Source organism: Aphelocoma coerulescens, chromosome 17 (genome assembly GCF_041296385.1).
Source record: "Aphelocoma coerulescens isolate FSJ_1873_10779 chromosome 17, UR_Acoe_1.0, whole genome shotgun sequence".
NCBI classification, from domain to species: Eukaryota; Metazoa; Chordata; class Aves; order Passeriformes; family Corvidae; genus Aphelocoma; species Aphelocoma coerulescens.
The window spans coordinates 8,754,799-9,032,992 of record NC_091030.1 but is presented as its reverse complement, the minus strand read 5'-3'; the positions used below and the strand labels follow the sequence as shown (position 1 = coordinate 9,032,992).

At 48.5% G+C, this 278,194-nt stretch overlaps 11 protein-coding genes across 21 annotated transcripts; 6 read left to right on the top strand and 5 right to left on the bottom strand.

The window, feature by feature from the left end:
• Window positions 1–4,461: 4,461 nt before the first annotated feature.
• On the top strand, window positions 4,462–19,217 carry RAB14 (RAB14, member RAS oncogene family). 2 transcript variants are annotated; one of them, XM_069031473.1, is made up of 8 exons: window positions 4,503–4,671; window positions 11,637–11,695; window positions 12,591–12,644; window positions 14,090–14,267; window positions 15,319–15,385; window positions 16,217–16,304; window positions 16,626–16,656; window positions 17,292–19,217. In XM_069031473.1, the coding sequence occupies exons 2-8, from the start codon at window positions 11,644–11,646 to the stop codon at window positions 17,467–17,469; spliced, it is 648 nt and encodes a 215-aa protein (XP_068887574.1). In that variant the 5' UTR covers window positions 4,503–4,671; window positions 11,637–11,643; the 3' UTR covers window positions 17,470–19,217. The 2 variants fall into 2 exon arrangements, with proteins under 2 accessions (XP_068887575.1, XP_068887574.1); XM_069031474.1 differs by lacking the exon at window positions 11,637–11,695 and having other exon boundaries at window positions 4,462–4,671.
• Window positions 19,218–19,853: 636 nt separating this feature from the next.
• Window positions 19,854–47,484, bottom strand: CNTRL (centriolin). 5 transcript variants are annotated; one of them, XM_069031693.1, is made up of 44 exons: window positions 47,279–47,484; window positions 45,861–46,106; window positions 45,420–45,553; window positions 44,770–44,900; window positions 43,282–43,423; window positions 42,579–42,765; window positions 42,293–42,486; window positions 40,503–40,622; window positions 39,765–39,990; window positions 39,212–39,321; window positions 38,515–38,709; window positions 36,055–36,208; window positions 35,413–35,633; window positions 34,616–34,792; window positions 34,174–34,308; window positions 33,932–34,077; window positions 33,326–33,506; window positions 32,671–32,850; window positions 32,205–32,384; window positions 31,535–31,651; window positions 31,075–31,219; window positions 30,463–30,602; window positions 29,813–29,996; window positions 29,262–29,572; window positions 28,868–29,076; window positions 28,508–28,700; window positions 28,049–28,179; window positions 27,771–27,911; window positions 27,529–27,655; window positions 27,206–27,370; window positions 26,346–26,505; window positions 26,121–26,236; window positions 25,419–25,636; window positions 24,868–25,025; window positions 24,530–24,603; window positions 23,969–24,157; window positions 23,392–23,617; window positions 23,005–23,210; window positions 22,608–22,742; window positions 21,742–22,011; window positions 21,601–21,663; window positions 20,941–21,144; window positions 20,646–20,726; window positions 19,854–20,497 (listed from the first exon to the last, which is right to left on the bottom strand). In XM_069031693.1, exons 2-43 carry the CDS (start codon window positions 46,072–46,074, stop codon window positions 20,655–20,657), a joined length of 6,981 nt encoding a protein of 2,326 aa, XP_068887794.1. In that variant the 5' UTR covers window positions 46,075–46,106; window positions 47,279–47,484; the 3' UTR covers window positions 19,854–20,497; window positions 20,646–20,654. The 5 variants fall into 5 exon arrangements, 4 of the variants coding, with proteins under 4 accessions (XP_068887794.1, XP_068887795.1, XP_068887793.1 ...); XM_069031692.1 differs by having other exon boundaries at window positions 19,855–20,726; XM_069031694.1 differs by lacking the exon at window positions 21,742–22,011 and having other exon boundaries at window positions 19,854–20,726.
• A 2,302-nt stretch (window positions 47,485–49,786) lies between these two features.
• On the top strand, window positions 49,787–69,731 carry C5 (complement C5). Its single transcript, XM_069031648.1, has 41 exons — window positions 49,787–49,908; window positions 50,161–50,353; window positions 50,962–51,124; window positions 51,438–51,508; window positions 52,098–52,189; window positions 52,855–52,937; window positions 53,085–53,175; window positions 53,491–53,596; window positions 54,236–54,362; window positions 54,588–54,703; window positions 54,904–55,104; window positions 55,293–55,496; window positions 55,903–56,112; window positions 56,288–56,437; window positions 56,834–56,963; window positions 57,257–57,322; window positions 57,939–58,139; window positions 58,648–58,738; window positions 59,117–59,193; window positions 59,775–59,914; window positions 60,170–60,391; window positions 60,920–60,980; window positions 61,493–61,582; window positions 61,863–62,075; window positions 62,208–62,283; window positions 62,741–62,900; window positions 63,367–63,462; window positions 63,748–63,919; window positions 64,157–64,362; window positions 64,752–64,904; window positions 65,232–65,294; window positions 65,539–65,620; window positions 66,245–66,296; window positions 66,649–66,751; window positions 66,842–66,916; window positions 67,013–67,118; window positions 67,319–67,405; window positions 67,773–67,862; window positions 68,224–68,307; window positions 68,722–68,860; window positions 69,118–69,731. The coding sequence occupies exons 1-41, from the start codon at window positions 49,844–49,846 to the stop codon at window positions 69,245–69,247; spliced, it is 5,037 nt and encodes a 1,678-aa protein (XP_068887749.1). The 5' UTR covers window positions 49,787–49,843; the 3' UTR covers window positions 69,248–69,731.
• Window positions 69,732–78,601: 8,870 nt separating this feature from the next.
• TRAF1 (TNF receptor associated factor 1) lies at window positions 78,602–91,998 on the top strand. 2 transcript variants are annotated; one of them, XM_069031939.1, is made up of 11 exons: window positions 78,602–78,687; window positions 80,155–80,375; window positions 81,115–81,199; window positions 83,018–83,116; window positions 84,006–84,167; window positions 86,264–86,335; window positions 86,925–86,990; window positions 87,215–87,655; window positions 88,133–88,310; window positions 88,873–89,021; window positions 90,111–91,998. In XM_069031939.1, exons 2-11 carry the CDS (start codon window positions 80,167–80,169, stop codon window positions 90,324–90,326), a joined length of 1,677 nt encoding a protein of 558 aa, XP_068888040.1. In that variant the 5' UTR covers window positions 78,602–78,687; window positions 80,155–80,166; the 3' UTR covers window positions 90,327–91,998. The 2 variants fall into 2 exon arrangements, with proteins under 2 accessions (XP_068888040.1, XP_068888041.1); XM_069031940.1 differs by lacking the exon at window positions 78,602–78,687 and having other exon boundaries at window positions 80,105–80,375.
• A 3,750-nt stretch (window positions 91,999–95,748) lies between these two features.
• PHF19 (PHD finger protein 19) lies at window positions 95,749–103,346 on the top strand. Of its 2 annotated transcripts, none has more exons than XM_069031865.1 (15): window positions 95,749–95,806; window positions 96,969–97,169; window positions 97,454–97,535; window positions 97,637–97,732; window positions 97,827–97,927; window positions 98,041–98,189; window positions 98,479–98,574; window positions 98,825–98,893; window positions 99,339–99,459; window positions 99,858–99,925; window positions 100,019–100,189; window positions 100,267–100,351; window positions 100,628–100,713; window positions 100,822–100,917; window positions 101,190–103,346. In XM_069031865.1, exons 2-15 carry the CDS (start codon window positions 96,978–96,980, stop codon window positions 101,536–101,538), a joined length of 1,761 nt encoding a protein of 586 aa, XP_068887966.1. In that variant the 5' UTR covers window positions 95,749–95,806; window positions 96,969–96,977; the 3' UTR covers window positions 101,539–103,346. The 2 variants fall into 2 exon arrangements, with proteins under 2 accessions (XP_068887966.1, XP_068887967.1); XM_069031866.1 differs by lacking the exon at window positions 95,749–95,806 and adding an exon at window positions 96,215–96,267.
• Window positions 103,347–103,570: 224 nt separating this feature from the next.
• On the bottom strand, window positions 103,571–112,482 carry LOC138119728 (protein CutA homolog). The gene is made up of 6 exons (XM_069031867.1): window positions 112,366–112,482; window positions 109,306–109,454; window positions 106,408–106,467; window positions 105,209–105,254; window positions 104,905–104,954; window positions 103,571–104,433 (listed from the first exon to the last, which is right to left on the bottom strand). Exons 1-6 carry the CDS (start codon window positions 112,444–112,446, stop codon window positions 104,331–104,333), a joined length of 489 nt encoding a protein of 162 aa, XP_068887968.1. The 5' UTR covers window positions 112,447–112,482; the 3' UTR covers window positions 103,571–104,330.
• A 1,204-nt stretch (window positions 112,483–113,686) lies between these two features.
• On the top strand, window positions 113,687–120,657 carry PSMD5 (proteasome 26S subunit, non-ATPase 5). Its single transcript, XM_069031788.1, has 10 exons — window positions 113,687–114,007; window positions 114,186–114,330; window positions 114,890–115,003; window positions 115,229–115,357; window positions 116,002–116,111; window positions 116,514–116,656; window positions 117,119–117,310; window positions 117,497–117,606; window positions 118,059–118,199; window positions 118,695–120,657. The coding sequence occupies exons 1-10, from the start codon at window positions 113,811–113,813 to the stop codon at window positions 118,950–118,952; spliced, it is 1,539 nt and encodes a 512-aa protein (XP_068887889.1). The 5' UTR covers window positions 113,687–113,810; the 3' UTR covers window positions 118,953–120,657.
• Window positions 120,658–120,748: 91 nt separating this feature from the next.
• On the bottom strand, window positions 120,749–130,537 carry B3GALT9 (beta-1,3-galactosyltransferase 9). The gene is made up of 3 exons (XM_069032167.1): window positions 130,333–130,537; window positions 123,194–123,328; window positions 120,749–122,694 (listed from the first exon to the last, which is right to left on the bottom strand). Exons 1-3 carry the CDS (start codon window positions 130,535–130,537, stop codon window positions 121,556–121,558), a joined length of 1,479 nt encoding a protein of 492 aa, XP_068888268.1. The 3' UTR covers window positions 120,749–121,555.
• Window positions 130,538–130,582: 45 nt separating this feature from the next.
• KCNT1 (potassium sodium-activated channel subfamily T member 1) lies at window positions 130,583–207,918 on the top strand. Its single transcript, XM_069032166.1, has 32 exons — window positions 130,583–130,713; window positions 143,433–143,612; window positions 184,001–184,066; window positions 184,938–185,017; window positions 186,069–186,168; window positions 187,302–187,358; window positions 187,696–187,744; window positions 187,903–187,962; window positions 188,755–188,829; window positions 189,176–189,259; window positions 189,669–189,763; window positions 190,635–190,815; window positions 190,907–191,071; window positions 191,171–191,307; window positions 191,476–191,539; window positions 191,894–192,002; window positions 192,181–192,289; window positions 193,040–193,189; window positions 193,349–193,587; window positions 195,133–195,349; window positions 195,767–195,872; window positions 195,954–196,126; window positions 196,324–196,395; window positions 196,664–196,798; window positions 197,042–197,153; window positions 197,436–197,537; window positions 197,636–197,719; window positions 198,075–198,203; window positions 198,589–198,609; window positions 199,457–199,760; window positions 203,996–204,080; window positions 204,484–207,918. Exons 1-32 carry the CDS (start codon window positions 130,583–130,585, stop codon window positions 204,602–204,604), a joined length of 3,792 nt encoding a protein of 1,263 aa, XP_068888267.1. The 3' UTR covers window positions 204,605–207,918.
• A 3,587-nt stretch (window positions 207,919–211,505) lies between these two features.
• Window positions 211,506–237,479, bottom strand: CAMSAP1 (calmodulin regulated spectrin associated protein 1). Of its 3 annotated transcripts, none has more exons than XM_069031792.1 (19): window positions 237,338–237,479; window positions 236,544–236,706; window positions 227,360–227,622; window positions 227,014–227,175; window positions 226,312–226,392; window positions 225,342–225,374; window positions 221,966–222,107; window positions 220,861–221,000; window positions 220,664–220,760; window positions 220,067–220,244; window positions 219,377–219,471; window positions 218,933–219,017; window positions 216,130–218,566; window positions 215,304–215,440; window positions 215,006–215,214; window positions 214,819–214,921; window positions 214,365–214,480; window positions 213,988–214,106; window positions 211,506–213,697 (listed from the first exon to the last, which is right to left on the bottom strand). In XM_069031792.1, the coding sequence occupies exons 2-19, from the start codon at window positions 236,704–236,706 to the stop codon at window positions 213,395–213,397; spliced, it is 4,863 nt and encodes a 1,620-aa protein (XP_068887893.1). In that variant the 5' UTR covers window positions 237,338–237,479; the 3' UTR covers window positions 211,506–213,394. The 3 variants fall into 3 exon arrangements, with proteins under 3 accessions (XP_068887893.1, XP_068887894.1, XP_068887895.1); XM_069031793.1 differs by lacking the exon at window positions 237,338–237,479 and adding an exon at window positions 237,070–237,094; XM_069031794.1 differs by lacking the exon at window positions 225,342–225,374.
• Window positions 237,480–249,730: 12,251 nt separating this feature from the next.
• UBAC1 (UBA domain containing 1) lies at window positions 249,731–267,875 on the bottom strand. 2 transcript variants are annotated; one of them, XM_069031646.1, is made up of 10 exons: window positions 267,498–267,875; window positions 263,541–263,661; window positions 263,229–263,302; window positions 262,374–262,481; window positions 261,678–261,795; window positions 260,916–261,024; window positions 259,555–259,786; window positions 258,277–258,363; window positions 257,452–257,590; window positions 249,731–255,159 (listed from the first exon to the last, which is right to left on the bottom strand). In XM_069031646.1, the coding sequence occupies exons 1-10, from the start codon at window positions 267,633–267,635 to the stop codon at window positions 255,044–255,046; spliced, it is 1,242 nt and encodes a 413-aa protein (XP_068887747.1). In that variant the 5' UTR covers window positions 267,636–267,875; the 3' UTR covers window positions 249,731–255,043. The 2 variants fall into 2 exon arrangements, with proteins under 2 accessions (XP_068887747.1, XP_068887748.1); XM_069031647.1 differs by having other exon boundaries at window positions 261,678–261,780.
• Window positions 267,876–278,194: the final 10,319 nt, after the last annotated feature.

Below are 278,194 nucleotides of genomic sequence, written 5' to 3'. Positions count from 1 at the left end.
CCCTGGAATGGGTTCTTACAAAAACGGTTTCTATGCCACCAACAATGCCTCCAGTTGCTGCTGGAATTGTATGGAACAATGACATGGTTATTGATAAAGCCAGCGGTGGGTGTTTCTCCTCTGTCATGGCTGTAACTGAAGAAGTTTGTTGTTATGCTTTTGTGTATGAGAACATTATTAAACAGAATGTTTTAGGCGGGCTAAAAACCATCTGCCATTTTGATTCTGCAGTCTGGGAGAACTGCATAGCCAGGGCAGTAGCAAACCTTTCATTAAATCAGGAACATCCTTTACAAAGGGGTACACAGCTAACCAAAAATCCTTCACCTGTCCATCAAATATGATTAATGCAAAATTATTTAGCCTTTTAAAAACACTGTGTTCAATTGCTTTAAGTACTGTTAAATGGTAATGTTTCCATGGAAATTTTAGGTCCCTGTTTCCACTATTCAGCAGGAAACACAGCTCCAGTTGTGCTGTTGAGGGTAGAAAAGTGATCTTGGCATGCTGAACCAGCTGAGGGAGTTGCTTTTCAGGAAGCAACCTCTCCGTGCAGAGAGTAAGATGTGGAAGCACACACGTGTTTAGAGCAGAACCAAGAGAGTCTCTTGATGTCACGAAGAGCCTCAGAAACCGCTGTGATTGATGAGAAGGCCGGAAAGTTTTTCAGGGAGACTTGTGCTGTGGCAGTTTTATGCTCTGCATTTGCAAAGCCTTTCAGCAAGGAAACACCCTGAAGTGGGGCACAAAGTGAAGCTGCTGTCAGCTCCAGAGGTTGCTTTCTGTCCAGGAGCAGCTCTGTGTGCATTGAATCTTGCCTTGTGCAAGACGATTGACTCACAAAGCCTTTCACCACTGTCAGGATCTGGTCTCTGGGCATGTTGTCATGTCAGCCAGGAAAACCACAGTACCTGCATGTCTTTGAAAAGCAGATGCTGGTATTTTGCAGGCATTTCTATTGCTATGATTTGGTTTTGTGCTAAAATAGAAGCTACTTGCTAAGGACACGTAGAAGTTTGAATGCTTGAGGATTACGTTCAAGGAGAAGTGAACCAGGCATCAGAGCTGAAAGGTGATCTTCAAAATAAGTCAATTAAAGTCAGTAAAGCTCAGATTTATCTTTATCAGGACAAAAGGAGTCATGGTGAGCACTGACCCTGTCAAGTGGGCTCACTGCTGTTATGTATTTGGAAGTATTTCTCAATATTATTGCTGAAATCCATGTGGAAAGGGGCACACTTCCATTCCATAGTGCCATTCCCATGAAATACTGACAGAGACAATCCAGCTGAGCTGCATCTACTGGCACCAGAATTACCACTGGCCCAAATGTTTTTCTATCATTTATAAGTTTAATTTGAAGCTTTGAGACTGTAGACCAGTGGGCTTGGGCTGCCTATTTTACATGAGATGAAGGAACTAAAAAAGATAAAGAAGGAACTAAAAAAAAAATTGACCACAGGAACATTTCTACAGACACCACAAAACTGAAATGGTAAGAGATGAAAGGAGAACTGGGCAACTCAAAAATAAAATACAAGTAAAGACCAGTTAGTCATCTGTGACCAATCCAGTGTTACGTGATCAACTCCCACAGAAGTGTATTTCAAACTAGTTCCTGAAAAATCCCATGTTTCTCCCTTCTGTCTCTGTCTAGAGAAACTTGAGCAAAGCCAGAAGATGAAGCTGGGGTTCAGGGGAAGAAGACAGACAGACAAACCTGACTTTAGCTACCTTTTACTGACTGTTTGCAGCCTGACAGTTTAAATTCTGACAGTCTGGCCTCCTTACTGCTGTCCTCAGGGAAAACAGTGTTGCAGATAAAAAAATCCATTCAATCTCATGTTCTTCATGAATGCTGATGTGTAATTTAATCATATTTAGATTTTTTTCTTACAAGGATGCATTCTAAAGAAGGAAGCAGATACTATAGATCACCCTATGTAATTTATTTGAAAAGAGGAAAATCCTCAAACCTTCTATCAACTGCATCAACTCGGAGTCTTTACTTTTCCTGGGGTTTGTGGTACAAAAATAAACCCAAGAGCAAGGCTCACGTGACCAGAAAATTTGGATGCTGTTCTCTCTTGACAGAGACCTCAGAAAGAGACACATAGAAAAGGCTTTTCATGAGTGAACTGACCCAGCAGAAATCCACAGGGAAGGGTGGGACGATAGAGCAGGATTTCATCCCAGGCAATTTGGTATTGTTACCAATTTAGTGGGTTTTAATTACTGTTGTTAGGTTCTGTCCAGATGTTCACAATGAACAGGCTGAAGTCAGCCTTTTCTCAATAACTGTTGTTGAAAAACTGCTGCAGGCTTTCAAGCACTCACAAGAATAAAGAATCAAAGAAATGCAGATTTGGTTACTCGATCCTTCTCACTCATCTCTTTTGTGAACTTTAAACTTTATAGGAATATTTGAGCAGAGCATATAAAACTATTCAAAACCAGGAGTTTTGAAGCAACTGTATTGCCTTTTACATCATCTCAGAAAGGAAGGCAGTTTTACATAAAATATATTTGGGAATTTCAGTTTAAAAGCTGAATCTTACTCATATTTAGGTAGTGGCTTTTACTTTTGTTGCAGGTAAGAAACAAAAAGCAATTATATTCCAAAACTGCTTCTCGTTTCTGTTCACAATTAAAATTCCTTACAATCCAGACTCCAGATAAAAATGATTTTCAGAGCTGTTGAGTAATCCTGGAGATGTCTCCATGGCCACTGGAGGGGGAAGTGCCACCCTGTGAGTGTGACTGGAGAGGTGCAATGTTCTGCTTCTCTTTTATGGCAGCGGGGTGAGCAAACCCCACGGGGAGCTAGAGGAGCTTACCCGGGGGAAAGGGCCGCTTGGAATTTCCACTGGAAAAGAAGCTGCTGCTCCAATCAGCCGCTGCCACCCTTGGCAGGCTGTGCAGCCCGTTGCCCTTTCCATAGATAACAGCAATAATTACCTGCCATGAATTCCACCTTGAACAAACAGGGAAGCTCACCCCGCCTGCCTGGCTCTACCAACACTGGACCATAGATAGAGGAGTACTCAATGGATTTTTGTGTGTGATATTTGAGCAACTCTGCATTTTAAAACCTCTCATTACAGTGTCTGTGTTAGTATTAATATTTGGGGCAATACCAAGGAAGTGTATTTTTTTCAAGTCAGTAAACCAGACTGCAACTGTGTCACGACAGTCAGGTCATTTCCCGTGTAAAGACTCCCTCTCGTGGAAATCATTCTCACTGGCTTGTTTTGACCTATTTTTCTAGTAAAAGTCACTCCATATAAGGTCTTGCAAAACTTGAAAAGGATTCTGTTGCACAGTGTTACCTGTTTTGAAGTTAGAACCCTGACAATAACTGACAGGAGTTCTACACCTGTACTACATCACCAGCAGATTTTGTATTTTTCTATTAAATCTTACCTTTTTATTACTCAAGAGATTTCGTTATTTATTTATTTACTATGTAGATAAAGGGGAAAAAAATTCTAATTGTTTTTCATCAGTGCTTTTCACTCTGTGTGAGGCTTCTGCCCAGATAACGTGGAGTGTTATCTACCATGCAGTGTTCCCCTGGTAGAGGTTGAGCAATAATTAGGGGGTGGCTGATTCATGGAAAGCAAAGGATTCCCTGGATGTTGCTGTACTAAGAAAACTGAATTAGTAATGTCACAGTAATGGAGATGGAAAATGCCCATTCCGGAAAATACTGCCACAGAAACTGTTATAGCAGTGGGGAAGCTGCAATTTGAATCTTGGACACTGACACACAACAGAATTTGATGCTTTTCAAAATGTGTGGGACTGAAATAAAATCCTTATTGGGGAAATTTTTTTATACAGTTTTTCATCTCCTGAACCACCGATTTATATTTTGAATCCCCTGAGCTGCAAGATTTGGGCAGTATATGGTGGTCTTAGGTTTTTAGTATCGCCTGCCACAAGTGTTTAAAAAGCCTACTCAAAATAATCGAAGCCCAAATTAATAACTTAGAGAATTTCACAGGACAGGGCAAAGCACACGATGATGTTACTGGAGACAGACGCCGAGCTCTGCAGCCCCTCAGAGATGTCGGACACTGTGCTACAGCCCCGTACCTGCATCGTGCCGGGCTGTTCCCGTTCGCACCATTTCCGGGCGAGTTGGAGCTTCCGGGCGGGTCACTCCCACTTTTCCACGAGGAAAAGCGCGGAAATCCGGGATTTTCCGCGGTGCCCGAGGCCCCGCTCCGCCCTGAGGCGCCGCCGCGCCTCCTCCTCCGCCTGAGGGCGCGCGCGCTCCCGCCGCGCCCCGCCCCGCCCCTCGCGCCGCTCCCGCGCGGCCCCGCCCCCGGCCCCGCCCCGCCGCCCGCCGCGAGCGCGCGCTCCCGCCCGTCCCGGCCCCGCCCCTCGCGCCGGCGGGAGGGGCGGGGCCTCGCCGGGCAGCGGCCGCCGTGATTGGCTGCGCTGCGGCGCCCTCGCGCCCACTCTTTGTGCGGCCCCGGCGCCCGTCGAGAGTGGGAGGGGAAACCCCGTGCGAGGGGCGCCGCCATCTTGGCTGCGGGGGTGATGGGGGCGCAGCGGAGCCGCGTCTGAGGCAGCGGAGCGAGCCCGGACCGAGCCGAGCCACAGAGCCCGCGGGGCACCGCCCGCACAGCCGCGCTGCACAGCTCCCTGAGCCCCGAGCCACAGGTACGGGGGGCCGGAGGGGCGCCCGCCCGGCCGGGCCTGCCGCGCCAGGCCCCGCGCCGAGGCTGCACTGGGCCGGGCGGACCGGGGCGGGTCCCGGTCGGCGGAGCTTCGTCCCGGTGCTTCCCCGAGCCGCGGCGCGGCGGGCCCGCGGGGCGCCGTGCGGCCCCGAGGACGCTGCGGGCGGGCCCCGGGGCCGGCAGGGAGGGGAGGGGGCGGCCGGGCCGAGAGGGGTGAGGCTGCCGGGCAGGACTAGGCCGCTTTGCTCTGTGTCACCGCCGCCTCCCGCTGCTCCTCTGCACTGCACAGTCGGCAACGCCACCAGCAAACACAGGCGGTATTTATATATATATGTTTCTATATCTCCCCCTTACGAGCTGTTGCAGTTGCACGTAGGGTGTGTATGTGTATATTGTAGCGTATATGTGGCCGATGTGCAGCGTTATCTCTGCTTTTAGTTGTTATATTGACGTGTGCCGTCATGAACTTTGACAGAAAAATGTCTTTGAGGGTTGAAGGAAAAGCCACTTCCTATTTGAGAAAGCAGTGAAAGTATTCTCGGCTGTTTCTTTTGTCAAAGCTTACTTAGGCTAAACAGAGTGAAATTCTGTTCTTTCTCCTAATTGTTTATTGCCTGTTTGCAGCACACTTTAAGTATCTAGCACATCTGTTGGTAGCTTTGTCTTGAACTGGAGTTGTACTGAATTATCCTCGTACTAAAGCCAGGAAGAGCTGGGTGTCTGCACTGGGGTGTCTCTGGCAGTGGCTCTGGAGGTTACTTGGTGTAGCCTTTGCTTTGAAGCGGGGGTAGATCTGTGTTGTTGGGACGTTTTTCAGAGATAACAGAACCCCTTAGTGAACAAGATTTACTCAGGTTGACTGTATCCTAAATCATATCAAACCCCAAGTCACCACATCCTTTTCAGGAGCCAGATGTTATCCTATGGAAAGTATTGGCCGGGATTGATTCCGGTCATGGTTTGGACTGAGGGGCCCTTGTGCTTGGGCATTTCTCGGGAATGGGAAGAAAATACAAACCTTGGGGAATTTAATTACTAAATGTCACAATTTAATACGGTTTAGAAAGGAATTTGCTAGCTTCCTGTAAGGATTTGAAAATGTCATAAATCTGAGTGGAAGGAAGAAGTTCCTCTTTTCCTTTCCTATTTTATGAATAACAAAAAAAAAAAGTTCTTATGAAGGACAGTAGTTTGGAAACAAACCTGTTCTACTGGAGGTACTGGGATGTAAAATGTAAATAACATTTTAAAATTACCTGCTCACTCCTGGGCATCTAATGAAACCTGCTTGTGATTGGTTCTCATTTTGCTGTATCTTCCTGAAACAGGAGGTAGATCTTAGTTAATTTTTACCTAAAATGTCTGTGACTTTTGTTTTCCAAGGTGATGATGCAGAGTGTTGTTCTGATTTGTTGGAATGACAGAAAACTACTCTGGTTTTGTATATACTGTCCCAAATTTACCTGATATCTCTGGACCTCGGTTTTCCTGCTGTGAACAGACATGTGCTACAGTTTGGAGTGTTCTGTAGAAAGAGGAGAGTGGGATAAGTGAGAAAATACAAGAGGATGAAGGATGGCTGAGAGGAGGGACATGGCAGAAGGTGCTCGAGCTGAGGAGGACAGGTATGCAGTGATTAGGTCAGCCCTGCTGCTGGGGTGTGGTTAGGGAGAATTGAGGTGTGCACATTATAAATGCAGGAAGTTTAGGAAGCAAAATGGAGTAAGTTAATGAAGCAGTATGTGAAACCAGTAGAAGGATAACCAGCACAACATGGGTGTGACTGTAGAGCTGGTGAGGAAAGTCAGAAAGTGAAGGTAGTGTGATACGTAGCTTTGATTTAAAAATAAAGACGAAGTTCTCCTGTAGGAAGGAGAAGTGAAGGCCTGTGAAGCCTTTAGAAAAACCTTCTAGGCTTCAGGCTGGGTTAAGGTGTTTCATATGATTAAGGAGTGTATCAAATGCATTTCTTCAAGAACAGCCTGGAAAGGGCTCTGCAGGGCTGCAGCTGGTGGGTCTGAGCCCCAGAGCCTGCAGGCCTCATGTGCTGTCAGGGAGAGAGTACTGGGTGTGGGAATAATAAGGAAATGCAAAGTGATCCTGGACAGCAGCTCACAGAGGCTGCTGGGTGTCAGAGATCAGCTCAGCCAAATTTACTGTCTTGTGCTAATTGGATGCTTTGGTGAAATCCAAGTGGGGGAAGTCAGGGAGGATGACTCTGGAAGAGCTGAGGGATGAGTAGGGAACTGGCCAGCAACAAGTGATGTTGTCAGACAGATGTGAAGGCTGCAGCAGGCTCTGAAACTTCTCAGGGATCAGGCACAGCAGGGCTTTGTAAAGCCAAGCCTGCAAAAACGAATAAATAAGTAGAGCAGGGTGGCTGCAGAGCATCATCTTAAAGAAGGCCAAGATGTTGATGTGGTTTAGGAAGACGTGAATGTCTTTGGTGTGTGAAAGTCAGAGAACCACAGTGGAATTTAATTGTAGCAGACCTCATAGCTTGCTGTGGACTCAGACCTATGGGAATTCAGTGCTTGGGTGAATGAATTGATAACAGAACTGTTACTACCTCCCAGTGTGCTGTGATCTTACAGATGACCACAATTGAAGCACTCACAAACTGCTTCTGGTGGCCTGCTGAAGTAAGGTACAAGTTGAACCACATTGTTTTGTGTGCTTGACAAAAGTCTTTATCAGGGGAAAAGTGCAATTGTGAAATGAAACAATTCTGCCTCTCTCCAGCTCATCCCCCTTATCAATCTTAATGTTGTCTGTTAATTAATATCGAAATAAATCTGCAGCTTCAACTGTGAGAGCCTTTCCTGCTGTACACCCTTGAAGAATAGTGCACAGAGCACCTGGCTGGCCAGATGGAATACAAAATGCCTTTTGCTTCAGAGTAACTAACCGGTGGTTCCCTGGCTGCAGAGTGTTGTGCTTTGCAGGGAACCAGTAAAAACTGGGCAGTGCTGAGTTTAAAGGTTGTAGTTTTTTTTCCCCAGGTCTCATCCCTGCACATGGACCATCCATCAGCTGATGGTGTGAACCACAGCAGTGTCTAATAAACCCTCTGCATGCAGGTTCTGGTCTCATAACACATCTGCTTCTTGTTGAGCATACAGATATTACATTTCTCAATGCAAATGATATCCAGTGAAGAGTTAAAACTGTGTCCTTGAGCTGGAAGGAACTGCACAAGTCTCACAAAGGCTGGTATGAATCTGATATTTACAGTTATGTTATTGTGATAAAGAATGTTACAGCAGTGTGCCCAGAACAATCTTATCTCAGGGTGTACAGATGTAGCTGATACTTGAAATAAGGCTTCAGTGAGATTTCTAAATATCTGTGTAGTGCTTGTTGATTAGAGGAGGTAGATGTACTGGTATCTCATTAAGGTCATCTTCAACTTTTTATTTAAAAATAAAGGAGAAGTCAGTATGTGAAAAATGGATTTGGTGACACTGCTCACTGTAAAATTACCAGTCTTAATGTAATGCAGAAATGAATTGTACAGGCTTTGAAATGAGCATAAATCTGTGCATAGTGAGGCACGATCCTCTGGCCAGGGGCCATCCTGCAATAATGCTCTGGGCTCCAGGGCAGCCTTACCTGGGAGAAGGGAGCCAAAGCTTGCTCTGAGCTGGCAGGCTTTCCCGGAAGAAGGATGGCAGGTAGGCCAAGCTCCCAGACTAAACTTCTGCTTTCTTTTAACAGTAAATTCATGGCTGGTTAACTTTGATGTCATTGTGCACAATGCCAGCAGTGGCCGAGGCTGAGCTGTGGATATTTATGTGCAACTTCCTCAGCCCTGCAGTTCTTGCCCTCGCAGCTCTCCCAAGAGGAAAGCCCCATCCCCCTATATTGGAACTACTGAGATTCACATGTCTGGAACAGAGAGGGTGGAGGCAGAACTCGAGTTTCTGCAGATGGGTGATGGCTATCAACATATCAACGCCTTGCATTGACATGTAGCTGATAGTTTAGAATTTACTGACCCCTGTTGTGCCCTGTTCTTGTCTGGACTTCCTTCTTTCGTCTGCAGCAAATGCTGAGGTGGTCAGTTTTCCAAGGCTGAATTCTCAGCAGGGTTTCTGTGTTTAGTTTGTTGCATTTTTTTTTTCTCCTTCAGCACAGAGTCCTTGTGGAATATCACTTTTATTCCAAGATCTGAGTGCAGCTTGAATTCCTGCTAATCCTTAATGGAATTTGAGCATTTAAAAGTTTCTTATTTGGTTGTTTTAGTATTGCTTGGGTGTTTATTATATTTTTCATTTAAAGGAGTCATCTGTTCTCCAGAAAAAAATCCTGACCTTTACTAATGGTTTGGAGTATTTCAGAATCTTTTCTGTAATGTGACCCTTGGAATAAATGTAATATCAATGGTTTTTTGTATTGAAATAGCATAGTTAGACTTTTTTTACTTAAAGGGCATAATGAAAATAGACATATCTTAGCAAGCAGAAACAGTCTGACAAATAAACAGAGCTGTATATTTAGCAATGAAGGTCTAGTTGAGACTCCCTTCAAATTCAGTTTGTTATAGAGACTGCACTGAGTTTGCAGCTTCTCCGTGCTTTATTAAAGTCCTCCTCACTTTCCAGTGATGCCACTTACACACTTGGATAGCAGGATGCATTTCCCCCCTGGTTAGAGCAGCACAGCACCACAACGTTGTTTACCATACGGTGATATCCTAGAGTCATGTGCTCAGAAACATGAAACTTCCCTGTGTTTGTGAGTACTTGGCATTCCTTGGCCTCCCTGGTCTTGGGAAGAAGAGAGGGCACCCAGCCTTCAGCAGCTTGCATAGCCCCACGAGTGGTTGGTTCCCTGTCGTGGAGTTCATGATGCTGGTTGGTTTGTTTGGGGTTTTTAACAGCATAAGTTACTCGATATTTCCATCCTCAGAATGCACAGATCTTTGGTGCATACTGGTGCTCTTGGTGCCTTGTGGCTGTAACACCCAGCTGTTTTCTGTGGAACATGGTGCGGTTCCTGCTCTCCTCCTGAAGTACTTGCATGTATAAATCAGCTTTTTCAAGCTCTCTTTTATACTTCCAGTTACCTTGTAGACCCCCAGTTTAGCCCCGTGTGCCATCAAATGGAGCTGAGCTGTGAGCGTGCTGGTCCTGCCTCTGCTCAGAAGGCAAGTGGCAGGTGAAGTGCCCTGGAAGAACACATGCTTTGCATGCCCAGTTTACTGTGCTGGGGTGTGCTGGAGAAGAAGAAAAATATAATGTGTGAAGATGTTCAGGAAACTTGAAGGACTGGCTGTTTCCACAGTGACACATTCATTTAGAACTCAATATGGAGCAGTGACTTGTCTTTATTTACTGCTGTTGAAAATAACCAGTGCACGTGTTGAAGCTGGTACTGTAACTCTGGACTCTTCCAAGAAATAAGGCAGTAAAGCTGCTGCCTTGCTTGCTGAATTGCTGTCCAAAATTCCCACTTTATTTCCTATCTTGGAATAAGCTTGGTTTAGTAGAACAGCGTATGTCTATATAGGACTTAGCAGAGGTGCTTTACATACTGCTTGGGATAGAAGGACTGAGTGTTTCCATCTCCTAAGCCAGGCACGGAGGGAAGACAAGGTGCAGAGCAGCGCCTGGCACTCAGTAAACCCTTCTTAACTTCTCTGGGAGTTGTTCCCCCTCCGAGGTCTAGATAAGCATGTTTGCCTCAAATCTCTGCGCTGGGAAGCGGAGGCTGCTGGCTCTGTGCTGGGAATGAGATTTGTTCACCTTTCTTACGGCTGCAGTTCACTGAGAGGGATTAATTGTGGTTCAAGGAACAGTACTTTGCTTTTGAGAAAGTCCCAGGCCTGTAAGCTTTCCTCTGTATTTCTTTCCAGTACTGGTTTCATTCGTCATGTGAATGACACATGACCTAATGAAAATCTTTCTAGGCTCCAGCAATGTTCCTTGTAAGGAGTACCATGTGTTTGTAAGGGCTGGCTATCTGCCATGCAGGAGCAGGAAGGGAAGTGCTGAACTCCTGCTAGAAATTTTCCACTTGCTTAACTGATCACGGTGTATCCAGTTTAACTTAAACCCGGGGACAAAAGCAGGCATTTCCCATCTTTTATGTTAACTGGCAACATCTGGCCCTTACAGATGTGTAATCCTGGCTAACTGATGTGTTAGTTGGTAAGTCAGCTTTTACTCCTTGCGGATTTAAACAGCTGAAGCCAGTTCTAATTCCCTCAACGTTTAGGAAAGCACAGGAAAATTCTGGAATATTAGAGGTACTTTGGCTGCTTTTTAAAAAAGAGAAACTGCTCAGCAGCCTTGCTGTAACACTGCCATGCTGACAAAGCCACAGAGATGTTAACTAACTTCCTGAACATCTGATTTGTGGCTTGCACCGCTTTTCCAACATGGACAAGCATCGCCCCAGACCCCAGCCAAGGCTGGTACAGCATTCTTCTAAATCTTAGCTGTTTGCTGCAAGCTGCACTGTTTCCTTTTTTGCTGTTGCAAGTCTCAAAAGTGTGAGGTAATAGCTCCAACTTGCTGGTTTTGTTAAATCTCTTCAGATTTTGTGCTGGAGTCAGATTTTATTTTCGGTTCATACATCAGCTCTTTGGCGGGTGAGCGCTGGTCTGGCGGTGACTGTGCAGAGCAAGGAGGGACTGAGCTTTTCAACAGCTTTAAGTCCTTCTTATCTAATCAGTCTACTGATTGTCAGTACTACCTCAGAGCATGTTTCTGCTTGGAGGCTTTACTGACAGGGGCTCAGAGCAAACGGTGTGGGAACTTTGCTGGCTGTCTGTGCCACTAATTCAGTGACTGTGGGGAGCTACGCAAATCTGAACTGTGAATGAAAGGGTTGTTGTGGGGGGAGGAAGGGGGAATTTTTTTGCTTAGATGAACTAAACTGGATGAATTGGCTTGAGTTTGGTGAACAAGTATCAGTTCTGATGCGTTCTATTTTTTATTTTAGTGCCACAATGGCAACTGCACCTTACAACTATTCTTACATCTTTAAGTACATCATTATTGGTAAGTACCAGTGGGCACACACCTGTTCATGTTGCTGTGTGGATACCTGAGATGCCTGTGGCTGTGCCATGCTGCTTTCAGTAGGTGCTTGTCCCACCTCAGTCCTCACAGGTCACCACATTTCTCTACAGCTTTAGCATTTACTGGAGCATTTTGCATCATTAATCTCAAAGGTTTTAGAGTTTATGTTGAAGGCACAAGTGCTGATTGGAAACCGTTGCACGAGGCTTATAAATCTGTCAGGCTATATTTTTGTGTTTAAATGTTGCTTTTAGCTGCACCTTCCTTGGCTGCTTAGTCAGGGATTCTCAGGGATTGCATTTATTGCTATCCTGGAAAAACTGGTCTTGCTGTTAATTGTTAATGACCTTGTGTAGGTGTAAATGATCTGGAGTGTTATTGTACAGGTTTGTAAGTCAGGCTGCTGTGACAGGCTCAGCCTCTGGAAAAGTTGGTTCTTAAAAGATCTTGCTGTGTCTCACTCTTGGCATTGCGCAAGAGGATCAGTGGAAATGGAGCAGTTTCTTGGGGTGTTCTGGATGGTTGTCAGTATTTCTGATGTTCTTACTGGTAATTGCAAGTAAGGAAGGAGCAAGAACCAAGTGTATTTTACATTTTAGATTCTTCAGATGTCCTTTTTATAACCTTGTGAGATCCAGTTGTAAAATCAGTAATACAAATTAACTTATTTCTTGAGTGTTCTGCTCCACTCTCACTTGCAGGCCTGTTCCTGTAACCAGAGCTTTAGTGCCATAGTTGATAAATGTGAGGATGTAGCCAGGGATAGAACGCTGCCCATCTGACCTGAGAAATGAATGTCTCTGTACCATTTGTTGTGTGGGATGAAGAAAATGTGCTTGTTGTAACAATGATTTAACTATTCTTTCTGTAACAGGGGACATGGGTGTAGGAAAGTCCTGTTTGCTTCATCAATTCACAGAAAAGAAGTGTGAGTATTGCAGTTCATGATATTTATTCTACCTGGCATCTTCATCCCTTTTTCCTGCCTGTTTCCATCATGCATGAGCTCGATTTGGTGTCTGTCTTACTCTGTATGAGTTTGGATTGTACTGGGTCACAGTTTTGGTTTGACTTCAGCAGAAGCAGAAACAAATGTTGATGTAGTAATGGCAAAACCTGCTCCAGCCAGTCCTGCCTGTGAGGAGTGGGAGGACTGGATCTGATTTTACAGCTTTTCTGTGGATTTTGATATGAACAAAGAGAAATTTCTTGACTGAACTTCACATGTCTTCAGTATTGGTGTAGCTTCATCACAAGCAGTTGGAGTTTTTAGCGCTGTTAAGGAGTTCAAAAGGAGAACAATGATTTTTCTTGAGTCCTTATTTGCAGCCTTAAGCAGCCCTGCAGGACACTTGGCCTGCTCTGGCTGATGGTGTTTAGGGCTTACTGCAGTCTCTCCCTGCTGAAACATTTTCTCATGTATGGTATCATCACTAATTAAGAATTAGCTTCAGTTCTTCCTCGTGTGTGTTGCATTGGGGTTTGCAGCAGCTGTGACCTCACTCAGTGAGTAAGTCTGTAGGTATTTATCAGTACAGGCATCACCATGTGCTACTTGTGATGGGGTAACAAGTGGGTAGAAGCTGCAGTTAAAACACTTGTTTTCTAGTAGAAATATGAATTTCTGACTGTTGTTTTTAATGAAAATGCAGTATCAGCCAATTATTTAAATGCCATTTTGCACATGGTCAGTTTCTCCATGAGGAGAATGTTCTTCCTCCGTGAGCACCAAGCCAAAGCAGTACAACCAAACTAACGTGCCAAACACCTCTGCTGTGAGACTGCCACTAACTCTAGGTAGCCTGAGTAGATCCTCATCCTGTCTGTATTTTCTTGATCTTTCTCAAAGATGAGCTTATTAACATGAGTTTATCATAACTAGAAAGATGCCTTTTTGGACTTGATTTGGTGTGTTTGTAGCTACTTATGAAACTGGCGTTTTCCTGTGGACAGTCATGCTGTTGCCCTGTCTGAACCAACTTTGGCATTTGTTTTTGAAGATGTGACACTTTTTAACTGTATCTTTCTTGGTAATTCCCTAAAAATTATCTTTTCCTACTGCATTAAAATAGTTAACCGTTTCTGCAAGGATAGACTGGGAATCAGCTGACTTGGTGCCTTCTGATATGTATGGCCAAAGAGCAGCAGAGAAGGCAAGGAATTTTATAACTGTTTTAAACTAACAACAGCTCAGGAAATACAGCATTTTATTTCTGGTTAAGTTATGCAGTTTGGGAACTGTAGCTGTAAAAATGGTTTTTTAGGGACTGAAAATCTAGTAAAGATAACTGAAAACTGGTGGTAGTCATATCTTTGCAGCAAGGAAACCTTGTCCTAGGAAGATCTGATCTTTGCTCTTATTTTTCATGACAGTTATGGCAGACTGTCCCCACACAATTGGTGTTGAATTTGGCACGAGAATAATTGAAGTCAGTGGCCAAAAAATTAAACTACAGATTTGGGATACAGCAGGACAAGAGAGATTCAGGGCTGTCACACGAAGCTACTACAGAGGAGCAGCAGGAGCTCTCATGGTCTACGACATCACCAGGTAAGGGCAGCAGAGCTCTGGGTGTGCTTGGTAAGGTTGGGATGCACAGCCCTGTGAGTACTGTCTGTCTGTCCCCGTGGCTCAAAGGCTCTGTGTGTGCCTGGATGAGCAGCATCCTGGTGTGTGATGCCTGCTACACCTTATCTAAATACCCCACTACTTAAAGAGCTGCACGTGAGACACAGGGAATGATGTGAGCTGCTTTTCTTGGAAGATCTCGCTGCTGCTGAGCCCGAGGAGTTTGCCATTTTAAGCTGTGCCTGTGTTGAAGTTGTTTTAAAGAACTGGCTTTGTCCTTAGAATCTGCTCTTCAGCACATGGATTTTGCTGCTGTGGAGGCAGTGGCAGCGCTGCTCACCTGGCAGGGGTGTCCTCCGTGGGCCCAGCCCAGAGCACGGCTGTGCCGCAGTGAGCGTGCGGAACTGCCCGGGGTGTGGTGGGGAGAGAGCCTGGCCCCAGCCTGACCCTGGGCCTCTTCCCCAGCAGCCTGCTCCTGCACAGGAGCCATCCTGGCTTCCTCTAGAGGTGAAAACTAAAGATGCTGCTGAAACAATGATGCATCAGATGCATTGAGATACTTTTGCTTTCACACATCTCTCATCTTCCACTGGGGCTGTTCTTGATATTCTTCAGGCACTTCTTTGTTTTTCCTGCATATGTAGGTGTATTTCCTGTTTGTGCAAATCTTGAGTAAAACATGAGCTTCTGCAGTTTGTTACCGAAGTGCTGTTCTGCTGCACTGTGTTCTGTAAGAGTATTTGACAGGAAACCCTTTAATGTGTTCTGTACAGAACAGCATCAGCGTTGTCTGTGTGCAGAGCTGTGTGCTAGCAGTGGGAATTGGGCTGGCTTTCCACTGGTGGTGTAAGACCTGCTCCAGGGGTTTATACTTGACTTGAGTTTGTGAGTCCACACTGCTGCTTCTTTGTCTGTCTTCAGGTGGGGAGAAGAACAGGGATGATGGATGTTGCTGTGTTTGGATGCTGACTCTGCTGTTGGCACCTAAATATTTTATAAAAGGCTAAAACTGTCCTCTCTTGATTCTTTGCAGAAGAAGTACGTATAATCACTTAAGCAGCTGGCTGACAGATGCAAGGAACCTCACCAATCCAAATACTGTAAGTTGGACTTCATTTAGCTTAAAAGCAAGATTGCTTCTCCCTGAGCAAGAGGTGGGAGGCCCAGGCCAAAGCACTGCAGTGGTCTCTGCAAGAGCTGCCTGTGTTTTCTCTGCTGCTCCTGTTCCCACTTGCAGAGTGCAGTGATTCACTTCCCTTACTGCAGCTGAAGCAAAATGGCTTCTTCTAAAAGTCTTCTTGTGCCACTCACCTTTCAGGGTCTATTTGAAGCAGTTGGAGACAAAATTGGGATGAAATCTGGACCAACCTTGACTTGTGTTACTCCTTGCTTTGTCAGTAATGAGGTGAATGCTGTCCTTAGGTTGGAATGTAAATTGGATCTCCAGCTAAAGCTGACCAGGTTTTGTGGAGGAAGATTCTTCTGGATCTCTCTGCCCATATCACAGAGCTGTTGTTCTTCAGCCTGTTCCTGAATGGCTCTAAAATACCTTAGCACCAAACTGATGAGAAATCTGTACTGTGATGAGAGAAAACTTCAAAGATTATGTCTGGATTAGCAGCTGTTTAAACAAACACAAGAAGTGGCTCAGGGTATGGCTCTCATGAGTAAAGAGCAGCACCACTGCTTTTTAGGACCTCATCTCGTGAGAACATCCTAAAGCCTTGGAAAGTGACAGCTGGAGATGCTGCTCCTGCTTTCCCAGAGTGGGGAATGCTAGAGCAGAATTCTCCAGAAGGAGCATGGCTTCTGTAGATAATCTGCTCTGTGTATTTCCCTTTGGTTTTTTAAAAAGTCTCATTAATAATGAAGGTGGCAGTGAAAAGGCTCATAAGCTTTTTCCCAGACTAACTTTGTCTCTCCTGACCCAGGTGATAATCCTCATAGGAAACAAAGCAGACCTGGAAGCACAGAGGGATGTTACATATGAAGAAGCCAAACAATTTGCTGAAGAAAATGGTGTGTTTTTTTTCTCTTGAGCTGGTACATTTCCTACAAGATAGTGATGTTAAAGTGATTCCTCAGCATTGATAGCTGCAAGCTTACACTTCAGAGTCATGGAATTGTATGTACAAACTCCTGCTGTGCCTCAGGCACTCTGGTGTAGTGCTAATTGTGCTTAGTTCTAGAAATCAGCTGGTGTTGATGCCTTAACATAGTCACAAAACCTTGTTCAGTACTAAAATAGTGTCTTGCATGTAATAGGAAGGTCATGATGTGTCTGACTTTGGGTTGTTTGAGGTGTGTTGTGCACTGACTTAAACCTCTGTCTCTGAACAGGTTTATTGTTCCTTGAAGCAAGTGCAAAAACGTAAGTGACTTTTGGCTGCAGTAATGGCTCGCATTGGTCTGTTTGCTTTGACTTGAAAGTAACTTGGAACTGAGACCTCTGGCTGCATTTCAGGCAAAGACTGGTTGAATTCAAATGAACTGATTTGGATTTCAGGCCTTATTTGAGTGTGGAATGTGTTCATGTGGGTAAAGGGTTCCTTCCCCTGAGTGTTCAGAGCTGAAAGTTTGGTCTGAAGGCAACGACCAGTCCTTCCACTAAGTGAAGAATTGCTGTGCCATGCTTGGGGCTGGCTGTGTCACTGTGTTTCCAGGGCCACCAGGAAATGTGGCTCCCACTGCCACCTGTCAGAGCAGAACTTTGTAACAAAAAGAGATTTTGATCCATAGTGGCTCCCTTGTCTTTAAGCCTCTGTCAGAACTGCCCTGTGCACGTAGCTCGATGCCTTGGCTTATTTTTGCTCCTCAGTGCTTTGGCACATACTCCATATTCCAGGCTGGTGCTGATGGGTGTAGGGAGGGCACTGCCCTGTCCTGGGGCTGGGTTGTTGGGCTGGAAGAGGACGGGGCAGTGCCCGTCAGGTCCCAGGGCAGGGTTTGCCCAGCTCCCTCCACAAGCAGCACTCAGCCCCAGTAACTTGTGCTGCTCTCTTGCAGTGGAGAGAACGTGGAGGACGCGTTCCTGGAGGCTGCCAAGAAAATCTACCAGAACATCCAAGATGGAAGCCTGGACCTGAACGCGGCCGAGTCAGGCGTACAGCACAAACCGTCAGCCCCGCAGGGGGGGCGGCTAACGAGCGAACCCCAGCCCCAGAGAGAAGGCTGTGGCTGCTAGTGACCCCTCCGTGGCTCCTCCTGACCCCTCACCTCTGGCTCTAGGGAGTGGTGCTTTTGACCGCTTCCCCATCTTCTGTACATCTTACTGGGTTTAATTAAAACTCTGAGACAAGTTTAACACAGTACTAAACTGCTAAACAACTTTAGATGTAATCAGGTTATCAAAGGCAAGTAGAGTAATAAAACCTCTCCTGCATGGTAAATCTAGAAGTTTTTTTTTCCTTGATTGTCCTTGTGATAGTGTCACCGATACATAATTTAAACTGAGCACTGATGCCGGACTCCTGATTTTACACTTTCGCAGGGCTTTGTCTTGTATGGTTTATTTTATGGTTCTTTGGCCTTTCTTCCCCACCTCTAACTGTTCGAGCTGTCCGTAGTAAAGGATAAGTTTTTGCTGTGAAATGACTTCCGATGGTAGCGAGGGGCTCTGTAATGATGTGCTTTTGTTGGAAGAATTCCCTGTGGGATGTACTGGGGTCGGGGTGGCGCAGGGAAGTGATCTCTTCATTCTTGTGCTCAATAGCTTTACGTCATTTTTTTTGCCACTTTTATCCTTTACCTTTGTTAACAGAACGTAAATATGTATAAAATTTGAAGGAACTGAGCTAACAGTTAAATACATCCTGTGTATATGATTTTAATGAAGAAAATGATGCCTGGCATTAGAGCAGTGTGTAAGAACCCCCCGTTTTGTACAGTCTGAGCTCTCTGTGCCCCCCTGGCAGCACAGCCCAGCTGTGGCTGCAGCTGCCGGGCATCACTCACAGGGTCCCCACGGTGCTGGGGGACACAGACATTAACACTAGTGGGGCTCTCATCTCTGCACTGTGCAATCCTCCCCTCTGCACTCAGCAGTGCTCTACCTGCTTCTCTTTGGCATTCTCGGGCTTCAGCCGTGGCCGGGCTCTCGCACACCTCCTGCTTTTATACCTGTAACTTTGGGAATGGGCAGAGGCTGAACTGGACAGTTGGAACAACATGTGCTCTCTAGGGATTTTTAACTACTCTTGTATTTTTTAACAGTGCTGCGTGAGGGGTTTCTTTAAAGGGTTTTGCTTCAAGCCTTCAGGTACATCCTTCCTGGGGTGCCACAGCCTGGCTTGTGTGTGAGGGGGTGTCACATGGTTGCTGCACTAATGTGGGGTTTTACTGTGGCTCCTTGCGCAGCTTCACCTGGAAAACCTCACATGGTTTAAAAATGGAAGGGGGTAAGTGCTTAACCACGATCCAATGTCCCACATCAGGCTTATTGCAGCATTTCAAATACAAAGTAGTCTGAAAATCCCTCTCTAGACACTAAAACTGTACAATGTTCAGACTTGTAAGTAACCAGTGGTACCAGAGTATTGTACAGTCAATGTTAAATAAAAGCCAAAACTGGAATGTGCAGACAATAGGATTTGGGTAACTTGTGTGCTGTCCCTTTGTTTTGTCCGGTTAGTCCTTTTTTAACTCCTGTTCCTCAGTAGATGGGTATGTTCAAGATCTCCAGCTCCTGCATCCTGCTTAACCCAAGGCTGCACCAGGGTTTGCCCAGGGACCACGACCTGCTGCTGATGTGAAGTCAGTGTTGTAATGACTACAGCTTGTTGAGGTGCAATACCTGTACTCCCAGAGTAAGTTACAGTAGGTCTTATTGTTTCTGTCACAGAAAGGATCTGTTTGGACTGCTGTACTCCTCATTTGATGTAACAATGCTATTAATCTAAATATTTGTAAATAAAGTACCTGTATCTAGATAAACCTCCCTGCTCTGTGTTACTCTGTGCTGACAGTGGGACCTCCAAGGAGGGAGAGCTCCTTGGAGTGCTGGGATTTGTGCTCAACCTTTACCCTGGGCCTTACTTAGTACAAACTTCACAGGGTTTCCCAGAGCAATCTGCCAGTGTTTTCCAGAGCCCAGAGCTGTTCTCTTAAGGGAAGCAGGGCAGGGTGGTGTTTGTTCCCAGTGAACTCTGACAATGGCTTGGTGATGCTGCATAGAAAAATGTTATCTCTAATGAGGATGAGAAAGGGCAAGACTGAGAGTGATGCCAAAGCCTGTCCCCAGGAAAGGGTGGGGAGGGCTGGGACAGTGGCTGCACAGCCCCTGGCCTGTGTTGTCCTGCTGCCTGAAGGATTTACAAAGTGGCTTTTCCTCCACTAAGTAGGAGTAAGTTGATTGTAATTTTATTAAGCAGCCATTATCTGTATCCACCTGCTTCAGACAAGTGGTGCAGCCAAGCCTCGGGAGAGCAAGAGCTGCTCACCCAGCAGCCACGAAGAGCTACAAGGACAGAAATGCCAGTGTTGGTCCTGCAAGGAGGAGCCCCAGCACTCAGAGCATTGCCATTGTCCAGGGCTGCGCCAGGATCAGTGTCCTGGAGAAGAGCTTTAAGGAGAAGAATCCACAACCATCCCCAGATAAAAGCATCAGTCACCAAACTTTATTTTAAGGAAGTATCCAAAATAATTGTATGTTAAACCTCCGTGCATTTGGCAACAGATCAGCCTTGTAACAAGGTCTCTTTGAAGTGGAAACTCGCCACTAGCTGAACACTTAAATAGGAGGTTAGTTTGGACTTTCTTAAATACACTTTTAAAATAGCTTTTTTTTTAAAAACCAACATATATATAAACCTGTTCTCAGTTGTACAAAACCTTCACAGTACAGGCCCTGCAGCAGCTGTTTGTGAGTGGTGGCAAAGGCCTTTTCAAACAAGGCTCACCTAGTGAGGTAGGAGAACTCTGCAGCGGTGGCACCTGAGGGCCCCTGTCCAAGTTGTGGATGTGCTTTGGGCTTTTCTTTTGAAGTGAAGCCACTCTTCAAGTAACATTTTTACCTTAAACCATTACAAAAGAACACTTCTGTACCCTGCTGGTGTGGAACCAGCTGTACCAGAGGTTCAGCCATGCGGCTGAAGAGTTAAACCAGGAAAGTTCCTGGGAGACCAGGGATGGCAACAACTTATGCAGCAGTAACTCCATGTCCCAGGAGAGCTCCCAGCAGCTCTCACCCAGACTCTACTGCACAACACACAAACCTAAAGCAGAACAGACACCAGCCATGGGAATGCTGTCACTGGGAAGGGGACAGCACAGTCTGTGAAGCCACAGCTGCCCCATGGTCCCTCAGCCTTCCAGCCACTCGTGTCTCTGGGAGGTTGGAACTGGCCTGAAGCCACATCTCACCTCTGGCCTTCACCGGGAGATTCCTTGGGAGCTGGAATGCAGCATTGGTGATCCCAACACACTTCCCGGGCTGCTGGGGACCTGTAAAAAACCCCCAAACCACTGTGAGGAAAGCTCAGCGTTCCCAAAGACATCAGCAACTGCCAGACCAGGGGTAGGGTGTGATCACCACCTTCAGAAACCCCTGCCCAACCTCAGAGAGAGACAGCACATGGCTGTAACATTTCCCAGTGAGAGGAAAAAAAACCCCATTAAAACCCCCAAATCAGAATTCTGCTCTGCAGCAGAACATTACCTGAGCTTTTGTTACATTCAGAGCACTGTGAAGAGACGCCAGGCTGGAGCTGCTGGGCAGGAAGAGGGAATCTGAAGCAGTGCTGCTGACCAGGTCATCCAGCACCTGGAGCTGGCGCTGGAGGCTGTGCAGGCTCCCGGCCGTCTGGCGCTTCCCCCGGAGCAGCACCTCGGCCTGCTTGGCCAGGCAGCGCTGCAGCTGCGCCTGCAACACAGCGGGGCTGGTCACACCGGGCACGGGCACGGCAACGCTGGTAAACACCAGCCCTAAAGGCTGGAAGGCTGCATCTCACACCACAAGCAGGGCACGGTGGGTTTGGGAGTTATTTTTAAATAAGCTCCGTTTTGATGGCCATGTTCTAACTGAACCTGGACCCTAAAATGATTGTGGGTGGTGCTGAACTCCTCTGTCCTGGTGCTGATACAGCACAGGATGATATAAATGAGGGAAGCTTGTTGGAATACTCCAACATCCAATTGACTGCCAATTAAAATTACTCATCTTGCTACAGCCAGGCTTTTACTGTTCCCACCCAAAGCTCCTCTCTCTGGTCATTACACAGTGGATTTGCCTGAGCTGGAGGAGGATTCCCACTGCCCCAGGTTGTTTAGATCATGTTTTGAAGGGGCCCAAGAGATGTGAGTGGCACAGATGTGGCACCTTCAGCCGGTCCTCGTGCTGCTGCAGCTTCTCCCGGAGTGCCTCTCCCCGCCACTGCTCATCCTGTGGGAAAAGAAAAGCACATTCAGCCAGAGGGGCCAGCACAGCACCAGCAGCAGCTGCTTGTCCAAAGCATTTTACCATTAAGAAGAGTCTGGAAATATTGAACTTTTCTTCCAAGGAGAGCAGTTGTCTATCAGCAGCAGCAAAGGGAGCAGTCTCTGAGTTATCACACTCACACTGCAGACTTCCCCTTCCTTCAGGAAGAGCTTCCAAATCTTCCAGGGGGTCTGGAGAAGATGAGCTTGGAGATTTAAACCCTGTCCTTATCTCATTTTCAACCTCCAGGTTAAGCAAGGTTGCTGCACTCTCCATTTCCCTTTGTCTCTCCTCCAGGTCTTGGGTTTTAACCTGCAGCACAGAACACTTGGCTTACGAACATCAGTCCTGAGGGCTGTTCCTGCATAACTGAACAAGGCTGTTCTGGACATGGGAACAACTGGACCACTGCAGTCAGAAATCCCAAGACCTGCTGCAGCCCTGGTCCCAATGTTAACTCTGCCAGGGAAGCCCCTCAGATGGGAACAAGTAACTCCAGTTAACAGGACACCACTTGTTAACCTAAACCTGCCACACTCTGACCTTGCAGGGCCTTCCCAAATGCTTTCCAATTGCCAACAACATTCTTCTCTCTTTTTAAAGGGCTTCAAAACAATTTATAAAGAACTTACTGAAGGACTAGAAGGAGTCAAACAAGGTGAATCACTTTTTAATTTTAAGTGAGTATCTAAAGAAGAAAAAGCTGGCCCAGGCTGGTACTGGCAAGTTGTTAAATGCCTACTGAGTAGCTCTAAACATTGCTAACATTTAGTGATTTGCATAAATTACAACTCTGGGTGTATTTTCAGTTGTGAGACCACAGGAGGAAGAGACTCAAAACCAACACAAAATGAGCTTGTCTGAAGCCACGAACCCTCAGCCCCCCTGGATTTGGTACCCAGCTGTACCTGGCTCTGGGGGTCGCTGCATTCCCGCTGGCCCAGGTGCCCCACGCGGCGCTTGGCTCGCGGGCAGTTACTGTGGGTGCCGTGCTCAGCCACGGCTCTGGCACTCTGCAAGCTGCCACTTCCACACCTCTGTTCCTAGGAAAGTGCAGGAAGATGTCTTTTACTGGGAGCATCCACTACAGAACATGGACTAAGAGAAACCACAACTTCTTCAAGGCAGAAACAGGATCGACTTGAGTGTTGTGCAGCACCGAGAATTATACAGGTTGTTGCCTCAAGTCTGGTCAGGAAATTGATGCATTACTTTGTTCCTCCAATGACAAAAAGGGGTGTGCCATCATTTTGCTGTTTAAAATAACCCAAACCCCCAGACTTTCTGCCCTCAGCCAGGACTTACTTGCAGTTTGCTTTCAAGCTCCATCCTTTGCATTTTCTGTGTTTCTCTCAGACGCAAGATTTGTTTTTCTGCTTCTCTCCTCTCTGACACTATCTGACCTTGAAGTTGCTTTAGCTCAGACTTGGAGACTTCCAGTTCTTTCTGAAGACACTGTATTTCTCTGTCTTTTTGTTGCAACTGTAATTCTTTTTCTGAGAGCTGATGTTCTGTAATGAACATTTAAAAAAAAAATCCTGATTAGCAAAAACTTAACTATCTTGGCCCACTTCATACACAGCAGGTATTTTTCAAACCCAAGAACCCAAGCAAGATGAACAGAAATATTTGCTGTGCCATTAACCTCAGCCCCCAGAGATGGTGACAATTCATTTGTGCAATGCCTCTTACTGCTTTTTCTGATGGTTTCTTCAAGAGCTGCACACCGGGACTCCTCCTTTTCCAGCTTCCCAAGGTTTTCTTCTGCCAGCCTGACTTTAGCTATTGCCTGCTCCAGTTTCTTGTGTTGATCTGCTAGTTCCTTCTCCAATAGGATTTTCTGATCCTTCACTTTAGCTGTACATTCTTCCAGTTTGTTCCCTTCACGCTCTGAGTTTTGCTTGAGGCGATGAAGAACCTGCCAGAAACCCCCCCACTCTGAGCTTGAACCAGCACCAACTCAGGGACAACAAAAACCATCACTAAGAGACATTAGAGAAATAACAGCATAAATTGGAAAGAACTGCAGTCTAACAGTCCCTACTGACAAATAATGTTTGTCAATTTTTCTTGCCTCTCTCATTTTCAGAAGAGCTCCCTCAGTTTTTCTTTTGGGTAACACTTTGCTGAAACTCCTCACCCAACCCAAGCTGGTTTGGCCAAACCAGCCTGTGTCTCTGTGACTACTTGTAAATTCACACCCCAAACTTTTTGGCCTGAATTATTTTTAAAGTCAGGAGGAAGTGAGGCAAGTCAGGGGGCTCGTTACCACTTCCTGTTGGGTGAGTTCTGTTTCCTTCTCTTCAATCTTTTTCTGGAGCTGCTGAAGTTGGTTCTCCCTCTTCTTGTGCCTCTCCTGGCACTCCTTACGTTTCCTTAAATACCCTCGGATCTCTTCCTTCAGGGCTGCCTGCTCTCTGAGTAGCTCCTCCTGCTGCCTTGAGTTGTTCTCCAAATCCTGCAATGTAAAACAAAAGCACGTGGCAGGAGGAGCTGGGAAGAGGAACCGGCCCAAAAGGTTTGGGCTTGAGAGAACAGAACTGATCACTGTCCCACTCAGGCTTCCTTCCACTCAAACCAGCCACAGAGTGAATTAACACAGAAGGAGCCACCAGATAAAAAGCCAGAAGGTGCAGGTTGGTTGTTGCTTTTAAATTATTTTCTTCCTAAAAAACAATAAACCCACTCCACGCTCAGCAATAGAAGGCAATAAAGCAGTCCCTGTTCTCAGCTCTGCAGGGCTCTGATGTTGAGCTGTGCCCACATGAACAGGTCAGGAGCAACAACAGACTCCCAGAGTGACAATAAGGACGTGTCCACTAAAACCAACCTGTTCCACGAGGTGAAGCTGCTGCCTCGAGTCATTCAGTTCTCCTTTCAGTGTTTCCAGTTCTTCCTTTTTCCCTAGAAAAGTATTTGGTGACAAGAGATTTTCAATCTACATTTTGAAATACCAATACACAGAAATTCTCTCTTTTAATGAGCAAAGAGTGAGTAACACAAACAACAGTTTCTAAAATTTCCATCTTTTCAACATGTTAAATACTTTCTGCCTAGGGACATCTGAGCATGCTGAATATTAATATCACACAGTTCAGTTAAAGTGTGTCTTTTAACAGAATTTCTATTAAAATGTATCTCTGCTTAAACACAAAAGTTGATCTTTACCTTGAAGATCCTCCTGGACTGCAACAATCTCTGCATTCAGAGACTTCTTCTGCTTGTTCAGTAGCTCCACCTCCTGCTGCAGGTTCTTAACATTCAATTCCATTTTTTCCATGTTGGACAGTGCAGTTCTGCTGCTGTCTTCAGCAGCAGTTAAGTCTCTGTAAAATGTGAATCATGTTCTTGGTTAGTTGGAAATCCTTGGTGAGGACTTAAAAAATGTCAGCAAAGCTCTCTGAGCCCAAGGGGAGGGCACCAGCAGTCAGAGCAAGGCAAATGTCGTGTTCCAAGATGCAACACTTTATTTTTTGTAACATTTCTCACAGCATTGCCAGGATATAACAAATGCTGCTGATTTATCAGCTCCATTCCTGAATATTTTTTAAGTCTGCTATAGAGAGGCTTAGAGCAAAAACTCCACAGAACATAAAAACTGCCTATTCTGTATCAATGGGCACCTCCAAGTTAGAGCTGTACTTTTAATTACAACAAACAGGCATTCAAACACTTCCCCATCCCTCCTGATCTTTGCAAGGAAAAAGACATTCCCCCACCTTTTGGTTTGTGACAACTTCTTCTCCAAACTCCTGGAGTCTTCTTCCAGCTTCTCCTTCTCTTTGGTCAGAGCCTCGATGTTGTTTTGCAGAGCTCTCATTTGAGAGCCCAGCTGCTTGTTTTCCTCACGGTCCTTCCTGAGGAGCTGCTCCTGCCAATCCACTTCCCCTTGCTGACACTGAAATAACCTCTGAATATTCTCCAGTTTTAACTTCTCCTAGGAAAAACAGGCATGGTGAGCACCACATTTACATGGTCCAGAAGCAGAACAAGTGTCCTTAGCTGCAGCCAGAGTAATGTGAGTGCATTTAGTGGAGGAAGGTGACAATAGAAGGGTACCAAGTACCTTGGGGACCTTTTTAATGCTAGAGAAGATCATCCAGCTGACTTAAACTCTCTTCCAGACTCACTCTTTGCAAGTGAGGACACGGAATCCAGATAAAAAGACTCCGTAAGCTTCAAAAAAAACCCCAGCATCCATCACTCTACAGCCACAGAAGAGCTTCTGTGCTCCCTCTCTCTCACATGCACCAAAAAATCCCATTATTTTAAAGGGCCTAAGCAGACTTAAGACTTTTCTGTGATAAAATGAAATCAGATTAGAAACCAATTGATTTAAAAGCATCAGGACTCTGTTACCCAAAGCTTAAGAGAACCACAGTTCTCCCAGTTTCTGCATCAGCCACAGAAGCATTTCTTACCTCTAGAATGGCCGCCTGGGTCTTTTCCAGCTCATTGACCTTCTGGTCATGTTGTAGTTTCAAACCTTCAAGTTCATTCTTCTCAAGCTCCAGCATTTCCAGCACATGTTTCAGTTCTAGTGAGGTGAAATAAACAGCAGTTATTGGATTAGGATGAGGATGAACTAAAGAGCTCTATGTATTCCTGCCCAATCTGCACAAAACCCAGTACATCCCAGGACATACCCATCTTATGCTTGGTGATTTGCCCAAGTATTCCTTGAAGATTTTCCTCCTCCTTTCTAGTATCCTTCTTTAGGACCAAAAGCTGTGCTCTTTTCTCATTAATCTGGACATCCAGTTCTTTCCTCTCATCACTAAGCTCTCCCAGAAGTACTTTTATTTCCTGTGAGAGAATGTGTTATAAGGAATACCATTATTTGCAATTTTAAATGAAGTTCTCCTTTAAACTGAAGTTCCAAATATCTATAACATTATTTAACAGTCTATCATCCCTATTCTGGTTTAACAAACAAAAAATACAGAATATTTAGGTTAAAGTCTTGCTTGCTGATGATTTAGGGTAGTAATTCTGCAAAGATTTTGATCTCCAAGTCTTACCACAACACTGTCATTCAAGTGACTAATAGGCCTTAAAACAAAGTGAGACAAGAAGCCCTCACAAAAGAAAATAAACCACAAAGTATAATTAGACCTGATACTTTGTTTTGATTTCAGCAGGGAACTACAGAATCCTTTCTGTGCAAATGGCGATGGGGACAGACTGTGGCAGCTCTGTTGTGTTTTACACACACTGATCACACTGATTTCCTTCAGCAGCTGCTCCTCAGCAACAGGAAGTCATTCAGAGACTTATACTTAATGTAATTTAGCACTCAAGGGACCAATTCTGTAAGAAATTACTGGAACTGGGGAGTTTTTCTTTGTGCATCTGGACCAAGCTTTAGTCACACAGAACATAAACTTGCATGTTCTATTTCTCAGTGGGTTTGGGGAGGGTGCAAAAAAAAGCATTCCTCCTGGGATGTTTGTAGTACTTCAAGGCTTTTGCTATAATGAGTTGAAAACTCATTTGGGAAACTTACCCTTATTTGGCAAAGTTTTTCATGTGCCTCAGTCTCTCCGTCTCGAAGAGCTTCTTTGAGGTCACCTTTCCTCTGGGAAATGCAGTCCTGAAGGCCATGGAGCTCTTCTGTTCTTTGAGCCACCTGTTGCTCCAGGAACAAGAGCTCTTGCTGCTGAGCAGAAATCTGCAGTGGAGAAGTTTAACAGAAGACTCAGTGGAAGCTTTTGTTTTTGTAGCTAAACACACACATGAACTAGTGTGTCAGAGACTGGGATCATAATTATGAGATAAAGGTTAATTCCAACAAAATGGACAGCCCAAGGTTAGTAGGCCAAGCCCCACCTGATCTTTCAGTGTTTCCAGTTCAGTTTTCTTGCCCTGAACAAGGTTTTCTGCTTCTCTGATGATTTGGAGATGCTGGCCTTCATTACCTTCTGCAAGTCGAATATCTCCTTGGAGCTTCTGAAGACTGAGAGTGAAGTTGAAACCAGGAGTCAGAAGAAGTGAGAATATCCTAGGCAGTGACTTATTGGAGGAGGACATGTTTAATTTAATGCAGTTTATGATAACTGAAAAGTACTCACCTTTCAGTGAGCATTTCTATCTTCTGGTTTAATGCCTGGAACTCAGACTCTCTTGCAGCCACCATTTTGTTGATTTCCTTTAAAATACCTTCTTGTTCCCTCTTGTGCTGTTCCAAATCCCTTGTATCGCTCTGTAACAACCTAGAAGAGCATTTATATCTTTTCATATGAACATTTTAACAGCTCTCCCTCTCCAAAAGCAGTGTCTTGATACTGGAAAGAACCCAGTCCTTTTCCTCACCCCGTGTGACACAAACCCACGAGAGCACTCAGGGTACCTGAGCTGCTGAGCTGCTTTCACAAGTTTAGTGGCTGTTTCCTGAGCCCTCTGCTCCAGCACCTCTGCCTCCATTTCAGTGGAGGACAAATGGTGTTTGGCACGACTGTACTTCTGCAGAGTCTCTTTAGCCTAGAACAAAAATCGAAGATTGAGACAACACATTCCATCTTATGCTGCATTTGCTGTTTAAAGGTGAGCTCCTGGCTTGAACATTCCACCTGAGCCTTCTCCCTCTTTCTACCATGAACAACTCTTTCTCCTCTCTTGTCCAGAGCAGAAAACCTTCCTCCTCTTCAACAGGGACTAAACCAATTTCTTCTAGCACAGTTTATCTCACAACTTATTCTCATATAGAACCATTTAAAGAGGCTTCAGGCTACCCATGTGAAAATAAACTGCCTAGACAAACAAAACACCACTCAAATCCTTCTGCCCTCAGAGTTTTGCCTTTACTCACCTTGCCCCGGGTGCTCTCAAGTTCTACTTGAGCCTCTGTGAGGAGCCTGTCAGCCTCTCTGAGCTCGGCCCGGCGTTTCAGGAGAGTCTTCTCTGCACATTCAATCTCCTCTGCAACATCTTCCTGCTGCTGAAGGGACTTTTCCAGCTGCAGCTCTGCAGGGAGGCTGTCAGTGTAGCCATCAATAAAGTCCCTAAGAGGTCAGGATGAAAAATATGGAATTAAAATACAAAGATGCCGAAGACCCGGAGCCTCTTCAAGTTCTAGAATTGTAAGTGAGTCAAAAAGCTGACTTCTGCTGGGAAAAGTTTAGGTATTTCCACAGGCTTCCCTTCAGTGCATTCCATGCACTGTTCCCACCTGCGTGTGCTCCATGTCTGAGCTGCTCGGCGCAGCTCTGCCACTTCACATTCCAGCTCTTCTCTTTCGTGCTCAAGTTCTTCAACATTTCTATGCAATCTTTCCACCTCTTTTCTGTATTTATGCTCAGCTGCCTCTGAGCATTTCTCTTTGTATTTCTGAGACTTTAAATAGCACACAGTGTCTTCCAGCCTTGAGACTTCACTCTCCTGCATACAGGGAACAGAACAGAATCAGGATCTATTTTCCAACTGAGGCCTCCTGACACCCAGGAGCAGCTACAGATGGCAAAGACTGTAACAGATGCAGCCCCTTCCTAGCAGGGACCTTTTTCTAAGCCATTTGTCAGTCAGTTCCCAAAGGTTCCACCTGCAGTTGCAGCTCTGGTTCTTACCAGATGACGATGTTCAGGCACATTGCAGTGGAGCACTCCAAGGGGAATGAGTGGCACTGTGAAATTTGGAGGCAGAGGGCCATAAACCACCTGGGAGCCCACAGGAGGTGGGCCATGGATAATGGATCCAGGAGCAACTGGAGCTCCAGTGGCTGCTGCAGGAGGAGGGGCATAAACCCCCATGCCCTGAGGTGCAGGGGCCCCATCTGGAAGGACTGTGTAAATAACTGTGCCCGGGGGTGGGACAAAGGGAGAGCCTTCAGGGACAGGTGATCCTGCACTTCCTTCACCATCTTCTTTTTCTCTTCTCTCTTTAAAAAAACCAAAACCAAACATGTTATTTTTCATAATTTTTTCAGTAGAGATAGTCTTCAAATGCACATTTTAAATTCTGTGTAATCTACAAATATGTAACAAACATTGCTTAAACCAAGTTATTCAACAGTAATAAACATTTATATTCATTCATGCCGATCAAAAGAACTCTGGGAGCTCTAAGCAAGCCCATCTTTAGTCTGCTCCTGAACAGTCTGAGACTGACACTGACTTACCTTTGCCACAATTTGCTTTGTACAACCTATTTTTGACTGGTGAATAAACCCAACATCCTTGGCAGGGCAAGTCTTCCCTCCCACAGGGCCTGTCCTGAGCACCCCCTCTTCTGGCTGGGGATGTGCCACAGCACCCCAAACACACTCCAGAGTCTTTGGTGCTGTGGGAAGCAGGAGTTGAAGCCTAGAGAAAAAATACAGTATGTGTTAATCAAGAAATGACAAATCATGTCAAATAAAGGATTTGTTGTAGACATTCTAAGGATTTCTCAGAACAGGCTATAGATACTCTGCTGTCTCTCAGTTCTAAGCATGACGCTGCTTTAAAAGCACTAAATATATTTTAGCAATATTGGTTTTAAATTCAGACAAATGTTCTTTTGAAAGAAATGTTTGTCTGCAACTTCCCCTTTTAACCCTTACCTAAATGGATCTACAGTACTGCCCACTGAATAGTTGTCTCCAGTGTTATGTACCCTGGATCCCTACCAGCACAGCGAAGGGCTTTCCCAGGGAACATTTGTGTGTGCTTGTTTCAGTGTTTCTCCTACATGCCAGTCAATATTTGTTCTTCAGTTTCTCCCAAACCCACTAGATTTATAATGCACTTTCCCCCATCAACAAACCATAACAGGATTTTTATTCCTGACCTGTGATGATGGCATGTAGTACCAGTATCCCCTTCTTTTCACTGGCTCTGCTGTACTGGTGGTGTGACCATTCTGCTGTGAGAGCACGTTTCTGAGGGCTGCAATTTCATCTTGTAAGGTCTCAATTTCATCTTTGTTTCCTGGAAATTAATCACAGTTTTAGAGTCATCTAAGGCAAATAGCTAAATAAATACTGTATTCAACTTTTCCCTCAATGTTATCCAGTTAAACTGGAACTATAGTTAAAAAAATTAATTGCTGAGGGAAACAAACTAAATGTTATCTATAGTGACAGGCATACACTAGGAGTTTGGTGGTTTAAGATTGTGGAAATACAAGTTCACATCCAGGTAACTGCTGCTCCTTTTCCTTACCCAGACCTCTGATAGTGTCCTAGAGCAGTTTAAATGGGATGCTCAGCACAGTGTTTTCTAAACAGCTGTAAAAAGTGCAAACTGGTGAAAATTGCCACATATCCTGTACAAACCTGTACAGAAGGATATTCTCAACACTTTATTCTCCAGATTCTCAGGTCAAACAGTGAGAAATGGGCAATAACAATCTTCTGTATCCCTACCTATCTGTAAGAAGCAGAGAGCAAAGAGAAATTACCTGTCCCAAAATTATCCAACCACCATTTCAAACGGTCAATCTCTCCTTTTTGCTGTTCCACAGCTTCACTTAATTTATTAATTTCAAACTTCTGGGTGTTTGATGCAACAGCTTTCTCACCAGCTTTCTCCATTTCCTGCAGAACCTATTTGAAATAGAAGTTTAAAATCACAAAAAGCTCCCACTCAATGCCACAGAGCTGTTCTTCCCATCCCCTCATATCACTGAGGCTCAGCCATGGCCAGAGAGGTGTATAAGTGAACAGGTGACGATTTTCCTTAAAACTCAGCTGCTCCAGGCAGTGAGGTTTTCAGTTTGTTCTTGGGCAGGTGTCAGGGGAGGGAAGACCTTTGTGATTTGGGAAAACTTGAGCGGAAGAGGGCACAGCAAGAACCTCTGAACATGACATTTTCAGAAACTCACTGGTATTTTATCATATAACACAGAGCAAACAACCTACTTGCTCTTCCTTCTCCTTCAGGAGTTGTTGTAACAATTCTATTTCTGCTTCTGCTCTGGCAAGAGCCTGGGAAGCACGAGCTGCCTCAGCACAGGACCCTTGGGCTTCTTCAATCTCCTGAAATTGAGATTTTCATTTGAGCTGTAGTTTGCAGGAACATTTCTCAGGCTTGAGATGTGCCATTGTGAAAAGCTGACCATTGAGAAGCATCAGCACCTGACTGTTCTGGCACTCTAGATATATGTAAAATACAGTTTCTCCTGTAACTTTACAGTATTGGTGCAGAGGAGATGTTATTATGTAGCCAAATGTGCTTCCCAGTTTGAAAAAGTGTTTCCAGTTTGTGCAAGCACAAACTTCCAGTCCTTTCTTTTGTTCTTCTGTCTTACAGAACAATGTATTATCTATTGTTTGCCTCTCAGTCAATAAGAGATTAAAGTGCCTCTCCCTCCTCTTCCCTCCCACAGCGGGAACACCTGTCCATACCCCAATTTACTCACTTCCTGTGAGTGAAACTCACTTACTGCTTCTCAAACTCTGCCCAAAGCAAGAGCTCCTGTGCAGCAGCACAACTCAGAAGAAAACTCTGAAGCTCATTTAAAGGATACCAGGACTGCTCCCACTGCAATAGCATTAACAAGCAATTAATTAATTCTCCATGCTGCTTTACCTCAGCTCTCTCCTGGTTAATCCTGAGCACAGTCCCCCGCAGAGCCTTGAGCTGGTTTGCAGCGATGGAGAGCTCCGTGGCTGCCAGCTTGTCTGAGGTGACAACTGCTCTCTGCAGCTCCTTCAGCTCCTTATCCAGACTCAGAACCTGCATTTGTGCCCTGGCATCTTCTATTTTTTTCTGAAAGCAGAAGAACAGACTTTTACAATGTACTTTCTTCCACACTGCTTTTCTCTTGGTATGACATCCTCCATCCATCCCCACCCACCATACTAATTTTGTATTAGTTAGAAAAAAAATCTAAAGCAAGGAAGGCAGTAGAATTTAAGGAGAAGAAAGATGTTATATTTAACATTTGTGTTCCTACATGTGTTGTTTTACCTTAGAAAGCAAAAATTCACAAGTTTTTGTTTCTTCTTTCCTGAGCAATCAAACAGTGCACAGACCTGCCCTCACCCATTCTTACCCTTTTCTCTAAATCCTCCAGCTGAGCAAGAATAGCCTCTTTTTCTTCGTCTGCCTCCTGGAGCTGCTGATCAGCAAGGCCCTGAATCTCTTCCATGCTCTTTATTTTTTCATGTAAACATTGAATTTCATTCTCTAATTGATGGACCTTGTTCTTATTATGCCTGTTTTCAGCTTTAACCTGTAAGTAAAATATGTTAGAATAAGTAGCCAGAAATTTTTTTCCAAATAAAAGCCACCCTGTTTTAATTATTTAATTAAAGAAATTTCTGGCAAATGCAGGTACCAGCATACTTTGCATCAAAACAGAAAGGAAAGATAACTACCTATCCACTGTTACTCTAAGATTTTAAGAATGCCCCAGTTATTTTATTAGAGATATGTATAATGATCTTTCAAGAAGGTTCAGAGCTGTATTTTTCTAGTGGTCATTGAAGTCTTCGTTGCCTCTGAGACAGATCATTGACTAAATTCCAATTCACCCCATAACCAGGTAAAAATCAGAAAGACTATTAATAAAAAATCAAATCAGACTACACTGTTGCACAGAGTGTAGCAAAGCCTCATCAAGTGAAACTTGATCCTTCATCTGGAAGTGACATTTTTTAGACTAAACTGAAATTGTCTTACTCTTGCTTTAGCTGTTTGATACATACCTGTCTGTATTTCTCCTGTATTTCTTCCAGTTTTTCCTGCTGGGATATAATTTCTTCCTGCAACTGTCTCTGTCCAGCCCATGCTTTCTCTTTTTCCTTCTGAGCATCAGCAAGGATGTCACTGAATTCTTTCTGCAGGTTTGCAAGGCTTTTCCCTAGAACATCAGCTGAATTTGGACACCTGAAAGAGAAACGATGCAGGTTCCAAAACAGAAAATAGGGACTTAAAGTTGTGATACCAGATACTGAAATCATGAAGCCTAAGACAATAGTGCAAGTTTAAGACATGCTGTGTAAATTAATTCAGGTTATGTTGGAAAAACCCACTGAGTTCATCAAATCCAACCATTCCCCCAGGACTGCCAAGGCCACCACTAACCCATGTCCCCAAGTGCCACATCTAAATGTTTTTGAAATCCCTCCAGTGCTGATGATTCCACCACTGCCCTGGGCAGCCTGTTCCAATGCTTGGCAACACTTTCAGTGAGGAAAATTTCCCAGATATCCAACCTGAACCTCCCATGGCACAACTTGAGGCCATTTCCTCTTGTCCTGCCCCTTTCACATGCTCAAATCTCACACTGTTTGTACTTTTATTTTACTCACTTCATCTCTCCAGCTCCTGTCTGAAGGTTTTGCCTGAGTTCATTTATACAAGCTGTGACATGCTCAGGATGAATTAAGTTACCAACTGCGTGGTTTAGCTGATTCTGGAGATCTTTAAGCTGCTCTTTTAGGAAATTATTGTCTCCCTAAAGAAAGACAAAAAAGGAAAAATCCACACAAATGTAAGTAAACAAATCCATAAGTGATAAAAGCTAGAATTTTTAATACAACAAATACTTCACCTGCAATTGCTTGAACTGTAAAAGCAGCTTGTAATTTTGTTGTTCCTTCTCTTCTGCCAGTTGTGCTTTGGTCTGAGCATTCTCCAACAGTTGTCTTTCCTTTTCAAGTTCATCCTGCAGGGCTGACAGCTCCCTCTACAAAAACAGAAAACCTCCAGATTAATACCCCACTCCCAACCCCAACCTGTCACCCAAATACACAACAGATGTATTTCTTAAAACAGTAACATTATGATAGCACCTAAAAAAGATTCAACAAAACAACCCCAAGCAAACCATCTGGACTTTGCTTCAAAGCAAGGTTCTAAATCCCAGCAGACTGATCCTGCCTTCTGTGTGGGGGCACACCTAACCAGCAGTTGTTTGTGATGTGATATAATGCTGGAGATGAGGTGTCCTGGGGTAGGTAACACCTCTGGCAGTACTAAAGCTCTGGTCTTACCTGGCTAAGCTGTTTCAGTCTTTCAAGTTCTTCTTTTTGCTGCTTGGCTTCAGCATCCCTCTCTTTTAATTGGGCTTCCAGCTCAGCCTCATAGGCGCTGACCTTCCCCTGGGCATCTTGAAGGGACTCATTTATTTCTCTCTGCTCTTGGAGTGCACTCTCCAGCACTGCAATTTCCTGGAATTTCATATCCATTTTAGAAGGAGGTACATGGGAGAGCCAGAATTTAGGAGTACATTGCTTCCCTTCCCTTTAACTCAGGAACTCCATTAAAACTTGAAGGTGGGTGTCACTTCCACCTGCAGGTCAATGATTCCACTCTGACTGTCCAAAATCTACACTCAGGTCAGAAAGGTGGAGCTGGAAGCAATACACGATTGTCCCAGGAATTCAGGTTTACAAAACACTCACCAGGATGCCCAGACAGCTCCCTGTCACTGGCTGACAGGACAGATCCCAGCTGCTAACAAACACCCTTGGCCAATGTCAGAGGTGTCAGTGATGCCATTCCCCACGGTGTCACCTGCAAATCCATGGGCAGTGATGTCTGCAAGGTAAAACCTGCATTTCTGAGGCATCTCCCATACAGCACAGATTTACTGGATGTCTCTTGCAACTGGTTTTAAAGGCCAGATTCTATTCTTGAGGTGTGTGAGCACATCTAATCATGCTACCATATCAGAAATTATTTTGTCCAAGGAATTGTGCTTCCCTAGTCCCAATCTGATCACCAGCTTATTTTTTTTCAAGTTTATTCTTAGATACCTGAACTTGGGAAAAGAAGTATTAAGCCTTACTTTTCTCATATTTTCTGCATCCATGGCAACCACTTCCAGGTTGTTTTTTTCCTCCTCCAGATCTGCCAATCTTCCCAGCAAAGATTCTTTTTCCTTCTGCAACTTCTTACACTCCTCATTGGCCTGTTTTGCCTGATGCTTCACACTTTGCAGGTATTCCTGTAACCCAATGATAATACTTTCCAAATCCCTTTTCAGTGCTTCATTTGTTGCTATTTGTCCTGCAGAAATGCAAAGTGAATTTGAGGTAGTTAAGAAGCCACATTTATTTACCAAACAAACCAAACTGTTTTTCTTCATCAGTTAAAATGTTTGCCATTGGAGTAAGTAAAAACAAGTACCTAGAACTCAACCAGAAAATACATGTTTTTAAAGTTAGGATTCCCAATATTACTGTGTTAACCTGGCCACTGGAAGACTTAAAAAGAAACTGCAACTCTTTGTGTATTCCTGCCCCCCTTTCCCAACCAGGTACCAGTGAGGGGAACACACACAGTTTCCTTTTACATCAGTTAAGAACAGTTTTTAAACACCTTTGTACCTGTTCTGTATTTCATTTGAGCAAAGATAAAACAATCCTCAATTCAATTGTCACGTTGTCCTAAGTACAAGAAATACTTTAAGACAAAAATTAAAGTTTACCATCAGTGAGCTGCTGCTCCAAATCCTTGATTTCCTCAGTTTCCTTTGCAATCCTGGAGAGCATCTCATCCAGGCGAGTCTCCAGCTGCTGGCAATGTTTGTTCATTATATCAAGGTGCTGTTCTTTACTTGCTTTTTGAGCTTTCATGTGAGCCTGTCAAGTAACAGTTAAAAAGGCAAAGCAGGACATCAATACAGATTTTAAAAAATCAAATCAGGAGTTTGCCTCAGTTCTGCAGTGTCTCACTATCAGCAAGAAAAGCCACAAGCTCAGCACATATTGTGGTGCTTTGGGGTTTGTTACTTGTTGTTATTTTTCCTCACTCCTGCCCCACAGAGGACCCCAGATAAGCAGCAATCTGTGACTAACAGCATTGTTTGCAGGCTCCCCCCTGCCCAGGCTGAATAAAGCCTGCCTTTATAAATTATTACTCATGGCTACTATCTTTCTTCCTGCCTTTACATTTTGTTCTACCACTTCCTCTCTCAGTCAAGAACAAACATGATTTCTTCCAGAACCTTTAATCCTGTCATCCTGCATTGCCTTCACAGCAGATGATGCTTTAGAACATGTCAGGTCAGCACTTGAAGAAAAATACTCTGAACAAACAGCAAGCTGGACCAACTTTACAGTTACGAAGTAAATATTCTTAAATCTTATTTTATTAAAATATTTCTGGGAGATACACCACAAAGCTCTCATTTTGGCAAGGACTTAATGCATTTAGTATGAATTAGCTGATTGTTTCAGCTGTTTGCAAATCTTGATTATCAACAGAATAAAGTGTTGTTTCTCACTGGTATGAAATTTCTCAGAAACAACCCAAATGCCAGAAACTTGAATTATACTGCCATGATTAACTGCAAGTTTTTCTTACCACTCAAAAAAAATAAATCGAGCTAGCAGTAGAAAATTTAAACATGAGTTCTCAGAAAAAAGAACACTTCTAAAGTTGATTCTATAACAAGAGTAAATGGGTAAAACCAAAGCTTCTTGTATTTTTAATGGATTAAACCGGAAGTTAATTTAAACATCCATATCAGCACAGTTCAACTTGTCACCTTGCTAAACACAAACTGCCCTGCAGCTTTCAAAACCGAAATAACAACAAGCACAACCTGAGCCGCTCCCACTGAGCCATTTTGCTGCAGCTGCTGAATAGCACCAAAAATGCAGTTTTAAAAAGAAACAAAAAAGCTTCAAGTCCCCGACCACTTACGGCTTTGCCTTTGTCTTTTCTTCCTGAGACAGCACTTGCAGAACGCCCCACCCCTGAGCGCGAATTCATTTGAATAAAGCACCGGGAGCTTCAGCACGGGCAGGAATTGAGCGGAGTCTCCATGCGGTCCGGGGCGGGGGCCGGAGCTGGCGCCCTGGCTCCGCTGCCCGTTCCCACTGCCGGTCCCAGCTCGGCTCCCGGCCCCGTTCCCGTTCCCAGCTCGGCTCCCGGCCCCGTTCCCGGCCCCGTTCCCGTTCCCAGCCCCGTTCCCGGCCGTTGGCCGCACGGCGCTTCCTGTGTTGTGATTCGAAGCGAGGGGCGGCCGCGGGAAGGGCCGGGCTCGCTCCTGCCCCGGGCCCGGCCATTCCCCTGGGAGCCTTCCCGGAACGCGCCCGGCCATTCCCCTGGGAGCCTTCCCGGAACGCGCCCGGCGCTTCTGCCACCCAACAGCCGAGGAAATTAAGTTTAAAAACACAAAAGGAGTTTTTTAAAGAAGTGTTCGCACGCCTCTGCTGAAAACGGAGCCAAGCAGAAAAATTCTTTCATTGCTTACTTAAAAGCATCCAGCTGGCCTGAAAAACTTTCATCTAGAGATATGAGCTTTTAAAAACCACTATTAAAAATAATTCCGTTTCATTTTAGTTTAATTTCTATAAGCGTTTGCTGTACCTGAACACAGTTAAAAACGCAGAAAAAGTCCTGCATCCCTGGAGATCAACAAGTTAGGTGGAAGCTCGAGCTCTCCTTGGCACCCCAGCCCTGGGAGATGTGACCTCTGAGGCCTTGCTGATTCTCTCAGGACTGACAGGACTGCATGTGACAGCAGAGAAAGGCCATCAGTCCTCACCAAACAGGCTCTATAAGCACTGCCAGACACAGATCCTTAAAAACCTTTAAGGCCAGACTCCACAAAAAGCTGCATGAAGGATTTCTTGCACAGGAATTGTCTGCAAGGCTCTGCCCAGCATGTTTGTGCAAAGCATAAAGATTTAGTTCTTAACATGCTCTACAGCACCTGCTGGGAAAATGAATTGTTCAAATGTTTTACCAAAGCTGGTTGGTTTGGTGGGATGTTTAACGGTAAAGATTTTTTAACTTTCAAATTTTAAGTTAATGACTTTGATAAACAGCAAAAGAATATATAACTCATGAAACAAGCACAAGTGAATGGTCACCTGTTAAAGCTGCCTTTAGTCCATTGCACAGTACATAAAAAACTTAAGATTCTGGTTTTACTTACATGTCTTGGATCCTCAGGATTTACAGAACCAAGAGAACTCTGCAAATCTTCAAGCTCTTTCTGATTTTTCCCTATTTCTCTTTTCTGTTTCTCTATTTGTTTCTCCAGTTCTAGGGTTTCCTTACGTAGCTCCTGCAGGATTCGTAACTTTTCACTCAATTGCTGTTCAATTGCATCCTTGCTGGCCTGGGACATCTGGAGACAGCATTAGGAGGTTGAGTGAGTTGGAAAAACACAGCTGATCAAGAATATATTTAACATTTATATAAAGAAGATCCTGGTCACGGATTTTCAGGCAAGTTAAAAACTAAAAATAGCAATAATTGATGACAGTTAAAGAAGTGGAAGATGCTGTTTTAGTTTAATGCTGATAAATTAATTCTTGCTGCCAATTCTGTAGCCACATTGCTTATCAGCTGCACAACTAAACCTACACAGCAGATTCTTCCAAAGGGTTCTGGGGAAAGGCAGCAATAAATCAACACCAACACATGGAACAGATGCCATTAACTGCACTACAGGTCTAACAGCTGCTTTATGAACAAGCTATCTAAAACCTGTACAATTTTTCTGATGTTTGACAAATGGATTTATGCCTGTACAGCGGCTCCTTTATAAGAATGGGGAGAAGAAGTTGTATTTTCTTACATCAACACTGCTTCAAACACCTTCCCTTGCTATTCGTGGAACAACTTACTTTTTTCTGGGCCAGAGCATCCTCCAGTTGTTGCAGTTCCCCTGTTACTTTCAACACTTGTTGCTCTGCATCTCCAATTTCACTTTGCAGTTCTTCTAATCTTCTTTGTGCTGCAGACAAAAAAAGTCCAACACAAAACCCCCAATCCCACAGAATACATTATATTATTGTGTATAACACTGATACCCAGCTTCTGTGAACATATTAATCAGCATAGCATTAACACACTGATAATCACAGCTAATACATTCTGGTTACTTGAAAAGTATGTCCAAAGGTTTTTTAAGTATTACACAATTAAATTCATGCATCAAATATGAAACCTCCCTAGAGCTGTGTTTTCAATAACATGTAATGCTTTCATCCTGAGTGATCTTAAAGTAATAGCAGTAAGAAACTGTAGCAGTTTTGACACCAAAAAAGTGCCAGTGTTTAACAATCACAGCACTTCCAGCCTTTGAAACACTGTTTCTATTCTTAGGTCAAGCATGTAACCAGTGGAATAAACCACACCGACATACCTATTTTTATTTGATAAAAAATAGGGTTTCACCTGAATTAATCTTTTCTTCCTTATCTTCCAGTATTTTATCTAGACTTTGGAGATGCAATTCCAGCTGGGGTTTCCTACAGGACTCATCTTCCTCCCGTTGCATTTTCCCAACCTGCAGCTGCTGAGCTTTGTCAGGGATGTAGCCCTCCCTTATAAACATATTTCTTTTGTACCTGGCCTTACCAATGTAGGGACTTTCACCAGGTATGTTATCAAGTTCAACCTCCTGAAATGTAAGAAGCAGAGTATCTACCTCAGAACTATGGCTGCAGTCAACTCCTAACACACATTTAACTTTCCTATCAAGCATAAAAAGGAAAACCAATTTGAAATTAGAAGAATTAGAAGAAAATAGATAATGCTTGGCTATTTTGGCCTTAAAGATCATTGTTTTATAATGGAACTAAAACCAAACAAATCCAATTTGGGTGTGACCAGTTTGTTGCAAATATCTGGAGGAACTTTTTCTCAGTATATTGAACTTACTTAGATTATATTTAGTCCATTACATTGTTGCACTTAAGTTTTACTCAGACATAACTTAATTGTAGTTAATGTACTGATCTTTACTTTTCTCACGTATTTCATTCTGGCATCTCCACATTTTTGTTTGCAAGTATGACAGAGGTTGGGCTTTTAATAAAGCAGCATCATTAGTTCATAGAAAAACTATTACCTTCTAAGTTGAAAAATCAAGGGAAACAGCAATGGGAAGATCCATTATTTTAAAATTATTACCTCTGAGGGAAAATAATTTAAGGGCTCAAATTTGGCATCGATCTTGTAAAAGGCCAGCTCCTGCTCCAGCTCATACTGCTTCTGGCAAGCCCGGGTGAGCTCCACAGTCTTCTGCTTCAGCTAAGAAACCAAAAACCCAAGTGAGTCTCATTCACTGGAGTGTCAGCATTGTCACACACACTGCAGCTCTACAGAGAGCAGGGCACAGCCCTTAATGTGAGAACAAAGCTCACAGCACAATTTTGGATCAAGAATATCACAAAGTAATTGTGATATTCTTACAATTTTATTACAAGGTACAATGGTGACTAAAAGGAGACAAAAGCCCCAAAATTAATAGAATACAAATGATCACATGAAAGGCCTTTAAAGCTCAGGTACATCAAAGTGGCAAGTTTATTTTTAAACCTAATTTTGGATAAAACAATAATTTGGGTACAATCCTTTAGCAAAATCTAGGCCAAAATAACAAATATATTTGCTGCAACTAGTGAGCATGAGGACTATTGACCCTCTGTAAAAGAAACAAAATCTCTCCATTGTCAAGAGTACAAAGTCTATGTGTTTTATTTTAGCTTAAACATGTGCTAGATTGGTTTTGAGGTTATTTTTAAGTAAAGGTCCATCATGTGATTTCCTTTTAAATCAACTTTTCACACTGAATACCTGAAGGAGAACATGCAGCACAATTCCAAGAGAGAGTGGAAAGCAGGACTAATGGAGGAAAAGAAATAGAACAGGAAAGGCTTAAAGAAAAATTTAAAAACCTGATAAATGTCATGCAAAAACTAACTCTGTTTCAGAGAAAAGGGGAAAAAAATAACAAGAAAATTGCATCCCAAACTACTGTGAATATAAAGTCTCGCTGGGACACTTCATAATAATGTTGCTACTTCAGGGAACATGCAAATACATCCTAGAAATAAAACCAACCATGCAACCCAGGGGCACAGTGGGGCTACCTTGAGTGAGGAACAAAGGCTCTGCAGGAAGGGGACTGTGACAAACCCAGACACCAGCTAAAGGGAGACACAAGTGAGCCAAGTTTGTCATCCAAAGGAGAAGAGTGGGTTCAAGCTGCAAAGTATTTGCTGCTAAATCTCATTATACTGAAAATTTCATTTTAGAAGCAGATTGCTGGTTAGTGTGTCTGCATTCAGAGAAACAGCTATAGAAGTACCAGGTATAGAGAGTCTGAAGGCTAAAATTTTAGAGGACAAGTCTAACAAGAAAAAATCCAGATATTAAGCTCCCATCAGGTCATTCACAACCCAGCACTCTCAAGTCAATAGGACCTTCCTTGCATTTTATGGCTGCCAATGAAAGAGACTCAAACATAAGACTTTAGGATGATGTGAATAAAATACAATTAAACTGGTGTGCATTACCCAAAATAATAATCAAGGGCTATTACTGACATACAACTTGTGTGCACATCTTGTTTCTGTAAACGTAGCAATTTTCTCCCTTACTGCAGCACCACTTTAGAGTCTGACCAGTGCAGCATATTCAGTACATCAGCAATTTAGCATCTTAACCTTCCATCAATGGACAAAATTTTAAACATAATTTAATAAATAATTACTAGAAACAAAGAAGTTACTATAAATCATAAGAGTGATACTGAGTTCAATATACTTACTTTTTCCACAGAAAAAATACTGAAGGTCAATAATCACTCTATAAAGAGTTGGAAGTCTCTCAGGTTTAAAATTAAATCTTCAGTCATTTGAACTCTCACATTACAACTCTGTGTCCAAAGATTTCCTTAGTGCCAGGGATTATCTTACCAGTTCATTTTTGGTGCCCAGGTCCCTCTGCAGCTCTTCAAAGCTTTGTCTCTGTTGTGAAGCCTTTTCCTTTAGTGACTTGTTGAGCTCATCTTGATGGTGAAGTTGCTCAAGCACTTTGGACTGGTTAAGTTTCAGGTTCTCCATCTCCTTTGCTGTGTTTTCCAACTGTCTTTCTAATTTTTCTATCTCTTCTGAAAAAATCAGAGAAACATTCAAATAGAAAAATCTTTTCCTTCTAAACTTAAATTTTGCATCATTCACTTTAGATTTAACTTATTATTACCTAAATTAAACCTCTCCAGAGCTTCTTGCCTGTCATGATTTGTCACTGGCTGTCCATCCAAGTTTTCCAGTGCTCTCAGGTGGAATATGGTGTACAAGCAGTAGTGAGGCAGACTTGCAACTGGATTTTCAGCAAGGAACAGAGAGGTCAGATCTTGCAGAGGCTTTAGTTTAGCTATATCATGGAGCTAAGCCAAAGAGAAAGAAAACAATGATTAGACATCCTTCTGAGAAGAATCAAATCCCCAGGAGTGAACTTCTGATTATGTAGAATGTTCTATGTTAGGTCTGTACCAAAGGATTTATTTTAACCTTAATGCTAAAGAATAAGCTCTAAAAACCTACCAAAATACACAGTATTACAACTAAAGTCACTTCCTAAAAATCAAATTATTTCCTCTATTAAAAAATGCCACTGCAAAGGCGGTAAATGCAATCAAGCTTTATCTTGGAAATTCCAGGATACCAAGGCATGTTGATAGATATAACCTTCCAGAAACTAATGCTTTCCCAAACAACATAATATAGATTAATATCTTCAATACCTGCACAAAAGGAGTTTATCTGACCAACCACTGCGTTTCACAGCAAACTTTGTGGAAAGACACTCAGCAATTACTCAGAATAAGTCAATCAATGTAAATACACAGCTCACTTAATGAAAAGACTCTGAACAATTCCTGTTTCTAACTGTCATCACTTACTGAGGACACTTTATTCTGTTTCATGTTAAGGCTGCGCAGGGATTTCAGTTTCTTCCCTACCCACACAGGAATGTGCTCGATCTCATTCCCTGCCAGGTTCAGCTTCTGTAGGTTCTGCAAATGTTCTATGCCTTCAATTTTGCTGAAAATGAGAAGCAAAACATAATTTGTCATGAACCACAGCAAATTTAAAGTGAAACTGAGGCTTTACGGATAAGCTGCAACAAAATCTCTCACAATTAATTAACCGAGAGATCAGCAAAACCATTATCTACTGTCATGGACAATTCAAATGAAATCATACCAGTTTACTTATAAGTACTAAATTAAGACCAAGAATCACAGCATGATTTTCTCTCATTGTAGCAAAACCATTACTTTTGCATACCTTCATTTCAATATTAACATTATTTTAATGTATGGTAATTCCATTTTAATATGCAAAATCTGTTCTTTTTTTTTTCCTGAGAATGCAATGGGACAAAGATGAATCAAAATAAAGTTGTTTTGTGAGGGTTTTTTTCCCCCCCATAAAAAAGAAGGATTGACTGTAAACTGACACCATGAAGAGCTACATCTTCAGTGTTTTCATTAAAACTATCAAGGAAACCATGCTAGGTTTTAATTTACTTGGGCATTTTCTATGAGTAGAGGTGAGAATTAAGTATTAAGCAAACCATGAGTATTATAACTAAGTACAGCAGGATGTCCTCCTGTGACTGTACTATTTCTTGGGTATATATGAACTGCACATAACTAAAGTCTGAAAACAGAGCAGTAGCTAAAAGCTACTGTGCCCTTTTCAGTTTCTGCTGAGAGAGGAAGTTGTGTGAATGCAATGTGTAGAAACTCTGGGGTTTTACTCACTTCCCATTGTAAATGTCTCTACTGAAACGGCAGCTTCACTGCTGTAAAGGCAGTTTCATAATAGTAAAGATCATAATTCATTGACAGAAAAATTAAAAGGAATTAAGAGTTTTGCTACTGCATGAACCATTACCATTCAACACTTTTAAATCACTCAAACAAGACACCAGGCTCTCAAAAGTGCTCAAAAGCAATTTAGTGAGTTTATGGCCTGCTTGATCAAGCCCATTCAGCTTCCTCTCCAAAAAAAAAAACCAAACCCTTATTATATTACCTGCAATAATAAACTGTAAAAGTTTAATTAATTTTTTAATGAGTTTAATTGGGTTACTGCCCACTCTTCATTGTGGTATCTGGAAACTTGCACTGCTGGCTTGGTTTCCAAAGAAAACAAATTAAACCACAGCCATGGTACACTGACAGCACTTCCCAGAACTATTTATACTTCTAATACCTCAGAGCTTGTGCTTTTTAAAAAGACCTCAAAGCCTGCTAGTCTTGACATACAACTGGGAAATCCACATCAAGTGTTCACTCCTGTGAGAGAACTCACTTAAGCAGTAAAAGAAAATCAGCTTTATTGATCCCAGGCTGTCCAAACCCTTTGGTGTTTCCTCTTACCTGATTTTGTTGCCAGACAAGTTGAGTTCACGCAGCTTCAGCAGTTTATCCAACTTCTCAATCTTCTCTATTTGGTTGTTACTAAGGTTTAGTACCTCTAGCTTAGAGCACATTTCCAAATTTTCTATGTACTAAAGAACAGAAAATTAATCCCTTAGCATTGCAGGGTTTGGGTTTTTTTTAAGAGAAAGGCAGATTTCTATTAATTAGAAATGCCAAGCATTCAAACATTTTATTAATCACAGTTCCACTGTGGTATTCTAAAACCCCACTTTAGGTACAGTCTTCTACAGTGTTTGAAAGCTGGATTTTAAATTTACAGTGGGCCAGTCTTCATCTACATAAAAAGGAACATGTTATTAAAAAAAAAACTCCACCAAACCCCCACCTGAAACCAACCAAACCAGCACAATCCAAGACCTAAAAAATTACATTAATTAATCTCTTTTAAACATCACTCTAATGAATTTAATTTTTTTTTTTTGCTCAAGTCTCCACTGCCTTTTTTTTTTAGCAGAAGTTAGTTGCAGAACTAGGCTAACAGAATTAGACTATGCTGTTTACACTCACTTAAAAACAAGCCCACATTAAACAATAAATTGTAAGTATTTTAAACTTAGTTTAATTCCCAGCTATTTCCAATAACTTACCTTAAATTTCTTGTCCCCATCCTTTGGGGAAGAAAGATTCAGTGAGATTATATATGCCAAATTTTGCTGTTTTGACAGACGCTTTATAAGGGGTTCAGTTACGTACTTAACGCCTGGACTAAAACCATTTTCACCTGAAATTAAACAGAAAGGTTTGATGATTTTTATATTTGTCATTCTCTTCACACTGAACACTGGAAAAACATTGAAAATTATCCCACCAGAAGCATTTAGAGGAAGGAGTAAAAGTCTCATTATTCTCCCCAGCCCTCATTATTCCCATTTCCACATTTGTGTTCCAAAATAAAAAAAAAGATGAAAGCAATTTTTTCAGGCTTCTTTCCAACAGATCATACATCTTTAATCACACAACTCACAGAACACTGGCTTTTAATGCTTGTGGTATGCACTTTGATACCAGTATTATTTATTATACAATACCTTTCTGAAATTTAAAAGCAGGTCCAACATTTCCCGCTGGAATATCCAGCTGCTGGGGCCTCTGCTCCATGGTTTTGTGAGCAGCTGGAGATGTCTGCTGGCCAAGATGTGGAGATGTGGCACCTGAACTGACAGGTGACATTGGCTGAGGTATCTGGGACGCTGATGCCTGTGGTTTTCTACCTGAAGCTTTCCTTACAGAGCCTTTCTTCATTGCCAGAAATGCTGGGTATCACATGGCAGTATCTGGAAGAACAGAAACAAATATCAGTCAGTGTAAAAAGCTGAATCTTAAAGATTTGCACGACAACCAAGGTGCTACAGAAGCATGCTGTGCCAAAAACCACATCTCTGCCAAAAACCACATCTATGCCAAATCTCCAGCAGGTGCCAGCTTCCAGTTTTCCTGGCACTGGGAAGAAGGGTTACACCTTTGTACTCCCACCCTTCTACAGCAGGGCCCCAGGGACTGACTGAGCTGCTCTGTGTTTGCAGCTCATCTTCCTCCTGTCCTGCAGGCTGTCGTTTACACGCAGTCTGGCAGGTCTGGAGATACTCTCAGCTGAGACCAACAGAGCTGGCAGGGACACAAACAGAGGATGGGATCCCAGCTGTTTTTACCAAAGGTAGAAATCACCCGCTTTGCAGCTAGAAGAACAAATACAAGCCAAAAAAAAAAAAAAGGCAACTGAGAAAAAAAAAAAAAAAAAGATCAATCTAGCACTGGCATTAGTTCCCCGCTCTGCAAACAAATTATCCTGTGACTGCCTGGGAAATTCCAGAGAATGTTAACAGAAATTTCCCTCAGTGATGAACATATTTCCCCAGGGATAAGTGTAGGAAAAGTCATGTACTTTGTGCGACAAAGCCCTTGTAGCAACCATCTCCAAGAGACAGAGCTTTACTAACACCTCCACCCAGCGAACAAAGGGCACATTTTAAGACATTCCTTAAAATAGAAAAGTCTTCTGCTAGGGGAACTTGGAGCTTTGTGAGAGATTACATTGTGTCTTGAGAATACGTTCTTCATTGAGATGGTTTGTTTTATTTTTTCTCCGAAATTGGAAAGGAAATAAGGAAAAGGGAAGGGGAGCAAGAATAAAGGCCACTGTTTTCTATCCATTACTTGGAAACACAATTCATACAAAATCAGGAAAGAAAGAATGGAAGGGGCAGGAGAGGGAGAAGGATGCTGGCGCGCTAACGAAAAGCCACATTGGGGCGTTCCTTCACGTTTCAGGGAGCGCAGTTCGTGGTTTTAACGCCGCTTCCTGAGGACAGGCTGTGGTTTCGTAGCGACACCCACGGCAGAGCCGGCGGGGGGCTGACCGGGGATCGGGGCCCTGTGTGCTCCCAGTCCCCCATCGCCTCCCGGTTACCGCCGCAGGGCGATCCCCTCAGGCCTCCGCTTTGATTACCTGCGTTGACATGGTAACGCCGTCTCACCGCTCGCCGCCGCGGCGGCATGGGCGGGCAGCGCGGCCTCGGGGCGCTCCGGAAGGATGGCACTGGCTCCCAACGCGCTTCTCCGCCGCTTCTTCCCCGTCACCGAGCGATCGCCGCCCGCACCGCTGAGTCCCCGGAGCTGCGGCTCCTTTAAGGGCGCTCCCTGAGGGGCCGCCCCGCCGCCATTTTGTCCGGTCGGCGGCCGCGGCGGGTGTGGCGGAGGGGCGGGGCTCTGGCGAGACCACGCCCCCGGCTCATTTCCCGCCGCTGAGGCCCCGCCCCCGCCTCGCCATTTCCCGCCGCGTCCCCTCAGCGCCTCAGGGCGCCTCCTCAGGGGTTTGTGGTAACTACGGCCCAAATCTCTGTACAAACAATTAAACCTTGAGGGATTTTGGTCTATTTGAAGCCCGAGTCGTTGTATAAACAATAAAACCTGGTCTGCTGATAGATATTTTTTCCTTATCTGTACTCTGTGTATGTCACGTTAGCATGTCAATACAAAATTATGTACAAATGGGCTTTATTCTGTAATATTGGAAATACACCGTTCAATTACAATTATAAAGTCTGTGTGTCCGGTCTAAATCACAGTCATTTTCACAGGGGTGTGTAAATAAATTTCCTTTCAACACTTCCGACTGCGTTAGTTCAGCATCCGTATAACTCGGTATGAAATGCAGGTGATGCCCGAAAGATTGGCTGGAAATAAATCCCCATAGACCGATGTCTATAGAGCAGCTGTTTATTGCAGCACTGGGGGGATTTTTTCCTCCTAACTCGCCCGCCTTTGTCAAGTGCTGTGGTATATTTATACAGTAAATTTTGCGTAATGTTGCTCTGTCATTACAGCACCATCACATACGCACCGAAACTAATTTACATAGCGTGGTCTCATGGTTATTAGATAATTCTTTGCACTGCTCATGCCCTTCCCCAATTCGGGGGTCTTTCATGAAGGCTTCTAAAGTCTTCTTCACACTTGAGCTTTTCAACTTTTTCTTTGGGGCATGCGTAGTTATGGTGCTCCTTGGTCCATCTGGTTTTAACCGGCCTAAATTCTTTGTTTTGTGGCTAATTGGTTTTGGCTTGCCAATTTCTCATTAGTACTACACTTATCTATCTCTAAAACTATACACCTGGTAAGTTTTGGTTTTTTGTTTGGATTTTTTTCCATCTTTTTCTCTATTCTGCATATAAGCAACTAGTTAACTATATACTAGCCATTACAGTCATAAAAAAAGTAATTCATATCAGATTATATGGGTATAAAAAGTTATGATTCAGGTTATATAAGCATCAGGTTATAGGTATAGAAGTTATAATTCAGGCTACATTGATATTCTTCAGGTTATATTGATAAAAAGTCATGAATTAGGTTATATTGATATTAGGTTACATAGATATCTTATAACCCAAGCTATATAAGCCCTTTGTTACTTTGACCTAAGTTATACAGACATCACAGGGTTGAAAAACCAGTTGGCTGTGTCTGTGAAAAATGCAGGGAAGGAGCATAATTAGATTTAAAAAACTTTATTTCAGAGTACTGTTGGACCTTTTTAAACATTTCCTTGTGTTCTTCACTATTTGTGCCTTATCATTTATGTACCACCCCTATTACTATTTAATAATAGGTATTTTGGCCATTCATTTTAATAATATTAAGCATCTTACGTTTTCTAAGATTTTATTCTATTATTGCTTCCCTTCTAGTTCATTACATTTGGTGAGAAGCTGACCTTACTGTAATTTCATTTTATATTGATCAGAAACAGTTTTGTAAATGCTTTTCCCGTAAGGGTTGACACTGCTATTTGTTTAAACTTCAGCATTCTTGCACAACTTTATTTAACTTTACATAAACTTATTTGTTGAGGTGCTATCCTAGATATCAGGCCTGCAAAGGTTTTGTCACCCATGGCTGTAGGGGGGTTTTTTTGCAAATGTTTTCAATTTTTTTTTGCAAAATGCTGTTTAAAATAGTGCATGTTGACATAGTGTGCCCTAATATTTCCATATTGCAGTTCTATTTGTAATGGAAGTGCTCAGAAAGTTGGCATAATCTGAAATACAAACGGCTAAAAGAAATTTGTAAGGGAAATGTTATTTCAAAACAACAGAAGAATAACACTGGTCTAAACATATCCACACATTGTTTGATATAACTGAAATGCTTTTTCCTTCAGACACAAATTTAAAGTCACTTTGATATTAAAAAACTATTTTATTAAGGACAAACTGAATCTATTTTTTTTGTTGTTGTTGAGGTTTTTTCTACCTCTGAAAATAATTTTATTAATGCAGTTGTCAGAAGGAAAGTGAAGACTGACACAATGTTGAAATCCTATATGAAAAAATTCCTAAGTTGAGCAGTTCTGGCTTCCTCAGGAGGGGGCAATAACGTTTCAGTAAAGAATGACCTGCAATTAATTATTAACTGTGAGTGAAATGTGTTGGTGGCATTTCTGCTCACCCACAGCAGAGGCTGTTTAACCCACCCTCTTTAACATCTATGGTTTGCTGTTGTCCCAGACACAATGACTCTTTTAATATATTTTATTCTTTTGCTATTTTCTGGAACGACTTTTAGCCAAGAGAAAACGTAAGTAAAGCAAATAAGGAATTTACTGGAAATGTTGATTTTTGTCCTCTCTGTTGGGTAAATAAATCCAGAATTTAAGTAGAGCCAATACAAAGGGCACTTTCCAAATCGGATTTTAATTAGTGTCTTGCAATAACCTGATTATCCTGTTTGCTTTAACGCTGTGTGTGGAACTGAATTACAAAGGGAAGTAAGAAATCCGAAAGAAATACAGTTCTGTTACCCTGTTATTGTTTTATATTGCATGTACAGATATGTCCTTACAGCACCAAAGATCTTCCGAGCTGGGGCCTCTGAGAAAGTTGTAGTTCAAGCTTTTGGTTATGAGGAGGAATTTCCAGTCAATATTGCCCTAAAAAGCTTTCCAGATAAGCTCGCTGTGTATTCGTCTGCTCGGATTTCCTTAACTCCAGCCAACAAATTCCAAGATGCTGTAACTTTAACAGTAAGGAATTCAGACTTTTCTTACAGTCTTTTTATTATCACATTTAGTGATAAGTGTTAAAAACGATTATGGTAAGTTTTCAGTTGTTTAAACTGGGGAGGGAAACCTAATGCCCCAATTTTTGGTCTGAAATTAAAATTAGGCTGAATAAAATCAGTGTAAAGGAACGATGCTGAAGTTAAACATAGAATCAAACTATTTTAGAAACATTACCATACTTGCATAACTTTAAAAATAAAGAGAGAGAATCAACTCAAAGTACCAGCCACAGCAGCAGCTTTGTTGTGGCCAGGATTCATCATGTGCATAGATGGAAATCTGATAATTTGTACTGTTGTAACTCATAACTGGGCTTTGAACTTTACTGGTTAATTCTGGGCATAAATAAAATGCAATATTTCAGAATATCTGTAGCTTAATACTGCAGACTATCAGCTATCATGTAAGCAAGAATAAATCTTCTGAGTGTTGATATTTTTATTTAATGATACTCAACCACAGGACTGTAATTGCTTTTCAGTTCCTCTTTTCATCAAAAAATACTGTAGGAAAAAATACATTAAAACTATTTTAGTAATCTTCAAAAAGCTTTATTTCCTTTCCCCCAGGTTCAACCAACAGATTTACCAAGAACAGATAATTCAGACAAGTATTTGTATTTGGAAGCTGTTTCTCCACATTTCACAAGATTTAAAAAAATTCCTGTTTCCTATGAGAATGGGTTTCTTTTTATTCATACAGACAAACCAATTTATACTCCTGATCAGTCAGGTAAATAATGCTTATTTCTCTTGGCTGGTATTTAATTTTTAAAATCTGCTGACTCTGCCAAGGAATTAAGATTTAAATGTTCTTTAAGCTCTTGGTTGTGTTGCATTGCCATAGACTGATATTTAATTCTTTAATCAGCAGAATATTATTTTGAAGTATTTGATCATACTGAAAGCACTTCTCCCTGCCCTCCTCACCCTAAATGACTCATTTGTGGCACAAAGAGTGAAAGATTTTCCTGGGAATTTGTTTAAAATATTGGTGAATTTTTTGGTTGTTTTGATTTTGAGAGTTATTGCTATAATTCTTACAGTGAAAGTCCGAGTTTACTCTCTGAATGAAGAACTGCGGCCAGCTCAGAGAGAGACTGTCCTGACTTTTGTGGTGAGTTGTAATTGAATTTAATATTATTATTTTTTAGCTCTAATAACAAATAAAGGTAGGTGGGTAGGTAGATGGGAAATCAGTATTGCAATCAATGTTTAATAAAACTCTTGGATCCTTTTGCAGGTAGACAGAAATCTTTTAAAAGATTTAAAATTGACTTTGCAAAGTTGGATAGAGGTTTTCAAGCCCCAGGTCTGAAGTTGTTACAGAATACACAAAAAAAAAAAAAATCTTTAATGTCTGGGAAAAGGATTTTTGAGGGAATTTTAGTACTCTATAGGTTTTATTATATTTGTTTCATTTAATATATAAAAATAATCAGTATCTACTCTATTTTTAGCCTTTAACAATTGGCTGGTTATTGCAGTATTTTTTTAGCTGTTTTAAGTATAGCTTTTACTTGGTGGAACCAAGTTGTCAGAATTTTAGTCTGAGTTGTTTCTACAAATGTTTGTGTTTTTATGCTCTGAAACTCTTAAGAAAAATATGTTATGGCCAGCCTGCCTCTGAAAAATCACAGGAGGAAGATTCTCCTTTTGACAAGAACAATCTGTAACTGCTCATTCTTTCCTCTTATCATTTAAAGGATCCTGAAGGAGTAGAAGTGGATATTTTGGAAGAAAATGATTTTACTGGAATAGTTTCTTTTCCTGACTTCAAGATTCCTACTAATCCTAAGTAGATTTATTTAATGCTTATTTTTTTGTGAATTATTAACATAATAATGCCTTTTTATAGTGACTATCATAGAGTGGCTTTGCATAGTGGGCATGACTTGAAACTTGGAGGTTTCTAACATTTCACATAGGGTGGAATCCTGATATAAATCGGGACCTTATATTCACCTTAAAGAACTGTGAGTGGTAGGTTTTTCATGCTCAGTTAAAAAAGAATATTAATGACAATTAAAGCTTTCTACTGTAAAGATATAAATGGTGACAAAGACGTGGTGATTTCATATTTCATATGTATTTCATACAAATCACCACCATTTTTCCAGGAACAGCAGCATAAAAAAGAAATATCTCTTCAGTTCTCCTTTTAGTCTTGAGAGGGTGCTGAAGCATTGCTGAGATGGCAGAAGGATGCTAGCAGGGGCTTGAGAAACTGGTTTATAACTGATTTTATTTTCACTGATTTTAATTTAAAATAAGTGTCAAATAATTGGTGATGTATCAAAGAGAATCTGCTCAAAGTAGGCATTGAACATGTGCAAAGATTTGGTGCAGAATTTTCTTCTCTAAGAGATTATTACCCTGAAATATTACTAAGCAGTAATTATAATTTTTGCCTTCATCATTAATTTTCTTCTTTAAAACTGTTTGATTATTAACATTTCATAGGTATGGAATTTGGAAGATTAAAGCCAAGTACAAGAAGGATTTTGTGACCTCAGCTGTGGCAAAATTTGAAGTTAAGGAGTACGGTAAGATGTGGCCATACTGTGAACCTGCATTTTTAGTATTTTCAGTAACTCAGACCCCTTGAAATGCCAGGATTCTTCAGTGGCTGAGCACCTGTGGCTTCATGGATAAAACACACCCAAGTGCCCTTTTTTCTATTCCATTTGCAGCTATGCCAAGCTTTTCCATCGTCATCGAGCCAGAGAGTAACTTCATTAGTTCGGATAAATTTGAGAGCTTCAGGATTGTTGTGAAAGCTAGGTAAGGAAATTGGGCTTGGAATTCTGAATATTTTGTGTCTCTTCTTTTACTTGAGGAATGATTCTCATGAGTCCACAAGTTTCCTCTTTGCCTTCCTCAAGCAGCCCTTTCATCAAAATCCTTTCTGCTCTGTAAGAGATCTAAGTGACCCTTCTTAAAATTCTTCCAAAGTGATTATTTTTCAGCAGAAGTCTTCAAAATACACAGACATTTGTTTTCCATCTCTTGCCTAGGCAATTACTCTTCTTCAACAACAAATGCTTTATTGCAGCCATTAAAGTAATCTCAAAAGCATTTATATTGTTTTATTCTCAGCTATTTTTCCAACAAAAAGCTTCCAAGTGCTGATGTTTTTCTTCGTTTTGGAATAATTGAAGAAAGTGAGAAAAGAATGATGCCTCAGGCAATGCATGTAACGAGGGTAAGAAGCAGCAAGTCAAGTCTGTGTAGAATTCATGTGCATAATTCAGGATTGATCCAATTCCATTGAAGTTTGTCCATTAAATTTGGTGAGAATGGGCCTCAAGTTGTAGTTTGCATCCTCAGCTCCCCAATGTGGCCTTCTCCTGTACAATGCTGTCATCAGGGGCAGAGAAATGCACTTGGGAATGAAACTCAGAGGCAGCATCTGAGACAATGTCATTTCCATCTGGTGTAATTACTCTCTTGGCCTAACTGTGTGATTAAAATTTCTATGAAATAACTTTAATGCTATCTATTACAAAATAAATGAAATCAAATGGAGACAAGCAGATCAAAATGATAATAGTTTATTGTGGGGAGTCTGTTCTCCACTAATTATCCCCTTTCCTCATGTAGTGAAGATCTCTCTGTGTTATCCCTACCTCTTGCTGAGCCTGCACACAAACTTTGCTATATGTGCCATTGGTTGATTAATTTAAAATAAATTTAGGGAATAAATAATTCTTTTTAAAAACATTTCCATCTTTGCTTTCCTCTGAAAATAGACAATGAACAGAAACACATTGAATCTGCATGGAGCCTATGTATTATTTCTAAATTATCAACTATAAAGTGATGATCTCAATTTCATTTCCAGATTGAAAATGGAGTTGCTAGGATCAATTTTAACAGTAAGAGAGCAGCAAGTTCTATAGGGTTTGACAGTCTGGAAGCACTGGATGGGTCATATTTATATATTGTGGCATCAGTGTTGGAGTCTACAGGTAAGTTGCTTTTTCTTTGCAATTTTTCTTAACATTTCTGCAAATGTGAACAGAACTAGAAAAGAAAATTATTGGGATAACTTTCCTAACATCAGACTTTCTTTAGTATTCAGTTTCTTCTTCCAAAAACTTGTAAGGAAGAACAGCCAATTCTCACTGTAAAAAATGGTTAGGGATTAAACTTGCATTTGGCTATTTGTCACATGGGGTGCCATGTTTTGTTAGGTGGCCTCAGTGGAGAAGTAGAGTTTGCTGGAGTCAGGTTTGCTGTCTCTCCTTACAAGCTGAGTTTGATTGCTACTCCTCTCTTTGTGAAGCCTGGACTTCCCTTCTTCATTAAGGTCAGTTCCCAGGAGCAGGCTGGTTGCACATTGCAGTTTAAACCCCATAATGCATAAGCTTTGCCGTTTTCTCTCGGTATCACTCTATGTCTGAGCACTCTTTAATTTCCATTGCCTAGTACATTTTGACTCCCTGTTGTAGAAGCAGCTTGGAAGCTTCTTCCTGCAAAATGTCACCATTTCTTTGTCCTGATGAACAGGTGCAGGTGAAAGACACCATGGATGACTTTGTGGGAAACGTCCCTGTAACTGTCACTGCAAAATCACTTAGTGAGCAAATGGATGAGACTCAGTTGATATCAGAGGGTTCAGAATCTGGGAGAAGAAAAACAAGCATCAGTGATGGAACTGCTTTGTTTGTTGTTAATATCCCATCAAACAGCAAAATGTTGGAGTTTCAAGTGAGTTAAATTGTTCCATTAAATGATTTCTTTGAGGGTGTAATTATTTCTTTGAGGGTAAGGTCTTGATCTGGCTTTTATTAATCCCTCTGAACAACATATTGCAGAGTGATTTTAGTATTGTCTTTGCTTGTTTACTTAGGTGTAATTCTGTACTCAGACTATTCAGACATTTATTATCTTTCCAGGTAAAAACTGCAGATCCACATCTTTCAGATGAAAACCAAGCAAGTAAAACCTATGAAGCAAAAGCTTATTCATCCCCGAGTCAGAGTTATCTCTATATCAACTGGGCTTCAAACCACAAAACCCTGGAAGTGGGGGATGTAATAAATATTAATGTATATCCACGGAGTCACTACATTGATAAAATACATCACTACAGCTATTTGGTAAGTAACAGATGTTTCTGCATAAAATATTGAATTGCAATTTAATATATATGGTCATGGATGAAAAACCTCAACAATCAAGAACTATCCTCAGCCCAGAGTATGTGCAGCTCAGACAACTGCTTCCTTTCAGATACAATCTGTCAGCTTTTTAGGGAAAAAATAACAGTCTCATGTTTAAATTATTATTTTTAAATTCTCATCTGACATTGACTGCAATTCAGGACAAGTAGTGTTGGTCTCATGAGCTATTTCAGAAGGTGAAATGTAGATGAAGGAAAAGAAGTGCAGAGGCAGCATTTCTTTTTAGTGGAAGATATAAATTCAAATAATTATTACATGTGAGAAATAGACTGAATATAAAATTTGACTTTTTTATTCTCCATCATTTTTTTTTTAACCATAGATCACATCAAAAGGGAAGACAGTAAGCTTTGGAACTCAGGAGAGAATTAAGGATTTGGAATATGAGCATCTAACTTTTCAGATAACCCAAGAAATGGTTCCTTCAGCACGTCTTATTGTTTACTACATAGTCATGGGAGAAGAAGCTGCAGAGTTAGTGGCTGATTCAGTTTGGCTGAATGTGGAACAGAAATGTGGGAATAGCCTTGATGTGAGTAGCAAAATAGGCACTGATATTTGTGGGCTTGCATTCATTTTATGGTCAGATTTTATCTTGGATTTACACAAGCTCTTTCACACTTAACTTGTTGAAGTGTCTGCTTCAGCTGGATTAATTTTGGAACAATGTGCTTTCAAAATTACCAGTATTTGTTTTCAATTTATAGATTAAGCTGCAGTCAAGCAAAGAGACACTGAAGCCAGCAGAGGTTGTATCACTCACCATGAAAACCCAGTCCAGCTCCTTTGTTGCTTTGTCAGCTATGGACAAGGCAATATATGGAGTCACAGGAAGAAGGAGGAGAGCAATGGAAAAGGTGAGCTGGCAGCCAGAAAAGGAAATCAAGTTGCTCTTTGTTTCGTGTTCACATTCAGTAACTGATACGTGTCATGCACTCAGTCAGCCTGAAAATGGGCAGAAGAGAATTCAAGCCAGAATGAAAGCTGTTGGTTTAAATCTACAGTTCAAAATTATTAAAAGAAATCGCTTACAGTCTTTTGAATTCCAGTAGAAGTAAATTGTGGTTTTAAAGGCAGATCTGAACTCTTTCATTAGAACCCCACTGACTTGGCCAAAACCAGGTTGCAGTGTTGGAGAGCTCCTTGCTCAAGGAGCCATGGAGACCATGATCTCCTTTTTTGTTTTTGCCATAACCTTTCCAGGCTGTGTTCTGAAGGCATTCTGGTAGCATGGCATGTGTGTTTCTCCTCAGATAATGCTGCAGCTGGAGAAGAGTGACCTTGGCTGTGGGGCTGGGGGAGGACAGAACAACATCGCCGTGTTCCGAATGGCCGGGCTCACCTTTCTGACCAACGCAAACGCTGATGACTCAGAGGAAGCAGGTACATTCCTGTGGTCCAGGCATGGAATTGTGGGCTTCCTGAAATATTCTGTTGTCATTCTCAGCTATTATGTTGGAACTCAAGGGAATGCATATACTAATGATTTTTGAGGGAGGCAAACATCTTGTGAATCAGCTACTGTCATCGAAATGGAAATACTTATATGTAATTAAAACAGCAAACAGAAAAAGTTTCACACATTTGGAATGTGATTTTATGGAATTATTTTTAAGAAGGCTATGCTGTTACAAGAGAAGTTCACATTGTTTGTACTTATTTTTTTTTATGGACAGGTGAACCTTGCAATGAAGTGTTAAGAACCAAACGGTCTGACTTCAGGGAAAAGATACATGAAGAAGGTGTTAAAAATATTTTTAAGTATATCATTATGAAAAAAAATCACATCCATTAGAAATCAAGTATCTGAGTGTTTGCTTACTAATTTTAATGTATTTGAGAGAGAGAGACTGACAAATATGGACAATGACTTCAGAGAGGACCCCATTTATAAAGCCTTTCCGGATTTAAGTTCACGTTGAAAATACAATGCAAAGTTTAAGCAATGTTTAAGATTTGAGCAACCTGGGCTTGTGGAAGATGTCCTTGCCCATGATAGGGGGTGGAATGAGATGATCTTTAAACTCCCAACTCAAATCTGTGATTCTTTGGTGTTTTCTTTTTCTGAAGAGGCATAACTGAAAATTCACAGTACTATCCCATGACAATCTTTCCCAATCACCCCATGCCAGACCAAGCCTGTCAGAAAAGCCTTTGACTGATAAATTTTAAAATGTAATACAACTCATCTTACCTAATTTATATTTTAAATTCAGATTAGTAATTATTAAGCATGTGTCACTAACTTTTCAAAAATAACAACTTCATCCTCAAAACTGTGTCTTCACTGAAATCCTGCAAACAAGTCGTTTGGAAATAAAAGCTTCATCTCAAGGAAGTGAATTATTTTTATTTCAGTATCCAAATACCGGAATCCAGAAATCCGGCAGTGCTGCATGGCCGGAGTAAAGGCATATCCAGTCTCTGAGACCTGCAGGGACAGAGCTCAGAGAATTCGGAGAAACCAAAGATGCATTTCTGCATTCAAAAACTGCTGTGAATTTGCCAACAGGCTGCGGCTGGAAGAGCCAAATAAGCTCCTAATATTGGCCAGAATGCGTGAGTATGAGAGCTCTGGGTGTCCTGCTCCAGCAGAACAGGGGGAAAGAGGTGATGGAGTCTATTAACCCCTCCCTGGAACCTGTCGGGGTTAGTCCAGACAGAATTTTACCAGTCTCCCAAGACTTTGATTGCATATCCCTGAAGAGGGGTAGGAGAGCAGTTCTTTATTCTGTTCAGCTCTCTGTTCTGTTCACCCACATTTAGAACAATCAGAACAGCAATTAGAGAGTATTAGGAGTAAACTTGAGTGCTAAATTTGAATCCTTCGCCCAGGCCCAAGACAGCCAGTGGGTAACACCTCAGGAAAGATCAGTGGGAGTGTCAAATTCTTTCCATTGTCTCCCTATAATTGCTTGTTAACTAGGTGATCTGTCAGGATATTGGACAGGTATTCACATGTGTAAATGGATGAGGTGGAATTAACACAGATTTTTGGCTGAGGGAATTCAGATACCCTTTTTCTTGTATCAGAGGTTTTTTTACTTGCATTATTTATGTTCTTCAGATTTTGAGGCTCTCTTGGAACTGGATGAGGCACAAGTTCGTAGCTACTTCCCTGAAAGCTGGTTATGGGAAGTCCACCAAGTTTCTTCAAGGTACTGTCTTTCTCAAATCAGCTTTATAGAAAGGAAATGCTAAAACTGAGGTAAACTGGGTAACCTTAATTGAAATGTGAGCTGCAATGCAGTCTTATCCAAACAAACTATTCCTGCCACGTTCCCCTCCATGCTCCATATGTTGTGTGGTGCCCAGATTGTTGAGCCACTTTTCCTTTCACTTTGAACCTTATTAAATACCAGCTTCTGGGAAATCAGCTAAAACCAGGTTTATTCAAACGAAAATCCAGAATTCCTGTTTTCTGGCTATGGTCTCAGAGCTTCCCTGAGTCTCTCTTAGAATCTTGCTGGTGATGAGCTGTTCTTTTAACAGGTGATGATTGGTAATGGATAACTGCAACAACACTTTTAACACAGGTCCAAGACTCTGTCTGTCACCTTGCCTGACTCACTGACCACCTGGGAAGTACAAGGTGTTGGTATTTCAGATAGAGGTAGGTAGTGCAACCCTATTAGCTTGGAGCTAAAGAATCAGGAAGCTTTGTAGACCCTCTCATTCAGTTTGACATTCATGTTCTAAAATGTTCACTTTCTAGTTCATAGACAGGAAAAGAAAACAAGAATGTGTATTTTAGGGAAAATAAATTACTTCATGTCATGTTGTGAGTATCAGTGGCTGGGAAAACAAAACCTGTCTTGTGTGTGACAGTGGCTGATAGTAAATGAGTAAGAAGAAGAAAAAATGTTGAGTAACTCTTCCCTGGAAAACTTTACATTGTCCTGCTACCTGTAGCTCAGGGACTTGAGATTTTCCAACAGATTTGGTAAACCAAGAAGAGAACTTCTTTGGGAAGAAGAAACCCAAAGAACCTGATATGTCAGCAGGGGTGTGAGGAGTGGGAGAAAGCAGCTTGCATCAGGAAGCAAAAGCTGGGGCACTTTTAAAAAGCTTGGATTGTTCAAAGTGCACACTGAAAAATGATAAATCATCACTAAAGTATGTCAAGACCTTCTCAAACTTGTTTATCAGAAAGGTGGATAAGACACTCTGCTTTTATGTTTTTAATTCTCTTAGGTATTTGTGCTGCTGCACCTTTGGAAATCCAGGTTATGAAGGATATCTTCCTGAGCATTTATGTTCCTTATTCTGTGGTACGAGGGGAGCAAATTGAGTTAAAAGGATCCGTTTATAACCATAAAGCCTCTGCAATTAAGGTAATTTGTGTTAATGAGTTCTGTGAAAGGATTCTAATAATAATAAACCAAAAAAAGCATTTTTCCTGTGAATATCTAGTATAAACAGATCCTTGGATCAGATTTCTCCAGTCCTTAAGCCAGTGTTACGTATTGCAAACAGAGAAGTAGCATTACAGTAACAGAACGCTCATTACAGGATTTCAGTGGCTTTGATATTTCTCTGGTGTCATACCTGCCATGGAAATGAAACATTAAAAACTTTCCACGTTTCAGTTCTGTGTTAAAATAGCAGCTGGAAATGGAATCTGTACTTTTGGAGATTCTGCAAGTGCTGGATCGGGGATGCAGAGCTGTAAATTTAAGAATCTGGACGGTGGTTCTTCCTCAGCAATTACATTCCGGATACTCCCACTGGAATTGGGTCTTCACACTGTCAATTTTACATTGCTGAGCCCCAGGAACAGTGAAATTGTAGTTAAAACTTTACGTGTCATGGTAAGAACAAAAAAATCTGAATGTTTTTAGTTTTTTTTTAATTTTCAAATCGGGTTCAATTGAGTCAATATGGAAATTTTGCTCTGTTTTAATATCATCACACAATGTCCTTGAATTCATTGAGGTGTGTGCAGTGGAAAATGATTGAGCATTTGAGCACTCTCATTTTTAAACCTTGATTATAAGACCTATCAGAAAGATTACATGTATAAAAAGATAGATTAGAACTTTGTAAGCAAGGAGAATACTTTATTCTGAATTGATTGGTTTGGATTTTCACTGAAACACAATTTTTGGGAATTTTTTCCTTTCCTAAGGCTTTATTTAACTCTTTTGTTAAATTTTCTCAAGAACTGTATGAGCTAGAACACTAACTGAAATTCATGTGGGACAGCTGTACAACAGTTAAGTCAAACTCAACTACAGAAAAAGAAGGCCAAAATACTGGGGGTTTAACCTGTTGTTTCATCCTATTTGATTAAACAAAAATGTTTCCATTTTCTACCTCTTGCCTCATAATGATTCCAGCCAGAAGGCATTAAGAAAGAACTTCATGCAGGTTTCACTTTGGATCCACAGGGTGTTTATGGTAAGAGAACTGATGATGTGTCTTTGTGTTATTTTTTCATGTTCTTGATTCTGGATAATCAAGTTTTTCATAATATGAAAAAATTGGAATTTCTCCTTCCTGAGATATTGTAAATATATCATTTCCCAAGGATTTCCTGCCCTTGGCTTAAGGAAACTTGGATTAATTTCTTAAAGGAATCTTTATCTTTTAATGTGATATGATTGTAAGCTTTTCTCAGCAGGTGCTTTATTAATGGGAATAGAATATGTTGTCATTTAACCAAAGAAACCACAAAGTTCAGGTCTAGATCACATTTTTTTTGGTAACAAAAGAAAGATAAAGAGTTTGCACCTGTTCCTTTTCAAATATTGATATTGTTTGCATGTGCATTTGGGAATATTTCTAGTTTTCAAATTTTGGTTGCTGAATTCTCAGTTGTAACCTTCAATCTGGCAATTACAGCTGAATCATCTGTTGATTTAGACTGTGCAGTGTGATACATATACAAATATATACATCTTCAATTACAGGTTCAATCAAGAGACGACAAGAATTTCGATACAAAGTCCCACTAAATCTGGTCCCTAAAACACAAATTGACAGAAGTGTCAGTGTAAAAGGTAAATTGAAACTTTCAGTGCACTGCATATGTACTTTCTATATATATATATATGTGTGTGTGTGTGTGTGTGTCCTTTTCCTCTTATTTTGTATTAAATTAATCTAATTTCTTCCTAGGTTCTTTTTCTTTTGAGAGAAGGCTTTGCAGGTGCCCTTTTTGTGTAGAAATTTAAGCACTTCATAAAGAATGGCTGCTCCTAAGTGTCAGTCAGGTTCTGCCCTTGGATTTGCTTCCATGATCTGTTGTTTAAATCAATTTTGGGGTTTTTCCTTCCACAGGACATCTTATGGGTGAAGTGACTGCCACGATCCTGAGTCCCAGTGGCCTGCAGATGCTGACCAGCCTGCCCAAGGGCAGTGCAGAGGCTGAGCTCATGAGCATTGCCCCAGTATTTTATGTGTTCCGCTACCTGGAAGAGTCGGATAACTGGCATTTACTGGGCCCTGAGACCTTGAGGTCAAGAACTCAGATGAGGAGGAAGATGAAAGAAGGTAGAAAAATCTGCTGCTGCTCTTGCTTCAGGGTTGTAGAGGTCCATAACCTTTGCTGAGTGAGAGGGGTGATACATCTGAGGGAGCAAACATAATTCTCAGAACTTTCTTTGTGCCTGATGTATCCCTTAGGAATTGTGAGCATCTTGTCATTCAGGAATGCTGACTACTCCTACAGCATGTGGAAGAATGGGCAAGCTAGCACATGGTGAGTTTAAAGGGGTTTGGGGTTGGAGAAAGGCTTATCTCACTCCTTTGCTTTCATAATTTTAGTAACCACCAGACAAGAACATGAGGGTAGATTTAATCTCTGCTTGGTACTCTTAATATTATCTTTTGATTCCTTGCTTTCACTTGCCAAATCTTTTCTTAGTGTCCATAATTCATTCCATGACAACCAAGATGGGTTTGGGATGTAATGAGTTCATACCCTAAAACACGGGAATTGATCCTGGTTTAAAATGATTTCAGTAATTACTGCCTATTTGTTAAGCTGAATTTGAATTTGAATTTAAGCTAATTTGAAATTAGTCCTGTTTATTCCTTTGAACTGTGGGAGTGTGTAGGATACAGAATCCTAAACAGTGCAAATTTGTGTCTGCCCTCTGCAGTGTGGGAGTACCTGCCAATCTAAACAAACAGGATCTGTTTGCTTTCCTTGGCAGGTTGACAGCTTTTGCTTTAAGGGTTCTTGGACAAGTTAATCAATACATTGATCTCGATCAAAAGTCTATTTGTGATTCTCTTCTGTGGCTGATTGATAACTGTCAGATGCCAGATGGGTCATTCAATGAATTTTCAAACTACCAACCAGTGAAACTGCAGGTATGAAACCCAACCTTTTTCTGTGCTCAGACAGTAAAAGCTGAAGGCACCAGGAGATAAAGTGTTTTAGCAGTGCAAGATATTTTAGGCTGGATTTCATCAAAACACCCATTCAAGACAACTTTTCTCTTTAGTCTAAATTCATTTAAGGCACAGCACAATCTTGCAAACCTTTCTGGTTTCCCACATAAAGTAGCTGCTTGCCACTTCTTAATATTTAGAAAAAGAATATTTAGGTTCATTTTACAATCTAATAGTCCTGCCTTGTGAATAACTTCATATCTTTTGGTTTCTTTTTTACAAAGAAGCTGTTGTCTTCCAAAGAGTCAATGTATTTTCAGGTTTAATTAAACTGATTGTTTTTACAGGAATTTCTATTTGCTTCCACACCTAAACAGTGAAAATTCTATTTATTTAAATGAACTTTAATTTCTGTTTAATTATTTTTATTATTTGGTTTTTGTAGGGTACATTACCTCGACAAGCTAAAGAAAAATCTTTGTATCTCACAGCATTTTGTATTATTGGAATCGACAAGTCAATTAAAATATGTCCTACTCAGGTAAACATTATTTTTATTTCTGCCAGTGGACATGTTCTGGGCTTCTCATTTCTTCCCTTTTCTTTGACATTTGTTTAAATAAATCAAGAGGTTGTTTTCAGTTTCACAGTTTCATTTGCTTTGTTAGTCTTTGTCTTTCAGAGTTAGCAAAAGAACAAGGAACTTCTGGATTTATTATAAGATGTTGTGGAAGACATTATATATCCATATAGCCTTGAGAGAGAGGATGTGTTTCTCTAAGGGCCAGTCTGATGGGTGTAAGCTGTAACCTGCCCCTCTTTTCAGAAAATCCACGATGCCAAGAGCAGAGCAGGGGATTATTTGGTGCAGAATGTGCAGCTGGCCCAGAGCCCCTTCACCATGGCCATCACCTCGTACGCCCTGGCCCTGGTGGACCTCAACCACAACTCGGCACGGGCGGCCTTCTCTGCCCTGAAGAAGGAGGCTTTTGTCATAGGTACTGTTCAGTTCTCTCTCTTCCTGACCAGCACTGTCCCCATCAGCTGCTCTGCATCACATCTGTGCTCATCACTTTATAAACATCAGGTTTTTAGCATAGGAGAAGTTGATTTCTGTCCCCTGTTAGGTGCAGAGGGAATTCCTCCGCATCTCCTGGCCTTCAGTGGGCCGTACCTGACCTTGTGTAGCAGAGCTGCTGCTGTGCTTCCATCTGAACCCTTTTCTTCCCCTGCAGGTGACCCTCCCATCTATAGGTTTTGGAAAGATGCTTTCAAAACACAAGACCAGCCAGCCCCCAGCTCTGTCACTGCACAAATGGTTGAAACCACAGCCTATGCCTTGCTCACTACTTTGCTAAGAGGGGATGAAAACTATGCCAAGCCCATCATCAAATGGCTCTCTGAAGAACAGAGATATGGGGGAGGATTTTATTCCACACAGGTGGGCTCTTAGACATTCTGTCCTCATTCTGCAAGTACCAAAATCTGAAACATTTTTTCCCATCCCTGGAAATTCAAGGCCAGATAAGATGAAGCTGAGCAACCTGGTCTAGTGGAAGGTGTCCCTGCCCACAGCAGGGTTGGAATGAGAGGGGCTTTAAGGTCCCTTCCAACCCAAACCGTTCCATGGTTCTGTGAGATGAACATTTTATAAGGATAATATAATTAAATGACCACACTGCCAGCATCAGAGTGCTGTGTATGGGATTAGTATCAAGTGACTCCATTGCCATGATATTCTTGGTCTCTGGGAAATCTCTTCATTATCATAAACTGAAATTTTATAAATAGAATCTCTGAAGTTAATTCTTTATAATTGATTTCTGACAGGACACTATTAATGCCCTTGAGGCCTTGACTGAATATTCCCTTCTTGTCAAACGGCTGAATTTGGACATGGATGTTAAAGTATCCTACAAAAACGGAGGATCCCTAAACTTATTTAAACTGACAGAAAACAATTTTGTGGGAAGAACTGTGACAGTGAGTGAATAACATTGCTTCTAAAAAGGGAAACCAGAATCCTTAGCATCCTGGTAAATACTTACTTGAGCTTTGAAATAGCTACTAAAGTAGCTATTTTTTGTTATAACAAACTGGTAATAATTTGGTATGGAAAATGTTTAAGGTCTTTGTTTATCTGCTGTATTTAATATATTTGAATATTCACTTAAATTTAATAATTCTGCAGAATCTGTTATGTTTTTGAAATGTAAGCAAGACAAGCAGATCAGCTGACCTGAATTGTTGCTAATTGTTGCTAAGATTTATTATGAATGTGTAACTTCCTGTTTCTCCCCAATCCTTTAGGCACCTTTGCAAGATGACCTATATGTGAGCACTGGCAGCAGCACTGGCATAGCTACAGTAAATGTAAGTATGCAACCAGAGTTTTTTTAATAGAATTTCTCTTTTCTTAATATGGTGTGGTTTTGCTCAAGAACTCCCCATTTCTTTCTGTGCTGATAATTTATTTCCTCTGCTTTGCTGTTTTTTTTATATTACCAATAAACCAGACTTGTTTATGTTCTTCACAGTGTGAGTTTTTACAGTTTTATCCCAGTTTTGAGAATTGTTTGATGCTGCTGTTTTGTCTGATTTATTTGTACGTGTGCAGGTGAGGACAGTGTATAACATCCTTGGTACTTCTGAAGAGTCCTGTAACTTTGAACTGAAGATTGTTCCAAAGAGAGATGATGGTAAAGGGTTAATATATGTTTAAATGTTACTATTCAGGTCAGTGCAAGGGAAGGAGGGAAAAAAATCCCATTTTTTATGAGTGTTTTTTATTAAGAAAAAAAGAAATTCTGCCACTTTCTAAATGAAAAACTGGAAAAGAAATTGCTAAAAGCTTTTTTAGCCCTGTTTGAAACTATTGTCTTTTTGTGAATAGAACTAATATCTAATTTATTTCTGTTAGGTGCATTTTTAGTCATTTATGGATAAGTTTTTACAATTGGTGGAGTGAGACGGAAGAAATATGATGTGGAGTGGGATGGTGACAGTTAATTCTACAAAGTACTGAACATTCTGGTGCAGTTGCTGAAGGGTATAGAACCACATTCTGAACTTTTGCCATGAAATGGTTTTAATAATATAAACACACAATAAACTACATTAAACTTTTATGGTGTTGTTTCACCTGAGTTACCAAAGAAGTAAATGTTATTTGCTTGTGGCTAGACAATGAGTTCCTGTAAAAAGAACCATCAAGACAATTTAAAGTATTACCTTCCAATTATGCAAATGCTTTGTGAGAATTCTGGATTGCTGCTTTTGAAGAGTTATAAAATTCCTTCTTTGGCTCTACTTGATACAAACAGGTCGCATAAGACAAGATGGGGAACCCCTGGGGCACCTGGAGGCTTGTGCAAAGTAAGTGCAGCTGAGGGTTTGTTCATTAATAATTCCACCAGCTCTCCTGGTCTTTTCTTTCTGTTTCTCCACTGTTATGTACATGTGTAAACAGAATCAGAGCCAAAGGGCATGATCTCTGTGGGAAGGAGCCTTCAAGTTATATTTGGGTTCTCCTGGAACATAAGCATTAAAGGCCTCTTCATGCATGATATTGGCATAAATCTGAATTGATTCATCTGGGCTATTTTGCTTCATTATGAGTTTACTGTGGCCTCATTGTTGACAGAATTTTCCTTAGGTTTTTCTGGGATCACATTCAAATATGTCTCTTTCATTTCAGTTATAATTAACCGGCTTTAATCTATTTCAGGTACAGGCCCAGTGCGAGTGAGCCCCGGTCGGGGTCTGCTCATGCTGTGATGGACATAGGGCTGGTCAGTGGAGTGGAAGCCAATCCAGAGGATTTATCTACTGCAAGTATTCAAGAATGGTTTTTCTCTTACTGGCTTTATATAACAGAGCTGTAGTATTTACTGTTCTTCATCTTTTTCTGTGCCCTGCAGCTTGCAAGTGGAGTTGATCAGTTGATAGCAGATTATGAGATAAAAGATGGGCATGTTCTCCTGCAGATAGACTCTGTATGTTACCCCTTTCCTAACTGTAAGCACTGCTTTTACTCTTTGGAATAATTTTGCTTCCTCTAGAGCTCCTTAATTCATGTGTCTTTCAAACAGGTGCCAGCTCATAAGTTCCTGTGTGTTGGCTTCCGGATCAGTGAGCTTTTCCGGGTTGGAATGCTGAATCCTGCCACCTTCACTGTGTATGAATATCATGCACCAGGTATGTGTTCCAGGTACTCACATCCCTGTTTGCCTTTTAGCTCTGTATTCCTCCTGAAGGATTGCATTTTTCTTTCTGTAATGGCTTTTTAATCCATCTTATTTGAAGCTCAGGTGGCTTTTTACTTGCCAAGTTTCAGTGTTGACATCTTGGACTTTGATTTTCTACATGTATTTGTTGTTTCTTTCTGGATCTCCTAGATAAAAGATGCACTATACTTTATAACCCCTACGGAAATGAAAAACTTGTGAGATTGTGTGAAGGAGATGAATGCAAATGCATGGAAGGTAAGCTTTATTTGAAGATGTTTTTTCATTTTACTTGGTGGGAAAATGCAGTGTAGTGCTTTGAACAAAACCACACTAAACATAAGGAAAAATCCTCATAAGAACACAACTGTTTTCTCTCCACATTTTGTATTTAAAAAAATGAATTAGAAAATCCTAAGTGTGCAGTGTGATCATGGAAGTCTGACTTGATTAATTCAGGTGTCTGAGGGTGTTATTTTGTGTTTCAAACATTCAGTGTTCCAGCATGCAATCCCATACTTATGGTGTTGCTCAGTTAGTAATCCCACACAGGTAGAGATCCATGTTTTCTTTGGGGACATGTGCTGACATTCTCTTACCTCTGCCTTTCCCTTTCTCCTCGTAGCTGAGTGTGGTAAAGTCCAGGAGAGACTCGACAGGTCGATAAGTGCTGAGAGCAGGAGAGAGGCTGCCTGCCAGAGGGACATTGCATATGGTAATGGGGGGTCCACTGCCTGCTTCCCCTGCTCTGAAATGTTGGTTTGCTCTGTTTGCTGCTGCTGCAAAGCATCTTGCTCAAATTAGAGCTGTAGTGATTAGAAATTCAGTGTGGTTGCCAGTGGCATAGAGTAAGGGAGATGACAAACTGGAGCAGAGAAAGGTGAGCTCTACCCACAGCTTCCCTCAGATTAAGCGTGGGTAGAACTTGCCAGTGCTTTCTGCCCCTATAACCATCATATTCCCAGAAATCAGTGTTGTAAAGGGACACAATATTCTCCTTCTGAGCATCTGTAAGACATTCAGGATGTGTTGGAGGAAAAAGGAATAACCAGATTCTGTCTTGTGTCGTTGTGCAGTTTATAAAGTGAACATCTTATCTCGCAGTGAAGAAGGGTTTTTTGTGAAGTATTCTGCAACTCTGCTGGATCTCTATAAAAGGGGTGAGTGTCCTGTTCCATTTTTCTGCTCCTGGGAGAAAGGATGTCAGGATGTTCTTGGGTTCTCACTGTGGCACATGTGGATGCTCATAGGTCCTGTAGAACTGAAGCTGATATTCACTCCTTTTTCCTCTGAGTTTAAGCATCCAATGTATCCTTAAAATTACTATAATATAAAATTATTTAATGTCCACAAGGCTTATTTGCCATTCAGATTTAACTGGAAAATCTTTCACAAGAGACATGTTTTGTATCATTGAATTTTCCTATTACAGAATAGTGGCAAAGAGATCCCTTGGCTGTGCAGTGCTGTAGAACATTTTAGTGTTTTCTATCTAATACATGAGTTACTGGAAATTCTTTTTGTTAAATTGTCCATTCTTGATTTTTTTTCCTTTTTTTTTTTTTTTACTTCAGGACAGGCTTTTGCTCAAAAAAATAATGAAATAACCTTTGTTAAAAAGAAGACCTGTACAGATGTTGACTTGAGCCCAGGAGAGCAGTATTTGATCATGGGAAAAGAAGCCTTAAAGATAAGCATTGGTTACAGTTTCAAGTAAGTAATTTACCACCAAGATATGCTGAGATGTAATCTTAAAGTGAAGTGCTTGTATGCAATAATTCTTGTGTGGTACAGAATTGATTTAATTTTGAAAGTACTCAAGCAACCCTCGCACAATGTGTTATCAGATGTGTCACCTAAAGCAGGATCATCAACACAAAGCAAGCACTTCCATATTGTAATTTTTCTCTCTTTGACACTTTCCTTCCCAAATCTTAGCAGCAAGTGATCATTTTCTGTTGTCTTCTTAGATTCCAGTACCCTTTGGACTCCAGCACTTGGATTGAGTGGTGGCCTTCAAATGCAGCCTGTACATCCTGTCAGGAGTTTCTGAACACAATGGATGATTTTGCTGAAGATCTCCTCATCAGTGGCTGTTGATTCACTTGGACAGTTTTTAAATTAAAAATCCAGATCAAATCTCATTGAAAAGAAGATAAATCCTCACCTATTTATTAATTCTTTTTGAACTGAACACTCATTAATAGTTATCTTGAAAAATTATCTTTCCATGTATTTTATAGCAGTGTTATTACAAGAGAGTAATGTTCAAATATGGTTTTTAAGCTTGGATGAGAGAATAACACAGACTGGTGCAAAGACATTTGAAGTCAAAAGAAGTGGATTGATTGTAAAAACAAACATGAAAAGTCCTGTCTTGTCACTCAATCCCATGTCTTATCTGAACATAAATATATGCAGCCACTTTGTAGGCTCTCTGTGAAAGAAACTTTATCCCTTAGGTTTTCCTTTTGTACTCTTTTTTTGAATTCCTGAATTTCAATTCCTGACAGTAACTGATGCTGGTTTTATGCTCTGCTTCCTTGTTTAAAAAAAAAAAAACCCAAACAAAATTCTTCAATCATATGTGTGCCTTTCATTATTTGTGTTTTAAGACACAGTCAACTGAATCAACATCTCCTGTAACTTAGGTGGATTAAAACAAATGTTACTTTGCATTTGATGACTGAATTTGACAGTTAAAAACCTTGCCTTGCCTCCAGGAAAGTGGCAGATGAAGGGCCAATTTTCCTGCTCACAGCTCCTGGCACAAATCAACTTGGTTCCCAGTAAAACTGAGGAGAGAGTTTGATACAAAGTACAGTTGCACACATTTTTATTTATATTGAAGAGTTGCCCAAAAGCAGCACGTCCAAGAACTTTAAAATTACTGTTTTCACTCTCTCTTAGGAATATCTTGATCCAGAACATTTAAGATGTGGAAAGAAGATAGTCAGAGATGATGCAACTTTTAATTTTGGCTCTGTGAGTATTTGACTTTTTTTTTTAATGCTCCAAACTTTCTAAGAAGCACAAGAAGCTCACACTGTGTCCAGTAATAACTGGATATAAATTAAAATTGCAGGGAGAAGTACAGGGAAATGCTCAGTGAGGTTATCTAGACAGGCCACCTGTAAGCATTTCTGCTTCTGAACTGGTGACTGTGTATTGTGAGACCTAATTATCTCTTTAAATGACAAGGAGCATGTCTTGTTTTCACAGGTGACTTGTGACATTTAAGTTCTATCGATTTTCAGTGAGCCAGACTACAAAAAGGCTCCTAAGGACCAGGAACCTGATTTAAAAATAACCCATAAAAATGCTGCTCTTAAGTATCAAATTGCAGTCACTAGTTTAAAAAAATTCTTTAATCTTTTTTGTCGTGTCTCTGTTTCTGCCTAGAATTAACTATCCAATATATCCCTGAGATCAGTAAAATATTTGAAATACATGTATTTAAATGGGAACATTTGTACAGATATTTAGCCATGTGTAGGATGGAGGGGTGTACAGACACCAGTGTCAGGAAGATTTACCTTCCCCACGTGCCATGGCTTGACTTTCACAGCAAAACCGTGTGGGGGAAAGGTGTATCTGTGTCTTCATCTGCTTCCACATGCAGGTTATGTTGGCAGATTTCCATAGGGCCTCGTTAGCAGGACAAGAGAAGATGATATGGGAGTGATTTTAGAACTCAGTGCCACGCTAACCTCAGTGCCTCATGGTTGGAGAGTTCTGAGGCACTAAAGAGCTCCCAGGATTAATCCCAGCAAACATGGAAATACTTGGAATAATCACTGCTTAGGTGACTCATCTGTATTATGAAATGGAAATTATTTCAGAATACATTCTGTACTTCCAAGCTTGCTGTGGATTCTGGACATCAGAGCGCTGCTTTTCCCTCTGAATTGTACACAGTGTTTTTCTGTTCCTTGCTTGTTTATGTGTGTGATGTGCAAGTCTCCAAATGTTCCAGCCTTTGAATCCCCAGCCAATAGCTGTACTGCTTCCAGAAAAACTTGCATTTCCCTGCCCCACTCCTGCAGTGTTCCCAAAGGCCAGGCAGCCTCTGGTGTGAGGGGACTGCTCTGCCTCCATGGAAATGAAGCGGCCCAGAGAGCTGAGTGCTCCAGCCCACGTTGATCCTCACTTTTCCAAGAATACGGATGACTGACCTTGCCTGCACAGATTATCTCTGAAAGCAGGACCCACTAAGGGCAATTAAATAAGTTTGGGCATTATACTTTTATTCCTTTTTCATATATTTCCCTTTGAATAAGAAAACTCACCAGATGCCATTCGAATGTGATTCTCCCTGGATACTCTTGGCAGGCCCGAGTTGGTTGAATTCCAGGGATTATAACAAGTCTAAAGGTTAATGCTATGTTATCCTTTAGTTCTTTTAAAAATATCTATTTCTGTACATTTACATTTCTATTTTACTGGTTTTTAGATAGCTAAGCATCACAAAATGAACTAGTTTCTCTTTTCATTGCAACCAGAAATTAATCTCAATGACCCAAGCTGGTAACTGACTTGAATAGCCCAAATTCCACCCTGTTATGCACAGTGACACATGAAACTCACACTTTGGTCTGGGCTGAAAGCTTCTGGGCTGTGCCAAAGAGCTGTGACTAATTTGGGCAGAGAGCCAAAGGGTGCCTTTCTCTGGCCATTGTTTCCCAAGCAGGGAAGAAGTGATTTTGTGTGTATAATCTTTTGGGACATGCCACAAGCCCTAGGTAGCCTTACTCAGGCAAGTGCTCTGTCAAAAATGCTTTGGAATTAGGAATACCCAGCAATTTTAGAAGAAGAATGGTAAATCCCTGTTGCAGGTTAATGTTATTACTTTTTAATACCTCCATAGTGAGTGTCATAGCTCTTTCTTGGCTGACCTGAGCACATGTATTAAATACCAGGTGGAAGAGAAGAATGCTCCCATGAGCTAGGAGGGTGCAAGTCTGAGTTACCACATAAGTTTTATTTGGTTATGATGCTGCACTCTCATCTGAAATTATCTGGAAGGGGAGAAATATTCACTTCATCACAGTGAGTTTGTTCAGTCCATGTGGGCAATGCAAAGCCAGAATATCACACCAAAATTCTTTTTTATCTTTGCACAGAAGTGAGGATGTTCAGTGAAGGGACAGCCTCTCTTCTGAGTAAAGAGGTGGAGCAATACAAAATCCTTTAATAAAATCCTTAGTAAGATTCCTTTCAATTCAGAACTCCTTTAATAAATAATCTCAAACACCCATTTCCACAAGCAAAGAGCTGTGGAATCAGCTGACAGGGGGCTGTAGATCCATTTAGAGAAGGGGTGTGCAAGAGATGAGTGAACAACACATAGTAAGGAAATCCATTTTTTCTTTTGAGTGAAGATTATTCTGTAATTTAAAAAATTGCTGTCTGAGAGCTGCCAGTTTGGTGTTCATCCATGGTGGGTTGTCTCACTTGACCCCTACCTACAGAGGCTTATTTTCAGTCTATGTAAATGGTAATGTTTAGACATGTCTCCCAGCAAAATGTGTTCTTAATCTCCTGCTGAATTCTTACATCAGAACACACAGAAATTTGGCATGGCTGTCAGTTATTTTCCAGTAAAACACCCACCTTATAGGAGTTACATATGCTTTCAATTTTTAGGATATTTAATAATGTTTTCATCTCTAATTAGGAGAAATATCTGGGTTTGGCTCTTTCATTCTCCTGGGAACTAAGAGTTTGGTTTTGCCAGTTGCTGGATCATTACAAAATTCCAGTCCTTGTGTTAAATTTTGCTTTTCAAGTTCTGAATGAACTTGGAATTTGGATACATGTTTAAGCAGCAACCGATTTCCTGGAAAATACTAAACTGAATTAAACACCACAACTCTCATAAAAAGAACATTCAAGTGTAGAAAACAATAGCAGAGAAATCCTGAGTAAATCTTGCTCTATTCAACCCTTTCTTTTCTATCCCAGGAAATATTTGTTATACACAGGGGCTTATTTATAAAATAGTTATACTTACCCACATTCCTAGCTAGAAGTCACGAAATGCAGATTATTCCTAAGGTGCTGTGGCACAGACTATAGTTCCTTTGTTTATTTGCTACTTGACAACTAAAAAGGCAATTTCTTTTACAAGCAAAGTAAACAAAAAGTTATATTTGATGCACTTTAAATCAGCTGAGATATTAAACCCCCAAAATTGGGCTTTACAGTGGAAAATCTATTTTCTCTTAACAGCAGCAGCCCCACTGGTGCCAGTTTAAAGGACTCCAGAGCACACAGAGGTTCAGAGCTGGGTTTAGTGCTCTGAGGCTGCTTCCAAGGAGCCCTGACATGGACTTGAATTGTCTAATTTGGCTTTCCAAGAGGAGCCTCCACAGCACATTCTTTCCACTGGCTGTTCTGTGTTCCCTGCAGTTTGCACCATGAGGAGCACATCCTCAGCTAGAACAAATCAGTGTTGTTGCAATCATTTTGAAGGAGCTATACTTGATATCTAGAGCTGCAGAGACAGGATTTCTTCAACTGCAGCACAAAAAGCCAATGGGAAAACTGCTTTCCAAAGAGGAAATATGTCAGGAACACCTCACACATGCCCACTCGAGGAGATTCACATTGCACTGTGCCAGTTTGTACCTGCTGAAAGGTGATTTGCAATCTTTAGACATAAACTGAGGTGTTGGTGACAGATTGGGCCTAAATGGCAGCTGTGACTGAAGTCATTCCTCTACTGCATGGCTGAGTTGTCTGTCTCTGCCAGGGTCTGATTAGCCAGGTTTCCTTCATTATTTATAAAAAGCAATATGCCATAAAAATGTCATTTTCACTGCCTAAATCATCAAATTTTCCATTAAAACCTTCTGCTGGAAGGTCCTAGAGAATATTCATCCCCAGGCTCTGACAGGGAGGTAGAAATGGGCATTCATTTCCAGCAGTAGTGTAATTCCAAAAGTTTGGAGTCACCAATCTATTAAAGAGTGGCTTTTTTCTAAGCTTCTGTTTTGGTCAGGAATCTCAAAACCAAGGTAGGATCAAAAGCTTCCTATGGAACCATGAGGGATCAAATTAATCTGTGACATAATTTAGCAGGATTCCATGGATTTATAGCAGAAACTGGGGGGATGTATCTAAACCTACGTGAGCTGCTGTGTATCCCCTGTCCCGTGTCCGTGCTGATCCTGCCAATCCCCATGCCCAGCTCTCACCTGGGATTAGTCCCAGCCCAGAAACACTTCCCAGGAGAGTCACTGGGCTTTGAAGATATTCATGATAAGAAAAACTGTTAAATATGGCTTTAGAGAAACAGATTTAGGAAATGCTGGATTTCCTTCCAGTCCGTATCTTGCCCCAGGGAAACCCAGGCTTTGCTTGTGAAACCTCGCCACAGTTCCAGACTGCTGCCCTCCAAAGCCAGGCTGTGCTTTGGTTTCTTCCAGGCTTCCATTGCTCCTGACCCTGGACAGATGGGAGCATTCCCTGTGTGCCTCCTTCACTGGCTTTGGGGTTTCAACACCCAGTTTATGATTCAGATGTTGGATGTGGAACTACAAGTTTTGTTTCCTTGGCTGGACTCCAAGGACACTGCTGGGAACATGTCTGGGATTTTGGGCTTTTGGAGTCCCATCACTGGCACAGCTGCCAAGAGGTTTGGCCTCACGAGAGGGCTCTTTTTATTCAGGAGTTTAAACATTTACCTGTTTCCCCTGCTCAGAATAGACCTGTTACTCTTTACACCTGCTTTCCCCACTTCCAACTTTACTTTTTCATTCAGGCTCCTCCTATGCTCAAAATTTATTTTCCTTTCTCCTTGAGAGTCCTCCTTAAAAACATCTTGGTTTGTGAACACTCTGAGTTTTCCTTCTTATTGCAGCAGTGTTTTGGTGAGGGCTTTGTTTTCTCTTTACAATATCTGTAAAGAAAATTTTGTTTTCCTCTTGTGAAACCTCAGATAACACTTGGAACTTCTGTGTTACCTGGGTGTGTTGCCTGTAAAATACAGGTACAAATAGACATGTCAGTGGTGGTGTGGAAATTACTCAGGATTATGAATCACATTGAAAAAATACTATTGGAAAGCTGAGCCTGATGCTATTAGTCATTCTGCAATAGCAAAAGGAATTATGGTGTCAGTGGAAGAGAGATGCAAGTTAGTGCAGAGTCAGTCTCTTTCTGCTTCTGTCATGTGGAAAACATCTTCTAAACGTCTTTATTTTTTTACTGTTATTAGCAAAATGAGCAACTTCTGAAACGGTTAAAGGAGATTTACCATAACCTTCACTCTCCCCTCAGTTCTTGTCATTTATGAGAATTAATGAAGACATTAAATAAATCTGATGTTTCCTTTTTCTGTTTCCACTAATTAGTCCCAGTCAATCAATGGAATATCCACATTTTCCCAGCTGGTTTAGAGTCAAAAGATACTGAATCTGAACTTGTTTTTTCATGTCACATCCAGAGCTTTGGAAGAGTATTTTGGCAGGCTTCCCCGTGGGCACAGCTCCCATTCCCAGAGTTCTCTCCAAAGCATTAAGAATGGAAATAAGCAGCTCAGAATTTTCCAGTTTAGCTCAGGCTCTGTGTACTTTAAGAGAAACAGAAGCACAACCACAAGTACAGCAAAACCCTTCATGTGGCCGGGCTGCAGTGGAGAGCTGAGCTTCAGCTGGGGAAACTGGCACAAACTGGTCCATGCTGGGCCCACACATGGCACCCCACATTTGTCCTGGTGTGGGGGGACAGTGGCTGAGGCACGATTCCACCAGGAAGCCTCTTAATGTAACGAAGATCTGCCTGGTGGCCTAAAGTCAGAGGCAGGCTCAGAAACCTCTCAATGATTTACTCTGAAATACTCTTGCTTGTAGAAAACCATCAAGGCCACTGACAGAGAGCAACACTTTCATTTTCTCTCTCCTCTTCAGGGTGATTCCTTGGCTTGTGGGAACTGCTTTAGTGACTGAAATAAGGCACACAGATATACATATATATACATATAGGTATATATAGTGTCTATTTCTGGGTGCTTTTCTCCTGTCCAATGCTGAAGAAGTGCTCCAGAGCATCTATTCTTTGGAGGAAAAAATTCCTAGGACAATATTATCTTACAGACAACACAATCTGGGAAAAATCTTGAGGCAGAGCAGGGATAAAGAAGATAAAATTGATTCCTGATGTCTCTTTGAGGATTACAGTCCAGCTCCTATGAAACTTAGTGGGAAACTTTACTTCTCTTGTAATGAGAGCTGGGTTGGTCCTCAGGGTATCACTGTAACAAAGCAGAGCTACAACTGGTAGTAGGCAGAGACAGATAAAACTGAAACATGTAAAAAGATTTTATTAGAGATGAGAGATTGAATTGTGGCAAAGCTGTCAAGTTCAGTGAGGATAACAATATATCAAATTTAATGATTCTTCTTTCTTTAACCTTGAATTGATGAAATCTTGCAGACAATCTGCTCCATTCAGAAAATAAGTAATAATGTGGAAGTTACAGAACTCCTTCATATCAGAGCTCTGGATAGGCAGGAATCCTGACTTGAAGCACACAGCTCCAGTTCCTAGAAGTACTGAATCTCATGGGCACTGGATTTGCTTTTACTAGCAAATTTTCCTTCCTGCCTTCTACCCATTTTTCAGGTTTTCCTGGAACAAGTGCACATTTCCAGCTAATTTATACTAATTGAAAATTAAGTTTCCATAGAATGAGACATCCCTATCTTAAACATCTCTCTGAAATGCAGTTCTCATTTTGACTACAGCCTTTAAAACCCAGAGCATCTGAGCCTAAATTCCATTTTAAGTGTCCTATGAAATCTGTTGCATTACAAATCCAAGACCTTGGCTTACTTTTAAAAGGTAATATTAAATATGTTAATATATTCCCTTATGCACTTTTTCCCTAGGATATAAAACAGTCATTCCCCTTAAATAGTAACATAGTGCCCTGCAATGCTGAGCACTGGTGGAATGGCTCTACAATAAAGTTAAGCTTCAAATTTTAATCTCTCCCTGAGCCACATCCTGTTTTCAGTTAACTGATCTCATATGGGGGAAATTTACCACAGGAAATCTCTCTAGTTTGGAAAGTACCAAAACCTTATCTTTAGTTTCTTTGTGTAATTCAGCACCTTTGGAGACAGAGGTGTAATAGAATCACTGAAGCTTTCAAGAAGTCTCAAAGCAAGAGAAGGAGTGAGTTAAGGGCACGGGGAAGAGGTAGAGCTGCCACTTCATTCCTAAACCTGACCCTGTGGTGTAACACTGATCATTCTAAAATTAACATCTTACACCTCTTTATATATTAAAAGTTCAAAAAACCACATCCAGAAATCTTTTAAAATCTCTTTCAGAAACTAACTCACATCCTGGCAGAAACTGCCTGAGACAAATTAACTTACAATGAGTTTTGACAACCCAAGTGAGAGCAAATGTTTCAGGCCAAGGCCTAACTGGGGCTGTTATCACAGTTTCCTCGTAGCCTTGAGTTAATACCCAGCCCTGATGACTCTGAACTCCAGATCTACATCTGGATCTACATCAGATCAGCAGCTACAGATATGCTGTAGATCAGCAGGGAGGAGGGAAGTGGAACTGAGGTGTCTGTCATGTCTGTCTCTCATGGGTGTCTGTCATGGGTGTCTGTCATGTCTGTCTGTGCACACCCAGCACGGGAAGGTGCCAGACTGGAGGCAATACAATAAATCCCTGTACAATAAATCCCTCAGCAGCCTCCACACACCCACAGGTACCTGCAGCTGGTGGCTCTTGTCAGTGCAGCAATTAACGAGCCGGTGAAGCACCTAGAGAAACACCTCTGCTTTTATTCTTAATTCTGAGCAGGGCCTCACCCTCAGGGATATTCCCCACAAGGAAGAGTGAACAGATTTGCATGTACGACTCTTTTTCTGACTGAATCCTCTGTCAGAACTAGGTAGGGGGGCAGCAAAGTGAGCTGTGTCAGGGGCAAAGAGGACCTTCTGCTGATAATGAAACTTCGCTTTGTAGAATCTTTTCTGCACCCTAAGAAGGCTTTGCAGACATTACTGAACTCTTGTGTCACCCCGCTGTGCTACCCCCGAGCTGCGTTGGCGCCTGAGGCACAGCGGGGCTTCCCCGGCGAGGTTTCCCGGAGGCTCCAGAGGGAGTCAGGGCTCCCGTCCCGGATTTGGGGCAGGGGCTGCCCCGAGCACCCAGGGGGAACTTGGCGCTGTGACCGCGCTCTGGGCAGGCAGGACTTTCTGTCTGAGTCCCCGGCCACCATGGCAGACCCGCATCACTCCGCTTTCAGGAACCAGCCACCAGATTCTGCATTTCAGCCGGCCCGGGGGAATTTGCTCCGCGGGGCCTTTCCTCAGTCAATTCCCCGTGCCCGCGGCCCGGGACAGCGCCGGTCCCCCGAGCAGGGGAAGCCCCGCTCCCGCCGGCCCCGGGGCGCGGTTCGGGCTCCCCGCTCCTCCCGGCCGGAGCGAGGCAGCATCGCCGAAATCCAGCCGAGCCGGCCGCAGCTCCGGTACCCGCGGTGAGCGCCCGCCCGGGGCCGCCGGGCTCAGGTACGGCAGAGGCAGGGATGCAGGGAGGGATGGAGGGGAGCGGCAGGGACGGAGGGGAGCGGCAGGGACGGACGGAGGGACGGAGGGGAGCGGGCCCGGCCGCAGCCTCCCGCTGCGGAGAACCGCCCGCGGCCCCCGGACACACGGGCCCGGTGCCCGGACCGCGCCCCGGGAGCGCCCGGAGGGCAGCGGGGGCTGCCCGGGGGTCCCGGCCGCTCTCCGCCCCGCCGAGCCGGGATGGGCGGAGGAAGCGCCGAGCCGGGGCGGCCGGAGCGCTCCGTGCCCGGGGCTGCGGGGCTGCGGGGCTGCGGGGCTGCGGGGCTGCGGGGCTGCGGGGCGCGGGCGGTGCCGGTGCGGAGGAGCCGGGGCTGGGCCAGCGCGGCCGCGGGCGGGGGGAGCGGCGGGCGGCTCCTCTGCCCCGTCCCCCCGGGCACCCAGCCACGACAGCCCCGGTCCGCTTCCACTACGACTGTGTTACCGGCTTTAATTTAGGGCTCTGGCAGGTTGTGCAGCCCCTGCGGTCGCTGCCGAGCTCCCGCTCAGATGCCTGCAGGGACCATGGGAATTGGCTAAACCAGGCCATGGAAAAACGCTGTTTGTTCCGAAACCCAGGGACAACCCCAGGGTGTGCCATGTCCACCTCACGGCAGTCACACCGCCAGCCCGGCCTGCCCAAGGCAGCCTTGATTCATTCATTTTCAAATTTCTTAGCGTGACTATCGTTAATACTGTGACAGGTTGTGGGGTGTCAGTACTGTTATGGGGAAAAAAAAAAAAATTTATACAGGCATTATTATGATCAAACTGCAGCAGTTCCCGGGTGAAAACCTTCCTTGAACTTTCCAAGAGACACCAGAATCAGTTTTGGCTGCATTTCCAAAAATGTCCCACTGCACAGCTCTTATTTACCAAACCAAAGTGAATGTGGCGCATGTGGCTCCAGGTGCGCCTGGTAAGAGCACAGCATTAAGGGCTTGCGGACTTGGGATTTCCTTTGTTATTTCACCACAAGTTTTATGGCTTCAGGAAAGTCACTGTCAACACACCAGCTGCTCAGTTTCTGTGTCTGTGAAGTGAAATCACGAATTTTGGCTGCTGAGAATTGCATGGGGTTGGGGATTTACTCTACAGAAACAATTCTGTGTGATGGGGACTGACGGGATTGTAGCTCATCTTTCTACAAGCTAAAAACTCTTAAAAGAAAGAAAACCACAATACCCCTTTTTAGGACGTGGTCTATTTTTGTGTAGTGTTGGAGGGAAATTTTAAACTTGTGCAGTAATTTCCTGCTGGTACCAGGTCAAAACCCACTGTGACATTTGGTCGCACCTGTCACTGCAGACCCAGCTAAACACAGCACTGTCACTGCTCGGGTTTGGGGCTGCTGGAGGACTTTGATACATCCTCTCACATCAAAACAACTGTGTGCCGTGTTTGAGCACCTGGTTTTTTCCTTCTCTCCGACAGGGCTCACTTCAGATGGCCGAGAACACCCCCAGGAGCCTGCAGGACACCCCCAGCTCTTCTCCCGATGAAAACGAGTTTCCTTTCGGATACCCCACCAACATTTGTGAGGATGTGCCTGGTCAGAAGTACCTGTGCAGCAACTGCAACAACATCCTGAAGAAAGCCCTGCAGACGCTGTGTGGGCACAGGTACTGCTCTGCCTGCCTCACCTGGATCGTAAGGTACGTCCTGGGCTGGCCCGGGTCACTGCCAGGGCCACGCCCGTGGCTGCAGCATTCCCGAGAGCTGGGTTGTGCCTCTGAGCTCAGGGATGAGTCGGTGGCTCCCTGGCCCGCTGTCGCTTTCCTGGATGGCAGGATTTTCCATGGTGGACTGCAGGATACTCTCTGCCTCCTCCTTGTTTCCAGCATGGAAATCTGTGGGGTGGATTATGGGGCCTGACAGTGTTTTTCTGTCTGTGACATAATAATTCTGATTTAACCTTGAAGAACTGGTCCAAGGCTGACTTAGTCCTTCCGTGGCACTTTACAGTCTTTTGATAAGAGATGCTATAGGATTTTAATGAACATAATGTCACATATGTTTATATCTGTCTGAACAAAATGGGCATTTTCTGTGCTTTAGAAGACTTCAGTTTTCACGTTATCTTTCCTACTTGGAGTTTTTGCATCATTCATGAGATAAATAGCTTTCCATCTTTATTCCTATTTATGGTCCAGGCTGCCCTTATTTTAGTGAAATACAGGTAAGATTAATGGGCAGAGTCCTGGTCTTGAAGAACAGAAGAGCAAAGCTTTTTTGACATCAGTGTGTTCAAGAACTGGCCTTTTCATGAACAAGGACTATGGATTCTGAGTGGAAATTACAATTTCCATGGTTTTATTTGTGTCAGTGCCTATAAAATACCTCCTAAACTGCAGTGCACCAATGGATTATTTAATTCTTCTTTCTTTTTGCCAGAAACAATAAAAATGCAATTTGCCAGAAATGTAAAGAGGAAGATCCCAACACTTTAAGTGAGGAAAGCCTATTGGCAGAAGAAAGGGTAAGTTGTAGTTCACAGGTCATTAATTTATCATTAACCATTCTCTGTAGTCATCATTGGACTGGAGTTCAGAAGGGAATAATATCAAAGGCAATAGCAGCTGATTGTTACACATTTTAACTTAGGCTTTAATAACTTGGATTTCCCAGAGTTTTTGATTAAAAAAAGTGGAATGGCAGCCTCAGGACTTTCCAAACCCAGGTTCTGCACTGTAAAATCCCAAACTCTCCCATATGATTAACTTTTTATTGTCTCAAAGTAACTGGTGCTTTCCTACTTGTAATAATATGTCTTAGCTGTTACTTATTATCCTTAGGAAGTATTTTAATGGATTTTCCAACCTCATGGTTTCTTGTACCCTTCAAACATGAAGCTGAGCATAATAATTGATACAATCTATGCCCTGGCAAATGTTTCATCTGTAATTTAATGGTGCAGATCTCTTCTTGTGTGATTTTCCAGGCAAATTGCTGTGCTGTTCTATATCCCAAACACAAACTGGGCCATAAGGCCCAGTCCCAGCTTGTGCTTTTCCCTCCTCTCTGAACATGCAGGGATATCAACAGACACACAGTTTGTCTACATTTTTTTTTAGGAAAAAATGAAAACAAATAGGCAGCTGAGAGTGGCATAGAAGTTTAGGAAGTTTAGGAAGCAGCAAAATAATGGATCTGCTGTTAATGCTGAACTTGGTAATATCCCAGGAAAAAAAATTCCTCAGTTCTGCAATGAATTTCCCAATAACAGATTTCATACACAAATAGGTGCAGCTGAACCCTTATGAACTTCTGCTTTGACTGTCAGTTTGGGATTTCTCTGCTGTGGGATTCTCCTTGAGTGTGCTGGGAATTTCTGCACAGTCTGTGGGTGGGTGGTTGTAAACAGACCCCACTCTGGGCTGCCTGGCACCTTCCTTTGCCTGCTGGGTGTCCAGATGAAGCCAGGCACCAGGAAGGGAGGAGGATCTGCCTGTGTACATCATTTCCAACAAATGCTGGGTGGATCTTCAGGAACTTTGAAATGTGGGCATCATTTATAAATACTTTCCTCCCTCTGTTTGTAAAGCTTTCCCCTCCCAGTCCTTACTCTGTGTTATTCCATGTGAAATCTTCATTTCTCTGCACTGCACTTACCTCCAGAGTATCCAAAAAATGCCTTTAACTGTGGCAGGGCTTCTTTTTATGCCAGGGTACCTCTTTTAGTGCAAGGTGTAATATTAAAGTGTGCAGTATTTCATAAATTACACAACAGTTGTACAATTCCTCACGTTTAAATAACATAAAAATCGACATAGTGCAAAGAACAAACCCCTCTCCCATCTGGTTCATATTTTTTTAGCACACAGTGTCTGCTAAAATGGAAACAGCCCCGATCTGAGCAGTGCTCTTCGTGCAGAGCACTCTCAAGTCCTCTCTGCAGCACGTTTAGGAGGTGTTAATGACCCCGATAATGAAATGCATTCATTAAGGGACCCCATAGTCAGGGTCCTGTCAGCACATTCGCTGCATGTGAAATATTTCAGCTCCTGTGAAAAGAAATGTAAAATAAGAGCTGTAGTTGGCTGGGCTTATTTTCAGTAAATTAATGTCAAGTCCGATAGATTATTTTTGAATGCTAAGAAATAAATGATTCAATAATTATTTGGGCTTCTACCACACTGAGATTAACTTGCCTGGTCACTGAGTCTTGTGCAGTATTTTTTTTTAAAATAAAGGATTTATCAAGATGTGGGTTTCTGTCACCCTAGTCCCATTCCAAGAATGCATGCTGGAGTATTTTCTCATCAGTGTTTTTTTCCTCACTTTGTTTTCTTTCCAGGCTTTTGGTGATGCTGCCATTAATAAAGAGATTTCTGAACTCAGAGTCCACTGTGTGACCCTTGGATGCAGCTGGTCTGGCATCATGAAAGATTTTGAAGTATGTTTGAAGAGAGTTTATTCAGATTAATATGCACTTTTACTGGAAAGGGGACGGAGAGGCAATGAAACCAGGATATCAGCAGACACAAATTAATACAATTAATTAGAATCAGTGTCAGTACTGTGATTTATTCCAACACAGTATCTAAAAACGTGCCATTAATCCATGGAGGGTTCCCTGCCCATGGCAGGGGGGTGGAACTGGATGATCTTCCAACCCAAATCATTCTGTGGTTCTGTGATTAACTTTAGTAGGGCTTTGGCCAAATCCAGAATATCCTGAATGAAATTCACATTGCACAAATTTACATCAACTTGATATTTCTTCCAGGGGTTTCCTTATTACTTAAATGCAAGGCTGCTACAAGCAGGTTGTGACAGGGCAGAGTACTTCAGTCTGCAGGATACTGTTCAGGCAATGTCCTTAGCATGTTTTATAGGAGAAATAATTCCCTCCTGTGTCAATGTATTGCTTGTATTCATCATTCTTTTCAGACTGATCTGAAATGCTCCAGGTAAAATATTTAAATGTGCACAGTTTGTGAATCTGCCATGCAAATGTGAATAGTGAATACAAGGGAGAAAGCTGGGACCACAATCATGTTGTTTTTAAACAAAAGCCCTACAAGACTGTTTAAGGGAAACCTTGTGTTTGAATTTACCAAAAGTTGTTTGGTTTTGGTTTTGGGATTTTTTAAAATTAATAATTAACAAAAAAAGCCCCAGTAAAGTTGGTGAAATTTTCACCAGTAATCTCAGTAACTTTCAGCAGTGGGACTTTACCCAAGCTCAGAAGAAATGCAGATCAGAGCTGCCAGAACAGGGACTATTTATAGATAAACCTGAATCAGCACTTTACATGTTACTTTATAACTTTTTACTTCCAGGAGCATCAGAGTTTATGTGAATATGCTTTGATCCCTTGTCACACTGGCTGTGGACTTGTGGTGATGAGAAGGAAGCTGGCAGATCACTTGGAAAATGGATGTGTCAATAATGTGACAGTGTGTCAGCAGTGCCACTGCAGCTTGGCCAGCTCTGAATACCAGGTAAGAACATCTCTCTCTCACATAAAGTCTTTATATTAATGGTTTAAATAATTGGTGATGCCATTTTCCCATCCTGATTTCATTGCACTTGGGGAATATTTAATATTCCTGAGTTTGATAATTTTTCCACACGTGTTGGAGGGAAAAATGGTTGTGATAATCTGCTGGTGATGTGACAGAGTACCCATGTGCTCCCCCAGGGCTTGGGCAGCCCCGGTTTCAGCTCCTGGCTCAAAACTTGTCCCAGTATGAGGTAAGAGAGAAGCAGAAAAGCTACAGACAGTGGCTGGGAAGGGATCTTGAAAGTGGCTGAAGTTTATTCAAACTAAAACCACCCACAAATGTGTAAGGCAGGATTCTGTCAGAATCTGTTAGATCTAATGAGGTATAAATCTCCACATTATCAGCAGTGTCCAGAGACCAGGAAGATCATACTCTGAATCTGCCACTAATATCTCAGTGACTATTCAAACATATTTGCTTTACATATTTTAATGGGTTTTGCTCAAAACTATGAATATTGCTCCCTCTAAATGATTTCAAGGGAATAATTGCCAGCCTTGGAGTTGGGCAGAGTGATTAAAGACCCACATGTGAATATTTCAGAGATGTAAGTAGTAGTGGGTAGCTCTGCATGTCCAAAGTGTCACAAATTGATGCCTTTCCAAATACTGAGCTGAGAGATTTGTAAGGAATTAAGACTCCTCCTGGGGTAAGAATCAGGTGCTCTGTTAAAATCTACTCCTTGGGAAGCTTTTGCTTGTGCTCTTCATCCTTTACTAACCTACAGAGAGAGGAGAATCTGGACCCAGGCACATCTTCCCAGTGCTAAATCCAGTGTTTCCCAAAACTGTAAATACCAGAAGGTGGCAACACTAAATCCCTCTCAGCCTTCCGTGAGTGCAGGCTCGGGCTGGAGGAGGAAACCTGAGCTGGGTGCGTTCCCTGAGCACCTTTCTCTGCTCAGGGGTCTCTGACACTGCAGTTCCAGCGGCTTCAGAGCTGTTTTCCTCCCACTCATCCCACTTAGCTGCCACCTAATTCATATTTTGGTTGGGAAACCTTGGCAACTGAGCAGGGGGTTGGCCTTAAGGTGTGGCTTTTTCTCTCTCTCTCTCCTTTAGTGTTTGTAGAATTCTGGTTGCATGATCTGCTTTAATAAATTTGCACTGACTTCAGAATTTTGATTATTTGTGGGTATTCCATGTGTCCACAACCCTCTGGGAGTAAATTTTGGGCTCTGCTCTTGCTCTCTTCCTCTTGTTCATTCAGTTACAGGTCTTTTGATTTTTTACATTTCTCTATTTTAAATAAACTCCTCTCCAGTCCCTCTCCCCCTCAAGGAATTGGTGATCTGAAGGAGTAAAAGAGTCAAAATGAATAAGATAAAGGCATAATTTGTTCAATGGCAAGACAAAGAGTATTAAAAAATGAGTTAGAGAGTGAGAAAAACCCCTGGCTGCATTTCTGAGAATCGAAAGGGAAACCTCAGAAGTGATATGCAAAGGAGTTTATGAAGATTAAAGCCACCCCCTCCGAGGAGTGTGAAGGGAAAGCTGACAGTTGCTGTGTTAAATACAGATATTACAGATGCAGGGACCAATGGCAGGGGGATCACTTTACCCTTCTTGGAGCCAGAAATGGCAGGAAGCCTCCTGTAAGTGGTGATGCATTTTGCATTAGCACATCATGATGGAAAATTTGGATTCCAGCCTCCAAAATATTCATGAGTAGGATGCAAGAAGGGGCTGCACATTGAGCAAACTGTATGAAGTCAATGCAAGAGCAGTTTATATTTGAATTATATTTGTATTAGAATTTATATTGGAGTTTCCTGTGCTGTAACCTGTTTATATTCATATATATATCTGTGTATATATTTGAATTTCCTGTTCTGCTGGTCGTTGTTGCTTCCTGTTCTGTAGCCCCCTGCTTGTCACTGCAGGTATGTGAGTGTACATTTTGTGTGTGTGCACATAACTCTGGTTTGAACCTGGCAAGACCTGGACATTGCCAATCTTGTATCCAATATCCCAGGGTCACCTTGCAGGTCAATAATTAAATACTGATTTTTTTCCTTCTTGTTTTAATGACAGGAGCATTTGTGTGAAGGCAGTTTAAGTAAGGAACAAAAACCTGTGCAAACAGAAACAGCTTCAAAGGAGAAGGTGGGTGAAAGAGGAGTGAGTGCAATGCAGCTTTATTTATTTCATTTAGGTTAAATGAACACCTGAGAACATCTTCAGATCCAGCAGTTGCATCTGGGTGCTCTTTACATCCCAGCAAAGCTCTGCTGACTGCCTTCCCTTCCGTGCTCCCACAATTACCTTCACTAAATTATCTTCTCAGTTAGTCTTGTAAAATGGGCAAATATTTGTTTCCTCTTATACACTGAGTGAGAGCCACATGAGCAGAAGAGGAGTGTGCTGTATAGCAGTGTATTTAAAGCATCTTATTTATGAGAAGTTGTTACCAGGTGATCCCTGTGGTTCATTCAATTCTGTTCTGTCATTATGGGGTCTGTTAGATGGACACCTCACTGCCAGGCTGTGTGCAGGAGGCTTGCAATCAACCACACTCTTAATTGATTTACCATAATTTTCAAAGCTGGTTGGGCACCAGAAGCTGTGGAAATACCTTGACTTGGATTCATCTGATTTATAGCTGCTGGGTTTGTGGCTTAGCTGTTTGTAGGGAAATAAAAGAATTCCTCGCAATTAGTATTTGATGATTTCCTCTGCATTTTTTTTTCGGCAGAACCACTCTGCATCCTCAACCAGCAAGGACGGATGTCGTTTCTCTGAAATTGGCTGCACATTTAGGGTGAGTGAAACAGGTCCCTTCAGGAATGTTCCACCCTGGTTTGGACATTCCCTTCAGGGTAGTGTCTCTGAAAGCAGAATCAGCACTTCTGATGCCAGATGATGGAGCTGCTCCTGCACCTTGCAGTTTTTCCATCTCCCAAGGAGCTGCAGGATTGCTGGGTTTGGCCCCAGGCCAGCTGTGGTGCTCATAGAGGGTGCACTGACGGTGTTGTCTCCTTCCAGGGAAGCAAAGAGAAGATAAAGGAGCACGAGAAATCCGCAGTGGGGGCCCACATGCTGCTCCTGCTGCAGCACATGAGGCAGCTGAAGGGAACCTTGTGCTCTGCTGCCAAAGCTGCACCGGGCTTCACCCCACAGTCAGAGCTGAACCCAGTGAACAGTGCAGGAAAAAGCATCTCTGACCTGCAGATCCCAGCAGGGCTGGAAATCAGTGGGGATCCAGAGGTGGACTGTTTCCCTGGATCTTCTGTTCCTGAAGATGAGTCTGTCCTGCAACAACTCGTGAGGGAGAAAGTGATTTCTGAGCTAGAAAATAAGCTGCATGTGTTTGAGAACATTGTGGCAGTGCTCAATAAGGAGGTGGAGAGCTCTAATTTGGAAATCCTGGCCTTCCGGAGACAGAGTGAACTGGACCAGAACATAATACGGGGCCTTGAGCTGAAGGTAAATACAGCAAGGATTGTCTGGGTGCTTGTTCTATAGACAACAAATACTGACACATGTCAGGGAGAGGTGGGGTAAGGATCAGGACAGGGAGTTTGAGCTGTGAAGTGTTAAGTTCTGGACACATCTCAAGGATCCTTTTGTTGTTTGATACATTTTCAAACAGGGTTCTCTAAAATTTGTTCTCTAAATCCACGTTTAGGTAGTGAGATATTCCTGAGGGTTTTGAGTGTTCAGAATTTGCCACGATCAGACTGTGAGCAAGCAAAAGAGCTGTTTAATTGCCTGATCCTCTTACAAAGCAGCACTTTGCCTGGAGGCCCAAACAACATCTCCATGTATGTTTTGACACATAGCTGTCACTTGGAAAGAAATCAAAGCAGAGCTTCCAGAACATGAGGACTCCAGAAGGATTCAGCCACCCCTGCAGCACAGCCTGGAGCAGGGGGCTGACTGAGGGCTGGTTTTTTTCCCTAGATTGCAGAGTTGCACCGGTGCCTGACGCAGAAGGACGCGGGCCTGAGCAGCCTGCACAAGAGCCTGCTGTTCTCTGAGCAAGCGTCCTATGATGGGATCTTCCTCTGGAAAATAACAGACGTTGGCAGGAAGCTCCAGGACTCCGTGACTGGCAGGACAGTTGGTTTGTATTCCCCAGGTAAAGCACAAGATGGAGGTGTGTGTTCACAAACCCCAGTCCTTCAGAATCCCCCCCAGTTCTCCAGAACTCTGCTTCTTTCTGCTCGTCCCAGCAGGAGGATCTTTAAAACAGCTCCTTAAACCAAGATGCTGTTTATGCAAAGATCAGGGGACTGGGATGTGCTTTTCCAGAGGGCTGTGCTTTAGTTTAGGCTGTCATACTGCACTTTGCCCTCCACCACAGCTGCTTGCAGTGGATCCATCCCTCCTAACCCTCACCTCGGCGCCTGCTGGCACCACGTGGCTCCAGCTGCAGCTCTTTCCCATGTGGGAAATAATTGGATTAGGTAAAATGTGCTTGTGTGGCTGATAACAGGTAACTGTCACCAAGGTTTGAGGCACTAAAAGGATTCCAACCACTGGATTTTTGTTGCTTGTAATCTCCAGGGGGTACTGATTTGTCTGTCCTCTCTGCGAGAGCAAACCACGTCACATTTTACCTTTTCCCATATGCCAGAACACTCATTATGTCTTTTTTTCCCCCAAAAAAAGGTTTACTAACGAAGAGTTCTGATTTTCAGCTTTCTACACTGCAAAGTATGGCTACAAGGTGTGTCTGAGGGTGTACCTGAACGGGGATGGGACAGGGAAAGGAACCCACATGTCCCTGTTTTTCGTTGTCATGAAAGGAGACTACGACGCTTTGCTCCCGTGGCCTTTCAGGCACAAGGTGAGAAGGGAAACCTTTCCATATCTGATCCCAGCCAGAAGTCAACACAAAGTGACTTTTTCTCTGGAATTTAGTGGAAGTGGAGTACTTTCCCACATCCCTTTCCAAAGGTGAGGAGCCGTCCTGACATCATGGTCAGTAATTTGTCTCTGGAGTCCCTTGCAGGGAAAGCTGCTCCTGCTGATACTCCAAGCTTTGCCAGGTAGGATTTTCAGACACCAGAACGTGGTGTTTGGAATACTCCAACCTGTGTCCACCTGGGCTAAAGCCACAGACACATTTTTTCCTGGCTCTTGCTAAACATAGATAATATCAGTTTAGGAGGCAGTTATGATTTGCTGCCTGAAGGCGTCAGAAGGGTGAGGTGAGAGTTCCACTTACAAAGGTGCCACAGATGTCTGATGTAATCCTGATCTTATTTTTTCCCCTAAGTGTGGTCTGATAATGGCAACAGTGGTTAGAAAAGCAGACAAACCATGGCAGGGCCTGATCTCTGCTCTGGCACTTGCCTTTGTGGGGTAATAATTCTGTAAGCCTTTCCTATAAATAGCTTTGCTATGAGTTAGCAGCCAAGAAAATAGAAATCAAAGTTCCCAATCCTCACTGTATTAAAAGATTATCACAGACCTTTCATGTTTCAAACTAAAGAACAGTGAGTTAATAAAGGGGGTAACGAGGTGGGGAGATTCTATACTGATATTTAGGTTGTGTCTTTCACATATTTGTGCACGGGCAGCTGAGCTGTTTGTTCTGATTCCAAACCACAATAACAGAATAAATGTAATGACTGGAACCAAACCCAGGGGCTGTTTAAGTTATCAGGAGAGAGAGGAAAAAACCTTTGGACTGTGCAGTTCTCTACCAAGGAATAATTCCTTACTTGATTTAATTTAATTTTGTTTTATGGGTAGCAAAGTTTTAAAAACTTCATCTGGGAGTTCACATGAACTGACCTTGCAGGTTGGAAACATTCGTTACAGTTTGTATTCAATTATCAGTGGAGCATCCAGCTGCTTTTGCAGCACTTGTGTCCCTGCTTGGTTTGTTTTTCACTCCAGTAACTCCTCGTTGCCACATTCTGTTTTTCAGGTGACATTTATGTTGCTTGACCAAAATAACAGGGAACACATAATTGATGCCTTTCGCCCGGACCTGACTTCTGCATCGTTCCAGAGGCCAGTGAATGACATGAATGTGGCCAGTGGCTGCCCCATGTTCCTCCCCTTGTCCAAACTGCAGTCCCCCAAGCACGCCTACGTAAAAGAGGACACGCTTTTCCTTAAATGCATCATAGAAACAAATTAGCAAATCCTGAAATGCGGTTGGATGCGGAAGTCACCCGCTGAATGTCAACAGATTATGAGAAAGAAACCATCAGTTTGAGAGCTTGTGTTAGTTTTTGTGTACACAAAATGCACAGAGCCTGAGCCTGCACCCCCTGCACCCACTGCCATCACCTGGAGCTGCCCCTGTGCAGCAGCTGCTGGAATGGGATTGTTTCACCAAGCCAGCCAATTCTCATGGTTTAGGTGTCAGTCTCAGTCACCCCCACCCCACACTCGTGGAGAAGGGGCTGTTCTTCCTCCCAGCTGTCCCTGCTGTGGCTGTGGTGCTGCCGGGGTGCCTGGCAGGGAGTGTGGCTGGATTCCCTTCCCTGGGATGGGCAGGTTTGTGGGGTGAGGCTGAGCAGTCCCGTCCTCGGGCAGCCCTGCAGGGTGTGCAGCTCCCTTTCTGAGCAGGGAGGGAGGGAGCTCCTGTCAGCCCTCAGTGGCTGGCAGCCACGGGGGGGGATTTTGGCTGTTCCCCAGTGGGAGCAGGGACAGATTCCTTCCCCTGAGGCCCAGATCAGGTGTCTCTGTGCTTCCCCATGACCTTGGAAGCCAAGAGTGTGGCCAGCGCTGGTGGCTGCAGTCCCTTCCCCAGGGGATTTATTTCTTGCTGTTTATTTCAGACCCTATTTCTGTGCTCTGTGAGGAGATGTTGTGTTGCATCAGCAGATAAGGACCAGATTACACTGTGCCTTGGGGGAATCACCTCTTGGATTTCCAAAGGAGCCCTGGGACTTTCCCACTGTGGATAAAGAGCTCAGGGAAGGCCAGAGCTCTGCTCCAGGTGGGGTCAGAGACTCTCAGTAGTTTGGTTTAATGTCCAGTCACTTCCTGAACCTTCAAGGCAGATGACTTATTAGAAATTATTGATTTCTTTTTTGCTTAATTCCTTTTGTGTGCTCTGATGCTTAAGTTTCTTTGCACGCTAAAATAGAATTAACTGCTGGAAATGGTTTTGTTCTCTTTGGGTTTTCTAATAGAGGTAAAGAATGAATAATTTTTTTAATAACTGAGACAAGCTTGGGACTGTCTGCATGTGTGCAAAATCTCTCACTTCTATCTTGGCAACAGCCTTTAAAATAATTAGTTGTGATAAAGCATCAAATTTCAAAACCACCCACCCCATAAACAAATATTTATCAAAGATTGTTGGGAAGGAACTGGATATTCTTTGCCATCACATCTGTGTGTCTTTTCCTCTATTCCATCTTTCAAATGTTCTTCCAGGGACAGAAAGTGATTTTTCCAGCGATGTGCCAGCCCCTGTCACGACACTGGAGTAATTTACCTGAATATATTATGCTTTTCCTGGCTGTATCACTTTGACAAGTGCTGTATTTATTAAGATCATTCATATTTTCTTATGGTTTTATTTATTTCCTAAATAAAGCTTGCTAACTTAAGAAAGGTTTGGGTGCTATTTTCGCTGCCAGATAGGGAACTGGGCAACCTGGAGATGTGATGATGAGGGTTTGTTATAGAAACAGCTGAGCTGTGCTGCACTTTCCTTCCTTGCTTTTTTCTTTCCTTCTTGCTGGGGAGGAGCTGTGCTCAGGAGCTGCAGAAATGCCCAGAACGTTTCTGTGTCCATTTCCCTCAAACCTGCCCAGCTGGGAGAGCACTTACAGGCTCTTCAGCAGAGCCCACAGAGAGAGATCAGTTTGAAAAAAAAAAAGACGGATATGGATGAAATCCATGCTAAATAAACAAATAGACACGAAACCCGCTGCCCGGTGCTCCTCCTTTCACAGGCACAGCCGGCAGAAAGCAGCCAAATGTCAGATTGATCTGCTCTGGTTGTGATGGCAGCCACCCCTCGGACCCAAGGCTCCTTTCCGAGGGCATTTCCATCCTTGGAAAGGGCTCCAGGAGCTCGGGCTGCCCCTGCGGGGCACGGCCGGAGCCGGAGCGTGACCGTGAGGAACGCACGGAGCCGCTTTCCAGGCGCGGGGCTCCGCTCCCAGCCCGGCTCTTCCTGGAACGGGCTCCTGGTTTTCATCTCCAAGACCTTCAGCCGCAAAGGCGTCTTGATAAGGAAGTGGCTGACACTTAAAGGAGCTGGAATCGGGGCGATATCAGGAGCTCTCTGATCCAGCAAATCATTTCTGTGTGATTTTTGGTTTTGATTGTTTTTTGGTTTTGTTTTTGTCTGGATCAAATCTAACGATGCAGAAAAGTCACGGAGAATTTTAGCGAGTTAGATCAGCAGCATTTGCTCTGTGTTTAATGGCCAGGCTGGCAAAGAGTCACGATGCTCCTGCAGCTACGATGGTCTGAAATAATCAAGGACAAGGTTTGGAGGGAAAAATAATGATTTTTTTAATATAATGGACGAATCAAGCTGAGAAAAGGGGCAAATTTTAGGCTTATAAGCCCTTGTTCAGGACAGGGAAAGAACTCAAACCTTGCACACAGTGGCTTAAACTGGTTGTGTTGGTCAGTCAGCTGGCTTCGGGGAAGAGGTGGTCGAGACCCTCAGAACAGAGGGATGAGAGGGGGAATTAGCAACTTGTGGGAGCTACTTCTACTGTCAGGGATGTGTCCTATTGAACCGGCTGCTCCTGCAGCCGTGCTGGGAGCCGTGGGAGGCTCCGGAGCCAGCGAGACCAGTCCCTGCAGATCCATCTCCTCACCAGGCCTGGAGCTCACAGGCAGCCCCGTGTTTGGGTTTCCATTCAATATTCCTCGGCTTCGGTCTCCAAGGCTACACGCCAACATCCAACCCCTCCTCCCACTCCTGTTTTCAAAGAAAGAAAAACACAGTGAAAAGAGGCTGCAACGATTTCTGGGCAGTTTTCAAAGCAGAGAGGCAGCGCTGGGAGCTGCTCTCCCTGCACACTCCGCAGGCTCTGATCCAGCCTGGGCCATGGTTCCCCGGGTGCTCCATCCTCGTGCAAGCAGGAAAGCACCTCCCCACTCGGCAAGTGCAGGGTATGGGGGAGCAATTAGAAGGTTTTGAGAAAAAAAAGGGAGTTTTGGAGTAGTTAACTACACGGGGCTTCATTCAAATCCTTCTGCAAAAGCTGGTTTTGTTTGGGATTTCCATAGCGGGGCGGGAGCCGGGAGTCCTGCCCTGGAGCCTGTGCTGGCTCCACTCCCTGGCCGAGGAGAGTGTAGGACTGCTGCCCTCAGCTTTGCACCAGTTTTGGGGCTCTCGTTCATTCCTGTTCCCTTGCTTACAGAATAATCTGCTTTTAATGACCGGACATTCCTGCCCTATTCCAGCACGGAGAGCAGGTCAGCCTTGGATGCAAAACCGGTGTCCAGCTGCTCCAGGTGCTGTCACAGCCCTGCTCCAGCACCTGCCAGGGGCCACGATCCCACAGTGCCAAAGAAATGGGATATCCAGTGGCTCCCCCACCCTGCCAGGGTGTGCAGGAAAAGCCAAGTGTGTGTGTAGAGGAAGAGGAGGAGGAAGAGAAGGAAAAAGAGAAGGAGAAAGGAAAATGAGGAGGAAGAGGAGGAGAAGGGCAGCACCCAGTAGCTCTCTGCAGTGGGATCTGAGGCCAGGATTGCTGGATGCTGCGGCAGGAGCACCTGCAAAGAAACCAGAGTTAAATGTGATGATGTTGCTTCATTCTGGTTAGAAAATAGAGGATGCATCTCAAATTCTGGGATGTTTTTTCATTTTTGTTTGGGACTTTAGTCCCAGCACAAGGTTCCCGTGCTCTTTCCATTGGCAGCTGGCAGGTTTGGGGTGCCCTCTCGGTGTGGAGGGGTTTCAGTCAGGTTCTCCCTGCCTACACCCCCGGTGAATTCGATCCAGCGTTTGATTTCCGTGTCACACCATCCGCATTCCTGCGGCGAGCAACCAACACTCAAACATCAGCCACGGGCGCCGGGCAGGAGGGTGGTGCTCCCCCGGTCCCCACGGGGACGGGCTGGGACGCGAACGCTGTCCCGGGAGCGCAGCAATCCGTGGGATTTCGGGCAAACCCAGCAGCCCCAACGCACGGAGCGAGGAGCGGGGCTTCCCCGAGGGCTGTGCTGCGGGGTTATTTTAGTCCTGAGGTGACTCACACGTATCCCGGTGTGACTCACGGGGAGCTGGGGCCCGGGGCTGGGTAGGGATGTGGCACGGCATGGCGTGGCACAGTGTGCAACGGCATGGCACGCATGGCACGCATGGCACACATGGCACGGCGCACATGGCACACAGGGCACACAGGGCACACAGGGCACACAGGGCACAGCGTGGCTCTCCTCACTCAGCCCTGCACAGGGAGCAGCAGCGCGGCCGTGCCGGACCCATCGCTCAGGGAATCGCCTTTCCCGGGCCCTCCGCAGGTGCAGCATCACAGGGAGCACTCGGACACCGATGTTTTATGGGGAAGTTTGGATAAATAAATGATTCCTAAGCTGAAGGCAGGCTCAGCCCGTGCCGTGCCGCTCACCCCTGGCGCCCGGGAGCTGCTCGCTTGCAGTTCAAGCTTTGTTGCACGTGTGATCTGGGCCCCAGCTCCTGGAGCTGCAGGAGCTCATCCATCACGGACAGGAAAAGCCGTACGGACTCTGCTCGCGCTTGGCCCGGACCTCGCCCCGGGAATCAGCTCTCCTATGGCCCGAGCAGCCTGGAAAACATTGCTTTTTCAGGATCGCTTTCCAACAAACAGCAAATCCTACAGATTTCTTCTTGGCACCGACCGAAGCATTTTTACAGTGATTGATTTTCTCTGTAAGATTCAGAGAAAGGCTGAAAGGCTGCTCCCGCTTCCAGGAATCCCGGCGAGCACAGGTCGTTCCCTCTCGGGACAATGCTGCGCAGGCACTGCCCGCATCCCACCCCTCCCGCATCCCACCCCCTGCCCGCCCCCATCCCGGGGGACCGGGGGAAGCCCTTTCCTGGCTGCAGCCAGGGCTCGAAGGGGGACAGGCGGGGAGGTCCCGCGTGTGGAGAGGGTGACGGTGCCTCTCCACGGGCAGTGGGTGCGTGGCCGACCCTGGGTTCCCGGTCCTGGCCCCGGGGATGCCGCCTGCGCCCTCCGGGGCACCGGCCAGGGCCGAGCCGAGCCGTGCCGTGCAGAGCTGGGATGTGCCCTGCCGGTCCGGTCCGGTAGGTGCCTATGGATGCCAGTCCATGCCGGTCGGTCGGTGCCGGCGGGTCGGTGCCAGTCCGGTCGCTGCCGGTCCGTGCCATGCCAGTGGATCGGTGCCAGCCCGGTCCGGTTCGGTCCGCGCCGGTCCGTGCCATGCCGGTCGGTCGGTGCCGCTGGGTGCCGTGCCGGTCCGGCCCGTGCGGTGCCGGTGGGTGCCGCGGGGATGCGCTGCGCTGCGGTGGGACCGGACCCGTGGGAGGCGGCGGGGGCGGCCCCGCTAATTGCATAACCGGGACGTCAATGCCGGCGGGAGCGCGGGGGAAGCGCGGGAAGATGGCGCCCCGCGCCCGGCCCCCGCCGCGCCCCGCAGCCCCCCGGCCCCGCGCCCCGAGCGCCCGCTGAGCGCGCCGGGGGCACCGCGGTAAGGGCGGCCCCGGCACCGCGCACGGGCACCGGGCGGGACGGGCGGGACGGGCGGGCGGACGGACAGACAGACAGACGGCGCCGCGGCCGCCTTTGAATGAGCCAATGGCGGCGGGGCCGCGGCCGCCGCTCGGGGCTGCCCTCGGCCACCCCGGCAGGTGCCGCCGGGGCGCGGGGGGACCCGGCCGGGCGCTCCCGCCGCCGCGCGGTCCCGCTGCCCGGCACGGGAGCGGCGTGGGCGCTCCCACACGTGTCCGCGGGGCCCGGGGGGAGAGCGGCGGGAGCCGCCGGGAGGGGAGCGGCGGGGCCCCGCGGGGGAGCGGAGGGAAGCGCGGGGGTCTGCGGGAGCCCGGGGGGCGCGGAGCGGAGCTGCCGCCGGGCTCGGACGCGCTCCCACGCGGGGACCCGGCGAGTGCCGCTGCCGGGACGTGTCGCGGCTCGTGAGCGCCGGGCTTTGCCGTGAGTGTGATCGCTCTGCCCATCCCGGGGCTCTCGGGGAGCGGGAGAGTCCTCATGGGCGGCAGGGGCCGGGCAGAGGGAACTCGTGTCGCGATCCGCGGCGCCGGGACACGCGTGTTGCCATGAGGCCACATGCGTGGCCGTGACGGGAGCGCCAAGGGGAGAAAAGTCCCTTTCAAGTCGTTTCTGTGGTGTCCTGTGGGATCGCAGCTCTGCTGGGGATGGTTTCTTAGCCTCCTGCACCCCAAACCTCGTGGCGGTGACATTTGGCCGTCTGGGTTCGCTCGCTGTGGGTGGTGCTGGCACATCCCTACTCCTGCAGCAGCCCCGGTGGTTTGGGAGCCCACAAAACTGCGCGGAAATTGTGATGTAAAAATCACCGTAAATTTAAAGCTTTTATTCCTTACGTGCCTCTTCCTAAAACTGAACCACGCGGACCTGTGGCGTGTCCCAGTGCTGTGGGAGCCTGTCGGGGGTTAATCCCCTCTTGTTCACCAGTAGCAAAGATTTTGGCTGCTCCCTGGATTTCGTGGAAAGGAACCGTCTCATCGGCACTTGTTTTGCAGTGTCCTGAGCCCCTGCTGGTGGGGCTGAACCACCTCCAGCCTCGGTCCTCCCAGGCAAAACCCTCAGGGATGCTGTGCTCGGCTGATGTTGTGCCGTGTCGAGAGGGCAGGTGACAGCGTGTGTGTCCCCTCCAGGCTGTGCTGATGGAGACCACCAAGCTGAACCCCCTGATCCGGGATGTGTACGCGGCCGCCGGCCGTGTCCAGCAGGCAGCGGCCGCGGGCTCGGCGCGGAGGGGCAGCGGCTGCCGGGAGCTGATGGTCAGGCTGACCGAGGGGCAGTACGTGCTGTGCCGCTGGACAGACGGGCTCTACTACCTCGGCAAGATCAAGAGGGTAACGTGGACACCCCCAGGGGAACGGGAGCACCCGAAGAGGTGCCAGTGCCAGCGGAGCCGGTGCCATTCCCTGGCTCAATTCGTGGAGCAGGGGTTTCTGGCCTGGGCTGCGATGTGTCATTGGCCAGCTGGGCATTTTGGGTCGTCATCCTGCCCCGGGGTGTCACGCCCGAAACCTGACTTCCCGCAGCCCCGAGGGACAGGATCACTCACCAAGGAAAACAGGGAAGTGCTGGGAATGGGCGCTGACACACAGCCGCTCTTCCCGCTCTCTCCTGGCAGGTGAGCGGCTCCAAGCAGAGCTGCCTCGTCACGTTCGAGGATAACTCCAAGTACTGGGTCCTCTGGAAGGACATCCAGCATGGTGAGTGTTGCCCCAGCCTCCCTTTCCCATGCCGTGCTGTGGGACCCTTCCCAGCAGCACGGGGACGTGACTGTGCCACCTCTGTCGCCCCCGTCCCACAGCCGGTGTGCCGGGGGAGGAGCCCAAGTGCAGCATCTGCCTGGGGAAGACGTCGGGCCCCAGGAACGAAATCCTCATCTGCGGGAAGTGCGGGCTGGGTGAGTGTGGCTGTCCCACCCCGGGCTCTGCCGTGTCCCACCCCGGGCGAGGGCGGGGCCGGCCCCGCGGTGCTGATACCGAGCCCTCCCGCAGGTTATCACCAGCAGTGCCACATCCCGGTGGCGAGCGGCGGCGAGGGCCCGCTGGGGACGCCGTGGTTCTGCCGCCGCTGCATATTTGCCCTGGCCGTGCGGGTGAGTGGGGCTGCCCCGCGTTCCCGGCTCCGTGAGCTGCCCAGCCCCGGCACAGCGGGGCAGGACGTGGCCCCCGGGAGGCTCTGCTGACCCCGTGCCTGTCTCTCCCACAGAAGGGGGGTGCCCTGAAAAAAGGAGCCATTGCCAGGACGCTGCAAGCCGTGAAGATGGTGCTGTCCTACAACCCCGAGCTGCTGGAGTGGGACTCCCCACACCGCACCAACCAGCAGCAGTGCTACTGCTACTGCGGGGGCCCCGGAGAGTAAGGCCCTGCCTGTGTGTCACGATTAGTTTTGCGGGGAAAGGGGATCAGGGTGGGGATGTTTGATCCTAGGCTTGCAGGGCACTGCCCCGAGGCCAGTGGCTTTGCTCCCCACACTGCCCCTGCCATCCGGATCTCTGCTCGCTCCCGGAGGCAGCGTTTGCACCAGAAGTACAAGTTAGGGACAGCTTTCTCTCCCTGGCGGGGGGGCGTCTGTGCCTAGGAGGGGACTGGGGCGGTGGCTGCCACACGCTGCCCTCAGTGTCACCTTCCCCCTGTCCCTGCCCAGGTGGTACCTGAAGATGTTGCAGTGCTACCGCTGCCGGCAGTGGTTCCACGAAGCCTGTACCCAGTGCCTCAGTGACCCCATGATGTTCGGAGACCGGTACGTCCCTTCTGGGCTTTGCTGAGGTGGCTTCCCAGGGGGGACTCATGGACACATCCCAGTTGTGTCTCCCTGATCCATCTGGCACCAACATGGATCAGGTGGCCCTGTCCCACAGAGCCCAGCTGCTCCTGGCCTTGCTGTCACAGTTGGCCCCCGGAGCACAGTCCCACCTGGCCCATCCCTGGGCCCTGCATGGCTGTAGGAGTCATCCTCACTCCCGGCATTTTCCCTCCCTGATGTTTTCCAGGTTCTATGTGTTCTTCTGCTCCGTGTGCAACCAGGGACCCGAATACATCAAGCGCCTGCCCTTGAGATGGTGAGAAACAGACTCTGCTCCTTTGGAATGTCCCCAGGTGGCTCTGGGACACTGGGCTGGCTGACCCCAGGAAGTGTTCAAGACCAGGCTGGATGGGGCTCTGACCAACCTGGTCTAGTGGAAGGTGTCCCTGCCCATGGCAGGGGGTGGGACTGAACGATCTTAAGGCCCCTTCCAACACAAACCATTCTAGGATTGTGTGTTCGGATGTTCCCCCAGCTGCAGGCAGTGTCTCACCTCTCCCCAGAGCTCGAGGGATGCTGTCCTGGCTGGGGCATCCCCCAGGATACACCTCTGGGCTGGACTGCTTCCCCTGTGAAGTGTGGGAAGGTTCCAGTGGTGGGCTTTGGGAGGACCTGGGAGCTGGAGTGGCAGTGGCAGAGCAGGGCATGGCGGTGGCACCACCCTGCCAGGGCTGCTGACCCTGTGTCCCTCTTTGCTGCAGGGTGGACATCGTCCATCTCGCCCTCTACAACCTGGGTGTGCAGAGCAAGAAGAAGTACTTTGACTTCGAGGAGATCTTGGCCTTCGTGAACCACCACTGGGACCCGCTGCAGCTCGGGAAGGTACAAACACACCCCGGGCTTGTGCTGGAGAGCAGCCATGGGAGTGAGAAATGTCACCCCAGCTCATGCAGCACTCGACATGGCAGCTCCCACTCCAGAGCAGCTTAATCCCTTTCCTCTGTGCTGGGATTTCCCTTGTGGGAGTGTCAGACCTGACACCTTTCCCAGCGGGGGCTGGAGCTGGGAGAAGCGTGTTGGAAACCTGTCCCGGGGCAGGACGGGGCGGCTCCCCGAGGGCGGCAGTGCCAGACCCGAGTGGCTCTGGCCGGGCCTTGGCTCCCTCCCTCCCTCCCCGACCCTGGGCAGGAGCCGAAAGCCGGAGTTCGGGTTCCCCCGTCTGTTTGGATTTTGCATAACCACAGCGGGCACTGAGCCCTGCCTGCCCCCCTGTCCCGCAGCTCACGGGCACCCCCATCTCGGAGCGCGGCCCCCACCTCCTCAACGCGCTCAACAGCTACAAAAGCAGGTGAGGCCCGGGCGAGGGATGGGGACAGGGCGGGATGCAGGGTGCTCCCGTGCCAGCCCGGCTGAGGGCTGATCCCTCCCCTCTGCCGCCCAGGTTTCTGTGTGGGAAGGAGATAAAAAAGAAGAAATGCATCTTCCGCCTGCGGATCCGCGTCCCCCCGAACCCCCCCAGCAAGGTGCTGCCGGAGAAAGCCCCCGGCGACGGCGAGAGCAGCTCCTGCGAGCTGAAGAAGAGAGGCAAAAGCAAATATGCCCATAAGGACAGGTAAGTGGCCCCGTTGCCCCGGACATTCCCGCAGTAGCCCCCCCCGTGCCCGCGCCCCCCTCACGCCCTGTTTGCAGCCTCCTGCCGCGGCAGCTCCAGCAGCAGAAGCGGCGAGCGCGGCGCAAGAGGGCCAAGTTCCTGCTGGAGGATGCCATTCCCAGCGTGAGTCCTTCGCCCCCTCCCCTGTGCAGCCAGCCCGGGATTTGGCAGCTGTGTGGGACTGCCCAGCCCTGGGGCTCCCCGCAAGTTTTCCCCACTCGTACGGGCAGGGAGAGCTCCTGTCCCTCACCAGGGAAATGTCCCACGCCGAGCCCCCTTCCCAGGGCAGCGGGGCCATGGGAAGGAGCGCGGTGGCCCCGGGCAGAGGGTGCCAGGGGTGGGGTGTGGGCAGCACCCCTGTGCCAGGCAGTGAGGAGTGAGCTTCTTTTTGTGGCACAGAGTGACTTCACCTCAGCCTGGAGCACCAACCACCACCTGGCCAGCATCTTCGACTTCACGCTGGATGAGATCCAGAGCCTGAAAAGGTCCGTGCAGCTGGACCAGGGGTGTGGGGGGCCCGGGGTGCTGCTTGTGCCAGGCTGGGGCCGATGCTGCATCCCAGCCTATCCCATCCCACTCTATCCTGTGCACAGTGCCAGCTCAGGACAGACTTTCCTGTCAGACGTGGACTCCACAGACGCCACCAGCACCTCAGGCTCGGCCACCACAAGCCTCTCCTACGAGTCCAGGTGAGGACTGTGCCCCTAGCCCCCTTCCAGAGGGGTTCTGGTGGCATGGCCAGGGGGGCGAGGGCCTGTGTCTCCCCCGTTCATGTCCCACACTGGGAGGCTTTTCCTCCCTGTGTCCCAAACGGGCTGGGGGTCCCAAAGTGGCACTTGCTGGCTGTGCAGGATCAGGGCCATCGGTCCTTGCTGGGCTCCCCCAAATTCCAGAAGCCAGTACGGGGGGGTGGCACCTTTTGGGTGCCGCCCTCACTCCTGCCCTGTGCCCTCCCCGGCAGCCGCAGGACCGTGGGCAGCCGCAAGCGCAAACTGGCGGTGCCAGCCTACGCCTCGGGGGCCAAGAGGAGAGGGGGGGAGCCGGGCGGGCGCCCGGCCGCGACCACCCCCGAGGGCAGCGAGGCAGCGGCCGGCCCCGACCGCCCCGACGACGGCATCGACAGCCACACCTTCGAGAGCATCAGCGAGGACGACTCCTCGCTGTCTCACCTCAAGTCCTCCATCAGCAGCTACTTCGGGGCCGCGGGCCGGCTGGTGTGCGGGGAGAAGTACCAGGTGCTGGCCCGGCGGGTGACGCTCGAGGGGAAGGTGCAGTACCTGGTGGAGTGGGAAGGCACCACTCCCTACTGAGCCCCGCCAGCCCCGAAACCTTTCCCGGAGCCAAAGCAGAGGAGATCGGGGTGCTGGGGAAGCCCGTGAGGCACAGGAGAGATGCTGGTCCCGCCCCCCGGGAATTTTGGCGGGTGGAGGCAGCGCCCAGGCCGGCAGCGCTGACCGGGAATGAAACCTGAAGCCCTGACACTCTGTTTTTTTTAATGTTAACAATTTTTAGTTTCTTGGCTGTGTTTATGCAGAGCAGGGCCCAGCCGTGCTCTCCCCCTGGAGCCTTTGGCCGAGCCCGAGGCACCATCCCGGTGGTGGCCAGAGCAGGGAGGGGGTCCGGCCCTCCAGAAGGGTCCCACAGCTGCAGCAGCTGTTTGGGGGGCACCCCACACCCTGCTCACACAGACGGACCTCGGCCTGTGCCTGGCACAGCCTGGCTTATCCCGGTGTCCCAGCCTGACCGAGCAGCCTCGAGGGGGTCCTGCTGCCAAAGCATGAACCCCTCCTCATCCCTGGGCTTTCACAGCTCATCCCCGTGCTCATGGGAAATGGGGAACAGCTCTTGGGGTTTTCCACTTTGTCCTGAATCCATTCATTAAAGGAATGTGGTTTGTTTAACATGAGAGGAAAATGCCCCAAAGCCAGCCCATGTGTGGCTGTTGCAGCCACGGGGCACATGTGCTCTCACCCCACAACCTGGACTGTGTGTGATGCTGCACCAGCTTCATTTCCCTGTTCTGACAATCATGATCTTGGAAGAGATCGTCCAAAAAATCCGCCTTTGCCTTAAAACCACCACGGGCGCTTCACAGACTGGAGCCCAAGGCCTTTGTTCCTACAGGAAATCTTCATCCCAAATGTGCCAAACCAGCAGACAAACCAAAAAAAAAGGCTGAAGAGGACAGCGGGGGCAAGGGGAGGGAGTTGTACCAGGGTCCCTGTGACCATCCCTGGGGCCATCCCTGTGGCCATCCCTGTGGCCTCGTGGCTGTGCCTCTCTCGCAGTGGTGATGTTTGTGAGCACTGGGCTTGATTTGTCTGCAGGGGAGAAGGAGCAGCCCCTTCTTTAACAAAGCAATACTGCCAGCTTGGGCAGGAGCAGAGCAGTTGGCTTTTTAAAAAAGATTCTAATATCAGATAGATGTGTTAGATTTTTTTCTTAAGAGAGAGAGAGAGATTTTTAATGGTGTCCTCCTCGTCTCTCCCCCATCCCACCATGACTGTCCCATGGGATGGAGGGTGAGCCCTGCTGGGCTGTGGGGTCCTGTCCATCAGCAGACCCTGTCCTGTCCTACCTGTGCTCATGGGATCTCCGCTCAGAGCAGAGTCCCTGTCCTTCTGGGAGAGGTGCTGCCAGACCCCCCCATCCCTGGCAGGGAGGGGTCCAGCAGCTGGAAAACTCCCTGTCCTGCCTTAGCTTTGTCCTCAAAGGATTACTTAAAATATTTTCCTTTCTTGAGTGCCTATGGAGCCCTCGTGATTCCAAGGGGCTGCCAAGAGCTGTGCCAGGGCTGAGCAGGGTCATGCCTGTGGGGTGTGCCACTGGACATTACACTCGTGGGGGCACCCACAGGATGTGGCCCTGGCTCCTGTCCGCTCCCTCTCTGTTCCCTCTCCTCTCTCCTGGCTTCTCGCAGAGAATTGAATGTGGAGCCTTTAAAAGTATTTTTGTTGCAGAGTATATTTTGCATTCGCTGTAATAGAGATTATAACAACTCTGTGCACCTTCTGATTTCTGAATTCAGGTTGCTGCTTGTAAGCAACTCTCATTATACCCAAGTTGTAATTAATATGTCTGATGTACAATTAAAAAGTGAGGGTTTTTTTCAACATCACTGTTTTTTTGAAGTGTGAGGATTATTGAGTAGGGATGCCCAGTGCCCACCATGGGGCAGCTGGTACTGCTGGGTTGTGTTCCATGCCAGGTCAGGTGTGTCCTGCAAGCCCAGGACAGGCCCTTCCTCTTGCGCAGCTGTGACCACAAGAGCCTGCCCAGCTAAGAAACGCTCCTGTTTATTCCCTTTCCCATCCCATAAATAACTCGAAAATGTTCCATAAGTTATATCCCATGAACCATTAACATAAGGATCTTTCTACAAGGCTCAGTGTGGCCTAGGCAGAAAGCCCCTGTTCAGGTGGGGGTAGGGATGCAGGGCCAGGGCAGTGTCGTGGTCCTGCTGGCACCTGGCTTCCCTGAAGTGGCCGTGGATGTCGCCCAGCCCATCCCAGCTCTCCGTGGCAGGGCAGAGTCTGTGTGTGCTGCTCGCGGCTCCTGCTAAATCCTCGCGGCATCTGCTGGAGTTTGCCGCTTCCTTGGATTGTGTCAGACTCCAGCAGCACGCTGGCTGCCAGCAGGGAAGGGCGGGAGCCGCACGGCGCGGGGTGCCCGGCCACATCCTGCAGCCTCCGGGCTGGGGAAGCAGAGGCAGAGCGGGGCAGGATGCCGGGACCGCCGCTGCGGGGGAGCAGGGGGCCAGGCAGGGTTCAGGGGCTGGCTGTGGGGACACATGGCACTGCAGGGGCTGCCAGGCCACGGCTCCCAGCTGGAATTCGCTGCTGGCAGCCTGAGGCAGCCCCCGAGTGTCCTGACAGGAACACCTCCGCGTATCCCCCATCCACAGCCTTTGGTGCGGGCGGCCCTTCCCCAGCTCAGCCTGCACCGGCTCCGGGCTGCTCAGCGCTCCCCGGGCAGGCCGAGGAGGGGATGTTTCCCAGTCCCAAGCTCCTGAGATACCGCAAATCCTCGAAGATAAAAGCTGCCTCCCACATGGCTCAGCAGGATCCTGGTCTCCCCAGAAGTGAGGTGCACTTTGCACTTCTCAGTCCCGTGGCACGTTCTCCTCTATCCATTTGAGGTACAGAGGGTTTCCTTGGTCAATAGGGAGGCTGATGATTTCGGGGGTTTCAAAGGGATGGATGGATCTAAAGTGGAACCAGGCGCGGAGGAGCAGAGTCAGCGCCGCGCCCCAGCCCTGCCCCGCGCCCTCCCCGCGCTTCAAAGCACCCGCAGCTTCTTTTTGCCACGTGGGAATTTTGCTTTGAGTTTGGGGTTTACCACAGACTGCCGGGGGCCTGGCCCAAAGCTGAGTGTGCTCCCCCCTCGGGAAATGCAGGAAATCCTGTCAGGAGGCTGTCAGGGAATAACCTGTACGAGGAGAGGGAGAATCCCTCCTCGAATCCAGCATGGAGGGGCTGGGTGAAACCCAGTTGATATTTCTGCCACTTTTTCCTTTTTGCGGATGCTGTCTCTGGGTTTTTCTGGCTCATAAGATACAGCAGGAGCACTTAACCCCCCTGGGTGGGAAGGGGCTCAAGGAACTCCCAAAGCTGGAGCCAGAGGTGAAGCCTACCTTGGACAGGACACCCAGTGCTCCTGCGGAGCCAGAGCCTCACCTGACGTAGTTGGACAATTCCCCTATTTTGGACGTCCTTGTCTTCACCAACTGTGGAGAGTAAAAAATCCAACACAAACCCCAAGGGACTCGTGAAGGGATGGAGGGATCCTGAGCTGCAGCTCCTGACTGCCCCCACCCAGCATGGCCAGGGGTGCGACAGGAGCCCTTCCTGGGCTCTTCCCTGGGGGATGTTCCCAAACCTCAGGCAGCCTGGTGCCACCCTCCCCAAACCTCCCTGCAGCCCCTTTTGGCTGGGACCATTCGCAACAGGGATTTCTGTGACGTAGGGAATGATCACTTACCAGCAGTATTTCAGTGGATTCTTCCAGTTCCCCTTTCCAGAAATACCTGGATTTAAAAGAAAAGCAGCATCAGCAAATCCAGCTCTGGCTGCAGCCATGCCAGCCCTCGGGATACTTTCCCTGCTTGGTGCTTTTTGCACGTGGCCATTTCTTTACAAAGTGGCTCAAGAAGCATCACTGGCCCCAAAACTGCTGAGCACGTGAGTGAGCACCCCAGATTTATGGACCAGAGCCTCCTCCAGAGAATTTGCCCAAGGGGACTGGCAGGGCAAATTTGCTGGGATGGGGGTGTCCTGTGATGGTGGCCCCGCTCTGAGCTGTGGCCAGGGGATGGTGCCTGCAGGGGTTGTGGCTGCGAGGCTGAGCTTTCTTCCTCTCCTTCCCTGCAGGAGAGGAGCTGCACTTCTCATGAGTCAGATATGACCTTTCAAAACATTTTTGCTGCCAGGAGCCCGTCCTGATCTCATCTGCCTGCTGGGCTCCTGCGCGAGGAGGACTCGGAGGCGTCGCGGTGTCTCCTGAGCAGGGCACGGAGCAGAATCCAGCTGGAGCTGCCAGGGCTGGAGCAGCTCTGCTCTGGCTTTTGGGTTTGTAGGAAATGATGGATAAGGGGAAGAAGGGTATTACTGGGTTTGCCCTCATCTGGGATATGGGGGTGCACTGTGGGGATCCCCTCCTGAGGGAAGGCTGCAGTGGGATCTGCTCCTCACTTCTGCCAGGGTGCTTCTATGAGGAAAAGTTGTTTTGGGGCTTTGCTCTTTAACCCCTCTAACAAGTGTAGTCCCTTTGCATGGACAGCTGAGGACACCTGCAGAGCAGGGCTGGGCCTGTTCCAAGGTCAAACATGCTGTTCTTCCTGCCTGAAAAAGCTGCTTAATTTTGTAAAGGCCTTTTCTGGTCCCTATCTTGGCTTCTTTTTAGAGCTTCTGATAACAGGCACCATGTCCTCAGGACCATAAATCCTAAATTGGTGGATGTCTGCGTAGCCAAGTAACCAATAAATAAATGGTCCCCATGGGCAGTCAGAGCATCTGTGTTCCTTAACAAGCTCGGAGCATGGTGAGGATCGTCCCCATCATCTGCAACAACAAACAGACCCAGCAGCCCTCTGAAAACTGAAGGCTGTGTCCATCCCCTCCTTCCCTCCCTGCAGAGCCCAGGTTTGCCTCCTCCATTGGGGAATATCCAGCCCAACTTACAAGGCTGAGCTCTTGGGCAGGATGTTCACGTAGGCAGCCAGTTTCTTATCCATGATGGCCCTGGGGGAGACAGGAGGGGAGTCAGTGCCAGGCCAGCTCAGTGCTCACCCCCAGCCATGGGGACATTCCCTCGTGCTGCCCAGGACTGCCAGCAGCAGCTTTGACATTGGAGACATGGAATTTTGGGTTACTTATTACCCTGAGAAAACAGAGGCAAAGGTGACCTTTGGCTGGAGCTACTTCAGATCAGGCCCTCCTGGCAGGGCTCTGGGACCCTCCCTGCGCTGAGGAGGGAGTTTGGGTGTTGCTCCTGGCCTGGAGGGTGCAAGGACCCTGCCCAGTGCCAGCCCTGTGCCCCTCTGGCCATGGGGTCACCAGGGCAGGGCTGGACTGTGGGGCCGCAAGATCTGGGGCTGGGATGGATGGGAAGGGGTTTGTCTGCCATTGTCAAACTGTGCCCCTTCCTCTCAGAGCAGCCTAAATATGCATCTGGTTAGATTAACAACATCAAGGTTTTTCAATCCAAAATGTCCTCGAAATCTGAAGCCCAAATAAATTCCTTCCCTCTGGCTGCCTCCGTTAGTTGTGGGCTGGTTTGTTATTGCAGAGCTGCTCGGGGCTGCCAGCAGAAGTGATACTGCAGCAATTACAGAGCACTGAAGTGAACTCAGGGCAGATTTTTAGAAGAAAGGGGGAAAATGATGTGTTTTGTGACCACAGCAGTGTCTGGCCCTTCTCACGGAGGTGGCAGCTGTCCCTTCAGGCAGGGCACCAGTGACTCCACCTTTGGTTTCTTTAGCACTGGCTTGGGGGGACCGTGGCTGGAGAGGAGAAGCACCCCGGGAGGCTCAGGGTTGTTTGCTCTCACCATGTGTAGGCAGTTCCAGGCATTTAATGCTTGTGGAGCATCTTGAGTTAATCTTTACACCAACAAAGTGCAGCAGCACGAGCAGAGCCACCCCTGCTGTGACTGTCATGTCACACATGGCACAAATCAGTTTGGTTTTGCTGCCTGCAACTTGCAAGGCATTTTAGCACAGGAGCTTTTTGGTTTGGGTGCTCTGTCCCAATAAATGTGATCCTAACTGAGATCCTGAACTTCGTGCCAGCAAGCTGAGCAGCAACAAGAGGCCACCAGGGGAACGGGGAACATTGTAAGAAGCTGAATGTGATCTGTGGAAAATGTCTGCATAATACATGATAGCTTTGGGTTGGGCACTTCATCGTGTGTTTCTTTGTCTGTGCCTCACAATAGGCCCTGAAGTGAGACAGATTAAATATTGATAAGCAGAAAAGCAAAGAAAATGATATACACAAATCTACGGCAGCGGTGGAGGCTGACAGGGGGCTGGGTTAGGTGGGTGAGGTGCAGTGGCCACACCACCCAGCCAAGGGGGTCAGCTCCTCCCAGCAGGCACAGGGAACAGGCAAGAAGGTCTTGAGATGCTGAATTCTACCTGCAGCTCTTCTGCTTTCTCAAAGCTTGAACCCCTTTTCCTTAAACCAAAAAATTTCCCTGCAGACTGATCCATCCGAGTGAGTGCTCCACTGGGCAGTGCAAAGGAAGAATAAACACGACAGCACAGGAAAAAGGAGTGGGGCAAAATCAGCATAGAAGCCCTGTGTCATCCCCTACAACCAGGGCTCATTGCTCCAAACTCCAGAACAAAGGAATAATTACTCCACCAGTAAAACCACAACCAAAGTACACATATCTCAGCGAGGGGGAGTGATTTATGTCCTCTCCCTTCCCTGCAAGATGAGGAACAAAGAGTGGAAAGCATTTACAAAGCTGTTAAGACGAAGCATTTTCAAGAACTGAGGCTCTTTTCACCAGGTACAGTTGCCCCCTTTTTTTTGGAGACATCGAGCAGTGCAGACATAATTCTATTTGAATTTCTTAATACAGTTGCAGTATTTAAGGTGACACAAACTCCCTTTCAGTAGCCTGTCAGTTCCTGAACATGTTTGGGAGCACTTTGCTGGAGATGGAGAGGTTTTGGCAGGAGCAGGGCAGCAGGAAAACAGCGCAGGAGGTGTTGCAGGAAACTTCACGGTCCATCATAAACACTTCCCCAGTCAACACGGGTTCAGTACTTCGAACAGAGCATCCATTGAGTCAGGGACTGACAGACGTGTGAAAAAACTCTGCATGCAAAATATCATGCAAAGTATCTCATATATTAAAATAGAAGAGGAAAAAATCGAGGAAACCCCCTCATTCCCTGAGGTTTGCTGGTGAGCAGAGTGGTACCAGGTGGTACCTCACAAGTGTTTGCTGTGGACCACTTTCATACTGCCTTTATTTTCATGTCAGAGCACTGTGCATTGCCCCTCTCTATAAATCCCCTCCGGGCATTTTGTTTTCTGTGTTGTTGTAGAGAGGAATAAGGAGTGTGGCAGATAAGAGAACATCAGGTTGGAGCTTAATCCATCTGAGGGCCGAGAAATTAATGGTCAAAGCTTGAAAATGGGTCTTGAAAATGAGAGGCAGTGAAATAAATTGAGAATTGCTCGATGCTACCATGGCATTGGCTTCAGAGGCAAATGTCAGCTTTCCTTGGGACAGGGCAGCTCTGGCATGGGGGTTGTGATACAGAGTCTGTGGAAAGGAGCATTGCTGGGGTATCACAGAATCATGGAATGGGTTGGGTTGGAGGGACCTTAAAGCCCATCCAGTGCCACCCCCTTCCACGAGCAGGGACACCTTCCACTATCCCAGGTTACCCCAAGCCCTGTCCAGCCACAGCTTCTCTGGGCATCCTGTGCCAGGGCCTCACCCCCCCAGAAATGCAAAGTACACAGGGATACAGATCCCCTCGAGGGACAAGGGAATATTCAGCTTTACTCCAGCTTTGGAACCCTGCAAGCAGACAAGCAAGGGAAGCGTCTCCGTACCTGGCGATGTCCCTGGCGATCTGCTCGTTGAGGCAGTTGACAAAGGCGATGGAATGTGTCCCTGGGATGTAGCTGCCAGTGACAGCAGAGTGCAGGTGCAGAGCCAGGCCCCGGAGCAGGGGGTACATGAGCACCAACAGCGTCAGCACCTCGGAGAGAACAGCCGGGTGATGGGAGGCGAAACACAGTAAAACTGACCATTTACATTGTCCGTGCCTGGAGGGACATTTCCAGGCTTCCCTCAGCATTGCAGGGACCAGTTAAATCAAATTAAGGTGAGAATGTGCTGCTAGGGGGATTCATTCCCCTCCAGTAGGGCCAATCTCGTGCTCAGGGCAGGAGAGGGGCAGTTTTGTGGCTGTATCAGCCCAGGGGTGCCCAGGCCTTGGCTGTGGGAGGTCACCCCAGACTAACGGGGGTTACAGACCCCACTACCCAACCACAGCAGCCAGCACTGGTTTTCTGAAGAAGAATAAGGAGCTAAGACAGGGAATGTCTTGGTTTCTACTGCAAAAAAGAACAAGAAGGGAATGGTCCCACACCCAGCACACCTCTCCTGCTCAGGACACATCTGCAGCCGTCCTTTAGCACCAGGGGTGAGGTGTGTCCATCCCTTTGGGAAATGGGGGGCACAGGACCCTCTGCCTCCCTGGGGATGTGGGCAGGAGAAGAGAAGTTTGTCAGCGATTTGTCCTTGGGAAAGAGATTTGGGCTGGAGCCTGGTGCCAGGACCGGGGGAATTTCCATCCTGCCCTGTCAGATTATTCTTCTCTGCCTTAGCTCTGCGCAGCCCACCCAGACCACGCTCCAGCCTCATAGCCCGACTTCAAGGCAAGTTTTAAATTCATTTCATCTTAATTATCTGCTACTAAAAGCACAGTGAAACTGGATCCTGTGGGGCACAGAAATCCTAAAGGACACAGCCCAGGTCTGCAGGGCAGCACAAACACCAACACTGTGCCCGTGGCCTGGCAGAGCAGCAGCAACAAGTGGGGTTTGCTGTGCAGGAGCTGCTACTCCTGGCAAGCCCCTTCGCTGCTGTTTGTGCTCACATGCCATAAACAGCCTCCCAAAAATATATCATTATCCCGGCAGGGATGCTGCGGGAAGGGTGAGGTTAATTTGGAGTGCTGAGGACCAGCTGAAGGATGGTGCCGTTCTGGGCTGCAGCTCCTTCCCTTTGTCTTTTGTTTTGTTTTCGACATAAACAGCATCTGGCTCTGATTCAGCTACAGTGATTAAAAAATGCTTAGAAGACTAAGAAAATATTCATTTCCCCCCCTTATTTCCACCCTCCTTTGTCCTCTGAACAACCTGCCATTGCAGCACTAATGCAGAAATCTCTCTCTTTTTTTAAAATTGAATTAAAAATCTCTCTTGTCACCACTCTCTCATTTGGAAAATGACCAATGTGCTGTACTGCTTGTCTACTCTTTCCCAATCCATTTGAGGAAATATTCTTTGTTACCACAAGACTTCTCATCATAATTTTTAGAGCTCCTTCTGTGCTCTTTTTTCCCCACTAAGCCATTTAACAAATACTATACAACAAATCCCAAAAGCTCCTCAGCGAGTTACAAGCCAAACAGAGATGTGCTGGTGTACCTATTTTTCCAGATTAAAACGTAATCATGCTCCTTGCTCAGGAAAAAAAAACAACCCTACCATCCAACCTGTTCAGCCTGGTGATCATTAATCTGCTTGGAAGATGTACGTGCATGTGATGAGGAAATCCCCAGGATCATTTGGGATTGAATATTAGTACAAACATGAACACTATCTTGTTTTTTTCTGGTGTTTCCCCCTCTTTTTATTTTTCTGAAAAGGAAGATAACACCCCTTTTTTTTTTTTCCCCAGAATAATTGTATCTGCCAAGAGATGGTGCAAAAGGGAAGGAGTGAAACCTTGGGATTCTTGCCTGATAAACCAATTAAACTCATGATTGCCAAAATACTGAAGTGAACAAAACTGAAAACACCCCTGTGAGGTTTTAAGCACTTCACTAAAAAGCACTGAGCAGCAAAATGCCATTTTAGTGCAGAGAGACTCAGATTTCTGCAACACTTCTTTTGCCTTTGGCGAACTAAAAACAGCTTTAGGTTTAAAATCACCACGCTAGGACTTTTTGCCTAGTTTTGATGAGATTCTGTTAAAAAAAAAACCCAACTGAACAACACCACCCAAACACAACTTGTGCCAACGTTGTAAAAAAACTTGGAAATTTGCTTCTCTCGCAGCAGATGCAGGGAGTCCACCCCTCCTGCATGATGGTTTTGGGGAGAGGTTTGCTAACAAAGGTACAGACGGGTATTTCCATGATTGCATAGAGTGTCGGTGTCTGTTGTGCTCCCCAGGGAGTGTTCCGTGCCCCACATCCCCATCCCATTCCTGTGTCCATCCCAGCCCCGTGTCCATCCCAGTCCCCTGTCCATCCCAGTCCCGTGTCCATCCCAGCCCCGTGTCCATCCCAGTCCCCTGTCCATCCCAGTCCCGTGTCCATCCCAGTCCCGTGTCCATCCCAGCCCCCTGTCCATCCCAGTCCCGTGTCCATCCCAGCCCCCTGTCCATCCCAGCCCTCTGTCCATCCCAGTCCCCTGTCCATCCCAGCCCCGTGTCCATCCCAGCCCCCTGTCCATCCCAGTCCCGTGTCCATCCCAGCCCCGTGTCCATCCCAGCCCTCTGTCCATCCCAGTCCCCTGTCCATCCCAGTCCCGTGTCCATCCCAGTCCCGTGTCCATCCCAGCCCCCTGTCCATCCCAGTCCCGTGTCCATCCCAGCCCCCTGTCCATCCCAGCCCTCTGTCCATCCCAGTCCCCTGTCCATCCCAGTCCCCTGTCCATCCCAGCCCCGTGTCCATCCCAGTCCCGTGTCCATCCCAGCCCCGTGTCCATCCCAGCCCCCTGTCCATCCCAGTCCCCTGTCCATCCCAGCCCCGTGTCCATCCCAGCCCCCTGTCCATCCCAGTCCCGTGTCCATCCCAGCCCCGTGTCCATCCTAGTCCCCTGTCCATCCCAGCCCCGTGTCCATCCCAGTCCCCTGTCCATCCCAGTCCCACTTACCAGCACCAAGGTGCCGCGGCCGGGCCGGGGGCAGCCCTGCGAAGCCGGGGGCAGCGGGCAGCGCTGGCTCAGCCCCTCCATGTCCTGCGGTCCCTCCACCTGCTCTGCCCGAGCTGGGAGCGCTGCCTGGACCGGCGGCACTGACTCCTCCTCCTCCTCTTCCTCCCCGGCTGGTGCCCGCCCGCTGCGGGGACAGGGGACAGCGCGGTGTCCCCGCGCGGCGTGTCCCCCCCTGCCACCCCCGGCCTCTGCCCCTGCCTGACCTGCAGAGCTGGGGGGACAAATAGCAGGGACTGGCACCCCAAAAGTGGGGTCAGACACCCGAGTGCTGTCGCTGCTGGTATCAAACTGCCCGCACCAGCATCTGCTGGGATTTCCAGGCTGTCCCTTCAGTACAAGCACTGGAATCCTCCCAGTGCCGTCCCCGGTGCTCCGAGACTTGCTGACGGCATTTGTCACCTTCGCTTTGATTTCCCCATCTATAAAACTGTTACTTTCTCAGATTTCATCTGCTCGGGGCTCTTTGGATAGAAACCAGCGGGCAGGTGCTGAGTCCTGGCGTGGTGTTTGTACCCAAAATCTCCTGTGAGGGACGCGGGGCAGAGGACCCGAGCGCTGTTTGTCTCACGCTGTAACTTTATTGTGTCCCTGTGTAAGTTTTTACTGTCCCCCTGTCTGTTCCCATAACCTGTCAGGAGAACTCATTCCTTGCCAGGCTGCAGAACACCCGAACCCGCCTATCTGTTCCATATTTAATTGGGGGATGTAATCCTTCGCAGAGCTGGAAGCACAAAGTTCTTTATTAAGCAGCTCCTGTTGTAGAAGTTATGTGACGGCACCAATTTGTTTGCAAAAGGTGAGAAAATTCAGCTTGAAGACACCGGGGGGAGGCACGTTCTCCGCAGCCCAGGGAGCTGCTCGGGGCAAACACCGGGATGGGACCGGCTGTCCTCGCACTCCTGGGGATCAGCACTTCCCCTTCCCGAACCCCGACAACGCCCTTTATCCCGGTTTTTCCAAGAGACGGCGACCCGCAAAGCGACCCCAGCCCGCCCCTCAGGGGTGCGAGCCCAGCCAGCCAGGTGAGACCACCCCCACAACGGAGCGCGCCCCGCCCGCCACGGGACCACGCCCCCAACCGGGACGCGCCCCGCCCGCCACGGGACCACGCCCCCAACCGGGACGCGCCCCGCCCGCCACGGGACCACGCCCTCTCCGCTCGCACCGGCCGGGACGGAGCCGAGGGGGGCGTGGCGCGCGGACATTTTGTTTACATTTTGGCGGACGCAAAGGGCGCCCTTAGCGACGGCGCGGCGGTTGCTAAGGGCGGCCGCAGCTCTCGCGATGCTTCCGCGAGGCGGTTGCTAAGGGCGACCCGAGTTCTCGCGATACTTCCGCCCGGCGGTTGCCAATGGCGACGCGAGTTCTCGCGAGACTCCTGGGAGATGGCGGAGGCGGCGGCGGCCAAGATGGCGGAGGCGGCGGCGGAGCTCCTGGAGCGGGCGGCCCGGCGGGATGCGGCGCTGGAGGAGCTGCGGGCCCTGAGGGTCGCCGTGCAGGCCGTACCGCCCGCCGCCCTCCGCGCCCGCCTCGGCGAGCACCACCTGGTAGCGCTCTTCGGCCTCCTCGGCGTCAATGACCGGTGAGCTCCGGCGCGGTGCCGCGGGCCTGACCGGCCCCGCCGGGCCCTCGCTGCTGTTCTCCCGGAGCGGGGGATTCCTGCCGCCTTCCCGGCTCATCCCCTGGGCTGTTTCGGGGCGGGAGGTGGCACAGTGGTTTGCCTTTACTCAAGAGCTTGGTTTTGTCTCCGTCCCGCTCAGGGAACAGGTGTCCGCGTGTGTTTCTATCCTGGAGAGGCTTCTGCAGGCCCTGGATCCCCTTTACGTGATCCAGAACCTCAGGGAGGAGCTGCAGAAGGGCCTTTTCCACCCCGATGACTCCGTGAAAATCCTCACCATGTCGCAGGTACAGGGTTTCTTCCAGGAGGAGGGGACAGAGCTCTGTGGTGAGCTCTGGGTTAGTCCCCATCTGCTCTTTTCTGCCTCAGCTTGTGATAAAAGCAGGAATTGTCTCCTTCCACACCCGTGCCATTTAGGATAATTACCGTGCAGTGTGTATATAATGCTTTATGATATGTCAGTTACAATGTATAAAAGTATGTCCTGACAAAAGCAACTTGTGAATAAAACTTTTGCCACGTGTCCTGGTTAAAGCTTTCCAAGCCAGCACTGACAGCAGGTGCTCTAAGAACTAAAAGCAGCAACATTTTGATATTCAGGATACTTTAAACGTGATTGTGGAAACACCAAACAGGCTGTGGGAAGTTTTGTTGCATTAGTTTGAAAGAACAGGATTGTGGGGTGTTGTGGCTTGGGATGGACTTTTGGAAGTTTCAGGTTCAGCTAAAAGCAGGTGTTGGCCAGTTGAGATTTAATCCAAAAAGCTCAAAAAATGGTGATTCTGGCTTTCTGTGCAGCTGTTCCAGTGCTTGTTTTAATGTTATCTTCTGTAATGCTGTGATCAGGTTGGGAGGACTGTTGAAGACTCAGCTGCTGTCACAGAAATTCTGCACAGCCCCGAGCTGCTACAGCAAATCATAAACTGCATTGGTGGAGAGAAAATAGCAGTGGCTAAAGAGGTAAACGTGACTTTATTGTCCCATCCCTCTGCAAGCTGAGGTAGTTGGATGACACTAATCATAACTAGCTCTCATCAGTGAAAATTGAATTACAGTTAAAATTAAATGCATAGGTATAGTTAATAAGTTCATAAAGAACATTGGAACTAAGCCTGTTCATCTCGGGTTTTCTTCTCTGTGTGGTTTTGTTCATTTTGAATAACGAGCTCCTGTTTTTGCTTGCAGGCTATCAAATCTCTGTCGAGAATAGCCCAGAGCCAGGAGGGTTTGGAGGCTTTGTTTGGGAGCACTTTGTTGAGTGACCTGAGGAATGTGATGGCCACGAGTGACGTGGTTCGCTACAGAGTCTATGAGGTGGGGGGGTTCTCTGCTGGCTCTCAGGCTGGGTTTTGTGGCTTTTAAATCAGTGTTTCTCACTGCTTTACACACTTTTCTTCATGTCTGCGTCTTATCAAAACTAGAAAGGAGTAGGAAGATTACAGCAGTGTGGGCTCTCATGATGTAATAACTTCTTTCCCATTTTATGGTATAAAAGCCTGAATTATTCTTTATTTTCTGATTTGTAGTGCTTAAGGCATTGGAAGGGCTCCACAGAATTACTAAAGACACCTTAAAGTGTTTGTTTCTCTGAAAATAAAAGTAAAATAGTTCTTGTAGTCTCTTAACCTTTGGATGTGAAGTGCTGCTGAAGGTTCTGGAGACATTCCAGCTGTCAGTCTAAGATGTTTGTCAAAGGAGAAATTACACAACTTAGCCATCCTAGAGCTTAATGGGAATAGCACAGGAAAACCTGATTGTGAGTAGAAGTCAGATGCATGTGCTGTAAACTTGGAACTCCTTTTGGACTTGCTTCAGGCAAAGATTTGGGTTAATGATAAAAGTATGATTAAATTCCATATTTAATACATATAGGGTTAATCGGCACTGTAAGGTGTATTTGGCTGTCACTGTGAATTATTATAATGTTTTTATAAACCATCCTTTTTGCTTTTATTTAGTTAATTGTGGAGATTTCATCAGTGTCAGCAGAGTCTCTGAATTACTGTGCAAACAGTGGGTTAATCCCTGAGTTAATTGGGGAGCTGACTGGAGAGGATGTGCTGGTCAGGTATGTTGGTGAGTTTGCCAAGGAGATTTCCCCCATTGTTAAAACTCTTAATATTCTGATAAAATAAATGTATTTGTGTGTGTTTCTTGGAAGACCCTTCTCAGAAAAATGCTTTTATCTGCCTCTTCTTAAACTGCCTTGAGCATAAAATACTTTAATTTGAGAGCCAAGAGGGAGTTGCCCCAGTGTGAGGTGATAATTGTGATGTTTGGCTGTGATAGAAACACTTCAAATTCTTCCAGAGATCTAAAGAGCTGAATGAGCTTGGAGGAGTGTCGGACACTTGGGGTCATTTGTTGGTTTTTTGTTAGAATTTTGTCTTATGGGTATGGGGTTTTTTCCCTAATCACTGAATACTTCAAAACCCACTGAAATAAGCCCAGATAACTTTGTGTGTTGCAGGGCCACGTGCATAGAGATGGTGACCTCGCTGGCCCACACCCCCCATGGGCGGCAGTACCTGGCTCAGCAAGGAGTCATCGACAAAATCTCCAACATCATCCTTGGGGCAGAGTCAGATCCCTTCTCCAGCTTCTACTTGCCAGGTGACACCATGTGTTCCTTCTTTCCAGGGTTTGCTGCTTGCTTTGGTGATGAGTTAAATTGACAGGACTGTTAAGCCTCTCTTTTGAAAGCTCAGGTGAAATTTTGAATATTAGATGGGATCTATAAAATATTGGATATTTAAATAATGCTGAAGGACAGTCTGACACATGAGGAATGTTCCTCAGTAATAGTGGTAAGATCTGGACAGGCTGTGCTGTAGCTTTAAAGTTTGTGTTATTGTAGCCTGTTTTAGGAATACAAACATCATGAATTAAGCAACAGTCAAAATATTTGGCTTGTTGCTTAGTTCTGTCTTTATTTTGAGCTTTTTACCAACACTATTCAGACTTAATAACACATGTTCAGGAACAAATCAGTCTCACACTAACATACATTTAATTTTGACATTGCTGAAGTTGTTGTTCTTCCACTCAGTGCTTTTTTTGGTCTTGTTTTCTCAGGATTTGTTAAATTTTTTGGCAATCTGGCTATTGTGGACAGTCCCCAGCAGATCTGTGAGCGATACCCTGTCTTTATGGAAAAAGTCTTTGAAATGGCAGAAAGTCAGGATCCAACCATGATTGGAGTGGCTGTGGACACACTGGGAATCCTGGGATCAAATGTGGAAGGCAAACAGGTTTTACAGAAAACTAGTTAGTATCTTTCTTTTCTTTAATAAAACTTTTCAATATAATACAAGGTTTAATTGGTTTGGGGTGATACAGAAAGGAATTAAAAAATGTATTCATTTACCTAGTGAATACATTAATAATGGGTAACTGTATTCCTGTAGAGATCTGGCTGAATTAATTAAAAGCACTTTGTTTTTGTTTTGAAAGGAAGTAGATTTCAAAATCTCTTAAGCAAAATAGGGCACCAGGCCAAGAATGCCCCCACTGAGTTACGGCTTCGGTGCTTGGACGCGATTTCATCTCTGCTTTACTTGCCTGTAAGTTGGCATTTTGGTCTTTGTTTTTGATTCAAATCTCCAAGAATGAAATCATCACACACCTGAGTAATTGTGAGAAGACATTTTGCAGCCTCTAGGTTGGGTGGCTGTGGTGCTTTCAGTGTTCTGAGTCACTGATTTACTGTTTTGAAATTCCCTGATTTGTTTGCTTAAAGGTTTGGGTTTGTTTGTAAGGAGCCAGGTATTCTGAAATGTTAATAAAACATGAAGTCAAGACTTCATTGACAAGGGAATGAGAGTAAACAGGTTCATATCCTTGTGCTTAAAGGGTAGGGGCAAACTGCACCAGTCCCTGTAGGGTTCTTTGGATCCAGGGATCTGGGTTAACAGTGTAGCTCTAAATGAGGGAGTGAAACATTTGAACACATCTTGAAAATTTAAAAGTTTTTCATAATCCTAATCAAACTCTTTCATTTTTGTCATTTTTATAGCCAGAGCAGCAGACAGAGGACCTCTTAAGAATGACTGAATCCTGGTTCACATCCTTGTCCAGCCAGCCCCTGGAGCTGTTCAGGAGCATCAGTACTCAGCCATTCCCTGATCTCCACTGTGGGGCTTTGCGGGTGTTTACTGTGAGTGCTTTCAGGGAGTGACTTGTGCTGCCATTCAGTCTCAGATTTATTTATTTAGTTCTTCGAAGTGAATGCCACAAACTTCTGGTTAAAGCCCAGAAGTGGTCAGAAGAAGGCTTTTTTCCTCGTGCCCCACTTGCATTCCCCATTTAAATAATGCAGCAGACACGTCATGTCTGTAATGCTAATTTCTGCTAGATTGGAGAGGGGGGAAAAAAGGCAACAGCTGTGCTCTAAGGTGCTGCTTCTATACCAGAGGCACTGCTGTGATAATTCCCTTAAAACTTTGAAGATAAGCACTGAGCTGTACTTGTTCTCCAGGGTTAAACCCTGATGCTTGATTCAAGTGCTGGTTGTGTAACCACTGGTGGAATTAATATCTCATTTAATTTTCCCTGTTCCTTGTCTTTGTACCAAAAACCTTACTGTGTAACTGCTTTTTTGGGGTTTTAATATGTTTTCCCCCCCTCTCATGTCTTTTGTCTTCCTGTTTAGGCCATTGCAAATCAACCATGGGCCCAGAAGCTGATGCTGGACAGCCCAGGGTTTGTGGAGTACGTTGTGGACAGATCTGTGGAGCCTGACAAAGCTTCAAAGGATGCTAAATACGAACTGGTGAAGGCCCTGGTGAACTCCAAAACCATTGCAGAGATCTTTGGGAATCAGTATTACCTGAGGCTCAGGGCTTACCTGCACGAGGGCCCCTATTATGTTAAGGCAGTTTCTACTACAGCTGTGGAAGGAGCAGAATAAGGTCCTTGGTGTCTGGGGTCCCCTTCTTGCAAAAGATATTCCTGGCACAGGTGTTGAGGTACAAGGTGTAAAAACTCTCCACACTGGAGGTTGTCTCTTTAAAGGAATGTGAAGATATTTTGACTCTATTTGAGATGAGTCAGGAGAGCAAATTAAAGGCTGTTTGATATTTCCCCCTAAAATGTCATGGCAGAAATTCTCTCTGTGTCTCATGAGACAGGTAACCCAGGTGAGCACTTACCAGCTAACTGACTGTGTTTTATTTGGCAGAATTCATCAGTGTTTGGTTAAATTGTTCTTGGGTTTGGAGTTTCTGTTGTATTTTCTCAGTAGGTTGCAGTTCAGTTAAAAAAAACCCACCAAAACACCTCAAGGTTTGTAACCTCAGATGCTGCCATGATTTCTATTCTTTTTTAATTCATTTTTTTACCTGTCAGAGTTGGCACTTGCATGGAGCACTCTCTTTGTTCTGTCAGAATCCTCTTGCTGAATAGGCCAGTGACACTGTCCACATGAGGGAGTGTGGACTGGATTCTCTTGCTTGCAACCTGCTGGATCTGAGTCTTGCTGGAATAAATAATCCTAAATATTGTTTACATTTTCTGCTGAGGATTTTAAAAAGAAAAAAAAAAAGCTTTTAGCCCTTTTACAAACAAACCAATGCACTCTGTAGGGATCAAACCCACCTGGGAGCTTTGTCTCCCTTGTTGGCTGTGCTGTGGGTGGCAGCTCAGTTTTATGGCTGGAGCACTACAATGCTACTTCAGAACCAAATCTTGAATTGTTTACACTATTTTTTAACAGAGATACAATTTTTAAGTGTTGTTTAAAGAAATGTAGTATTTTAGTTACCTGAAAGGGGGAAGAACGTGAAGCTGTTGTATTGAAGGGAGTGAATGAACTGGGAGTATGGAAATGTGGCATCTTAGGAAGTTGGAATCTTCTTCTGAAGATGTGAGAACTGTGAGGGAGAATCAAGACTGGCTGGGCACTCCAGTGACGTGTGACATGTCTTTGTCCATAAACAGAGACCCCGGGGTACTGTATATCAAAGGCTTGTATTGTTCTTGTTGAGAAATACATGTGAGTAGCTGGGGGGAGCAGAATAAAACATGAAATTACTGCTTTGGGGCTTATTTTAGTAATGTGTTAGCCAGGTGTGACTGTGGAAAGAACTGGCCCCACGTCCCTGTGCTGCCAGGGGAAGCAGGAGGATCTTGTCATGCAGTAACTCTGGTTTTGCCTGTGGTAGGTAGAGGTGCAGCTGGCATTGCCTGCCAGAAATACTGCCCAGGAGTCCAGGTGGGCTCTGAGGAGCTGGGGAAGATCCCTTAATGTTTGCTAAGCTGTCTAAATGGAGGTGATGTGCCTTGCTGCTCACAACCCAAGATGTACCAGAGTCGTCATCCTACATCCCAGTGCTGCTGCTTTTATCCTAAATGTGCCCAGTAAACATCTGCCAGTGAGAAATGCACTGCAGTGTCTCGTGACTGCAGAGAGCACGGGAGCTTTGTGAATCCTGCATCCAGCAAACACATCAAAGCACTAAAAAGGAAATGAAAAGAGTGTAGAAGTCCTTAGTTTGCACTTGTTCTGGGCAGTTCAGCTCTGTTATTTTAGGTGGCTTTGTGTGCTGGTGGCTCTGTGCAAGCCATATGCTGAAATGTCAGTAAAAGAAATCAATATATAAACCTGTTCTGCAATTCGTGAGCCTCTTCCATGTGTGTTTTCAGCTGGTGCTTTTGAAGGCTGTTCTGTGTGCTGAGTATTTAGCATCTGCTTTGCATGGTACATTTGCCAAAGACAATATTTTAGAATGTGCAGAGATGCCAAACGAGGGGATTTTTTTATGTATACACATATGCTTTATTTTATTGAGCTTTGAGCTCAGTGTTGATTGATTAATTGATCACTTTCCCCTTATTACTCACATGCAGTTCCCTGCCCATGCTGTACATTGCCATATGGATTACATGCTGCTGCTGTATCTGATATAAATGACAAAATTGAAGTGTGTTGTTTTTGTCACCCCCTCCTTGAAGTAACAGGTGGAGATAACTGAGGAAAAAACAGAAATGGAACGCTGGAGAATTGAGGTAACATGCTGAACATTTGGTTTAAAAACCAAAAAACCCCAAACCAAATCTCGTCACTTGATGGATGTTAACAAGCAGCATAACTTGAGGAATTTCCAGGATGGCTCAGTGGCTGTTCTCTGGAGCTGCTCTGTTCCTCTGTAACCCAGCCTGCTCAGAGGCAGCTCCTTTTGTGGATGGAAAGCTTCCCCTTAGTTACAAAATTCTTTGGAAGTAGGTGATGCCTCACTCAGATGAAAAAGGGGTTTTGAAGACACAGAAGTCTGAAAAACCCTGGATATGGACAAAGTCTCTTGGAATACTCCTTTTTACTTTCATGCATGCACTTGTAGGTACTTAGGCAGAGTACATCCAGTTCTGCTCTGTCACATGCTGTAACAGTGAGAATTCATTTGCTGTTGAAGGGAAAAGAACAAACTTTAGGAGGGCATCCTTAGTACACTGAATGTTAACAGGATAACACAGCTGATGAGAGAAAATCCAGACTCTTTTTGCAGCAGTTAAACCTTAATTGACAAAATGAAGGACCTCATCTTTTATCCTATCCAAGTTGAACTGTTTGAACTTATCAATGTAGGTCAGAACCTTGCAGGACACCAGGCTGTAGTAGGTTTCCAGTAAGGAACAATCTTCCCCATCACTCGTTTCCTTCCAGTCTTTAAATAGCTCATCCTCTCTCATGTTGGAAGAGGTGAAAATGAATTTATAGCAGCATCGATTGTAGCTGATGTGCTTCTCCCCAGAAAAGCGGGAGCTGTGCCTGGCAGCAATTCCAGCTCTTTTAGCACAGATTCCTACAAAGGCAGCGGGGGGCACCGCCAGTGGCACCTCCCTGGCAGCCACGTAAACCTTGCGAGCCACGTCCTGGGACATGAGGAAAGCGCTGCCGTGGCAGAAATCCGGGTAAAACTCCTCGGGGTATTGGTGGATGGGGACAAAGCCCGGGCTCTGGGGGTCCCTGTCAGGCACTCTGTGATGAACCACCCTCCCAAGGTAGATGTCCTCCCGCTGCGTTAAGCTCAGCAGGTACCCAGCCAGGCTGGGAACACCGACAAACACGTCCTGGGCTGTGTGAAGGATGTACCTGGCATGGGGACAGAAAGTCACCGTCCACTCCACGCTCATCAGCATCTTCTGTGTCTGCGTCTCGGGGGAATCGATGAAAGTGCCTTCAATGATGTCTCGGTGCTCTTGAGCCTCTTCATTGATCTCCAGCTGGGTGCTCGCTGAAGCTGCCTTCCCTACAGCAAACCGAGTCAGGACGCTGTAACCCCTGGAGCCTGTCACATTGCCCCAGGTCTGCCTGATCACGTTGCGCCTTGTCCTGTTTTCTGGGCTGCTGCAGACAACAATGAGCAGAAATACCTCTTGATTGGAGCATGTTGCTGCACTGCTGCCAGTGTGGGAGAGGTTGGCCTTCAGAGGATCCAGATCCAGCTTTCTGGCCCTCTCCCTGATCTCCAGAGTCTTCGCGTCGGTGTAAGAGAGAGGCAGGGAATGCAGGAAGTATTGCTCCAGCAAATCTGCCCCAAAAAGCAGCACGTGGAAAAGCAAGACGTTGAAGAGGATGAAGCACCACTGGTGTGTGCGGAGCCTGCAGAGTGTCAGCTGGGGAAGAGGAACGTGGACACTGAATTCTCTTGCCTCTCAAACCAAAAGGCTTTCCCTCATTTTACAATATATCCGTGCAAAGCAATCACAACTTCTAGACTGTGGTCTTTGTGTTATTAGTGTGAGGCTCCTTTTTCTCCTAGAAACTTAAGGAATGTACTTCTTGTGGCACAGTGAGATCCCAAACTGAGAAAGACGTTACCATTTTGAAAGCTCTTCTGTGCATCCATGTGTGGAAGTACCAGAGAATGACTCGCTATCAATATTTTCTGACTATTTTTAACCTGTTACAGAAGGCCTGAGGTGCCAGTTAATACGAGTCCTTGAAGGAGAACTTTTGGTACTTGGCCTGACACTGCCCTGTGAAAGCTGGCAGGGTAAGAATTCAGAGGGAAAGGCCAGGTTGGACAGGGCTTGGAGCTACCTGGTCTAATGGGAGGTGTCCCTGCCCATGGCAGGGGATGGAATGAGATGATCTTTAAGGTCCCTTCCAACCCCCATCCTGTGAAAGCTGCAAAAGGCTGAAGCACTTACCTGCATGGTGCTGGGAGCTGTCCCTGCAGCAGGGGCTCTCTGGGCAGTTTCTCCTGGCGGTGGCTCTATCTATCTGGGTCTGCAGGATCCAGTTACTGCCCAGTATCCTCAGCCTGTGGCTTCCACCTCCCCTGCCTGGGCAGAGGAAAGGTGATCCCAGGGGCTGATCGTGTTGCAGCCACAGAAAACCCAAAGCAAACAAAACCCTGGCCTTTCCCTTTATTAATTTCTGACACTGAGATAAGTGAAGCAAATTCTGGGGCTCACTTGGTGGAAGCAATCCCCGGTACTGTTGTGAGTCTGTTCTTAATCTGCTGCTTTGCTGCTGGCCCTGGGGGTTGTGTTTTCCCCAGCTGTGCCATTGTGGTGTTGGCTCCCCAGTCCGGGGCAGCTGACCCCTGCGCTGAGCACTCTGCATCTCCTGAGCTGGAGCTTTGGGGTGTGAACTTTTGGGTTTGCCTTGTGTGGGGTTGTGAAGGACACCCCAAGGCCAGGCTGGCTCCAGCGCCTGGGGCTCTACTCCTGGACAGGCTCTGCCTTGGGCTGCTCCAGAGCCTGTGTGTTGCTGTTGGCTCAGCCACGGCTGTGCCGGAGCTGACGGGGCTGGGGAGCCACAGGGGCCTGGAAGTGCTGCAGGGGGAAGTGCCAAAGACACCACAAACAGGATGGAGGTGTCAGCAGGGGGGAGTTGGCTTTGGCAGTGGGGCTGTGCAGCACTGAGGAGAGAGGGGTTTGTGGGTCCCCAGCAGTGCCCTGGGAGGGCAGGGAAGGGTTGGGTGATGGCAGTGCTGCTGTTGGAGGGGTAGATTGAGGTGGGAGGTTTCAGCCTTGTGGGAACTCCAGCCTCCATGGGAGATGATTTTTTTTCAATTTTGAAAAGGTTTCTCAGAGGTCAGGGTGCGTTTCTGTTCTGCAGCCTTGGGTGAAAGGAGAACACAGCACTGCTGTGGTTTGTCTTGGCTGGGCCATTGCAAGGCTCCCTGGAGCGTCCTTAGGGCAGCCTGGATTAGCCCAATGTCCCAGGGAGATGGAGAAGAGCTTTGATTTCTGCCTTGAGGGGTCCAGGGTTAATCCCCAGCTCTTGCTGAGCTGCTCAGCTCTCCCAGCTGTGTTGATAGAGGGAATAGAGGAATTACAGAAGAAACCAGGTTCCCAAAATCTGCTCACAGCTTGGAAGTTCATCTTACCCCACTGAAAAACCCCAAAACATTCACAATGTGCAGGTCCCAGTGGGGATTTCTGCTTCAGGCTCTCCAAAATGAGGGAAAACTCCTTCCCCAGAGCTCGTGTGTCAGCTGGGACACAGCTTCATCCGGCCCAGCCTCACACTCTGCAATCCTCACAGAAGTTGTTCTTTGAAGCTGGGTGAGCTGTCAGCATGGGAAGTGTCAGTTAAGTGTGTGCCCTGAAATAAAAGGCTAATAAGGAAATATTTTTCACGCACGGTAAAACAGCCCTGCAACTCCAGATACCCATTCTGGGGGAAAAAAAATCTCCTTCTGTGAAGATATTCTGTCTCCAGCTAAATCATTTAATCAGCAAATAAACGCCAGTGTTTGAAACCTCTTACATTAAAAATTGAATATCTTTAGAATAATAAAATAATAATAATAATAATAAGCCCCACATGTGTATCATCCCCAGTGCAATTAGGCCCAGCGTGGTGCTGGCAGCACTGCCGAAGTCATTCCTTTAGCACTGCTCTGTGGTGGCAGCAGCAACTTTGATACCAAGTTAATAGAAAATTAACACTCCCTGAGCCCAGCCAGGGCACAGGCAGCTCTTGGATGTGGGTTTTTATTTATCCACAGAGCCCTGGTGGATTCCCACTGAGAGGAAGCTGAGGAACAGCAAGGCAAAGACTGCTGAAGGGGAAAATAGAAGCTGGTCCCTCAGCTCCAGGAGGTTTGCCTAGGGGTGGTCCCTCCATGGCCTTTAAACCCGGGTTTCAGGCAAACACAACACCCAGCAGCTCATGTGTGACCCTATCTCACTTTTCAGATGGGTGAAGTGAAGCTCATTTGGGGAAATCCTTGATCCCAGGAAGATCCAAGAGTTTCCTGGAGAAGGGTGAATTCAGGAGCCTGGAATGGCTGAAGTCAGGTCAGTGGGGGTAGGAACGCTGTTCCTACAGCTGCACTGAGACCCCACACAATCTTGGGGGTGTAAATCATGCAGTCAACCAGGAGAACAGGTTTTCCTGAGCCACAGGGCTAGAGTTTCCTTTCTGTGGGATGTTTTCACATTTTCCTTAAATTTTATGTCCAAGCAAACCTCATTACAGGAGCAGGTATGTAACGCTCTGAGCAACTTGACATGTCTGAAAGCTGTGAGTGTTCAGGCTGAAGGGTGCTGGGGTTTGATATTTTGGAGAGGGCATGATTTGTGTTGTCCAAAGACCAAAGCAGAGCTGCCAGGAGGGTGCTGTTGAGCAGGAGGAGCCTGGGGCAGGCAGTGGATGCTGCAGGGGAGCAGCCGAACCTGCAGCTCCTTAAAGCATCTCCTAAAGTCTCCTGGCTTCCCTCCCAATGCTGGGAACATTTGGAAGGGGGAGCAGAGCCTGGCTTCCCTCAGCTCTGCTCGACTTCACTTAGTGAAAATGTGAAGGCTTTGGATGACGCACCGTTCTCAGGAGATGGAGCAGGAGAGGGTGGATGGATGGGATTGAGGGGGAAAATCCAGTGAAAATTGGGTTTCTCAATATAAATTTGTTCAAGTGTAAAAGCTTGAGCTCAGCCTGCCCTAGATGTCCTTCTCTGCAGGGTGGACACCCCTCTCCATGCCCACCACGCTAACCCTGCTCTCAGGCTCTTCCCAGAAACCGGGTTGATTCCCACAGGTTCTCAAATTTTCGCTTGCTGCCTGCTGCTCCAGAGACAGGTGAGAACCCCTCTGTGGAACCCACCTGGCACAACCTCCCTTTCCACGAGGCATTCCCTGTGCCCTCACGGATTCACCTGTCTGATGCCCCTTATCCCCCACAGCCAGGATGCTCTGTGAACACAAAGCACTCCCAGGTCTCCAACGTGTTTTGGATGCTACACAAAGGATCCCCGTTATTCCGAGCTGCCTCTTGCAGTGTTTCACCAGCACATGCAGACCTGAGAGCACGAGAGGCTGCGGAGGGACCTGTCTGGTTTTTAGTAACAGCATCAGTTGCAATAAACAGAGATGGGTGTTTAGGCCTTAGTCACCTAATAGCAATGTTTGTGCTTGAAGACGTGATTCAGCTCTTGCAGGCAGTTCCTCACCTTATATTCTCTGTGGGGTTTGGGAAATGATGGAAGAAGAGGCTTTGTAAGAGTTCTACAGTGTGTGTTGCACTTGTTATTTGATATTTAATGTCCCTTTGGGTATTAAATATAAGTAGAAAACTGAAAACCAAGCCAACAAAGCTGAGCACTGGCCCAGCAGACAAACAGCTCCTGTGGCTCCTGGTGTGCAGATGAAGGTGTCTTTGCTCCTGATTCAATGGCTCACTTGATAAGACTAAAACCATGTTTTTATAGCTAAGTTTCCTGCATTCTTCTTTTTTCTTTGCATTTCTTTCTTGGCACACTTTCCATCAGTCTAGGAGTTACAGAGCTCTCTCCTTTTTTATGGTTTGCTCCTTCTTGAGATTAGTGACAGCTTTGACAGCTCCCTACCTCTGTATTCCTGGATAACTACAGCCTCAGCCCCCTGTGTGTTCTGCAAGCGCTGCATTCAGCCTCGGCAATGCTGAGTTAAATATGAGCCGAGTGAAAACAGCATAAACTTGTGTGAAATGTTGAGTTGTGAGGCCACAGGGCCAAGGAGGTTCCCCAAGTGGTCTCCCTGCCAAGATGTCAACTTGACAGAAAAGTTGCTTATTTTGCAGTGGACCAGAAGTTTCCCTGTTGTTATTAATTTTCAGAGCGTGCCTTGTGAGTTGGTTTTTTGATACTTTTTTGGTGCTTTTTGCCTCACCCTTTCATTCCCTGCAGCCAGACTGGGGCTGTATTTGTGCCTGGCAAATGGAGATTCACATGAAATTCATTTGACACGCACAACATCCACAGCGTCGGAGTCTCGACTCAGGCTCTGATTAAATTCCATCCACGCTCTGACAACATTTCCAGCTGGGAGCAGATCCGGTGTCGCTGTTCTGACTCCGTGGCTGCTCAGCAGCACCGGGCATTTCTCCTGGGAGAAATTTCAGCTGGAGCATTTCTCCTGGGGATCTCCTTGCCCTGGGGTGAGGGGGTCCCTGTGTGTCTGTGTGACACACCCAAAAAGGTCATGGGGGGAAGAGGAGCAGGGTGCAGCTCTTGGGGTTTAAGTGATGCTCCAGCTCATCCTCTCCAGGTGCTGGATGGATCCAGCTGTGCTCCCACTGGTACCCCAGGGCTGGGGAGGGGCTGCAGCCCCCCAGCCGTGGCCAAGGCTCCCACTGGTGGGGCTGTCCCCATCGCCCTCCTGGCAGGGAGGAACTGGAGGGAACTGGAGCAGGACAGGGACCCCCCTGACACGAATCCCTGGGGCCCTGTGGGCTGCTGGACTCAGATGATGTGCTCTGCAGAAATGATTTTCTCTCACTCTCGCCTCTGACTCATCCCACTGTTGCCTCCCACAGATTTATTTATTGTTCTCCCAGACACAGAAACAGCAGAGTTGAGTCTCCCTGCCCTGTGCCAGGCCCCTCCTCGGGCAGCTGGGCTGGGATCTGTCGGAGCAGCTGGGCCTTCCCCCGCACTCATCCCTGGGGGGTCTCAAACTGGGGGTTTGCCTTCCCCAGGAGCCCTGTACGAGCCCCCCTGTGCTGCCCCCCGAGCCTGTCTCTGCTCTGGAGAGCTGTTCACACACAGCAGCTGGCCCTGGAAATGGCACTCGGGATGTGCCCGTTCCTGGGTGTGCTGCTCATTCCCTGCCCAGGCAGAAAACAGCCCTGGGGTGCAGCAGGAATGTTGGGGTGCTGAAGGGGCTCCCCAGCAGAGCTGTCGGGACTGAGGGAGTCGAGAGGAGGAGGATGGTCCCATAGTCAGCACATGAAATCCTGATTAATTGTATTTTGTGTTAATGACTCCTGGGATGCGAGGACTTGCAGCATCGGTGGCATTTTGGGGAGTGCTGCAGCTGGAGGCAGGAAGGACCAGCTCAGCCCCATGCCCCCAGAATTCTGAACCACGCCTTTGCTGAGAATACTGCCCTGCCTTCCCCTCTTGGCTTTGGGGGTGCAGGGAGTTGCTCTGTGCTGGAGCTGGGAGCAGTCCCCAGGACAAGGACTCTTTCCTAAGGTGGGATGCCACCAGGCTGCTCAGCTTGTCCCTGTGGTGCCCTGAGCAGCTGCCCTGGTCCATGGTGGGACTGGGGTGGCACCAGTGCCCTTCCAGGGCAGGGACAGGTGGAACCAGTCCCACTCTGCTGCTCAAGCTTCAGCATTTGGATGGGGATGTTCTCTTCTGCCTCCTTCTCTTTCATTTCTCATTTCTCTCAGCATCTAACTGTAACTGTTTTAAATAATTCCTCCCCCACGCCTGTGTTATCACCCAGCATGTCAATACGCTGCTGTGCCACCCACCGCTCTCTTCCCGGAGCTGCACGTTAACGTTTTGCACCAGATAATGTGAGGCAATTAGTGAATGGAGAATAACCTTCCCACTTAAAAGCAGGATGGGTTGGGAAGCATCACACGGGTGGATTGCACGGGGAGTATTAATTGCTTTTCTCTCCAGTGACTGCCAGTGTAGGAGAGTCCATATGGAGAGAGAGGAGGAGGAAGAGATGCTGCGGGAGAAACGAAGTCTCCAGCCCTGGCGAGAAGCGTAAAGCCCAGCGCATCCGAGTGGGGGCACTTCCCTCTGGATCCGGGGGCTGTGGCACAGCGGGGGCTGCGGCATCCAGCGTGCACTGATGGATCACGCGAGCCCGGGAGCGGCGGCCGAGTGCGAGGGTGGGCTAGCCCGGGGCCAGCGGGACTGGGAGCGGCCGGAGAGAAACCAAAGCTCTGGAAGCAGCGCGGACGGTGTCACCTTCCCCTGGGTGTGACTGAAGGGGGCATTGGTGTGTTGGGTGGCTGAGGTGGCAGAGGCGCGTTGCACAAGGCACAGGGGCTGTGTGGCCACTGCGTTTTTGTGGGAGCAATTCCTTTATTGGGGTATCTGCTCATCCGTACAGCTCTGGGGTCCCACGAAATGGCACCACAGCGAACGCCCCAGCGCCCACACAACGGCCTGGGCTCGGAAAGAGAAATGAAAAAAGAAGCAAAGAGGAGAGGAGCGTAGCCGAGCTGGGGCAGAATGACCCCCGGGCCCTGCTGCCCCACGGCCGCCGCTGCCGTCTGCCGGGGCTGCTCAGAGGCCGCTCCCTTTGCAGCCGCTCACATCTGGCCCACTGTGGCCAGGGGACACAGTTTTGGGGCACTTCACATTTGGCCACATCATTACTGGTGGCACCTCCCGCCTCCTGGCACATGGGGCTGAACTTGGACGGGAGGGAAGGCACCTCGGAGCCCATCCCGTTAACCCTTTTCTGGAGGCGGCCGGCTCGTTTCCAGGATGCCCACGCTGTCCCTGGGCTCGGGGCCATTCCCCAGCGGGGCCGTGTTATTGCAGCAGGGCCCCCCGGGAAGATCAACGCTCCCGGCCCGGCCGCGCAGCACGGCACAGGAATTCCCGGGGCTTGGCCGCGCTGTTTGCTTTCGGCACAACCCCGAGGCGCAGCAGCGCTCAACACAAATATTTGTGTGGGTAGTAGAAAAAATACCAAAAAAAACAAATAAAAAAAAGAAAAGAAAAAATAAAACGGAAAGGAAAGGAAAGGAAAGGAAAGGAAAGGAAAGGAAAGGAAAGGAAAGGAAAGGAAAGGAAAGGAAAGGAAAGGAAAGGAAAGGAAAGGAAAGGAAAGGAAAGGAAAGGAAAGGAAAGGAAAGGAAAGGAGAAAGGAAAAAGGGAAATAAAGAAAGCCAAGCCACCCAAAGGTCGTGCTAACAGAGGCCAGAGGCCAAAGGACGCGGACCGGGGAGGTATCACCGGCTGCTGCCCCAGCCCGGGGGTCGCGGGGGCCGGGGCGGGGCCGGCGGGGGCAGCGCCGGGGGAGGTGGCGAGCGCGGCCGCCGGTGCTCGCTGGGCGGAGCCCGGTGCCGCCCGGTGCGGCCCCGCCCATCCCCGAGCATCCCGCACCTGTTGCCGCCCGCTCCCCGCCGCGCTCCCCGCGGCGCCGCCCGGCCCCGGCATGCGGAGCTCCCGAGCGGCCCGCGGGCTGCTGCGGCGGCGGCTGCGGGGCTCGCCGTGATGGGCGGCCGGCACCGGCGGCGGGACGGCGGCGCTGGCTCTGCCCGCGGCCGGCAGCCCCCGGCCCGCGCCCCCGGCAGCGCGGGGCGCCCATGCTCTGCCCCGCCTCGCCGCTCCGGGTCCCCGCGCCGCTGCGCCGATGCCGTTCTCGGGCGAGGAGCGGAGCCTGCAGGGGATCTACAAACCGGCGGGGCCGGCGGAGGGGCGGCCGGTCTGCTCCGAGTGCTACACCAACCGCTCCTTCGTCTACGACGATGGCAGCGCCCACAGGTACCGGGGCTGCGGGGCTGGGGAGGGTCCCCGGGGTGCCCGTGCTGCCGTCGTGGGGAGCCGCGGGGCTGCGGGAGCGCGGAGCTCCCGGTGCAGCCGGAGGAGCCCCTTCCCCTCCCGGGGGGAGCCGGACGCGGCAGGCAGGACCCCCGTTCCCCGTCCCCACCGCTCGCCCCGAGCCTGGAGGAAAGTTTCTGCGGCACTTCCAGGCCTGGCTGGGGTCCCTGAGAATGCCCCCGTGGGCACAGCACCTCGGGAATGGGCCGGTCGGGAGCTGCCTGCGTATGGGGAAGGGGTGTTTGGAGACCCTCGAGCAGTCACATCCTTCATGGGAAGAGGCTCGATGCTGTCCCTCTGCCGAGCCCAGCCCGGACCGAGGCCGTGCTCCGGGGTGTGAGGGTGAGGCAGCGTTTGGCTGAGCCCTGGAGCCACCCCAAAGCCAAGGGGCTAAAATACACCCAGGAAAAAGCTACATTCCCGTAGGTGCTGCCCAGCCCCTGCTCCAGCTTGGGGCTGGTTTTATGCCGAAGTTACAGTGTCCAGTGTGAGGGAGGGGCTGCTGTGAGAGTGGAAGAGCTGCTTGAGGAGATCAGGGGGACTCAGTGCCACCGTGCCCTTGTGCCTGGCAGCAGCAGCTGTTTCTCACAAGTGGTCCTTGCTGAAGTATCCTGGTTTTTCCTGATAAATGCTGTGTGTTATCTTTGTTCTGATTAAATTTACTGGTGTGGCTCTTCTGACTGTCACACTCGTCAAATGCCAGCTGAAATGTGCAGATGAATTGTATGTATCAATTCCTGCTTGGCAGATAAGGACCTTGGCTGGGTTTGTGCCCTGGGCCACCCAGATGTCTTCATCTGCTCACCATGACTTAGAGAGACAATCTTGTATTCCTAAAAACCTAAATGGAAAAGAAGAAAGTCTGTTCTTTAACTCTCAGTACATTGCCGCTGACTGGGTAATTAATCAAATCCTTGAATATTGGCTTTTGGGGTTAAGTCCCTCATTGCTACCCCCCGCTGTCCTCTCTGTCAGGTGCCTCAGGACCCCCTAACTCTGGATAACACCTTTTGGTTACTTTGGGCACAGCAGGGTGGCTGTGGAGCACAGTGCTTTCCCCAAACTGCCTCATTTTGCAGCTGTGCTTGGAGTGTCTGCAGAAATGACACCCTTGAGGAGGATGTTCAATGTGTCTGTGTGTGTGAGGATCAGAGACCGGGTTGGAGACGACAGCTCCTGGAGCTTTCCAACTCCAACACGACGGGATGATGAGGAGCTGCTCCTCATTACTGACATTGCAGCCCTGCCCGGGGTCATTTATCCTCATCTACAGCACTACAAAATCCTTGCCCCAACATCCTCCCGCCTGTCTCTTTCAATCTGAATAGAGGAGGTTTGTTTCCTAATTATTGTTCTACAGCTCGATGTGTTTCTAACCCCCTCAGGCTCCGGAGAGGTTGAAACGCCATTGCTTTCCATGGATTGTCTTGCCTGCCCTTGTGCTCAGCCCTTTGCTGCCCTTCTGCAGATATTAAACAAGCTGCTTGGAGCCTGCAGGACTCGGCAGCTTCTCCAGCTCGCAGCAGACTGGTCTCTAATGCACTTTTTCAGAGCTGATCGGCTGAAGAAGCAGAAAAGGACTGTGACAGGCTGAGGAGAAAGGGCAGGAGCAGGCAATAAGCACCATCAGACGATGCCAGGGCCCCCGGCTGATCTGCTCTTTGCTTTCCTCTCCTGCAGCTTGGGCTGGGGGCACAAATCCCGCCAGTGGCTGATCACCCACATTTAACCACCTGCTATCGCTCAGCCTCTGCCGGCTACAAGAGCTTCTTCCTCACCTCCCATGGGTTTCCCCTCCTCTCCAGGCTGCTGTGGGGTTTGTGCACAGTCCTTGGAGTCCAACACCATCTCCTTGTCTCCTCTCTGTGCTTGTAGGTGTGATGGCAGACAAGCAGAGCTGTCGCCAGAGGTGTGTGTGAGGGATGTGAGAGCCAGGATAGAGCAGCAAAGATGTAGAACACGTTCACTGAACCTTCTGCTGAAATGTTCAAGGGACCTCAGCTGGGCTGGCCCCGTTGAAATAGGTGGAAAATTCAATTATCCCCTCACTTAGCAAATCTAGAGGTGGCTTAAAAGCTGTTAAAGGGAAATTCTAGCTTCTCAGTTGCCTGAGTGTGGAAATGTGTGTGGAAATGTCTGTGAGCTTCCTCCTGGCCCCTTTTATAAGGGGATAATGGTCCCCAAAGTCCCTCCCAGGCAGAAAGCAAGGGGTTAATTGTAAAAGCACTTGAGAATTTGTTTGGACAGTAAATACACATTTCTGGCTGCCAGAGGGTACAAAGAGCCTAAATTTTACTTTCCTACCTCGTGGGAAATCTGGGTAAATGTTTGCACAAGGATCCACTTTGGGGAACTCAGGATTTCCTCCGGCCAGTGGCTCCACTTCCCCCGCCTTGCCCATGTAAGGGCACTGCGGGCACGAGTGATGGATGAGCAGCCAGATGGAAGGACTCACACAAAAATATCCTGCCCGAGCCAGGGGGCCGGCGGGAGAGGCAGGGGTGGGCGGGAGGAGACTTGGATTTTCCATCCCCTGCCTCCTGCTCCTATGGCTCGTCTGGGAAGGAAGAGCTGGAAGAAGGCGGCGCTACCTGGAGCAGCTGCTTAGGAAGGTCATGGCTTTGCGTTAGACGTACGTGGCTTTTCTCAGGTCTGCTCTAAATGGCTCTTCTGGGGGATCTGTGTGGCTGCTGCTGTTTGTATCTGAGTAAACAGCCCGTGGGAGCAGGGATTTGGGTGCTATGCCATGGGTTTGGGAGCGGGATGTGGAGGGAAGGTGGGTCCCAGCTGCTCTCAAGTGGCAGAGAAGCTGAAGCTGGGGGCTGGACAGCGGCAGCCAGAGAGACTCGGGATGTGCCTATGGAATGTCAGCTCCAGGGGGCTTGGTTCGGCAGGGGCTGTGCTGCAGTGGGGTCTGTTCCCAGTCCCACCTGGCTGGGCAGGCAGGACAGGGCTTTTGGCCCTAGAATTCACAGCAAGAGCTGGAGCAGTGGCAGCCAGGTTAAAAATGCCCATAGGCACCTTCTGCCGCTCTGGTTAAAGCCTCTGCCTGAGTCCAAAGGCAGAAAAAAAAAAAAAGAGCACTGATTAAATGGGATTCTTGTGAAGTGCGAGCACTCATCCAGGCCCAGGATGGCTCTCCCATGGCTTCTCCTGGCAATCTTTGGATGTGTCCAAGGAACTGTCTCAGTTTAGCACAAGGATGGTCCCTGCAGCTGACAGCCTCTTCTTGTCTCTAAAGTTTTCTATTTTCTGGAAGTGAATGAGAAGATGCTTCTTTGGCAGAGCTTGCACTGAACTAGACTCTGGAGCTAATTAGTAATCAGTTCCTCCAGGCAAGATTACCAGCTTGGACATTTCTCAGCTTCCAGAAAGTCAGCCCAGTGGACTGCAACAACTGTTGCTTTGGCTGCCCATGGGCATCCTGGCCTTGCTGTTCTGGGAGGAATTGCAATAGGGAGCCATGAAACTGCCGGGCCAAACACGTTGTGTTTTCAGAGTGTTTATGTAGCAGAGATAAGACAGAATTCTGCTCTCGTTTTCCTCAGATGCTTAGGAAGGGGAAGTGTGAGGCTCTAGACTGCTGCAGAGGAGCACCCACCAGCACACCTGGTTCAGTGGAAGAGTTTTTGGGACCCCTCCCCACTATTCTGCTCAAAAAAGGACACCCAGTGTGCTGAATGCCCTCCCTTGGAGCTGCCCTTGGGTTCTGGCATGGCCATGTCACCGTTCTCTGGAGAACAGCAAAGTAGGTCACTGCCTGTGCTCAGGGCTCTTTCTGCTCTGCAAAAATATTTACAGCATCTATTTGAATCCTCCCAATTCTCCTGCAGTGACCTCTCCCTGACCCCCACGCCTGGTTCCCGAGTGCTGCACGCAATTTGTTTTGGAGCCTGTTAACGTTTCTCTTGCATCCCTGCCAGGCTGGGCTGGAGTGTGGAACATCTCATTCATCCTTCTCATGAATAAAACCAGGCCAAGAGCCAGGAGAGCTCTGAGCACAGGTGCCTCTGGCCTGGTGTCCTTTGGAAGTGACAGAAACTGCAGGAGGGAAAGTTTAGATGGGATCTTAGGAAGAAATCCTCCCCTGTGAGGGTGGGGAGGCGCTGGCACAGGTGCCCAGAGAAGCTGTGGCTGCCCCATTCCTCAGTGTCCAAGGGCAGGCTGGACAGAGCTTGGAGCACCCTGGGATAGTGGGAGGTGTCCCTGCCCATGGGAATGAGATGGGCTTTGGGGTTCCTTCCAACGCAAACCATTGTGAGATTCTGTGGCAGGGACTGAGGGCAGGGTGGAGCAGCCCTTCCCAGGGCTGGAGGTTGTACCTGTGGCTGTGCTTCCACAGCCTGGATGGTACCTCCCTTGTGATTCACCTGCTCCCTCTTGAAGCCACTGGTACCTTCTGCTTCCACAAGAGGATGGGACTTGTGTGATGCAGCTGCTCCGTGACAGAACACGCTGCTGCTCCTTTGAGCTGCTGCCCTGTGATTTCCCTGCCCTCCTGCAGCTCCTGTGATACTCCTGCTCCCTGGTTGTCCGCTCTGATTTTATCTGCTTTTCATCACGTCTCTTTTCAGGCTAAAGACTCCTCCTGGTCTATTTGGCCTCACCTTGCACAAAACACTTTATAACCCACAGTTATCTCTGATGCTGTTCTCTGTGCTGTTTCATCTCTGAGGAGGGGAGGCAGAAGTGTGTGGGACTCCATGGTGGGCTTGTCTGGAATGAAAATCCTTCCCTAACATTTGGGGTTTTGACCACCACTGAGAGCCGTTGGCTTTGTGGCATCATCTGCTGTGACTCTGGCTCTTTTCTGAGTGCTGATTTGCACTCAGACCTCTTCGTGCCTGTGCAGGAAGATGATTGTCCCCCTCTCCCTTTGGATCAGTTGGAATTTACTGATGTTAATTTTTGTCTGACATTTTATCATGATCAGGTCAGTCAGTGCCACAAGATCTTCCTGTTTACAGTCTGGCTTTGGCTTGGCTACACCAGATAATTTGCAGTCATCCCCATCCCTTCTGAAGCCATGGAACAGTGGAGAACCTTGTGGGACCCCACTGATATTTGCTTCAGCACCCCCTCTTCTGTTTTTCTCCTGCCTTCCAACCCAGGAGACGTCTCCCCTTCATCCTATCACATCCTGGCTTGGCAGGTGTGTTGACAAACCTGCCTCTCGGGGGTTTATTTCTGCAAGACTTTGTATTTTTGAACAGTTTGAAAAGACTCTTCCTCCTCCCACGTCCCTCTATTATTTTCTGCTTCCATAGCAGGGGCTGTTCTGCAGGAGTCTGGAGCATGGAAAAGTTTTTTCTCCACACTCCAACCCTTGCTGCTTGTAGCAGCTTGGGGCTGGGCAGAAGGGAGGATTTTCCCAGCAGTTTATTAGCAAGAATTAGCACTTTCCTCATCTTGCAGCCTTTCTATTTTCACGTGAGCCTGGAAGCTACTGGGCACTGGCAAATGTGGCAGAGGATGTAACAGCTTGGGGTGAGGGGGAGTGAGATATCGCCAGGATTGCATCCCTTGGGATATCATAGACACAGGCAAGGGTGGAGGGTTGGCTATTGGCTCTCCAGGAACAGCTCTGGAGGCTGTGGCAAGGGAATTGTTCTCTTTTTAGTTTAATAATCTGTTTAGGTTTAAGATTTGTCGTGGTTGGTTGGCATGAATCATGAGCCTGGTGCTATCCCTGCGTGCTGCAGCGCCCGGTCATTAAAGGCTGGATGGTTTTCCTGAGGAGTCTGCTGTGCACAGCCTCCGAAATCCACAGTGGGACCGGCGGGGCCTCGCCCTGAGGGATTGTTTCTCCGGCAGTGAGTCCTGGTTGCTTCATTTCTTGAGCACTGGGGTTGATTCAGCTTTAAAAGAATTTGCACATGCTCCCAGGCCACCCTACAAACCCAGCGCTGGGATACGCAGAAAAAGGGTGATGTCCCTGCTGGGAAAGGGCGGGACACTCCGGGAAACCTCAGCAAGCAGCTCCTACAGCAGAGATGGGGCCTGGTGTGATCCATAAATAGCCCTGATGGCTGAGTCAGGAGTTTCCTGGTAGGGTTGGTGACCTTGGCTCTGCAGGCTGAGCGTGTTTTGGGTTTGCCCCTTCTCCCAAGGCTGATCCTGGGTGAGGTGCTGGGAACGAGGCCCTCGGAGCCCTGTGCTCAAGGACATTGGGATGGGGAGCAGAGCTGTGTCCTTAGGAAAGCAGGCTTGGGATGTTGTGCTGCAAGTGATCAGCTGAGCTAATTTGCATTTTATTTGCATATTTACACAACAGAATAAACTGGTTGCAAGTCAAAGAATCACAGAAGGGTTTGGGCTGGCAGGGACTTTAAAGATCATCCAGTTCCAACTCCTGCTATGGACAGGGAACCTTCCACAGACCAGATTGGTTCTACCAGACCTTGCACTGCTCCAGTTGGGTTTTCTTTTGATACCACTTAGTACTGCCAGGAAAACATGAGGAGGCCCCAGCCCAGGCCTGAGGAGCAGGAGCTGGTCCCCTCACCTGCCAGGAACCCAGGATGTGCAGGATGAGCTTTCCCTCCCTCCTTTCTCCCGGTGTTTTTTGGGCTTTGCAGTCACCAGGGACATCAGCATGGCTTGTTTGCCTTTATGCCTGCTGGGAACCCCCAGCACTGCCAACCCATCCAGATGGGATGCTGTGGAAAAAGGGGATGGCTGTGGATCACTCCCCCTGGATCCCTTCCCTTGGCAGGGCCACCAGTGGTAAGTTTCTCTGGGGCTGGGGATGCCGAGCTGCCTCTGCCACTCGTGTGCTCCGTGTGCTGCTGTGGGATCAAAGAAGAGGGAAAAGGCTTCTCCGTGGGCTGTGGCTCCTGCGAGCTCTGCCCTGTCCCACAAAACATTCGTGTGCACCCGGCCAGAAGGGATGGGGAGATGTGGGGCTGAACTGCTAATGCAGGGCTGTCTAAAGAGAAAAGCGGCCCTGGACCTGGAAGGTACAATTTCTACTTTTATCTTCTAGAAAATAGCATTTGCCAGCGGGGGAAAGGCTTGTGGAGCTTTGCACTGACTCACTCTTCCTGTTCATTTTCCACGTGAAACACACAAAATGCTAATTTCTCCATGAGGCCTGTGGTGCTAAATTGCCTGTGCTTGTTGGAAGCGATGGATGGATTTGTCACAGGGCTCAGCAGCTCTGGAGAAGTTCTGAGCAACAGCAGCTCCTGACGTGGACAGTCCAGCTGTCTGTGGAGATGGGAATTTGGATGCAGGAATTGGATCTGGGAGACAGAGCGCTTCATACATTGTGAGTGTGTGTGTATATATAGAGATGTGCAGCTGTTGCACCCAAAACCAGGACTTGGGCCAAAGCTGCTCAGGCTACAAGGGAATAATGACTTGGGTGTTGGGATGGGCCTGTTCACATCCCTCAGAGCTCTTTAAACTCTTAGAATCCAAAGCCATGAAACCCACAAACATCATATGAGTAACGGTGTCTCAATGAGCGGTGACCGTGAGTCACAGTGAGACCTCTGCGGAGGGAGAGGGGACGGTGGGATGAGCATCTGGGGCTCTTCCTCAACGAGCCAAGACAGAACCAACAGTGACTTGGCTGCTGCTCACAGAGAGAGGCGCTGGCAGGGAAAGCAGCTCTGAAATGAGCACCCTGGCTCTTCCGTGGGGATGTCCCTGCAGGGCAGTGCCTGGGCAGGGGGATGCTGAGCCGGTGTGTGAGGCACACGTGCCATGGGGCCTGTCACACGTGTGCAGAGCTGCTGCCTTCCCTCCCTGCCTGGTCGTTGCCCTCTCCTCGGCTGTGCTGTGCCAGCTCTGCCACCCCTCCATGCTAAGAGCAGTGCCAGCCCTGCTGCAGTGGCTGGGAGGGAGGGATGTTCTGCCTTCCAGCCCGGCTCTAGGGACCAAATCTGTGTCCCCACGCACTCCAGCCATTAGGAGACCCCACAGGGATGTCACTCAGAGAGGAAAGAAACCCCAAACGAAAAAGAGAGGGGAGAACAACTGTAACCTGGTAACCAGAAGAGCTGTGGGAGGAGAAACAAACACAAGATGATTGTATATATTTAAATAACTATAGGAAAAGAAAGGGCAGCATTTCCTGTATGGCTTGGCTCCCTGGAGAGGCTTGGAGAGCCTGGGGGTGGCTGGGCTTGCCAAGGATGAACCAGGATGCAGGGCCAGGCTCTGCAGCCATGGCTGGGTCAGGGAGGACAGGACATGGCACAGTCCTTGCTGTCCTGGAGCAGCCTGGCCCCAAGCACCCTCTGGAGGACTGTCCCAGCCCTTGAGTGCAATCCAGACACCGTCACCCCATGATCATCTGGGCCAGCAGAGCAGCTGGAGACTCCTGCCCAGCCAGTGCCCGTTTGCTGCCCAAAGGTTGGGTTCTGCCAGCAGACTGTGTCCTGTGTTGGTGCCAACAGCAAGAGAAAGGGCAGACACTGTGCGTGATTCTTGCTCCAGGGTTTCAGCCAGGGATTGTCCTTTCCATCCCGTTAGAGGCACAGGAGGCACAGCAGAATGTGAAGAGAAGTGGCTTGGCCCAGGGAGGGGATGCTGATGTTGGACACGAGGTGCTTGCTTTCCTGGCTGCACATCCAGACTCCCTGGCCATCCTCCTGGGGGAAAGATGGAGTTAGAGCAGATGGCTGCCAGCAGGACCTCGTGCCTCTGGCTCTTTCTACAGCTTGGAGTGGGAGAGGAGAGGTTTAGACTGGAGGTTGCGCAAGGACTTGCCCCAAACGTGGGTTCACCTGTTCTCCAGCCCTCAGAAGGAGGAGAGGAAGAGCGTTCCGGGAGGGCCTCCAGTAGCTTTTGGTGCTGGAAGAGCAGAGGTGTCACTGAACGCTTTGGAGCTCCTGAGGGTGCCTGGCAGGTTTGGGCAGTTCCATCACACAGGTACCACCACAACACGAGTGTGGGGTCTGTGATGAGCCCGGGAGGTTTGGGATTGGTTTGTGGCGGGAAGCAGGAGGATGCTCTGTGGGTTTTGTGGTGTGCAGTGTGCATGAAAGCAGAGGAGGAACTCGGGCTGTGTCCTTCCTCTTCTTTGACAGATGTAGTCACAAATAATAATGGGAATCCTCCTGTTCATTACTACAAGCTCCCTGCCTGTGGGTTTCCTCTGGGGCAAAGCTGCCTCTTGGATCCTGGGACCTGATGAGCTCTGAGGAGCTCCAGAGAACACGTGGCACTGCAGAGCCACAGGGAGGGAGCTCTGTGGGCTCTCACTGGTCTTGTGCCGGCGCTTCCAACCCCGGGGGATGCTGCTGTCAGCAGCGAGGCTCCCTGCGTGTCCCAGGTGGAATCAGCAGGGCAAGAACGTGGCTGGGACCAGCCCAGGCACAGGAAAGGATTGAAGGACCCCAAGGCGGGTGCGACTCCGGGGCTCCTGTGTTTGCTGCACTGGGCGGTGACCGGGTCTGGCTGCGGTTTAATGGGAGCAGAGGCCAGCGAGGGGGTCTGGTCTGGGCCACACACGGCTCGGTCCCACTCCCGCATTCCCAGGAGGCTGAGCAGGGGCGTGTCCCCCTCCCGATGGCTGCGGGGAGCTGGCCAAGCTGGGGGAGAGACGGAGCCGTAGCGAGAGAGTGGAAGAGTGTTGAGGTTTCCATATGCTGACTGCAGCGCGCTTTTTTAGTGGTACATGGTTCTGGAGGAAGGAAGGAAAGGGATGATAAAAATAAAGCTGCAGTTCTGTATTTAGCTATAAACCACTCCAGGATTTTTTTTTTTTTTTTTTTTTTATATATATAGTATTTGAAGACTATGCAATAAATGAGCTTGTTCATGAATTTTTTATTTTATACCACTACAGCTTTGAAGAAGTAGCCAGGTTGCAGTGGCGTTTCCATAGCTCAGGATCCCTGTGTTTGGGAGGAGAGGCTGCAAATCCTCTGTGCCAATGTCAGGAGATCTGTGTGCAGTGCAGGAGCCCTTTTGTCGACGACATTAATGTGCAACATCTCAAAATCTCTGTGTAATTGATAAAGACATTTTAACAAACAAGTGAATGCAGTGTTTCTTGTAGTGAAGCTTCATCCAGAATAAACAAATGTGCCAAAATTTTAAAATTCTGAATGATTTTATATGCAAGAATAAGAGAAAATACATTCAAAGTGTAGCTGCAACTGCCAATAGGAGAAGAAACTCAGATGCAAGTAGCAGAAATTGTGTTTCCAGAGCTGCTGATATAATTGGATTTTACTACAGTTTCTAAATGCTGAGAGAGGACAGTGGTAAATATTTGCTTTGTTTCATGAATCTGAGGCCAGGATTCATGGATTAATTAATCTGGAAAAGAATCACATGGGATTAAAAGAACAACAACAGCACCCAAACCCTAAAAGATGGACTTTGATGTCCAAGAGGATGGCTGGGCATAGCTGTGAGCATCCATAGCACCCAGAGGGTGCAGGATAAGGATGGACCTCCCTGTCTGGACCCACAGTGGGAGCTGTGGAGTGTCAGGCAGGGTGGCAGCTGTGGGTAAAGGTGCCCTTTCCAGGTGGCAGTCAGTGTGTCCGTGGCTGTGCAGCCGGAGCACTCGGCCTTTCCTCTGGGGAAGGAAACGAGGTGCTCCTTTAAACAGGCACTTCATAATCACTGGAGAGCTCTGAGTGTGACAGTCTCCTTCAGGCGCAATTATAATCACCCCCATTTGGAGTCGGGCACCTGGCTCCCCACTTTAAACCGTGGTTATAATAAGAGAGTGGATAATTTTTCAAAATTGCATTTTCCCTCGCTGAAATTTGCATTTCAGGATGCTGCCCTGATGGCCTAGAAACAGCATGCTTTTGGCCTAATTTGTCATGGTTAAGCTCTAAGAGGAAAGACTTAATTGTGGCTTTCTTTTTTGTGTGCTTAATGTTAGATCCTCCTTTGCAACATGAGCTAGAGGCGATCAGCAAACTTCGGTGTTTGTATCAGTTGACCCAGAGGGAGCGCTTGAGTTGACAGGAGTTTGGCTTGATTTATCTTAAAGACCAAGTTTTGGATCAATGAGTAGCAGAGAATAACCTCCCTGGTGCCCAAGGCCTTGCACAGATGCATTAGTCAGTGCACAGCCTTGGCTGCACTGTGCATATGGCAGCTAAAGGGATTGCAAAGCTCGGGAGGGGATAGAATTAAGTGGCAAATAACATCAGTGAGAACCATCTGAAGCGCTGAGAGCGAGCGGGGTTGTCTTCTGGGGCTGTGTTCAGCAGAAATTCTGCATGCTGATTGCTCTTCTGGAAACTTGGGAACAACAGCTGAGCAGGAGTTTGGAATCTGGTCAGCTGGGAGCTGATTTACAGGGGCCTGAGTTGTTAAAGATAGAAGATGATCTGAGGAGCCTCGGCTCCCATCCCTGCGGCAAATCCCTGGGTATCTGCTCAGTGCCAGTTCAGCAGCCAGCTGCCAGAAGCTCTTTTGCCTGTGTTTAGTTTGTGCAGGGTGTACTGGAGGCAAGGCTGTGGGAAGCTGCTGGGAATGGATTGGAGAGGATTTGGGTGAGACTCTTGGAAGTACATCACACAGGAGTTTGGAGTCTTTCAGCTATTTGCTGCCTCACACTCTGAAGTTACATGTGAGGCACAAAGAACCAGCTCAGAGGCACCGTTTCTGTTCCAAGCTCTCCCCGTCCTCCCCTCTTCCCACAAAGGGTCTGTGAAATTGGTGTTCCTGTCATGGCATGGATGAACTTCACTGATGAAGCCAAACCAGGAAGGATCACCCTGCCTTTGGTGTCTCTGCAATGAACAGCTTTGCTGCTTTGTGAAGGGAAGTTTCAGCTCAATCCAAATCTGCTGTGGTTGGTAGCTCGAGCTGACGGGCAGCAGGGTTGTACCCACGTTCTGGCTGATAAATGTGCGAGAAAAGTCTTTGAAGAAAAGCCCTTAACCCTCTGAAATAACCTCTGAGAGCTGGTTGAGTTTAATCTCCTCTCTGTGTGTAGTGGCCACACACAGCTGTCTTTGAGCCATCACCTTGGGTCTCTCCCGGGCACTGCCATCCCCCACCCCTCGATCGGAGCCACTGGCATGCCAAGGGATGGGTGATGTATCCTCCTGGCCACGACACCTGGCAGCTGGACAGGCGACTGAGTCATCAGCGTTCGTGGTTTCTCATTTAATCCTGGGGTTCTTCAGATGATTTAAGTGCCAGCAGTCCAGAGAGGAGGTTGTGCTTCTGCTTCCAGCACGGCTGTGGAGCCATCGCCTTGCCTGCCTCCCATCCCTACTTTTGGTTGCGGGGGGAGGCTGGGGGTGGATCTGGGTTTGGCTGTCAGCTCTCGATTATCTTGCGAGCAGTTTTATTTCCTTCCCGGCAACTGGGCTTTGCCATTGGCTCCTCTTGCTCTCCGTCGGTCGCCTGCTGAGCAGCAAATGTCCTGTGCCCGGCGCCGCTCTGCGGGGCGCTCCGGGGGACCGCGCTCCGCGCCCTGCCCGCCCCGCCGGCCCCTCTGCTGAGCCGGCGGAGCCCCGAGCCACCCATGCCCCCGGGGGGAGCGCTCTGCAGGGGGGGCACGGCCGCCTGCCCCGCAATGTAATCGCGGCCGGGGGGTGCGGTGCGTGCGGGGTGCGGGGGGCGCGGGGCCGGCCCCGGGGGAGGCGCTGGGGCGGGCGGCGGGGGCGGGCAGGGCAGGGCAGGGCTCCCCCTTCGCCCCCCCATCGCCGCTGTCCCCTTCTCTCCCGCAGGCTCTCGTCGCCCGGCGGCTGCGGCGACGGGGACGGCGGCGGGAGCCGCAAGAGCGGGGTCATTCTGGACATCGCCTCCCTGAAGATGACGGAGCTGGAGTCCGAGGTGCTGCCGCTGCCGCCCCGGTACCGCTTCCGCGATCTGCTGCTGGGGGACCAGTCCTTCCAGAGCGACGACAGGTTCGGGGCGCACCGCGGGGACAGCGGGGTGGAGGGCGCGGGGACACCGACCCGCCGGGAGGGACACGCGGACCTGGGACACTGCCGGGGATGGGGACACGTACCTGGGGTGGGGGGGACACCCGTGGGACACCCGCGGAGCCCCCGCTGGGACCCCCGCGCGGCGGGGAGGGGACGCGGAGCTCTCCGCGGTGCTGCTCCCGCGGGCGCGGAGCCGGACACCGCCCGGCGCGGAGCTCTCCGCGGTGCTGCCGGCGGCTCTCGGCGGGGGAGGCTGGGGGGCACCGGGGCGTTCGGAGCCTGCGGGCACTGGGATGTGCTGGCAGGAACCAGCGGCGTGTGGGACCGCTGGGATGTGCGGGTGTGCAGGGGGTGGAGGCCGCGGGTGGCTCGGAGAGCTGGCTCCCGGATCATCGGGGTGCTCCAGGGTGCTGGATGTGCTGGGAGTTGTGGGTGTACTGGGCCAGCAGACGCTACGCTGTGTGGGCAGCTTGCTGAGTCCTGGAGTCCCATGAGGGGCTGGCAAGCAGGAAAAGGGAGCGATGTCTGGGAGAGGTGTGGGGTGGTGAAGTGAGGGGCTGGTGGAACTCCCTGTGACACCATGTGCGGAATTTGGGCTGAGCACATCGGTTTATTTGGCGGGGACGGCTCCTCCAGGCTGTTCTTGGCCGCTGTCTTTGCAGCAGGGAGTGCTGATGGTGGCAGGGTAACCCTAAAGAGCTGCTGGGGTTGTGGTGCAGCTCTCCCTTCCTTGGGCTGACCACAGGAATGGCCTTTATGTGCTGAGCACCAACCCGCTGTTCCTGGCTGGGATTTATCCCCAGGCTGAGTGCAACAGAAGGAATGCCGTGAGTGGCAGGTGAATTCCATGGGCAGAGCAGTTAAATCAAGAGAAATGAGCACCTTCCCTTCAACTCTGTTCATATCATAAATACCCAGGAGCTGCAGTGCTAATGGGGAGTCAGGAGGATTTTTATCTTTCCCCACCAATTAATTGCGTGATGCAAACAAAGGGAGATGTGATTCTTGTCGGAAAAAACCTTTCAATTACTGGTTAGTCCTTGACTAGCTGCTGTGTGCTTGCTACACCTGCATCAAGGCTTTTGTGCATCTCTCTTAAAAGATAATTTCATTTCTTTAGATGTACAAGTGTAATGCAAAAAAAAAAAAAAAAAAGAAAAAAAAAAAGAAGTGAATTTGGCTTTGAGACTGTGAATGTGGGTTTTACAAATGTTCTCTATAAGTGTTCCTAACTTTTATCACTGCATAAAATTGGTCTGGCTTGAAAATGAGTCTGCGATCCTGGAGGTTTTAAAGCCCAGATTTCCTTAACAGACACTTAAAGATTAATACAGTTTTATGGCACTAGTTGAGAAGTTAACATGAAATTCTGGCTGCAGAAAATGTCTGGATTTCACAATGGTTGTGATACGGCTCATTTGGTCAAGTTTGAGGATTTAATAGTTTTTCGTATTTAAGTATTTGAAAGCATCTGGAATATGGAAAATGGCAATTGCAGGTTGTGTTCTTTCTGTATTTCTCTGGTTACACCCCTTAGCCTTCATTTTGCTCTAGATTTGAGTCTTTCTGATTCAGCATCTCTCTTTAATTTTAATGGAGAGATACTCTGGGTTATTTTGTTAATTCATTAGCCTTGTTTCTCAAGAATTCATTAGCCTTGTTCTCAAGATATCTCGGTTTCACGGGCTTTGTGCTGCTTTCTTTGGTTGTTTGATTCCCCCTTCCTCTGGAAAATACCGATAATTCCATCGTGTCTGGGAACGCAGAGCTGTGAGCCCACATTTGCTGCTCACTGGAGCCCACTTGACTTCGCTGGGAGCCAAGATGAGCTGTGGGCTTTGGGAAATATTGCTGTTAGGCCTAAGTTCCAGTCCAAGTCATTAATAACAGTGGGACCTTGTGGCTGAATCAAGCTCGCTGGTGTAATTATGACTAGTTCATTAGTCTGTTCCAAACCCACTGAATCAGGAGCTGATTTAGGCTGGCAAAGAAAAACATGAAAAGCAGAAAGACTGTTTGGCTTTGCCGTGCTTGTGGATGATAAGCAGCTCAGAGTTGTGCTTTGAAGTGCTTTGTTACAGCCCTGACAGGGACGTGCTGAGGAAAATTCCCCCACGTAAACCCTGCGGGGAACCATGACTGGTAAAACACAGCTCATTGGACTTAGAGGTGTAACACTGAGGGAAAACACCCATAACGCCAAATATCTCATTTATTTATGAAAGGAATGCTTAAAACATTTGTGTCTCAAATATCTGCTTTTGAACATTACCCTGGAATGAGAGTGTGCTGCTGGAAGTGAGGAGGTTTCTGGGGTCAGCAAAGACCAAAAGGATGGGAGACCATCGGGGAGCCCAGGTTTTGCTGCTTCTGGAGAATTAAAATGCTTTCTGTTAGAGATGAATTAGTGCATCCTCATCACAGAGGGTGCTGAATAGACACCAACCCTGGGCTGAGGTAAGGGAATGAGGTAATGCTGGAGCTTGAGGAGATGAGAGCTCGTTGGAACAAGCAGATAATTAGAGAGCTGTGGTACAGTAGGAGGAGAGAGTTGTCCAGATAACCTCCGGAACGGAAGGAACTGATCAGTGAATGTGAGGTGGAATGGGAAAATTAGGCTGCTCCTAATTTACTTTTGTTTTTAGAATGTGAAAGATGAACACGGTCGGTCTAACTGAGCAGGGCTTGCTCTTTGGCAGGTAGACTGATTGACAGGAGAATTAAAATAACACTTTGAACGCCGTGTGGTGGATGCAATAAATTGGCCAGGAAGCAAATAGGAAGCGGCTGACTGGAAAGGGGAATGTGGGAGGTAAATGGATTTGTGAAACAGAGGGAGAGAAGCCTAATGACAACCAAATCTAGAGTTGTCAAGTTGAAGTGCTCTTCCAGGATCATCTTACTCATCTTTGGAACTCACTACCATGAGGCGGTGGAAGGCTTTGGGCTTAGCTGTATTTAAATTCTGGCCTTGACATTTCTGCAAGGCAGGTCCTTGGGTTAGGGAAACAGGATTAGGTGTCATTCAGCTCTGAATTTCCAGAGGGTACAAACTGCTCTCAGGGTAAGGATCTGAGTGAGAGGGACTGGGAGGTGATTTCTCCTTTGGGGAGGGAAGGTTCTCTTTGGGAATCTTGCAGTCACCTCCGCTGTCTGGCCTTAGTCCTGCCTGGTTCAGAAGTTTCTTTCCCTTTTGGAAGGTGCTGTCAATGCCAGTACTGGGAGAAAAATGGATTTGTTCTGCTTGCTTATGGCAGTACTGCATTTCTTATCTCACTGGTGTTTTGTGGACATGGGAGCACCCGGAGCCTCTGGGATACAGCAGCAAAGGCAGAGTTTGAGGTGTTGAGCCTGTAGCAAAGAGAAGGTGAAGAACTGGGGGCACAATCACCGCTGGGGCCTGGCTGCCTCCTCACATTCCCGGGTATGGGAATCCTGTGTGCCATGGAGCTGTGGGAGCAAGGCCAGGGGGTGCTGGGGGGAGGGAGAAGGAGCTGAGCACAGCATCCCCTTGGAGCTGTGGGCTGGGCTCTGCCAGCGAGGCTCCTGTTCTGAAGTGATGCTGCAACTGCTGATTAAAGGCAGCTGAGAAAGCACATCTGCTGGATTGATAAATATTGTTTCATACCCCAAGCTGTGGCATCCCTTTGATGTTTGCTGTCCTGACTATGGCAGTTTTTGATCTGCTGCATTCTCTTTTCTTGGACAGTGCTGACAGCTGGGTTGGGACACATACTAAAAAAAAAGCCCATAAATAAAATTAAACTGTATCTCAGAAAAGTGTCATTAGGATCTTATTTGTTGCCTAATTTAAATAGTCTGAACACTTTCCAGAAAATCATCGTCAGAAGCCACAGTCCTATTTCCAGTAGCAAGAAGTAATGGATGTCACTTTGATTAAGTGCATTTTTCTGAGGCTAATTATCAGCAAGGAATCATTTTGATGGATGAGAATGTTTGGAAAAGCTGCTTGTGCAGAAGAATTCAGCAACATCTCCATAAAATTTTAACATCTATTTCAAATCAAAGATATTTTGGATGTTGCATAACCAAGAAAAGAGGATTTTGACAACTGGGGCCAATTCTTTTAAGTTTCTGCTTTCAGTTTATTTAGAGTCTGACAACTTCTTTGTCTGTGACCTGACATCTGGTCTTTGCCTCTTTAATTTGTCACTAAGTGGTGGCTGTAAATCCTGGGTCAGATTATGCTTGGCATGAGCAAAGGGAAGTGCTGCAATACCAGCCTTGGAGGATCTTATCCCTGCAGTGTTCATGCTAACATGCCCCAAGTGACTTCCTCATCAAATGCATCATTACATTAATGGGGCTGGGCTGTTCTGTGTTCCCGAGTCAGGTTCCCTGAATATGTCTGTGGCTGAATCCCCACTTCATTGCCATTTGATTGAACAGCCAATTTTCCTCATTTTATTTGGCCGATGCAGATGCTAATTTGAAAACTCCAATTTGTATCCAGGAGTTAGAGACATTTATTTCCGTGCTGGTGGATGGTAATGGCCAATATTTTAAGTCACTGCAATGTCTGCTCAGGCTGTAGCATCTGTGCCAGTGAAGGTTTGCACCTGGAATTAGGAGATTCAGCTCTGGTGTCTGTGTGCCACAAAATTCCCCTGGGGAGGGGTCTTCATCCCCCAGCAGTCTGACCCCGTGCTTGTAAAGCAGGCTGAAGGCATTTATTGCTAATAATTCCTTCAACAATGGTGTTTAGACCCATTTCCACCAGCCCTGGGTGCAGAATCTCTCAAGGGACGACTCAGTGATGCTGCCTGAACAAACCAAGTAACAAATGACACTGGAGAAGGTGGTGGGATCCCACACAGGAATTTGGGAGTGCCTGTGTGGCCAGCGGAATTGAATTGCTTCTCCTCTGCTTCTGCCACCTGGCAAAGCAAAATCAAACCAAATTCAATCCCCAGATCCATCTAAGTTGTTGGAGAAGCTGCTGGCCAGGAGCAGCTGGCTGGACACACTGTGCTCCCCCAGAGAGGCTCATTCCTGCTCCTGGATCAAATGGGAACGAGCATCCCAGGCCTCCAGTCCTGCCCACAGCTCTTACGGAGCACAGTGTGGTAGGTCCAGAGCAGCAGAGCTTAGAGCAAGGTAGGGGAAACTCCTGGGGCAGGGTGTTGGTGCTCCTAAATCTGCTGCCAGCCCTATTTGCCCCATGACATGGAGGAATAACCATGAAACCCACACTCCACAGCCCTGCGTGGTGTGGGCACCTTCTCTCCAGCAGCTCCTCACTCTTAACAGAGGCAAACCCAACATATGTTGCCCCTGGATTCTTCAGCCCAGCTCCAGATGGGATACACTGGCATGAAGAGCACTGGAAGCCTGTGGCAGCTTCATGAAATTGATTTGGGTTTTCTTGCGTTTGTAGGGGTTTTTTTTTAATGATAGCATTCTTAATTGAGGTTTGTTTTTCGAGTTGTTCTGAAAGGCTGCAGGGATGGTTCCCAACACTGTGTCTTAATTGCTGTGCTGCTTGGAGTTTCTTTAATTGATGTTCACTTGCAGTTACTGATGTGCTCTGGTGTCTTCATCTTAAGGCAGGTACCCCTGGACATTGGCAGGAGTCCTAGGAAAGTTATGAAAGTAATAGAGCAAGGAAGAAATGTGGTTCTCTCGTAATTATAACTATTATTTTATTTTTAAAAATGGCCATTGCTTTTTTTCAGGGATATTGTTTTCACTGTCAGCAGTGGGCCCTTGCTTGCAATAAAAGTGTGTGCACATAGCAGGCTGGTGGAACGAGCAGAGGTGCCCTGGAGTGCTGCTGAATGCACGGCTGTGCCCTGAGGAGAAGGAAGAGCAACATTGATTTTCAGTTATTTAGTGCAATTTAACACTGTGGGCTCAAATTTCCATCCCTCCCTGGGGCGGGTTTTTTTCCTGTTTATTTACTTTCCCTTTGGTTTCTTTTCTGTTTATTGAAAGGGAAAACAGTGTTTCAAGGTGTTGAAGATACCTGAGTGAAGGGGAGCATGAGCAAGGGGGCTGCAGGTGCTCAGCGAGGTGGGCACGTTCCCAGGGGAGCCCCTGGGGCCTGGCATTGACCTTGCTCATGGAAAATTAAACACAAAATGGGCAAAATATCTTGTTTTACTCCCCTCAACCAGTTGTAGGGGACACACTGAAAGTCCTGACTGAAAGTTTTCCTGGCAAACAGTGCAGAGGGACATGAGCAGTGCTGGAGTCTTGGCTGCTGCCGTGGTTAACTGGGGCAAAGCTCCTTCCACGTGTTCTTGGTGTGACACTGAAGCCTGATGAGGCATCGCTGGCTGCTCCTGGTGCATCTCTCTGCCAGGGGCTCCTTGGAGCTCCTGTGCCACTTCAGCCTGCTGGGAAAGGGCAGGGAGGGAGCAGCTCCCACATGAGAGCCAGGGGAGCTGCTTGGTTGATGTCAAACCTTGGCAGAGATCTCCCCAGCTCTCTTTAGCACAGGGAGGCATCACGAGTGTGAATCTGTGTCCACAGACCTGCTGAGGCAACGCTGGTGTTTGGCATCACAGCAAAGCCCTGTGCCTGCAGGAATCCCCAGGAGTGTTGTGCTGCTCTAGGTGAGGCTGGAAGGTCGGGCTGAGACCAAAGCTGTCACCACTGCTGTAGTGACAGCACGAGAAACAACTTGGCAGCTGTAGCTGTAATTGCAGAGAATGCATTAAATTTTACTGCTGTGTTTTCCCACCGCTTTCTCTCGTCACAGTTGCACCTTTGTTCCCAAGGGGAATAATTTATTGCTGTTCTGATGGTGGTGCTCATTGCTTTTCCTCTGCACAACCTGTTCAGTGCCTGGCTGTGTGCAGGGTGCGCCGGAGCTCGGGCATCCCCTGCTCGCAGCCTCGGGGGACACAGAGGTTCCACTCCCTCTGCACCAGCCCTGTCCTGGTGCCAGCCCTGCTCAGCTCTGAGCTGCTCTCCCTCAGACCTGTATGGTCATGGGAAAAGAGATCACAGCAGAGCCTGAATACCGTGGTTAGTAAGTCCTCCTGTGAGGCATCTCAGCTCCTCATTTTGTTGTAGACTGTGCAGCAGAGGGGTTTAGACAGGTATAAAAGGCTGGAATTTGAATCCAGACATCTCTGGTTCTGAGAAGTTCCACCAACAGACAGGACCAATCCTTCACTGCACTATTTTAGCATTGCTTCGAGAGGCAGGCGTTGGGCACGTTGCCAGTGAAGCCCTGCAGCGAGCACAGACTTCCCTGCCACGCTGCATTTGCTTCTGCTCCACTGGCACCTGTCTGGATCCACAGCAGACATGAAGGTGTTCATTTGCAAGTAAATTGCCTCCTCTTGCTCCTGGCGGGCAGCTCAGAGTGGGTCACACAGGCTCTGTGCAAGGCTCTTGCCAGCTGCTCTCAGGGCTGCGCTGGCCACGGTTGCCCACCAAGGCTTGGCAGTGCAGGCTGCTGGAGCAGCCTCCAGTCTCCAAGTCTGGAGATTTCTTCCTTTATCAGTCAATTAATTTGCTGCATTGCTGCAATTAAAAAAAAAAAGTTATCTTTCAGGCAGTTCAGAGTTTAAATTCCGTTGCTACATCACACTTTGTGTAAATTAATAGCATTGAATTTCATCAGCTCCGTGACCTCATTTCCTCTCTTTGTGAAGCTTTTTGTTGCCATTTTAGCAAATTTATGGCTGGCTGTTTTACTGCAGGGAGATGATCAAAGTCCAGCCTGCTGGAGCAGGCAGGTCCCTGTGGTGACAGTCTGTGGGGAGGTGGCAGACTCTGCTCTCTCTTCTGTCCCCGTGACCTCATTGGAGGTGTCTTAAGATCTCCCCTGCACAGCCAGAGGGTTGGAAGGAGTTTTTCAGGGTTGCAGATCCCCTGGCAGGTTCTGCATTTCCCCTTTAATTATTCTAGGTAATAAATAATTGATAATGAAGAAGTTTGTGGTGATAGAGTTGAAATACAAGGCCTTGGTGAGCCAGAAATTCCATGGATGTCAGCACATTCCCAGCAGATTAAAGGAACGTTTCCCAGTGTTCAACATTTTCCAAACTTCTCAAACTCAGAAAACTTTTCCTTTCAGGCAGGAGGCCTGGAGTAGTGGGTGAAGCAATGCTTGCAAGCACTTTAAAGAGTTATTTTCTGTTCTAAAACTACCTCAGCCATGTGGTGCAGGGGCAGGCGTGCTCTGCGAGGGCCATCCGTGGCTTTCTGGAAGAACTCCAGGAGCTTTGAGTTGGCTTTGCCTCTTCGGACTTGCACCAGGGCCACCATTGCTTGGTTTTGCTTCTGTCTTTCTCCAGACAGACCATCTGGTTCTCTTTACTCAGCTTCCTTCAGGAGACAGCCTGGAGCTGTTTGCTGACAGCAAACAGGACATGGAAGTGGTGTTTTGTGAGTGGAAGGTGCGGAGCAAAATTTGTGGATGGACACAACACGCTGGGATTGGGACATCCCCAGGGCCATCCCTCTGTGCTCAGTCCCAACGTGCTGGGTGCCAGCCCTGGGTTTAGGGATGAAAGTTTCTGCAGCCAAATGTATTTTCTGCGTGTCAGGGTACCTGTCACTGGTGCTTCCCCCATGTTTTTCCTGTGAGGCTTTCCCCCATGGAATAGGATCCCTCTAGCCATGGAGAAGGTGCATCTTGCTCGCGCTCTCCCCATCCCGATGCCCTGTTTTTTTCCCTGCCTGCCTCCCTGCAGCAGTTGTGTGGGTGTGTAACATGATGCACAAGTAGCCACGGCCGCAGCCTGCGAGGGTTCAGAGCTGGGCCAGGCCGTGGGCGCAGCCGGAGGGAAGGGAGGAAGGAAGGAGGGATGGTGGGGAGGGATAACAGCACAGGCTGCCAGGGGCGGGGGGCTCGGGAGGTCAGCGGGGAGCGTAGGGTGAAACAGCCAGGAATTACCTGGGGGAGGCGACTGACTGAAGAGTGGGGGACCCAGCCAGGTGTCCCTCAGTGAAGCCAAGAGCTTCAATCACATCTTCCCCCGATGGTGTTGCTGCTTTGATGAACTGAAGTCTTGCCTGATGTGAGCTGAGAAACACGGAGCGTTGGGTTTGTAGCTGCCTGTGTTGGTGCAGAAATGCCCTGGTTTTGCTCAGCGGAGCTGGGCTCTGCTGAGGTGCTGGCTGTGCCACCGTGCCACTGTGCCACCGTGCCCTTGTGTGCATGGCATGCTCTGGTGGGCTGCAGTTGGAGCTCCCTGGCACCGGGGCTGCTGCCAGCTGCAGGGCGAGGAGCAAGGCTGGAATTCTTCCCTCGGGAATCTTCTGCCACCCCGAGAGCGGTTTGTGTCCCCGGACAGGGTGTTGGGTGTTGACGAAGTGCTGGAGAAGAGCGCAGGTGTTCTCTGTGCTCAGTGCAAACCTCCTGCTGCTGCTGGGGGTGTCCATCTCCAACACAAACTGCTCCCTCCCCTGGGTGCCATCGCTCCCCTGACCCACGTGGGGCTGCCTGAGTCTGTCCCTCGCTCTCTGCCCGCTGCCGTGGCTTTGCTGAGCAGGATTTCACGTCTCTGTGGTCACCAGTTCCTTTGTCACAGATGATTTTGCGGCCGCTCTGCCATCTCACTGTGGCGGGGCCCTCTGGAGGCCAGCGCACACATCACTCCTGTCCTTCTCCTCCGCAAATCCAGGCAAATTGGCGCTTTCTTATTCTCTCCAGGACCCTCTCTTGTCACCTGGCATTGAGCTTTTGGTTGCAGCTTTACTTTAAGCTGGCTGCTGGGGAGTGTTTGTCTCTGAGGCGCTGGATACGCTGTCTGTGGGGTGTGGGGGAGCGAGGAGTGGGTCTGTCCATGTCTCCTGTCTGGGCAGCCACCCACGGCCACTCTGCTGAGGCTGGAAACTGGGATCCTCCACCCAGAGAGGGTCCTGAGGAAGGTGCTGCCATCCTCCCCTCTGCATGTCCCCAAACTCTTGGAGTTAAACATGGATCTGCAGGTTGTATCCCCCCTTCCTCGTGTGCTGTTTCTCCTCTTTTCCTGGTCCTGTTTTCTCCTCTGTTCCCTGGTCCTGGTTTGAAGGGGGCTGTGGCGAGTTCCTCGCTCCAGGATGGGGTTTGTCCCTCTCCTGGACGGCTGGGGATGGACACGGGTACTGTGTGCTCTCAGCCTCTGCTACAACTGCAGGACTCTTTAAAAGGTTTCACTGTAAGGTGAGGCAAACCCCAGCACATCCTCAGATTGACCCGTGGCTGGGATCTGCGGGGCTTTGTCAGCTTTGGGTGCGGATTTCTTTGCGCGGTGATCCCCCCCTGCTCCTCACTCTGCCGGCCGTGGCTCCCAGGGGAGCTTCCCCAGCTCCTTCCCACTCCCAGCCCGTCGGGCTGGTGCTTCCCCCGTCCCGGAGCGCTGGGGCTCGGGAGGAGCCGTGGGGGAGTGCGGCGGGGAGGCTGCGGCTGTGTTTGGATTAGAGACTCTGCCGCGCTTCCTGCAGCCCACGCAGCCTCCGGAGCAGCCGAGTGTGGCTCTGCAAATTTAGCAGCTCCTTCAGGCAGGGAGCTCTCGCTTTCTGGGCTGTGGGCAGAGCCATCGAGCTGCTCTGCGTGCCTCATTCCCCATGTGCCGCGGGTGACTATTAGCAAAGTCATTACTTTCCTTGAGCTTTGCTGCAACGGCTTTCTGGCTGCAGGAAGATTTGTTTGGGAACTGGACTTTCCAAATGCCCTGCACGCTGCTCCCAGCCCTCTGTGAGCCCCGGCCACGGGTCAGTGCCCCTGTGACTCCAGCAGCCGCTGCTGGGGTGTCACGGAGCAGTCGGAGCATGAAGCTCACGGTGGCTCCGTGGCAGGTATGTGTCACCTCCCTGGTGGCAGGAGCTGTCAAGTAAAAGGTCTCCTCTGCCTAGGAGAGAGGAATATTTCTGGGGAGCAGGTGGTGAAGATGTTCAGCAAATGTCAGCTTGAGACCTTGCCATGCTGTGGGCAGGAGTGACATTGCTGAGGAATGTGTTATCCTGTCAGAAAGCAGCAAAAATTCCCCCGGTGAAATGTTTACGAGCGAGGCAGGGCTTTGCCAAAAGTGGGCGTTTTTCACCACGGAGCCTCACGGAGCGTGAGCTCCTTGGAGCAGTGGGAATCCTGCTCCAGCTCAATCTCTCTCACCGACAGGACGAGCATCTGGCTGAGCCGCTCTGCCTTAGTTCTGAACGCCTCAATCGCTCCCCAGAGCAATTTCATTTGAGAGTGGCCTTTTCACTGCATGCAGTGTGTTGGTTTGTAGGTGAGCAAAAAGCAGCTTAAACAGAAGGGAGTCCTGCAGATGGGTGCTAAATACAGCTTTCCAAAGCGAAAACACTGCCTAAAACTCCTTCCAGACAAACTCTGCCTGTGGTTGCATTGCAGAGACCGGCAGAAACTCGTTTGCCCAGTGTCCAGTATCAATGTGTGAAGTGCATAATTGCATCTGGGCTGAGAACTCCGTATGGGAGTATTGTTTGAAAATTTCTAATTTAATAAAATGGGTGGTAATTGGCTCTTAGAAGAGAGTTTAATTGGAATAATTGGCATGGACACTTGTGTGCTAATTTAGTTTGGTGTTTCTAATGCACAGTCACGGTGTTTGCTCAAGGACAGAAATGGGGATTTGGTGGTGCCTGTATTTCTCAGCAAGAAGTTGCAGCTGGGCTCGGGAAGGGCATTTTTTGGAGGAAGCTGTTCAGTTACTCTTCTTCAAGTTGCATTTTGAAGATGGATTTGCTCCATTACAGTTTGATGCAGTTATACCCACGCTGCTGAGAGTGAAGGCCTCCTCTGACACTTCAGTTCCCACTTCAGATGGCCTGAGATTGGTCTTTGTACTCATCCAGAGCAGCTCCATCTCCTTGGCACAGGGACATTCCTGTCCTGAGGTGCTCACACAGACGTGTGCAGGAATGTGCTCACTCATGAGCCAGCACACAAGGAAGGCGAGCTCCTGTTCTCTATCCAGCCTTTCATCCCTGCTTCTCTGAAGTCCCTCAAGACCCATCAGTTCCAGGTCAGTAAATCAGCACCATGAGGTTTTTCCATGTGGAAAAAGACTTCACAGTCTCATTCCAGCATGGAGATGTCTCAAGTTGTCATCTCAGAGCTGTTGTTCAGGGACTGCCACGAGCTGGAGGCTCTGCTGCAGGAGCTCCTGCTCTGTGGGGTCACTGGGAGTGTGAGGTAGTGACACAAAAGCAATTACAGCTCCCCAGCCTCTTCCAGAGCTGTCATTTAACAATTTTTTCCTTTTCGTCTTCCTCCAAAATGCTTTTAAAGCTCAGTATTGTCACTTTGTTTGGATTTTTCCCACACAGTAACTGCACTTAGAACTGCCCAGTGCTGATGGGGAGATTTATTGCCGGCAGCTATTGTGCAAAAATTGAGAGGAAAAACAATTTCTAGGCAGCTCCTGTTACGGCCTCTAATGGGAAATATTTCTTTCGCGCTAAGAACTCGTAAATGGTTTTAGTGCTGGATGCTGTGCTCTGTGCCTCAGAAATGTTCAGCCTTCCAGGGTTCAGCAGCACGAATGGTTCTGCTTGCAGACATGTGCTGACCTCACTGCGCATGTACCAGGGCTGGATTCCTTCCCAGTGGTGTGAGTTTAAAAAAAAACAACCCCAAAAGAAACTCTGACAAAGAGCAAAGCCTGGATCTCAGATCCCAGGGAGTGAGAGAGGGGAGTGAGGATCGGGATTTTAGCAGGAGGGAGGAGGCAGAGAAGGGATGTTCCTCTCTGTAGCAGGGAATTGTGAGAGGCTGAGATGAGAGGCACGGCTGGATGAGTCCCGTGCCCTTTCCCAGCTCGGTGTTTGGATGTGCTGGCGGAATTCCCTGTTCCCTTTCAAAGGAGGATGATTCACGGGAGGCACAGTGAGGGCTCCTGTTCCAGCAGTGCGTTAGTAAGCACAGGAGAGCACCAAGATCCACTTTGGGACCTGATGGCTGCTTTTCCTGAGAAACTTTGGAGAGCTGGAACAGTTATCCCAACTTTTAAGGCCTTTTTTCTCCCCCTAAGCCTTTTTTGCTCTGTTTCCCACTAGCAGATTTTAGGGAGAGAAAGGAGTACAGCTGAACATGCTGGTGAAGATATTAATCATGATATAATTTAATTTTAATTCCATTAGACACCTTTAGTGATTAGGGAGTTTCTCACTTGGTTTAATGGACTCTTTTCCAGATGATGAAGCTGCAAGATCTGGCACTTGTTATAAATGTCTGTTTATTAAACCATCTTTTGTCCTAAAAGCCTTTGCCTGGCCAGGATGGATATAAATGGAGAGGATGAAGTTTGCAGTGCAGTCTTTAAGGAGATGCTGTGTAAAAAATTGCAGCCTTCTCTTGTTCATTTTTTTGTGTCTTTATGTGAGAGATGAGAACAGGCCAAGGCTTTTTGTTGTTTTTTTTTTTTTTTGCTGTGCTTTTTACTGTAAATGTACGAGGCAGCCAAGATCTGTGAAACAGCATTTGCTGTCACACCAGCTCCTGGGGTGGATATTCCCTTTCCAGGAGATGATTTGGTCATGGCAGCTGAACCAAAGGCTGATGAGCAGAAAAGGGCAATGGTGGGTAATAATTTAAAATGCTTTCCTGTGGCTTTAGCTCACCTTTGGCTCCTGCCTGGGTTCGACAGGCGGCACTACAGCTCTCGAAGCTGTGGGGCACCTCTGGGGGGAATTTCAGGGAGTTTTGTGCAAAACTTCCTGGAGCCTCTTCCCTCAGGGACACAGTTTCTCACATCATTGCCTTTTCCTTTCAACGCCTCGGGGCTGACCCCTGCTTTTGGCGGGATGTGGAAAGAGAGAGACCCTGTTCTGTCCCATCCACGACAGCACCTGTGCGACTTGAGCACGGCAGTCACCTGGGGGCAGGTGACTCTGGCACCTCACCTGGCTGCAGGGCCTCCCGGCTCCCAGCAGAACCCACAGCTACAGCGGGATGTTGATGGGTAAGCAAATTTTTCCTCATTGAAGTTAAAATAAGAAACGTTCTCGGAGATCAATGGTCTGGTACAACCCCCTGTTCTAGTCCTTCCCACACAGCCTGATGAGGCTGTCACAGGCTCCGTGGAGTTCATGCCTCATTTCTGCAGCACATTGCGAGTTCCTCTTTATAGGGACTTGCCATTTTCTCTGTCTTATATAATGTCTTACAAAGAGAATGCTGAGAGAAATGAAAAATGGATGGGAAATGGTACCTGGCATCATCCAGCAACCCCAGGGAGGGAAGAAAATGTTTTTACCATGAGACATAATTGCCAGAGCTGATGGAGAGCCCCAAAGCCAAAATTTCTTCTTTGAATGTCAATCATTTTTCTTGGATTTTTTTTAGGAGTTTTAAGGAAGTTTTTAGATGCTAAAATTCTCCACATTTTCCAGCAGAAAACCCTTAGCACAATTTAATAAGCAGACACTGCTCTGCATTACATTACGATTTCAATACTTTAAAAGCAAAAAGCTGCTGCAAGAACGTCATGCAAGAAAAAAAGGCTTGGAATCCTTTAAAGCTGCAGAGTGGGAATCACTTTGGCATTTTGCAAGTCCCTGTGAAATTGCCTCCTGGTGAGCTCTGCCAGGCAGCTGGGAGGTGTTTGCAGCAGCGAGGGAGCCGCCTGTGCCCCCGGAATGCCGCGGGGCCGTCTCCACCCGGAGCATCGCCGGCTCCTCGAGGCACTTTGCTGCTGGGCAGGAACCCAAATTCCAGCAGGGCTCGCGAGAGGTGCGTGGGGAGCAGGAGGCACCTCTCCAGCTCTGGGTGCCTGTCACATCCCCTGGGAGAAGCTGGGGTGAATCCCGGGGGAGCAGGGTGTCCCCTGGAGCTGGGGGTGATGGAAAGGTGCCACAGGAGCTGTGGCTGCTGCCTGTCCTGCCCTTGGCCACTGGCTGAGGATGCCCAGAGCATCCCTGTCCTTTCTGCAGGTCCCGGTTCCTGCAGAAGGGGGACACCAAGGGGGAAATCCCGGCCTCGAAGGCACCCGCGGGGCTCAGGCCCTCGGAGAGGCTGGAGGGACATTAAGGAATGGCCACGGTAATTCTGCCACACGACGTGGGTTTACTGCTCCTGCTGCCCCACAGCTCGGGCACGGGGCCTCTCCTGCCCTGCTCCTCTTTCAGGCATCGCCAGCGGTACCCGGGGGCGTTTCCAAGGTGTTTTCAGATCCGCGGTGGGAAAGCGCTGCACAAATGCTAAAGCCATAAACATTTATGGTGCAAAGATCATTCCTGCCGGCAGGCAGCAAACAGCAGCTGCTGGCGGAGGGGGGGAGGGGGGCGGGACTTTGAGCCCCCCCAGCTCCTCCTGGCCGGGTTTGGGTGCTGCCCCGCCACCTCCTCTGCGCATCTCCGCCTTCCCTCCCCGCTGCGCCCGCATCGCTCCGCTCCCTGCGCAGCGCGGGGCTGACTCATGCTCGGGGCGCGCTGCCCAGCGCTGCCGGCCCCGCTGCGGGAGCGCCCGGCGCTGCTCCCATTACATTTTGGGAAGCAGAGTGTGACCCCGTTATGTACTCACCTGGAAAAGTGACTTGGCCGTGCCTCATTACTGTGCTCTGCCTGCAGACTTTTCATGCTTCCCTTGCAGGTATATGTTTAGATTTTACCCGAGGGCTTTTAATTTCCTCGCTGGCTTGAGCAGCTGCGACAGGTACACACTTACCTTCCCCTTTTCCTCCGGCCATTTTCACCGGCTTTGGTAAGAAGTAGGAAGAGATTGGGAGTCACTGAAAAGCTTCAGGGTCTCACTGCGCTGCCTGTGAGCGTGTCAAATGCACCGGGAGTGGGAACCGCGGCGGCGGCACCGTGCCTTTGTAGGGATATTTGCTCAGCGGCTGCTCGGGCGTGCTCTATTTCTCCTTCTCCCTGCTGAGCAGTCCCGAGTCACCACACTGGGTTTGCAGCTTTCATGTTCGTCGCTGATGAGCCACACTTAGAGGGGTAAAAACGGCTTTGCAAAGGCTGCGATGACAGTTCTGGGATTCAGCGCGAGGCTCCTGCGCCGCAGTTACATAAGGGCTGCTCCGACTCCCGGCTACCTGGGGAGTCACTTGGGGAAGGGGACCTGCCCTCCCTGCTGGCCAAGAGGGGTTTTGTTTGGGAGTCCCCTCCATCCATCTGCAGCGAGCAGGGCACGGCTGTTGGGCACCAGCTGAGCCCCCGGCAGTGGGAGCAGCCTCGTGGCTCTGGGTGAGAGGGAGATGCAGGGCACCGATCCTATTGCTGGGCGGTTTCTGAAGTCCTGGGTCCTCTCTTTGAAACCCTAACATTTGGAAGTTAACATTTGAAACGTTAATGCAGAGAATGCAGGGAAGAGGAGAGAAATCAAAGGCTCTTCTGGTATCAGCCCGTCCCCCTCCGGGCTCACAGCCTGCCTGCAAGCTCTGTATGTGTTTTCTTACTTTACATAATTTTTCCATCTCTCTCCATCAGCCCAGCTCTTCAAAGGCTTCCTTCTGTTTCCAGCTCTCTTGCTGCTGCTAAATATGCTCTCCTCTGTGCTTTCCAAAGTGTTCCTTCTTCCCCGAAACTCCGCTGCTCCACTTTATTAGAGGAGCCTCCCAAACTCTGCCGAGGAGTCACTGGGCGACGCAGGAGCTGCTGCCTGGTGCTGTGTGGTTGTGCTGCCTGGTTCAGCTGCCAAGGCTAAACAGGGAAAGTGAGGGAATACGGCACAGGCAGCGAACTTCTGTGTCGTGCAAACCTCCCTGGTGTCTGCTGCGGCCCCGCTTGGCCAAAGGTTTCTGCAGCCGCGTGATGGTGTCAGTGAATATCGGTGTTTGTGAATATCGGTGTTCCCCCGCTCCAGGCTCTCTCCTGGTGGGTTTCTTTGGTTTGCCACGATGCCAAGGACCCTCCAGAAGAGCAGTGGGGATGGAGCAGCCCCCCAGGCCCACCGTGGTGGGAGCTGACCCCACAGAGATCCTTGGAGGTCCAAAGGTGGACGTGGCTGCAGCTGAGACCCCGGAATGGAGAGAGGGAATTTGGTACCACTGGGATTTTGGCAGTAACGCTCAGCCCAGCTGCTGTCCCCGCCAGATGCTGTGATGACAGAAATCCCTGCAGTTTGTGAACTTTTCCTGAAATGCTTTTAATGGCAGTTTAATAATAACACTTAGTGCTTGGTACAGAGCTTCTCACCCCTGGAACCGAAACGCTTTAGTGAGAAGGGTAAGGACCATTATCCCGCGTGCTCGCAGGGGGGAATGGCTGCTTTTATTTGTGACACTAATTATAACAAGTGGAATTAATCAACTTTTCATATGAATGGTGTTGCTTTTTAAAGACAAATGTCAGAAAGGAGTCCTAGAGACAAAGGAGAGCTCGCAGTGGTGTAGATCTGTCTGATGGCTTCTCAGGGAACTCGTCAGAGCCTGTGGTGCAGAGGCATTAACCCTGCCAAGGCAGAGCGAGGAGGGAACAGAAACCAGGGAAAGGTGAGGCAAGACAGTTCCCAGTGTGGGTGTATTGGTGTCCTGGCTCCTGCTGAGTGGGTGTTTCTGAGAGCTGCGGCTGCCCCAGCCCTGTCGTGTGTTCTTCCCTCTGCCCTTCCCCTTCCCAGCTGCTCAAAGCCCCGTTGCTTGGGAATATTCTCCCAGCTCCTGAGTCTGCTCTGGTTCTTAGTGCCCTCTGTGTAGTGTGTGGAGAAATTCCATTGAAATAATTACTTTAGTAATCAATCAGTTTCTTAGCGGGAGGACTCAAAGGGGCCATAACCTCTTCCTGTGAAGTCACCGAGTTTTGGGCTTTTTTCCCTCCTCCCTGTCCTGCTCTACATCCTCCCGGTGCATCCTGGCCCTCTCCAGCCTGCAGGGAGAAGGGCAGGTTCTTGTGCTGAGCCCAGGGAAGTGGAGGCTTGTTTTGGCTGGGGCCTCGTGGTGTGACAGTAATGGCCAGTGAGTAACCGAGCCCTGTGAAGGAAGGAGGTCCCTGAGATGCTTTCTGTGTGCTGCCCTGCTGCTCACAGCCATTACTGGATGGATTCACCTCCAAGGAAGCCGAAATCCCTGGAAATCCTCCCGTTACCTTTGGCACTCAGCTGCTGAGGGCCTCTGCTCGCAGGGAGGGGGGAGGCAGGACCCACCACCGTGGGCTGCAGCGGGCACCGGAGCTCCAAGGCAGGACACGTTTGCAAAGTGCTTTGAATTGCAAAGTGCAGCCGGGGCCTCTTCCGGCCCTGCTCTGCCTTGGAGCAGCTCCAACCCCACGGGATCAGCGTCTCTCCCACGGGGACCAGCCCCTGGATAGCCCCAGCTCAGCTGGATGCAGCTCTCTGGGAGTGGCAGGTAGCAGTCATCCTCCACCCCAGCTTCCCTCAGGAAGGATTCGATCCTCTGCGTGTTCTAAATTTCATCTTTGGCAGAGACCTGCTGGCTCTCCCAGCAGGGCTGAGCTCCTGCTGCCCTGCCAGGGGCCATGGGCCAGGGAGGACCTCCCTCTCCAGGCTAATGGAAAGAAAATGGAGAGAAGTTTTTTTAATTGACTCAGGATCAATAGATAAAGTATTTCCTAAGCACTTTTATTAATAAATACATACATCCTTGCTGCTCAGGGAGGGTTCCCAGGCATCTCCTGTAGATTCTAATACCTGCAAGCTGAATTAATCAATGTATGGGTATTGTATGTTTGACTGTAAAAGGAACTGAAGCTCTTTGGGTTCAACTCTCTCACTAACTGTAATTCCAGAAGCTGATGGATAGTCAAAAATCCTGGCAGAAGGGCCTGTTTTGTTAGGAAAAGCGTTCCTTGGGGCACTCTGGAGCAGGGTGTGCTGCTCAGGGGAGCAGGTGAGGGGATCCTGGGTGCCTCAGAGGGCTCTGAGGGTGTCCGTGCACCACATCCCTGAGCGTGGGAGCAGCACTGGCCCCGCACAGGGATGGAAAGGCCAAGTTCTACACAAAGAGGATAAAGCACCAACATTTTTTCTTTTTTCTTTTTTTCTCTCTGGCAAGCTTATTATTTTCACTGAGACAAATGTCAGAGGAAAAAACATTCTGGTGAGGAAGCAGAAGCTCCTTTTCCTGTGATTTTAACTTCCCATTGGGATAGAGGATGATCAGTAAACAGAGAAAAAAAATCAAATCTTTAGATTTTCAGAAAAAATGAACACTTCCAGGCAGTTCTACTGCAGAGGGATGTTCCAGCTGGTGTTTTTTGTGGCTTGGCTGCGGGATCCTCGGTGGGGTGGGGGTGAGGAGTGGTTTTTGCAGGGCTCTGCCTGAGCCTTGGCAACCTCCAAACATTGGCAGCTTTTGCAGAGCAATTTTGCAGAGTGCCTGGTGACAATGTAGGGCATTCCCTGACGACTCCGGGGCAGAACCGGTGCGTGTGCGCTTCGTGCAAAACAAGAGGCTGTGCCAGGGAGCTTGGTGCATTTATCTGGGTGTTAGTGGCCCTCTGGAGTTTATTGAGCTGATAATGTCATGCTGTGACATTTGCTGGGGTCTCGAAACGCAGGAGGTGTTTGTGGCACTAATAAATTACGTGGGATCTTGTTTTTCCTTGGTGTTATTCAATAAAGGGAGGTCAGGGTTCCCTGCAAAGGCACAGGAGCACACAGGGCTGCAGAGAAAGGTGATTTTCCTCGAGCTGCTTGCCAAGCATGTCCAGGGGTTCCTGGAAGGATGATGATGAGCATTAATGGCTTTTCAGCTCGGAGGCCCTGGAGTTACCACGTTGTTTGTACAAACACAGCCGCTCTCAGAGCAGCAGCTCGGCCGTGGCTGAGAGCGTCTCCTGTGAGGTTCTGACGTGCTCCTGAGCACAAGCTTTTCTTCCAAAGTGCCTTTTCCTGCCCAGGTTACTTTTTGTGGGTTTGGAGTGATCTTTGCAGAGCTGATGCCTTTCAAGATTTTTAAGTACATTAACCCAGCTTTCCTTAAAGAGGCTTTGCAAACACCCTTGGGTTGGATCTCAGCAGAGCAGCTTTGTTTGCCAGAAAATGGGGAAAACTCAGCCCCTTCCTGCTCCATCAACTACTTCTAATGGACAGGGCGATGCTTTATCATTAATAAGTGAGTAAAAGGAGTTTTGGCAGTCGGGACTGAAAGCAACCTGGATAAAAGGGAGACTATTTAACAGTGCAGTTGCTGTGGATTCAATTAAGAGTAATGAAGAATCTGCTTCTTTCTTAATCATGTTTTCTGAAATATTATTACCCCTGCAACTGCTGCTCAGCAATTCCCAGCCATCCCTCCAGCCCTCGGCACAGCAGTGGTCTCTGCATAATGTAGATGCTGAAATGAGAAATCAGCACTTTGTAATGGGCTCTCAAACTAAAATTAAACATCGATTTCCTGGCTTGCAGTCAGATGGTTGGCATTCAGCTGGCCCGGAAAGTGTTTCTGGACCAGAGGAATTCTTCTTCGGGCTTTGATGTTACCAAGGTTGTGTTTCATTGGTTTTGCCTTCCTGGATTCCCTTGGAGGATGTGCTGTACAAACAAGGTGCTCCATGTGTAGCTTGCTGCTGTGCCCCTGGAGCAGGAGTGCAGAGGAGGTGTCCCTGCAGGGCTGGCTCGGGTGACACAGCCGCAGCTCTTTCTAGGAACAGGCTGTTTCCCAGCCAGAGGGAGTGTTCTGGCTGTACTGGATGTACTGGGCTGCCTTTGCTCTGAGTTCCTGCTCTACTCCTCCTTCGACTGCTCTTTTCGACACAGCAGCGCTCGGTGCCTGTCGGGGCTGGGAGGGGAGAGGCTGCTGGGCTCTGGGGCTCTGGGTGAAGTGGGGAACACGTTGCATTGCTGAGAGGGGAATATTTTCCTGACAGAAGCGCAGCAAAGGAGCTGCTCCGGCAGCTCAGGGCAGGGCTGAGTGCTCTGAGTCACTCTGTGGGATCAGCTGGGCTCACAGATTTCTGCTCAGGCAACCTCTTTTCTCCCCCAGAAGGGGGATGGTTGCCCAGACCCACAGCCCTGGCTGCAGCTTCTCGTGACCCGGTGTCAGATCATTCCCCTCTCCCTGGTTTTTTTTTGGTTTGTGTTTAAGTGCCTGACAGAAAAGGCGACTTCATGGAGAGGCTTCCGTGGGCAGGATCTGAGTTCCTCAAGGGGCTCTTTGATGTGCTTTTTGTCACCTTCTGTACAGCACAAGTATGACAGCACCATTGATATTTTCTGTTAAAATTCCCCAGGTCTTTCCCTAATCCTTCTTCTGTTCATGCTGCCGAGTGAGGGCACTGATGCTGAGATGAATAACTTAAGCATAAGCCCCCTTTCACATCTGAACCCTAAAATGAATGTTCTTCTGCAATTAGGAATACAATAGAATGTAGAATCCATCCAGAAAGAGACACCTGAATGCCCCATCCCAGTGGCTCGGGGGTCCAGGAGGATTTATCAGGGCACACTCCAACCCAGAGGGCTGACAGATTATATTTGGTGTTTGAGAACAACCCCCTGAAGTAAAGAGATGTGGAGCAGCAAGTTAAAGAGTCTGAATCAAACCATGAAGCAGAAAGGAATGACTTGGGTGGAAAATGAAGGTATTGAGCTAATGAATCATTTTGAGGCAAAACAAGAAATTAAATGTACGCTGAAAGCTGGCACATTAAGGGAAGGGCTGCGGGTTTTTATCCATTCTGCATTTCAAAATACTGAAACAAAGTATGTCGGATGGTGAAATCCCATTAAGAAATAATGCTGTGAGCAGGGAAACTGGGATTTGGTTAACAGGAAATGAGGACTTTGCTTCTCCTCCCAGAGCAGCCAGGGACTGCCCTTGTGCCTCGGGGGAAGTGATGGTTGGGTACCGATCTCTGGGGGAAGAGCAGAGGGCAGAGCTCAGCGTGCCTGACAGCTCCTGGTAGCACAGAGGAAGCAAAGGGCTGGCCTTTTCTTGCCAGCTTTTGGCACAGGACGGTGGTTCTGGGTGCTCTGACAGCCGGGCAGGGAGATGGAAGGTGTGGTTAGGGCATGGAGCTGTGCCAAAGGGAATTGTGTCAGCTTTTCATTCTGAAGGAAAGCACTTTGGATCCCAGAATTCCCATTCCAGGGCAGCTCCTGCCTTCCTCTCACAGCAGCCTTCTCACAGCTGCAGGTCCCAGGCTCTGGGAAGTCCCTCCCTGTCAATGCGTTGACTTTTTGTACAAAAACCTTTAAAGAAATCCTGTGGTGGGGCCTGATTATTTGCATTGGTTCAGGGCACAGGGTGGTGACGCTCAGTGAATTTATTTTTTATTTCCAGCCTGCAGAGGGGCTGAGCCGTGGGGTAGCGCTGGCGTGATGTGTTGGCACGACTTGGGGTGGGGTTGGCACCACTTGGGGTGGGGTTGGCATGTTGGGGGTGGCATGGCAGGAGCTGGGTGACATTGCTGCTGTCCGTGGTGCTGAGCCCTGTGCCCCACCCGGCCTGTGGCACCTTCAAGATGCTCCTTGTTGCTGGCTGCCACCAAACACAAGCAGGAGCGGCTCTGGACTGGTGGCATTCCCAAAAGAGACCGGGATACACGACCCTTTCCCCCCGTCCTTTCCAATCCCACCTGTGCACTCAGGTGTTACCTCCAGCTCAGCTCTCCCTGGCCACGGTGAATTCCCTTTTCTGTTGGGTGTCTTGAGAAATCGATGCCAAGAGTGTTGGAGGAGCAGCAGCTTCTGCTGTCACCTGAAGAGGGGAATGCGGCTCCCTCTGGGACAGGTAACGCGCACCTGCCGGGCCAGGTGAGCAGGAACTGAGCCCTGCTGGCCACCCTGGGGGAGCAGCAGGGAGTTCCCCTCGGCTCGCTGCACAGCGGGTGCGTTTAGGAGGGGACCGAGCTCTGCTGCTTTGTGTCTGAGGGAGCCAAACCCGCTGAGTCTGTTCCCTGGCACGCAGTCCGCACGCTGCTCTGTACACAGAGGAATAAGATAAAATAGCTTCCTCCTCCTCATGTTGCTACCGAAAAACAGCAATGGGGGAAAAAAATAATCCTTCAGCCCCTGCCCTGCCTGTGGTGATAAGAGCAGTGCAATCCTTTTTTGGACAGAGTCAGGCAAGGCAATTTCATTCTTTAGCAAACAAAGCCCCTTTCAGAGATTTCTGCATTGTGGACATTTTCTCAATCGTTTTGCACCAAATTTGTTGCAGCGGCAAGGCCGGGGAGTTTGCCTTGACTCCCCTCACTACCAAAATAAATGTACAGGGCAGGATTGTTCCACTGAGCAGCCGTGACTGGGGAGAGGGAAGAAGGAAGGAGATGGTACGTGCCGACAGCTCTAAACTGATTGCGGTGAGGATTGCTATGTATGAGAGAGTTCAGGGGGGAAAGAGGAGGAAGTCACAGAGGCAGCCAAGGCTCGCAGGATGGCAAGAGCCAAGCTGAAGAATTCCCCTTCAGAGAGCAATTCCCATGTCAAAACTGTCCCACCTGCGACGACAGAGGATGTCCATGGGGTGAGCCCCTTGTTACCGTCTCGGAGGATGGGATCCATGGGGAGTGATGTCGGACAAAGGTATTGCAGGACTGCAGTGGTGCGTGGGGAGGGTGGGTGGGGGAGGCAGCACCTTTTATCTTTTAAATGAGAGGGAAAGGATTAGTGCCTCCACGGGCTGGAGGGGTGGTGGATGAAATCCTTCGGATAGCTATGTTAAAGAGCCATGCCAGCTCCAAAGTTGTGTTATGAAATAGGGAGCTGGAGCAGAAGGAAACCAGTTCCTTTAAATTTTTTATAGGTGCTTCTTGATTTTTTTTTTTTATATGCCCGAAGCATGTCTGAATGGCAGCCTGAGACCGTGGGGCTGCCACACACTGCTGTTAACTTGCACTGCACCTTCCCTGTGCAGTATAAAGCCCAAGCTTATTTACACTGCTAACGCCACGGTAACGCACTGTACACAAGCACCATGTTTGCATGGCAGGAGAGATGCTCGGTCCCCCCATCTGAGCAATAATTTATTTGTAACTGCAATTAAAAAAAAAAAAAAAAAGCTGCCATAGGAAATGCTGCAGCCTTCCTGCAAGCACACAGCTGAGTGTACAGCGAGGAAGGAGCTGTTTTTCAGGAGGATGAGAATGCTTTGCGCTGCACTGGGATTTCAGTGATTCAGAAGAAGCCAGGTCCCCTAGTTACGATGAGGATGCAAATGGCACTAATTCAGTTCCTGTTCTGTTCGTTCCATTTTCTGTTTCGTCCTTTTCCGCCATCCATCCATCCATCCAGCCCTTCAGCCCATCCATGCTGCCTCACCTGTGACTGTGTACTGTATGTCTTCTAGGATGTAATTTGGTGCAAACGAGCACGGTAGGAAAGCTTCTGCTCAGGGGGAATTTTACTTGTTTGGCTTTAGACTGGAATGAATTAACGCCTCAGCTTCTGCCTCTTGGCGTATCTGGGGGGAGGGTGGCACTGGGCCAGGACCAGCAGCTGTGGTCCCCACCGGGGAAGCCGAGGAGGGAGGTGTGTGCTGGGGAGCACCGGCGTGGCCGCTGCCGGTGCCGAGCCGGGCACATGCTTCAGTCTCCAGGTCTGGGAGGCAGAGTCCTGGTGCACTGGGGGAGCTGCGAGTGCGTGTCCCTGGTGTGCTGTGCCAGCGCTCCAGATGGCACCGGTGCTGGGGCTCTGGTGAGCAAACACTGGGGTCTGGTGTGGCGCTGCCTCTGACTTTGCCAGGCAAGGGCTTACGCGCGTGAAGGCTGAGAACGGGCATCGTGTGGGTGCAGTGGGACTAAATCCCTGGAGCTGGTGTGGTCTCAGCACGTTTTGACAATCTGGGTCTGCTCCCAGAGCTGGTCAGGCTGTTTGTGCTCTGGTTTTGTGCCTTGCTTTCATTGCTTCAAAAAGACACCAAAGCTGGACCTGTCCTGGGGGTACCCGAATGTCTGAGGGCACATCCTGAGCACCACTGTGGGCAAAGCCTTTGGAGCAAGACAACTTCCTCTCTGTGCTCTTCCAGGTCCTGGTGGTGTCCCCCTCAGGACAGGGTCAGTGGTCAAAGCCAGATGTGTAGGGGCCAGAAAAATACAACTGGGAGACTGCTGCAAACTCATTCCACTGATCAGCAGTGATTAAACATCGCTGAGGGGCTTCTCCTCTCTGGCACTCAGGAGCTGGGTGGGTTCCTGCCCAAGTCCAGGGGGCCAAATCCCATCCCAGGGCTGATCCTCCTTGTCTTTCATGGGAGCACAGGGCATAGGGATGCTGTAAGGCACTATTGGATCTGGGGGCAAGAATTCCAGACATTGCATCACTACGGTGTTTCAGTGGAGCCTCGAGAGAAGGCCACTGTGCGGAGCACACCAGGGTGCCCCAGGGCTCTATAAGGACCCAGTTCCCCAGGTTTCACTGGAATTTTAAGTGATTTGCTGCTATCTGGTTGTAAGAAGCTGCTGCTGTGGGTGGGGAAGTTGGTGGAACACTTTGATGCCCCCGTGGCAGCGGGCAGAGCCCTGCGAGCTGCAGCTCGCGGTGCCCGGATTCCCGACTGCCAGGCTTTCCTCCGTCCCTGGGCGCTGCTTCTCCCAACAATGAGTTGGCAACTAAGATTCAGATTTCTGCACTTCTCTTCCGCTGCTGCAACAAAGGCAGGGAGATTGGTTTGGAAGTGATGAACAGTGAGTTTGAGATGCCTTGTCTCTCCCAAATCCAGACATGAGCAGTGTTACCAAATTTGCAGTGACAATCGTCCCTGGGAGCTGGGAGTGGATTTCCAGGTGGTGGTGGAAGGAGGTGTGTGTTACAGGGTGTTCTCAGGATGCAAATGATTCCTCCTGATGATTGAAGCCAGTGAAATTTATTCTCACCTACTTTATTTACCTCCTTACTCTGAGTCATTGCAGCATCTCAAAGCTTTTGGGGGTTCCCAGTCAAAACAGGAGGAAAGGATTTGAATTCATCTGAGGAGAAACCACTCCACAGCTTGGGAGTAAAAAGGGGAATTCAGGGCTGTCCCTGGGCATCCAGGACAGGGATATTTTCCTGTGTCTGGTGACCTGCGGGTGGGATGGGACCAGCCCAGGCTGCCCTTGTGGAGGTATCCTCTACCAAAGAGGCTTGGAGCTACTTCTGAGTGCCAGGGATTGCTGTGAGAGGGGGATGGAGCTGGGAGCCTCCTGGCCATGCCAGGGAGGGCAGGCTCAGCTGCAGACCGGCTGCCTGGGCACTGAGACTCCCCTGGCACCAGGTGATAGTGACTGGAACCAGCCAGGAGAGGCTGAGTCTTTTCCCTGCAAGCCAGGTTTTCCCTGAGGCGGGTTTGTCCCTTGTGCTGGGGGGGTTTGAAAGGGAAAGGTGTGATGGGAAACAGCTCCATGGAGCACTCTGTGCTTGGGAAGGAGCTGCTGGCAGGGGGCAGGACATGTAAACATCTGTTTGGATCCCATTTCATGGAATGGTGATCTCCCTGTAGCACCGGAGGTGTGGGTTTAAAACACAAACAGACGTTTTTACAAGATAACCGTGTCCTGTTTGTGCAGCTCTGCTGGAAGCAGGGGAAGCTCTGACCACTGCCTGTCCCAGGGCACACCGGGACTCCGGAGGGATTGCAAACATTCCCGTTCTGTATCTGCTTTGGACGCTCTGCCCCAGGCCTTGGCAGGGCTCTGTGTCCCCTCCCTGCCCCGTGGGCCCCCCTCACCTCCTTCAGTTGTGTTTGTTGAGCTGCCGATAACAGAAATGTGAACTGCTGAGGTTCGGGAGGAAGATTAGCATTGCAGAAGAGCTGGGCTTGGAGAGGACCTGGAGGGCTCTGCTCCAAAGCTGGACTGGCTTTAAAGTTGTCCCAGCTGGCTCAGGACCTGAGTCCTGCTGAGTTCTGAACATCCCACTGGACATTTCTCGGCTTCTTTGGGTGCCAGGTACAGGGTTTGATCCCTCTCAGGGTGAATAATTTTTCCCTTGTTGCATCTTGTACCTGTTCCCTCTTGTCCTTCTGCTGTGTGTCCCAGAGGAGCCTGGCTGCTCCTTTCCTGTCGGGCAGCCCAAGGCAGCAGCTGGATCCTTCCCTGCCTTTCTTTCTCCTTCAGGCTGCATGCTCCCACCCCCTGCAGCCTTGCCTTGTCTCTCAGTTTGAGATATTTTTGGCAGCAATAAATGGGACTTTGCTTCAGCCCTGTTACAGTCAACAAGGTGGCTGGAGCCTCCTCAGTGGGAAGGAGCAGCACTCTGCTGGGCCGAGTTTAATGCAGGGTTCTTGGAGGTAAAGCGCTTCAGAGAGTGAGGAATTCACCCAAATATGTCTGAAAATAGAATTTCTGACCAATCCATGTCTGTTCCCCCCAGGGGCAAACAGATCTTGCTAAATGTGGGTTTTTTTGCCTGACACTTACACACAATTGAACCACAGAGAGGTCCAGTCTGGCCAGTGAAACCACTACAGCCACTCAGACCTTGCAGGAGCTCTCCAGGTGATGCTCTCCATGGGATACAATTCCCTGCTGAACCATTGCCGTGCTGCGGAATTCCCTCCTGCGGGGACAAGAAGTCAATTTATTTATTTTTAACATTTCTTTAACAAAAGCTTTTTCCAGCGAAGACCTTTCAGAGCCCTGTCTCTGTCCTCAGCAAATGCCATATGCTGCTTTGCTGCCTCAGCTCTGGGTGAGGTGGTTTTGTGCAGGAGAAATGCTGTGCCGGGGACATTCCCTGGGTGGGGTTTGCCCACCCCTGCCCTGCTCCAGCCTCGGATCTTCTGCTGCTGCTCTCCTGGCTGGGGATGAGGGTTTGTACCAGAACTCTGAGCAGGGCTGAGGCCGGGGGTGTCAGGATGGTCTGTGCCAGACCTGGTCCCTGCGCTGCTCTGTCTGAGCTGGGGCTGTCCCAGCTCTCCCTTTGTGAGGGAGGGCAGGACCCAGCATGGCTGTGGGAGCCTTTATGGAGAAGACCTGGAAGGGAATCTATGGGGTCCAACAGGTTTTGATTACGAAGCACCTTGGCTTTGATGTGCTGCTGGGCTGGGCAGCCCCTGGCTGGGATGTGATTTTGGCAGGGGGTGTCTCTGGATGGAAGGCACTGGGGTTGGCTGGCAGGATGTTGATCTCTGCCCACGCTGGAGCGTGGCATCTCCCAGCCTTGCCCTGGGCTGGTCTCAGCGTTGGGGTCCAGCCACGCAGCCCTCCCGTGGGTGTGTGCCCGCTGTCGCCGTGGAGGGCTGGGCATCACCTCTCCTGCCAGCCCTGGGTGTGCTTCCCTTGGGCTCTTCCTCTGCCAGGCTGGGGAGGTGGCACTGCTCACGCTCCTGGGCATTTCTTTTGGGGGATGCTGAGGGTGTTCTCAGGGTAGGAACGGGGCAGGGAGCTCAGCTGCTGGGCTCGGCTACCAGGGCAATATGAAAATGCTCTGCTTGATCCTGATGATCAGGAAACGATCCCAGATCCCGCTGGCAGCGCAGGGAGCTGACAGCTGCCATCCTTCACACTGAGCAGAGCCGTTCATAAACACGGCAGCGATTCCACCCCGGGCTGCAGAGTCGGGGCTTGAGCCCGGCTGCTTCTTCTCCTTGTCCCGAACTGCTGGAATGGCCCCGAACTGCTGGAATGGCCCCGAGCTCTGCTCATCCTCTGTTCTGTAGCCGCCCCTCTGCGCAGGGACAGCGCTGACATCGCCACGTCCCATCCCGGGCTCAGCCCTGAGCTCCCTCCAGGTTTCGGGTGTGTTTGTGGCTGGTCCTGTGTCTGTGGTCCCCATCCCTCAAACCCCCGGTCCCGGCCCGCTCTGGCAGAAGGTGTTTGCCCTGGGGGCACGGGGCGATGCCACCCCCCGAGCTGGGTACTGGAGGGGCACAGGCTGAGGTTTGGAAGTGCTGAGCTCTCCTCCCACGGCTCCTGGGGAGCTGCCAGCACCGCTGAGAATCTCGGTGCCCTACATAGCACTGACAGGCAGACACGATCCTCACCTAAGGGTGCCACACTCGGCACTTGGGCTTCTGCTCGGTTTATTTTAGGATCCTCGCTCCCATCAGGTCCCATCAGGGCACAGGGATTAGCATGTTCCTCCCCCAGTGGAGGCTTTCCTGCTTGCTGTAAGAGTGGCACCCCTCAGAGTGGGCCATGAGGGTCCGTGGCACATCAGGGTCTCATATCCCACCTCCAAGCTCATCCACAGTTCTTCCTCACTTGTCAGAACTGCAGGGACTCTTTTAGCTCATTAGTAAAGGCAGGGAGCTGTGTGTCAGAGCACCTGAGCATCTGGAGGGCCTTTTTGCCCAGGCTTGGCAGGGCCTGCCCTCTACATCTACCTGAAAGGAGCTTGTAGCCAGGTGGGATTGATCTCTTCTTCCAAATAACGATCACTAGGACAAGAGGGAATGGCCTCAAGTTGTGCCAGGGGAGATTTAGATTGAATTTGGGGCACAATTTCCTAACCAAAAGGGTTGTCCAGCCCTGGCGTAGGTGGGGTCCCCATCTGTGGAGGGATTTAAATGATGTGTGGTTGTGGTGTCTGGGGACATGGCTTGGTGGTGGGCTTGGCAGTGCTGGGGGAATGGTCTGATGACAGATTTGATGATCTTAGAGGTCCTTTCCAACCTAAATGAATCTGTGGCTGACTCTGGGAGAGGCACAAGTCTCTGGAAGGTAACTCCAGGCCAGGCTGGACACTGGGCTGGGAACAGCCTGTCCGGCTGCAGCCAGCGCTGCTGCAGCTCTGGCACCGCGCCTGCTTCTTCCCAAACTTTATGTGTTTCAGTTGTGATCTGGGCTTTGCAGAGGAATGCCAAGGAAAAGCACTCCTGTGATTAAAGCAGCACCCTGGGGAGGCAGCCGAGCCCACGCTGCCAGTGAGCTCCCTCCCGCCTGTGCGGCCGCTCCGGTGGCGGCAGAGCCCGTCCGTGTGGCACCTCTGCAGCTGTCAGCGAGCCCCTGGAGCTGCTGGTGGCTTTTCCAGGTGCTCACCAGCACTGCTTGCTGAGTTCCCCCAAACCAGAGCTGCTGGAGGCTCAATCCCCTTCGCTGGGGTCATCCCGCAGCCAGGAAGGGGGGCTGCCCTTCCCTCCCCTCTCGCACGAGTTTGTGAGCAGACGTGTGCCTCTTCCTCTCACTTTCCCCTTCCTCTTGCTCGTTCCTTCTCCCCCTCTTTACTTTCTTTTTTCATCTCCTTCCATCTGTCCTTCTCACGTCGGGCTATTTTGGGCTGAGTTTCTCACTGTCAGTATGGTAGGAACCGTGGTGCAGCTCCTGTCTCTGGAGGATGAGCACTGCTTTGGAAGCCTCCCCAGGCACTTACCTTGCCTGGCTCATCTTCACCCCCCTGCCTTGACCCCGTCTTGAAGGCATTTCGAGATCAGGGTGAAAAGGCATTAAATCCTTCCCAGAGCCAGAGGAGAAAGTCATCAGATTTAATACCTTTCCACCCCTGGTCTTGAAATGCCTCTGAGCCTTTGCAAGTGGTTATTAAAGCAGCCTGGAGCCAAGAGTGATGTTGGCAGGTCATTACTTGTGTCTGTAACTTCCAGAGGCTTCAAGTCAAGGCGTGATTTGTTTTTTTGTTTGTTTGGAAGTGATGGCTGTAAATGGAATAGGAAATGCACCACCAGAAGTGAATTTTTAATGCTCTTCATTTACCAAAAATTCAGGAGACAGCGGTGAAGGCGCGGAGTTTGCTGAGAGGGAAGGGGTCCCTGTGTGAGCTGGGCTGAGCTGCTGCTGTGCTTTGCTGCTCTCCCCCCTGAGCATCCTCGAGCGCTTGGAACACAGGGACAGCATTTAGCCTCAGATTATCTGCACGAGGCACATGAGCTAAATGCCACCAGACCCTGCAGTGCCCTGGCAGAGCTGGAGGAGAGCTGGGGCTTGGGGCTGCCTTCCCCCTGGAGAGAAGGGACTGGTTCTGCTGCCCCAATTCTCGGGGTACTGGAGCCCAGGGCTGCTGTTCACATCCCTGCCCAGCTCAGGGGGGAGCTGCCTTTGCTGGGAAGTGCTGGAGCCAGAGCTGAGGAGGCAGGATGAGGTGGAAGGTGCTGCTCAGCCAAGGAGCTGCCTGCAGCATGGGTGGGCAGGTGATTGCTCTCTCTTTTACATAAGCAAGGTTTATTATGGCTTTGTTCTAATAATAAATGTGCCTTTGTCTCCTCACCTTCGAATGAAACCTTCCCCTTTTGTCAGGGGCTGCAGCTTGAAAGGTGGGGGCAGACCTGTCTCTGAAGCAGCGAGGTTTCTTCCCCCTCTGCTCCTCTCCTTTCTCCCACCTTCCCCTGCTCTGCCCTTCTGTCTGGGAGATGCTGCTCGTGCCAGCCAGGAGCTGGGCATCGTGGTTCATGGTTGGCAGCACCAGCACAAGGGGCCTCAGCTTTCCCTGCCTGGGGACAGCGCTTCTCTCCCAGCCCTGGATCCCGGAGGGGAGCGAAGGTTGTTTCGCTGCCTGTGCCGGAGTTGTTTTCCATGGGAATGAGATGAGCCAAGGTTCGTCTGCACTCATGGAGCCAGATCTGGATGGAATAAAAAGGTCAATTTGAAGTAGATTATCTAAAACACATTAAAAGCCAGCGTAACCTTTCTGACTCCATTAAGTGGCTTTAGTTCTGTACATTGTAAATCACTGTTAAAGCGTTTTTGGGATCTGGAAAATGGCTGTTTTCCTGATGAGATTTGGAATGATTTTTAGTTTTCTTAGAGAAATCTCCATATTTTCTCAGTGATTGGACTACTGATGAGAATTTGGGTGCTGGGTGGGAAGACGGAGAGGTTTCAGTGTCCGGTACCTCGAGTCGCCTCTTCTCTCTGTGACCAGCACAACAAAGTTCATTCATTTGGGACCCAAAAGCACCTTTTTGTAACCAAAAAAAGAGTTATTTTATTGCATGGGCTTTAACAATGGCACAGGGTGGCCAAAGCCACCCTTGGGGATGTTTATGTCTGTCCACCACTTTGGACACCTTTTGTTCACGGTGCCTCCCTGTGAGTGAGGTGTTTATTCCCCGTGAGCCTGTGGCTTTGGGGGAAGGAATCCTGGGAATCTCACTGGCTCATCCCAGCTCTCCAGGACCTTCAGTGTCTGCAGGACCCCATTGATCTGTGTGGTTCTGTGCCTTTGCTGTTTGGCTTTCAGGAGGGTTGCTCTGCAGCTGGAATTAGCTCCCGTTCCTCCAGCCTTCCCGGCTGCCAGCTGGCACCAGATGAGGAGAAAACCGAATCATTTGCTGATTCTTTCCCTGTAAACATCTCTGTGAGGCATAAAAGGCCACTGTGCAAAACCAAACGCAGGCAGAGGGGCCTGAACAGCCCCTGCTGCTAACGTGGGATAATCCAATTTAGCTGGAGGGAGCCTGAGCTGGCAGCCTTTTTCCTGAGGCTCTGCTCTGCAGCTGGAGAAAATCTGGGATGTTTGGCAACAATAAATGCCAGGGCTGCTCCGAGGCACAGCATGGCTGCAAGAGCCACCCCAGGGCTTGTTCTTGCTGGGAGAGGTGGCACAAGAGACCCCTTTGGTGGGAATTAACTTAGAGCTCCAGGAGGGTTGCAGGAGAAAGCTGGGAATGAGCAGGGAAGGGGGGGAATGCGGCAGGAGGGAGCAGGTCAGGAGCTGAGCCCAGAGGAGAAAAGGCTCTGGGAAGATCTTACAGCACCCTCCAGTACCTAAAGGGGTTCCAAAGGAGCTCCAGAAGGACTTTGGATGAGGGCCTGGAGTGACAGGACAGGGGGGAATGGCTTCACGTTGACAGAAAGCAGGGTTAGGTTAACTACTGGGGAGAAATTTTTCCCTGTGAGGGTGGGCAGGCCCTGGCACAGGGTGCCCAGAGAAGCTGTGGCTGCCCCTGGATCCCTGGGAATGTCCAAGGCCAGGCTGGATGGGGCTTGGAGCACCCTGGGACAGTGGAAGCAGCAATGAGCTCCTCCCTGCAGCTTCTGCACGGAGCAGAGCCCAGGAGTGGGAGCGGCGTAAATCCCATCCCAGGGAGGCTGCTCCTCATAGCTGAGGGATGGATCCACTTCCCTTGGACTCACATTTCTGTTGAAATGTGAATTTATTGCTTTTATTTAGTTTGAACTGTGCTGGAGTGCTGCAGACTCGTAAAGCAAAAGCAAAATGCGGGAAAAATTACAGTCTGCAATGGCCCCCTTGGCTTGGATGATATTTCTCGGTGGCTCACAGTAAATAAGGAAAGGAGAGAGGGCACTGCTGGAACAGGGAAGGGCTCGGGCTCAGTTAATGACAGGGACCCAGGGCCATCCCAGGGATGTCTTGAGGAGAGCATCATTTTCCCAAGGGGAATTTTCCCTTTGCAGCTGTGATTGCTGTGTTTCATTGTGCTGTCTGTCTGTCTGTCTGGGGGATGTACAGTACACGAGCACAGGCCCTTTGCCTCCCACCCACTCTTGTTTTCCTCTGTGTTCTTTCTCCCCTTGCCTCGAACCTCTCATTACCCTCATCGTTCCTCTCTGTTTATTTGATTTGATTTGGTTTATTTTTTATTCTATTTTCTTTTCCCTTCTCTGCTCATCATTCGTGTCTGTAAAACCAGAATGCTGAGTTCCTGAAAACACCAATCCTTCAAAGTCTCATTTCTCTGCACCACGTGGCACCGATTCGAGGCAGAGCAGCGACGCACTCTGTGAGACTCATTAAAAAGTTTTTTAAAAAGGCATAGAACAGGCATAAACCCCATTTTTATCCATGGAGCAGAGTCCTGAAAGGGGCTGTAATTGGCAAAGCCACCAGAGCATCACTGGGAGCTGAGTGGGGACGTGTCCCAGGTGTGGCGTGACCCCGGCTGAGCGCCTGGGTGGCCTCTTGTCCCTCTGCCGCTGGCATTCCCGGCGGGACAGCCCTGCTGGTGCCGATTTGGGGCCGGGGCTGTGCGTTCCCTCACCCTCTGTGCTGCTCTCGCTCTTAGGCCTCACGCCGAGGATTTCAGCGTGGATTCCTCCTTCTCACAGTAAGTTTTCCGCGTGCGTTTCCCGGTGCCGCGGGGAGGGACAAGGGACCGTCATTGCCGCGGGGGAAAAGCCAATCCTGATCTCCAGAGAGCAAAAGCCCCTTGGAATTTGGGGTCTTGTGTGCACGGTGAGCTGAGTTTTTTGGGAAGAACCTGCTGCTGAGAAGAGTTGGCTGTAAATTTCTGTGGGTTAAAGTGGATGGTGCATCCATGGAAGTGTTCCAGGCCATGTTGGATGGGGCTTGGAGCAGCCTGGGATAGTGGAATTCTCCCTGCCCATGGCAGGGGGTTGGAGCCAGGTGACCTTTAAAGGTCCCTTCCAACCCAAACCAGTCTGTGGTTCCGTGATTTTCCTGCTTTTAAGGGAGCAGATAAGCACAAGATTTGTCCTTTACTGCTCTCGGCACCAAGGAGTTGAGTATGGGAGCAGCAAACCCTTCTGCAGTGATTCCCACTGTGGGGAGGATTCTCCACTCCCAGGAACAGAGAAGTTTCTTGGGGAAGAAGTGATAGCAGCAAATGGGCGATTATCCCTTAACGATGAGCTCCTCATTAAACAATGCAGGTTCATCAGCAGAAGCAATTACAGGAGCAGACTCATGAGTGCCAGTCTCCAATGTTGCAAAACAAATAGGCCAGAGGAAACACAGCGTGTCATCCCATTGCTGCTTCCCTTTCGGGGTTTGAACCTTGAGTAGAAGAAGAATCGTTTTATTGAAGAGCAAGTGGTGCCACTGCCCGGCCATGAGCAGCATCCAAACCTTGGATGGGAGATGCTGCCTCATCCCTGGAAGTGTCCAAGGCCAGGTTGGACAGGGCTTGGAGCAACCTGGGATAGTGGAAGGTGTCCCTGCCCATGGCAGGGGGAGGAACAGGATGAGCTTTAACGTCCTTCCAGCCCAAAGCATTCTATTATCTACAACTTGGACCCCTGAGTGTGCCACTGTTTCCTCCAGTGCTTGGTTTGGTGCCTGGAAATGAGCTCTGCAGCTGCTGAACGCAGTGGGAGAGGGATTAGAGCTGCCTTCAGGGAATGAGGAATCGATAAAAATCCCATTTCCATCGCAGTGTCCTCCCTAATAAAAAATAATATATATATATATATATATATATATATATATATAATATATATAATATATTAATATTTAATTATTTATTTATTTAATAATTATTTAATTAATTTAATTAATTAATTTAATAATTAATTAATTAATTATTTATTTAATATTTAATATATATATATATTAAAAAAAGAACTAAAAGTCAAGGAGATTTCTTTTATAGCCCTTCAGGCCCACAAAGCCCTTCCTGCAGTCTGTGTCATCCCCTGTCCCACTGGCACACGAGGGTCTGTGGGATGAGTTCAGGGCATGGTGAAAGATAAACAGCCCTGGAGGGGCCCAGTCCTGGGCAGGGTTTTTCCTGTAGTGGCTGCTCAGAATTTGCTTTTCATCCCCCAAAAATAAAACTGCAGCATTACTGCTGGAGCCAGGATGACATTACCTGCACCCAGCTGGGTTTAATTTGCTGCAGAGTGGTTGGCAATATCAATTCTTTCTTTGGGCAAAAAAATCACACTCCATAATGAAACAGGAGATGTGTTTTCTGTTTGATTCCCATGGTAAATGCATGAAACCTTGAAGAAACGAGTCTTTGGGCTTGAGGGGCAATGTGCCACAGCATCCTGGCTCCCTGGGCAGTGTTTGTTCATGTGGGACTCCATTCTGCTGATCGTGGTCTGTGATGTGCCTCGGCATGGGCTGTGCCAGGAATGAGGAGCAGCTGCCTTTCCACAGGGCTGTGACAGTGCTGAGGTGGCTGGGACAGTGCCATGGTGGCAGCAGTGGTGCCACGGCAGCTGTGGCAGTGCCACGGTGGCTCTGGTGATACCATGGTGACTCTGACAGTGCCACGATGGCTGTGTCAGTGCCAGAGGGGCTGTGGTGAGGCCGTGGTGACTCTGACAGTGCCACGATGGCTGTGTCAGTGCCAGAGTGGCTGTGGTGAGGCCGTGGTGACTCTGACAGTGCCACGATGGCTGTGTCAGTGCCACGGTGGCTGTGGTGAGGCCGTGGTGACTCTGACAGTGCCACGATGGCTGTGTCAGTGCCAGAGTGGCTGTGGTGATGCCGTGGTGGCTGTGACGGTGGCACAATGGCTCTGGTGATACCATGGTGACTCTGACAGTGCCACGGTGGCTGTGCCAGTGGCACGGTGCCTGTGCTGTGGTGGATGTGACAGTGCCTGTCACAGGCTGATGTGGGACCTGCTGGGCACCTCAGGGCTGGATGCTGCCATCGTCCGTGGGGATCATCTGGGATTCTGGGGTGAGGCGGGGAGCAGCTTCAGTGTTGCACCTACAGAGGGATGAGGGATGAGAAAATTCACTAAAAATGGGCAGATTTGCCCTGTTTGCAATACTCGGCCTTTTGGACCATGCTGACCCTGCCACTGGTGTCCCCAGTGCTCTCCTGTACCTCCCTCAGGACCTGAACGCCCCCTGAGAGAGACCCCCCCTTCCCTTCTCTCCGTGGGTCAGCAGCGCTGGCTGTAGGGTCTCTGTCCCCAAAGCAGGGACAGACAGCCCCAGCTCCCCATCCCTCCCTGTTTGTTTTGCTCTTCCTTGTTTAAAAACGGGCCCGAGATTTATTGGAGGAGCTGCTGCAGTGGGAGAGCTCCGCGGGTGTTTGGTGCTGCCCTGGAGAAGCGGAGACATCCCTGGGGGCTCGGTGGCGAGGGGAGCGTGCCCAGCCTCCCCGGGCTTGTGGCAAGGCATCAGTCCTGCCGGGATGGGTGAATCCCTGCATCTCCTGGCCCATGAGGGACCCGGCGTGGCAGGAGCAGCCCCCGGAGCCGATCCCACCCCCCCAGTTTGAAGCCGTTCTCTCGCCGGTGCAGCCCTGCCGAAACCACAGCCCTGCTCCTTTGAGTAATTGTTCAATTACTGCTTATTGAGCGTGGGGGCAGCTTGTTCCCTGTCTGTGCCTTTGGCAGGCGCCCAGGCTGTCTGTGTGCACACAGCTGTACAGCTATTCCCATTCCCATTCCCAAACCCTGCTCCGGGAGCGGCTCGGAGCGCCGGCGAGCCGGGAGCTCGGCTGGGCTGGAGCTGTCCCCGTCCTCTGCTCGCCCCGGGGTGGACGGAGGATGGCAAACACAGGGCACAGAGGCGGGCAGGACGCAGAGCTCACCCCGTGCCATCCGTCTCGCTGTAGCTTCTGTATCCAAACACCGAGAAAATGGTGGGGAAAAGGGAAAAACATCCCAAAGGGAATCAGGAGCTACCTGGGTAGTTCATGTAGTTCATCAGCGGGTACCTGAGCCCCAGCCTGGCAGGTTTGGTGCTTTTTTGGGAAGGATTTTGGCTCTGCTCAGGTTCCTGCTGCGCACAGGGCCCGGCTGGCACCAGCTGCTCCCGGTGCTGAGCGAGGGGCCGGAGGCAGCCTGGCCATGGCACGGTGCCTTCAGAGCATCCTGCCTTCTGCACAGCCTCCTCTGCTGCTCCTCGGGGTGCTGCGAGAGGAAATGCTGCAGACCTGCACAGCCAGCCCTGCTCCTCACCTTCCTCTCAGCTGTGTCTGGTGCCCACAATCCGTCCCCGGGGAGCCCATCCGGGCCAGCAGCACATTTCTGTAATTCCAAACGTGGCTGCAGCCACCTTCCTTATGTGTTTGATCCATGTGGGTTTGCAGAGCTGTCCTCTGGGCTGAGCTGGAGTGGAGGGGTGAAATGGGCTCTCACCTGAGCTGCCCTGGCAGAGGTGGGTGCTGACACCCCCCAGATCGCAGAGATTTCTGGGGTTTTGCTGGTTTGTTTTTTTGTTTGTTTGTTTCAAAAAAAAAATCTGAAGAGTCTTGTTTGCATCCTGCTACATGATGGCAGAAATTCCTTAAGAAGTTTCCTGGGACCAGAAATCGTCCCAGGTTGGGTGGGCATGGGAGCAACCTGGTCTAGTGGAAGGGGTTTGCAATGAGATGAGCTTTAAGGTCCCTTCCAACCCAACCCATTCTGGAATTCTACTGAAACCAGCATTTCCCACCCAGCTGAAGTGTGAGGGGAAGAAACAGAGCTGTGGGGAGAGGCTGGGGGTTCTTTTTCCCTATCAAGAGCCTTATTTGTTTGAATAAATAAGGCTCTTCTCATGGCAAGAAGTGACTGATATAAAATACGGCAAACCCACGCTGGGCAGCCAAGTCCTTCTGCAGAGAGCAGCAGGGAGCAGGGGAGCTCCGGGCAGGGCTGGCAGCTCCCTCCCTTGGCTGGCCGCTGGATTTTGGGGCCGTCTCAGCTTTCAGGCCGAGCCCAGCGACTGTCACAGGCCGAGGGGATCGGAGGGAGCTGCCTGTGCCCCACTGCCCATGTAAGTGTCCCGTGGATGCAGAGCTTGGGGGTTTCTCCACCTCCCCTGCATTGCCTGTGTGGGGGGCTGCACCTGGGTTCATAATTTCTGTGTTTTCCTCCTTTTCTAAAGCTTGTCCCAGCTCTCTGGGGAAAGTGAAGGTGTGGAGCAGGGGCTGTGCTCCTCGGTGTCTGTTTTAATGCCAGTGGGCTGGGATGTGCTCGTCCCAGCCTTTCATCCTGCACTTTTCCCAACAAACTATTGTGTCTTTTTTTGGGAACTCATCATCTTACAACAAATTGCCTCTAATCTTAGATTAATAAAGTACAATAAATAACCGAGCAAAGAAAATGAAGTCGCTCAGGCGTTATGAAGTGCATAATAGCAGTAATTACACTTCCAAGCAGAGGGCTGGTATCTAAACTTGTACCGGGATCGTTGTTTGCATGGCCCGGGGGGGTTCAGCGGGGGCGAGGGGGGGGAAGCTGTGTGCTGCCTGTGGGGCTGCTGCCCCTTGGAGTGGCCTGGGATGGGCTGGCACTGGGATTCTCGGACAGTGAGGAGGATGGTGGGAAGGATGGTCCCAGTGGGAGGGATCCTTGGCCAGCAGGAGAGATGCTTGGACAGTGGGGACGATGTTCCAGGTGGGAAGGATGCCCCAGGTGGGAAGGATGTCCAGTCACAGCAGCAGGGAGGGGACACTTCGAACACCCCTTCCTGGCTGAGCTGCTGCGAAGGCAGAGCTGTCACGGTGTGTTTTGGGGTGGTAATAATGCAGGCAGAGTTTTGCTCGATTTTTATCTCCAGTTAACTTCCTGACACTGAAATTAAAGGGTATGTTTGACATGATACCGTCTCCTTCCCTCAGCTGGAAATAGAGTAGGAGCTTTGATACTTTGGGATGGTGCTGCTGCCTGGGAAGGGCCATCCCTCATCCAGCTGCAGGATGTTGGCTTCACCTGCAGAGTGGGACGCCCACAGCGCTCTGGGGCTCAACCTCGGCAGGCTGTTTGCACAGGAACATCTTCCTTCCACATTCTTTTATTCCCTCATCTCTCTGCAGTGCTAAACACCCCCTTCTCCCCGCCAAGACACGGCTTTTGCTGCTTTGTTGCTTTTCCAGAGTTCCTTCTTCCTGCAGCCATCGGGATGGATGAATACGTGGGCTACTTTATCATAAAAAGTTAGATCTAATAATTTAGTTCCTTTATCCATCAGCAATTACAGTCCTTGTCTCGAGGTGAGCCACAGCTCTACAGATCAGTGAACCATCTGTCTGGTGACAGAGATTTATTCTGCTGTTTGTTACTTTGATACGAGACAAATGTCTGAGAGAGGAATCGTGCTCCCTGAAGTCTCCGGCTCCTCAAGGCGCTTAATCCTCGGGGACGCTGATGAATGGGGTGCTCAGCGCTGCTGCCGGAGCTGAAAGCCGGTTCCCAGCACTTCCTGGGCATTTTTAATAAGGAGAAGGAGCAATTATCTTGTGTGCAGTGTTGTGAGCAGCAGTGACAGCTGATTTATGCCCTGGCACAGAAAAATGATTTGCCAAGTCTGGCTCTGGGAACGATTAATTTTAACACGTGTAAAGGCTGGGCTTTGAGGCTCTGCATTAATGCTGTTTGCTCCTCAGGCATCGTGCTGGTGAGCCAGGACTCATAAATACCCCTGCTCTCTCCCTGCACTGGGGCTTGGGGTTGCCCACCTGCCTCCCTGCTCCTTTCTCCTGGTGACCACTGACCAGGTGTGGTGCAAAGCCCCTCCCTACCCCTTAGGCCGGCTGGGGCAGGGCCCAGGATGAGGGACCCCCGAGCAATGAGGGTCTGATAAAACCCCTTCCCAATTTGCTGCCTGATCAGCTGGGCACGAACGCTCAGTAAATATTTATCCCTCGGTGTCAGAGCGAGGAGCAGCTGCTTCCCAATAAATCAGGATCCGGTGGCAGCGCCCGGCCGAAACCGACACCTGCGGGATGGAGTGGGCTGGCAACGACTGCCGCCGGGAGTTTGCTCACCTTGCTCAATTTGCTCAGCCTTGGCTGGGGAACACGCCTGATTAATGGGGTCTCGATGCCCTCTTGCAGGCAGTTAAAAAAGGAGTAAAAACAGCAGCGCTTCCTTAGGACGTGTTGAATGCCGTGAAAGGGGGAAGCGATCGCTAATTCACGGCACCTCACCCCACTGCGGGCCGGACTTTGCCTTGCTCAGCCCGAAGCCGAGGCAGGAGGAGCCGCTCGCGTTTCACCGGCGCTCAGCAGCAGCAGCAGCGCGGTTTAGGGTGATGAATAATGAGTTTGCAAAGGGCTGCGGGCGTTTATGAAGTGCCACGAGAGGCGGTGGCGGAGGAGCTGAGCTGGGACCGGTTTTGCCCGCACGCCCTTCATCCAGGTGGGCCGATCCCAGATTCTGCCGACATCCCTGGGGAGGAGCCTCCAGCCTCGGGGAGGTTTTCTCCCATCCCCATGGCCGTGGACACCCGCCCGGGATGTGGGACTGGCAGGGGGCTGCGGGCGGGGAGGCAGGAGAAGCCGAGGAAGGCGGGGATGGGACATTTCCAGGTTCACCTGCGGCTCCTCGCTGCCGGATTCTGTGCAGTGCCCTGGCAGGTAACTCTCTGCCCTGGCACCTCGTCCCCGTGCCACGAGTCACCACCAGTGACCCTGGATGCCAAGTGATGTCTGGAGATGGTTGTCAACTCCTGGGGTTTTCTGGAATGGCCAAATGCGGTATCTTAGCAACAAAGGGAAATTTTCTCCTTTGGGAGCCGAATTGTTTTTTAACAGCTTCGATGCTGAGTGTTTCTCCTCCCCGGGCAGAGCCGGGGCATACTGGGGACACTGGGGACACTGCCCTCTCCAGCTCCTGCTCTGCTGCAGCTGGGGGGGCTGGAGCAGATAAAACTGGGGGAGGCTGCTCCAAGGTCGCTGCTTTTGTGGGAGGTTTTGGACGTTGTAAAGTGCGTGTGAAAGGAGAACTTTGTGAGTCTGCTGTCAGCTGGTTGTGTGTGAACGAAAGCCCAGCCCTAGGCCCACAGCAGAGCTGGCCCGGGGGTCACATCTGCTGCTTTGGTGGTCACTGGGGCTCCCGGCTGCTGGTTTGGGGCTGCGGCAACAGCCGGGAGCCCGAGGCTGAGCCCGGGGTCACTGTGGGATGCCAGCGGGGTCGCCCAGCTGGGGTGGGGGGACAGGGTGGCTCCTGGGGGGCTCCTGGCCTGTCCTGCCGCCCCGCTGACAGGCCCCTCTGGGCGCTCTCCCCGCAGGGTGCAGGTCGAGTTCTACGTGAATGAAAACACCTTCAAGGAGCGGCTGAAGCTCTTCTTCATCAAAAACCAGCGATCGAGTGAGTGCTGCGTGCACGGAACGCGCCGGGAGAACAAACCCTGCCCGAGCCGGGAGAGCCGCGCTCTGTCCTGCGGGATGAGAAGCCATTGCCATCTGCTGGTGGCCGTGTCCCCGCGTGTCCCCAGCCCGGGGCTGCTGCCGCCTCTCGGCCCCTCTGTTGGCCAGCTCGGTTTGGGGGATGCTTTGCGTGGGGAGCAGGGGATGCCCCCTGCCACCTCTGCTCCCTGGGGACAGCCGCAGCGTGACAAACAGCTGGGACAAGCTGGCTGGGAGCAGGGTGGGTGTCAGGGAGCAAATGTCCCCGTCACGGGCTGGCTGTGCTCCCCTGAAGCTGTGGGGACAGCCAGGGCAGGCTGCGAGTTACCCACTCCTGCTCCAGCCATCGGGATTAGTCTCCACTTGACTAATGGTGTTTTTATTTTCTTTCTCCGAGATGTCATTAGCTGTCTGGAGGGGGCCTGCTCGTTAATTTATAAATTCACATTTTCTTTTCCTGCCTGCATCCTGTTGTCTTGTTAAAAAGCTGGAGCGCAGCACAACAGGGTGCCCACGGGGAAGTTTTTAATGAAAATGTGATGAATTTCTCACTTGTAATTTGAGTAATAACCCAATGAACTGGCTGGGGAGGCAGAGTGGATAAAGCAACAGCTTTCCTTCGCCATCCCTGCTCCTTCAAGCTGGTTGTAACGTGGTCAGTGCTGCTCTGGTGCTTTTCAATGGATGCCTGCTAATGAGTGGGACACACTCCAGCAGCTCCTCATTTGTCTCTCACATCTATTGGGGTCAGCAAGGAGCTGACAAATTGTTATTTATTTCTGTGTTGGTGTCCTGTATATGTGGACACGTGGAGGCCCGGGAAAAGCGTGGGCAGTGCTGCTGTCCTGGGGCTCCTGCAGCTCCCTGGGGATCAGAGGGCTCCTGTGCTCTGGGGCTGTGCAAAATTTGTGGGGTTGTGTTGTGGATGCAGAGGGTGCCCGGGGTGTTTGGGATCCATGGGGTGCTCGGGGTGCCCAGGAATGCTGCCCAATCCGTGCTCCCCTCCACTGCAGGCCTGAGGATCCGGCTCTTCAACTTCTCTCTGAAGCTGCTCACGTGCCTCCTGTACATCGTCCGTGTCCTGCTCGACAACCCTGAGGAGGGCATAGGCTGGTGAGTGCCCCCAGGCTCCCCAGCCCAGGCAGGGCTCAGTGTGGATGTAGGGGGTGGGAGGATGGGTTTTTTCTCACTCCAGCTGTTTGAATTGATAGTTTAACAAAACTTCCCAGGCCCGAGGCCTTTGCTCCCTGCTCCAACCCTGCAGATGGGTGTGGGGGTATCCGCCGGCCCTGCGCAGTGCATGGTGGAAAAATTCAGGTCGTGTTCATTTCCAAATTCTGTCTGACTCTGTTGGGGCTCAGGCCTTCAGACACAGGCGAGAGCTCAGTGACTCCAGGGCATCACCATGCAAATATTGACTGAAGGCTGACGCCCTTGAAGACATTTACACTAAATCCCATTTAAGCATTTGAAAGGGAAACACGTTGTGCTGTGTGGATCCTTGAGGTGATGGATGATTCCATATCTCAGCTTTGTGCTGGGTTTCAGTATAAGCCTGTTTTTAATGCGTCCTTGCTTCCTTCAGCTCATGTACAATGTGGGGTTTTTCCAAGAGCTTGGAGCATTGGCGATCTGATTTTCTCTTTGTAAAGGCTGCAGATTACCAAGTGCATCTGCACGTTCTGAAAGTGCTTTCAGACCTGTGAGAGGGGAGCAGGCCACCGATGCTCATCCTTGAAAGGTTTAGCACAGCTGCAGTTCAGGGAATTCCACTTTCCTGAGGGTGTGTGGCAGCAGCAAGGCTGGCCAGCAGGAGCACATCCCTCACAGCAAGGCAGGGAGAGCTTGGCTCGGTGCTGCCTGCCTGGCAGGGTGCTGGGGACCCAGCCAGCCTTGTCCCAGAAGCTGCAGCTCAGCAGTTTTTGCTGATTGTAACCTGGTAATTCCCAGTTCCCAGTTCCCTGCAGCCCTGTGTTCCTCACTGTGCCAGGGAGGATCAGCATCCCACAGCATCTCAGGTAGGGGCTGAAGCGCCTGAGGGGTTTTATGCTCCAGTAATGGGATGTTCAAGGCTGCCTGGGTGAGACTTTTCCTGTGGAAAGTCCTGGCTGTAGGAATCGGGGTGTTGGATCCATGGAAATGTTGTCCAGTGCTCCCCCAGTGACAAGGGCCCCTCGTGAGCCCGGGGAGTCAATCCCAGCATCCCTGTTCCCTCCCTGACTGCTTTTCCCTGCTCTCTCTCCTAGCTGGGAATGCGAAAAGCAGAATTACACAGCGTTCAACCAGTCCACCAACATAAACTGGTGAGTGGGGAGCTGCTCCAGCGCTCAGGGGCAGCTCTGCCAGGATGTGGGAACGCAGGGATGGAGGCGGCTGCTGCTGGCAGCTGCCTGAGGCCATTTCTTGCTTGTGGGGCTGCTCGAGGGATGTGGAGCAGCATCCCAGAACCAAATCCATTGGTAAGTGCCTGTGGCTGCACCCTCGGGAATGGCTTGTTCCCAGTGCAGGGGCTGCTCGAGCAAACTGCAGTGGGGAACAGCAGCTCCTGCATCAGTGATGGCCTCGGATTTGCGTTCGGTGGGGGGTAAGGACACCGACAGCTGGGCCACAGCTCAGATCCCCTCTGGGTTTCCTTTGCAGGTCACACATCTTTTGGGTGGACAGAAAAACGCCGCTGTGGGCCGTGCAGGTGAGCAGCCCTGGATGGGTGTGCAGGAGCCCTGGGGAGATGGGCTTGGAGCTGTGCCCCACCCAGGGGCTCCCCGGGGCAGGAGGGGCTCGGCGAGCTCTGATCCACTGCCAGCACCTGGAGAGAGCCCTCGGAGCCTCCCCTGTGTGTCCCTGCAGGTCAGCATCGCTCTCATCAGCTTCCTGGAGACCATGCTGCTCATCTATCTCAGCTACAAGGTGAGAGCCCGGGGCGGGAGGGCACAGCCCGGCTCTGCCCCTCAGCGGGAACTCATCTCTCCTGCTCGGAGCTGTCTGGAGCCTGCAGCGTCCCGGGAGGATGATTGTTTGTCTCGGCGATGTCTCAGCTGGCTCTGGATGTTTTCATTTCTCATTCCCCCTCGGGCTGCTGGATAAGCGTTCTGCAGAGCAGAATCTCTTCTTTTTCTGCTTTCTCAGAAATCCAGACCCGTTTAACGCAGGTTCACTGTTTTCAGCGTCAGGCTGACACATCCCGAGTTTCCTCAGGCTGCGCTAAGCTCGGCGGGGTGACTCCTGCTCTGCTGCCCCCGGAGGGAGTAGCACCGCTCCAAGCCAGACAAGGAGAGGCACAAGCTGACTCCTTTGGACCAAAGCCCCTTAAAATGGCCAAAAAAAGTGACCTTAACAAATGGCATCTCCTCAGGGACCAGGGGAGGGTTGGCAGCAAAGGCTCGGACCCTGCGTTGCCCCTGGTCTGAGTGCCAGCAGTCTGTAGCTGTCACTGTCACTCTCCATCCTTGCATGAAGCGTTGTCCCCCAGTTCTGGGCAACAGCAGTGGCAGACAGAGGGATGTGGTGGCTGTGGAGAGGACTGAAGAGTTTGGGAATGTTTCCTGCCCTCAGCATGTCTGGCAGCACCACTGCACCTCTCCTGGTTCCTGCACCCTATTTCCCTCATCCGGCAGAGTCTGTGGCAGAGTGCGGTTGTTTTAATTGTCCCCTGGCAAATTTTTCAGCTTATTTGATTCTTGTTTGTTTTTAATCCCTCAGGGGAACATCTGGGAACAGATTTTCCGCATTTCCTTCATCCTGGAGATGATCAACACGGTGCCATTTATCATCACGGTGAGTGTGTCCCAGTGACATTTGAAAGCGGCTCTAAAGTGTAGTCAGTGCTGTAGTTTTGGTGGTGAAATAAAGGAAAATGAGTGTCTGGCCAAGTGGTATTTAAGGCTGGCAGGAAGTTTTTCCTTCAATATTTTACAGTATAATGACTTTCTCTGGAGCGTTATCCCAAAACCCATCCTCCCTTTTCAGCTGCTCCGCTGCAGCCAGGGAAGCAGGGCCATGTTTGGTGGTGGCTTCTGCTCAGCTTAGAGTGGGATCCTTCCACAGAGGGTGGATTGACTGCTTATAGCTCTATTTTTCAAAAGAACATGGATTTTTCTGCGAATAACCCTTGCTTTTGTAGATATTCTGGCCTCCTTTGCGGAATTTGTTTATTCCCGTGTTTCTGAACTGCTGGCTGGCCAAGTATGCCCTGGAGAACATGATTGTGAGTGACCCTTTTTGTCCAGCTCCTCGGGGATGGGGAGGGCAGCAGGCCTGGGGGGACCCTTGACTGCCCCCGGCTCTGGGGCAGGATTTGGAGCTCGGGGTGTGCAGCCATGCCAGGGAATGCCAGGCTGGAAAACCAGGCTGTGACCAGGAATCCCTCAGTGCCTGGAGCACGCCAACTCTGCTGGCTGCACATTGACCGGGGTGGCCAGGGGTGAGGTATTCCAGCCATTCCCATGTGTCCCAGACCTGCTGATGGGAACGCACACCCGTTCCCAAGGGCTAAATCCAGGCTCGACCTTCACTGGGGAGGGCATTGCTGGAGCCAGCAAGGCAGCAGGTGGTGCTTGGAGGATATTTCCCCTCAGGCTCTGTGAGCTGGTGGGAGCCCTCCCCTCTCTCCCCAGAACGACCTGCACCGAGCCATCCAAAGGACCCAGTCGGCGATGTTCAACCAGGTGCTCATCCTGATCTGCACCCTCCTGTGTCTCGTGTTCACGGGGTGAGTGTTGTTCTCCGTTTCACTAAACCCCCTTCCTGATCCCGGGAATCCAGCTGTGCCCATCCTGGGGTGGCTGGCAGAGCTGGGCTCTTGCAGTGCTCACACCTTCCCCTGTCCCGCAGCACACTGAACACCCTGAGGGGCTTTCTAAGTCAAACTAATTATCCTCCCTAATTCTAGGGTTCTAACAGGAAGTTTTTAGCAGATGTGAGGGTGTTGTCAGAGGGAGCTGGGGGATGTGGAAATGTGAGTCTCCGAGCAGGGCTGAGGGCAGGGACAGCAGCTTCCCACAGGGACGTGTGTGGGGTGGCTCATTGACCAGGGATGGCTCATTCATCAGAACCCATTGCACTCCAGAGTCCAGCCAAGCTCTTCCCCCCCACACAAGTCACAGCTCCCGAGTTCATTTTTGTAATTGCCCACTGGTGCTCTTGCTAATTAACTGGGCCCTTTACCCCCCACATTGCCAACATCAAGGGTGTTCCTCTGGGCAGGGGGAGCAGAGCTCATCACTGGCTATTTAGCTCTGAATGAGGTTTTGAATCCTCCTCTGGCTCCCTTGGTCTGGGTTTGAGGCATATTATACCATTAAGTTGCTGAATGGAGAGGAAATGAGGCTTTTAGGTTCATGAGTTTTTGGCAATAAAGACGATGCTCTGATGTGGATGACTAATGCTATTTCAGAGCTCAGTGGTGCTCCCAGCCCTGCTGCTGGATGAGTTTGGGGGAGGGGGGGTACAATTTGGGCCCAGGAAGGCTTGGGTGATGCTTGTGTTTAGCAAGATGGCTTTGAGCTGCAGGTTTGTGGGGTTCTGCTGCCTTGTGTCCTGGGCAGGGCAGCCCCTGCTGTGATGGGGCTTTTCCCTTCCAGGACCTGTGGCATCCAGCATTTAGAAAGAGCAGGTGAGAAGCTCTCCCTCTTCAAGTCCTTCTATTTCTGCATCGTCACCTTTTCCACTGTGGGCTACGGAGATGTGACACCAAAGATTTGGCCTTCCCAGCTCCTCGTCGTCATCATGATCTGCGTGGCCCTGGTGGTGCTGCCGCTCCAGGTGAGACCCGCACAGCTGCGGGGTGGGGGGCTGCAGAGCCCGCTTCGGGGCGGCCCTGCCGGTGGGGACATCAGCTCTGTGCCCTCTGCAGTTCGAGGAGCTCGTCTACCTGTGGATGGAGCGGCAGAAGTCGGGCGGGAATTACAGCCGGCACCGCGCCCAGACGGAGAAACACGTGGTACTCTGCGTCAGCTCCCTCAAGATTGATCTCCTCATGGACTTCCTCAACGAGTTCTACGCCCACCCACGCCTGCAGGTGAGGACCAGGCTGGGTCACACGGTGCTGGGTCACTTGCTGGGCTCACAGCCTCTCTGACCCACAGAACCCTGACCCACGGCGGCCTCTCTCTTCCAGGATTACTACGTGGTGATCCTTTGCCCAACAGAGATGGACATCCAGGTGCGGCGGGTGCTGCAGATCCCCCTGTGGTCACAGCGGGTGATTTACCTGCAGGGCTCTGCGCTGAAGGACCAGGACCTCATGAGAGCCAAGTGAGCAGAGGGACACACTGCACATCCCTGGCGAGGAATGTCACCCCAGCTGCGTCCCCGTGTGCCTTTGCTGGGTCTGGGAGGGGCTGGCAGTGCCCTGGCTGGGACGGGCAGTGCCCAGTGCTGTGGGGCCGTGCACTTCATGGGGTCACTGCTCTCTCTTGGCAGGATGGACAATGGAGAAGCTTGCTTCATTCTCAGCAGCCGAAACGAGGTGGACCGAACAGCGGCGGTGAGCCCGGCCGGCGGGTGGCACGGTCAGGGATGGGGCATTTCTCAGGCAGGAGGGACTGGGGTGATGCTGATCTCACCTCTGCCCAGCACAGGAGGGGGCTGAGTGTCATGGAGAACCTCGGGGATGGCACATGCAGCAGCACACTGGTGGCTGAGCCCCTGTGGGCTCACCTTCCTTCTGCTGTCCTGGTTTCCCATCAGTGCTGGGTTTCAGGGAGCAGCAGGGGCAGGAGGAGCCCTTGCCATACATCTCCAGGGTGGCTGGGTGCTTTGCAGTTCATCCCAGCTGTAGAAGCCTTGGGGAAAATAACACATCAACCAAGCAGCTCTTGTTGCTCTTGTCCTTGTCCAGGACCACCAGACCATCCTGAGGGCCTGGGCTGTCAAAGACTTTGCTCCAAACTGTCCTCTCTACGTTCAGATCTTAAAGCCAGAAAACAAATTTCATGTCAAGTTTGCAGGTGAGTTGGAGCAGCTGCACAGCAGCTCTTGGTCAGCTGGGAGCCCTCCTGGATTGGCAGGAGAGGAGGAAACACCCAGTGCCCAACACCACCCCGAAATGACCACATTCCCAGGCACTGCCAGCTGGGGAACCCCTCTGTCCCCCTCTCCTCCGTGACAGTCCCCTGTGCCTTTCAGATCACGTTGTCTGTGAAGAGGAGTGCAAATACGCCATGCTGGCCCTAAACTGCGTCTGCCCCGCCACCTCCACCCTCATCACGCTGCTGGTGCACACCTCCCGTGGCCAGTGAGTGCTGTCCCTGCACATCCCTGCCTTCCCCTACCCTGGCCTGGAGGGACGGCAGAACTGAGGCCTCTGAGCCCAGGGGGAGAGGGTGGGGGTCTGGGATGGGTCTGGGGAACACAGTGGGATCTGGGGCCCCCACCCAGGGCCATACTGTAAGGGGGCCATACCAGTGCAGCTGGGCTGGGCAGTGCTAGCTTTCCAGAGACTGGGAATAAAAATATCTTTATATTGGCACGGGCCTGCTGGCAGGAAGGTGAATTCACAGCACAAGCAGCCCCAGACCCTGCAGGGTTTTTTGGTGGGTGTATCATCCAGCATGGCTGGAAGGAGCTCTGAAAGCACAGGAGAGCAGTGGTGGTGCCCTGCACTCCTTGGCTGGTCAGAAATGTCTGAATTTTGGGTAAAGTGCCATCAAAACTTACAAAACATCCTTGCCAGATGCCTCTCGCCCCATGCTCAGAGCTGTTTGCCAACACGGGCTCTGAACCCTCCCTCTGCACTCTGCAGGAGCCCTCATTAAATAAAAAGGCACTTAAAACCCAAAATGAAAACGAGCTCATCCTCGGCGGGCACCGACAGCTCGTGGCGATGTGTCACTGTCACCTCACCGCCGCCGGGCTCCGTGGCAGCTCCAGAGATTATTGGGGCTCTGCCCTGGGATCTGGCTGGAGTTCTGGGATCTGTGCCAGCCCCAAGAGGTCCCACTCCAGCTCCCGGGGGTCCATCCCTCCTCTGCTGCTGTCGTTGCAGGGAGGGCCAGGAGTCCCCGGAGCAGTGGCAGCGGATGTACGGGCGCTGCTCGGGCAATGAGGTCTATCACATCCGCATGGGGGACAGCAAATTCTTCATGGAGTACGAGGGGAAGAGCTTCACCTACGCCGCCTTCCACGCGCACAAGAAGTGAGGGCAGGGGGGCGGTGGGCAGTGGGTATCGTCCAGTCTGCATGCCTGGGGGTCAGGGCTGCGGCTGGAGGGCACTGCCAGGTCCTTGGGGCAGGGGCAATGCCCCGGAGGGGTTTTTCTCCAGCTGGGAATGCCCACCCCGTGCTCCTGGCACAGGTATGGGGTCTGCCTGATCGGCATCCGGAGGGAGGAGAACAAGAGCATCCTGCTGAACCCCGGCCCGCGGCACATCATGGCAGCGTCGGACACCTGCTTCTACATCAACATCACCAAGGAGGAGAACTCTGCCTTCATCTTCAAGCAGGAGGAGAAGCAGAAGAAGAAAGGCTTTGCAGGCAGAGACAGCTACGACGGCCCCTCCCGCCTGCCCGTGCACAGCATCATCGCCAGCATGGGTGAGTCGGGGGCTCGGGGGGCAGCAGGAGCCTGCACACACCACTCCAGCACCTTCCCCAGGTTTGGGTTCATTTCCTCCCCCACAGTTCGTTTTATTTTGTGTTTTGCACACTCCTTGCCATGCCCTCCCCCACCAGTGCCAAAGCCACTGAAAACCCCTTTCTGTCCTCTCTCCCAGTCATCTCACCAGTAAAATACACATTTCCTTGCACCCGGGGTGCTCTCAGCAAGCTCAAATATCGTTAGTAAACCTCGAGATGTCCATTATCGTTAAGGGTATTTGCATAAGTGCCCTAAGCCTGGATTTTAGCCCTCAATTGTTTCTGAGGCTGGATGAAGAAATGCCATGGGCCACATCCTAAATCACGTTTATGATTCCCGAGCAGAGGAAGAGCGTAGTTTCTCTGCAGCGAGCGCTGCATTTGTGCAAGTGAAAAATATAGTGAGTCATTACTTCCCGCTTGTATCTGGGGAGAACAAGTTTTGGAGGAGCTGAGCCACACGAGCACATTATATTTCAGGCAAATAATTTATGTGTTTGTACTCCTGAGCAGCAATTTGCATAGATTATCCCCCAGCAAGCTGCAGAGCGCTTTGCTGAGCGGTGTTTGTCACAGTTCTCACACGGCTCCTGCACAGAGGGACCTTTGCCAAAGGTGATGAGAGGGACAGGAATGACGTGAGTGCCAGCAGGGCAGTGGTGTTTGGCAAGGCTGGTGCCTGGGCTCTGCCTAATGGGACACTCCATCAACGTGTTTGGTTTTTGGAGGCTGCTGGAGGACAGCGTGAGGAAGTCTTTCTTGTCCCTTGCTGGATATTAGGAGAAATTCCTTCACAGGAAATGCTGTCAAGAATTGGCCCAGCTGCCCAGAGCAGTGGTGGAGTCACCATTCCTGCAGGGATTTAAATGATGTGCAGATGTGGCATTTGGGAACGTGCTTTAGTGGCAGGGTGGCAGTGCTGGGGGAGCAGTTGGACTCGGTGATCTTAGAGGACTTTTCCAGCCTTAAGGATTCTGTGATTGTGACATCTGGAGCTGATCAGGAGGGATGTGGGAGGTGGGTGAGGGCATTGCTGCCTAACTGCCTCTCCCTGGGGCAGAGGGGTGTCCATAGGAAGGGCAGTTCCAGGGCAGATGTGGTTCCTAACCTGGCTGGTGCCTCCCAGAGCCTGTGAGGAGCTGCAGGCAGGGATTAGGCTGCAAGGTTGTCATCTCAGAGATACATCAGCACCATAAAAACTCCTGCAGAGCCAGGTTTTGCAGTTCAGGGAGCAGCAGGTGGGCGAGTGGTTCAGCTGGGCATGGAGCTGAAGTGAGGGCAAAGGAGAGAGGGACAGACCCCAGTGACAGCTGAGCCCTGGGGAGATGCTGCACACAGCAGTGCCCAGGAGGAGCTCACTGGTGGGGGCTTTACCTGCACTCCCTGCGCCCACGAATGGTTGAGCATCCGCTGGGCTGTCTCGTCCCCGTGCAGGGCTCGACGCTTTGCTGCCTCTCCCCCGCTTAGAGCGTGTTTGCTGTGCTCCCTCCCCGCCGTGTCCAGGTACAGTGGCCATGGACCTGCAGAACACCGAGTGCCGCCCTGCCAACAGCAGCAAGCTGGCACTGCCGGCCGAGAACGGCTCGGGCACGCGCCGGCCCAGCATCGCCCCCGTCCTCGAGCTGGCCGACACCTCGTCCCTGCTGCCCTGCGACCTGCTCAGCGACCAGTCCGAGGACGAGATGACGCAGTCGGACGAGGAGGGGTCGGCGGTTGTGGAGTGAGTCGCTCTCCATTGCTGGAGCCCTTCCTTGTGCGGTTCATTCCAGTGGGATCCAGTTTGATCCAGTTCCCTCTGGTTCATTGTGGTTGCATCCAGTTTGTCCCAGTCTCAGAGACACTGGGACCATGGCATGTGACAGCGCTCAGTAGTACCCGGGGGATGCTGAGGCTCAGCGCCTCTCGGCTTTTCTGTGAGCACACTATTGGCTCTCTCCCTGCAACTTTACAATCTCACAGCCCTTTGCATAGCAAAAAATATTCCTAAATATGTGTATTTGGGGAAATTCCCAGCTGCTGCAGGGGAGTGTTGCAGGGCATTTGCCAGTGTTGCTGTTGAATATTTTCCCCAGCACCTGAGCTTTGGATAAATGGAAAGCTCTCCCCATGTCCTCACACAGATTTCTCTCTGCTGCAGGTATGTGAAGGGCTACCCCCCAAACTCGCCCTACATCGGGAGCTCCCCAACCCTGTGCCACCTTCTGCCTGAGAAAGCCCCGTTCTGCTGCCTGAGGCTGGACAAGGTGTGGAGGGGCTGTGGGGGCTGCCTGGGGCTGAACCCCCCAGGACGTGTCCCCTGAGTCCCTGTGCCATCCCACGCACAGGGCTGCAAACACAACAGCTTTGAGGATGCCAAAGCCTACGGGTTCAAGAACAAACTGATCATTGTTTCTGCGGAGACGGCAGGGAACGGGCTCTACAACTTCATCGTCCCGCTGCGGGCGTACTACCGCTCCCGCAAGGAGCTCAACCCCATCGTGCTGCTGCTGGACAACAAGCAAGTACTCTTCCACAGGCGTTTTCCCTCATGCAGAACCCTCCCTGCGTTTTCATGAGCATCTCGTGCTGGGGGTGGGATGTGAGGGAGCAGCAGTGCTGCCATTGGGTACCTTGGCTGGCTGGCCCTGGGTTTTGTGTCTGTCTTTGCTGCATGGCCGTGCTGAACCACCTCGCTCTCTGTGGCTCTCCCCCCAGGCCTGAGCACCACTTTCTGGAGGCCATCTGCTGTTTCCCCATGGTTTACTACATGGAGGGCACCATTGACAAGTAGGTGTTCCCACGTGTGGCTGTCGTGCCTGAATTGTTGCTTTTACCCCAGCCCAGACTTTTGGGCCACCCCATGAGAAGCCCCAGGGTTGGTACCACAGAGCTGAGCCCACCTTGGGCTTCTCGGGTTGCCAACCCCTCCCTGGGAGATGGGAGCAGGTGAAGAGCAGGTCGGGAGCAGCCTGGGCTCGCCGTGGAACCCCTGTGCTGCTTCCCTGTGTCGTTTCCAAGGGCTGACCCTGCGCTCTTCTCTTTGGGGACTGCCCAGCCTGGACAGTTTGCTGCAGTGTGGCATCATCTACGCTGACAACCTGGTGGTGGTGGACAAGGAGAGCACCATGAGCGCCGAGGAGGACTACATGGCAGATGCCAAGACGATTGTCAATGTCCAGACCATGTTCAGGTGAGGGGTGACCACTGCCTTGGTCACAGCCACTGACCACTGCTGGGGACAAGATCAGGAAGGCTGGTGGTGCCTGGGGTGGTGGCTGTGGGCAGTGGGACACATCTGGTGTTGGGTTTGCTCTAGAAAACAGCATCTCATCAGCTATTTCTGACCTCAAACAGGACAGGGGTCACTGTGGTCTTCCTCAGGCTTTAAATCCTCTGAGACAGCTGCAGGATAACAGGTCTCTTTCCACTGCAGGCTCTTCCCCAGCCTCAGCATTATCACAGAGCTGACCCACCCTTCCAACATGAGGTTCATGCAGTTCAGAGCAAAGGACAGTTACTCTCTGGCCCTTTCCAAACTAGAAAAGGTAAGAGGAGGTCATTCCCTGCACAGGGGCCTGGAAAGTCAACTCTGACAGTGACTGCATTTGAGCTCCTCAAAGTCCCGTGCTCTTCCCATGTCTGGAAAACCCAATCATGTCTCGCACATTTCCATGGAGAAAAAAATCCTCTTTTTCTACAGTGCAAAGACGCTGCCCTGTTTCCCTCCTGCCACACCCACCAGAAACATTATCCCTGTGCCCTCCCATTGCCATGAGTCCTCTAAGTTTCTGTGCAACCTGAGCTCAAACCTCCCCTTCTTCTTCCAGAGAGAGCGCGAGAACGGCTCCAACCTGGCCTTCATGTTCCGGCTGCCCTTCGCGGCCGGGAGGGTCTTCAGCATCAGCATGTTGGACACGCTGCTCTACCAGGTGAGACGCAGCCCTGCAGCTGTGGCCTCCCCTTTGCATCCCCCGGGGAGTATCTGAGCAAACCCACCCCTGGTTTCCTGCCCGAATGTCTCCCCCAGTCGTTCGTGAAGGATTACATGATCACCATCACTCGGCTGCTGCTGGGCCTCGACACCACGCCGGGCTCCGGGTACCTCTGTGCGGTACGTGCCAAGGCCCCTGGGGTTGAAACCATCAGGCCATGTTGTCCTGGATCTGGTGGCACCTGGTGGCATTTGTCACCCTGTGCACGGGCTGGGGGTTCCCCTCTTCTGCAGAACTGGGGGGGGCAGCAGCATTGCCAGGTCATTGTTCCCCTCCTGGGGAATCTCAGTGCTACCAAAAACCCAAGAGCTGCCAAGGACCAAGCTCCCTATTCTGAGGGCTGAGGTCAGAAATTGCCCCTGGTTTTCTTGTGGAGTCCAGCTTGCTTTTGGGATTGTCGTGGATGAGCCAGGGTGAAGCTCAGGAGCAGCCTGAGATGCACGTGAGGGTTCACGTTTGTCCTCTGCTGCTCAGATGAAGATCACTGAGGATGACCTGTGGATCCGGACGTACGGCCGCCTCTTCCAGAAGCTTTGTTCCTCCAGTGCTGAGATTCCCATCGGGATTTACAGGACGGAGTCGCACATGTTCGCAACCTCCGAGGTAGGGGCACGGTGGTGGCGTGTGCCAGCAAGGGGCTGCTGGTGGTCCCAGCTGAGCATCACCCAGCAGAGGTGAGATCCAGGAGGGTGTTGGTCCCTGGGGCACCTCAGACCTCGTTGCAGCAGTGGGGAAGGGAGGGGAGAACAAGGGAAGGGGGATTTGTGTTTTTTTCATTCGTGTGGCTGCATTGGGTGGCGGTGTCCTGGTTCTCCAGCTGGACACGCTGGGGCAGTGTCCGTGCGCGTCTCTCCGGGCACTGCTGGATGTCCTTGGCACGGCTCTGCCGTGCCACCGGGCACCTTGGGGAACAGGGAGGGCACAGCAGGGCTGCCCCTTTGTTGGGCTGACTCTTGGTTTTCCTTCCCCTCCTTCTCCCCCGCTGCAGCCCCACGACATCAGAGCACAGGTGAGTGCCGCTCGTGTCCAGCCGCGCGCGCTCGGGCGCTGCCTCCCCATCCCCCCTACCCTGTGGCCGATCCCTGGGCTGGCTGTGGCCACTGAGAGCCACCCCGTGCTTTGTGCCAGCTCTCAGCCCCGGTGCCAGCACAGTGCTGCCTGTCCCCATGGAAGGGAGATTCTGGCTGAGCCTCAGTGCTCCGGGAAAAGTCCTCAGTGCCCTGATGTAATTAACTGGGATAAGGAGCAAGGGAATGAATGAGCCAGGATCCCTTTTAAATACCTTCGGTTTTCAACTTTGTAAGGAAGCAGCGACAGGGAGCTGAAAGTTGACATTTAATTAAATGCAACCCAGCTCTTTGAGATGCTTTAAAAGGCTTTATTAATAAATTCCTGCTCGCCAGTGGGGATTGCTGGGTCAGAGATGTGGCAGCACAGCTGCTGTAAGAGGAGAGAGAGGGAGATGAGGGCATGGCTGTTCCTTGGGCCCGAGGGGATTCTGTGTGAGGTGTCAGGTGCCCATGAGACTCCCCTCAGCAGTGCTTATCCAAGGGAAGCTGTGGCTGCCCCATCCCTGGAAGTCCAAGGCCAGGTTGAACAGGACTTGGAGCAGCCTGGTCTGGTGGAAAGTGTCCCCGCCCATGGCAGGAAGTGAACCAGATGAGCTTTAAGCTCCTTCCAATCCAAACCGTTCCGGGATCCTGTGAAATCTGCCAGCCAGGTGGTTCTTGCAGTGCTGGGAGAGCCCGTTCGGGTCAGAGCAAGGACCCATCCCGTGGGAGAGATCCCACCCTGCCACACACAGGCCAAACCCTTCTTGGCCACCCCCCATCCCGCGTGACCTGCTGGGCTTCCAGTCACAGATCTCAATCAATGTTGAGGACTGCGAGGACACGAAGGACGTCAAGGAGCACTGGGGCATCAAGACGAGCCACCACCGGAACTCGTGTTCCAGCGACCAGTCGGAGCACCCGCTGCTGCGGCGCAAGAGCATGCAGTGGGCCCGGCGGCTCAGCAGGAAGGGCAACAAGCACTCCAGCAAGACGGCCGAGTGGATCAGCCAGCAGCGCCTCAGCCTGTACCGGCGCTCCGAGCGGCAGGAGCTGTCCGAGCTCGTCAAAAACCGTATGAAGCACCTGGGCTTGCCCACCACCGGGTACGGTAAGTGCCGTTCGGCCGAGCTGCTCCGCGGTGGTGCCTCCCGCTCGCGGGCTCCTCAGGTAACCCCCGGCCGAGCCTAACCCCGCGCCAAGCCCGACCCTGAGCCAGCTTAACCCCATGCCGAGCCTAACCCCATGCCGAGCTTAGCGCCGCGCCCCGCCTGTCCCCGCGGGCGCTGCCGGGCCTGCTCCGAGCGGCGCCTCACGCCCTGGCTTGCTTGTGCTTGTGCAGCCCCGCGCCTCCCGGGCTGCGGGCCCGCCGCGCCGAGCCGAGCCGAGCCCCCTCCCTGCCGCCCCCGGCCAGCTGCAGGCAGCCCCCCCATCGCTGGGCTCTGGGGTGGCTCCAGGCAGGCGGTGGCAGAGTAGCTCCGGCCCTCGTGCCCGCAGCAGGCCCCGGTGTCCCCCCGCACAGCCCCGTCCGCCCCGCGCTGTCCGGCCGGGCAGAGGGGCTGGCTCAGTTCAGCCCGGCCCCAGGTCAGCACAGGCCTCGTGCCCCAGAGCCCCCGCACTGTGGCAGGGAGAGGCCCGACCCCGTCAGCTGGCGCAGCCCCCTTTTGTTACAGACTTTAATCCGTCATTAAGTCTTCCGTGGAAAACCTTTCGGTAGCTGCAGGGCTGAGTTGCTTCATTGCGTGTGACACCGGTGTGTGGCTGTGACAGCCACAGCGCTCAGGGTCCCTCTGTGCAGCCGCATCTCTCGTGAAGCTTCTGACCTGCCCGTCGGTGCTGGCATCTGTGTCCCCCTGGACAGCTCCCACCCCTTGGTTATGACAAAGTCTGTAGCCCACAGCTCCCTTTGGTTGGTTGGTTTGGTTTTGGTTTTCTTTTTTTCTTTCTTTCTTTGAAGCCATCCTGTGCTGCTGCTTGTTTGCTCCATCCTCCAAGAGTGTCCATCCTCCCTGTGCTGGCCCCTGCCCACACTCAGGCTGGCAACGAGCCCCAGCTGGGGATGAGAGCTGATTTGGGGGTGGGATTCCTCCTTTCCCATCTTGGCTTTAGGCACAGGAAAGAGGAGGAGAAAATGTCCAGAAGTGCAGTGCAGGAGAGGTTTGGAGTGGGGGCCCAGGGGGTGGATGTGGGCACTGCCAGCATCCCCAGGGAGAGAGGCAGGGGAGCTGGCTTGTGGTGGGATGGAGTGAGGACAGGGAATGCCAGGCAAGGGCTTGCAGTGGTGTTTACCCTCTCTCCTTTTTTACCTACATTACTGGTCCCAGAAGTTTCTGTTGTAGTTCCAGGGGGGATGTCTGCCCTCAGTGAGGCTTCCAGGCTTGGGGCACAGCTTGGGATCAGATCAGGGCTGGCATCCTTGTCCTGGCCCATCTGGCACATTTTGGTTGAAGCAAACTGGGGGAGCACTGGCAGAAGGGGCAGTGTGGGGTGCAGGACAGGACAGGGACACTGGGCACAGTGTGGGGACCAGGAAGCAGCTCCTTGGGCATCCAGCGGTGCTGGGACTGTGTGTTGTCACCGTGTGTCACCGTCAGTGTCTGGACACCCATGGAAAAACGTCGCTCTGCCTTCTGCCCCTTTCCTTTTTCTTTTGCTCACGTTATCGCTGCAGCGCAGGAGCTCGTCTCTGATATTTGCCGAACCATGGCTTGCTGACCTCTCTCTCTCTCTCTGTTTATGTCTGTGCCTTTCCCTGTATGTTCTGTAGAGGATGTAGCAAATTTAACAGCCAGTGATGTGATGAATCGGGTAAACCTGGGATATTTGCAAGGTAATTCCCGTTCCCTGGGAGTCCCGCGTGACTCATGGCATGCAGTGTACAACAAGATCATGCCAGCTAAGCCCAAACCTCACCCTTGCCAGTTTTCACCTTAGATCTCCAAGCTTTCAGCACTAATTTGTCGGGTGGCATTGGAAAACCAATCACTGTCCTGTAGTGGTGGTGCAAATGCAGGGCTCTGCCTGATCAGGGAGACAGAAACCTCAGGGACCCTTTTTCAGCTGAATTCCTACAGGGAAATCACAGCCCTCGGCTTTCATTAACAAAACCCTCCCTCCTTGGCTCTGCGAGGTGGCTTTGGGCTGTACAGCCAGTGGCAGCTTGAGGAGGGGACAAGGAGGGGGACAAGTGCACCAGAGCTGCCTGTGCATGTTGTGATGAGATGCTGGAGCTCCTGCTGGGTCAGCCACAGTCCAGGGCAAGGCAGCACTTAAAAAATCCCTTTGCACCCCTTGGTTTGCCCTCCTGGACCCCTCTCCAGCATTTGCAGACCCTGTTTTCTGACTGGGGGGTGTCTGGGTCAGCCCGAGGCAGCAACAGCAGCCACCCCGGGCACCTCGTGGGGCTCTGTGGGACCTGCCAGGTTTTCCCATCTTTTTTTCCCCTGGAACATGCCCTGGAAAGGTCCTTTTTTACTGCAGCAGCCCCAAGATTAGCAATAGCCCATCGCAGCTTCATTTTTGGCTCCACTAGCCCAGGCTTAAGGTGAAACGTTGGCATTTTCCTACAAAGTGTGTCCTTCATCCGAGAGACAGCCGCAGCTGGGGCTCATGGAAGCCCCAGGCCAGCAGAGTATATTGCCTGGGGCACCGGGATGCAGCAATATACTCGGAGTGCTCAGCGGGGCCTGGCTTGGCCGCACGGGGTCAGGACAAGGCGCTTCCATGGGGCAGGAAAACCTGCCCAGAGCCCTTCCCCGCCTCCTGTCATGTCAAACCCTGTGTCTCCCGTCGGGTCCCAGGGTCTGTGTGCCACCCTTGCCCCCAGCATTGCCACCCCCATCCCTGTCTCCCTGTAAGGCTGGGCACTGGGATGGCCAAAGCTCTCCGGTGGCTTCAGGACAGGACACCCTGGCACAGGCTGGGGGTCCCGGGCAGCATCTCCCTGAGGGTTGTCCCAGGTCCCCTGGCTGCAGCACCTTCTGTGGGCTCAGAGGTGCCAGGGATGTGTCTGAGCAGCAAAGCAAAGGTCTGGTGTCCCCCTGCAAGCAGCGCTGGGTTTGGAACCGGCACAGCCCAGCCCCGGGGATGTCCCGGGGTGGTCTGGGTGTGCCCTGGCAAAGGCAGCTCAGAGGGAAGCTGTTTGCATCCCTGTGCTGGGTGGCTCTGGTGGCTGGAGAAAAGCAGTTTCACCCCAGTGCCGAGGCTGAAGAGCAGCTGGGCCACCCCCATGCCAGGGTGATCTGGCACCCATTGTCGCTGCTGTGGCAGAAGACTGGCTGTGCCCACCGTGGGGCAGGGCAGCTCTGACTGGGGGATCTGCCAGGCCGAGCAGGGGGACAGCAGGGCCGGCGTGGTGGGAGCAGCAGGACAGGCCACAGGCAGCCGCCCCCAGCCTGGAGTTAGTGCCCATCCCAGTGGCCGGGTCCTGGTCCTGCTGCCCCCGAAGCAGCTCCATTTGCTGAGCTCATCCAACCCCTGGTGTGCTGCTCAGAGGGGCCTTTCCCAAAGCCTGGAGAGGTGTCCCAGTGACAAGCCTTGCAGTGAGCTGGTGTCCCGCCGCGCTCCTCACGCTGCCCCAGCGTCCATCTGTCCGTCCCCTCTCCACCCTGTCCATCCACACCCCATCACCCCGTCTGGAAATGGCGTCACCTGTCGCAGCTTCCACCGCCCTGGCCGCCCGCAGCCTCGCACCCCCATCCATTTCACCATGATCTTGTTCTTGGCTATTTCGGGAAGCGCAGGGGCCCCCCCGGCACTGAGGCCGCCCGTTCTCCCCCGTGGGTGCCGCTCTTGGTGGCCCTGAGCCCCCCCCGAGAGGTCACAGTGGTTTAGAGCCATCCCCAAAATGGCATTGAAGGCTCTGAAACTCCACGGAGGAGATTTCCCCTGGGCGGGGGAAAGAAGCAATCCCTGGACTAATCCTGTGTCTGGATGATGCTAAATTGAGTAACTGAAGGGGAGAGGTGGGCAGAGCGTTGGGGGCGGCCCCGGGGGGGTTCAGCTGCCCTGACCCCGTGGTTGGACTTGTGCTGGACACAGCAGGACTAACCTGTTCCCTCTTTTGCACTGAACCAAGGTAAGACATCTCACTTTATTTTGGGGGGAAGTGGGGACTTTGAAGAGTTACCTCTGCCAGTCCCCTGGGCCGTGCTGTGGTGGGAGAGAGCCTGGGGAGGCGAGGAGGGAGGTGGCAGTGACGTTCTTGGTGCTCTCTCTGTGGCAGTGACGTTGCCCACAGCTTCTCCTGGTGAAGGGACCCATTTGCCCCCTGGGGGCTGTCACCTTGCCTGTTGGGGTGTCTCTGGGGGTGTCCCTCCCTCACCAGCCCTTTCCCTCCTCTTGCAGATGAGATGAACGACCACCAGAACACCTTGTCCTACGTCCTGATCAACCCCCCCCCGGACACGCGGCTGGAGCTCAACGACATCGTGTAGGTGCCCCCAGACTCCCCCAGTGCCATGAGCCTCCCCCATCCCACTGCTTCCCATGATTTCTCGTAAATACCCACGGGTTTTGGCTCTTTCCCAGGCCATTCCCCACCCCTGTGTTCTTGAACAGTGCCCAAACCACCCCATCTGAGCTCTGATGGGCAGCGTGGAGTTTTCCCTTGGCTTTGGCCACTGAGCAGCCTCCAGCAGGAGTAACTCCTGATTATTTATCATCTTATTTTATGGCATTTACATGAACAGCTCTTATCATTTAACATCTGTTATTCCAACAACTGCTGTGCTCTGCAAGCAGCACAGCCCCGTGGGGCATCCCTGTGCGTCCTGCCTTCAATCCCAGGGGGCACAGGGCGGGTTCCAGCAGTGTGACCAGGCTGTGTCCTGCAGGTACCTGATCCGCTCCGACCCGCTGGCCCACGTGGCCAACGACGGCCACAGCCGCAAGAGCAGCTGCAGCAACAAGCTGGGCTCCGGCAACCCCGAAACGCGCGACGAGACCCAGCTGTGAGCAGCCCCCGTGCCCCGCGTCCCTCCGGGCCGAGGCTCCGGGACAGGCGGGGAAGGAGAGGACGGCCCGGCCGGAGGGGAAGGCGGCTGCTGCCCGCGGTGCCCCGGAGAAAGGCGATGCCCAGCCTGGCTCTGCGCCGCGGGAGGGATGCCCGGAGCCCCGGGAGGGGCGGCACAGCTGGACACACCCGCAGCCGGTGGCCGTGCGCCCCGCGGATTTTAACTTTTTATACCAATACCGCAACTAGTGAGAAAGTCTTCGCTGGTGCTGGTGGGACGTGGCCGAGCCCAGACGCCGATGACCCTGGGGGAGCAGGGCTGTGTTTGATACCGCCCCGGATGGTGCAGGTTGGTTGCATTTATGGGGCTGGTCAAGGCGAGAGTAAAACTGCACCGAAACCCTGCTCCTCTTCCTCCTCCTCCTTCACCAGGTGCCCCCCAGGGTACCCAAACTTCTGCTCTTTCACCCAACTCACGTTCTTCATCCTCTGCTGGGTTCCTGTTCCGGGTGTCCGCACTCGGAGCTGCGCCAGGCACTGGGAAAGGACCCTCAGGTGGCCGTGGGACAGTCGGGGTGGATGGGACACGGTGGTGCAGCCCCCACGGTGCCATGGCAGGGGCTGCTCTGCCCCCAGCGCCTCGTGGCATCTCACAAACCAAAACACGCCAAGCCCAGGGGGCTGAAAGCCCGGCCACCCCTGTGGCAGTGCCTCTGAGCCCCTGGGTTGGTGTCCCCCTTTGCTGCTGCTGGAGCTGAGCTGCCTGGGGGATTCGGGGATCTCTGTCCTGGGGTTGGATGGGCTGGGCTGGCCAGGGCCACACACCCTTGGATGTGGTGGTTTGGTGTCTCCACTCGGCCCTTTCCCCTCCAGCCAGGGGCAGTTTGGGCTCTGTCCTGGCCACGGCCTGCTGTCCTTCCCCTCCCCATGGTCACGGGTCGGTCACACCATTAAGGCAGCGGGTTCTGCCTGTCCCCCCGTCCACCACGCCCCCCTGGCAGCCCCAGCCAGCCCTGCTCGGCTCTGTCCCCCCTGTCCCCTTGGCTTCCCCTGCAGCAGAGGTGCATGAACGTCCCCCCAGCCCCGCAGGGACCTGGCGCTGCCACAAACACCAGATGTGTTTTCCATCTACTTTTGCACATTCTACAACGTCGATGTGGAAAGGGTTTATTTGACTGCCAAGTGAATAACTGAGTTGTTAACTTGATATACTCCTGTGTTCATATCTTACAATTCCAATGTGATTTTTTTTTTTAGCAAGGAGCTTGTAAAGCACAACATGGCCATGAAATCCCATCAGCTTCCTGCTCTCGCTGCCAGCTGAATGGTTTTATTGCCATTAACATTCACTATTTGCTCCCCATGACACCCCCCAATCAATGTTTACAAAGAAAACAAAAAAGAAAACAAGCCAAAACCTGTTTAAAATGAATTTTAAACAGCTGGGGAGATGCCCCAGCCTATGGGGATGTACTGCCCATCCTGCCCGTGGCCCTGAGGGAGACTTGGAGATGCCCAGGGTATCTGTGCCAAGGCTGCTATCACTTCAAGAAGGTGTTGAGAGAGCCCTGCTGTGCCTGGATGAGGTTTGGGGTCCATCTTTAATTTTTTATTGTTGTTTTTTCCTGAAGTGCCAGGCAGGAGACCCTGAGTGGTGGCACATCCCAGGCTTGGGGAGGTACCACAGGTAAAAGCAAGGAGTGCACTCCTCCCGCCCCACTGAGCTGAGGGCACAAACACAACTGTCTTTAAAGCTTTTTGGGGTTGTTTTGATGGATTTTTACTGCTTAATTTTGTATCTGGTTAAGGCAGATCCATGTTTTATTTATTTCTGTTTGTAGCTTCACACATCAAATCTGTCATTTCAAATGGCAAAAAGAAGTTGGAGGTTAAAAAGTGGGTGTGGTTGAAGTACAAAAGGACACGTAGGCTCTGTGTTAACATGAAGCCTCAAGATGCTCAGGTCATTGAGTGTTGATGTATTTAAGTGTCTGCATTTCAGATGGATCATTTTCCAAACCCCACTTCGCTTTCGAGGGAGAGTGGAACAGAGCAGTGGTACAGGTTAACAAAAAAAACCAAACCAGCAACCAAACAAAAGCCCAGACCCCAAATGCAACAAAAGGTGTGATTAGTTGCATATGTTTACTGAGAACATACAATTTTTATGATTTTGTGTTTGTTTGGCTGTGAGCTGCGTGTACGAGCATAGGGAAGCGAGCGCAGCTCCTCAGCTCAACCCTCCCCTGGCAAGAAAATTAAATTTCTTTTGAAAACCCTTAAAGTACTTAAAATTTCACACCCCAGCCCTGAGCAGCCAGGTCAGCCACGTGGCCAAATCCAGGTCTGTGTTCCAGAGGCTCCACTGGCCGTGGTGTTGGGTCCCTCCTTCCTCGGCGGGCACACACAGGTCCTTCCTGCCCCTAATCCAGGGAGAAAATGATCCCAGGAGGAAACCACACGCCAAAAGGACTGAAGCCTCTGTGTGGTTTGTGATCCTATCAAAAAGCCCTCAATCTTCCTGTACTTTGACGATGCTTCTGTTTGTTCAGTGTATAAATCCCTGCATTTGAAGCGGAAGCTCCGTGTACAAACCCTCGGCGTTCCTGCTCTGGTGTAAATTTCCAGCCGTCCTTCCCACGGGATGGGGAAACCCCTGTAAATACTCACCTGTGGGCAATGCAAGTCTGAGACCGAAGGGTTCATTTTTCTAATTCCTTAGCCTCAGTTACAATACTAATGTAAAAACAAAAGCAGTTTATTTTTCTAATGGTCCTGCCAACGTCGATGCACCGACAAAGAGCTGTTCCTGCCGCTGAAAGGGCCCACGGGGAGAGGGGCACGAGGAGCTTCCATGGCAAGAAGAGAATGGCTGTTGCTCCCAACCATGGAAAAATCCCATGGAAATAGTTGTGTTCCAATGCAGAGACCTGGCAGGCCCTGGGGGATGCAGAAACGAGGACAGCTGGGATATTTTGGGGTTTTCCAGCAGCGGCTCCGGCGCATGTTCCGTGTCCACTAACTTTGATACGCTCAATATGGACCGATCCATATAGTCTGCATTAAACTCAACTATTCAAACCAATGTTATGAGTATATTTATTTCCTGTTATACCCCTTTTTATTTAATCTCTATAGAACAGGACCTTTTTATTCCAAGCTCAGCTCCTGCATGGATTTTTATCAGCAACAGCAACTCCCGTCTTTCCTCTTGGAGACCGAATTCTGGGAGCTGCTCTGCTGGGATGCAGCCAGCCAAGGGGAGAGGGTTTTGTACAATTCTTGTGAAGATGCTTCACATTTCTGTAAAGATAAATGAAAATAAAAGAGCTGCATGCAGCAACAGGAGACACTGCTGTCTGATTTTTCTTTTTTCCTGGGAGTCTGTTTTAAAATCCATGGAAAGATGTGGCTTTAGCCGAGGCTCAAGGCAGCTCTTCCCAACTTTATTTTTTAGCTTCAGCTTTTCAAACCCTTTGTGCCTGGATGCACAAAGGGCCTGGTGTGCTATGGGAGCTTTTAAAGGTCATTTGATTTATTTATTTAATCCTACTTTCTATGATTTAATAAATGCATTAAATTTTATGGGTATTTAAGGGGTTTTTTTCTTAAACTGATGTTTAGCCAGGATTCAGTACATGTTCTTCACGCCAAAATTTGTCACTGGCTCCAAAGTTTCCAAGATTTTCAGGAAAAATCCCAACATTTCTAGAGCATTGTAGATGTTGTAACTTGGAGATCAAATGCTGGTAAGCAGAGGTTGTTTTTATTAAGCATTTTAAGCAAATACTGTAAAAATCTGTTTATTTAAAATCGTACAGAAGGACACAAAAATATCCCTTAAATAGGGAAGATAACTCTGGGATGAACACACACATGGGGAAGCTGGAAGTACAAGGCCAGCAGGAAGCCAAGTCCCTGCTAAATTACTTTTTAATTATTGGCTTTAAGCCAGACAAATCTGTCCACGGAGAACAAAATCCTCTGATTTTCCAGGACATGCAAGTTGCAATGATTACACCCAAAATAAGGTAATTTTTATCACCACCACGAGCAGCTCTCACTGTACGAAAACCCTTCCAAGGCTGCAGAACAGGATCTAATGCTCTGTGCAAGTGGATTTCAGCACTTCCCAGCAGTGGATTCTTCACCTTTTCCTCTTGGTCCACCTTCCACAGCAGCAGATGCAGAAAAGAAGAGGAAATAACACTGCAAAATGAACCAAAATTCATTTAAATCTCTGCCCCAGTTGAGAAAAATCAGCTTCTACCACTGCCAACTCCTTGTAGCAGAGAAAAAAAGCCAGAGCACTAAAATATACATGAAAAATAACGGGGTTGGTGTGGCTGGGAAACAAAAAGGAAACCAAATCCGGGAAGGATTTTTTATTTTGCTGTAAATTTATGGTTATTCCCTGGAAGACAGAGTCAAAAGAAAGAGGTTTTCCTTTGCTAGGATTTCCAGGTAATGCCACGGTAATTTGGGGAGGTTTATGGGCTTCCAACCATTCTTCCAAGTGCCTCATTTGAATTTTAACAAATGCTGGATATTGAATATTTCATCATCCCTGCTGCACACATCAGTTTAAGAGGGTTTTTTTTCCCCCCCACTGCAATAAATATGTTATTTCTGAACAAGTTCAGAGGGATGGATGAGAAAACTGTGACAGGATTTCAGCACCAAGATAAAAGTGAATTTATATTTTTAGCACAGACAAGCACATTCAATCCACCCTGTCATCTTCACAAGAGGAACGTGCCCGTGCTCAGCACTTGGAGGGCCAGGCTGGGGAAGGAAGGGACATAAAATTCCAGTTCTGGAATGGCATTTTCCTTAAAAATTTGGGTTATTTTTCTTCAAAGAAGAGCTGAACTTACCACTTGGAGCAGAAGAATAAAAATGCACCTTTTCATAGCCCCACCAGAAGCTTGAAATCTTCAAACCCTCTTAAGACCAAACCAAGCCTCAACAAACCTGCAACAGAAAGCTCAGGGAAATATTTTGTTTGTAGAATAACAAAATTTTCAAAAAAACCAATTATTTTTTACTTACAAATGGTAAGAGAAGTCCAATGTCTTAGTGGTGACCTGGAATTAATTGTAAAATTTTCAATGCAATGTGGAAAAGACACTTCATTTTAGTGGGCCATATGAATATTCCAATTTTGAACTGGCCTGAAGAATTTTTATATGAAGTTTCATTTATGTGAAGCACCCAGAGAACCCAACCCCCAAAATACTCCCCAGATTTCTTCAGTTCTACACAGGAGCAGCAGCAAAAATGGTACCAAATCTCCCCAAAATCTTCTTTCTGGCGTGATGTCCTTGGAGAATCCCGGCACAGCCTCATCCCAAGGATGTTTGGCATGTCCTGACCCCTGTCAAAATCAGACCCTGCCCTCAACCACCCCCCTCATGCACCTGCCTCTCCTTCATCTGCTGAAAAGTAATTACATTTAACCCTCTAATTAACTGCAAGCCACTTAATTGGATAAGTAGAGCACGGATAACAGCTTAGTACACATCCATAGGGACGACTCCATTCCAGGGGTGGGAGCAGCAGGGACCAAATTCCCAGGACAGTCAGCTCAGAGTGAACAGGAGACACCTCATTTGTTGTTGTATTTAATCAAGAAATTAAATAAAACATAAATTGAGGGGGTTTGGGGTGCTCTGACACTGCTCCAGTCATCCATTCTGGGCATTTGTGGGGGGAAAAGCAAAAGGAATGGAAAATTCAAGTCCTGAGAACTCATTCCTGTCACTTTTAAACTACAGCCCCAAACCTCTGGGAAGAGAAATTCCAGAGATTTCTACACTCAACTCCCCAGTGCAGTGGGGACAAAAATCAGCTTCATTTTCTTTACACTCAGCCCTTCCAGTGTAGGTGAAGGCTTTCAAAGGAAATTCACATTTTCCAAACTCAGACTATTTTTGCTTGAACTCTCCCCCCCGAGAGCAGGATGAAAATGAGACAAAACCACACCAAGTACAGATGCAAACAGCACATGGAACACACAGACTGATGGACAGAGCTTGAGAGAAAGAAATTGCACTTAAAATCACTTTAAAGATGCACATTATTGGATTTGTTAGTAAGAAACAGAAAGAGGTCACAGACAGAGCTCCCACTTTCTCCTCCTCCTCCCAGGAAGCACAGCCAGAGCCTCTGGGAGCAGCTGGGAATGTTTTTACCCAGTTCTGCTTGTTTGGACAGAGCTAAGAGGGAACAACCCTGGCTCCAACTAATCCTGGAGAAAACCAACCCAAACCAGCAGCTTAAGCTGCAGGTTGCCAAATTGATTCCATTTACCTGCAGGCAGCCCCCAGCCATGGGATCAGAGCCCCTGGGACTGAGGGAACAGCTGATTCCCACACATTTCACTGATTTCAGGTGTCCACACTGTGCTCTGGGAGGACAAATTCCCATTTTCTAAGCAGTGATTTTTGGAGGGGACTAAAAAGGGTCCAGATCACCTTATGAGTGCTACACATCAGGGTCTTCAGTCCTTGGGAGTGAAGGGTTAAGCATGAGGTCACTAAAAGCACAGTCAGAAATCCTCTGTATTCAGAATTCCATTAATTTAACCCAAACCCCAATGCTGACTAGAAAATTACCAAAATTCTGTCACTGAGGGACTACACGGATCAAAGGACCCCCAGCAGACAGATTCAAGAGTCTGATGAAATAAATCCTTAAATTATTTCCCAATTTTCTGAGAGCTTTTTGGTCCCATTCTGGCCCCCTACAGTCAGGAGAAACAAGCTCTTGTCACAAAGTTATTGCAGCTCCTTGCAGGTGAAGCTTTACTCAACAGAACAGCAGCACATCTTTAAAGTGTATTAGTTCTTGGAGGGGATGAAGTGTCACACCAACAAAAGTACACATGAAATAAAAAGGAAATCAGTTAATGGTTTTTATTAAATTTCAGTGTTTCATAAAATAAATATGGTTTATAATATCAAACAGTGAGAAATAAAGCACAAGCATGAAAAGCATGGTAACAAAAGTTACACTCATGACGGTGTTTAATACTTAGCACTTTAGAAACCATAAAGCCTTTAATTATATACAAGCAGCAAACTATCTAACATAATTTACAAAGTTGCAGCAGCCTAGTCAGGGAGTCCTGGGAGAGGAAAAACATGGAGAGACTGCACTGGAAGACCTTCACTTTGCTCTACCTACCCAGTACTTTATCCCATCCCCTAATTCCCCCTATGTACAAGAACTCTCTGTACCTTCCATCATCTCCAAGGGCAATAATTACACTGGAGTTCAGAGCTCAGTTCCTCTCGAGGACGGGGCAGGGCCTTCTGCACTCGAGAGACACAAATTCAAGTAACACTTCAAAGAAAAGTAAACATGTGCAAACCCAAGTCAGAACCTACAGGAGCTGCAGGTAGTAAGTGTCAAACCCATGGAGCAGGAGCTCGTTAGCAGATTAAATTAGAAAATAGCTACAGAAACCTACTCAGGAACCAGCTGGGGCCAAGAAGGAGACATGGGAGTGGTTAAAAATAAAACTAAAAAAAAAAAAAAAAAAAAAAAAAAAAAGGAACTGCAAATATACCCTGTTACCACAGACAAAAATTTAATCTGCTGAAACACAAAGACTTTTAAGGTCATAACTCAAGATTTAATATTTCAACATGAAAAGAAATCCAAGCCATTCGACTTATTTGGGCTTTTGAAACAAATGCAAATGTCTCTGTTTAAAAATTGCTTTCAAATGAGAAAAACAAATCAATATATATTAATATATCACCCAAAATAAAAAACATAACACACTCTTCATTGTAGAGCATGCTGCTCATTCAGAATAAAGACAGGACAAAGAAAGTAGAATTACATTTCATGATGTAATAAAAACATTAAAATCTGTGATCATTAAGTGCACCATCGTACAGGAGTAGCGTGCTCAGAGTGGAAATGTTCTATACCTACCAGCATCCACCTTTATTAAAGCAAACAAATCTTTAGGACACGACCTGAAACTGAAATCAGTAATCACTGGGCTCCATTCAGCTTGCCTTAAGTTTCAGTCAGGCACATTCCAGCTAGTAGCACCTGTTATGCCTCTTCATGATTGTATTCCAGAGATCTTTACGGTTGTGAACAATTTTTTTTTTTTTTTTAGAAAAAGACTGGCTTTTGCAATCCTTGCAATGCTTATCCTACACAGATCCTGCAAGTAAACTCTGTTCTGAGCAGCACAAGTTGGGGCTTTTTTCAGAAATCTGAGAGCTGGACTTATGTTGGCAGTAGATACAGTACAACAACTGGATGTATTCAACAGTTCCTCAAAAAGGTCTGAAAGGAAAATTTCCCTAAAGACTGTTTAAAAAAACCAAACCAAACCCAAAGCACTTCACCCCAGATCTGTTCAATCCTTCTACCCAAGTTCGGAGCTTGCCAACTTTTAAGAATGCCAGGAAAAAGGAGGGAATGAGGTGGAGAGGAAAGAGAATTAAATTATTCCCAATTTGTACCGATGAAAAGCTTCAAGTAAAAGGAAATCCACTTGTTCAAGATCTTGCTACATGCACAGTCCCTCGTCAGCTGAAAGCCACAGTAGTTAGCATTGGGTGTAACAGCAGATTGATCATTCATAAAAAACACTGGCAACGTTCCTTCATCCTCCAGAACTTGCATCCACGGTTCTCTGTTCCAAAGCTTCTTAAAAAACGTCTATGGTTCTGCACATTTCATACCACACTGGAGGAAAATGGTAAACATGTCTTCTTTCAATGCAATCCCAGTGAGCCAACCTTCTCCCCAGGAGCTGGGTGTCATTTCCGAGTCTGGCTCTTCTTTGGCACCGCGGGTCGCTTGGCTTGCCACAAGTGGTTATGGATGGTCAGGGCATCCACGCTCACGGACATGGTTTTGGCCGGGATCACATTAAACTGTTTTCTGTCCGAGCTGTACTTATAGAGTTTATCAATCATTTTCTTGGTGATGCTCTTTGGCCCTGTTCCTGTCAGCTTGTAGATCTCCTCCGTGTCGGGGTAGTAGCAGTAAAGTGCTCGGAACTGGCAGCCGGCGTCGCGGAACAAGATGATGTAGTGGTTGGCATCACATTTCTCCAGTTCCTGCAGCAAAAACAAACAGGTCCAGGGATGGTTCACAGGGAGAATTGTGCCAAGCTTTAAGCTGAATAATTGTTTTTTTAACACTAGGTCAGTAATTACGATTTTCAGTCCTTTCATAAACCTCCAAGCAGAACTCTAAATACAGGATCGTGTTTTCCACGTGGGAAGCAAAAAATCCTCAGTACAGCCACATTTTAGGAAATGGAATTCACACAACACATCAGTGAGATTATGAAATCAGCATTACAGAGCCATCTGATTGAGAGTGCATTAATGATTTTAATGTTTACCTCTAATATTGAGTTCTTATGTGGTTCATTCACTTTTCCAGCAAGACAGCAGTGAGATATAGCATTGTGAATAATAGGTTTGTTGGATTTGCTGCTGGGTTCCTTAAATAATTTTGGACCTAAGGAAGATAAGTAAGTCACAGTTATCTGCCTTACATTTATGAACATTAAGATTTTCATTCAAAGTGAAAAAAATAAAAAAACACATTATTTTTCTAGAATGACTTACTTTTAGAGGTATTAAACAGAACAAAATACGCCTGACAGCTTCTCAAAAATAACATCAAACACACCACAGGTTTTCCTGACCTGGTATTCATAATAAATGAATAAAACAAACGAAACAAAACCAAGCTGAACTAAAACAAAGCAGGCACCTGTGTATTCTGCCACTGAAGCAATAGAAGATGCTGTGGAAGCGTTCTCCCAGTCTCTCTCCGTGTTTCTGCTGGGATTTCTGCTCAGAATGGGTAAGGACTCCATTGATTCAACTCTAGGAGGGAAATAAATAAAAAATTATATGCCAAGATTTTGGGTTTTGGCCCTGTAATCTCACAGAAATGCTGCTGTCCCTGAATGGAACAGACTATTCTCCCTTATCCTCCCCAGAACAGTCAGATCCTCCTTGCTAGAAATTAAAGCAAAACTCTGACTCCTCTGGGAGAAAACAAAACAAAATCACAAGTTTGTACAGAACACTGCAGTTGGCAGCCACGTAAACCAGATGAATTCAGCAATTCTCATTGTGCCAGTGAGGCGAAGCAAACAGCACTGGAGCCCAACACTATTTCATCCCCCAGCACAGAGAAACCCAAGGGAAGCTGGCTGTACCTCTGCGAGGGAGTGCCACCAGAGTGAACACTTTCAGGCTCAGTTGTTGCTGCTGAGGCCAAAGACAGACTGGAACCAGACTGAGCACTGCTCAAATTATCAGCTACAAAACAGGAGAGAAAATGTCAAGCACGTTTGGTTACAGCAGATTGGCAGAGCAGTGAGAGCAAACAACCCAGATTCTTACGTGTGGAAGAGCACTTCGTCCCCGAATCACTGTAAGATTCCTCACGATGGACCGACTTTGGCCTGGGTTTTTTGGGCTTGGATTTGGGCTTCCCAAGCCCTTGCTCCTCCAAAATTTGCTGCTGTTTTTTCCTTAGATATTCCTGCTTGATGAGTTCTCGCCGAGCCTTCTCCTCTTCTTTCCGTATCCGGTCCTCCTCAGCTTTGCGGCTGACAAGCGAACACAAGAACAGTGCATTCAGCACGGAACAACTTCCTCATCTTAAAATAAAGAGAAATTCTTTTCTGGGCATCATTACCGAGCTTCATCCCTTTTTTGTTCCACCTCAGCCTCCAGCTGCTGCTTCCGCAGCCGAGCCTCCTCGGCCTTGCGCTGCTGCTTCAGAAGGAACGCCGCGCGTTTTTTGGCCAGCTCATCCTCTGCCTTCTGTTCATCCTGCAACACCAAAGGGATGGAGAGTGTTAAAGAATAGAGGATAATGTATTCAGCTGGACATCACAACACTGAAGAGGATTCCAGGAAAATTTGAAGAAAAACAATTACTTTTGGAAATCTTTACATTGGAGCGTAAATCAAAACTTCTTGTTGATCAAGAAAAAATTATAACACAGTTTTTAGTGTTCCCTTAGGTCTGTGAGGAGTAAAAAAGGGGTTCATCTTACTCTGACTTGTTTTTAGGTATCTTTAATCATCACAAAACCTTCTAGACCTGCCAAGTACAATGCAACTATGATGTGGGCCAGGATGGACACCACAAATAATCCCAGTGCAATGACAATCAGTCAAAATTAATCACACTACAAAAAAACCCCAAAATTAAATTCACCGAGATTGAGACAGCCTGGTTTGACCTTCTTGAAAGAGAAATTAAAAGAGAAAGTATCATCATGTCAGCACATTTGAGGTATTGACAAAAATCATTGCTAAGCACAAATTAAAATATTAAATGTTCTGAGAGCAGTTCTCTCCCTTTTTCCAAAAGCAATTGTTTTCCAATGCAGCTTTTTCATATCCAAATATTGCAACCAATGAGTGCTGTGCTCCATCAGGAGACTGGGCAACACCAGTTCTAATGCTGGGTGAGTGTGTAACAGGAACCAAAGACAGAAAGGTAACACATTTACCTTGAAGAAAAAACCCACACCAGACTTCTGATCACCTTCACTAATCATATCCGTGGAGCTATCCTGGTTTTCAAGCTCTCCTTCATCTGGAGCTTTTAAGTCAGACAAATCTACTTCAATGAGATTAGCCTTGCTTCTCAGGGGCTCATCCACTGGGACATTTTCTTTTCCTGAGCCATCAGAAGAATTCAACCCTGCTTCCTTGAAGCTGTTATTCACCTCTTTGCTCATTTCAGACAGAATATTTGCATCTTTGGAGGTGGAGAGAACAAGTGCCCTTTGATTGCTCTCATCATGAAGTCTATAGGTATCAAAGAAACACTTCTCTTGGGAACCACTTCCATGATCAGGGCTGCTTTCCAGTCCCATTTCTGTGGGTGTCTTTGCCAAGCTATTGGGTGGGAAAGGTCTTAAATGTGGGAGGTTTTCTAGGCTGGGCGTTGGGGTTTTAACACGTGCTGAATTCTGCTGTCTGTCCTTAGGGACTTTCAGCTCCGAGGGCCTTCCCGGTCGGGGAGTCCTTCCTTGGCCAAACCGCGGCGGTTTCCGCAGGCTGTTCATTCCAGTTGGAGACAGGGGCTCAACAAAATGAATCGAAGGTTTCACCTTTTGGTCCTGAGAGTTACTTCTGGTTCCTGGGGATGGCACTGTTGGAGATTTCATGAGCAGCTCCTGCTGCTGAGAAATCTTTAAGATGGCCTGCTGAAGGGTGCTGATTGTTTCATTCAGCTTCTCGATAGAAAGATCACATTCATTTATATCCGCTTCAGTCACGTTGTCTTCTAGGAGGGCAACAGAAATAATTTTACTTTTTTCCAAATCATGTATAGCAGCAGGGTCTTTTGGTTTGTGTTGCTCAGCAAAAGCAAGGCTTTCCTGCATTTTTACTTTTGCTACTTCTTGAGAATCGTTCAGCATTTCTTCTCTCTCCTCCTCTTTCACAAGAAACTCCTCAGATTTGGAACCCAAAGAAACTTCATCTAAGTCTTCCCCATTGTGCCGAGAATATTCTTTTGCAAAATGTTCTGGTTTGATAGGTTGTGGACCATCAGGAGATTTCCCTTTTTTAACAACGTGCAGGAAAGCTGCCTTGCCCAGTTTTAGTCTCTGCCTTGCTGACAGGGCTTCCATCTTCTTCTTCTGAGCCTCTATCGCCCTGCGTTTCTCTTCCAGCTGCATATGGAGCTGCACCAGCTCAGAAGCTAAAAGATTAACATTGTCTTTGTTCTGCCTGCTGGGGCTCTGCTCTCGCTTTTGTTTCCACGTGGTCAGCGGTGCTGGGCAGCTTTCTGACCCATCTGGGGTGGTTTTTTGGGAACTGCTCGTGCTGGACTTGGTCTCATAGCTGTTGAGCCTCTGCAGCTTCCTCTCTGCAAAGCTGGTCATGCGAACGCTGCCGCTGGCCATGGACACGCTGCTCACCTGGGAAATGGTGCTCAGGCAGGGGCTGGAGCGGCCGCTGGCATCGTCCTTGTCCTCGTGTTCTTTCACCTTCATATCCTCCTGCAGCTTGGCAGATTCTTCCTCACCAATGTACTTCGTGACTATAGGATGGTCATCTATGACTACCAAGTCCTGGTCAGCATCTTCCATGTCCAAGAGATCCGACTCCGAGTCCTGTCTCACCATAGCCCAGGTTGTATCCTGAACATGCAAGCTGAGACCTTTCCCATAACTCACATTGACTTTACTCGTTACCTCATCATCAGGTTTAGCAGCATGAAGAAAGAATCCTCCAGTGGATAGCTCCTGAGAGGAAGGATCTAAACTGCTACTAGCCAAAGGTCTGGAAGCTTCTAAACCTGCTTCCCCCAGGGCCACTGGATCTGCGGTACTGGGATCTGCAACTGGAGTGAAATCAGAGCTAGAAATGGGAGTGAAAGTCCTATTGAGGTCATGCTCACCATGACTGCTCGTTGCTTTCTTGCGGATCAAAGACAAGTGTCCTTCATTTAACCTCTTTGTTACAAAACTCCTCTGTTTCCCCTCCCCACACTCATCCTCTTTATTGATGACCTGTTTTTCCTTGGCTGGTTTCAGGACTGCAGGCATTAAAGGCTCCAGGTAAAAACTCTCGGGTTTGCTGTCCGAAGGGTCGCTGTTTGTTTTTGGAGACCACGCTGTGGCCGCTATGCTGGGCACCCTGGCTGCTGCATTCTGCACCTCAGGGTCACCACGGTTTGGCCTGTCTTCAGATCTGATGATTGCAATAAGCTCTTCATCTTCATCCTCCATTTCTACATTGTTCAGCAAGCTCTTCCCATTAGCTTTCACTGATGGAGGGTGGGGCTGATTTTTGGGGGTTACATTGACAACGTTGGAAGCAAGACTGTCCTTGCTGATGGATCTGGCCAGGCTAATGCTGTCACCAGAGCCAGGGTCCACATCAGTACTGGCAGAATGATGAAGAGCAAACGGTGTTGGCTGAGACAGAGGCCTACAAGAGATAAGAAGAGTCTACTGACACTCAAGCACAACAAGGTACAATCTGTTGAAATAAAGACCACGATACAGAAAGCTAAAATTGTTGTTTTATTTTAAAAATGCATCCTGTATCGTAAGTGACCAGCAATACCAAGCAGCAACTTCTGATACTTCCATTTTCAACAGCACTTCCTGAAAATCTGACACATTTTCAATTGCAAATCTAAAATCAGTCAGCTCTGAAAGGGCACATTAAGAGGAAACAAAATTAAGTGACTGTCAGTGCAGTGCTAGGGCAGTGATACCACATTACCACAATCAAATTGTCACAGTATCATTTCCTCAAGCAATGCTGTAAAAAAATAAATGTCTCCCTTACCTGGGTTTCCTCTCTGGCCACGCCAGAACTGCCCCTCGTGGCTGCCCATCAACGCGGGTCAGAGAATTCGAACGGTGCCGATGGCCTGAAATGGTTTTCAAATTGGTAACAGTTTAGAAATGCTCTTTAAACCAGCACTTTTACCTCATTTAATAGCAAATCTAGAAACAGAACCAACTCCTTCCCCAACAGATGGCAGCAGAAAACAGATTTGCTGCAGCTGCCACCGGAGAGACACAGTCAAAGCCTGAAAAAAATTAAAATTCACTAAGTTTCTTAAAAGATCTTTAAGATTTATTCGAACTCAACATGCTCACCCACTTGTGTTACTGCAGTTTAATAGAATTTTAAATTATTTCTATAAATGAACTTATATTTCAATTCTTTATTCTGTTAACATTGACAGTCATTGCCTGCTGGAAGGCAAATTCGAGGCAGACTCACCAGGGCTGTCTTCTCCCTGTAAAGATTTTTGTTGCTTTTGCCTCAAAGGGAGCAGTGGATGGGAAGGGCTGAAGGCAGGACTTCCTCCTTTGCCACTAATTCAGAAAAGCAAAAAATCATTACTACAAAGAATTTTTTTCTATAATCAGAAAAAACATTGAATTGTGAAGTTACACTGGTGAGTTACCCTCATCTTCTTTCAAACATAATATCATTAATTTTTAAGAAGATCCTTAAAGAAAAGTTTTTCACATGTAACAATACAAAAGTAAACCTATTACCTGGAATTCAACTAATTTTCGAAACACAGCAGATCTAAGATGTTGCTTATGTAAACAGTAAATTCAAAGGCTGAAATAACTTATCTCACCATGAAACTTATGTCAGCTGAAAACCCTTGTCATTAACCTTCCTGCACATCAGATCACTTTTGTTTTCACAGAATCCCAGAATGGTTTGGGTTGGAAGGGATCTTAAAGACCATCCAGTTCCAGTCCCTGCCATGGACAGGGACACCTTCCACAAGACCAGGTTGCTCCAATCAAGTCCCTGTCCAGCTCTCTTGGAGCCCCTTTAGGTACTCTAAGGTCTTGCAGTTGCAGCAAAATGACAACATCTAGCAGCACAAATTCCCAGGTTATCCAAACAGAGGCATAAACTGAAGGAGGAACAATATAAAGACTGACTTACAGGTAGTCAGGCTCCTCAGGGTGCAGGTAGTACCTGCTGCAGGCTTCAGGGGCTGGCTGGGCTGAGGGCTGCAGCTCTGCTGGGCTGGGGCTGGCAGGGGTGGCCAGGAAACTGCGCTTGGTGGCGTTGGAAATGGGGACAGGGGGCCGGCTGCTCTTCTGCTGCATCACTGCTTTGACTGGGCACAAAGGGACAGCATTAACACAACTCACACTGGCCAGGGAAAGAGCAGAACAGAGCAGGAAGCTGTCAGATTGCAGAGGAAACTGTGACCCAACACTGCAGTGAAACCTGAAGTACTGGTCTTAATTTAAAATATGTATCTTCTGGTGAGCTTAATGAACGTTATAAATTTGTAATTAATTAGTGGGTTTAGGGGGAAATTACCTGTTCAAAAATTACCCATTCAAATAATTAGAATTCAAGTGGATCTAGGACTAATTTTCCTTCTACTTTACTGCTTCCAAAGATCCCCAGCAAGAATAAACTTTGGGTAGAAACAAAGCTTCCAAGGAAACACCACTGGGCAATAGTGTCACTGCAATGTAAGCATTTTTTAAAAAACATGCTGTCAGTTATCCATGGTTACAAACTTACCATCCTTTATTTCCTGGATATCTCTTGGTTGTACAAAGTCTGGTTTGACATTCTCAAACCACCAGAAGAGTTCTGCAATGAACACCATGACATTAGGCTGAAACAGAAAGAAAAGGAAAATTACACCTCACACTAACAAAACACTTGCGATTCACCCACTTTTTACTGAAAAATACATCATCTGTTATGTTTCTTACCTTTAAAACCAAAGGAGCATACAGCATGTCCTCCAAGGTGAGGTAAAAGCATTTGTTTAGGTACTCATTTGAGAATTCTCTCAAAAGCTGAATGTTATAGAGGCTGTCTGCAATTGATGTCACTTCCTTCAAACAGATATCTGGGGAGGGGAGAGGGATGAGTAAGTTATGGCACTGTCCCAAGGGATTACCCTTCCACCCCCACCTCACAGAAACACTGAGCACAGGAACTCCACAGACTCTACACCAGCACTGGATATTTACTGGCTACCAGTGACATTTCTCTACCTGCTCAGTACCAGAGGGGACAGGAAAAGCAGGAAGGAAACCACAGAGAACAGTATCAATTCTGCATTCATTTCTGAATCCACAGGGGATTCTGTCTATCACAGCCACAGAAAAGGTAAACAGGCTACAGAGAACACACATAATGACAAAATACAAAAGCAATTAAAACCAGACATCTTGATTTGCATATAATAAAGGGTTACTCCTAGGATTCACAGTGCTGGTTCCTTCTGAAAACACTGAGGAGCTCTGCAAGGTACAACATATCTGAGAATTTAAAAACCAATAAAAATGCTGATTTGCAGAAATTAAAGCAACAAGGACATTGATTTATTAAGAAAAACATTTTCTGGGAAAGAGAACTCATGTTTTGCAATGCTCAAGAGTGACAATTTCTGCAGATTAAGAGAAACTATTTTAAACTCTAGATTTTAAAATGCGAAGTTATGTACTCCTAAAGAAAGACATGAGAATTATCAGCTAACAGTGGTGGACATGTACTCCTCTTTTATGGTATTGAAACCAAGCTCAGTTACTTGAGCAAAGAAAGCCACATCAGCTAAAGCTGGAAAAGAAAGGATTCTTTTGTAGCTCATAATACACAGAGCACAGTCTTCTAAATACAGTAACTAAAAAAATAAAATGGAAGAGAGATTATTTTTTAAATGCAGATTCCATAGGTCACCTGCCTCCAACTTGCCATAGTCCACCACCTATTAGATGTGCTGCATTTTTAATTTTTAATGTATTTCTAGTTCAGCTTTCAAAGCCTGAAGCCTTTTATTCCTTTTTTCCCCTCAAAACCTTTATTACATACCATCCAGTTTCATTTGCTCTGGACAATAATAGTGAATCACAGCTAGAAGAGCAGCACCATCGCTACCATCCTTCATCAGATCTTCCAGCACAGGGAAGTAGGGTAACTGCCTGCTGGAGAGGTGGTCTCTTCTGTAACGCACCTACCGAGAGAAAACAAGGGTTCACACGATGCTAAAGAGGCAAAAAAGACCCAAAAAAAGGCAAAGAAAAAGGAATCTGTGTTAAGCATTGAAAACTCTTTTCGGTGGATCCTCTCTGGCATTCTGCCCCCCGTCAAAACCAGACAAACTTGTGCTTTTCTCCTTGTAGAAGCCAATTCTGAAGGAAGTGATGTTTCCTGTTTAATCCCTGAATGGCTTGGGTTGGAAGGGACCTTAAAGATCATCTAACCCAACCCCCTGCCATGGCCAGGGAACCTCCCACTAGAGCAGGTTTCTCATCTGCCATTCAGTCTCCTCATGCCCAGGAGCAATCCGTGCTGCTGGATTCCTCACTTTGTTCACACATTTTAACTTACTACAATCAATTTAACTCAAAATCCTTCCACACAGATGCAGCAATGCAGCAGATCCAAAGAAAGAGACATGGATAACTACATGAAAACATTTAAAGCTTGGGAAAAACAAAACACAGCAAAAATAGTTCTGATGAGCTGCTGATCTCTCATACTTTACCCACATCCACGGATTTGCTGTCGTGTCCACAGACAGCAAAGTCCTCTCAGAGAGAACCAGAACATGGCACATCTGGCCAGCCAGTGTGCAATACAAGTATTGTGCAAAAATAAAAAAACATGGCCTTTTCCAATAATAGCCAGAGAGGAGGAGGCCTTGACATCCCCAGCAAAACTCTCCTTGATTTACTACAGATCAAAATCAAACTCTGGTGCAAACCACCCTGCAGCCCTCAGGGAATTTGGAGCTGCCAAAGCCAGTCAGCTGAAGAACAAATCTTGGCATTGCTTCTTGCAAGTTTTGCAAGTTCCAGGGTTGTTGTTTCCTGAGCATCCACACACTCTACTGCACTGGGCGGCCGTGTCTAAACTGAGCAGCAAAGCGGGTGGGAAAGCAAAAGCAAAATGCACTGCAGGGCCTGGCAGAGACACCTGGCAGTGCTGGAAAAACATCCCTTGGACACTTCAGGGCACTGATATCACTGGCATTTAACAGAATCTCTCATCTGCTGTGCAGACACACCAGTCACATATTGAATCATCAGAGGAAAGCTGGGTTTTACCAATGGCATCCTACACTTCCCAAGCCAGCCTGGGAAAGCTCTACACACACACACACACACACACACACACTCCTAGGTGTCAATTCAGGATGGCACAGGCTGTGAAAAAATCTGTTCTGAGCAAAGAACATCGCTTGGAGCAATGAGAACCAGTTTCTTTTCTTTGTTTTGCACATGCTATGCTAAGTTTCCCAAGGAACTCAAAGCTATCTCTGCATGCTAATGCTATTTTTCCTGTCCTTTTACCAGGTGCAAATTGGGTTTTTCCCCAGCCTGGAGCACTCCACAAAGATGTAATGGAATGGGAATCATACTGTACCACACGAGCATATTCCACTGGTTCCAGCATGCAGTGCGATAGGGCATGCATCAGATCAGGCTTACACAAAAAGAAATAGTGAGATATAGGATGGTGATTATTCAAACAAGAAACAAATCAAAGGCATCAGCAACATCCATTATGCACTGGAAATGTGCTCATTAAGTCTGGTAAAAGAAGTGTGCATAACAAGGTGAACTGGTTAGCTTGAAAGGGTCAGCATTTATCCACTTAAAGTAAGCATATTAAAAAAAAAACACCTTCAGAAATTCTTTTTGAACTTTTAATTCCTCCTGTAGTTAAAGTAGATACAAATATTTATTTTCCAATAGGCTCAAATGGAATTTAAACCAACAACAGTCAATATCAAGAACTAAAATGTGTAAAAATTCCTTGTTTCTTCTGGCTTTAGTGAAAAACCCCACAGGTTTTATGGACTTAATTTAATTCCTTATTTTTTGCCCAAATATTATTCTCTTAACCATTCAGTCTTTTATACTGAAAATTCTGAATTCTTCCTTCTTTTCTAAGCTGAGTGTTGTGGTTTGTAACCCTCCTGCCCATGCATACAATGAATGATATCTGTATGCAATGATTGCAGAAATGGTGCTACTGAAATGGAGATAATTCTGTATTAAGAAAAAAACCTCAACCAACCAAAAATCACAAAATAAAAAAGCACAGAATTGACAGAATCTGACAACTTTGGAGACTGCAAAATCTGTCAGTAAGCCACTAAAATCTAGGTGGGCTAGAAGTGAGACAACCCCTGTTTACTACTTCCTTTAATTTCAGATATTTAAAGTTTTTACTCCAGCCCACAGATTTGGTTCAAACAAACAAAGGATTAGGAGGCTGCAGTGGGACTGAGCTCTCTGTGGGAAGGCAGAGAGATCATGGGGAGACTGCCTGATCACACCTGCCTTTTCCAAGTGCTCTGCCCTTTGGAATTAACAACTGAGACAACAGCTCATCTTCCCAGAGAGAAAATGATAACACCAGCTCCTGCAAGGGCAGGAGAAAGGGTATCAAAGCTAAGGAAAGCAAAGGAACAAAGGAAAGGCTCTGCCAGTTGAAATAAACCCAGAAAAGTCAGACAAAAAAAAAAAGCAGGATTCCGTACTAGAAGCACAATTTTGTTGGATTTTTTAAAATATAGTGGAATTGATATTCCAATTTCACAGTTCAGCACAAAGCAGAAGCAGCATTTTGTTCCAATGTGTGAACTGTCTTCCCTCCCACTGCGCCAGCTCGGGCTCCTTAAGTGAGCACGCAATCCCAGAACCGTCCCACCGGATCCCAACCGGCCTGGCAAATCTCCTACCCCACCTCAGTGAACTGCAGTGCTCTGGCTCTGACAGATTTACAAATCTGCACCAGAGCAGGTGCAGGAGCAGTGTAAGAGCATTATTTAAGCACAAACATCTGAGTATCTTAACTATGGATTCCAAGATTAGGCAGCCATTTAAGCCGCCCAGCTTTTCTCTCACCTCAGCGCTGTGATCAGTTCCTACTGACAACAAAACCCAGCAAATGCAACCATTTCAACTGGTAATTTTCTAGGGTTTTTTTGCTGCTACTCCACCTCCCTCACTCCTGCAGTGTGGAAGCAATTTTGAGATGCTGCAAAGTGAGTATGCTGTATGCTGTACAGTATGCAAAAAGCGTGCCATGAAAACAAAGCCTGATGACCCAAAAGCTCACACAGGTGTTTTTCAAAGAGCAGCTGAGAAGCATTGGAATGGAAGCAAACACTCTGAGGAAGTTTAAAAAGCCATGATTTTGTGGATGACAACTGGTGTAAAAGTAGTTCACTTACAGGTACTAATTTCCAATACCATTTGGAAGGAGACTGCTCAGGAAGCAAGGAAAGGAACGTAGGAATAGGAAAGGAACATCAGCAATGCAAGTTAAAAGCAGTAATACTTAAATGCACTTCAGCAATAAACACTTTCATACTTTAGAGGGCTTGTAGCCTAGAAATTTAGATTTGAAGATACTAAAATGAGACCCAAAAGCCAATAGGGTCAAATAGTTCAAGGGGTCCTTTAGACCACACATCAGCTTGTAAATTAAACAGCTCATTTTTGCTGAAGGTTACTATTATCCATAAAAGGCACATAAAAAACCATTGCCACTAACATGAAAATTAAACAACTGTGCCTTATTCATATGTCACACTTTGAGCCCCTTGCCCACCAATGCCAATTTGAGGAAAGAATATGTTATTTATAATTTATCTTAAGGTTTTGTTTCAGAAAGACCTATTTGACATTTTCCAGAAATGAAAGTGTGCTATATTTTGCAATATTAGTGCATTGTGATATAATTTCAAGGGAAAAAGCTGGAAAAAACTACAAACACACACATATAACATTTGAATGCCAAGAGAATCCTTTACTGGACAGAACCTGAATAAATCCCTAAATACACATTGGACAAATAACCCATGCAAAAAGAATATGCCCCAGGAGCTTTCAAAATATATAACATATATTTTGTGCTGTGAAAGCTGAGCCATATTTACCCACATACAGTTGATACAGGTTATTTTAAGTTGAAACAAGTTGTTTTCATCCTACTGAAACTTAAAGTAAAGTCAGAAGATACCAGTGGGCTTCAAAGGCAAGGAAGGGCACTGATGACAGAGACAAAACAAACTGCATGCAGAAAATCTCAGTTTTGAGGATTGGAGCCCTCACATTTCTCTGACAAAGAAAATACTGATATTTAAATCCATTAATCATCCACACACAACAATATCACAACTGAAGACAAATTTGTTTTACCTTCTGATGCCCTGGGCTTTCCATTAGTTGTTGTTTTAATTTAATCTCTTTCTCTGTTATCTCTCTCATTTTAAGGTTCACCTAAAAGGACATAGCATGGAAAATGAATTAAAATACACCTGGATATGTTTCCACAACTGTTCTTCTTCCTCCTGTTACTTAATGGTCAATTCATGCTACAAACATAAGAAGTTCACAGAAAAACATGGTACAGCAGTTTTCTAGACCAACTCTCTATTAGCAGTAGCTGTAATCCCAACTAGGGAATCCTGGGTTTGCAAGGACACATTCTCTTTGGAATGGGACTTTTGTCACTCAAAAGAATTACAGTAACTTAACTGTTGCCCTTGGAAAAGTTTCAGTTTTTCTGTTAAATGTTCCAGCCAGCCAGAGTTAAGTCCATCCTGTTATTTAACATGGAACAGTGCTTCACCTAAAAAAAACCCCCACCAACCAAAAAAACACCTCAAAGTAACTTGTCTGAAAATAAAGAATCCAATTTTTACAGTTTTTCTAACTTAATTCCTGATTACTTTCCTTCTTCTAAAATTTACCAGCTTTATTCATGCCTAAGAAAAACAAGTTGCAAAAGTAGAGATTATAGAAATGCACAAGTAAGAAGGAAGATACTCATCTGAACCTTTTTAAAAATCTGAAAAGTGACAAGAAAAGACAGGCATGCTTTTCCCAAAGTAAGTTTACCTTGTTAATCCAGAAAACCATGGCATCCTCCAAATCATAGGGCAGTTCTTTTGAGGCACTGAACGTAGAGAAACGCTTGACACTGGCAACCACCTTTTCAATGCTGATCATTTCTACAGTGTAGGCCATCATAAGAGCATCAATCATTGCCATATGAGAACTCTGAAAGAAGGAAACAGAGTATTGGAAAATAAAATCCCTTTCAAAATGGGTATGTTCTAACTGTATTTAAAACAAAACATTCCTAAGGTTAACGACCTAGAAATTAAGAGCTCTTCACTCCATTTACTATTTTGAATAGTGTTAAATAAAAAGAAGATGATTAGGTGGATTTAATTAAGCTAACCATTTTGATTGGTGCAGAGCCCAGATCAGATTCAGACACAGGTGTATCATCGCTCTCCATGACGTAAATCCCCTTCCGAGACAGCGCCTGGATCACGGACTGGTGTCCCTGCAGAGCAGCCACCTGATCCCCCTTGAGGATGAGGCTGCAGACCCGGCAGTAGAGCTCGCTGGAGAGCAGCAGTTTGATCACAGGGGGTTTGATGTGCTCCTGCTCGTACTGATCGATGTAGAACGGGTCCTTCAGCTCCTCCGGGACGTTGTCTGAAACAGCGGAGACAACACTGGCACGTGGCACCACTCATCACCCAAAGTGATCGGTGAATATTAGTGGCAGTCACATTTTATTTGGGATTATCAACTGTTTAGATCATAGGTTAAAATGGGTGTCAGATGGGCAAGGTTTATCCTTATCTTCAAAGCAAAATCCCAAAGCATCCATGCACAGCAACTGGACAACTGCAAGGCAGGGTCACCAAGAGGGGCTGGCCAGTCTCAAATCTAAGCCACCAATTTTTTGATGAATTTTGGCAATTCAGAATGAAAAGACCAAAATATCTGACTAAAACCTTGAACATTTTACAAACCAACCAGTGAGCTGATTATCTATTTTTTTTTTGTCAAGAGCATTTAATCAAAATGTTGCAGCTTTCAACCCTTAAATAATTCAAGCCTAGGAAGCAAAACCACTCCACTTGGATTAAGCAGGAACTTTAAAACCAAGTCTAAAAATGAATTTCTTTTGCCTTGGCCCAATTTCCACAAGTTGTGTTAGGATTTTATCAGATTGAGTCTAGACCCTGAGTGTAGTAATTCAGAAGAAGTTAAAATTAGCAACACAGAAGGCCTCACCCTTGCACACCACCAGCCATAAACACATTTTTACTGCTCCCCAGCACAGCTCCGAGCTGGCAGGAGAGAAAGGCACTAAAACCAACTAACATTCCAATCACTCTAAATATGTCCAAGACATCTCAAATCTTGCTCTATATCCCAAAATAAATACTTCTCCTCATATTGGGTAATCAGCCTGGAAGCTATTGATCTTTATAACAACTGAGCAGGAATAATGAGAGTCTGCAACTCCAAGAAAAATATTTTCTAGCCTCAAGTGTATTGTCTTAATAGAAGCCTGACATTTCCTAAATTTCAAACATAAAATTCTATCTAATGCTATCCAGTCACTCTGAATATCTTTCCCCAAAGTCACTTAAACAGCTCATTTTAAATATACACATCTACACTTAAAAGAATTATTAATTTGGCAGCATATTTACTTTTCATTCAGCTCATTTCCAGAATAATTAAATTTTCCCATTACAAGAAACTGCTACCCATATCTTTGACTGCAAAATAAGCCACATAATATTTGTATACTGCAGAGCACTTGATGTTCATAAAGAAGAGGAATGGAGACAGAGTGCTACTGCCACAAGTACATCTCACTTAGATAAAAATATAGCACACCACTGCTGTCTAACAGCCCTAACAGCTCCTGTTAGTCAGACAGTGCTGGACCTATTTTTCAAAATGTGAAGCTTTCTGAAGTTTATTAAAATTAAGTTAATTATTTTTCCTTTCTGTGACATTGAATGAGACTTTTTACTGAAGATGGTTGGAAGGGACACAAACTCATTGGCACTACCTAAGTAGCATTTGTTAACATGGGTGTCCATTTTTAGTGAAATACATAATAAATTCAGATTTTTTTAATCTTCTTAATATTAGTCAACCTGACCTAAAATCAAAGGCTGTTGAAAGCTCATTCCATTTAATGGCCATTTCCATTTCTAGAGAGAGAACTCAAGCTTCCATTTCTAAAGACTGAGGACAGATCCAAAAATCCAAATGCAAAGCAGCTCGTATAATTCAATATTTTAGTTCATTACAAGCAGCTACACCAAAGACACATTGCTTTGTACTAGAATTATTTGTGAAAGGAAATAATACAAGCTCATAAAAGATCCATGAGGTTGTACATCTCTGGCAGAGCATTAGCACCACTCCAAGTTTTAAAGGCTTTGAAAGAAAAATGCAAATTCCAAATGCCTGAAATCTGAAGCACTTGGATGAGGGGTTTAGTACCAACACCTGCTCTCCACCAGCTCCCAGGCCCTGATGGGAAAACTGAGGTGACTGCCTGGAACTGGGTTGGAAGGGGTGGACAAAGAGCCCTGAAATCCCTCCAAGACATCTCCTGCCCTACAGTCCTTGCACAGGCCGGGTTTTCCTTGGGATTTTCCCTTCTCCACAAGGTACAGAGACTGTGATTATTTTATAGACTGCAACCACAGCGAGCAAAAAGGCTTCTCTGCAACACTAACACGCCCAGGAGGGATCCACTCTATAGGATTGGGGTCTTTACACACATTATTAAGACAGGAGAGGCCACGGGAACGTGGTGCTGAGCCTCCCGCGTGACAGGGGCAGGCAGACCTCCCACATCAATTTCCGATTAAACCAGCTCCATTTCAATGATTTTTAAAAGCCTTTTCTAGCACTAAATGGATCTTGTTCTTAGCGAGGAGATTCCATGTCACAGAAATCAATATGTTAAAAAAAAAAACCCAAACAAACAACCCAAAACAAACACACAAACAAAAAACAGGGAAAAAACCCAATTTGGATCTTGTAATTCAATCTGAAAGTCCAGTCAAGAAACCTGAAATATTTTTCTCTTTTACTAAAAAATCCTCTAATTTCACATTTCTGATCTCCATATAACTGCTTAAGGACTGAATGGATTTGGATTGACCAGGATTAAGGGTAGGGCTGGGTGGGAATAACTTTTAGTACCAGGATTAATAATTTGAAGACTATCACAGGAAGTTATTCATCAACATTAATCCTCCCATAATTGCAACTTATTTCACTGTAAACACTTGCCCAGGTTAATTTTTTACAGTAGTACATACAACACTTCTGTCTGTCTGTCACACACAGGAGCAGTCCTGTAGCTGATTTATGTCCTAACTAATGATCCACAAAAAAATTAAGATATAAAAACCACATCAAGGCTCAGGAGTGGCAATGCTAACTTTACTATTTAATTCAATTTTATTTCATGCTGGACATAATGGCAGGCACAAATAAATGAGAAATAAATGGCAGGAAAACCTGCAATGCAAACAGGATGCTAAACAAGTGTGTAATTCTGAGTTGAGAAACTTCCAAATAGAGTTGATGATGTGTACATGATGCAGTTATCTCAAATGGGGTAACACAGAACAGACAAAAAAGGGCTTGAATTGAGACATGTCTTCAATATTTGAAATCTGCATCTGAAAGTGCAACTGAAGACACTGATCTTACCTTTCACATCTGTTAAATAGTCTTACCTGTAGCACAATGCCACAGAAAACACCTGCAGCACTCGGGGCTGCTTATTCTCCAACCCCCCTTAAAAATGACAACATTCCCACACTGCCAGAAATCTCAGGAATACGACGTCACTTTTAGGACAACTGCACACCACCAGAGTTGGCCCAGTGCTAATTTAAACCACACACCATGGACACACAGGTAGCCCCTGGCATCATGGACACCTTTTCTCCCCAGCTTTTAGGGATCAGACAAACTCCAGAGGTGTCACATGCTTTCTCCTTGCCTCACTACAGAATGTGCCAATGCTCTTTTTGAAGAAAATGTCCCAGGCTTTCCAAGTCCCAGTTTCTATCAGCATCTTTTCCAACACCTTCTCTCCATGACCTATAACTGAACTTGGAGGTTAGAAAAGTTCTGTTCATTAAAACTCGAGTTTTTATACATTTATGGCTTGGACGTTGGAAAAAATCAACATGAAAAATTAAATTCTGAGAAATTAACACCTAAGCTATAGCTACAAAAATTTCTGCTCAAGCAATTTAACAAACTGTACTAAAGGAAACCAAATTGTCCTTCTTTTTTGCTTATAAAAAAGCTTCTAATACCATCTTAATTCCCAAAGGAAGTCACCTTTGAAAAGCTTGCACACACCTCCTGCTTTTCCTGATGTGCTTTCTGAGTTGTTTCCCCAGTCAAATGTTTGCATCAACTTCAACACAAGTTTTAGAGCTGCCAATTTTGGACAAACTGAGGGGTTCAAAAGGCACCAGTGGTTTTATAGTAACTTAAAACCAACAGTACCTAACCTGCAATCAGCTCTGTGAAGGTGAACATCATTAATTCAGTTTGCCCTGAGTTTTCTAAAAAGAATTGTTGAAGAATTTACCACCCTACCCTCAGTATCAGAGCTGACTGGATCTCTTCCACACATGAGTTCGATATAAGTTTATACCACATTACTCTTATGTTCATTTTTGCTGCTTCCCACACTTACAAAAACAAAGGAATATAATACTTTTTCCAAGTTTCAGCAGCAGAAACTCTCCAGTGTTCTTGCCCTGCTGGGCCTATTGGGGAGATACCTCCACTGCCTATTTTTGCAAGAGATGAAGGACTCAAAAATAAAGAACTATGATTTTTCATTCAGCAATTCTTTTGGTCTGTTCCATCATATCAATAAGTCCCAATCTCTCAAAAACTGTCAGTTCTGAGTATAAAATCATCAAGTACAAAATCGTTGAGAGGATTACAAAAATAACTGCACTTGCAACAACTGTCAGAGAGACAATTATTGCCAGACTCTCCTTGCTTCAGGGGAGGGACCATTTCATTATCATCTCACTTACAAAAACCTGTTCAAAGACAACCACCTGATTATGACTCGATAAAGAAAAATACAGTAATCTGAACAAATTTGATTTATCCTTTGAACTGACGGGGTGGATACACCCCAGATGTTATTTTACCTCCAGAAGCACGAAGAACTGGTTTCACATGGAAAGGGAGCCAAGCTGTCCTGGTAAACAGCACGAAGCTTATTCAAATTCTGAGTAGGATTTCGTTAGTATCAGTATCTGTTCCCAGAATTATTCAGCACTGGGTGAATGTCCTCCAAGCTGCAGAGCATGAGCACAAACTACACCTTCTCAGCACTAAGACCACCAGAATATAAACATTATTCTGTTGGTTCTCATTACAGCACTGAATTCTAAACCCTGTAAGTGATCTGTAATAGGACACATGAAAATTTACATACAACAGGCAGGAAAAACCCCAAGCTAAAGGCTTTGCAAACTGCCGGGAGAGTGACTGCACTTATTACCATATCTTTTGATCAAGGATAAAGCCACAAACCTGGATAAAGCAGAAGAGACAAAATAATAATTATGGAATCCTTCACCCCTGCAAACTTCACACAATAATACTCAGTGTTTATCAAACAGGTGCTATTAAAGAAACAAATATTTAACTGTTCATATTTGCTAAACACAACAGCTTTCTTAAAAGTATTTTTATTACCAACCTGAGAAGAAAGCTGACAAAGGCAAGCAGGGAATCCAGGGATTTAGGGAATTTAGCCCAGGAAACATTCTCACACTGCCTCTACCAAGTGGTAACTGTGGGGAGCTATTACAGTACTGTAAAACCTTATTTAGCAAGTAAGTTTAAAGTACTCAAAGACCAAAAAAAGACAAACTTACATTTCCCCTCCAATGCATTCCATTAGTCCTTGGCTTTCCTGCCTGCATCTTGCCAAAGGTTTCAGGCTACTGTCAGCATTAAGTCTGGAAACTACATAAAGCTCCCAGTCCTAATAAATAAGTAAAACCATCAGGTCCCTTTTGAAAAATCTGAATTTTGCACAGTGTTTTACAGGAGCAACATCATCTGCTATGGAAAGGGTTGGAAAGAACCCAGTGTTCACAGCAAGCTGCAACACTGAGAGACTTCCACATCCTTCAGTATCTAAATTTTAATATTATAGCCACAATGATGGAAAACAATTCCTACACATAAATTAATGCCATATCTATATCTGCTGAGAAATCAGAATTTTTCATTGTCATTGTCTATTTTCCCAGGTGGTACCAAATAAAACCATCCTGAGTTTGTTCTTTGCAACTGCTGCTGCTCAGAGCCCGAGGGGCCAGCGGGGCTGAAGGGCCAGGTCCACTTCCCTCTGCTCTGCGTGGCCTCATTCCTGCTTGGCAATCTGGATTATTCCAGTGACTGTGGAAAAGTGATCTTCCCATGGAGGGCTTGCCAAGCCTCCCCAGCCCTCCCATGCTCACCCCCTGTGAACTGAAGTTCCCTACACTCAGTGGCAGCTTTGCTCCTCAACCCCTTTAACATTAGGAATTAGAATTCTCTGAAGTGGCCGTTTGGTTCTCATCAAAGTTTGAGGATAAAAAAGATAATTCAGGTCTAATTAAACTCCAGCTAAAGGGACTTCGAATCTTTCCAGAGTACAGAAGGTTTCCAGATGTGCTCAGACCAAGAGTGACCCGTGTCAGTACTCCCAGGTTTATCTGGGGAGATGGATGACACCGAATGGAGAAACACCTTCCTTCACGACATCCTTCCCCTCTGTTTTCTGGAATTCAGACAAGCAGTTGTAGGACCTCCCTCTGGAGCCCATCTGTGCCAGCCAGGCATCCACCATAGCCAGGAGCTGCAGGTTTCCAGGAACAAATCATCCAGCCCAATTCCTGTGCAAGAAGAGGGGTTGTCTTGCCGTGTTTGTGTAGCTGCTCAGTTGTTTGGCTACCAAAATTCTCTTTTCATGGCCAGAAGGGAAAAAAAAAAAGGAGAACTACATCATCTTGCATCATCAAATAAAACAAAGCCCAAACTAGGACTTCAAATTATTTGTCATGCATGTTCCCAGTGATTTGTCCTTGAGGAAAAGAAAACAAAGGATGAAGAATTTTCCTATTTAAATGCCAGCTTAGAAGTGGAGAATTCAAATATCCTTTAACAGCAAAGAGAGAATGCAGTTGCAGGTAAAACCTGCAGGGATGAATGACTTTCAGTAACAGTCTACACCAGCATCCAATTCCTGTTCTTCACCCTTTCCACTCTTCACCACTAACTCAGCCTTACCCCGATGAAAATGAAATGCACCAGAATTTGAAAGATTAGGCACAAAATTATGTCAATTCATAAATCAAATCCAAATCTAACATTTCAGAAAAATACTCATTCACTTTAAGGCAGTTATGGAAGCCTGGTAAGATTTACTTCAGAACAGAAGTGTTTTAATATTACAAACAGAGAAGCTTTTTTTTTTTACCAAATTAACCAGAAATAAGTCTAAAATAATAACATGTCCTCAAACCCTTTAATCTGCACAGTGAGATTTTATACAATAAAATCACGATTGTAGCTGCCCAAGACTCACTGAACAACATCCAATATCTTAAAACTGCAACACAACCCTGAGAGATGACAAGCAATGTGTTAAATTCAAGTATTATTCAAAATTATAATCACACAGGAAACCTTCTTAAACCCATCTCTCTATGAATTAAAGAGGTTTATAAATTTCTAGGGATTGTGCAATGCTACTCCAGCAGTAATGGCTAACATGTGACAGCGACTTGCAGGAGCCATTTCAAAAATCAAACTACATTTCCACGGGCCACATTCCTGCAAAGACACGCACGGACACCAATCCTTACTCACTGGGGAAAAAATTACTTTTTCCTATTGTTTGTGGCATTTAGCTTCTGTTGTTTGCAATCTGAACAAGCCTAAATGCAAGCAGAAAAACTGGCAGAGGCTGCTGCAGCCAGAGATCACAGCTCTGCCATGGGAAAAGCTGTTTCTTTTCAGCTTTTAGTCACAGGAAAGCCAAATACTTTTACAACCTGTGTTGTCAGGAGCATAAACAGACTTGCCATTAAGCAATTAACTGGTCCATGAGGTTCAGACACAACCCTGAGTGCCGGAGCAGACACCACCCAGCAGCACGAGGCCACCGAGCTCTCGCTGCAGCGTAGGATCCGTGCCAGTCCCTTCCCATCTAGGATCAGCTTTCCTTTGAAACAAAGTCACAATATAAATAGTGCATCCCCAGGTCTGGAATAGCCATTTTATCACAGACCGCTAAAAAGTTTCAGGAAATGTAACAAACAATTCCAGTAACCGAGAAATATTTACACGAGGAAGTGCCTGTTCTGCTCTTTTAAGTTTTCAATGCTCCCCTGACAGCCTCCCCAAATTCCCACATTTTCAGACATCATCTGATCCGTGGGGTTTTTCTGCCTCTTGTTGCTTGTTACAAAATACATTAAACACGGTAAACCCCTGATTTTCTTTTGCCCACAATCACCAAGATGAAGGGGACACTGACAGGGCTGGAAATGTTTAAAAAGAAAAATAATTTAGAGAAATATTCCAGCAAGAATTAATATTTAATGGCAGGAATGGACCACTTTTCTTCAGCCTTGTCACCAAGTAAGCCAGTGCTAATCCATTAAGCATATTATGAGTTTGGAGAATTAGACTTAGATTAAGAGGGCCACCTCATTTTCCAAAACAAGACTCTATGCATGTTTTTATTATATATTTTGTTCTGGATAAAACAAACCCACTAGTATTGCACCCTGTTTCTTCATAATGAAGCTACTTAAACTTGAGAGGTATCTTGTACATCGAGACAGATCTAGTTCAAAACAAAAAAGTAAATTTCAATAGCTGCCAAGAAAACACTGTACAAATATACTCCAAGAATATTTATTTTTCCACGTTTGACAGTAAAAGTTTATGACAATATGAGGAAAGGAAGAACTCCTCTATCACCTACAACCTGCTCTTTAATGTCACAGCACCCAAACTACACCTGCTCATTCAACATTTCTTTCCATAAAAGAAAAATGCTGCTGAACATAAATGAATTACTTTTTAGATCATTTTGGAAGTAAAACCACAAGCTGACAGAAAAAGAAGTCCTAACTGAGCACACAAAAGGTGTCAAGGTCCCAGCATCCGTTGGCCAAGATGACCAGATAAGGAACCACCTAAAGCCTGGAGGGGCTTGGGGCCTGCAAGCAATGACATAAAGCTCTGTGGAACAAAGTCTGCTTAGCTAAAGCAAGGATTTAAACATTTTGAGGTTGGCAATTCTTGCCAAGCACCATCTGGGAGCGTTCACCATTAGGTTTGCTGATTCAGGGCATCTCATACAGTCCCGTTATTCCTGTTTAAGGTACCAGCAGAGATACAGTATTACAAGAGAACAGGCTGCCATATTATTGATATTTAAAACAAAGCTAAATGTAATTACTCCTGGAACAGCAGGGGAGACAGAAAAAGTAAGAACAAAATCAAGAATGACTTCTTGATAGAGGTGATCTTACCTATTCCGTAGGCTTTAGCACAGATCCATTGTAGATTAGCAGCTATTTTTGCTCTGGCTGAATCATAGAGCTCCAAAGGGACAATCTCAACTGCACTATCTGTCAGAGCATCCATTTTTCTTCTGGTACTATCTCCACCCGCACAAACATCAACATCCACCATCTAAAACAAAAACAAAAGGCAGAGACTTTTACACGAGCCGACGATTCTAAAGGCACACAGGAGAGGGGCTGCACACAACAGGCCCGACATCCTTCGGGATTTCCATCGGGAGGGCTGATGTAGCGATTCCAAAGCCACTCGCAAATCAAAAGGCATCGGAGCCCGGGGCAAGCATCCCTTTTTGTCAAGGGCAGGGCCTGGCTGGGCGAGCCCCCGGCCGAGGCAGCGGAGAAAGGCGCAGCCCCGTCACCTGCCGATGGGATAAAGGAAGGATGGGGCTCTCCCGAACAATGAGGGCAGGTACCGCCGCCCCTTCCCCGCCCGCGGGGCCGCGCCGGGGCAGGGGCAGAGCCAGGGCAGCACCTGCGGCTCCTTCCCCCGCCTCGCCCCCGAGAAGCAGCAGAGGCTCCGCGCCCGCACGCCCATGGCCCGGCCGAGCAGCGCCGGGGGCCGGCGGCGCCCCCTCCCCGCATCGCCGCCCCACCCGGGCGGAGGAGGAGGCGGCGGCGGCGAGGGCGGAGGAGGCGGGGGGCGCAGCCCACCCGGCGCCGGCTCCGCGCAGGCCCCCGCCGAGCCCCCGCCGCCGCCGCTCCCCCCCGCCCGCCGCGGCCTGCAGGCCCCGCCGCCTCACCTTGCCGCGCTACCGCTGCCTCATCCCCGGCGCGGGAAGGGGGCACGGCGGTGCCCGGAGCCCCGGCGGGGCGGGGCTGGGGAGGCTCGGCGGGCCCGGCGCCGGTGCCGGTGCGGGAGGCACGGACGGAGCCGCCGCCGCCGCCGAGGGGCCGCGGCTGCCACAGCGCTCGGGGCCGCGCGCGCGCGCGCGCGCATGCGCCCGCCTCCCGCCCCGCGCGCGCGCCCGCGCCCGCTCCCGCTCCAGCCCCCGCTCCCGCCGCGCCCGGCCCGGGACGCGCGCGCGCGCTCGGCGGGAAAAGGGAGAGGCGGGAGGCAGCGGGGAGGGAGGTGGGAGCGCCTGCGCGTGCGCGCGCGCGGGGCACGGCCTCCCGCCGCCCGCGCGCGCCAGGCAACCGTTGCCGTGGCGACCGCGCCGGCCCGCGCGCGCGGGGAGAGCGGACCCGCCCCTCATGGCCCCGCCGCCCGCGCGGTCCCTCACGGACCCACAACTCTGACAGAGCCACAGCCCTCAAAGACCCACGATCCTCACGGACCCACAACCATCACGGTCCTCCTGCTCTCACAGCCCTGCCGCCCTCATCCCCTGCCCCACCTTGGGGGGCGGATGGTGGCCTGGGCTGTGGCAGCCGGGGGAGCACCACGGTCCACCCTGTGGGAGTCATGATGGAGAAAGAGCCTCTTTCTTGGTTAAAAAAGGGGTGAACGAGAGCCACTTGAGCTGTGTCCCACTCCAGTGACCTGTCAGGCAGGTCCTGGCCCTCATAACCCACAGACCCCGGGGTCTGGCTGCTGAGCCCCCACCCCATCCCGACCCCATCCTCACCCCACAGTGTCACAACCCCTTGGCATCTTCAGCCAGCCTTCCCTTTGGATGCAGGGAAGCACAGAAATGCCAAAGAAACTTTGTCTCTCCACAAAAATCACCAGCTGTGGGAACCTTTATGTGCATGATAGATTCCTCTGTACCGAAGCAGTCATTTTCTTAAGTGCAGGAAGGGTTGAGATTTCCTCTGCTGCCAGCAAGGCTCAATAAAACACTGGGTTTGTATCAAAAAGTATCAGCAATACTTTTCTTCATGGTATTACAAATAATGTCCTTCAAGATTTGCCAAGTTACTCCCTGCTCACCATCAAAGGATGTCAAAGACAGTTTTCAGGCCAAAGCCTGACTTTCACATCTTATGTGTTTCTTGGCAAAAAGAGAATTTCTTTCCCTGTTTTATGTCATGATCTGTAACAACAGCAAGAAATGTGTGACAGGTACATGACGTGGGGGTTTTTTGCTGTTAGACACAGTCTTGTCTCCCAGCCCTGTCTAGAGGCCGCTGTCCTGCTACACAGGGCTGGGAGACAAGTAGGGGTGATAGAGCCGTAGAATAGAATCATGGAATATCCTGAGCTGGAAGGAACCCACAGGGATCACTGAGTCCAACCCCTGTCCCTGCACAGACACCCCAACAATCCCACCCTGTGCATCCCTGGCAGCGCTGTCCAAACACTCCTGGAGCTCTGGCAGCCTCGGGCTGTGCCCATTCCCTGGGCAGCCTGGTCAATGCCCCAGCACCCTCTGGGGGAAGAACCTTTCCCTGATATCCAACCTAAATCTCCCTGACTCAGCTCTAGCTGTTCCCTGGTCACAGAGAGCAGAGCTCAGAGCTGCCCCTTGGGAGGAAGTTGTTGACAGCATTGAGGTCTCCCCTCAGTTTCCTCCAGGCTGAGCAAGCCAAGTGCCCTCAGCTGCTCCTCATTTGGCTTCCCCTGCAGACCTTTCACCATCTTCATGGCCTCCTTTGGATGCTCTCTAACAGCTTTAGATCTTTCTTATATTGTGGTGCCCAAAACCCTGTGCAGTTTCGGCCACCACTGTGCACCAGGCTCGTGATCAAACCCAGATCCTGCAGATTAGCTCACTTGACAAGAGAGTTTTAGGGCTCGTCTGAAAAGTGAAGCTGCATGATTGAGCTCGGAGCCTTTAATGCCTGTGCCGGCCAGATGAATTATCTTCATATCCATCTACTGAAACCATGATTATAAGTTTAGCTGCACAACAGCGACAGCAGACTGACCTTATTCTACCTAATTTTGTTATGATTCTCATAAATTATTTTCCTGCTGCATGTAACTGGTAGATTATATGAATATTTCAGAATCATTAAAGATTCATTTGGGTCTGTCTTAAGATTCAATGTTTATTTCCCTGTGTCTTCTGAAAGTGCAAGGGGAGGGCATTCTTTGTTTGTGTCACCAGGAAATACAACCTGGTGTCCAAAGGTTATTCCAGCCTCTATCACTCTTCCATATTGCAGGATCGTGTGCAATCAAAGTGTCTTTGCAAACAACTTGCTGGTTGTTTTATAATCTCTGTTCGAGGGGTTCAGTTTTCAACCCAGTGGTTACAGGCTGTCGTTTTGTGGCGTTATCATCAGAACAAGCTGCTCTTGTTTTTAGATTAAGCATTAAGGCCCAATCCAAATCCCCTTATATTTGAGAAGAATGTTTTCATTTTCATGGTGGATTGGGCATTAGATCCACAGCAGGAACAGAACAGCCCTTGGACTCCTGGAGCAGGTGACCTGTATTGAGGGTGAAGGTGTAACCAGGAGAAAACTGACCTACTTCTTCCTCTGACATATTTTTCCTTGAGGTAAAGAATGGATCCAGTTGTTAAACTTATCAGGAGCAAAAATATGCTCTAAAAAGGTGGCAGACAGCCCCCACGAAACCAAGCCAGTATCACCTCAACCCCTGAAGCTTTTGGAATAAAAAAATGGAAAAAGCATGTCCTTTCCCAGGCCTCTGCTGCATGTAGGATCCTGGCCCTGGAATTATCTCTTGCTCTGCCCCTTTTTCTCCTTTCTGCACCTCTTCCAGTCTGGTGTGGAATGTGCTGCCACCTCTTCCTCTGTGGTAATTCCCTGAAACTCTGGTATTGAGGGCATTTGCATGTCCTTAAGAGGAAGCTGAAACTGATGTTTTGGGAAACTTTGTAGGTGATGATGAAGTGGTTTGTCAGGAACTCGGCATCATCCCACACCAGCGTCCTCAAACTTGTCCTGGAGATAAAAAGCCTGCATTTAAAGTGGGAGGGTCACTGTGGATTGCTAAGTGTGTTTGCTTTTTCCGTGAGAAAATAAATGACTCTCCGGTATTCAGCAGCAAATTCATCTGTAATTTGCGTGCTGCTTGTTTCTCTCTGTGCTCCACTACTAAACATGCTCCAAGGCTTTTCTTCTGGGAAATGGTAATACATTTCTTTTCTATATGAAATAATTTCCCTATTAGTCTCCAGGATTCCTCACGCCCTGAGAGTGGGTGTACACGTGAACTGACACACACTGCACAGCCTGTCTTCCAGCAGAGCTCTGAGGTTAATTACTAGCAGGCAATTCCTTTGAGAAATCACCATATTCAAACATAACACCTATTGCAGGTAGCAAAGCTGAACCGTCATGTTTGTTTTCTGCCATACTGGATGAAAACCTAGGATTTTGGTTTCTTCCACTATGTTTCAACTATCAATATTGGGAGACTACATGTAGAATAAGAGTATCAGTTCCCAGAATATCTGATATCCCCAAGGACAGCAGATCTAAATTAATGTTGTAAAAAAATGTATCTTCTGTAAAAATATGAATGTGCTGCGGCCTGGGTCTTACAGGGAGGAGATAGTTCCTGGGTATGTAGAGGAAGAGCTTCCATTCCTAGAATTGTTTGGGTTGGAAAGGACCATAAAGATCATCTTGTTCCAACCCCCTGCAGTGGGCAAGGACACCTTCCACTATGCCAGGTTTCTCCATGCCCCATCCAGCCTGGCCTGGAACGTTTCCAAGGATGGGCAGCCGCAGCTTGTCCTCAGCAGCCAATAAAGGCAGGTGTCTCTCTCTGGGAAGAGGTTTTTTGCCTTCAGTCTTGCCCAGCAGCTGCTGCCTGTGCTCTCCAGAGCAGTGAGAGAAAACACTCGAACGAACATTTTTATCTCTTACCCTTACAAAATTTCCAAGACAGCCATGAGTGCTGGAGACGGCCCCGGCAGAGCAGTGAGCAGCTCATGCACACTCACAGCCCTGGCTGCTTGCAGCTCTCTCCTTAGGGCTCTATTTTCAGCCCTGGACTAATTTTGAACCCTGCTGTAGCTGCTTCCCTGTGCTTAGTTCTGGCAGGGCCTCGTTTGCCCCGGTGCTGAGCACTTAATATCCCCAGCCAGGATTGACTTAGAGCCTGGGCACACCCCGAGGTCACAGCGTGGGGCCACTGCTGGCATCACGACTGCCTGGGGGGCAGAGGGGTCTGTCTCCTCTGTGCCCGTGGGATTTAGGATCCTAAATGCATGCACATACTACAGAGATAAAGAAAAAAGTTACACCTTACTAGAAATTCCATAAGGAAAAGGAGATGGGGTCAAAAAGACACTTCAAATATCTCCTGGCTGACTGGAGCCTGGGTCCCATCACACGAGGGGGAGTGGGGGGGGCTGGCAGCCTCCTCATGCTCTTGCTGCTCCGACAGCTCCAAATGTCTTTTTCTCCCTTGTACAGAGTAGTTTCCTGTGACAGTCCATCAGGGAGCCAGCCTCAAGGAGGAGAGAGCAGGATATTATTCTTAGTAATGGAACCATCACTTCAGTGCCATTCCCAACAGCACGGGAACAGTGTCTAAGGCACAGCGCTGCTGTCAGCAATTCCTTATCTCCAGTTCTGTAGCTCGGCAGGAATATGCAGTGGCAAGGCCTTGTGCATCAGGGAACCACAGGCAATGAGCAACATTTTTCATGTAAATAAAGAAAACAAATGAAGTGCAGGTAGTAGGACTCTATTTCATTTAGCTTTTGTATTATTTCAAAGGTAATGTATATGCAACTCAGCTGTTATGCTGGTGAGTGCAACAAGTTATTCAGATTTATTTCTTTTTCCCTTGCTTGGAGTGTTTGATGTGTATGAAACCCAAGAAATGGGACAGGCGGGGAGCACTGGCAGCTCTGCTCCTCACTGAGAGGGGCTTCCCCCCAGCCAGGGGCAAGCCCCATCACATATAAAAGAATACTTGTGTTCAGCACTTATCTTCAAAGTGCTGTGCAAACATTAATTAATGACTCTGTTATTGCCAGGGGGAAAGCTGGCAGAGGGAGGGGTGACAGCTCACCCTGCCTGCCTTCCTTGCTGGGAGCCAGACCTTCCTTCTCCAGCTGCGAAGAGCGGGATGCTCCATCCCCAGGCCTCCGGTTATCTCCAGCAATTACAGCTCTGGAAGTGCTGCTGGTGGGTTCTAAGTGCCTGCATCAGTAATAGGAGGGGGTTTAGCCTGTGAGATATTTTTATCTGTAAGATTATTTATTTTTAAAGTCCCTGGACTATGTTTAGGAGAATAACGGGTCAATAGCATTTACAGCCCAGAAGGTTTTCCCGAGAGTCTCATCCCACCATGCTTTGCCATTTCTCAGGCAACCCCAAGCAGGGAGACCCCAGGGACGAGCTGGGTGAGCGCTGAAAGGGTTTTGAGTGTTGTCATGATCTAATTAATGAGCAAATGAGATGTTTCTATCTTTCCATGTATCTTTATATTCATTAAACCATTTTTAGCAGCTACATTTGGGTTGGTAAACCCAAACAAATCAGATTCAATAGGGACTGTTGATTTTCTTTTCCCAGGTGATTTCTTGGTAAAATCCATTTTTTTCGTAAGGACACTTCGAGTAAAACTATATCTACCACAACTGTACAACTGTGCAAAACCAGAATGACTTCTCTCCAACTGTTTTTGCCACTTAAACATTGTGGGAAATCAACGGATAAGTGAAAGGCAGGAGAAACGAACAAGAAAAAAAATCTAATTGGATTCCAAGATGCAACATCTTCCCCCTGCTCTGGGCTGTGCAAAGTGCAAGAGCCCAGAGCAAGATGGAACATACTCAGCATCGTCATCCCAATAAATGCTGTTGGCGTTGCAGAGCAGTACAAATCCCTGGCACAGGAATAGCCTGGCATCCCTCAGCATGGCACAGAGCCCTCCTTGTGCCATGAACTGGCACGTGGTTATCCTCAAAAACAACGTCCTCATCCCCTGCTAAGCGTTACCTTTGGGAATTCACAGCCAACTCAGCCAACCTTTTCCAAAAAGCTGTTACAACATGGTGATTTCACCAAAATGTTCTGCATTCATCACACAGGGGGAGGTGTTCATGAGGGAGCAAATCCGGAGCCGCCTTGTTCCAGGTCCCCCAGGGGATGCACAAAGGCAAACGCTGCCTGCCAGGTCCTGGAAAATCCATCCCAGCCACAGGAGGGATGTACCTGACCCAGCATTTCCCATTCCCTGTGGCAGATTGGAGTTATGGTCTCGTGACACAGGGGATATTTTGAGAACAGGGCTGTCATTTCTGGATTTTAAGGCTTCTTTCTCCACAAATATAAACCTTCAGCCTTGGGCTGAGAGGCCAGCAGAGAAACTCGCTCTGGGTGATTTTGGTGTGCTTCAGCCAAGCAAAAACTGCCTCAAAAGCAAATTAAAGCTCCTCTAATTCCCCCACAGCAGGGTCTGGTGGAGGTGGGTGGTGGCTTCCCACTGCATTTTGCCTCATTCCCATCTAGTATTTCTAGTTCCTGCTCTTCTGGTGGGATGCAGCTCCCGGTTCCCCTTGCTGCCAGCTCTGTGCCACAGCTGAGCCCTTCACCTGGCAGCCCTGCCCCCTCCTGCCCTGACTCCAGAGAGGTGCCAAAGCAAACACTGCCCTCCTCACCCGCTTGGGCCCCAGCCAGCTTGCACATGCTCCAACGCTCTTAAATCTGCGGCCAGAGAAATATGGGAATGTACAAATTAGTCAGAGGCATTGAAACACCTCCATCCTGCTCGTCCGGGTCCTATTTACAGCAAGAAGTTGACGACTGAAAAATTGAGACACCGAGCAGGAAACCAAACCACGCCAGAGCCTCCATGGCAGCGAGCTCTGGCTGATGGACCTCAGAGCACACTCCCAGGGCAAGGGGTGGGCAGTGGCCAGCCCGGTCCCCACACTCCTGGCAGGGATGCCAAAGCCCAGGGGCACACCGTGTGTCCCTCCCTGCTGCAGAGCTGGGCACAGAGGGGGCCCATCACCAGATACCCCCCACAATCCCTTCCAATGGCTTTGGCACCTGCCGAGGTTGGCAGAGATGTGGGCAGGACACAGCCCCACACCAGGATAGGTCTGAGTGAGGAGAGTGACCATGAGCAGTACCTGGGGATGAAACACAACATGGCTCGGGGTGGTCCCATCCTGCTGTGACAGGGGTAACCCCTCTGTCCCCGTTCACAGTGCTGGTCACTTGGGCCATCTGATGTAGATGCTGTGCGGGGCTGTATGGCCCTGGTCCCCCCGTGCCACCCCAGCCCTGTCCTCACGTGTGCCAAGGCTGATGCCTGCCCAGTACCACCCTGCCCCAAGCTCCATTCTCTTCCCGGGATTCAGAACTGGCGGAGAGCAGCTCGTACTCCACAGCTGGCCATCCGTGGGGCTGGGGCACTGGGTGCCGCTGCCTGTCCTGCTCAAAGACCCCCAGCAGCAGCCCCTGGCCAGGTGAATCCCCGACAGCGCTGACTTACCGGTGGCCGCCGTCGGCATCCTCGCAGCCTCGGGGGTCGCCGGGGGCTCTGGGCAGCACCCCGTGGCATGGGAGCCCATGGCACGTCCCGGGGCTCAGCGCCGGGGGGCTCGGTCCCCTGCGCTCCCCGGGAAGGGCTGGGGGCAGCGGGGCAGCGCTGCGCTCCCCGGCATCGCTGGCATCACCACGGCAACTGCCGGCTGACTCACGCTGCTTCCGAGTGACATCAGAGATGCGGAGGAGGGGGCCGGGGGCTGCGGGGCGATGCCGGGAGCAGATATTCCCGCTTTGGTTTTGGCTAAAGCTGGAAGGTTTAGTGTGGGGAAAGCTTTCAGATGCAGCCCCGCAAGGCAGTGCCACGCCGGGATCTTGGCTTTTTTTTTTGCAGGAGTCAGGAGTGGGGAAGAGGCTGGAGCCCATCGGTTCTGCAAGCTGCCCAGTGCTGGTGGCATGGAGGGACTGGGACAGAGCCAGAGGGACAGATGAGATTCTGCTCCCCCCTACTGCTCTTGGACTTCAGTTCTGTTCAAAAAAATTCCCAGATTAAGGAAATCAGTTGAAAAATTACTTACTTTGGCTTCCCTTGGTACCAGGAGTGTGAATGGGGGGAGGTCTCCTTAAGGGGAATGCGCTGGGCTCCTCATCATCGGGCACATTTCTCCTGCACATCCTCTCTCTGGAACACTGCCCTGCAGTGCCCAGCACTTGTGTCCGGCATGGTGGGAGCTGAAAAGGGATCTTGCTTGGAAACCAGTCAGGAGCAGGGAGGAATGTTTGCTGGGCACACACACAGGGAGTTCAGGACCAGCACAAACGAATGGTCCACATACAGACATTTTTCAGAGGGATTTGGCAGCACATTTGCTCGGAGCTGGGCCGTGCAGGGCTTCCTCACGCGCCATCTGGTAGCCACAGCCAGGAGCACTGATGCTCCATCCCCTCCACTCACAGGCTCCGTTAGATCGAGCCTGATGAGACAGAACAAAGTATTTTTAGTGGGATGAGAGTCCTGCACGAGGCTCTGCACTGAGCAAGAGCAGTGCCAGGTCAGCCAGCGATGCAGCATCTCCAAAAAATAAATTTTATCAACCCTCCACGGGAGCAGGCCCAGGGGCATCACAGACCCAGGCAACACTCCCCACCAGACCCCCTCCCAGGGGCTCCTGGGCATCCCTCCTTCCATGAGGCTGGGATTAGGGAACCCTACACTTGGGGCTTTTATTTTTAGCCCAGCAAACTATAAATACAGCCCACAGTAACCCACGAGAATCTGAGCGAGTGCTCAGCCCGGGAAGTGACGGCACCAGGGAAGCCGGTGGCTGCCAGAGCTGCACCACCAGGGCTCCAATGGGAAAGGCTCTGTCCTACTTCCAGACACCTGGGCTGGATGGAAATACTTCAAACCACTTACAAATTGGGCTGCACCAGGCGCAGTGCTGCTGCAGTGGGGAGAGGGGGCTGGCAGGAGGAGTGGGCTGCTGCCTCTCAGACAGGAAAGGGGAGAGGAGGGATGGGGAAGGTTCACTGGAGGCCAGAGCACAGACTTCAGGGGGAATTGTGCATTTTTTCTTTTTTTGGTGAATGTTCCCATGTGGGAGCAGGGGAGGAAGGTGCTCGTCTGTGAGAAGCCAGGAGTATGGGGGTACAGGAAGAGAGCACCCCGTGATTCATCCCAGGCAGCCTGGCAACCAGCTCCTGTGTAGGGGAAAACACAGATGGAACAGGGATGCTGCAACACCGATCCAACAGCATGGGAAGAGCCGGCTGGTGTCCTTTTAAGGATGATTTTGAAGGTCTGAACTATTCTTCCCCTTCATGGAGGAGCTGTGTGGGGCTTGTGGTGGTCCGGCAGCCCACAGTGCCTGGATCACCCCAACTGAGGCCATGGGGACAGAGTGAAAAATCCAATCCCACGTGCCAAGAAATCCAGAGTTGTTCCAAACCCCTCTCCGGCCCTTGCACAGCAGGAAGGGGTCGAGGTTGTGCATGGCTGGAGGCAGCAGGGGCTTCACTATTCCAAGGGTTGTCCTGCACAGCCCCTTCAAGGAGGAGCTCAATAAATAATTCAACCAAACTTGGGGCGCGTGGGAGCTGCTGCAGGTCCAGGGCTCCCGGGCACAGATTCCCTGTGGAGCAGCCCTCCCTCAGAGGACAAATAGAGGTTCACTGCTACATAAATGTGGTTTATGCCCAAGCTACAGCTCATAAAAGCCAAGAAACCACATCATGCATAAGCCCGGCAAGTCTGCCATGAATAATTCAGTCTCGGGGTGCAGCAGCAGCCACACACCTGCACAGCCCCGAGAGGCTCCAGCAGCCCTCATGAGGGATTAGGAGTGAAGCCTCTGGAGCCACTGCTCACATCATGCATCCAGAGCCCTGGCTGGAACCAGCTCCTGCTCCACATGCTGCTTCCTAGAGTGGGAGAGCTCGTTATGCAACTGCTGATGGATCGCTAACCAAACCTGTTGGGAGAGCTGGGACTCTTCCCTACAGCACTGGGAAAGCTGCACTGCTGCATCCCGGGGTGCAGGGCGGGTGCAGGATCTCACCATGCGGGGTTTGCATCGCACCTGCAGCCCACAGCTGGATGTGCTGCTGGAGCCCAGCACCCAGGGCCACCAGTGAGCCCCTGGCATCACAGCTCTGAACTCAGGCCTTTTATTTGGGCACCAGTTCCTCAGCCCAAATAAAAGCCATCTGAAATCACACCCCTGGCTTAGAGAGCTGGTCACCTCTCCAGGTTTATTTTGGTCCAGCGGGGACTGGTCCAGCACATCTCGAGTTACTGGTGTCCCTCCCCCAGCTCCACCAGTGCCCGGATTCCTGGTGACACTGGATCTGCAGGGCTCGGGCTGTGTCCCAGCTCGGGTCACGCTCACTGGCACTCAGACCAAGTTCACACACGTACACTGCAGCCCTGCCCTCTTTCCAGCCATCTCCCAGGACCAACATCCAGCTCAATTCCTGCATTTGAAGTGAAAGCTTTTGAATTACAAGAGAAAATAATTTCTCCCTTAATTCTATTCCAAGCCCAATTTCCCTCTACCAAACCATCCTCAGCAGCTTCCAGAGCTGCTGCTTCCTTTGGCCAATTCCTCTTCTAATAAAATCAATTATAAAAAAAGGCATGATCAAGCAGAGAGGACATGACAGGATTGTCACCAAGGGGACGGCAGCCTGGTCTGAGCTCACTGGGCTGTCAGGGCACAGGAGTTCCCAGGGGAAGCATCTGCTGCTTCCATCTGTTTCACAGAATCACAGAATGGTTTAGGTTGGAAGAGGCCTTACAGACCATCTTGTTCCACTCCCTGCCACCAGACCAGGTTGCTCCAAATCCTGTCCAACCTGGCCTTGAACACTTCCAGGGATGGGGCAGCCACAGCTTCTCTGGGCAGTCGCTGGAAGCCTCTCCAGGAGGAGATTCAGAGGAGCTGATGGGTAATTGTACAATATTCTGCTCCTCTTTAAGGGGCAGTGTGACCATGACCACCAATCCATGGGAGAAGAGCGAGCACAGGGAAGGAGAAAACCCAACCCAACTGCTGGCATGGCACCGGCAAACCCATGGAGGGGCTGGGAATGACTCCTGCCACACCACTGTGCTGTCAGCAGTCTCACCCTGCCAACACCAAGCTGCTCTTCCACAGCCAAGTGCAATCTGTGCTTCCCTTCCCTGCCCTTCCTGACAGATTTGGGCCTTGCTGGAGGTGGCTCCTGGGCTGGAGCTGCTCCTCATCCCTGCTGGAGCACCCCTGGACACATCCCTGTGCCGAGAGCGCGCCGGGAGCTGCCAAACACACGCCAATTGCAGCCCATCCTGTCACTCACACAGCAGCACTTCTGCATTTTCAAGGTGTGGATTTCTGCCCAGACCTGCTGTACCAGTTCAGGTTCAGAAGTGTCATTATCTAATGATACATCCCAAGCTGCTTTAAGGTAATTTTTTTTGTTTTAATTTTAAATTAGTGGAGAGCCGGACCTTTGAATTGTCCTGCTGCTGAGCTGTGCATTACAGCAAATCTGAGTTAGGGCCTGCATTTAACACCACCACATTTACCAGCGTGATCTGAGCAAGCAGCATTTTGATGTCTCATACTCTAATCCTCCATCTCTCATGGGACGCAAGGAAAATGCCTCTCAACTCTTCAGCAGTTGCTGTAACTGCTAAATAAACAGGCTGCTGGCAGGTTCCTTGCCCTGAACACGAAAGAAAATGCTAATGAATTAAAAAACCCAACCCCAAAAACCCCCAACTGAACTCTACAGATTCTCTCTCCTTCAGAGAAACAACCTCACACATTTACACCATCATCAGTTGCCTCCAAGGCACCCACAGAGGGGGCCAAGGCTGGGAAGTGCTTCCCAGATCCCCAGCAGCAGTGCTGGCACCACGACAGCCAGATGGGAATTTTGGTTACATCACGTGCAAGTTACTGCATCCCACCAGCTGCTGCTTGCTGGGGCTGTTTTCCTTAATGAGGGTTCCCTTGTTGGGAAAGAAAAGACTTCAATTTGTCAGTCAACAACTGTCAAGATAAATCCCTCTTCAATGGCATGGGAACATCCCAGGGGATCACCAGATTGTGTTTCACAAAGCCCTTGCAATGAATCTCCCCAAGTGCAAAATAGAGAAATAACTTCCAGGTGCAAAACCAGCTGCTGAACCAGGATTTCCTGCACAAACTCTGTGTGACCAGCTCTCAAAACACCCCACTTTCTGAGAAACAATTCCAGCAACCTGCAGGTACAAGGAACACTGAAAAACAGGGATCCGTAAACCTTTGCTGCTCCTGCAAATGATGGTTCCAAACACCTTGTAATAAATCAAAAAACTTTATTTTGAAGATATATTATAAATGTACAGCACACACAACATCAGTGTCTGGGGTGATGTGTGAGCAGGTTTAAAGCCTCAGCATTCATTCCAGCCCCGGCCATGGGCTCCACGTCTCCACACACAAGGCTCCAGCCTGAACAGGTCTGGCTTTGCCAACACCTCCCTAACTTCCAGGAATATATTTCAGAACACAACAGCAACTGCTTAAAATGATCACAAATTAGCAGCATTCCTTGCTCTTGGCCTGGAGGCCTTCTGCAGGGAGCAAATCCTGCTGGTTTTCCTGCTCAGGGAGAGGTCAGCGACCCACGCGAGCGTGGCCAGAATGAATCCCGAATTCCACAGGCTCAGGGACGTCTGCCCTAGTTTAAGCTTCAGAAAAGTAATGCTACACCTTAGGAAGAGCTGTGCATGCCACACACCGGCGTCAGAGCCAGATCAAAGTTATCCTATGCGGTACCTAATTGTTGTATACACAGGTGAAATGAAAAAATGTGAAGTCAGTACCTTGCAATGTAATTTTACTGGTGCTGCCTCGTGGGAAGTGCTGGGTAGCAAATCACATTCGTGTACAGTTCATTAAGCCATGATAAAAATATGCAAATTAAAAATCTCTACAGGCCTCTGTTACCTGCTGCAACAGAGACACTTGGGTTTGTGGGGCTTCGTTTAAAACGTGATCCAATTTCCTCCCTCTCCCCAGAGCACGATATAAAACTATACCCAAATTCAGTAAGAATTTAATGCATTTACATTTACTGAAGTTCACATGCTGCAAACAGGATCTGCATTGAAGATCTTCAAATCTAGGGCAAGAGGTCCTTAAAAAACCCCTTTTGCTACACCTGGATGCGGGGATGGAGGTGAGAACATTCATGTGGACGTAACATCCCATGCAGGGAGGTGGGGATTGCCCCCCACTGCCCTGCCACAGCCAGCACAAATCCTTCTGAGGAGGAACTGTCCCAGAGAGGGGGATACAGGCAGGACCTCCAGCCCCAAAGCTCCAGGACTCTCAGTCGGATGGACATACCAGCTGGAAGTGCCGCTGTTCTGTTTGTTAATAAAAATGGTATTTATTATTAAAAGTAGAAAACCAGGGTGGTTACTTTGGATGAAACACTGGCTATCCTGTGCACAAGACTTTGGGAAAATTGCCACTGGAGCAGAGATCACAGCAACCTGTGCCTCTCCCACAGGCAATGTTTGCTGACAGTGTCGCTATACATTCGTTTGGTGCGATGCTTATTTCAACACCTTCCAAAATACATTAAAAGATCCTCAGCCCACGGATCACAATGCCTAAAAAAAGTAATTGTAACAGTCCTAACTAAAAAGGATTTCAATAACCACTGAAGAGTTGCTTGGATATGAAAATCAATCTCTGAAATGCAAGTTTGGTTCCAGGAGAGGAGGAAAGAAAGGACGGTCAAGGTTTTTGGGACAGGTCTGTAACAGGGGCTGCCAAGAAGAAGCCACGAGCTGGAGGTCTTGGAACTCGTGCAGGAGAGAACCTCACACCTTCCCAGAGGAGGAATGCCCTGATGGCTGCTTTGGGAACCATGCAAGTCAATTTTCCAGCTGCATGGAGAGCACAAAACGTCCTGGAAATGGTGCAAAGCCCGGCGAGCCCTGACGCAGCCAGGTGATCCCATGTGACCCTTTCCAAGGAGGGATGCAGCAATCCTAAAGGAAGACTCAATGTCACTGCTCACCAGCAGAGGAGGAATGGCAGATTCTTTGGGCTGGACCAGGGAGAGAGGTTCAGCAGAAGAGTTACACTAGCTCAGGCTCACAGGTCAAGACAATCAAGGTCCAAGCTGTAAAGTAGCCACTGGCCTTTTTCCCAAACACATCCCTTTAAATGCATCCCCCTAAAAAGAGAGTATAAATACGAAGCCCTGAGAACAAACTTCCATATAGTACATTTCCATTAAAAATATCAGTGTTTTGATGACACAGTTTTAAGTTAGATACATTTAAATAAATAGCTGGCTACTTGCAAGAGGCCTGCAACATCAAAAGGTACGAGATTGTCTGGCTACCAATGGGGCAAAGAGCAGGAACTGTAAGAATCACACTATTAGTCACCTACCACCCCATCCCTTTCCTGCTCCATCTCACAGGCTTCCAAATATTCCCTTGACCATGGTAAGAGAAAATTAACTCTGACATGTCTCTGCTAGTTTGAACTTGAGCACCCGAGGTGCAAGCACAAGTAAATCCTCACTGCTGTGAGCAGTTCTTCCTCACAAAACCTGCTGGTTTTACTGAACAAAAATCTGTCCCATGTGTCCAAGGATCCCTCACTGGCCCTCAGAGCAGATCCCCCAGGAACAGGACAGTTCCTCACCAGGCAAACACATTCCTTGTGCCTGGTGGCTGCACATTCCAACTCCTGAGTGGGGACATTTCAGTTTTTGTAGGTTGTCTAAAAACTGGGCCAATCTGTGCCTTTTCCAGCACATTGGACTCAACTCCCCTCTGCATTTTCAGGGATGAAGCAGCAATCCCACCCCTGGGGTGATGTGACACAGCCCCTGGTGTAATTCACATCCCAGCACCACAGATGTCTTGATCAATCCCTTCAACCTCAGGGTAGTTTTTGGTGGGTTTAAATCAACTCCTGGGCCTTGCTGCAGACACTACACTTCCTAAATTCTGGTCTCCTGCAGCTTTTTGCAACTGCAAGCTTCAGTTCTCACAAGCCAAGCAGGGCTCTGCTCAAGCCAACCCAAACAACACCTCAGCTCTGGAAGTGTTGAGCTCTGGAACAACAAAATCCAGAAATAACCACATCTCCTCAAGCCTCCCAGCATCCTAAAGATGCAGAATTCCTTTATCCCTACGGTCTCCTTACTGCTGCTGCTGAACCTGGGCATTCTCACCTTCTATTACATAGGAATAATTTGTTTTACTGCTGCTTCCCCCTGTACTTTATAACCAGTTCAGTGGCACTGAGGGGTCCTGGCATTCCAAGGCAGGCAGCTCTGGGCACTTTTATCCCTCTGAGCTCCACAGCCACTCCACCATCCACTCATGGACTCCTGAAATCAAACCCAGCATTTCCCAAGCCCTTCTTTAAAGGGCCACAACTGCACCAAAGGATCTGTTTGCTAAGTCTGAACCTCTCCTTATCCATTCAGAAGCCAAAAAAACTCCCACCAAACTACAGGGTAGTTTTTTCCAACTTTGCCTTCTAAAAACACTCATTAAAAGGAACATTAACCAGAATCCTGACTGTAGAGAAGGACATTTATCTCTGACATTAAGAACTTCAAGTAAAAGAGTCTTCTGGTATTATTATAAGCAAAAAGCTTCAGAAGTAAGCAAGAAAAATGGGTAAAATAATCAAAACCTTTCATAAGACCACAACATTCAGTCACAGCTACTCATGAGGAGCTGTGCTGAGCTCACTGGAGTGCAGGATCAGGCTCCTGGCTTTAGTTACAGGACAAGGTTATAATTTCATGTCATATTGTCAGTCTATTCTTAGCAAGAGCCCACAAAAATGGTTTTATTGTCCAATTTGAACAGAAGAAGCATCTCTATAAAGCTTGGAATTTCTAAATGTAGAAGTAAATATTTCAGCAGTCATCAACTGTAAAGCTTAATATGAAATTACAAAATAAAATTTTAAAAAAGAATCCTGGGATAGTAAGACAAGATAAAATCTCAGGCTGCTTTGATTTCCCCACCCTTCATATTAATTATGAGAAATTGGCAACTTCAGTGCCTCAGCTGCAGAACAGCACAGAGCAGATGCCAAGTTCAGGCCAAAACTTGTTGTAGGGTTTCGGGTTGCATCTTGCTGCATTTTTGTTTAAAAAAACTCCAACTGCACATAAATCCCTCCCACACCTAAAGAGGTGACTTGCAGAGCTGCTCAGGATCTCCCTGTTTGACAGGACACCTTTGTGCTGGTTAAGGACAGGGTCTCCACCTGGTTTCTCTGCAAGATTTGCCTCTTCTGCCTTTCCTGCAGGGCTGTGAAGCACAGGGCATGGCAGGGATGATGACAGATGTCAATCACATCACATTATTTTCACTGAGTTGAAAATAACCCCCTTTTTTTAGCAGACTGCTAAAAAAGTAACACCTGCAGAGCCCAGTCATAAACACCAGCTGGATATTCACAGTGAGTTCTGTTCTTAATAGCTCAGAATTCCTCTCTGAAATCTCAAGCCAGTCTTCTGGCAAAATAGGAAAGACCCAACCTGACAGTCTTGGTATGACCATGATAAAAATAAGGATGAAGAAAACCCACTTCTAACTCAAAGATAGCAATTTCAAGCGTGCTTTAAATACCTTAAACAAGATAAAAACCTGTGTGGTTCTGCTGCTTTACAGATCACCAGCAACCCCCTCCCCATGCAATTCAGCTGCTTTTTTTTGTAAACAGAATAAAACCCCCACAAGCCCCTTTCCAAAACCGTGCACATAAAAATGGGAAAAAAACCACTGTGTGAACATATCCCTCCTTGCAATGGGATATGGCAGAGTTATGAGCTTAGGAATTGCAGCCACTCAGGAATTCAAGTTTTGATGTGGTGAATTCTGTGGTGAAAGAGATCCTGCACCTGTATGGTACCTGACAGAGAACCTCCTGCAAGTACAACCCCTGTGGGACTGCAACAACACTAACGCAGCAAATAAATAGGAAAAAGTAATGTTATTTATTAGAATTCCGTCTCTGAATGATTCTGCTTAAATTAGAAAGCCAGATAAACAAGCTTGGATAGAAATGTGCTTGCTCTCCCAAGATTGGGGCTTTTAAAAAACATTTCCTAAGAATCAATTTTTTTTTTTTAAAAAAAAGCAGTTTTGCAATTTGATAAGAGCCATAAATTAATACTGTATGGAGATGATTTACATCCTATGCTAGTGGTCAGTGACCTTTTGTAAACACCAGCCAGATCCTAGCAAAACTGGCCAGAAAACTGTCACAGGCCTTTTGAACGAGCAATAGCTCTTTCCAACAATCAGATTCTTAAGCGTTTTCACAAAACCTTTTTCCTATTTTTTTTATATATATATACTTTATTTTAAACCTAATACCTGAAAACATAAACAAGTCCTCAAACCTCTTCCACTAACACTAAATCCACAAGGCAACTCACTCCTGTTGGCCGTAACTACGAAAGCTCTCGTGAGAGAGACCCCTCCAGCCAGGATCTCCCCCCATCCCTCCCTTCCATCCACCCCCTCCCAACCATCCAGGCACCCTCCCGTGGAGGTGGAGGGGGAGTGAGGGGCAGGGGGAAGTGGCACAGTGCACTGGCAGCTCCCTCTACGTGCGATTCAGCGTCTGGAAGATTCGGGAGATCTGTAACATCACCGGCCCCGTTTCGGGATCGTTCATCCACTGAGTGCTGTTCAAGGGGTTTTCAAGCATATCCTCGAAGGCTGCCAAGAAACAGGGATTGCAACAATTAGTCCTTCAGTGTTTGGGAGGTTTCAGCAGCAGGACAGTGAGAAATAGCTACAACTCAAAGGCAGTGCCCAGAAATGTGGGAATCCACGTGTATTCAAGGGTTGCCAGCCTCGGATGATGCCACAGGCTTTGTGCTTTCCTCAGCATTAAATTCACTGCAGACAGTGATTAAATACTCAGCCTGGATTATGGGCCAGCCCACAAAACCTCAAGGACATGGGGTTGAAAGGTAAAGCCTTAACAAATGTGTCCTGGCCTCAGTCTCCAGGATCATGAAATCATCCATCCATTCCTGAATGCTCTCCTGCAGCTCCACTCCTCTGATCAAAGCTTTTTCCACATCCCAGCCTGGATTTCTTGCACCAGTATCCTTTTCTTTCTTCATACTTAACCAAGACAGTTCATGGAAAGCACAGTCACCCCTTGCCTGTTCCCTGTGCTGCCCTTTGCCTGCCCCAGGGCTCCTCTGGAGAGGAAATCAAGCCAGCAGAAGCAGCAGCAGATGTGCCAAAGGCTGCACAGAGCCAGCACAAGTGTAGCCCCTTAAGCCTCCAAATCTCAGCACTTTTATCTTTTCATAGAGGCCCCTGGAGCCACCAGGGAAGCAGCACCTTGTTCCTCCTTCCAGGTGTCTGGAGAGTAGGGGATGTCAGAGAGGCAGAAGGGGAAAGGTTGGGTGTGCTGAAAAACTACCCCAATTTCTGAACAGGGAAAGTGGTCCAAATATTTAATTAATATTCTTTCTGTCTTTACAAGAAGCTTTGCTGTTTGTTTGCTTTTTTTGTTGTTGTTTTATTTCATCTAGTTTTGACTCTTCTACTCATGCTGAAGGAACCAGACAGGGACTGCGAGAGCCAAACTGCAAATCTGGCAGAGGAATGGGCCAGGCACTGATTTAAGCCCTTTGAGCTGGGCTCCTGGACATTTGAAGCCAGTCATCACAGAATGGGACAAAAAAAGCAGCTGCACAGTCACCAAAATGTCAGTGTTGTAAGAGCCTGGTCCAAGGTCAGCACTAATTTTCCCAGGAGTGTCAGTGCACAAAGCTCAAGTGCCATTAGTGGGAGCTGGAAGTGCCCAGCACCTCTGAAAGGCTCCTCATTAATACCTCGCTCAAGGTCATGCAACTTGCCTCCAGGAAAGCCCAAAATAAAATCCAGATCTCCCCTTTCAGCACTTGATCTATTTTCTTTTATGCAGACTCACAAGCTTAAAACTAAAGATTTATAGATATTCTGTAAGGAACTCATCAAATGCAAAACCTCATTATTAAAACCTGTGACATAAGCAATTTGCAGATGTATCATTAGGAATATATTCTCTGATGTTCATCCGAGCTCCACAAGCTCCTATAATGGCATTTCATTTTCTATTTATATTCTGAGCTGCAGTGTGGAACCCCTGTTGGAAAGGAAGAGACCATTTGTTCAGAAATCAAGAGTGGGAAGGTTCTGCTCTTGAATTATTTAAAGGCTTGCAAACTCTCCTAATTACATTTAAAGTGGTATTTTTAAAGGTCCTCTTGAATGAGCTGTGCACACAGCCTTTATTTAAAAGCATTGCTTCAAATAAGTTTTGAAGCCAAAGATTAAATGCAAAACGTTTTATCTACATGACAGAGCCAGTCATTGTTCTGTGTTGTCAAAAAGAGCAGTTCCTCAGGGATATGAGGCTCTGTGAGGCTCCTCAGCTGGGTACACACTGTGCCCACAGCCTTTCTGACCATGAGCACACAGACTTTACCACAGAGCTGAAACCCAAGCAAGGGGAAGGGTGTTTTCCCATTTTATCTCCATTTTGATAGGCAAAGCCTGAGCTCAGCCTTCTTGTTTGGACACTTTTCCACAAGTTCCCTTCTGTCTCAGTGATCAGGCCTCACGCCCAGGGAGCTGCACAGCAGGAGACAGCCTTGTTTTTTCTGTGAAATAATCAGAGTTCTAGACAGACATTCCTGATTTTTCCCCTCGTGGCCAAAGGGAGCACACAAAAGGTCTCCTAAATCCACAACAGCATTGCAGCCAGCAGCTATTAAAGTTCTGCAAGTGTAATCCTGGGGAATTAGAATCATTTCTGGGACAGCCCCAAGGCCTGCTCTGGGTTCAGCTGAGCTGCAGGATGAAGCAAACAAACAGCAGAGCTGCTGCAAGTGAGGAAAAGGCTCCAGAGCTGCCCCTATCCTCCAAAGGGGGCTATCACCACCCAGCTTCTCCTTTGACTTCCTGGCAAATCCACATCTGTGCAGCAGGAACCCACACAGGACTTACCTAGTAGAGTTTTAGGGTTGGTGAGCCCTAATTGTACCACTGGGTTTTCTAAGATGGCTTGGAAGAGAGGGCTGTTGGTGTCAATGCCCTTATCTAAGTCCTCTGGAGAAGGTTTTCTGTCTCCCAGCAGCCACTCACACTGAAAGAAATCATCAGGCACATCAGATGTCATTAGAACCAAAGTGTCTCTACTCAAAAGTTTTGCTAATGTGGCATTTTAAAAATACTTCTCCCTCTCCCAGTTAAAGCCTGAGCTGTACATTTCCTTTCACACATTCATTTGTACCATCCAGCCCAATATCCTCTCTCCAACAGCAGCCAGCACTGGATACTGAAGAGAGGATTCCCTGGCTGTCAGCTGCGTCCACAAAATTTTCCTTAACATACAGCAGGGGACTAATCAATCTTGGAAAAACTTCCTGTTTTCTGATTCCAGAAACGGTGGAAGCATTGCTGCCAAATGCTAATTTACACACTGCATGGCTTGACTGTATCCTGGATCATTTATTCCTGTCCTAAACCAGGTATTCTTGGGAATACCTTTTCCTTTCTCATGATAGCACAATCTCTTTTGCAGACTGTGGAGAGGGAGTTTCTCAACAGCTTTTTGAAAACTCAGCCTCAACCTCACGGACCCTGAGCTCCTCTGAGGAGCCCAAACCCTTTCTATTCCAGCTGTGTATCCAATCTGAAAGAATTTGTGCTCCTGAATCTCCAGTAAGGGCTGACTTCGTGGCAGATCAAAACATGATCCAGTTCAAGGATGAAAGCATCAGTGGGACAGACCCTTGGAGCAGCAAGGAGCGGGAAGGACGCTGTACTCACGGCTGCGTTTTGCTGGTTGTTGTTCACTCTGAGTGCATCCACCACTTCCTTCTCATCAAATCCCATCTCCATCAGGGCAATGACAGCCTAGAGCAGAATCCCACAGCTAAATGTTACACTTAGAACAGAAATGAGAGCAATCATATCCCAGAGCAATACGTGGGGTAAAACCCCTCATAGTTTCCATTTGCAGAGCACTCAGCAATTTTATTGACAAAGTTTTCAAATATTCTATATCAAAAGTGTCTTTATCATGGAAGAAGAATAAATCTTGGGAGTGAAGGTGGTTCCTATCCTCACCACTGGAAGATGAATGCAAGGCAAAGAGCAAGTATAGTTGGGGTAGAAAAGAGAAGGAAAATGAGGAAAAACACCTCATTTGGGAACTCCTCTCCTGTCACAAAGCTCTTGTTCACATCTCACTGGCAGATCAACCCTGATGTGCATTTGTGGTTCTACTCACCCCATCTAATTTCACTTCCCAAGCTTATTACACTGCTGGTGAGTGTGATGTACTCAGACAAACACACCCAGATATTATTATGAGAATGTTTCATTGTTTAGAAATTGCACCCAGGCCATCAAATGCATTTGCAGCTCTTAACCCAAATCTCAGAACAGCCAGCTGTAAACCCAAGGTGCCAGATGTCACAGAGCCCCTCCTGGTGTGTTCCCATTGGGAGAACAACACATTCCCACTGCAGATCCAAAAAAAAGGCAACTTCTGTGTTCACTGCAAGACTTCAATCTGCTGGTGGTACTTGTCCTTGTTCCCTAAAACAATAATGTTCTTCTGTCATTTCCACAGAATCATGGAATGGTTTGGCTTGGAAGGGACCTTAGAGATTGTCCAGTTCCAACTCCCTGCTAGGAGTAGGGACACTTTCCACTAGTCCATGTTTTTCTGAGCCCCATCCAGCCTTTTCTAGAGCTAGAGGATCTACTCCTGTCCTGCCACCCTTCCCTCCCAGGCTGCAGTGAAAACAGCAATGCCAGGGCTCTGGAGCTCACTTCAGTCCTCTCAGAGTTTCCAGGTGCAGAAGTAACAGTGCCAGTCATGGAGATCCTGCTATCCCAGACAGCAATGCATTCCTGAGGCAATATCCCTGAATTTAAACACTCCCTAAACACCTCCACTGAAATACTGCCAAGCCAGCCCAATATCCATCTACCCACAGGTCCCATTTCATTTATTAACTAAACCTTTATTTGGATTTCATGGTGCCCACGAAGTCCCTCCCAATCCCACCAGTTCCACAGGGAATAAGCAGCACCTACCCGTGGGTCTGGACGAAACTCTCTTTTCCTCCGGATCTTCTTGAATATTTCCGTCAGCTCATCCTTGGCCTCTTCCCCGCCCTCCTCCGAGCTGGGGCCCGCAGCTGCCTCAGCAGAGGAGGCAGCACCTTCAGCTGGGGCTTCTGCAGGAGTCTGACCTGGCAGAGGAGCATCCACAGAAGGGTCATCGGCGTGTTCTATCAACCACTCCATGGCCTGGGTCACCGACATGCTGCAAAATGCAGGAACACCGGGATGAGACACTCAGATGTGACAGCTCCACATACATTCATTCATTCCCATGGTGGATGCACCTGCAGGTTAATTAGTACCTGAAAACTCATAAATGAAGTTTTGGAGCTAATGTCAGAGCACCTCGATTCTCTGGGCATCCACAGTCTTCTTTGAAGCTGCGAAAAGAGAGGATCCAAGTCCAACTTGGACCTGCAACCCAGATTTTAGAAGGCATTTCTGAGGCAGTCACCTCACTCTCTGCAGCATCTGCTTTGTTTCCCAAAGAAGCACTGGCTGTTTGAAATTGTGGACAGAACTGCCAACATAGCACGTTCCTAATTTACACTGGAACCACATCTCAGGTGTCAACAGCTCTGTTCCTGAGGGAGAGGCAGTAGAACACCATGGTGTGCCAGCATCACTTGCTGTGCAGTGTAACTGCTCCAGCAAAAGGATCCTCAGAGCTCCCAACACCTCTTCCCAACAGGTAGAAAGGGAAAAGCACAGATAACAATAGTGCAATGAATGTGTAATTCCATGTGACACACAGGAATTGTTACATGTTCATGGAAGGGAAAGCCTTTGCCTATTTGGCTGTTCTGTTTCCACATGAAAGCTGCAGGACAGAGGGGAGAAAGTCTTCCTGCAATACTGGAAAAGTGTCACTGGAATATGTTGTGGACTCAATCACCAAAATTTTTCCAGAATGGCCTAACAAACCCCCCTGAGGAGGGAGGCAGTACAGCTGGCTGTTCTTGGGACATGAGAAGAATGATGTAACCTCCTATTTTACTGCACTTGCTCTCTGGACTTCACAGTATTCTTGGAATTTTTAAAGATCAGCACAAAGTATATTTCTACAGCTGCAAGGCCAGGGTGGATGGGCTAAGTTTGCCTTTTCCTCTGTAAAATCTGACTTTAAAAGCTGAAGACCCACAGACCTTGCAGAGCACATCCAGCACCGATCCCCCTTCCCTGTGCCACCTGCACTGTGCCTGAGGCAGCACTTCTTGGAGTTAATACTTTCTCCAACCTCCATTTAGGTGACCCATATAAGGAGACAAAAAAGATGCAAAACTGTGTTAAAGCACAAGCAGTAGGGACCAGGCAGGTGCTGGAACACTCACTGGTTCAGCCGGAGGGCTTTGACAGCTCTGCTCTCTGGGAAGCCCATCTCGGTGAGCTGGCGCAGAGCGATCTCGTCCACCCTGTCCTCCTCATCCTCATCCAGCATGGCTGCACACACACAAACAAAACAGTGCTCAGATTCACTCCAGGCTCACACAAACCCCTGTGTCAATGGAATGGCATGTGTTAACTTCATCCCCCATTCTCTCTCCCATCCCTCCTTTTGTTTCTGCCCCCAGTTTGCCACCTCATCATGTAATTTGCTGCACTCAGCTCGCTTCGGCTCAGATTGATTCTTCCAGGACAAAGACTTTGCCCAGATGTGTTCAAGATCTCAAACAAAAGGCCACGAACTCTCACATGACCATGAGATTTCCACACAATTAAATATATGAGATTCACTGAAGATCTATTAATCATTTCTCTAGAAATTAAGTTGGATCTGGCTGTAGCAGATCTCAAGGATGAGCATTTCCCACCAACCCAATCGAGAGCCAGAGTTTCTCCTCATTTTACTACCTCCTTCTGCATTTTCAACTATTCTTTACCAGCCCCACTAATAATTTTTAAATGGAACTTCTCACCCATCCCAAAGGGACCTTTTATATCCATGACTTTCCTCCACAAGGTGAAACTTTTGCCACAAAGTTTTCAGCAGCTTTGCTGCCACATCAGTGTCTGAACTTCACTCTGAGCCCACTCCTATGCTCCAGAAACAAATTCCTAGGATTGAATTAGCAACTCTAAAGATATATTCATACCATTTGCCTTCTTAAATAGTTCAACTGCATCTGGGTTCAGTGCTAGCAATTTCTGTGCAACTTCTATGAGAGACACTAAAATCTTCCGGAGCTCTGTCTGGAACTGCAAGAAAGGAAACTGTCAAAACATTTAGACAGGAAGTTACCAGCCATCAGTGAATCTTAATGTATCTATTGTTAGTAACACAGCAGCAGCCTGGCCCTCTGTACACAGAGTTGCTTTATTAGGGCTTTATTTTCATTGTTTAGTCTCTCAGGAGGTCTGGGACCTTCCTGTGAAGTGTTACACAGAAGCAAAAGCTCCTGGGCAGAAAGGTCCTTTTATTTCTACCACACCCCATGGGCAGCAGTCAAGGAAGGGAAAAAACCCTCTGCAACCCCCTGAACTATTTAAGACTGAAGAAATAAACCCCCCCAACTTCACATCTGCCACAGATCCTGAATGTGCTCTGAGCCTTTTCCAAGCACAAACAAAACATCTAAAATCATAGTTTAGGACAGTATTTTATTATCACTAAACAGCATAAGCTGTGTCTAAACCTTAAGCTATTTAATGTACATTACAGACATCTGAATTTCTCTTATAACGAAAACAGAACTGCATTCACAGGTAAGAGAAAAGCTTCTATAAATATATATATATACAAAAGTCTGTTTGGGTACTGGTGTGTGGGTTCAAATAGATGCAGTACTTACATCCCTCATGTTGTGGTGGGTCACGGTGCGGTCCACGCTGCGGGCGGGCAGGTTGGCAGTGGCTTTGAGGATGGCATCCTTGTCAGGAGCCTTCTGCTCCTGCTTCCTCTGCAGGGAAGGGAACAGGAGCAGGTTCCATAACCCATTAGCCACAGGACAAAGAACACAGCAGAGAGTTTCATGCTCCTCCCCAAGACACCAAGCAGTGCTCTGTCACTTGTAATGCCATGGATTAACAGCTCCAGGAGCATCCTGCAATTACAGGACTGAACTGGGCCTGTTGGGCTGCCCCACTCTCAGTCCTTACACCCAAACATGCAGGGGAATTCCAGCATAAAGAGGGACAGTGATGTATCCCAGAGAACTTGGAGGCCTCCGAGTTTATGTGATACATCAACTGCAATACCACTGGTGCATAAACACCATCCTGACCTCTGGAACAATTCCAATAAAACAAAGTAAAACAGTAAGGGGCAACATTTCAGGGTTAGAGGGTGACAAGTCACACAGAACTAAAGGCAGAAGACAACCTGGCAGCAAGCCAACATATTTCTTTGGGTTTTCAAACAAACCAAGGCACTTGCTGAACTGTATTTTAGTTATTAGACATTTGTTCAAAGATGAAATCTGTAACATTTCCACAGAGTGTATCTGTGTGTCTTATTTTAAGGCACATGTCCTCAGAACAACAGTTAAAAACGTAAAATCAGCTTCCTCTACGTTGGGAAAAAAATAGGAAGTAATTCCTCCGGAATTTAACTGGCAGCATCTGCCTCTCCAAGGAGAGTACATCACAGTAACCCTTCCACATAACCACGATAAAGCAGAAGTCAATCAGAAGTGTCTCGGACTCACCTTCTCCTCTGCCACCACATCTGCCATCTTGGGGAGCAGCGCCGGCGCGCGCTTCTTGATCAGCAGCAACACATCTGCGAGAGAAGGACACTGCCACGGGTTAGAGAGCCTGGCAGAGCAGCTGCTCGGAGATACCCCACAAACTCAGTTGTTCCTGCAGGTGAATTCTGTGTTAGCTCCACTGGGGCATTTATTTAGCTTCCTATGTCAAAGCAGAGAGTAAATCTTAAAAATGTTACTGTTTGGAATTTGCCAAATGAAACCCAACCTCCTGCTTCTAGGCTGACAGAATTCAAACCCAGACAATCTCACCTCTGTCCTGGATGTTTTCCTCCAACACTGTTTTTGTGTCTGTCAGCACCTTCTCAGAAGTAGCATGGATCAGCTTATGATGTGTCACAGTTTTGGGATCCTCCAAGCTCCCAGGAACACACTGCAGGAGACAATAAATACTGCAGATCACAAAACAGAAACGAGGCTCCTCATGAATCACTTGGCACTCAGGATTCTCCACATACAAACTGTGCATCATTTCCTGGCTTCTCAATAGCTTAAGCCAGAGGTCAGTGCACATAAAGCATTTTATTCAAGAAAATTATGTTTGATTTGTGCCTGTGTGAGTGGATTTGTGCTTTCTCAGGACACCTCTCTCACACTAAATGCTGGGAGCCTTGGAGATTTGGAGCAAAGCAAGGATGCTCCAGGACCCACTGCTACATTAATTCTGCAGCAAATCACTCAGGTCCCTCACCCTTGGTGAGCAGCAATTGGTATCACAAAGTAAAAATGCAAATCTGCCAAGAGCAGCAGGGTTTTGCAGGAGGGGAGGCTGTAATGTTGCCGTATGTTCTCATTTGGAGAGTCCAAACAGGACTCCCTGCTTCACCTAGCAATTATTATTTACTCTCAGAGTAAACAAGCCACTGCCAGCAGTGATTTTGGTTTATCTGACCTTAAACGGGGCAGTTTCTGCACATTGTTTCAAGCTGAAATCAAGAGATTTGGCTGCTGGAGCCCTAACCTGGGTTCCTGCTGAAAAGGCTGAACAAAGGTTCTGCTCACAGCTCTTCTTCCCAACCATAAATAATCAGAATACAATGGAATTTTTTTTTGGTGTTCATTCCTTTATTGCAACTCTAAATTGCATGTCAATTAATTCACTAGGAAATCAGTTCAAATCCTAAAAAAAGAGTGCTCACACAGGCCTTGAGCTGCCTCCTCCTCACACCAGAGTGGCTCCAGATGCACAGTGAGAGATTTCAGGAACATTATTACATCAGTGCATCTAGAGGCTTCCAATTTGAGTGCAAGAAGAAATCAAAGTGCTTGCAATTCCAGAAAGGCAAAATTAGAAATAACAACCTACCAAACCCCAGAAATTGCTGCTGCTGTTCCCACCACAAAACAGGACACTTAATACTGACCTCCCCTGCTCTGCTCACAGCAAACAGCTTTTAACAACACTTCTAAATGTTTCTACCAAGCCACTTCCACTTGTCCATGTCTGCACAACAGTGTTCCTCCTTCATGCAACAGAGCCATTTTCAGAAATCCCACTGAAATCCCTAATTTTGATGGAGCATTTAGTGCTGTTCATCACCACCTTTCCTGCTGACTGCAACTGATGGAAAGCTCAGCTCCCTGCTGTTTTTCCAAACAAAACACACTTGTTTCCAACACGGATGCCAGTCCCTCACCTGAACCTGTGCTCGGTTCTGACGCCTCACTGAGATTGAGGTGAGAATGTCTGAGTCCTGCTTTGTCTAACAGGAGCCTCTCAGGAATCCTCCAGCTCATGAAGTGCTGAACCAGGGCCAAAGACCCCATTAACAGCTGGGAGAACCTCCTGTAATGGATCTGATCAGGTGCCCGAAATGCCTGGGTACGTCAGTGGAACATCTCTGCAAACAAGCTCAGAATATTCCTGTTACAGACCCTGAGAGTAAGAGAAGCTGAAAAGGGCAGCTGGGAGGTGTGTTTGGGGTGGGACACACAGACCCATTACCCTGTTTTCCCCCAGCACATATGAAGGAGTGTGTGAGGACAATCACGTAATAAATGTGGGCAGTAATTAATCATAAAACCAATAAAGTAAAAGTTTAAGCAAAAAAACTAAAGTTCTGAGGACACCAATTCTTATTTCCTGTTCTTCCAACCACTTCATTAACAACTGCAGAGAATATAGGGCAGATAGGAGCACTACATACACCAAAGAGGCTACTGAGAGAAACACCTGGCTTATCTTTACATTTTAACATGCCCTGGAAATAGAAAAAACACTGGACCAGCAGTGCCTTTACTCACTCTCACCTTTTCTTTTTAATTCTGGAGTTCCCAGCAGGCTACTCTGCCTGGCAGGTGACAAACACTTACCACTGGTGATGCCAAGCACCTCTTGCAAAGCTTGGAATCCTGGTAAACCAAAAGGCTTTGTTTCTTTTTAACTATGACATTTTTGGTTTGGTTTGGTTTTTTTTTGCTTTTAATAACAGAAACATTTGAAAATAGCCCTGACACTCCCTCCTATTAAACTTGGGTGGCTTAAACCATCTGTTTAAACAAATGATGGTACAGGTAAAGAGGAAAACCAGTGGGAAGGGTTTATTTCTTTAACAAAAGACCCCAAAATATCAAATTTAGGGGAAATAAAGACATCAAGAGTGGCACTTCAGAGATCAGCCAGCATTTGAATATTATGGAGGGAAAAGTGGCCACTTTTTCAGTTCCAACCTGTTACAAACATCTCCCTTTGCTTCCTGAGAGAGTGATTTCAAAGCCGTTCAGGAACACAATCATCAGTCCCTTGGAAGAGGTGGCTGCATCAATTATCTCAAGGGGTTATCATGATTCAGGCCATCATCAGGAGCCATGATTTTTCCAGGTCTATTTTTCCCCTCCACATAACTGTTATCCATTATGGTTATGGAAATCCACCCCAGGAGCACAAAGCAGCAGAGAACGAAATCAAATGTCACTCTGAGTTATCAATTGTCTCTAAACCTGCTCTCTGTCCGTGCAAAGCCATCCCCTCTTGTCCTGGCACTCCATCCCTTGTAAATAATCTCTCTCCCTGTTTCCTGTCAGCTCCCTTCAGGTACTGGAAGGCCACCTGGGCACCTTTATTTCACCCAGGAAATAAAACCTTTAACCCCTCAAACGCGAGTTAGGTGGTTACAAACTACAGGCATCTTCTCCTATTGCACCCGTTTTATGGGGAAAAAAGTCTTTGCAAGACTATAAAGACAAACCCTCCTCACCATTAAATGTGATTTAGTGATCTGTGCTCCCACAGGGAGGAGTTGAGGCTCCAGCTTTTGCCAGCTCCACAGTTCCACGTCCCTCAGGAAGAAATGCAGCAGGTCAGGAGTGCAGCTGCCAGGCCAGGCTGTGCTGGCCCCAGACTCCTGGCCACGGGTCACCACGCTGCTGTTGTCAATCAGGACAGCAAAACCCAGCTGTGGCAGAGCTTCCAAACTCAGCCCAGTGGCTCTGAAACCACTGGGTCTGACACTGACACACCAGAGAGCCTGTGCTCCCCTGCTCTGCTTCCACAGCCCGTGCCTCTGCTTTGGACACGTTTTCCCCTGCACACAGTGAGAAGTGATTGACCCTTTGGCCCATCAAGACCTTACTGTTTTAAGCACGAGGAGAGCATTAGAAGAGCCTTTATCTCCCCCAGAAAACACCTCCGTTGTTCCCGTGCCAGCACAGGGTGAGGCTGCACTAAGATTTTTAACAAAACAGGTCATTTCTCCTCCACGGTTCCTACCTTCCCTCTTTGTTCGGGCACAGAAACAAACCAGGCTGTGATCCAACTCACACCCACCAGCTCCCACAGCACGGGCAGGAGCTGGTGATCTCTGACACCGCTGCAGAACACACGCCAAACTCCGTCACCAAACGTTACAAAGCCATTTCCGCCCAAATCCTCCTTTTCCAACACACTAAACTCGCCGTTTTCTCCCCGTAGGGAAACTCTCACGGCGTTTTCTTTCCGTATGGAACAGTTTCACGTAATTCGGGGGGGAAAGCAGACACAGCAAACCAGGACACAAAGCCACCTGTTTACCTGAGCTAATGTTATTTTTTTCTCTTTTAAAAGACATTTACAGGGCGTTGGAAAAAAATCAGTTTTCCTCACGGGACAGTTTTCCTTTCCCCTGGACTGTTAATTCCAGTCGTTCTCCCGGTCCCCGATTTCCAGCCCCAGCCCCGCAGATCTCCGGGCGCTCTCGGTGGCCCAGCCCGGCCCCGGTGCCCGCTCCTTACGTGCTTCAGGCACCGCTCCTTGAGCTTCTCCACCGTCGTGTCCTCGGGCACCTCCTCCAGCCACTCGGCGCCCTCCATGGTGCACACATGGAGCCTCAGCACCTTCCCCGCAAAGATCTTCTCCTCCTGCACGAACATCGCCCCCGGTCCCGGTCCCGCCGCTCCGCCCCCGCCGCCGCCTCACCAGGCCCCGGGCAGCGCCGCGCGCTCCCGCCCGCCCATGAAGGTGACCCCGCCCGGCCCGGGAGAGCGACGGCCCGGCCCGGGCGGCGCGGGGAGCGCGGCGGTGGCTGTGCCCGGCCCGGCCCTGCCCGGTGTCACCGCCGGTGTCACCGCCCGGGCCCCGCCGTCCCTCCGGGGACACGGCGGCGCTCCCGCCGCGACCGGAAACGGAAATGCTGAACACCGCGGCGCATGCAGGGAGATGTAGTTCTACCGCGGCGCGCTCCTCCGGAAGTGAAGGCGAAGAAACACCCCTTCACGCCCGCCCCTGGGAGGGCCGTTAGGGTTTTCAATCTTTAATAAACCTTTAATAAACCTTACATAAACGATTCATGACACTTAATGACGTTTAATGACGTTTAAGACCGTTTATCAACGGCTCCTCTGCGCCGCAGTTAATACGGAGCTGCCCCGCTCCATTGTGGGATCGCGGTCTCTCTCCCCGCCCCGGTGCGCGCTGGGACTGCGGCGCTGCCCGGTGCATGCCGGGAGTTGTAGTTCCGTCCCTCGGGGCTCGGGCAGTCCTTGAGGCGGCCCGGGCACGGCTGGGGGGCCGCGGACACTCCGGGAACACCGGGAGGCACCGGGAGGCACCGGGGCGATGCCGCTGTCCCGAGCGGAGCGGGATGGAGCGGCCGGGGGCAGCGGGCATTCCTCCTCCGGCCGTTGGAGGGGGCCCGCGGGCTGCCGGTTCCCGGCCCGCTGCCGTCCTTCACCGTGGGACTCAATTCCCAGCGCACAGCAGTTATTTGTTTTTATCTTAAATTATTAAAATTTTAACGTGTTGTTCAAACCGTGTTGTTTCCAACGGCTCGGGCCCGAGCTGCGCCAATCACTTGGGCTCGGGTTTAGTAAGCGTTGCAAAGTTTTTGCGAGTTTAAAGTACGTATTTATTTAAATTAAAGCAATAGATTCGCTCAAGAAGGGGCTCTCCTGTTCTGCAGCTGCAGAGGTTGAAAGTGTGGGTTTCTTGCGGAGGCATTTTGGGGCTCTGACAGCCCCAAAACACATCTGTCCCAATTGTGTCGGACAGGAATTCTGCGGGATTGGGGCCACGGGAAACACCAGGATCTGTCTGTGCCCATCAACAACAACAAAACCCCCTCCGTAATGCACTGCAAAGCGCTGGCCACGCTCGCTCTGCACACCCCGTACGCTCTGAATTGCTTTCCTGCTCCTTCCCGCAGCCTGACACGCTGCAGGGTTTTTTTAGTGTTAAATACGCCATTAAAAGGGGCTTGAAATGAGAAAAGGGCGCTGCAGCTGCTGGGTTTTATGGATTTATTAAATGTTTAAATTAAACTGTTCTTGTTCAGAAAAGAAGGGGAATCTGTGGGATGTCCACCCCTGAGAGCGAGCCCCGCAATGCCCGCGTTGCACACGGAGTGCGGAGTTGGTTGAACGGCAGCTGAAGCTCTGTGGAAGAAATAAATCCTGGTGGAATCAGGCCCAGAGGCAACAAAGGCGATAAAGGGTTGTGCGAGGGGGAGCTGAGAGCTTTGGAGAGCCAAAACTCGATCCTATCAGAAAGCAGAGTTAATCTGGGGCTGCCGAACGCTGTTGCACGAAGCCCCAGGCTGCAGCTCTGGGGGTCTCTGCCCTTGCTCCACGCTGCACCAGAAGCTCCCAGAACTCCCAGGAGATTTCCTATCCCGTTTTCCAGCATGCCGAGGAATCCCATCCCTCTCTGCTGTGCCGAGCTCAGCCAGCAGCCCCAGAGCCCACGAGAGGGAGCAAATTCCTGCTCAGCAAACTCCCGGCCAGCAGCAGCTCCCTCTGGGAATAACCACGCGAGCTTCCCTCCCAAAAACGCGGCCCTGGAGCCGGGGATGCTCCCGGGGCTGGCACGGGGGGACCCCAAGTCCTGGTGAAGGGCCGAGCACCAGCTCCCCGGCCACCGGATCCACCCCGAGAACTCCTCTTTCCTGCTGAATCCCGGTGGTTTTGCTCCCTGCAACTTTTCCCTGCTCCACGGAGGGAGCTGAAGTCTGGGAGTCACTCGGGAAGGAGGCCCTGGAGTTGGGGACAACAAGGATAGGACTTTGCTGGGAATTCTTTTAAACCAGCCAGGGAGCAGGGGGTGATCTCCCAGCAGGATAAATCCAGGGGTGTGGAGCTCTTGGTGTGCCCAGGACCTTCCACAGCCATAAAGAGCCTCTGAGCAGTCGCTGCTGCGAAGGAGAAGCAATATCTGGAGATGAATCTGCAGCTGAGGCGGGGAAAAAAAAAAAAAAGATTTCTGCTTTCTGGCCATCTCTTGCGTTGAAGCAGCGCTTGCCTAACAAAAGTGGAATACTTTATTTCCGTGCTTTGAATGCAGCTCCTGTGTGCTTGATAAAATGAACCCATAAAATTGCAAATATGAGGCAATTTGACTACTGATGGCTAATGCATCATAAGGGCCCAGGGAATGGGAGCATTTAAAAATACCCCATCTAAACATTGGGCACTGCCTCCTTGCCTTGCTCTACAGCAGAATAAATAAACAATATGTGTCTATTACGTTGCTATTGTCCGAAGCCAAAAGAATGAGTGCACAATGTGTTACTTGCTTTTTATGGCTGATCCATTATGCCCAGAGACCAACGTGGGAATGAGGAAAGGGGGAATCAACAGCTCTTTCCCTTCAAGGAAAGGCTCCTCTTGTTTCACATCCCTGGGGGAATTATTTTCCATGGTTGCATGCAGCAGCAGGATCCCTCTCTGCTCCCCAACCTTGGCCTGGGCTCTACCCCGGTTATGGGGGGACAGCAGAGCCAGGGGAGGGGGGACAGAACCCACAACACTCAAACACCCCCTGTAGTGCAGGGAAATAGAGGGAGAGCAGCTCAGTATTAGTGCTGGTTCCTGCAGGAAACAAAATACCAGGGAGCTGACAAGGAACATGAAAAGAGAATTTTCACAAGGGATGGAGTGCCAGGACAAGGGGGAATGGCTTCAAATTGCCAGAGGGTAGGGTTAGATGGGATATGAGGAAGGAATCCTTCCCTGTGAGGGTGGGGAGGCCCTGGCACAGGGTGCCCAGGGAGGCCCAGTCCCTGGCAGTGTCCAAGGCCAGGTTGGACGGGACTTGGAGCACCCTGGGATAGTGGGAGGTATCCCTGCCCATGGCAGGGGTGGCACTGGATGAGCCTGAAGGTCCCTTCCAACCCAAACCATTCTGGGATTCAAAGAGCAGAGGTGTGGGAGCAGGACCTGTGCCCTCCACAGTCCCATTCCTGGGCTCATTTCTTCTCTCCAAGGAGCTGATTCCAAACCAACTGGTGCTGGCAGAGTGGGAACATCCAGCTTGGGGAAATCCACACCAGCAAACCCCGTAATCTCTTTTAAATTGTCTGAGAGTGGGAGGAATAAAAGAGAGTGAAAATTACACCACCCCCCCCAGCTTTTCCTGGGCAATCTCAGAATTTATCGAGACAACTCCTGTGGGATGCTCCATCATGTCATCCAAGACTTGTGTATCGACTCTTTACCTGCTGCTTCTGAGGGAAGAAATATGATAACGGGAGGGATAATGAAGCAGACATGTTTTCTCCAAATCAAACCCGTTCTCTCTTCAGCTGAGAGAAAAGGGTAAAGAACTTCCCCTTCACGATATTTTTCTCACTAATGTGTTTTGACAATTTAATTTAGAAGTCATAGAGTAGCGAAGACAAAGTCACCCGGTGGGTGGACATCGGCGAGTTCAGTTGCCTTTGTGATGAATTGGTGATAGTACAGAGATGACAAAACAACACAGGGGGACAAGAAGGAGGCTGGCAGCACTGTCGGCAGCGTGCACAGGATAAATTGAATGCTACACTTCATCCAGGAGCTTCAACATCCCCAGGCATCCCAACATAATTTATGAATTGCAATTAGCATTTTATTACGGCTCGTGCCCGAGCTGTGCCTATCACTTGGTTTCAGGTTTTGCAAGAGCTGCAGAGCAAAGTTTTCCTAAGTTTAAAGCAGCTATTTATTTAAATTAAAGCGATAAATACGCTCACGAGTTTGCTTTGCTGTTCTCCAGCTGCAGAGGTGGAGAGAGTGGGTTTCTTGTGGAGAGGTTTTGGGGCTCTGGCAGCACACACGTGTTCTCCCTGTGTTGGACAGGCTGTCCCAGGAATGCTGTGGGATTGGTGTAGCATCAGCGGCAGAGCAGCCCCGGGGAGCAGCTGTGTCCCACAGCCCCAGTTTGGGATCTCAGCTGTGCCCCCGCTCCCACCTGGGCTCGGAGTTTTCTCTGTGCAGCTCTTGCAGAGCCCCATCCCGATCTTTCAGGTCTGATGGCTCCCAGATTTATTTCTCCTTTTCCTGAGACGTGGAAATTTCTGTCTCTTGCCCTTTGGCAACTTCTCCAGTCAGCCAGCAGAGGAGCAGCCTCTCCTCCTGCTCCCTTCCCCATCCCGGCTGGGAAGCAGCACCCTTCTGCTTCCCGTGCCTTGCAAACAGAAAAATCAGCTTAAAAACCTTTCTGAAAAGGGTGTTTTAAGTTGGAAGCTGGAGGACTTTGTGGGCAGTAACCACCAAATTGCCAGCACTGCTCCAGGACCGACAGCACCCCAGGAGGGTGCCCAGTCAGGGATCCCTTTGCCCATCCAGCTTTGCCTGGAACCGATATCCCGGTGCAGGGACGCAGATCTATTGTACAATTTAACTCCAGAGCCACTCTGAAAGGCCCCTGACTGTGTTCAAAACGACTCTGCAGGTTGTTATAAATATACAAAGCTTTTTGTGGGGATATTCATGAAATTCTATCACCACTTACCCTGGCTGGTAATGGCCTTGTTTATGTATGGGCTCTCTACCTGGCTTTGCAGCCTCTCCAAACACAATTCCATTACGGTGTTTAACTGCTCTATCAGTGTAGTACTTAGCTCTCTCTGCTTCCCAGCACAGCTCCTTAATGGCCAGGGAAGGTATTAGGCACTGCAGTTTGTGAGGATTCAAAAGAAAGTTCAAATCTCACGATGTCTTTATTTTAAAATTCATGGAATTTCTAAGTACCAACTTGTAAGCCATGACCAAACAGCCATTTCCTTCTTAAACAGCTTGCTTTTTTTTTTTTAATCCCCTCTTTCTCCTCCACCAGTTAACCTGCTCTCACCACAGCTCTGCAGATGCCAGTCCCTCCTTGTCCCACTGTAGTGTCCCCAACACCCTCGGGGTCCCCATCAGCTCTTTCCTGCCCAAGAGCAGCCACAGCCCACACCAAGCAGGGGGACATCACTCTGAGGGCACTGTGGGGTCACTTTGGGGGTTTGCAGGTGGTGTGGGGCAGGGACCCAGCTGTGCCACCCTGAGGAGTGCTGGGGGGAGCAGACCAAGGGGGAGAAGAGAATTAGAATTCAGGGGAGCATTTAAAAGGATGTGCAGTACTTGTGTGAGGAGAGTGGTGGGATCAGGCCCCAGGTTGTGCTGGGGACACAGCAGGGCTGGGAATTGTCCCTCAAGTCCTTCCTGTGGTGGGGTGACCCCAGCTGGGCTCCAGGTGCCACCAAAAGCTGCTCCATCACTGCCACCTTCGTAACCCTCCGCCCCCAAACCCTTGCCACGCAAACCCATCAGCGTTCCCCTTTTTGGCACTGCATGGATGCAGTTCCCAAATTTCTTCCCTAAACTGAGAAGAAAAACCTTCAACTTCGGATCTAAAGTCCCACTTCCCACAGAGAACCCTGAATCCCTGCATCCAGCAGCCACTGCCTCATCCATCAGGTGCTGCTTAACCTGCGCCTGTCACTGTGGCACCAGGGTGGCAGGAGGCAGCTGGGAGGATTTGCCTTCTCCTTCCAGCTGATCAAGAGCATTTTCTCGTTTCCTTGTATGTTTTGGCAGAATGTCACAATTTAATTGTTGGAAACAAGAGCAGGAAATATTAGCAGCACTGGCACAATAGGATTTTAATTTAGCTTCAGGACAGAAATGGGTCTCTAGCAGAGTGCCAGGCTCCAGGATTGCCTGTGAGTACGAGGAGCCTGGAGTTTGCCTAATCGTTTGCACAACTGGGGTAATTCTGTAGGGATGCGAGGGACTTAATTGGGCTCATGCTTAAACACCCTCGTAATTCGAGGCACACTGCGCGCTCCCAGCATCATTATTAAACAGCCCATTTCACTTTTTAATGATCATCTTGGATCACTGTAACACTGATCAGCAAATAAGCCCGGACAAATAAACATCTGTCTTCAGTGTTGCCACAGCTGGGGCTGCTGCTGGGCTCTGAGTGAGGCTGGGACAGAGGGACAGCACTGCCCCCAGCCCCAAGGGACCCCAAATAATCCCTCTCTGCCCAGGCTAGGGAGCTCAGAGGTTGGGGTGGGTCCTCAACACCACCCCTTGGGCCACCACTGTCTGCTCAGGCAGGAGGGCTCTCCCCACCTGCCCTCACACTGAGGTAAAATATGGGGCACCACTAAATTATTCAGTTGGCGAGAGGGGTTCCCAGGATGGTGTGTTGCTCTTCTGCAGTGTAATTAATAGTCTTTAGATTAAATATGAAATCATTCCTGCTCATTAATAATTCAGCGGCAGCGTGGCGATCTTTGGAGAGCAGCAGCACTTCATATTCCTCTCAAGTCTGGTGCCTGGAACGCCTTGGGGGAGGCAGCCGCCCTTTCATCCATCTCAATTACAGCTGCTGGCTGCTCATTTCCTTCTTGAGCGTTGTTTTGCAAAGGTGTGAAACTTTTCTGCTGCTCGGAGTCCGTGCTGAGCGGTGTCAGCGTGTCCCGGGACGGGCCGGTGCTCCACGTCCACTCTGGGGTGGAGCTGCCAACTTGTGGTGCTTCCCAAGGTGTCCATGGCAAACCTGGGCTGTGCCAGGAGCCTTTGGGTTGCATTGAGCTCAAAAACACCTTCACCTTTCTCTCCGTGGGCCCTGAGCGGGGTCTGAGTGTGCAGCGACATTCCAGAGGCAGGTGGAGGGATGGGAAAGAGCTTCCCGTGGCTGAGGTGGCTGCACTGCCACTCTTGCCATCGTGCTGGTGGCCTCGGCAAACTCACCAGCACCGGTCCCAGCTCCACAAAAACCTGTAATTCCCAGAAAACAGGAGCTGCCCCACTTCTCCTCCATCTCTGCAGCCCCCGGGCCCCGCTGCTGTGCTTTACAGGCAGGATGGGGATGGTGGTTTTTGCTAATGCTGACAACGACCGTAATTTAGCTTTACACCAGCACTAAAACCGGAGAAAAAATTCACGTCCTGGGACATCTGCGACACAGTTGCTGCTGAGGGCGGATTTATGTGCAGACCCAGCAGCTCCCAGCATGGAAAACACCCCGGTGCACACGGAGACCTGAAACAGCCCTGGATTGACTCCAGCCGTGAAATCAGCTGTTCCTGTGGGGACAAACCCCTGCTTCACCTTATTCCAGCGTGATCAGTGGGATGAGGGAGGGAGGGAGGGAGGGAGGGAAAATCCACGTCCTGGTGGTGTTGGTGGGCTCATCCCCAAGTGCTGGACCCGTCGGGCATCCACAGCCCTGCTGGGATCCAGGAATGCTCCAGAGCAGGAGCAAGCAGCAGTCTGGGCAGATGGATGGCTAAATCCCTCTGAAGATGGCACCTGGAGCGGCAGGAATATTTTGGGATGGCAGGCTGTGGGGCTGTGCCAGCAGCAGCTCCGGAGGGTCCCTGCTTTTTGCACGTAATTCCTGTTCCCAAACAGCAAACAAATGTTAGACAGCTGCTGCAGGAAAATCTGAAATCAAAGCCAAAGCCCCGGGGTGCAGGAGGGGAGAAGGGCAGGATGAGGCTGATCCCAGCTCAGGGCAGGGAATTGCGGCCCTGGGTGAAGGCAGCAGCTCCGGGGCTCTCGGTGAGTCCCAAATGCAGGTGCTAAATGTCACCTCTCCCAAGGAGCCCCAAACATCCACGTGGCCGCCGTAACCTTTCTGGAGCCCTCGCGGTTCCCCGCGAGCTGTTACAAGAGGATAAACTTGTTTGCACACCTGGCTGGGTTTTAAATAGGTTTAATTCCTTTGTGCCTCGCCGCAGCTTCCCCCGGTGACTCAGTGACTCGTCAGCTGTCGGAGGCTGAACGTGCCGGCTCCGAGCTGCCCCCGCACCCGCTCCCACCGGGAGCATCCCCCGGGAAGGCTGGGAGCTGCTTGGGCACAGAGGGGATCGGCCGAGAGGGCGATGCTGCACCCAAAATGTGCTTTCTGTGGGGTGATGGGAGAGGAGGGGCAGCAAGAGGCCAGAGGGGATCAAAAAGCCTCCAGTGGAGTCCCAGGGTATCGGGCGTCCTCCCAGGAGGGGCTGGTCCACAAATCCCCCTCTGCTGCATCATGGGATCCCCACATCCTATGGGAGAGTGGCCGGGGTGATGTGGGACAACGCTGGGGCTGGATGCATCCCCAGATCATCCCAAAGGTGCTGGTGTCCCCAAACTGGGCGTGAGGAGGAGCTGGAGAGACCCCGAGCATCCTCCCGCTGGGCTGGCGGGAGGTACCCGAGCGGTGACTCCTCGTTAAATGGGACACAAAACCAGGCAGGGATCACAGAGCCGATTTCCAAGACCTGCTCCTTTTGGGGACCCCTCTGCATGATCCAGTGGGATAAAAAACCAGAGCCATGAGGGAGCATGTTAATGAATATGGAAACCTTCTTTTCGGGTAGTGCACGCTCATAAATGAATCCACTTTATAGAGCCATAGCAGACAGGAAATGACTATTCGGAGCCTGATTTATCTGCTCAAATGCTTTGTAGTACTTCAGATTAATAAAAATATTTAATAAAGAATCAAGTTGGTTTATGCAAAGAGAATCACATCCCCTGTATTTTTATTACCGAAAAATTGGAAGCGGGAAGGAATAATGATATAAGCTACTGTATAAATGACAAAAATACCCATTCTAGTTATATGCATTGCTGTACAATCTTTTTCTATCCTATAAACATAATATATTCTTATGCCTATTTCAACTGATTCAGTAGTCATATGCTGCATTGTGCAGTTTAATACCATCCCATCCTCAACAGCTCTGGCAAGTGATTAAATAAGAAATAAATTTTGCTGTCATTGCATTTAAAATCAAATCAAGGATCATTTGTTACCCCAAACGAACCAGTTATCCTGCTCTGCTCATAAGGAGGCTGCTGTTTGCTGAAGCATTTAGAAATGTATATATAGTAAACTCTTTGCATAATGGCTTGTACTGTAATATGATCTTTATGAGCCTCCCGCTCCGGAGACACTCGGCAGCGCCAATAAACAGCACATTGCTTTTTTAATTTAAAGTTATAGGTATGAGACATTCCACATTCTCCTTGTGTTCCTCTGAGCCTCGGTGGCTGTGCCACGGAGCCAGGGGCAAAGCTTTGTGTCCCCCAGTGTCCCCCAGACCCCGTGTGGCATCACAGTGACAACCCCCCGGTGCTGGCGGGCCCTCCCCGACCTCTCCAGCAGCCCCCACGGAGAAATCCGGCAGTGCCAGACCCCAAACATGCAGGGAATACGCCCAAGAGGGAGAGACAAACTGTCCCACTCACCAAGTACATTAAATTTAATGTCAGCACCTCGTTAATGGCCCCTCACGTTATAATGTGTAATATAAACTTACAAATTAATTGCGGTACCTTCGAAAGCTTCTTTAACTGCTGCCGGAATGAAAGCTGGCTAATAACCATCATTTCAAAGTCCATTCTTGTTAGAAGATTGTGTCTGACCAAACTCCTTTTGTTGGATCATTATTTTAATTCCTCTGCTCCCCAGGAATTGCCATTTTTTGGCCATCTCCCCATCCTCACTGGGATTTACCTGAGAGCAGCTGCTCTTTCCTCTGGGATTTCATCCACAGGTGAGCCTACACTGGTGAACCACCTGCCTCGTGCTCCAGGTGTGAGCAGAAGCCCATGGAGGGAGCCTCTTTCCTTAGAAAGGAAAAAAAAATCAAAGACTTTTCATTTTAAAAATGACCATTGTAAGGAAAAGGGGGTGCCCTGTGTGGGTTTGGGCACCACTATTGGCTCCCAGCCCCTCACCATCAGCCCCAGACCCACCACGGACCCCGCCAAACCCACTGGGTAAATAATTTGTTGCAAATTATTTGCTCAGCTTTAATTATCAAGTTTTGGCACCCATTAGTTAAACCGGTTAATTTTATTACGGAGAAAACAACAAATCACACGGCTGACAATAATGAGGATGAACAGGCATTTAATTATCCTTGTTCTAGACAGAACAATTATTAATTTTAAACTGCGAAAACTAATTTGAAAAGTTTGGAGTCTGGAGAATTATCGTGGGGAGAGGGATATTGCTGCGGGAGATCTGCGGTCAGCGGCTTCATTAATACCAGGAACTCCAGGAAATCAATTCCTGCACCAGCCTCTTCCTCCCCCTTGGAAAGGGCAGGAGTAAAACCAATAAACTTTAGTGTGGGGGGTTGTTAGAAGAGATTTAGAGTCGCTCTTGCACCCACTGCTGGGCCTGGAAGGGATTGGGGTCCCTCTGCACTCACCAGGACACAGCGAGGAGGACCCTCACGAAT

Excerpts from the sequence above, each read along its gene's own strand:
- RAB14 (XM_069031473.1), top strand. The coding sequence starts at position 11,644 with ATGGCAACTGCACCTTACAACTATTCTTACATCTTTAAGTACATCATT. Across the intron at positions 12,645-14,089 it reads TCAATTCACAGAAAAGAAGT|TTATGGCAGACTGTCCCCAC; the intron begins GTGAGTATTGCA and ends TTTTCATGACAG. Across the intron at positions 14,268-15,318 it reads ATGGTCTACGACATCACCAG|AAGAAGTACGTATAATCACT; the intron begins GTAAGGGCAGCA and ends GATTCTTTGCAG.
- CNTRL (XM_069031693.1), bottom strand. The coding sequence starts at position 46,074 with ATGAAGAAAGGCTCTGTAAGGAAAGCTTCAGGTAGAAAACCACAGGCA. Across the intron at positions 27,656-27,770 it reads ATAGAAATGCTCACTGAAAG|TCTTCAGAAGCTCCAAGGAG; the intron begins GTGAGTACTTTT and ends CTTCACTCTCAG. Across the intron at positions 22,012-22,607 it reads GCAGCGACCCCCAGAGCCAG|GTTAAAACCCAAGACCTGGA; the intron begins GTACAGCTGGGT and ends TCTGTGCTGCAG.
- C5 (XM_069031648.1), top strand. The coding sequence starts at position 49,844 with ATGACTCTTTTAATATATTTTATTCTTTTGCTATTTTCTGGAACGACT. Across the intron at positions 53,597-54,235 it reads AGGCAATGCATGTAACGAGG|ATTGAAAATGGAGTTGCTAG; the intron begins GTAAGAAGCAGC and ends TTTCATTTCCAG. Across the intron at positions 56,438-56,833 it reads GGAGGAGAGCAATGGAAAAG|ATAATGCTGCAGCTGGAGAA; the intron begins GTGAGCTGGCAG and ends GTTTCTCCTCAG.
- TRAF1 (XM_069031939.1), top strand. The coding sequence starts at position 80,167 with ATGGCCGAGAACACCCCCAGGAGCCTGCAGGACACCCCCAGCTCTTCT. Across the intron at positions 84,168-86,263 it reads TGGCCAGCTCTGAATACCAG|GAGCATTTGTGTGAAGGCAG; the intron begins GTAAGAACATCT and ends TTTTAATGACAG. Across the intron at positions 86,991-87,214 it reads AAATTGGCTGCACATTTAGG|GGAAGCAAAGAGAAGATAAA; the intron begins GTGAGTGAAACA and ends GTCTCCTTCCAG.
- PHF19 (XM_069031865.1), top strand. The coding sequence starts at position 96,978 with ATGGAGACCACCAAGCTGAACCCCCTGATCCGGGATGTGTACGCGGCC. Across the intron at positions 97,733-97,826 it reads CTGCGGGAAGTGCGGGCTGG|GTTATCACCAGCAGTGCCAC; the intron begins GTGAGTGTGGCT and ends GCCCTCCCGCAG. Across the intron at positions 99,460-99,857 it reads ACCCGCTGCAGCTCGGGAAG|CTCACGGGCACCCCCATCTC; the intron begins GTACAAACACAC and ends CCTGTCCCGCAG.
- LOC138119728 (XM_069031867.1), bottom strand. The coding sequence starts at position 112,446 with ATGGAGGGGCTGAGCCAGCGCTGCCCGCTGCCCCCGGCTTCGCAGGGC. Across the intron at positions 109,455-112,365 it reads GCCGCGGCACCTTGGTGCTG|GTGCTGACGCTGTTGGTGCT; the intron begins GTAAGTGGGACT and ends GTTCTCTCCGAG. Across the intron at positions 104,955-105,208 it reads AATCCACTGAAATACTGCTG|TTGGTGAAGACAAGGACGTC; the intron begins GTAAGTGATCAT and ends TACTCTCCACAG.
- PSMD5 (XM_069031788.1), top strand. The coding sequence starts at position 113,811 with ATGGCGGAGGCGGCGGCGGCCAAGATGGCGGAGGCGGCGGCGGAGCTC. Across the intron at positions 116,112-116,513 it reads GGAGAGGATGTGCTGGTCAG|GGCCACGTGCATAGAGATGG; the intron begins GTATGTTGGTGA and ends TGTGTGTTGCAG. Across the intron at positions 117,607-118,058 it reads CATCTCTGCTTTACTTGCCT|CCAGAGCAGCAGACAGAGGA; the intron begins GTAAGTTGGCAT and ends TCATTTTTATAG.
- B3GALT9 (XM_069032167.1), bottom strand. The coding sequence starts at position 130,537 with ATGGGCGCCCCGCGCTGCCGGGGGCGCGGGCCGGGGGCTGCCGGCCGC. Across the intron at positions 123,329-130,332 it reads CGGGGAGCGGGCGGCAACAG|GCAGGGGAGGTGGAAGCCAC; the intron begins GTGCGGGATGCT and ends TCCTCTGCCCAG. Across the intron at positions 122,695-123,193 it reads CAGCTCCCAGCACCATGCAG|AGGCAAGAGAATTCAGTGTC; the intron begins GTAAGTGCTTCA and ends TTTTGGTTTGAG.
- KCNT1 (XM_069032166.1), top strand. The coding sequence starts at position 130,583 with ATGCCGTTCTCGGGCGAGGAGCGGAGCCTGCAGGGGATCTACAAACCG. Across the intron at positions 130,714-143,432 it reads GACGATGGCAGCGCCCACAG|GCTCTCGTCGCCCGGCGGCT; the intron begins GTACCGGGGCTG and ends TCTCTCCCGCAG. Across the intron at positions 186,169-187,301 it reads CCTGAGGAGGGCATAGGCTG|CTGGGAATGCGAAAAGCAGA; the intron begins GTGAGTGCCCCC and ends TCTCTCTCCTAG.
- CAMSAP1 (XM_069031792.1), bottom strand. The coding sequence starts at position 236,706 with ATGGTGGATGTTGATGTTTGTGCGGGTGGAGATAGTACCAGAAGAAAA. Across the intron at positions 227,623-236,543 it reads TGCTAAAGCCTACGGAATAG|ACAACGTCCCGGAGGAGCTG; the intron begins GTAAGATCACCT and ends CCGCTGTTTCAG. Across the intron at positions 219,018-219,376 it reads ACAGGGAGAAGACAGCCCTG|GCCATCGGCACCGTTCGAAT; the intron begins GTGAGTCTGCCT and ends AAACCATTTCAG.
- UBAC1 (XM_069031646.1), bottom strand. The coding sequence starts at position 267,635 with ATGTTCGTGCAGGAGGAGAAGATCTTTGCGGGGAAGGTGCTGAGGCTC. Across the intron at positions 258,364-259,554 it reads AGTTTCGTCCAGACCCACGG|GCTGTCATTGCCCTGATGGA; the intron begins GTAGGTGCTGCT and ends ATTCTGCTCTAG. Across the intron at positions 257,591-258,276 it reads ACAACCAGCAAAACGCAGCC|TGTGAGTGGCTGCTGGGAGA; the intron begins GTGAGTACAGCG and ends GATTTCTTTCAG.